The 288,358-nt window shown below is 37.9% G+C and overlaps 3 protein-coding genes, 1 long non-coding RNA gene, 1 other non-coding gene and 2 pseudogenes across 17 annotated transcripts; 3 read left to right on the top strand and 4 right to left on the bottom strand.

Moving 5' to 3' along the window:
• LOC110543683 (pancreatic alpha-amylase-like) overlaps positions 1-4,785 on the bottom strand; it is a 7,892-nt pseudogene extending 3,107 nt beyond the window's left edge.
• Positions 4,786-19,266: 14,481 nt separating this feature from the next.
• LOC110543151 (pancreatic alpha-amylase 2a5-like) lies at positions 19,267-30,711 on the top strand. Its single transcript, XM_060392853.1, has 10 exons — positions 19,267-19,445; positions 19,741-19,887; positions 21,128-21,316; positions 23,537-23,767; positions 26,434-26,567; positions 27,319-27,441; positions 27,534-27,633; positions 28,948-29,066; positions 29,171-29,296; positions 30,490-30,711. Exons 1-10 carry the CDS (start codon positions 19,278-19,280, stop codon positions 30,677-30,679), a joined length of 1,527 nt encoding a protein of 508 aa, XP_060248836.1. The 5' UTR covers positions 19,267-19,277; the 3' UTR covers positions 30,680-30,711.
• A 38,724-nt stretch (positions 30,712-69,435) lies between these two features.
• LOC110566005 (pancreatic alpha-amylase 2a5-like) lies at positions 69,436-77,891 on the top strand (annotated as a pseudogene).
• Positions 77,892-86,977: 9,086 nt separating this feature from the next.
• LOC110566004 (alpha-amylase 1) lies at positions 86,978-168,097 on the bottom strand. 8 transcript variants are annotated; one of them, XM_060392862.1, is made up of 11 exons: positions 167,969-168,097; positions 97,342-97,554; positions 96,870-97,016; positions 95,349-95,546; positions 94,609-94,839; positions 92,792-92,925; positions 91,987-92,109; positions 91,794-91,893; positions 89,276-89,394; positions 89,046-89,171; positions 86,978-87,199 (listed from the first exon to the last, which is right to left on the bottom strand). In XM_060392862.1, exons 2-11 carry the CDS (start codon positions 97,507-97,509, stop codon positions 87,010-87,012), a joined length of 1,536 nt encoding a protein of 511 aa, XP_060248845.1. In that variant the 5' UTR covers positions 97,510-97,554; positions 167,969-168,097; the 3' UTR covers positions 86,978-87,009. The 8 variants fall into 8 exon arrangements, with proteins under 8 accessions (XP_060248845.1, XP_060248842.1, XP_060248839.1 ...); XM_060392859.1 differs by lacking the exon at positions 167,969-168,097 and adding an exon at positions 110,269-110,343; XM_060392856.1 differs by lacking the exon at positions 167,969-168,097 and adding an exon at positions 107,987-108,302.
• Rnpc3 (RNA binding region (RNP1, RRM) containing 3) lies at positions 157,032-194,479 on the bottom strand. 5 transcript variants are annotated; one of them, XR_009594740.1, is made up of 16 exons: positions 194,146-194,479; positions 192,262-192,309; positions 190,964-191,082; positions 187,876-187,959; positions 187,412-187,523; positions 186,619-186,687; positions 185,842-185,984; positions 182,057-182,182; positions 180,683-180,831; positions 176,319-176,480; positions 174,663-174,757; positions 173,652-173,710; positions 171,607-171,739; positions 170,901-170,972; positions 167,969-169,848; positions 157,032-157,844 (listed from the first exon to the last, which is right to left on the bottom strand). XR_009594740.1 is itself a non-coding variant. In XM_021663788.2 (15 exons), exons 1-14 carry the CDS (start codon positions 194,335-194,337, stop codon positions 170,916-170,918), a joined length of 1,548 nt encoding a protein of 515 aa, XP_021519463.1. In that variant the 5' UTR covers positions 194,338-194,479; the 3' UTR covers positions 167,968-169,848; positions 170,901-170,915. The 5 variants fall into 5 exon arrangements, 1 of the variants encoding a protein (XP_021519463.1); XR_009594739.1 differs by having other exon boundaries at positions 167,969-168,043; XR_009594741.1 differs by having other exon boundaries at positions 170,901-170,969.
• Positions 159,079-159,185, bottom strand: LOC132646121 (U6 spliceosomal RNA). The gene has a single exon (XR_009584252.1). It is a non-coding gene; the product is annotated as a U6 spliceosomal RNA (small nuclear RNA).
• A 175-nt stretch (positions 194,480-194,654) lies between the features above and the next one.
• LOC132656924 (uncharacterized) lies at positions 194,655-227,607 on the top strand. 2 transcript variants are annotated; one of them, XR_009594744.1, is made up of 4 exons: positions 194,655-194,866; positions 223,304-223,371; positions 223,770-223,840; positions 224,284-227,607. It is a non-coding gene; the product is annotated as an uncharacterized LOC132656924 (long non-coding RNA). The 2 variants fall into 2 exon arrangements; XR_009594743.1 differs by having other exon boundaries at positions 223,770-227,607.
• Positions 227,608-288,358: the final 60,751 nt, after the last annotated feature.

Here is a 288,358-nt window from a genome sequence, read left to right as displayed (position 1 = left end):
GCATGTGGGTTGATGCCCCAGGTCCCGCCTCTGAGAAAAAGGTATCAGACGGGTCTGATGCTCTTTGGGTGGATGACACCTAAATGAACATCAGTACAAAGTCCCAATTTATTTCTAATATCAGAAATCAGACCTCTACTCTTGCCTGATGCGTCTAAAACAAAAAGGGGGAACTGTAGAGAGCTGCGGAATGCTGCGCCTTAAAGATGGAGCTGGTTTCTGCCTTCCACCTTCCCAATGGTGAGTGCTCTCTGTCACGAACAATTCCACATTTGGCTAAGGCCGAAGATCTGGCTTGCTTCCATGTATGTGGACCTATCTGCATTGCCCACATGGCACGCTGGGGTTGGCTACCCAGAGGCTATTTAAGCTGTGGGCTGGCTTTCTCCAGGGTCAGATGATTGTTCAAGGTTCCTGAATAAACTGCATTGAAAAAAAAAAAAAAACCTTCAGGTACATTCTTAAGTACTTGGGGGAAAAAAGACTAGAGGTATAACCTGATAGAGCCTTTTCTAAAATAAATGTTAGAACCCTGAAAAAAAAAAAAGAAAGAAAGGGGAGGAGGTCCTTCTGTATCAGTGGACTTGGAAAGGGGCAGGGAGGAGACCAGAGAGGGAGTGTGGGGTTGGGGAGGGAATGAGGGAGCGGGATACAGTGGGGACACAGAGTTAAGAAAATGTAACTAAAAAGAAAAATAAAATTAAAAATAAATAAATAAATAAATAAATAAATAAATAAATAAAAGAATGTGATGAAAGATCTCAAAAGCAAAATTTTATGCAAAGAATGAAAGAATATAAAACCAAGAAACACTTCCTTTTCTATCATCTCTGTATTCATTTTGTGTATTAAATCCTTCAGATTAACATAAGAAAAATATAAGTGAACAGAAAGAGGGATCCAAATAAATTGCAGTATTAACAACTATTTTCAGAGAAATCCACTTACCAGTCATCATTGTTGAAGACAATGAATCCTCTGTTTCCTCTGCCAAAAGCTACCTGGTTGCTGCCATTAACCCACCAGTTTGAGAAAGGCTGACCATTGACTATGTTTCTGAAGGCAACCATGTTCCTGAAAGCACAACATCATTTAAAATGCTGGTACCCTTAAATACCCACAACTTAAAATAAAGTATAAACAGCTTATTAGACAGGAACTGGAGGAGACAAGCTCACCTTATTTGATGCCATCGATGTTCACAGACCAAGTCATTGCCACAAGTGGTGTCTGGATTAATGGTCACCTCTTTGGTGGCTCCATTGTTATTAGGTGGTCCAACCTGGTCATTAATGTCCTGAATTACTAATAGAAATAGGTCATTTGATTGCATGTGTCTGTCTCTTTCCACAGAAAACTAAAGCCAAGCCCATTGTGCTAATTCTGTCTCTTTTGTGTCTATTTTTTTTCTAAGTTCTTCAATGTTTTACAGACCTTCACTGAGTCGTTGACTGATGTGAAAATTCAGGTTCTCTACGACCATCTTTAAAACATCAGAAACAATTTACAAACCTCTTATTTTATGCTCAGTGTCACTAGAAACTCTCCAACATTACAGGAATGAGAGAAAGAGAGTCAGAAACACTAGCATTAAAGAAAAGGCTCCAGTTACTACCTGAACAATCTCCATTATGATACATCACATGACTGTGCCTTAATTTATCCATAAAACAAAGGAGTAGTTTTTGGCTAGCATAAACATCAAAAAACAACTATGAAACTGCGTTTACTATAACAGTTTCCAACTAATAATATTTGATTCTCACTACCTGCTGGTAAAGTGTACTAATAAAATATCCTGACTTTTCTTACTAAGTAGAAGAAAGTATAAATGTACATTGTATAATGGCAAAAAAATGCAAATAAGTTTCTGAAAACTAAACCACGTATTCTACCCATAAAAGCCCTTCAACAATAAAAGTGATTTCAATAAATAACTAAAAGACTCTCACCTTGTAAAGAAAACTTAAAAAATTATTTGCCTGATTTATAGAGATTTATGTTTTATTTTTGATGTTTATGTATGAGTTTAGTCTCTTCCAATGAAATAGAAAAGGTCACATAACATTTTAGGTATCTGACAGTCTTAATTTTTGGTTTAGTTTTGAAAATGTTTAAATTTATCCAATGAATTCACATACATATATATAGATTGGTCAGCCAATTAGTGTTCCATAATTCTCATACATTTCCATCTATTATAGTTCCCTTAGTTAACTTCTAATCAGATGCTTTCTCATTTCATGACGAAAAAAATATTTTATATATGCCAATATTTGTTATACCATTGGCAGAAAGGGTTTTTGAAATATTCTTTTGTATTAATAGATACGTTTCTGTGTCAACTCTGTGTATGAGTCAAACATACCACTTTGCATTCTGTACATTGTTCTTACTTTTTCTCTTTTTTATTATTAGGTACTTCTTCAGTGTCCTTACTTTATAAAAATGTAGTGAATAATAATTAGTATCATATGCTATAATTTCATGTGAAGTTAAAACAGAATCTCTTTCTTTTCTGGATTAAAATACAGTTTGAATAAATTCAACACTTACTTGTCCATTCTGGAAATTTCTTGGCCAACGGTAACTTGACATAACTCTTGTGAATCCATAAGGATGAGCCAACATGAATTCCACAGCCATTTTGTACATCCTGAAAGTTTCAAAATGGTATGAAAGCAGAAGTATATAATTTATTGCTGTCATTAAAGGCGGTTATACAACAGTACGGAATATTTTCCTACGTAGCATGCCAGAATGTCAAGATGGAGGTTCTTCCAGCGCCATGTCCTCGCTGGTTATGGTGGTTATCCACAAACACAAGAGCTCTGTCAGAAGGCACCAAACCCCAACCTTCTCCCCAGTTCCTGCATTCAAAAAGAGCAAATTGTTCACAGTGATTACAGTAAATTTGCTTAGGGAATTCTCAGTTGTCTAATTAAATGACATTTCCATAAGTCTAACTTTCATATCCATATATATAATAATATTTTCTATGATAATATACATAGGATAATGCTCACATTTAGGCCTAAGAAAACAATTTTTGGTATTAAATATTATTATTCATTGTATTAAATTAAGATTATTCATTGTATTAAATTAAGATAAACTTGAGAAATAAAGCATTCATGCTAAATGATACAGACTAGAAATCTGTATTTAAGAATATGTTGTTATAATAGAAATATTCAAAATTTCCAATTAATTTTATATAAAGCGAGTAATTTCATAGTGTTGGCAAATTTTAGGATAATTTATAATAATAATAATAACAAAACTTCTTTTGACTGTAGGCAAACATTCCTGGGATCTAATAGACTCATCACAAACAAGCAAAATGTTACTTAGTATTTTTTCAGAGCTATGTGGTGATGACATGCCAAATGAAAAAGAGGAGCAAATGCGGTTTAGAAAACAATGTGTAACCAATATTAAACTATTTAGATTGTATAAAGAATGGTAGAAGATATAACTTATTGATGCCAAATGATGAAAGACCTAAGATATATCAAATGGTGAAATGGTGTATATTTACTTTAAATAGGACATCTTCCCACTGTTGGGATCTGTAAGCAGGCATCTCTATGGCCAGCCCCAAGGGACCTAACAAACCGAATATCAGGCATCTGTGAAGCCATCTATGGACCACCTGGAACCACCTCTGCATGCTCTGGGTCACCTTATAAGAGAACTGGAAGCTCCTCCTCTTTCTCTTTCTCTCCTGCCTTGTCCAGAGTCAGTCTTGGTGACCCCTTCCCTCCTTCCTTCCCCCTTCTCTTCCCCCTTCCCTCCCCTTCCCCTAATAAACCTCCCATGTGGAACCGGCCATATGGTGTGATTCGTGAACTGCCTTGTAACTCTCATCCTGCACGATTTCTAACACTCACCATTCCACTTGCGGATAACTGTGTCAAGTTTTGCTCCAAAACTGAATTCAGTCACATGACCATTTCCAAAGTACTCACTACCTTTAATTGCCTTACCACCCATATACATACACACACATATATTTATTTTATAAATTTATAAATCTTTATAATATAAGAATATAAGAGGGACATATTTTCATATATAAGAATTTTTATTTTCATAATTATTTTTAAAGGAGGTTTTGAAGGAGATATGACTTCACTTACACCAACATTGTTGCATCTTGTCACCATGTCCTTGAATTCATCTTCGTTTCCAGACCTTGTGCAAATTTTGTAGCTAATTAGATGGTTTCTTTCCCACCAAAGCCTGAAAGGATTGTGAACCACAATATTTTCATTGTCTGGGGAGACCTACAGACAAAACAATAACGATCAGCTGGAGATAATGGCTTACTTCTCACACGTAAATTCTGTAGAAGCCTGTCTATGACTCGATGGTACCTCTCAACCTGCCAACATGCAGTTCTGCTGCATTACAACAACCTGAAAACTTGGAGAGGACATTGCTGGGGTCCTGCTGAGGTCCTATAACAAAAGATAAAGGTACCATCCCCCCAAAAAAAGAATTTTCTGCCTCAGGAAAGTCATGTATGATGTGAAACTGTGCTCCAGACACACATGTCTTGATTGGAATACTCTTTTATGTTAACACAGTAATAGTTTGGTTTAAATTCTGATTAAACCTTACCTGCACCCCTCCAAAACATTTGGAAGCTAAGTCTCTAACATTCCTTTGCAATATCAAGCCAGCGCCACTCAAACAGGTGGACAATAGCAGTCTGCCCGTACGTGGGTCATGTTGAGCCCAGCAGAACCCAATGAGGGAAAGCAGCAGGAAGAACTTCATTTTGCTATGATGTCGTCAGTGTTCTTTCTAGTGCCTATATATATTCTGCAAAAGTTATGTTCCACAATGTCAATATTAAAGAATAAATATTTACAGAATAAGCTTTTTATTTGTAATCTAAAAGATTTTCAGTGAGTATGTGAATAGGTGAAGAACTTTCGAGAAACTCTCATGGAAAATAAACTGGAAGACTTATTGCTCTAGGTAGAACTTCCAGTACTATATCAAAGAGATATGGAGATAGTGGGCAACCTTGTCTTATCCTTAATTTTAGTGGGATTGCTTTGGGTTTCTCTCCATTTAGTCTGATGTTGGCTATTGGCATGCTGTATGTTGCTTTAATTATTATGTTTAGCTTTGTATCCTTGATCTCTCCACTTTTATCATGAAGGGGTGTTGGATTTTGCTAAAGGCTTTTTCTGCACCTAATGAGATGATTGTATGTTTTTTTCTTTCAATTTGTTTATGTGGTGTATTACCTTGATGGATTTTCATATGTTAAACCGTCCCTGCATCCTTGGGATGAATCATATTTTGTTATGGTAGATAATATGTTTGATATGTTGTTCTTGAATTCGGTTTGCAAGTATCTTTTTTTTTCTTTTTTTCTTTTTCTTATTAGTTACATTTTATTAACTCTGTGTCCCAGCTGTATACAGCTCCCTCATTTCCTCCCAATCCCACCCTCCCTCCCTCATCTTCTCCCTGCCACTTCCAAGTCCACTGATTGGGGAGGACCTCCTCCCCTTTCATCTGACCCTGTTTTATCAGGTATCTTCAGGACTGGCTGCAAAATCCTCCTCTGTGACCTAGCAAGACTGCTCCTCCCTTGAGGGGTGGGGAGGTCAAAGAGCCTGCCATTGAGTTCCTGTCAGAAATAGTCCCTGTTCCCCTTACTATGGGAAACCAATTGGTTACTGAGCTACCATGGGCTACATCCAAACAGAAGTTCTAGGTTATATCCATACATGGTCCTTGGTAGAGTGTCAGTCTCAGAAAAGACCCCTGTGCCCAGATATATTTGGTTCTTGTAGAGCTCCTATCCTTTCTAAGTCATACTAACTCCCCCTTCTTTCATATGATTCCCTGCATTCTGCCGAAGGTTTCGTATGGTTTGCAAGTATCTTATTAAGTATTTTTGTATCAATATGTTCATAATGGAGATTGGTCAGAAGTTTTCTTTTTTTGTTAAGTCTTTGTGTGGTTTAGGTATCAGGGTGACTGTGGCTTTGCAGAATGAGTTTGGTAATGTTCCTTCTGTTTCTATTTTCTGGAATAGTTGAGGAGTATTGGTATTAGTTCTCCTTTGAAAGTCAGGTGGATTCCGTGCCATCCAGCCCCAGATTTTTGTTGTTGTTGTTGTTGTTGTTGGGAGACTTTTGATGGCTGCTCCTATTTCGTTGGGGGTTATAGTGCTGTTTAAACTGTTTACCTGTTCTTGATTAACTTTAGTAGGTGAAATCTATTATAAAAATCATCCATTTTGTTTAGATTTTCTAATTTTGTGGAATATAAACTTTTAAAGTAAGACCTATTGGTTTTTGGATTTCCTCAGTATCTGTTGTTTTGCTCCCCTGTTCATTTCTATTTTGTTAATTTAGGTACTGTCTCCCTGTCTGTAAGTGAGTTTGGTTAGAGGGTTGTCTATCTTAATTTTTTCAAAGAAAAACTCTCAGTTATGTTAATTTTTATATAGATTATTTTTGTTCCTAATTTATTGATTTCAGCCCCAAATTTGATTATTTCCTGTCATCTGCTCCTCTTCAGTGTGTTTGCTTCTTTTCAGTCTAAAGCTTGCAAGTGACCTGTTAAATTGATAATGTGGTTTCTCTCTAATTTCTTTATGAAGGCACTTAATGCTATGAACTTTACTCTTAGCACTTCTTTCTTGTTGTCCCATAAGTTTGGGGATTGTGCCCTCATTTTCTTTGAATTCTATGATATATTTAATTAGTCTCTTCATTCTTTTCCTCACACAGTTATCCTTCAGTGGGGACTTGTTCAATTTCCATCAGTCTAGACTTTTTGTTGTTTCTGTTGTAGTTGAGGTCTAGCTTTAATCCATGGTTATCTGATAAAGAACAATGGATTAATTCAGTTTTTGTGAGTTGGTTGAGGTTTGCTTTGTTACCAACTGTATGGATAATTAGAGAGAAATATTTTGTGGTGTTGAAAAAAAGCATATTCTTTCGTTTTTGTGTGAAAAGGAAATCAAAGAGATATAAATCAGAAAGGAAGAAGTTTAAATATTACTATTCACAGATAATATGATAGTATACATAAGTGACTCCGAAGATTCTACCAGAGAACTGTAGCTGATAAAATCCTTCAGCAAAGTGGATCGATACCAGATTAATTTTTAAAAACTTAGTAGCTCTCATGTATACAAATGACAAATGGGCTGAAAAAGAAATTAGGGAAAACACACCCATCACAATAGCCAAAAATAATATAAAGTATCTAGAGGTAAATAACCAAGGAAGTCAAAGACCTGTTTGACAAAAACTTCAAGTCTCTGAAGAAAGAAATTAAAGAAGACACCAGAAGATACAAAGATCTCCCATGCCCATGGATCAGCAGGATTAAGATAGTGAAAATGACCATCCTATCAAAAACAATCTACAGATTCAGTTCAATCCTCACCAAAATATAAACACAATTTTCCATAAACCTTGAAGGAACAATTATACGTGTCATATAAAAAATAACCCAGAATAGATAAAACAATTGTATACAATAATAGAACTTCTTCATATCTGAACTAAAGCTATACTACAGAGCAATAGTAATAAAAACTACATGGTACTTGCATACAAAAAATGTGGTTACTCAGAGGGATCCAATCAAAGACACAGAAATAAAATTATACACCTATGCACACCTGATTTTTGACAGAGGAGTCAAATAATACAATAGAGAAAAGACAGCATTTTCAAGGAATGGTCCTGGTCTAAGTATTTGGTTGGAGTATCAGTCTCAGAAAAAAACCCATGGGCCCAGATTTTTTGGTTCTGTCGCTCTCCTTTTGCCAAATTTTGGCTATGAGTCTCAGAATCAGTTTCAATACCCTGCTGGGTAGAATCTTTCAGAGGTCCTCTGTGGTAGGCTCCTTTCCTGTTCCCTGTTTTCTCCCTCTTCTCATATCTATCACATTTGCCCTTCTGAATGAGGATTGAGCATCTTACCCAAGGTCTTCATTCTTGCTTAGCTTCTATAGGTGTACAGATTTTAGTATGCTTATCTTATATTATATGTCTAATATCCAATTATAAGTGAGTATGTACCATGTGTGTGTTTCTTATTCTCGGTTACCTCACTCAGGAACCCTCCTCAATTGCTGGTGGGAACGTAAAGTTGTACAATCACTTTGAAAATCAATCTGGCTCTTTCTCAGAAAACTAAGAATAGTGCTACCTCAAGATCCATCTATACCATTCCTAGGCATATATCTGAAATATGCTCAATTATACAGCAAAGACATTTACTCAACCATGTTCATAGAAGTTCTGTTCATAATAGCCATAATCTGGAAACAACCCGGATGTCCCTCAATGGAGGATAGATACAGAAATTGTGGTACATTTACAAGATTTTCAGCTATTAAAAACTAGGAAATCATGAAATCTGCAGACAAATGGGGGGATCAAGAAAAGATCATCCTGAGTGAAGCAACCCAGTAGCAGAAAGACACAAATGGTATATACTCGCTCATAAGTGGTTATTAGACTTATAATATAGGATAAACATACTAAAATCTATACTCCTAAAGAAGCTAAACAACAAGGTAGACCCTAGGGAAGATGCTCAATCCTCATTCAGAAGGGCAAATGTGACAGACATTGGAAGCAGGAGAAGATAGATAACAGGACAGGAGCCTACCACAGACGGCCTCTGAAAGACTCTACTGATCGAGATATTGAAGCAGAGGCTGAGACTCATAGCCAAACTTTTGGCAGAGTGCATGAAACTTTTGGCAGGGGATAGAAAGACCAGGAAGGGACAGGAACTCCAAAAAGGGACCAACAGAGCCAAAAATTCTGAGTTCAGGGGACCCTGCAAAAACTAATATGTCAACCAAGGACCATTCATGGAGAGGACCTAGACCACTGCTCAGATATAGAACAGAGGCAGCTCAGTCTCCATGTGAGTTCTCTAGTGAAGGGAGCAGAGGTTGTTTCTGACATGGACTCAGTAGCCAGCTCTTTGATCACCTCCTCTTGCGGGTGGGGAAACCTTGCCAGGCTACAGGGGAGGAGGATGCAGCCAATCTTGATGAGACCTTATAGTCTTGTGTCAGATAGTAGAGAAAGAGGACCTCCCCTCTCAGTTGACTAGGGGAGGGATATAGGTGGAGAAGATGGAAAAAGAAGGGTGGGATTGGGAGGAGATGAGGAATGGGGTTACAACCAGGATACAAATTGAATAAATTGTAGTAAATTACAATTATTAAAATAAAAAAGTTTAAATGGCCATCCAGCCAAAAGCCATCTACAGATTCAATACCATTCCCATAAAAATTCCAACTCAGATTTTTACAGACCTAGAAAGAGCAACCATTAACTGCATATGGAAAAATAAAAGATCCAGGGTAGCCAAAACAATTCTGTACAATAAAAGAACTTCTGGTGGTATCAACATCCCTCATCTCAAGCTATACTGCAGAGCAATAGTATAAAAACCTCATGGTATTAGCATGCAAACAGACAGGTTGATCAATGGAATCAAAAAGAACCTAGAAATGAACTCACACACCTATGAATACTTGATTTTTGACAAAGAAGGCAAAACCATATGATGGAACACAAGAAAGCATCTTCAACAAATGGTGCTTGTCTAACTGGATGTCTGCATGTAGAAAAAAATGCAAGTTGACCCATACTTATTTCTGCACAAAACTCAAGTCCAAGTGGATCAAATAACTTGACATAAATTCAGAGATTCTAAACCTATTATAAGACAAAGAGGAGCAAAGTCTGGAACTGATTGACACACTAGAAACTTTTCTGAACAGGATACCAACAGCTCAGGCTCTCAATTTTCAATTAATGAATGGGACTTCTTGAAAATAAAGCTTCTATAAAGCAAAGGACACTATCAATAGAACAAGGTGGTCGTTTACAGACTGGGAAAAGATCTTCACCAATACAGCATGTGACAAGGGGCTAATTCAGAATATATAAAGAACTCGATAAATTAAACACCATGAAACCAAATAATACAATTTAAAAAATGAGATACAGAGCTAAACAGAGAATTCACAATAGAAGAATATCAGATGGCTAGGAAACACTTAAAGAAAGGCTCAATGTCCTTGGTCATCAGAGAAATGCAAATCATAAATGACTGTGAGATTCCATCTTACACCTGTCAGAATGGCTAAGATCAAAAACTCAAGTGACAACACCTGCTGGCAAGTATGTGGAGAAAGAGGAACCGTGCTCCATTGCTCGTGGGAGTTCAAACTTGTACAACCACTTTAAAATTCGGTCTGGTGCTTTCTACCTCAAGACCCAGCTATTCCACTCTTCGGCATACACCCAAAAGATGCTTCACCACACAACAAGGACATTTGCTCAACCATGTACATAGCAGTTTTATTCATATAGCCAGAATCTGGAAACAGCATAGATGTCCCCCAGCTGAAGGATGGATAAAGAAACTGTGGTATATTTAAACTTTGGAATACTACTCATCCATCAAAAACAAGAAAATCATGAAATTTGCAGGCAAATGGATGGAACTGGAAAGATGATCCTGAGTTAAGTATCACAGAAGCAGAAAGACACACATAGTATGTACTCATTTATAAACGGACATTAGACCTATATTACAGGGTAACCATACTACAGTCCACAAACCCAAAGAAGCTAAATAACAAAGAGGTCCCAAGGAAGGTGCTGAAATGTCACTCAGAAGGAGGAATAGAATAGACAGCAGAAGCGGATGAAGAAAGAGAAGTGGGCAGGAGATGAAATGGGGAGGGCAACACAGGTGGGGATCAGATGTGGGGAGAATAGGAGTGGGAGGTGAGAGGCTGGGAACAAGAAGGGACACTGAGGAAGGACATCTCTTGGTTAAGCTAGAGGACTGCTAAAGGGTAGGTGCCTGGGAGGACATGGGTGTAATTCTAGCTGAGACTCCTATCAGGGAAGGACCTGAAGATTGAAGTGACCCCCCCCCCCCGCAAGCCAGGCATGGCTACTGGAAGGAGTTTATTTGTATACAGTGGTTTGTTTTGTAGCCTCAGCTACTCAGAATATTAATTATTTAATCCTTCCTGTAGTTACATTCTAGCATGAAACAAAATGGTGGTTTTTTTTTAATTACAAATTTTAATTATTTCTAACTTCCATTTTTGTTTTTAGTTTTTTAAATTAATTAATTATTTTTTAATTCACTTTACATCCTGGTTATAGCCCCTTCTTTCCTCCCATCCTAGTCCCACACTCCCTCCTTTCCCCTTACTCCCTTGCATCTTCCTCAGAAAAGGGGAGCTCCCTTTCCCATCCACTCCAGCTCATCAAGTTGCCTCAGGACTGAGCGTGTCTTCTTCTCCTGTGGCCTGGTAAGACAGTCCCTCCAGGGGGAAGTGATCACAAAGCTGTCAAGTGAGACTGTGCCCAGTGTAGTCCCCACTTCCTTTATTAGAGTATCCACATGAGGCTTAAGCTGCCCATCTACTACAACTTTGTAAGGGGCCTAGGTCCAGTTCCTGCATGGTCCTTGGTTGATGCTTCAGTCTCAGCAACCCCCTCTGGGCCCTGGTTAGTTGGCTCTGTTGGTTTTCTTATGGCACTCCTGAAACCTTCAGGTCCTTTTCTGTTTCCTCCCATTTTTCTTCCATTTTAAATTGATGGTTTTCCAACTTCTTGAAATTAATTTTCCTTTTGCTTTATCTATTTAGCATAAAATTTTTTAAAGTAAATGCAAATATTTAAATAATTAAAATTTGAGGAGAAACAAACATGACCTCAATATGTTATCCCTTTTCTATCTTTTTTTTTAAAAAATAAATTAGTTTATTTACTTCATATCCTGAGGGTGCTCCCTTACTTAACCCTTCTCTCAGACCCCCCTTCCCTTCCCCTCTTCCCTTTCCCCTAGAAAAGGGAACCCTCCCCATCCTCTCATATTAACCTTTCCAAGAAGATCAACTCACATCAGCACTGTGCATATCTTCATTTTCTGAGGTCAGGCAAGGCAGCCCTGCCACAGGAAAGTGATCCAAAAGCAGGCAATAGAGTCCATGTTAGAAAGAGCCCTCCTCCACTCCGTCTCTTATTACTGAAATCTATGAAATAAATGAAAGCTAACAAGTGTCTGGCTCAATTTCAGACCCACCCCGTGGGAGAGAGGCAAACACTAACACAGTGATACTCTGCTGTGCTTGAAGACAGCCTAGCATAACCGTTTTCCGAGAGGCTTCATCCAGCAGCTGATGGAAACAAAGGCAGAGATCCACAGTCAAACAATATGCAGATATCAGGGAGTCTGGTGGAAGAGGAAGAGCCTGAGGGGTCTGCAGGGGGTCAAAAAGACCTACAGAATAAATTAACCTGGGCCCATGGGGACTCACAGACTGAACTACCAACCAAAAAGTGTGCATGGGTTAGCCACATATGTAGCACGTGTTCATCGTGTGGAAAGGAGAGGAGGGAGGGAGCTTCAATGAGACTGTAAAGTGACTTAATTAATTATTAATTAATTAATGAAAAATACATTTGCTTAGAGTTTATCCCTAAGGTAGTTTCTTGATTTTAGATATACTTATTTTATTTTATTTTATTTTATATGTATGAGTGGTTTTCCTTGCAGATATCGTGTATGTATCTTGTATCTAGATCCCTTTTTGGAATTGTTTATCATGATTATCCAAAACACTGTTAGAATAAATAGGCTATTTCTATTGTCCCTGTTCGCCACATAAACATGGAATGTAGACACAATGCATGTTATAAACAGGGTCAGGAGGCCCCTGGGATGAAACTGATCTTTATGCCATTCCTTGAGGACCAGCAGTTATGGCACCAGAAGGTGCCATACAAGTTTCCAAAGGAAGGAAGCAACCAACAATCCTATTTAGCGATGATGCTTATAAACCACAACAGTGACCAGCATGGCAACAGTAACCTTAAAGGTGCAGTAGTGGTATGCACACCATGGTGGTAACCAACAGTTCTCTAATTGGACTTATAGCTTACTCAACAAAAGGAAAATCATGCCAATACCTAGCAATGACACAGGTCTAGAAAAGACGTGGATCTTTGAGAAAAATCTACAACTAGAAGTTTACTAAAACCAACATAATTTCTAACTATATTCTATCTTTTCTTATACCTGTACATAAGTGCAGTCTTTATCACCACAAAAACTTCCATTGCAAAAGATAGATCATTACAGAAAATCAACACCAATCAAATTCTCCCTTTTCTTTCTATATATTTTCCACTTCCTTTATTTTTGTCATGGTCCTCTAGAGGAATGCAATAAATAGACTGAATAGTACTAAAAAGAGTTTACTTAATTTACTTAATTGGTTTACATGACGCAGCTTTGGTAGTGTATCTGTGCCTGCCTTCCCACTTGAAAGGCTGGAAAGTGTCAACTGCTCACTCCAGAGACTCAAAGTGCTAATCTGGAAGTGAAGGTATTGAGGGACTTTGGAGAGCCATAATCTTCAGAACTTGTCGGAAGGCTGAGGAACCTAGGTTTGTTTATTTGAGACAGTGTCTCACTATGTAGACCTGGCTGGTCTTGAACAGATAATGATAGGTCTGCATCTGGCTCCTAAGTGCTGGGACTAAAAGCAAGATCATGCCCTGAGAATCTAGGTTTTGATATGAGCAAAGAATGGCAGTAACAGCTCAAAGAGCAGTGGCAGTTGCAACATTGAGTTAAATAAACTCATCAGCGAGACATAAAAAAAAAAAAAAAAAAAACAAGCTGGCAAAACCAAAACATTTTCCTTGCATGGCCTTATATTTGATCTAATGTCACTGAGACGCACTGCCCATGTTTAGGGAGGATCTTCCTGTCCCAATCAATCTAATTAAGAAAATTCCTCACAGCTATGCCCATAATTCCTCATTCTATATTTTCTCAAGTTAACAACCAACATTAAATTTCAAGATTTCCTCTCATCTATTCACCTCTCCTCTCTTTCCACCTAATTCCTTCTTCTCCCTTTAAGTATTAATTACCTGTTTAAGTACCAAAAACCTGGCTAGAAACAATGTAAGGAAATAAAGATCTACTTTTTCTCCTAGTTTAAGGACATAGAATACTTTTTTTGTTGTTTCAGCCAGGGCTCCCTCCGCCTTTTTGTACTGAGATAAGTGGCTTCTGCCCTATGATATGCTATCATTAAGGGTTTCTTTCGTCTTTTTTTATTTATTTTAGATTTTATGACATATTATGTAAGCATGCAAAGGAGCACAGAATGTACTATTTACAATTGAAACACTAGCGCAAAATGTGTCAATATTGTCAGAGATCCTGTTGGCAGACTTGTAAAACTTTGTTTTTGTTGTTGATCTCTAACCTTCACATGAGACTACCCAAAACCCAAGTTCATATCATGTTTCTGAGTATAACTCACTGGCAAGTGAACATTTTTTGGTTTGGGACAAATGTGCAAAATGCAATGATAATTTAGAGAAATTCTGTGTTGCAATAAGAGGAATTGTCAGCTTCACTAAGTTCTATGCAGCATTTCCACCTGAAGCTTTAAAATACTGAAAAGTGAAGAAATAGAGAAAATGAAAGGAATCAACACTTAGAGAGAAACATAAACAATACAATTTCATACACAGATGTAATAATAAAATAATGTCCTAGGGGTTTAATAAGACTTGTCTTATTAAAGATATAAAGATTCTTAACCATAAAACCTCTAGGGTAATAACTGCAATGGGAAAAACAAATAATTTGTCCCTCATTGATCAGTTAGTTAATTCATTTGCATTCATAAGACCTTAGTATACAACAAAGAAAAGGCTATTTTCAATTAGCAGAAGAATTTTGTAAATATCATATATATATATATATATATATATATATATATATATATATGCATACAGGAAGCTACAACATGCAAAGGAGCAGCCTTAACAGGCCACAGAGCAGCCAGTCCTGATGAGAACTGATAGGCTAGGATCAGATGGAAGGGGAGGAGGACTGCCCCTAGCAGTGGACTTAGAGAAGGTCAAGGAGGAGAAGAGGGAGGGATGGTGGGATCCGGAGGAGAGGGAACTGCAGCTGGGATACAAAGAGAATAAATTGTAATCAAAAAATAAATTAATAAAAAACATGTATAGTTTTAGAGGTTAGTACTTTTTCCTTTACATTTACATAGATCTTCAAATTATATGATGCTTTTGTGAATTTAACTATGAGTTAAAATGTTTAAATCATAGTACTTGTTATGTTAAGAGAAATCCTGACTTCATTGTACAGTCATTCCTCTGTAATATTATTTATTTTGTGGGCATTAAATACAAATATAAGAACTTTTTTACCTGATTCAAAAATATTTTTGGGAACACTGTGTAATTTTGAGTTTGAATTTTCTTCTTCACATTAAATATGATATTTTTTCTTTTATATGTTTTTATTTTAATTATACACATTTATGGCCTGAAATATAGCAACTCAGTAATTATATAATATATAAACAACAAATCAAGATCATTTAACATTTGTATTAGAATTATAAATGTGAAATTATTCTTAACATTTTCTATCCAATATTTTATGACTTACTGTGAAGGGAGATTAAAGGCTCTAATCATAAAGTTATGAAATGTTGTAAGAAACATCAAGTATTCTGCATTGATAAGTATGTGCTCTGTATGGACAGTAGTCATAAGTATTGTATACTTATACGCATACTACTCCCTGAAGAGAACTATTTTACTGATTAGATATTACACAAAACACAAACATACTCAGACATTTTACCACCAACCTACATCCCTATTAAAACTCTGACAAGTACTATATACAATATATTTTGTATCATACTCTATTCTCATTTCTTTCTTCTCATACTTGTTGAGTCCCTTCTTTTGGAGTGATCAAGATTTCACTTTCTTCTCTCTTTACCTTCTGGTGTGCAAGACTTTGACGATAGTCTCAGTGGCTGTGTACTCATGCTCACAAAGGCATGCAGAAGGCAGCATTAACTGCTACTTTTCCCCGTCTGCTGGCTGTCATATTCTTGCTATTCCTCCTCCACTATGTCCCAAAAGGCTTTGATGTGATATACATAGATATCCTACATAGGGGTGAATACTCAGTATTCTATTGTTCTCAGAAGTTTGATGATTTATGAGCCTCTGACTTAATCAGTTTTCACCCACTGCAAAATGAGGCTTCTCTAAGTAAAACTGAGAGGTTCTCCAATCCATGAGCATAAACACAAGCATTTAGAAGACCCATTAACTACATTACTATTTAGCAAAATATTGGTAGTAGATTGCCCACAACCCTGGAAAAAGCCTGATGAAAGTTCTACTTATTTTCCATTGGCTGAGATTGCCTTGGGCAGAAATATTTAAAAGCCCATCGCCTAGACTGTGGAGGAAGAAAGTCCATATTGTTCTGAACTCTGAGAAGTATCATTCTTTGGGCAGGCCTCAGTATAACAATCTTTGGCACTCTAACAATTTCCATGCTTAGTTCAGAACTCCATTACTGCTTAGTTTACTAATGTGAAAGTTTCCTAATATTTCTTCTTCATTCTTTCTGCCTTCAAATCAATCAAGTACTCTAACCAAAACTAATTAATTAGTTTCTAGGGAGAATCTCATAAGAACTCACCTTTAGGTGAAAAACTACAATTAATAAATTACTGCTAAGGACAATCAGACTTCTCCCTAAACAAGCTTCCTGATAGATTATCAAAAGTTAAGTGGTCAGTCATATATATATGTACACACACACACATGTATGTGTACATATATGTATATGTAAATCTATATATGAACATCACTAAATGGACTCATCAGGTGGTATTTACATACAAATACAGATATATAGGCAATAAATAAGAAAGAAGTCATGAATCAGAGAGTTGGAGGAAGGGGCAAAGAGGAGTTGGATAAGAGACAGGGCAGGCTTAACAATTATGTAAAGCAAGCATTCAAGTATTAGATACTCAAATTAAAAAAAATAAATGTAAAAATAGAATGAAGGCACACAGTCAAAAAGTTTTTAAGCCTTTCACAAAAATTTTTATTTTGTTTTTTATTGATTTTGAGTGTATCCATCCACCTTTACCACTTTGACACCTTTGCTCTCTCGCACATACCATGGTCTAATATACTACTTTAACTCCTTACAATTTTCTTTATCATGTTCTACCTTTTGGTGTTTTTTTTATTACTAAAAAGTAATTTCACCTTATATATTCCCTTAAGTTCAAACTCATTTTACCCACTCCTATCTAAAAAAATTAATTTCTGTGTTAATGTTTCATAATTCTTTTAAAATAGTTATCCTATCCTGCACTTTATTACTGTTTCTTTCTGTCTATGTGCTATGTCTCATGGCAGACTAAATGATGCCTCTAAAGCAGTTCTGAAATGTTTAACACAAATCTTGTATACGACTTAACATTTATAATGGCCAAAAAAATGAAGTAAAAATATGGGAACTGATGTTAATAAAATAGTTTTATTTTACCTAATGTATCATTAAATGTCCTTTGCAGATGTAAAAGATATGAAATCGTTTCTGCCTTCTAATAGTATACTATGAAAGCAAAATTTAGTTTGCCCTATCATTGAATTCTGTTTAAAGTAACATTTCAGTAGCCAATTATTGCTAGTAGTTCTTATATTAGAAAGCATAATATCAGTATTCTAAGGTAATAAATAGAAAACTATAATAAAGGGCAAATAAACATATTGAAAAAATGCTTCCTTTGCTGTTTATTACATGAATATGGCTGATTTTCTCAGTTCCTCTGGCCCATAGTTTTATATATATATATATGGATTTTTTAACAAGAATTAGAATTGAGTGTGTTACACAACTTTTTATGAAGTGTTTATTTATGTAAATATGGGGCCATTACTCATTTCAACACCTTGGCCAATATCTGAATCTTAGAACTTAGATTTTCTCTGTCAGAGCCATTTATGAAGCAAAGAACATATATTGTAATTGAAATATTGTCTGTTCCTCATTAAGTCTCAGTATCTCTCTTCCTGTTCTAAAAGGCTGTCACCTGGTCTATCTCAGTTACCTCACCTGATTTCATCCCCCCGCCCTTTCATAGATGCTCTAGCTCTATTGATATTTCTGCTGTGATTAATGTCTCTTTAGTATTCTAAATTTCTTTCTTTTGTAGGCTTTATTTGGCCATGATTTTGTTTTTCTGATCTTCAATGCATCTTTTGTTTTTCATCATTCAAACCAGTGGCAAGGTCACATTCTCAGTAAAGTATCTCCTAAACAATGAATTGAGAAGGTGCCTATGTTGAACTCACTTTCTATCTTATTATTTGTAAATTCCACTCATTATTATATTCGCCTGAGTTACACTGTTACAACTATTAATGCTTTAACTATATTTATGAGAATCCTTGCTTTTCTTTCCTCTAGAAGAAACTGCTAAAATGGGAATCTGCTTTGTACTTCCTCATATCCTCAACATTCTCAGTCTTTGGTAAAATAAGTGCACCAACTCAACACTTGTGAATAGAAGGAGGGGAAATTTTTCCCTAACCTATACTGTAATTCACAGGATTTTACATACATTGTAAAAGGAAAAGAATTTTTACCTTTTGTTAAGAATTATATTAGGAAGAAAAGATATTTCATTAAGGAGGAAGACTAACAGATTCACACTATATGTTATTGTTTTCACCACTGAGAAAGTCTATTGATTGACTTACTGAGTAAACTCAGTGCCTCTGGCATTTGAATTTAATGCCCTATCTTGTATACTTCTATTTACTTTTTGTTTGTTTATACATATAGAGGGCTTTCTCTTTATCACGGACTTGAACAAATTGCTATTTTTTTCTTTCCCCTAGTACTGAGATAGAAGGTGGAAGCTATCATGCTTTGAAGTTTCTTAAAAGTTCAATGAAAATATCTAAACAATAGAAGTATCTAAATGAGAGAGTGAAAATATTTGAAATATTATACCATTTCTACTGGGAATGGGGCAATACAAAAATTTGAAGATAAAAAGTCCAAAAAAAAATTTTTAGGTGAGCCTTAAATCTCCTCGTACTAGTGGAGGGCATAATAATCAGAAATAGTACAAATCAAATAATGCTTGATGTATTAAAAAAAACATTAAATTTAATCTCCACGGGAGAGTCTAAAGATCCTTCAGCTGTCCACATCATTGCTGCTAATCTCTTTCAGATTACAAACTGTACCCTAAATATTTATTCATGAGCATTTACTTTGGAAAATACACTTTTTACGCGAATATAAATAGGCACTGAGGAGAACACTGACAACTTCAAAGCAAAATGAAGTTCTTCCTGCTGCTTTCCCTCCTTGGTCTGTGCTCTGCTCAATATGATCCGCATACTCAGTACGGGCGGACTGCTATTGTCCACCTGTTTGAGTGGCGCTGGGTCGATATTGCCAAGGAATGTGAGCGATACTTAGCTCCCAAAGGATTTGGAGGAGTGCAGGTAAGGTTTATTCACATTTACACGGGGCATTTTCTGCTCTAAGGTAGAACAGTTTTCTAAAGCAGGACACGTGTGCTGGAACACAACTTCACCTACACATGGGGATGGCGCCTCTTCCTTTGTTGCAGGACCTCAGCAATGTCCTGTGCGAGGGAGTTTTCAGGTTGTTGTAATGCAGCAGAACTGCATGTTCACAGGTTGAGAAATAGCATGGAAGCATTGGTAGGCGTCTACGGAATTTACGTGTGTGAAGTAAGCCGTCTTCTCCTACTAACTGTTACTGTTTTATCTACAGGTCTCCCCACCCAATGAAAATATTGTGGTTCACAATCCTTTCAGGCCTTGGTGGGAAAGATACCAGCCAATTAGCTACAAAATTTGCACAAGATCTGGAAATGAAAATGAATTCAGGGACATGGTGACAAGATGCAACAATGTTGGTGTAAGTGAAGTCATGATCACTCCAAAATCAAACATATAATTTTATAGATTAAAAATTGTTATATGTGAAAATACTTTCCTCTTTTATTCTTTGTTCATTTCATTTAAGGAAAAAAATTTATACTTTATTGTTGCTGAAGGAATAAAGGGAAAGGGCAAAGTTATACACTTAATTCATAAAATGTGAAAGGAAAATAAAATCATAAACAAAACATTACTTTTTATTTTTACTGTTTCTCTAACTCATAACTGTGTTATAGTCAACTTTTGACAATCCTTATATATCCACTATGTGCACTTTTACCCTTGTAACCACAGTCTTCCTACTGCCACTTTTCTGCTTTGGCCCTGGATTGGATGTGATTGCCAGTCATTTTCATGTTAGCGTTACTCTCAATTAATGAGCTTTCTTACCCAGGGCTGGCAAATATCTATTCTCTCCCTACAATGAAGAGAGAGAGAGAGAGAGAGAGAGAGAGAGAGAGAGAGAGAGAAAGAGATCTGCCTTCTTGTCTCTAGTACTAAGCTGAGAGTATAGGCTGTTTTTTTTTTCTCCATATACCTCTGTAATCTTCCAAAATCAATAATTTCTCTTCATTCTACTGATTTCATAATCCTCAGAAATTTATATGTGAGTTTGTTTGTAGTTATGGCAGTTTCTACACAGTTTTCTACACATCCTTTCTGACATGTACTGGCTAGGCATTGGGCAAGATGTAAAGATTAAATTTACTTTTCTGTGATTTTTATTTTTATTATTTTGATTCTTGGCTTTTTTTTCTTTATCATAGTTTTAATGGTAAACATCTACTTTCTCCTATAAGGATGAGATATCTATACAACTTCTGGTCTTCAGACATACAGTAGACATTGTGAGCTAAGGTTTTTCTTCTTGTGAACCTGCAAAATCTCAAATGCCATACTCTCTCATACCATGACCTATTTCGTCAAAAATTGATCTATTATTGGTAATTATGGTAGTTTCTGCTTAGCTCCACTTAATAGTTCTTTATTATTTACCAAATATTGGGATTATTCTTTTTTTGTTTTGTTTTGTTTTGTTTGTTTGTTTTGTTTTCTTTTTGTTTTTTTTTGGGGGGGGGATTATTCTTAATTTTATTTCACATCACTTTCCTTTCACACTTGAATATATGTTTTCAAATTTTGGGAGCATGCCTTAAGTTTTCCAGTGAAACTACAGATTTCTGAGTCCAACTGAAGTATGCACTTTTCTTCCTTAGGTCCGTATTTATGTGGATGCTGTCATTAATCACATGTGTGGCGCAGGCGGTGGTTCCGGAACAAGCAGTACCTGTGGAAGCTACTACAACGCTGGCAACAGGGAATTCCCATCAGTTCCATACTCTGGTTGGGATTTTAATGATAATAAATGTGATGGAGAAATCAGTAACTACAACGATGCTTACCAGGTAATGATAGAAATAGCCCAGGGCAGTTCAGAGTCCAATTGGATTACACAGTAATGTGAAGAGGGACTGCCTCTGACATAATCTGATTGGCCTGCTCTTTGATCACCTCCCCCTGGGGGGGAGTAGCCTTACCAGGCCATAGTAGAGGACAATGCAGCCACTTTTGTTGTGAACTGATAGACTAAAATCAGAAAGGAGAGGAGAACCTCCCCTATCAGTGGACTTGGGGAGTGGCATGCATGCAGAGGGAGGAGGGAGGGTGGGATTGGGAGGGGAGGAGGGAGGGACTTATGGGGGGATGCAGAATGAATAAAGTGTAATTGATGAAAAATTAAAAAAAAAAGAAATAGTGATAAAAAAAAAACCATTTGTGCCTTAGGGATATGCAAGATATATATGGAGAATCATTGGACATTTCATTTAAATTCCACAGATAAACACGGATAAGACAGAATGCTGAAAAATAGCAATGGAAAAATTTATCTTATTTTCGTTACATTTATTTGTTTTGTAAGCATATACCCAAATCAATGATAAAATGTAGACATGCTCGCTAGTCATTTTGTGTGGAAAAAAACTGAAAGCATGATTTCATTAATTATATAAGTATTATAGAATAGAAACTTACTATCAGAAGTATAAATCAATATTTAAAATATTTTTCAAGTGACAGCACATGTTGGAGAGGTTGTGGAGAAAGGGGAACACTCCTCCATTGATGGTGTGAATGTAAACTCTTACATCCGCTTTGGAAATGAATCTGGCACTTTATCAGACAATTAGGAATAGCGCTTCCTCAAAATCCAGCTATACCACTCTTAGGCATATATCCAAAAGATGCTCAGGTATACAACAAGGACATTTGCTCAACCATGTTTGTAGCAGCTTTATTTGTAACAGACAGAAACTGGAAACAACCCAGATGTCCCTCAATGGAGGAATGGATGCAGAAATTGTGGTACTTTTACACAATGGAATACTATTCAGCAATTAAAAACAAGGAAATCATGAAATTTGCAGGCAAATGGTGGGATCTAGAAAAGGTCATCCTGAGTGAGATATCCCAGGAGCAGAAAGACACACATGGTATCTGCTCATTTATATAATCCTATAAGATAGGATAAATATACTAAAATATTTGCACCTAAAGAAGATAAACAAGAAAGAGGACCCGGGGTAAGATGATCAATCCTCACTTAGAAAGACAAATGGGATGGACATTGGAGGTAGAAGAAAACAAAAAAACTGACAGGAGCCTACTGCAGAGGGCATCTGAAAGATTCTAGCTAACAATGTATCAACGCAGATGCTGAGATTCATAACCAAAACTTACCGAGTGCAGGGAATCATATGATAAAAGGGAGAGTTAGTATGAATGGGAGAGTACAAGAGCTCTATAAGGACAAAATATGTCAGGGCACAGGAGTCCTCTATGAGACTGTTTCTCCAACCAAGGACCATGTATGGATACAAAATAGAACCCCTGATCAGATATAGCCCATGGTAGCTCAGTATCCAACTGGGTTGTCCTAGTAAAGGAAACAGGAACTATTTATGACATGAACTCAATGACTGGCTCCTTTACCTCCCCTTCTCCTCCGAAGGAGGAACAGCCTTCCTAGGCCACAAAGGAGGACATTGCAGCCAGTTCTGAAGATACCTGATAAGCTAGGGTCAGATGGAAGAGGAGGAGATCCTTCTCTATCAGTGGAGTTGGAAAGGGACAGGGAGGAGATGAGGGAGAGAGGGTAAGAATGGGAGGGAAGAAGGAAGGGTGCTGTCGCTTGGATACAAAGTAAATAAACTGTGAACAATATTTAAAAATAAAAATTAAAAAAATAAAATAAAAACTTTTTCAAGCATTAGCTTGTATTTTCTGCATTGCGGCAGTGCACTTACTTAACCAGTGCAAGCTCCTGGCATGGATTCTGTAAACTCCATAGAATAAAGAAAGAAGAAAAACTAAAGGAAGGCAGAGAGGAAGAGAATGAGATAGAGTTAACTAACTAAAATGTTATTCAATTTTATCTCTGATATTCTCTAAATTTACAATAGAAAACATTTAAAATACTGTGCTCAGATTAAAACATTAACACTTCCCATGTCCTGAGTAAAAGCAACATGAAAATATCCATTTTAACTGGGTTAGTGAGTGATTGATGAATTCTGTATTTAGACCAGAGATGGCTTTTTATAAATCAATAATTTTTGTTCCAACAGGTCAGAAATTGCCGTCTCTCTGGCCTTCTGGATCTTGCACTTGAGAAAGATTATGTCCGTACCAAGATAGCTGACTACATGAACCATCTCATTGACATTGGTGTAGCAGGGTTCAGACTTGATGCTGCTAAGCACATGTGGCCTGGAGACATAAAGGCAGTTTTGGATAAACTGCATAATCTAAATACAAGATGGTTCTCTCAAGGAAGCAGACCTTTCATTTTTCAAGAGGTAAATCACTATATATGTTCATTTTTTCAGATTATATATATTTTTTCTTTGTTTTTTTTGTAAGTCTTCAACTAATTTATTCAAAGATGCTATAAAAGAAAACAATGAATTTAAAACTTTCTGGCACAATGTCAAATGATCTGAAAGAGGATACACACAAGAAAACAAATTCAATAGAAGACTTGGAAAGGGAAAACATCAATGTAGACTTCAAATATTTTTTCTTATATTGAACATATTTTTCCTCATATAATGTATCCTGATTATGTTTTTCCCTTCCTCTAATTCTCTCATTTCTTCTGACTCCTTTTCTGTCTCTCCTTAGAAAAGACTTGTAAGAGATAGGACAAATAGAACAAAATAAAATATAATAAGATAAATAAAAACTATAATCCTGAAGTTAGTCAACAGTTACAAACATAAGAAAAATAGCCCATGAATCAGAGATCTACTCATTTACATGGTCAGAAATCCTCAAACACATACAACAAGAAGCCATAATATGTATATACACACCCCATATGTATATATTATATATTTATAAATTATAATATGAATTTATATATGAACACATAATATTAATCAATATATCATATCAACCAATATTAATAATGTTAATTAACACATTAACTAATGTTGATTAATATTATTAATGTTATATTAACACAATACAGTAACTGGTATATTATACTGATATAACATTAATTAATATAATATATTAAAATGAGTAAATAAATATATATGGGGTGGGAGAGAGGACCTGGTGCAGACCCACAGAAGCCTTTGAGACTGTAATGTAATTGCTGTATTTCCATCTTCTCTTTCCTTTTTCCAAGCTCTTCCGGATACTTCTCCAGGTTGTCCTTCAAGTTGGTGTCCTCTTTTGCACTGAACTGTTTATTACATGCACACACATACATTATATGTCTAAGTATGCATTTATAATATGTACATATGTACATACATACATACAAACATATGTACATGCTTATATACACACACACATACAAACATACATGCATGTTGCTAAATATAACCATTTAGATCATATATTTAGATCCAGTTTAGATCATATATCACTACCAATACATATGTTTTCAGGCCTTACTGGTTGGTACTGTACAAGCAATTGGCGTGTGGTGTTCTTAGGAAGCTCTTTTGTAGGGTGAGTCTTTTTAGCTTTTCTCTAAATACTATCATTTTGTAAAACAGACAATATATATAATTTATACTGTGGGTTAATATCTACATCACTTATAAAATATAGCATTCGGTTACTGCATAATAAGATATCTCTTATTGGAAATAGAAAGGTTAGTTTTTTCTACAGGTTCTTAGACAGTGCAAATTTTAATAATCCATGTTTTAAATTCTTAGATACGATTATATGATATAGTGAAATCATAATAGCTGTTGTCTCAGCCAATCTTTCTGTGTTTGAACTTTGTCTCACATTATTAGGGTTGGAGGTGTTGAAGGTAAACTTATGGAGCTTTCTGTGGTTCAGTAATGTCATTTGAGATGTACTGAAGATAATACCTTTGTGTATCTGTTTTTCTGGGAAAGTGAATGAATGTATAAGCACTTCAAGTGTTGATCTGAGGCTAGTGTTATATCAGTTTGAACTAGTGAACTTTTCCTTCTGTCAGCCATCTTGGTAGATAAGAAATGACCCTGTAATTTGATTTCTTTAATATTCTGTCATATATTTATACATGTATACATACTTACATAAATACATACATACATGTTTGTAGTTTCATTGATTTAGACCATATATTGCTATCCAGAATCTAGGTATATAGAAACCATTAGAAACATACTTATATAGACCTCTAAGATATGATAAACATAATGAAATCTGTACACCTAAAGAAGATAAACAAGAAAAAGGACCCAGGATAAGATGATCAATCCTCACTTAAAAAGACAAATGGGTTGGGCATTGGACATAGGAGAAAACAAGTAACAGGACAGGAGCCTACCACAGAGGGCCTCTGAAAGACTCTACCTAGCAGTGTATCAAAGCAGATACTGACTCATAACCAAACCTTTGGCAGAGTGTAGGGAATCATGTAAAAGAAGGTGGAGTTAGTATAACCTGGAGAGGATAAGATCTTCACAAGGAACAAATATATCTGGGCCCAGTGGTCTTTTCTGAGACTGATACTCCACCAAGGACCATGTGTGGATATAACCCAGAATCTCTGCTCAGATGTATCCCATGGTAGCTCAGTAACCAATTGGTTTTTTCCCTAGTAAGGCGAACAGGGACTATTTCTGACAGGAACTCAATGGCAGGCTCTTTGACCTCCCCACTCCCTAAAGAGGAACAGTCCTGCTAGGCCACAGAGGAGGATTTTGCAGCCAGTCCTGAAGATACCTGATAAAACAGGGTCAGATGAAAGGGGAGAAGACCCTCCCCAATCAGTGGACTTGGGGCAGGGAGGAGATGAGGGAGGGAGGGTGGGATTGGGAGGGAATAAGGGAGCAGGATACAGCTGGGATACAGAGTTAATAAAATGTAATTAATAATAAAAATAAAAAATAAAAAGAAACATTTTAAATAACAGAAGTTACTATAAAGATTTCTAAGTGATATTATCTATTAATAATATGCTTTAAAGTTACATTTAAAATGACTGCTATCTCAATGTCTCTTCTAGGTCATTGACCTGGGTGGTGAGGCAATTAAAAGTAGTGAGTACTTTGGAAATGGTCGTGTGACCGAATTCAAGTTTGGAGCAAAACTTGGCACAGTTATCCGCAAGTGGAATGGAGAGAAGATGTCCTACTTAAAGTAAATATACACCATTTCACCATTTGACCTATCTCAGATATTTCTCATTTGTCATTAATAATTTATAGCTTCAACTATCTAATTTATTCAACTATAAATAGTTGATTATTAGTTAGACTTATTTTTTTCTTAGGCCCCCAAAACTCCCCTTTTTCATTTCTTAGGTGATCATTTTGTAGCCCTGGAAAAACAATGTACCACTTAGTGATTTTTGTCTACGATGACTCTATTCAATCTCAGGAATGCTTGTGTACAGTCTACTGAAGTCATTATTATTATAAAAATTGGTTATATTCATAAATTATCCTAAAATGTAGTAATGATATGAAGCTTCTTTATGTTGTAACAAAACTTAATAGGAAATTTTGAATATTTTTATTAAAACAACATAGTCACAAACAGAGATATCCAATTTGTATCCTTTAGCAGTATGCTTTACTTCTCAAGTTGACCTGATTATAACACAATGAAAAATCTAAAGAAAAATTTAAGACCAAAACAGTATTATATGACACAAATGTGAATAAAGACTCCATGTATATTTCATAGAAATGACATTGTGCATAGAAATGTACATGTACATATTATATACACACATACATATGTATATGTACACACATGTATATCATATATGTGCACATGTACATGAAAGATAGACTTCTTATGGAAGTGTCATTTATTTAGACAACTGAGGATACCATATGTAAAGTTACTCTAATCACTGTGAACAACTTGCTGTTTTTGAATACAGGAACTGGGGAGAAGGTTGGGGTTTGGTGCCCTCTGACAGAGCCCTTGTGTTTGTGGACAACCATGATAACCAGCGAGGACATGGCGCTGGAGGAGCCTCCATCTTGACATTCTGGGATGCTAGGTAGGAAAAATGTTCCGTACTGCTGTATAACCGCCCTTAATGACAGCAATAAATTATATACTTCTGCTTCCATAACATTTTGAAACTTTCAGGATGTACAAAATGGCTGTGGGATTCATGTTGGCTCATCCTTATGGATTCACAAGAGTTATGTCAAGTTACCGTTGGCCAAGAAATTTCCAGAATGGAAAAGTAAGTGTTGGATTTGTTCAAACTGTTCAATCTCAAGAAAGAGATTCTGTTTTCATTTCACACAAAATTATAGCATAAAGTATTATTTTTTATTTACTACACGTTTTGTGCTATAAATTGTACCATTATTGAAGAAGTTCCTGATGATAAAAAAAGGAAATAGTGAGAGTAAATTACAGAAAGCAGATTGGTATGTGTGACAAAGTCCTGACTCATAGAATTGGCATGGCATCATGCCTGTTAATACCGAAGAGAATCGCAAACCTATTCTTCCTATGGTGCAACGAGTATCATCTTTAGTAAAATATGCTTATTTTTATGTATATGTGAAATAAGAAGGAATCTGATTAGAAGTTAACTAAGGAAAATATAATACATCGGAATATATGAGATTATAAGACAGTGATTTGCTGACAAATGGATGGTAAGTAATACAAGAAATATGTGTGAATTTGTTGGGTGACCAGGTGTAAACAATTTCAAAACAGAACTAAAAATGAATTCTATCATATGCCTAAAAGGTTATGTAAAGTTTGCTATTTCATTGACAGATACCAAACTCATAGATTAACGTCAACTGTCAAATAGAAATAGTTCTTCTCTATAAATCAGACAAATGTTTTTCTTTTCTATTTCCTTTTCAAGCTGAGTCTCTTGGTTATTTCTTGAAATCAATTTTATTCTTGAAGAGCTTTCATGTGTTGAATGAGTAGTTTATTTTTCAGAAACACATTTAAAATCTTTGCGATCATAAAAAGTGCATTTATACATTTTTCCACTTATTAAGAAAAGTCATGATATTTTATTAGTACATCTTACCAGCAGGTGGTAAGATTCTATGCTGATTAATTGGAATCTGTTTTTATTAAAGACATTTACATAAACTTTCTTTAATTTTTTAGCATAATCAAAGAACTATCTTTTGTTTTCCTGATAAAAATGAGGCCCCTGCATGTAATGTACAATGATAAAATTTTCATTGTACATTAAAGAACCGAGCCTGTTCTTTAATGCTAATGTTCCTAACTCTAATTTTATTGTTTCAGTCACTTTGGAGAGGTTTTAGTGATACTAATCATAAAATGAGAGGTTTAAAAATTGTTTCTGGTATTTTAAATAAGGTCATAGAGAACCTGAGTTTTCACAGAAGTTAAGGACTCACTGAAGGTCTGTCAAAAACACTGAAGAACTTAGATTAAAATTAGAGACAGCAGAGACAGAATTAGCACAAAAAAAATTCGTTTTAGCTTTCTGTAGAAAAAAGTATTGGGCAGATACATGCCTTCAAATGACCTGGTTCCTTCAATAATTCAGGACGTGAATGACTGGGTCGGACCACCCAATAACAATGGAGCCACCAAAGAGGTTACCATTAATCCAGACACCACTTGTGGCAATGACTGGGTCTGTGAACATCGATGGCGTCAAATAAGGTGAGACTGCCTCCTCCAGCTCCTGTCTAATAAGTTGTTTAACCTGTATTTTAAATTGTGCATGTTTACGGATGCCAGCATTTTACGTGATGTTGTTCCTTCAGGAACATGGTTGCCTTCAGAAACGTAGTCAATGGTCAGCCTTTCTCAAACTGGTGGGATAATGGCAGCAACCAGGTAGCTTTTGGCAGAGGAAACAGAGGATTCATTGTCTTCAACAATGATGACTGGTAAGTGGATGTCACTTTAAGGAGGTGTTAATACTACAATTTGTTTCGATCCTTCTTTTCTTTTTCTGTTTACTTATATTTTATATGGGAAAATCTTTTTCCTAAAGGATTTAAGACACAAAATGAACACTGAAAGTATAGATGTCAAAATGGTTCTTCTTTCATATTCTCCCATGCTTTGTATGCAATTTTGCTTTTGAGATCTTTAAGCCAATTCTTGGAATGACAGTGGCATATATTCTTATGTATGTGCTCATTTGGCACTTTTTACAAAGCACAAGAACTGTAAAGAGATGTTTTGATATTATTTTAACAATATATAATATTTGTATTGGGATAATTTCCCACATACATGAATATCACTTATTTTTTAATCTAATTTATTAATATGCACTCATCAACTTTCTGTCTCTTGGGATATTTTTAAAAGTTTTGTCTACTTGTGCCTGGTCTATAATTTTCTGCAGGACAGCTTACAATCTGGCTTCTAAAACTTTCCTTATTGTACTTTTATCTACTGTACATTTCTCAGTATCTTTAATCATTCCCTCATCTGAAGAATGGTGGCTCAAAACTACAGGTGAACTTTTTAAGTCCAAAATCATCTTCTAATTCGGTTGAGAGCATGATGGCAAGAAACGTAATATGTAAGAAACATAACACAAACATTTGTTGTTGTTGAAAGAACAAAAAATAGTTAATTAGGAGAACAAAATTTTATATTTTATATTCAGTGTTCTACTACAAACTATATATAACTTCATAAAAATGATAAATTATGTTTAATTCTAGACCAGATTTTTTGTGACATCACGAAATGTATGAACTTTTGAATAAATAATACTAGTAACAGTTTTAAAGCCTTCATAGTTTAATTCCTGCTGAGGACAGTCTTGATGGAACTATGGCCATCAGAGGAGGGCTTTGCTGCTTAGCTCCACTCAGATCTCTACTTCATGGTCTCGTAACAGTCACCACAGACTGAATTCTTAGAAGCTGTTTCTAAAGATGCCTTTGGTAGACAGGATTCTCTTATTCTAATTGGCCTAGACTTGGTGTTTGAATTCTGTCACCAAGTATCTCATACTTCCTCTTCCACAGTACCTTGTTGAGACATTTGTTCTCCTATTGATAATAGATATTCCTGCACTTGACTTATTTGAATTTAAATTGAATACTAACTTTTCTTTCAGGTCTTTGTCCACAACTTTACAGACTGGTCTTCCTGGGGGCACATACTGTGACGTCATTTCAGGAGATAAAATTGACGGCAACTGCTCTGGCATTAAAGTTCATGTTGGCAGTGATGGCAGAGCTCACTTTTCTATTAGTAACTCTGCTGAAGACCCATTTATTGCAATCCATGCTGAATCTAAATTGTAAAAGTCAGAATAAATACACATAGAGAGCACTAATCGAGTGTGTTTCTGTTTCATGTGTATGTTAATACTTTAAATTTTCTTTTATTTCTTTACAATTACATGTGTCTATGATGTGAGAGAGAGTATGACATCTAGGTAAAATGTTTGAGAACAACTCTGTGTTGTGTTCTTTCTCTTTCTTTTTTTCTATGTGCTCTTTGGATCATACTAATTTATCAGGCTTTCCTGCAAGCCATTTTATGTAGGCGCTAGTTTTTCTTTTCTTGTTTTAAATTATTTTTATTTTTATTAATTACAGTTTATTCACTTTGTATCTCTCCTTATACCTCCCTCTGTACTCCCCTCCCAATCCCAAGCTCCCTCCTCCCCACCCATGTCCCTTTCCCAGTCCACAAAAAAATGGAGTTCCTCCTCCCCTTCCCTCTGACCCTAGTCTAAAAGGTCTCATCATGACTGGCTGCATTGTCTTCTTCTGTGGCCTGGTAAGGCTGCTCCCCCTTCAGGGCAAGGTGATCAAAGAGCAGACCAATCTGATCATGTCAGAGACAGTCTCTGTCCCCATTACTATGGAGGTTACTTGGATACTGAATTACCATAAGCTACCTCTGTGTAGGGGTTCCAGTCCATGCCATGAGTGTTCCTTGGCTGGAGTATCAGTTTCAGAAAATACCACTGTGCCCAGACTTTTAGGATCTTTTGCTATCCTTGTGGAGCTCCTGTCCTCTCCACGTTTTACTATCTCTACTTCTTAAATAAGATTCCCTGTACCCTGCCCAAAGTTTGGCTATGAGTCTCAGCATCTGCCTCGATACCCTGCACGGTAGAACCTTTCAGAGGCCCTCTGTGGTAGGCTCCTGTCCTGTTCCCTGTTTTCTCCCTCCTCCAATGTTGGTCCTTTTTGCCTTTCTGAATGGGGATTGAGCATCTTAGACAGAGTCCTCCTTCCTGATTAGCTTCTTTAGGTGTACAGATTTTTTTACAGATTTTTTTTTTAGGTGTACAGTTTGTTTATCCTATATTATATGTCTAGTATCCACTTATGAGTGAGTATATGCCCTGTGTGTCTTTTTGCTTCCAGGATACCACACTCCTGATGATCTTTTCCAGTTCCCACCATTTACCTTTCCAATTTCATGATTTCCTTGTTTTTTATTGCTGAGTAATATTCCATTTTGTAGATGTATCCATTCCTCAACTGAAGGGCTTCTGGGTTGTTTCCAGCTTCTGGTTATTACAAATAAAGCTGCTTCAAACATGGTTGAGCAGTTGTCCTTGATGTGTACTTGAGCATCTTTTCGATATATGCCTAGAAGTGGTCTAACTGGCGGTTCCTTAGGCTTATACCTCCCTTCTGACACCCCATCTCCAGGTAGGGGAAAAGAAGGTAGTAAGGGAAAGAGGACATATACCTCTTTACTTCTTCCTGCAGCGAAGGGTCATAGGATTCTGATGGGGGCAATACCAGTATTCACCATTAGGAAATGTAGAATTCCAGGTAACCAACAAACAGCAAATGCGACAGCAGGATGAACCAGCAGTAAGCAGTCCTCCTCAGACTCCTCCAAGTGACTGCCGCTTCCATCTCTGGGCTATCATATTTATACTCCTCAAAATTCCTCAGAATTTCTCCTTAGAATTCAGCTAATTCCAACGTAAAGACCATGCTCGACACAAGACAATTAACACGGGACAAACTACAATTCCCCACTTGGGACTATAACAAGAACATGTTTACATATAATAAACCAAAATGTACACAGCACTTTTACCTGCTGTCCAATATTTTCATGCAAAAATTCACTTAATTATTAAAGTATCTTTCCTTTCATTAAAAGCTATAAACAATCAACTTGAATAGGTGGAAAAACTCATAAAGCCTACATGGTTTATAACACCATCAATATTGCATCCTTACCAAGACTCTTTCCTGTTATCCTATGTCATTGCTGTCCTGTGTCATGGAGATCCTGCAGCGGTGGATTAGCAAGACTGGCCCTTTCACATGTCCCAACCATTTGTAGATGATATACATTTTGAGGTGGGACGACTCAGAGACCTGGACTTGGGCTTGGGTGGCAGCCAAGCTAGTCAGCTGACAGGCTCTCCCTTCTTTGCACCACTAGGGTGAGTGCTCCACCCTGGTCCAACTAGGCTACTCAATGCCATGATTGTCAAGAGGCAGGGTCCACTCTCCTGTTCTTGTGCCTTTGGGCTGGCCCTCCCACACCACTCCTTCAAGACAGCTCCACTGTGCTGCTCAGCCAAGGTGGTAGACAACTCTTCCCAGCGCTGCAGCCTGTGAGACCTTGGCAATGCCTCTCACAACCACAGGGCTGGTTCAACTGAGCCATCCTGGTCAGCACCACTGTGTTGTCAAGGCCAGGTGCAGGGCCTGCTCTCATGAGTGCTGAAGTCAGTGATGGGGCAGGGCAAGTTTTACCCCCCGTCATGCCCTTGGAGTTGGCTCTTCCAGCTTCCACAAGTGGTGATGGTGAGGAAGAAGTACAGCATCCACAACTGAATCCACACAACTGCCTTTCGTGGGCCACAGGGAAGAGGCCAAGCTCAGTACAGGTGCAACTTGATGTGCTAAGCTGAATGGGGGGGGGGGGGACTGAGGGTGAAAGGGAAGGAGAGAGGGGCGGACAGATGGGGCTACAACAGGATGTCAAGTAAATTAAAAATAAAAATAGAAATTAAGACACACACACACACACACGAAGAGTCAAAAGCAAACTCACATAGGTTCAAGGTCCACAGAAATAATAAGCTAAAAGCCATAACATATAGACATATAGCCATAACATATAGCCTGTTGCAGACTCTTGAAGGCTTTATGCTTGCTGGTTTAGTCTCTGTGAGCCCACATTGAGTGCTGCTTAGTTGATTCAGTGGACCTTGTTCTCTTGGTGTCCTTCATCTACTCTGACTCCTGCAATATTTCCATCCCTTCTGCAGGGTTCGCTGAGTCTGAAAAGAGACTCCCAATAGGTATAGCCTGTTTAGAGTCTTTCTCTGTGTCATGTCTAGCAGTACATTTTTGCACGTGCTTCCAGCTGCTGCCAGAGGAAGCCTATATGCCGGAAGAAGACTGGACAACGCCCTGTTCTATGAGTATAGCAGAATATAATTTGATTTATTTACTTATTCATTGTTATTATTATTGTCATTGTTGTTATTCTTAATTTTTATTTTTGGCCAGTCATGTTTGGTTCTATTGAGATCTCTGGGCTATCCAGACTCCAGTTCTTGGCCATCCAGAGTGTGCAGAGGATGGACTCCCTCTGGAGATATGGGCTTCATGTTAAAGCAGAATTTTTTGGGCACTCCCATTTCATAGCACATCTTGCAGGCAGGGAAGCTTTTTTTTTTTTTAACTAGAATTTATTCACTTTGTATCCCAGCTGTAGCCCTCTCCCTTATCCCCTCCCAATCCTGCCCTCCCTCCCTCTTCTCTTCCCATGTCTCTCCCCCAGTCCACTGATAGGGGAGAATCCTCCTCCCCTTCCATCTGACTCTAGCCTATGAGGTATCATCAGCCCCCTGTACCCCTTACTAGGAAACACACTTGGAAACTGAGCAATCAATGGGCTTCCTTTGAACAGGGGTCTAAATCCTCTCCACGCATGGTCCTTAGTTGAAATATCAGTCCCTGCAGGCCCTCCTGGGCTCAGGTACTTTGGCTCTCTTGTTCTTCTTGTGGAGTTCCTGACCCCTCTAGGTCTTTCTAACTCCCTCTTCTTCCATAAGGATTCCTGCACTCTGATTTTAAATCAAAGGTTTGGTGGCTCAGTTGGTGTGCTGGCTGAAACTCACCTTATAGATTAATTATCCTCTTCCACCAGGCTGTGTTCAGCCATCTTTCCTTCCAATTTAGTGAGTCCACTTGGAAGGAACATAAGGGAAGAAGAGAGAGGGAGGGAGGGATTGGGAGAAGATGCAGGGGTCTACTGCCGGGGTATAAAGTGAATAAATTGTAATAAATAAATACATAAATCAATAAAAAAAGAAAAAAAAAACCAAAAGTATCTGTCCAAAAGACTTACCTTTTGTTGTTGCTGTCATTGTTGTTCCGGAACTACTGTGGGCCCTTTTCTTTTTTTTTTTTTTTGTTTTTGTTTTTGTTTTTGTTTTTGTTATTTTTTTTCCATAATTTTATTTTTCTCATTAGTTACATTTTGTTAATTCTGTATCCAAGCTGTATCCCTCATTCCCTCCCCAATCCCACCCTCCCTCCCTCATCTCCTCACTGCCCCTTTCCAAGTCCACTAATAGGGGAGGACCTCCTCCCCTTTCATATGACTCGCTTTTGTCAAGTATTTTCCAGACTGGCTGCAAAGTCCTCCTCTGTGGCCTAACAGTACTGCTCCTCCCTTGGGATGTGGGGAGGTCAAAGAGCCAGTCATTGAGTTCCTGTTAGAAATAGTCCTTGTTCCCCTTACTATGGGAAACCAATTGATTACTGAGCTATCATGGGTCACATCCGAGCAGAGGTTCTAGGTTTTATCCTCTCATGGACTTTGGTTGAGTGTCCATCTCAGAAAAGACCCTGTGCCCAGATATGTTTGGTCCTTGTGGAGCTCCTATCCTTTCCACTTCAAACTCCCCTTCTTTCATATGATTCCCTCCACTCTGCCGAAGGTTTGGTTGTGAGTCTTAGTATCTATTTTGGAGCACTGCTAGGTAGAGTCTACACAATGGAATACTACTCAGCAATCAAAAAGGAGGAAATCATGAAATTTGCAGGCAAATGGTGGGATCTAGAAAAGATCATTCTGAGTGAAGTATCCCAGAAGGAGAAAGACAAACATGGAATATACTCGCTTATATAGACCTAAAAGATAGGATAAACAAAATGAAATCTATACACCTAGAGAAGATAATCAAGAAAGCAGACATGGGGTATGATGATCTATCCTCATTTAGAAAGACAAATGGGATATGCATTGAACATATGACAGGAGTCTACCGCAGAAAGCATCTGAAAGGCCCTTTTCCACCTAAGCTTTTGTGGCTCTCTGGGCTTCAGGAGCTCTGCTGTAGTGCAGGTACAGGAACTTGGACTCTGCCCTCTCTGGTAAACTTCTGTTCTTAATGGCAGGCTCCATACTCTAAAGGCAAAATTAACTCAATGGGAGTTTTGAAAGTTCTTTGTCTCATGTGTTTGCCAGGGCATTTGTGTGTGTGTGTGTGTGTGTGTGTGTGTGTGTGTGTGTGTGTGTGTTATACAGGTGATTCAGCTGCCTGCCTTCAGGATCCTAGCAATTATCTTACTTCATCACCTGATTCCACCTCCAGAGACACCACCTGTGTGCAGTGATAAAAAAAGACACCTCAGCTTTCTCTCTCTCTCTCTCCTCTCTCTCTCTCTCTCCTCCCCTCACCCCTCCGTTTCAGCTTCTGTTTCTTCCTGCTGTTTCACTCTCCCTTTCTCTCCTTCTCTGTACATCCCCCTCTCTATGTCTTCATAACTCACTATCTATCCCTACCCTCCACGAGCCCTCACTCCTCTTTTCTACAACAAACCTCCTTTATACCTCATCTGTTGTGTGGTGTGTAATTCCTCAGGGGAAATAACTTGGAGTGACCCATCATGGTGCCCCTGCTGCCTCAGTATACAACACTGTGTGCGCATTTTCATTCGTTCTTTTTCCTCTGTTGATTTTGTCCTGTTTTTATTTTGTTTTATTGTATTATTCCTTAGATGTCTGTTTCTTTTCTAAGGATCCATAGAAAAGGAGTTGATCCAGATGGGAGGGTAGGTTAAGAGGAACTGGGAGGAGCGGGGCAGTCAACCATAATTAAAATATTTTATATGAAAAAAATAAACATTTTCAAGAAAAGAAAATAGAATAATGTAAACTACAGATAAATTTATTGTTTGAAATTTTCATTTTAAAAATAGCTTATGTGATTTTTTTTGTTAGGTGTATCTGATTGCAACAAATACATTGAGTTTAGCCCTTCTTCCAAACATCCCATTCTCTAACTTGAAACTTGAGTGATTTTTAGATAAGGGAACCTCTACTGTCAGCAGAATTAAGCTTTAAGTGATCAAAGAGCAGGCCAATTAATTTTTTTATTATTAATTACATTTTATTAACTCTGTAACCCAGCTGTATCCCGATCACTTATTCCCTCTCAATCCCACCCTCCCTCCCTCATCTCCTCCCTGTCCCTTTCTAAATCCACTGATTGGGGAGGACCTTCTCCCTTTTCATCTGACCCTGTTTTATCAGGTATCTTCAGGACTGGCTGCAAAGTCCTCCTCTGTATTTTAAATGCAAAAGTTTTAAAAAGTCCTCTCAATGTGGTTAAGAAATATTTTCAATTAGAAGAAATAGAGTTGGAGAGGCAATTTCTAGTGATTTTCATCTTTTACCATGAGTAATGAGGCAATAAAATTCAGGAGCTGAGAGGGGTCAAGTTTACTCAGGAGATAAACCAGATAATACATAAAACCAGGCGATGGCTTAGAGAAGTCATGTGTTGTCCTCTATAGTAAGCTGTTTTATAATGAATTATCTACTTTTATGACCCAGATAATGTACACGTTTGGTACTATAGTCTACAGTTAGAACTGAGGGAGATGTTTTAGCTCTTTGTACTGAGGGGAATGCCAAACCAGAATGTTTTTCTGTGAAGAACAAGTGAATAAATTAGATGATATCTAATAAAGAAATATTATATATTTAAAATGAATTTGTTACATTTCGTTATTTCAAAGTTGCCTATTATACTTTCAACAAAAGTAGTCATATACTCATGGTGAAAATCTGTGTGAGCTTTCACAAAGAAATGAAGACACAGCAGTAAGATTACCAGATTTGAATTTTCAAATTCATTTTTTATAGACAGCTTAATTTTAAAAATACAGTACTAATTAAGTTAAAAACTATTGCTTAAAGTAGAAATTATGGGAGGTATATACACATTTTAGCAAGTGATGGGAGCCAATATGACTTAAATAAATAAAATCCAATTAATATTTTAACTATTTGTTGGTAGAATAAATTACACTCATGAATTAAACCAATTTTTTTGGTGATTTGTAAATTTCTTTTTAAAATTAATTTATTTTTTATTAATTACAGTTTATTCCCTTTGTATCCCAGCTGTAATCCCCTCCCTCATCCCCTCCCAGTTCCCCTCACGCACCTTCATCTCCTCCCATGCCCCATTCCAAGTCCACTGATAGGGGAGGTCCTCCTCCCCTTCCATCTGACCCTAACTTATCAGGTCTCATCAGGACTGGCTGCATTGTCTTCCTCTGTTATCCCTTCAGGGGAAGTTGATCAAAGAGTTAGCCACTAAATTCATGTCAGAGACAGTCCCTGTTTTCCTGACTAGGGTACTCACTTGGAGACTGAGTCTTTGGGCTACATCTGATCAGGGGTTTTAGGTTTTTTTCCATACATAAACCTTGGTTGGGATATCAATCTCTGCAGGAACCCTAGGGTCTAATTTTTTGGCTCTGTTGGTCTCCTTTTGGAGCTCCTGTACCTCCAGGTCTTTCTATATCCCCCTTTTTTTCTTAAGATTACCTTCACTCTGCCCAGAATTTTTTTTAAAATTTTTTATTTAACTTTTATTAATTACACTTTATTCCTTTTGTATCCCCTCATAAGCCCCTCCCTCCTCCCCTCCCAGTCCCCCCCTCCCCCCCTTTCTGCATGCATGCCTCTCCCCAAGTCTACTGATAGGGGAGGTCCTCCTCTCTTGTTTCTGATCTTTTTTTTTTTTTTTTTTTTTTGTGCCTTTGGGCTGGCTCTCCCACACCACTCCTTCAAGACAGCTCCACTGTGCTGCTCAGTCAAGGTGGTAGACAACTCTTCCCAGTGCTTCCCTGTGATACCTTGGCAATGCCTCTCACAACCTCAGGGCTGGTTCAACTTAGCCATCCCAGTCAGCACCACTGTGTTATCAAGGCAAGGAGCAGGGCCTGCTCTCATGAGTGCTGAAGTCAGTGATGGGGCAGGGCAAGTTTTACCCCCCGTCATGCCCTTGGAGTTGGCTCTTCCAGCTTCCACAAGTGGTGATGGTGAGGAAGAAGTACGGCATCCACAACTGAATCCACACAACTGCTTTTCATGGGCCACAGGGAAGAGGCCAAGCTCAGTACCGGTGCAACTTGGTGAGCTAAGCTGAATGGAAAGGGGGGAACTGAGGGTGAAAGGGAGGGAGAGAGGGGCGGACAGATGGGGCTACAACAGGATGTAAAGTAAATAAAAAAATAAAAATAGAAATTAAGACACACACACACACACACACGAAGAGTCAAAGCACACTCTCACAGGTTCGAGGTCCACAGAAATAATAAGCTAAAATCCATAACATATAGCCTGTTGCAGACTCTTGAAGGCTTTATGCTTGCTGGTTTAGTCTCTGTGAGCCCACATTGAGTGCTGCTTAGTTGATTCAGTGGACCTTGTTCTCTTGGTGTCCTTCATCTACTCTGACTCCTGCAATATTTCCATCCCTTCTGCAGGGTTCGCTGAGTCTGAAAAGAGACTCCCAATAGGTATAGCCTGTTTAGAGTCTTTCTCTGTGTCATGTCTAGCAGTACATTTTTGCACGTGCTTCCAGCTGCTGCCAGAGGAAGCCTATATGCCGGAAGAAGACTGGACAACGCCCTGTTCTATGAGTATAGCAGAATATAATTTGATTTATTTACTTATTCATTGTTATTATTATTGTCATTGTTGTTATTATAAATTTTTATTTTTGGCCAGTCATGTTTGGTTCTGTTGAGATCTCTGGGCTATCCAGACTCCAGTTCTTGGCCATCCAAAGAGTGCAGAGGATGGATTCCCTTTGGAGATATGGGCTTCAAGTTAAAGCAGAAATTGGTGGGGCACTCCCATTTCATAGCACATCTTGCAGGCAGGGAAGTTTTTTTTTTTGTTTTGTTTTGTTTTGGTTTTTTTTGTTTTTGTTTTTTTTTAACTACAATTTATTTACTTTGTATTCCATCTGTAGCCCTCTCCCTTATCCCCTCCCAATCCTGCCCTCCCTCCCTCTTCTCCTCCCATGTCTCTCCCCCAGTCCAATACTAGGGGAGGTCCTCCTTCCCTTCCATCTGACTCTAGCCTATCAGGTCTCATCAGGACACATCATCTTCCTCTGTGGTCTGGCAAGGCTGCACACTCGCCCACAAAGGGGAAGAGGTTAAAAAGCCAGCCACTGAGTTCATGTCACAGACAGCCCATGTACCCCTTACTAGGAAACACACTTGGAAACTGAGCAACCAATGGGCTTCCTTTGAACAGGGATCTAGATCCTCTCCATGCATGGTCCTTAGTTGGAATATCAGTCTCTGCAGGCCCTCCTGGGCTCAGGTACTTTGGCTCTGTTGTTCTCCTTGTGGAGTTCCTGACCCCTTTAGGTCTTTCTAACTCCCTCTTCTTCCATAAGGATTCCTGCACTCTGATTTTAAATCAAAGGTTTGGTGGCTCAGTTGGTGTGCTGGCTGAAACTCACCTTATTTATTAATAATTCTCTTCCACCAGGCTGTGTTCAGCCATCTTTCCTTCCAATTTAGTGAGTCCACTTGGAAGGAACATAAGGGAAGAAGAGGGAGGGAGGGAGGGAGGGATTGGGAGAAGAGGCAGGGGTCTACAGCCAGGGTACAAAGTGAATAAAATTGAAAGAAAGAAAGAAAGAAAGAAAGAAAGAAAGAAAGAAAGAAAGAAAGAAAGAGAAAGAAAGCCTCTGTCCATAAGACTTACCATTTGTTGTTGCTGTCGCTGTTGTTCCGGAACTACTGTGGGCCCTTTTCCACCACAGTGTCACCTAAGTTTTTGTGGGTCTCTGGGCTTTAGGAGCTCTGCTGTGGAGCAGGGACAGGAACTTGGACTCTGCCCTCTCTGGTAAACTTCTGTTCTGAATGGCAGGCTCCATATTCCAAAGGCAAAATTAACTCAATGGGAGTTTTGAAAGTTCTTTGTCTCATGTGTTTGCCAGGGCATTTGTGTGTGTGTGTGTGTGTGTGTGTGTGTGTGTATTAGTATACAGGTGATTCAGCTGCCTGCCTTCAGGGTCCTAGCAATTATCTTACTTCATCACCTGCTGCCACCTCCAGGTACATCACCTGTGTGCAGGGATAAAAAAAGACACCTCAGCTTTCTCTCTCTCCTCTCTGTCTCTCTCCCTCCATCCCCCCTCTACTTCTTCCTGCTGTTTCACTCTCCCTTTCTCTCCCTCTCTTTACATCCCCCTCTCTATGTCTTCATAACTCACTAACTGTCCCTACCCTCCATCAGCCCTCACTCCTCTTTTCTACAATAAACTCCTTTATACCTGATCTGTTGTGTGGTGTGTAATTCCTCAGGGGAAATAACTTGGAGTGACCCATCATGGTGCCCCTGCTGCCTCAATATACAACACTGTGTGCGCATTTTCGTTGGTTCTTTTTCCTCTGTTGATTTTGTCCTGTTTTTATTTTGTTTTATTGTATTATTCCTTATATGTCTGTTTCTTTTCTAACAATCGATAGAAAAGGAGTTGATCCACATGGGAGCATAGGTTAGGAGGAACTGGGAGGAGCAGGGCAGTCAACCATAATTAAAATATTTTATATGAAAAAAATAAACATTTTTAAGAAAAGAAAATAGAAAAAAATGTAAAATACAGATAAATTTATTGTTTGAATATTCATTTTAAAAATAGCTTATGTGGTAGGAGGGGCAAGATGGCGGCGCCGGGAGGACTCTCATTCTGAGCAGCAGCACAGCAGGATCAGCACAGTGAACAGCAATCAGAACTCTCGGCCATAAAACACAGTCATTGTGTTTCCCAGGTGAGAGGATACCCCACGGTGGGGGATTCAATCAGCTTTTAACTCACCCTGCTAAACCGCGGAAGAGATCCCGGTTCCGCCAGACACTTGGCTGCCGGCCGCCAGCCCCAGCCCCAGCCCAGAGCCACAAGCCAGTGTCTCTGTTCAAGGTCCCAGACTGAACCTTGGGCACCACACTATCAGAGACTGGAATTTTCAGTCGAGAGATAACCCCAGGGTACAGGAAACGATTGGGACCGGCCTTAGGTCACCCAGACATCCCCTGGAAAAGACTCGGGCGGGTTCCACGGGCACCCCAGGAGCCAGCCCGGAGCCAGAGCCCAGGACCCAGGTTCCTGCACAGAGCCCTGCCGGCCTGCGCGCCTGATTCGCCGCCGGAGATAGAAATGGCGGGTCTGATCTCAGAGCACTCAGCTCACCCCCAACCTGAAAAGGTCCCCGGAAAATTACCCAGCTTAGGGAGCCACTCAGGCTCCCAAAAGCCGCAAAGGCAGACACAGGCAGTTTCTGCGCACCAGACAGCTGGCAGAGACTGAGCCACCATCACACAGCTGTGCTCCAGGCACAGGAAAATTTCTGTGGCCAGCCAGCTGGCAGACACTGAGCAGTGTGCATCAGGGCAAAAAAAGACACTAGGAGTCCGTGTCTCCAGAGAATCCACGGGGAAGGAAGGAAACTGTACTGATCTAAATCACCCAATCCTTCCCTAGAAAAAGTCTAGCAGTCTAGTGGGGCCGAGGCGCCAGCACTCAGCTGTGCTCCAGACACAGGCACAAACAGTTGAGGCGCGCCTGATGTCCAACTGGGTCACAGCAGCTGATCATTAAATTTACAACAAGAAACCCAGAAACAGGGCAGCTGCCCTCAGGACTTCCCTGGGTGAGAGGAGAACCCTCTCGACTAACAAAGACCACAGTTACCACTCAGGTCTATATCCCTGAGGTGAGCAACTCCTGAAAAAACACCAGCCATCCAGGGACTATACCCAAAAAGCTGAGAAGACATCCACCACCACAGGATCCCCAGGAACCACCAGAAAATAACCCCAAACTCCTAAGATAACACAATGGGTAGAGGCCAGCGTAAAAGCTCAAGCAACAAAAGACAGAGCAATATGGCATCTCCAGAACCCAGTTACCCAGGGGCAAGTAGCCCTGGACACCCCACCATAACTGAAATCCAAGAAGATGACCTAACAAGTATGCTCATGAAGATGATAACAGAGGAAACAAATAAGATTCGTAAAGACATAGAGGAAGATAAACTCAAACAGAATATTGCCATCCGTAAAGAAATAGAGGAAGCTGCAGCCAAACAGTTTATGGCCTTTAGAAAGGAAATGCTTAAAACACTGAATGAAATGATAGAAACAGAGTTGAAAGAACTAAAAGAAAAACAGGAAAGTACAATCAGACAGGTGAAGGAAGTAAACAAAACAACTCAAGACCTGAAGATAGAATTGGAAAAATTAAAGAAAACACAAATGGAAGAAATAATGGAAAGGAAGAATCTAGGGAAGAAAACAGGAACTACAGAGGTAAGCATAACCAACAGATTACAAGAGATGGAAGAAAGAATCTCAGGTGTAGAAGATACAATGGAAGAAATCGATGTATCTGTCAAAGAAAATGTTAAATCCGAAAAATTCCTGACACAGACCGTCCAAGAAATGCAAGACAATATGAAAAGACAAAACCTAAGAATAATAGGTATAGAGGAAAAAGAAGAATCCCTTCTCCAAGGCCCAGAAAATATTTTCAACAAATCATTGAAGAAAATTTCCCCAAGCTAAAGGAGAGGCCAATTAGAATACATGAGGCCTACAGAACACCCAACAAATTTGACCAGAAAAGAAAATCCTCCCGCCATATAATAATCAAAACAGTAAGTATACAGAACAAAGAAAAAATACTAAAAGCTGCAAGGGAAAAAGGCCAAGTAACATATAATGGCAAACCCATTAGAATCATACCTGACTTTTCAACAGAGACTATGAAAGCCAGAAGGGCCTGGACGGATATCATGCAGACCCTAAGAGAACACAGATGTCAGCCCAGGCTACTATACCCCGCAAAACTCTCAGTCCTCATAGATGGAGAAAAAAAGATATTCAATGACAAAAACAAATTTCAACAATACCTACAAACAAATCCAGCATTACGGAAGACACTGGAAGGGAAAATACAACCCAAGAAAGCTAGCTACATTCAAGAAAACACAGGAAATAAATAACCTCACTTCAGTAAAACAAAAAGCAAACAAGCACACAACCTGATGACCACAGCCAACATCAAAATCAAGAGATCTAACAGCCACTGGTCATTAATCTCTCTCAACATTAATGGACTCAACTCTCCAATAAAAAGACACAGATTAACAAAATGGATACGTAAACAAAACCCAGCAATCTGTTGCATACAAGAAACACACCTAAGACACAAAGATAGACATTACCTGAGGGTAAAGGGTTGGAAGACGACTTTCCAAGCAAACAGACCCAAGAAGCAAGCAGGAGTAGCCATTCTAATATCTGATAAAATAGATTTTCAACCAAAATTAATCAAAAGAGATGGGGAAGGACACTGCATACTCATCAAGGGAAAATTCCACCAGGAAGACATCACAATCCTGAACATCTATGCCCCAAATACAAGGGCACCCACATTTGTGAAAGAAACATTGATAAAATTTAAAGCACATATAGATCCACACACATTAATAGTGGGAGACTTCAACACCCCACTCTCAACAAAGGACAGGTCAACAAAACAGAAAGTAAACAAAGAAACAATGTCTCTGACAGAGGTCATGAATCAAATGGACCTAATAGACATTTACAGAACTTTACACCCAAACACAAAAGAATTTACCTTCTTCTCAGCACCTCATGGAACCTTCCCTTCTCCAAAATAGACCATATAGTGGGTCACAAAGCAAGCCTCAACAGATACAAGAAGATTGAAATAATCCCATGTATCTTGTCTGATCACCATGGAATAAAGCTGGACCTCAACAATAACAGAAATAACAAAAAGCCTACACACACATGGAAACTGAACAACTTGTTACTAAATGACAGCTGGGTCAGGGAAGAAATAAAGAAAGAAATTAAAGTCTTTCTAGAAATCAATGAAAATGAAGACACAACATACCCGAACCTGTGGGACACAATGAAAGCAGTGCTAAGAGGAAAGTTCATAGCACTAAGTGCCTTCAAGAAGAAATTCGAGACAGCTCATTCAAGCACCCTAATGGCTCACTTAAAAACCCTAGAAAAAGAAGAAGCAGACACACCAAGAAGGAGTAGACTGGAAATAATCAAAATCAGGGTTGAAATCAATCAATTGGAAACAAATAAAACAATTCAAAGAATCAATGAAACCAAGAGCTGGTTCTTTGAGAAAATCAACAAGATCGACAAACCCTTAGCCAGGCTAACTAAAAGGCAGAGAGACACCACCCAAATCAACAAAATCAGAAATGAAAAGGGGGATATAACTACAGACACTGAGGAAATACAAACAATCATTAGGACTTACTTCAAAAGTCTATATGCCATAAAATTTGAAAATCTAAATGAAATGGACAATTTTCTTGATCGATTTGACTTACCAAAACTGAATCAGGACCAGGTAAATCAACTAAATAGTCCTATATCCCCCAAAGAAATAGAAGCGGTCATCAAAAGTCTCCCATCCAAAAAAAAGCCCAGGACCAGATGGCTTCAGTGCAGAATTCTACCAGACCTTCAAAGAAGAGCTAACACCAATTCTCTTCAAACTATTCCACAAAATAGAAACAGAAGGAATATTACCAAATTCATTCTATGAAGCCACAGTCACCTTGGTACCTAAACCTCACAAAGACTCAACAAAGAAAGAGAATTTCCGGCCAATCTCCCTTATGAACATTGATGCAAAAATACTTAATAAAATACTTGCAAACCGAATCCAAGAACGCATCAAAGATATTATCCACTATGACCAAGTAGGCTTCATCCCAGGTATGCAGGGGTGGTTCAATATATGGAAATCCATCAATGTGACCCACCATATTAACAAACTGAAAGAAAAAAACCACATGATAACCTCCCTAGATGGTGAAAAAGCCTTTGACAAAATCCAACATCCATTCATGTTCAAAGTATTGGAGAGATCAGGGATACAAGGCACATATCTAAACATAGTAAAGGCGATATACAGCAAGCCTATAGCCAACATCAAACTGAACGGAGAGAAACTTCAAGCAATCCCACTGAAATCAGGGACAAGACAAGGCTGCCCACTCTCTCCATATCTCTTCAACATAGTGCTGGAAGTCCTTGCTAGAGCAATAAGACAGTTGAAGGAGATCAAGGGGATACAAATTGGAAAGGAAGAAGTCAAATTATCACTATTTGCAGATGATATGATAGTATACGTGAGTGACCCCAAAAACTCTAGCAGGGAACTCCTACAGCTGATAAACACCTTCAGCAAAGTGGCCGGATACAAAATTAACTCAAAAAAATCAGTAGCCCTCCTGTATACAAAAGACAAAAGGGCTGAGAAAGAAATTAGGGAAACAACACCCTTCACAATAGCCACAAATGACATAAGGTACCTCGGAGTAACCCTAACCAAGGAAGTCAAAGACTTGTATGAAAAAAATTTCAAATCTCTGAAGAAAGAATTAGAAGAAGATATGAGAAGATGGAAAGATCTCCCATGCTCATGGCTTGGCAAGATTAGCATAGTAAAAATGGCCATCTTACCAAAAGCAATCTACAGATTCAATGCAATGTCCATCAAATTACCAACACAATTCTTTACAGACCTGGAAAGAAAAATTCTCAACTTCATCTGGAATAACAAGAAACCCAGAATTGCTAAAACAATCCTCTACAATAAAAGATCTTCTGGAGGTATCTCTATCCCTGATCTTAAGTTGTACTATAGAGCAACAGTTTTAAAAACTGCATGGTACTGGCATAGAAACAGAATGGTGGATCAATGGAACTGAACAGAGGACCCAGAAATAAACCCACACACTTATGGACACCTGATCTTTGACAAAGACGCCAAGACCATACAATGGAAAAAAGATAGCATCTTCAAAAAATGGTGCTGGTCTAACTGGATGTCTACATGTAGAAAAATGAAAATAGATCGATACTTGTCACCCTGCACAAAACTGAAGTCCAAGTGGATCAAAGACCTCAACATAAAACCAGACACATTAAATCGGCTTGAAAAAAAAGTGGGAAATACCCTAGAACTCATTGGTACAGGGGAAAACTTCCTGAACAGAACACCAACAGCACAGCTCTAAGAGCAACAACCAATAAATGGGACCTCATGAAACTGAAAAGCTTCTGTAAAGCAAAGGACACCATCATCAAAACAAAGCGACCACCTACAGATTGGGAAAGAATCTTCACCAACCCTTTATCTGACAGAGGACTCATATCCAGTATATATAAAGAACTAAAGAAGCTGAAAAGCAGCAAACCAAGTAATCCACTTAAAAAATGGGGAACAGAGCTAAACAGAGAATTCTCTGTAGAGGAATACCGAATGGCAGAGAAGCACTTAAAGAAATGCTCAACCTCACTAGCCATTAGGGAAATGCAAATCAAAACAACCCTGAGATTTCACCTTACACCCATGAGAATGGCCAAGATCAAAAACTCAAGTGACAACACATGCTGGAGAGGTTGTGGAGAAAGGGGAACCCTTCTCCACTGCTGGTGGGAATGTAAACTTGTACAACCACTCTGGAAATCAATTTGGTGCCTTCTCAGAAAACTAGGAATAGCACTTCCTCAAGATCCAGCCATACCACTAGTAGGCATATATCCAAAAGAGGCGCAAGTACACAAAAAGGACATTTGCTCAACCATGTTTGTAGCAGCTTTATTTGTAATAGCCAGAAGCTGGAAACAACCCAGATGCCCCTCAACTGAAGAATGGATGCAGAAATTGTGGTACATCTACACAATGGAATATTACTCAGCAATGAAAAATAAGGAAATCATGAAATTTGCAGGTAAATGGTGGGACCTGGAAAGGATCATCCTGAGTGAGTTGTCCCAGAAGCAAAAAGACACACATGGTATATACTTACTCATATAGACATACATAGGACAAACCCACTAAAACCTGTGCATCTAAAGAAACTAAGCAAGAGAGAGGACCCTAACTAAAATGTCCAATCCCCATCCGGAAAGGCAAAGAGGATGGACATCAGAAGAAGAAGAAAACAGGAAACAACTTAGGAACCTACCACAGAGGGCCTCTGAAAGCCTCTGCCCTACAGAATATCAAAGCAGATGCTGAGCCTGATGGGCAACTGTTGGGCAGGTGAACGGAATTTTAGGTAAGAACTTGGAAATAGTAAGAGCTGGAGAGGACAGGGTCTCCACAAGGAGAGCAACAGAACCAGAAAATTTGAACACAGGGAACGTCCCAGAGACTCATACTCCAACTAAGGACTATTCATGGAGATAACCCAGAACCCCTGCACAGATGTAGCCCAGGGCAGTTCAGAGTCCAATTGGGTTACATAGTAATGTGAAGAGGGACTGCCTCTGACATAATCTGATTGGCCTGCTCTTTGATCACCTCCCTCTGGGAGGGGGGAGCAGCCTTACCAGGCCATAGTAGAGGACAATGCAGCCACTTTTGATGTGAACTGACAGACTAAGATCAGAAAGGAGAGGAGAACCTCCCCTATTAGTGGACTTGGGGAGTGGCATGCAAGCAGAGGGAGGAGGGAGGGTGGGATTGGGAGAGGAGGAGGGAGGGGCTTATAGGGGGATGCAGAATGAATAAAGTGTCATTGATGAAAAATTTTTAAAAAAAGGGAAAAAAATAATTTAAGAACCTTAAATGACTTTCAAAAGTGGAGCAAAACATGGAGTTAGTCAATTTACATGGAGCACATCTTGCCCCTGGGGGCAATGGTCCCTGAACCTACTCAGACCTCGGACACCACCACTGCTAGTTCTAGAACTGACGCAGGATGTTCCAACGAGGCGGTTAAGGCTTCTCATAATATTTCCTGTAAGCCCACACCTGTTTGTCTATATCCCCCATTTTTATTCATTTTTAGCCAGATAGAGCCAAGTAATTGTGGTAATGATACTTGCTTTTTTGCCCCATGCTGGAATGCTAGTAAATTTAGGTATGCCCTGGTTACTCGCATGCCTCGCTGGGTGCCTGTGCCCGTTGATGCCCCTCACGCTATGACTCTCTTCAGACAGAAAAGAGATCTTGGAACTACAGCCGCCATTGTTACTGCCATCTCATTGGCGGCTGTTGGAGCTACCACCGCAGCCTTAGCCATGAGTCATACTGTGCAGACTGCTCAGACCCTGAATAATCATTTAGCCAATGTAGCTCATGCCTTAGTTGTACATAAAGGAATTAATGCTCAACTAAAAGGAAGCTTGATGGTGTTCAATCAGAGGATTGACCTCGTGCAGGAGCAAATTGATACCCTATGGCAAATCGCTCAACTTGGATGTCAATGAAAATATGCTGGACTTTGAGTCAGTAGCATATAACATGAGAATTTTTCCTGTGCTGCAAATCTGTCTAAACAATTGTCGAGCTATATTTTAGGTAATTGGACTGGAGAATTCGATACTACGATGGAGCAGCTGAGAGTGGCCATTGTCACAGTAAATTCTACCAGAGTGGACGCAGGACTAGCCACAGGATTATCACCATGAATTGCTGCAGCCATGAATCATCTGAAGGAATGGGCGGGCATGGGAGCTTTAGTAGGCCTTCTGGTGTTGGTCTCCTTGGTTTGCCTGTGGTGTATATGCAAGATTAGAGTCTCACAACAGCGTAATGCAGCCATGATCATTCAGGCCTTTACAGCCATTTAAGCAGGACATTCTCCCCAAGCATGGTTGGATACCATAAAATGGTAAAATGTTAGGCTCAGGATGCAAGGCTAAGCACTGCACTCAGGGTCAGCTGCTTTGGACCCAGAGAAGAGCATGTCTGATTGCATGCAGGTTGATGCCCCAGGTCCCGCCTCTGAGAAAAAGGTATCAGACGGGTCTGATACTCTTTGGGTGGATGACACCTAAATGAACATCGGTACAAACTCCAAATTTATTTCTAATATCAGAGATCAGACCTCTACTCTTGCCTGATGCGTCTAAAACAAAAAGGGGGAACTGTAGAGAGCTGCGGAATGCTGTGCCTTAAAGATGGAGCTGGTGTCTGCTTTCCACCTTCCCGATGGTGAGTGCTTTCTGTCACGAACAATTCCACATTTGGCTAAGGCTGAGGATTTGGCTTGCTTCCATGTATGTGGACCTATCTGCATTGCCCCCGTGCCACGCCTGGGTTGGCTACCCAGAGGCTATTTAAGCTGTGGGCTGGCTTTCCCCAGGGTCAGATGATTGTTCAAGGTTCCTGAATAAACTGCATTGAAAAAAAAATCAGAAGCCCTCCTGTATACCAATGACAAAAGGGTCAAGAAAGGAATTAGGGAAACAACACCCTTCACAATAGCCACTAATAACATAACGTACTTTGGGGTGACACTAACTAAGCAAGTGAAAGTCATGTTTGAGAAAAACTTCAAGTCTCTGAAGAAAGAAATTGAAGAAGAAATCAGAAGATGGAAAGATCTATCCATGCTCATGGATCGGTAGGATTAACATTGTAAAAATGGCCATCCTGCCAAAAGCAGTCTACAGATTCATTGCAATTCCAATCAAAATACCAACTCAATTCTTTACAGACCTTGAAAAAAAGATTCTCAGCTTCATATGGAGAAACAAAAAACGCAGAATCTCCAAAACGATCCTGTACAACATCTGGAGGTATCTCTATCCCCGATCTCAAGTTGTACTACAGAGCAATAGTAATAAAAACTGCATGGTATTGGCATAAAAACAGATAGGAGGATCAATGGAACCACATAGAAGACCCAGAAATAAACTCACACACCTATGAATACGCGATTTTTGACAAAGAAGCTAAAACCATTCAATGGAAAAAAGACAGCATCTTCAACAAATGGTGCTGGTCCAACTGGATGTCCACATTCAGAAAAATGCAAATAGATCCATATTTATCACCCTGCACAAAACCAAAGTCCAAGTGGATCAAAGACCTCAGCATAAAACCAGATACTCTAAAGTTGTTAGAAGAAACATTGGGGAACAGCCTAGAACTCATTGGCACAGGAGACAACTTCCTGAACAGAACACCAACAGCACAGGCTCTAAGAGCAACAGTCAATAAATGGGACCTCATGAAACTGAAAAGCTTCTGTAAAGCAAAGGACACCGTCATCAAAACAAAACGACCACCTACAGATTGGGAAAGAATCTTCACTAACCCTTTATCTGACAAAAGACTAATATCCAGTATATACAAAGAACTAAAGAAGCTGAGAAGCAGCAAACCAAGTAATCCAATTAAAAAATGGGGAACAGAGCTAAACAGAGAATTCTCAACAGAGGAATATCGAATGGCAGAGAAACACTTAAAGAAATGCTCATTCTCATTAGCCATCAGGGAAATGCAAATCAAAATGTCCCTGAGATATCACCTTACACCCATCAGAATGGCCAAGATGAAAAACTCAAGTGACAACACATGCCGGAGAGATTGTGGAGAAAGGGGAACAATTCTCCACTGCTGGTGGGAATGTAAACTGGTACAACCACTCTGGAAAGCTATCTGGTGCTTTCTATGACAATTAGAAACAGTGCTTCCTCAAGACCCATCTATACCACTGCTAGGTATATACCCAAAGTTTGCTCAAGTACACAAAAGGGATACTTGCTCAATCATGTTTATAGCAGCTTTATTCGTAAATAGCCAGAACCTGGAAACAACCCAGATGTCCATCAACGGAAGAATGGGTACAGAAATTTTGGTATTTCTACACAATAGAATACTACTCAGCAATCAAAAAGGAGGAAATCATGTAATTTGCAGGCAAATGGTGGGATCTAGAAAAGATCATTCTGAGTGAAATATCCCAGAAGGAGAAAGACAAACATGGTATATACTCACTTATGTAGACTTATAAGATATGATAAACATAATGAAATCTATACACCTAAAAAAGATAATCAAGAGAGCGTACATGGGGTAAGATGATCAATCCTCGTTTAGAAAGACAGATGGGATGTGCATTGAATAGACAGGAGTCTACTGAGCGCATCTGAAAGACTCTAACTAGTAGTGTTTTCAAAGCAAAGACTTATGACCAAACCTTTGGCAGAGTACAGGGAATCATAAGAAAGAAGGGGAGTTAGTCTGATGGGGAAAGGATAAGAGTTCCACAAGGACCAAATATATCTGGGCACAGGGTCTCTTCTGAGACTGACATTCAACCAAGGACCATGTATGGATATAACCTAGAACCTCCGCTCAGATGTAGCCTGTGGTAGCTCAGTAACCAATTGGTTTCCCAAAGTGAGAGGAACAAGGACTATTTCTAACAGGAATTCAATGACTGGCTCTTTGGCCTCCTCACCCCCGAAGGGAGGAGCAGTCCTGTTAGGCCACAGAGGAGGGCTTTGCAGCCAGTCCTGAAGATATCTGATAAAACAGGATCAGATGAATGGGGAGGAGATCCCCCCCATCAGTGGACTTGGAAAGGGGCACGGTGGAGATGAGGGAGGGAGGGAGGGACTGGGAGGGAATGAGGAATCGGGACACGGCTGGGATACAGAGTTAATAAAATGTAACTGATTAAAAAAATAAATAAATAAAAACAAAAAAGTAAAAAAAAAAGAAAAAAATAAAATTAAAAAAAAATCTTTTTATTAATTAGGGACATAGCTCACCAATAATCAACTACAGTTGTGATTTAAAATTCCTGAAACTGTGTAGATGGTTCTTAGGTTGTTTCCTGTTTTCTTCTTCTTCTGATGTCCATCCTCTTTTCCTTTCAGGATGGGGATTGACCTTTTTAGTTAGGGTCCTCTCTCTTGCTTAGTTTCTTTAGATGCACAGATTTTAGTGGGTTTGTCCTATTTTGTATGTCTATATGAGTGCGTGTCTTTTTGCTTCTGGGACAACTCTCTCATGATGATCCTTTCCAGGTCCCACCATTTACCTGCAAATTTCATGATTTCCTTATTTTTCATTGCTGAGTAATACTCCATTGTATAGATGTACCACAGTTTCTGCATCCATTCTTCAGTTCTGAAAGCCAGAAGAAGAAAACAGGAAACAAACTAGGAACCTACCACAGAGGGCCTCTGAAAGCCTCTGCCCTACAGAGTTTCAAAGCAGATGCTGAGCCTTATGTTCAACTGTTGGGCAGAGTGAATGGAATTTTATGTAAGAACTGGGAAATAGTAAGAGCTGGAGAGGACAGGGTCTCCACAAGGAGAGCAACAGAACCAGAAAATTTGAACACAGGGAACTTCCCAGAGACTCATACTCCAACCAAGGACTATTCATGGAGATAACCCAGAACCCCTGCACAGATGTAGCCCATGGCAGTTCAGTGTCCAAGTGGGTTACATAGTAATGGGAAGAGGGACTGCCTCTGACATAACCTGATTGGCCTGCTCTTTGATCACCTCTCCCTGAGGAGGGAGCAGCCTTACCAGGCCACAGTAGAGGACAATGCAGCCACTTCTGATGTGAACTGATAGACTAAGATCAGAAAGGAGAGGAGGGAGAACCTCCCCTATCAGTGGACTTGGGGAGTGGCATGCATGCAGAAAATGGAGGAAGGGTAGGATCGGGAGGGGAGGAGGGAGGGGCTTGTGGGGGGATACAAAATGAAAAAATTGTAATTAATAAAATAAAATTAAAAAAATTCCTGAAACTGTGATTGGTTGCTACTGTGATTTTTTTCCCCAGGAGTTTATGACATGAAAGACTAGAGCTACTCAGTTTTTAACTTGCTGAGAAAAAGAAGAGAAAACATGAGAGAAGAATGCCCATTCTGTAAACACATCTCCAACCCATATGTATGTATGTGCCTGTCATGTGTGAGTACCATACCCAAAGCTAACCTCTTATAATGTTTCTCTCTATTATTTTACCTCATCACTGCAAGAGATTGTAGAGATTCAACTCAACTGAAAGAGAGCAAAAGAGGTTATTTTTCAAAGAGTTATGAAAAAGAATAAGAAGGAAGTTACAGATAGTTGAGACATCAAACATAGTCCTAAAATAACCCTGGGTAAATATATAAAGAATTAACCACCAAATATAATCTACATGAAAAATAAGAGGTAACTAAGAGAAGAGAGACAAAAACTTCCAAGTATACAGCACAAAATATACTGCATGTTGAACATGAGGCAGTGATAGGGACTGGTAAAGTATAAGTAACTCAAAGTTTGTGTGACATGACAATGGAGGAAGGATTTGAAGGGAGAGATTTCAGATACAGGCTTCGTAGTTTTATTAAGATATTTGGTATTTTACCTTATGGCGAATGTCAATCTACAAATGATATTTTAAAGTTTAATTTTGCTGACAGTAGAGGTTCTCTTATTTGCAAATCACTCAAGTTTCAAGTTAGAGAATGGGATGTTTAGAAGAAGGGCTAAACTCAGTGTATTTGTTGCAATCAGATACACCTAACAAAAAAAAATCACATAAGCTATTTTTTTTTTCAATGCAGTTTATTCAGGAACATTGAACAATCCTCGGACCCCGGGGAAAGCCAGCCCACAGCTTAAATAGCCTCTGGGTAGCCAACCCAGGCGTGCCACGGGGGCAATGCAGATAGGTCCACATACATGGAAGCAAGCCAGATCCTTGGCCTTAGCCAAATGTGGAGTTGTTCTTGACAGAGAGCACTCACCATCGGGAAGGTGGAAGGCGGAAACCAGCTCCATCTTTAAGGCATAGCATTCCGCAGCTCTCTACAGTTCCCCCTTTTTGTTTTAGACGCATCAGGCAAGAGTAGAGGTCTGATCTCTGATATTAGAAATAAATTGGGACTTTGTACAGATGTTCATTTAGGTGTCATCCACCCAAAGAGCATCAGACAAGTCCGATACCTTTTTCTCAGAGGCGGGACCTGGGGCATCAACCCGCATGCAATCAGACATGCTCTTCTCCGGGTCCAAAGCGGCTGACCCTGAGTGCAGTGCTTAGCCTTGCATCCTGAGCGTATCATTTTAGCTTTTTATGGTATCCAACCATGCTTGGGGAGAATGTCCTGCTTAAATGGCTGTAAAGGCCTGAATGATCATGGCTGCATCACACTGTTGTGAGACTCTAATCTTGCATATACACCACAGGCAAACCAAGGAGACCAACACCAGAAGGCCTACTAAAGCTCCCATGCCCGCCCATTCCTTCAGATGATTCATGGCTGCAGCAATCCATGTTGATAATCCTGTGGCTAGTCCTGCGTCCACTCCGGTAGAATTTACTGTGACAATGGCCACTCTCAGCTGCTCCATCGTAGTATCTAATTCTCCAGTCCAATTACCTAAAATATAGCTCGACAATTGTTTAGATAGATTTGCAGCACAGGAAAAATTCTCATGTTGTATGCTAGTGACACAACGTCCAGCATACTTTCATTGACAGCCAGGTTGAGCGATTTGCCATAGGGTATCAATTTGCTCCTGCACGAGGTCAATCCTCTGATTGAACACCATCAAGCTTCCTTTTAGTTGAGCATTAATTCCTTTATGTACAACTAAGGCATGAGCTACATTGGCTAAATGATTATTCAGGGTCTGAGCAGTCTGCCCAGTATGACTCATGGCTAATGCCTTGGTGGTAGCTCCAACAGCCATCAATGAGATGGTAGTAACAATGGTGGCTGTAGTTCCAAGATCCCTTTTCTGTCTGAAGAGAGTCATAGCGTGAGGGGCATCAATGGGCACAGGCACCCAGTGAGGCATGTGAATAACCAGGGCATATCTAAATTTACTAGCATTCCAGCATTGGGCAAAAAAGCAAGTATCATTACCACAATTACTTGGCTCTATCTGGCTAATAATGAATAAAAATGGGGGATATAGACAAACAGTTGCGGGCTTACAGGAAATATTATGAGAAGCCTTAACCCCTCGTTGGAACATCCTGCGTCAGTTCTAGAACTAGCAGTGGTGGTGTCCGAGGTCTGAGTAGGTTCAGGAGACCATTGCCCCCAGGGTCGAGACGTGCTCCATGCCAATTGACTAACTCCATGTTTTCCTCCAATTTTGAAAGTCATTTAAGGTCCTTAAATTATTTTTTCCCTTTTTTCCTTAAATTTTTCATCAATTACACTTTATTCATTCTGCATCCCCCCATAAGCCCCTCCCTCCTCTCCTCCCAATCCCACCCTCCCTCCTCCCTCTGCTTGCATGCCACTCCCCAAGTCCACTAATAGGGGAGGTTCTCCTCTCCTTTCTGATCTTAGTCTGTCAGTTCACATCAAAAGTGGCTGTATTGTCCTCTACTGTGGCCTGGTAAGGCTGCTCCCCCCCCCAGAGCGAGGTGATCAAAGAGCAGGCCAATCAGATTATGTCAGAGGCAGTCCCTCTTCACATTACTATGTAACCCAATTGGACTCTGAACTGCCCTGTGCTACATCTGTGCACAGGTTCTAGGTTATCTCCATGAATAGTCCTTGGTTGGAGTATGAGTCTCTGGGAAGTTCCCTATGTTCAAATTTTCTTGTTCTGTTGCTCTCCTTGTGGAGACCCTGTCCTCTCCAGCTCTTACTATTTCCCAGTTCTTACCTAAAATTCCGTTCACCTGCCCAACAGTTGCCCATCCGACTCAGCATCTGCTTTGATAGTCTGAAGGGCAGAGGCTTTCAGAGGCCCTCTGTGGTAGGTTCCTAGGTTGTTTCCTGTTTTCTTCTTCTTCTGATGTCCATCCTCTTTGCCTTTCTGGATGGGGATTGGACGTTTTAGTTAGGGTCCTCTCTCTTGCTTAGTTTCTTTAGATGCACAGGTTTTAGTGGGTTTGTCCTATGTTGTATGTCTATATGAGTGAGTATATACCATGTGTGTCTTTTTGCTTCTGGGACAACTCACTCAGGATGATCCTTTCCAGATCCCACCATTTACCTGCAAATTTCATGATTTCCTTATTTTTCATTGCTGAGTAATATTCCATTGTGTAGATGTACCACAATTTCTGCATCCATTCTTCAGTTGAGGGGCATCTGGGTTGTTTCCAGCTTCTGGCTATTACAAATAAAGCTGCTACAAACATGGTTGAGCAAATGTCCTTTTTGTGTACTTGCGCCTCTTTTGGATATATGCCCACTAGTGGTATGGCTGGATCTTGAGGAAGCACTATTCCTAGTTGTCTGAGAATGTGCCAGATTGATTTCCAGAGTGGTTGTACAAGTTTACATTCCCACCAGCAGTGGAGAAGGGTTCCCCTTTCTCCACAACCTCTCCAGCATGTGTTGTCACTTGAGTTTTTGATCTTGGCCATTCTCATGGGTGTAAGGTGAAATCTCAGGGTTGTTTTGATTTGCATTTCCCTAATGGCTAGTGAGGTTGAGCATTTCTTTAAGTGCTTCTCTGCCATTCGGTATTCCTCTACAGAGAATTCTCTGTTTAGCTCTGTTCCCCATTTTTTAAGTGGATTACTTGGTTTGCTGCTTTTCAGCTTCTTTAGTTCTTTATATATACTGGATATGAGTCCTCTGTCAGATAAAGGGTTGGTGAAGATTCTTTCCCAATCTGTAGGTGGTCGCTTTGCTTTGATGACGGTGTCCTTTGCTTTACAGAAGCTTTTCAGTTTCATGAGGTCCCATTTATTGGTTGTTGCTCTTAGAGCCTGTGCTGTTGGTGTTCTGTTCAGGAAGTTTTCCCCTGTACCAATGAGTTCTAGGGTATTTCCCACTTTTTTTTCAAGCCGATTTAATGTGTCTGGTTTTATGTTGAGGTCTTTGATCCACTTGGACTTCAGTTTTGTGCAGGGTGACAAGTATCGATCTATTTTCATTTTTCTACATGTAGACATCCAGTTAGACCAGCACCATTTTTTGAAGATGCTATCTTTTTTCCATTGTATGGTCTTGGCGTCTTTGTCAAAGATCAGGTGTCCATAAGTGTGTGGGTTTATTTCTGGGTCCTCTGTTCAGTTCCATTGATCCACCATTCTGTTTCTATGCCAGTACCATGCAGTTTTTAAAACTGTTGCTCTATAGTACAACTTAAGATCAGGGATAGAGATACCTCCAGAAGATCTTTTATTGTAGAGGATTGTTTTAGCAATTCTGGGTTTCTTGTTTTTCCAGATGAAGTTGAGAATTTTCCTTTCCAGGTCTGTAAAGAATTGTGTTGGTAATTTGATGGGCATTGCATTGAATCTGTAGATTGCTTTTGGTAAGATGGCCATTTTTACTATGTTAATCCTACCAAGCCATGAGCATGGGAGATCTTTCCATCTTCTCATATCTTCTTCTAATTCTTTCTTCAGAGATTTGAAATTTTTTTCATACAAGTCTTTGACTTCCTTGGTTAGGGTTACTCCGAGGTACCTTATGTCATTTGTGGCTATTGTGAAGGGTGTTGTTTCCCTAATTTCTTTCTCAGCCCTTTTGTCTTTTGTATACAGGAGGGCTACTGATTTTTTTGAGTTAATTTTGTATCCGGCCACTTTGCTGAAGGTGTTTATCAGCTGTAGGAGTTCCCTGCTAGAGTTTTTGGGGTCACTCACGTATACTATCATATCATCTGCAAATAGTGATAATTTGACTTCTTCCTTTCCAATTTGTATCCCCTTGATCTCCTTCAACTGTCTTATTGCTCTAGCAAGACTGCCAACACTATGTTGAAGAGATATGGAGAGAGTGGGCAGCCTTGTCTTGTCCCTGATTTCAGGGGGATTGGTTTAAGTTTCTCTCCATTCAGTTTGATGTTGGCTATAGGCTTGCTGTATATCGCCTTTACTATGTTTAGATATGTGCCTTGTATCCCTGATCTCTCCAATACTTTGAACATGAATGGATGTTGGATTTTGCCAAAGGCTTTTTCAGCATCCAGGGAGATTATCATGTGGTTTTTTTCTTTCAGTTTGTTAATATGGTGGATCACATTGATGGATTTCCGTATATTGAACCACCCCTGCATACCTGGGATGAAGCCTACTTGGTCATAGTGGATAATATCTTTGATGTGTTCTTGGATTCGGTTTGCAAGTATTTTATTAAGTTTTTTTGCATCAATGTTCATAAGGGAGATTGGCCGGAAATTCTCTTTCTTTGTTGAGTCTTTGTGAGGTTTAGGTACCAAGGTGACTGTGGCTTCATAGAATGAATTTGGTAATATTCCTTCTGTTTCTATTTTGTGGAATAGTTTGAAGAGAATTGGTGTTAGCTCTTCTTTGAAGGTCTGGTAGAATTCTGCACTGAAGCCATCTGGTCCTGGGCTTTTTTTGGTTGGGAGACTTTTGATGACCGCTTCTATTTCTTTCGGGGATATAGGTCTATTTAGTTGATTTACCTGGTCGTGGTTCAGCTTTGGTAAGTCAAATCGATCAAGAAAATTGTCCATTTCATTTAGATTTTCAAATTTTATGGCATATAGACTTTTGAAGTAAGTCCCAATGATTGTTTGGATTTCCTCAGTGTCTGTAGTTATATCCACCTTTTCATTTCTGATTTTGTTGATTTGGGTGGTGTCTCTCTGCCTTTTAGTTAGCCTGGCTAAGGGTTTGTCGATCTTGTTGATTTTCTCAAAGAACCAGCTCTTGGTTTCATTGATTCTTTGAATTGTTTTATTTGTTTCCAATTGATTGATTTCAACCCTGATTTTGATTATTTCCAGTCTACTCCTTCTTGGTGTGTCTGCTTCTTCTTTTTCTAGGGTTTTTAAGTGAGCCATTAGGGTGCTTGAATGAGCTGTCTCGAATTTCTTCTTGAAGGCACTTAGTGCTATGAACTTTCCTCTTAGCACTGCTTTCATTGTGTCCCACAGGTTCGGGTATGTTGTGTCTTCATTTTCATTGATTTCTAGAAAGACTTTAATTTCTTTCTTTATTTCTTCCCTGACCCAGCTGTCATTTAGTAACAAGTTGTTCAGTTTCCATGTGTGTGTAGGCTTTTTGTTATTTCTGTTATTGTTGAGGTCCAGCTTTATTCCATGGTGATCAGACAAGATACATGGGATTATTTCAATCTTCTTGTATCTGTTGAGGCTTGCTTTGTGACCCACTATATGGTCTATTTTGGAGAAGGGAAGGTTCCATGAGGTGCTGAGAAGAAGGTAAATTCTTTTGTGTTTGGGTGTAAAGTTCTGTAAATGTCTATTAGGTCCATTTGATTCATGACCTCTGTCAGAGACATTGTTTCTTTGTTTACTTTCTGTTTTGTTGACCTGTCCTTTGTTGAGAGTGGGGTGTTGAAGTCTCCCACTATTAATGTGTGTGGATCTATATGTGCTTTAAATTTTATCAATGTTTCTTTCACAAATGTGGGTGCCCTTGTATTTGGGGCATAGATGTTCAGGATTGTGATGTCTTCCTGGTGGAATTTTCCCTTGATGAGTATGCAGTGTCCTTCCCCATCTCTTTTGATTAATTTTGGTTGAAAATCTATTTTATCAGATATTAGAATGGCTACTCCTGCTTGCTTCTTGGGTCTGTTTGCTTGGAAAGTCGTCTTCCAACCCTTTACCCTCAGGTAATGTCTATCTTTGTGTCTTAGGTGTGTTTCTTGTATGCAACAGATTGCTGGGTTTTGTTTACGTATCCATTTTGTTAATCTGTGTCTTTTTATTGGAGAGTTGAGTCCATTAATGTTGAGAGAGATTAATGACCAGTGGCTGTTAGATCTCTTGATTTTGATGTTGGCTGTGGTCATCAGGTTGTGTGCTTGTTTGCTTTTTGTTTTACTGAAGTGAGGTTATTTATTTCCTGTGTTTTCTTGAATGTAGCTAGCTTTCTTGGGTTGTATTTTCCCTTCCAGTGTCTTCCGTAATGCTGGATTTGTTTGTAGGTATTGTTGAAATTTGTTTTTGTCATTGAATATCTTTTTTTCTCCATCTATGAGGACTGAGAGTTTTGCGGGGTATAGTAGCCTGGGCTGACATCTGTGTTCTCTTAGGGTCTGCATGATATCCGTCCAGGCCCTTCTGGCTTTCATAGTCTCTGTTGAAAAGTCAGGTGTGATTCTAATGGGTTTGCCATTATATGTTACTTGGCCTTTTTCCCTTGCAGCTTTTAGTATTTTTTCTTTGTTCTGTATACTTACTGTTTTGATTATTATATGGCGGGAGGATTTTCTTTTCTGGTCAAATTTGTTGGGTGTTCTGTAGGCCTCATGTATTCTAATTGGCCTCTCCTTTAGCTTGGGGAAATTTTCTTCAATGATTTGTTGAAAATATTTTCTGGGCCTTGGAGAAGGGATTCTTCTTTTTCCTCTATACCTATTATTCTTAGGTTTTGTCTTTTCATATTGTCTTGCATTTCTTGGACGGTCTGTGTCAGGAATTTTTCGGATTTAACATTTTCTTTGACAGATACATCGATTTCTTCCATTGTATCTTCTACACCTGAGATTCTTTCTTCCATCTCTTGTAATCTGTTGGTTATGCTTACCTCTGTAGTTCCTGTTTTCTTCCCTAGATTCTTCCTTTCCATTATTTCTTCCATTTGTGTTTTCTTTAATTTTTCCAATTCTATCTTCAGGTCTTGAGTTGTTTTGTTTACTTCCTTCACCTGTCTGATTGTACTTTCCTGTTTTTCTTTTAGTTCCTTCAACTCTGTTTCTATCATTTCATTCAGTGTTTTAAGCATTTCCTTTCTAAAGGCCATAAACTGTTTGGCTGCAGCTTCCTCTATTTCTTTACGGATGGCAATATTCTGTTTGAGTTTATCTTCCTCTATGTCTTTACGAATCTTATTTGTTTCCTCTGTTATCATCTTCATGAGCATACTTGTTAGGTCATCTTCTTGGATTTCAGTTATGGTGGGGTGTCCAGGGCTACTTGCCCCTGGGTAACTGGGTTCTGGAGATGCCATATTGCTCTGTCTTTTGTTGCTTGAGCTTTTACGCTGGCCTCTACCCATTGTGTTATCTTAGGAGTTTGGGGTTATTTTCTGGTGGTTCCTGGGGATCCTGTGGTGGTGGATGTCTTCTCAGCTTTTTGGGTATAGTCCCTGGATGGCTGGTGTTTTTTCAGGAGTTGCTCACCTCAGGGATATAGACCTGAGTGGTAACTGTGGTCTTTGTTAGTCGAGAGGGTTCTCCTCTCACCCAGGGAAGTCCTGAGGGCAGCTGCCCTGTTTCTGGGTTTCTTGTTGTAAATTTAATGATCAGCTGCTGTGACCCAGTTGGACATCAGGCGCGCCTCAACTGTTTGTGCCTGTGTCTGGAGCACAGCTGAGTGCTGGCGCCTCGGCCCCACTAGACTGCTAGACTTTTTCTAGGGAAGGATTGGGTGATTTAGATCAGTACAGTTTCCTTCCTTCCCCGTGGATTCTCTGGAGACACGGACTCCTAGTGTCTTTTTTTGCCCTGATGCACACTGCTCAGTGTCTGCCAGCTGGCTGGCCACAGAAATTTTCCTGTGCCTGGAGCACAGCTGTGTGATGGCGGCTCAGTCTCTGCCAGCTGTCTGGTGCGCAGAAACTGCCTGTGTCTGCCTTTGCGGCTTTTGGGAGCCTGAGTGGCTCCCTAAGCTGGGTAATTTTCCGGGGACCTTTTCAGGTTGGGGGTGAGCTGAGTGCTCTGAGATCAGACCCGCCATTTCTATCTCCGGCGGCGAATCAGGCGCGCAGGCCGGCAGGGCTCTGTGCAGGAACCTGGGTCCTGGGCTCTGGCTCCGGGCTGGCTCCTGGGGTTCCCGAGGATGTCTGGGTGACCTAAGGCCGGTGCCAATCGTTTCCTGTGCCCTGGGGTTATCTCTCGACTGAAAATTCCAGTCTCTGATAGTGTGGTGCACAAGGTTCAGTCTGGGACCTTGAACAGAGACACTGGCTTGTGGCTCTGGGCTGGGGCTGGGGCTGGTGGCCGGCAGCCAAGTGTCTGGCGGAACTGGGATCTCTTCCGTGGTTTAGCCGGGTAAGTTAAAAGCTGATTGAATCCCCCACTGTGGGGTATCCTCTCATCTGGGAAACACAATGACTGTGTTTTATGGCCGAGAGTTCTGATTGCTGATCCTGCTGTGCTGCTGCTCAGAATGAGAGTCCTCCGGGCGCCGCCATCTTGCCACCCCCCCCCCCCCGACATTAATCGGCTTCTTATTTTTTTGAGTTGATTTTGTATACTGCCACTTTGCCTAAGGTGTTTATCAGCTGGAGGAATTCTCTGGTTGAATTTTTGGGTTCGCTCATATATACTATCTTATCATCTGCGAATACTGACACTTTGACCTCTTCCTTTCCGATTTGTATCCCCTTGATCTCCTTTAGTTGTCTTATTGCTCTAGCTAGGACTTCAAGTACTATGTTGAAGAAGTATGGAGAGAGTGGGCAGCCTTGTCTTGTCCCTGATTTCAGTGGGATTGATTTAAGTTTCTCTCCATTGAGTTTGATGTTGGCTATAGGCTTGCTGTATATTGCCTTTACTATCTTTAGATATGTGCCTTGTATCCCTGATCTCTCCAAGACTTTAAACATGAATGGGTGTTGGACTTTGTCAAATGCTTTATCAGCGTGTAAGGAGATGATCATGTGGTTTTTCTCCTTCAGTTTGTTTATGTAGTGGATTACATTGATGGATTTCCGTATGTTGAACCACCCTTGCATGCCTGGGATGAAGCCTACTTGCTCGTGGTAGATGATATCTTTGATATGTTCTTGGATTCGGTTTGCAAGTATTTTATTGAGTATTTTTGCATCAATGTTCATAAGAGAGATAGGTCTGAAGTTCTCTTTTTTTGTTCGGTCTTTGTGTGGTGTAGGTATCAGGGTGACTGTCGCTTCATAGAATGAGTTTGGTAATGTACCTTCTGTTTCTATTTTGTGGAATAGTTTGAGGAGAATTGGTGTTAGCACTTCTTTGAAGGTCTGGTAGACTTCCAAGCTGAAACCATCTGGCCCAGGGCTTTTTTTGGAGGGGAGACTGTTAATGACTGCTTCAATTTACTTGGGGGATATAGGGCTATTCAGTCTTTCTACCTGATCTTGACTTAATGTTGGAAGATGGAATCTATCAAGAAAATTGACCATTTAATTTAGGTTTTCAAATTTTGTGGCATATAGGCTTTTGTAGTATGACCTAATGATTGTTTGAATTTCCTCAGTGTCTGTAGTTATATCACCCTTTTCGTCTCTGATTTTGTTGATTTGGATAGATTCTCTCTGCCTTTTAGTTAGCCTGGCTAAGGGTTTGTCTTTCTTGTTGATTTTCTCAAAGAACCAGCTTTTTGTTTCATTGGTTCTTTGAATAGTTTTGTTTCTAATTGATTGATTTCAGCCCTGAGTTTGATTATTTTCAGCAGTCTGCTCCTCTTGGATGTATCTGCTTCTTTTTTTTCTAGGGTTTTCAGTTGGGCCATTAAGTTGTTTGTGTGTGATGTTACGAATTTCTTCTTGCAGGCACTTAGTGCTATAAATTTTCCCCTGAACACTGGTTTCAATGTGTCCCATAAATTTGGGTATGTTGTGCCTTCATTTTCATTGAATTCTAGGAAGTCTTTAATTTCTTTCTTTATTTCTTCCTTAGCCCAGCTGTCATTGAGTAACAAGTTGTTCAGTTTCCATGTGCGTGTAGGTTGTTATTTCTGTTGTTGTTGATGTCCAGCTTTAGTCCATGGTGGTCAGATAGAACACAAGGGATTATTTCAATCTTTTTGTATATGTTGAGGTTTGCTTTATGACCAACTATATGGTCTATTTTGGAGAAGGTTCCATGCGGTGCTGAAAAGAAGGTATACTCTTGAGTTTGGATGAAAAGATCTGTAGACATCTCTTAGGTCCATTTGATTTAGGGTCTCTGTAAGTGTTCTTATTTCCCTATTTAATAAACAGATTTTTTATAACTGACTTGTTAAAATGACCCAAATTATGTACAATAATCTTGAAATAATTTTACTATGATATGAGAGCTTTTCAATATTATGTTACTTGTAATAATTTCTCCTCCTCCTCCTTCTCCTCCTCCTCCTCTTCCTCTTCCTCCTCCTCCTCTTCTTTCTTTTTGCTTTGGCTTTTTTCCAAGACAGTGTTAGTCTGTGTAGTCTTGGCTGTCCTGGACTCTTTTTGTAGACAAGCCTGGCCTTGAACTTAGAGAGATTCCTCTGCCTCTGTCTCCCAGAGTACTAGGATGATAGGTGTACAGAAAGGTGTACAATAAGACAGTTGAAGGAGATCAAGGGGATACAAATTGGAAAGGAAGAAGTCAAAGTATCACTGGTTGCAGATGATATGATAGTATACTTGAGTGACTCTAAAAATTCTACCAGGGAACTCTTACAGCTGATAAACACTTCAGCAAAGTGGCTGGATAAAAAATTAAAAAAATCAGAAGCCTTCCTGTATACAAAAGACAAAAGAGCTGAGAAAGAAATTAGGGAAACAGCACCCTTCACAATAACCACAAATGACATAAAGTACCGTGGTGTAACCCTAACCAAGCAAGTCAAAGACTTGTATGAAAAAATTTTCAAGTCTCTGAAGAAACAATTAGAAGAAGATATCAGAAGATGGAAAGATCTCCCATGCTCATGGCTTGGCAGGATTAACATAGTAAAAATGGCCATCTTACCAAAAGCAGTCTACAGATTCAATGCAATTCCCATCAAATTACCAACACAATTTTTTTAATTTTATTTTTCTCATTAGTTACATTTTGTTAATTCTGTATCCCAGCTGTATCCCTCATTCCCTTCCCAATCCCACCCTCCCTCCCTCATCTCCTCCCTGCCCCTTTCCAAGTCCACTGATAGGGGAGGACCTCCTGCCCTTTCATATGACTCCCTTTTGTCAGGTATTTTCAGGACTGGCTGCAAAGTCCTCCTCTGTGGTCTAACAGTACTGCTCCTCCCTTGGGGGGTGGGGAGGTCAAAGAGCCAGTCATTGAGTTTCTGTTAGAAATAGTCCTTGTTCCCCTTACTATGGGAAACCAATTAATTATGAGCTATCACGGGTCACATCCGAGCAGAGGTTCTCGGATTTCTACTCTCATGGTCTTTGGTTGAGTGTCCATCTCAGAAAAGACCCTGTGCCCAGATATGTTTGGTCCTTGTGGAGCTCCTATCCTTTCCACATCAAACTCCCCTTCTTTCATATGATTCCCTGCACTCTGCCAAAGGTTTGGTTATGAGTCTTAGTATCTACTTTGGAGCACTGCTAGGTAGAGTCTTTCAGATGCTTTCTGCGGTAGACTCCTGTCATACGGTCAATGCATATCCCATTTGTCTTTCTAAATGAGGATAGATCATCATACCCCGCCAACACAATTCTATACAGAGCTTGAAAGAAAAATTCTCAACTTCATATGGAATAACAAGAAACCCAGAATTGCTAAAACAATAAAAGATCTTCTGGAGGTATCCCCATCTCATATCATAAGCTGTACTATAGAACAACAGTAATAAAAACTGCATGGTACTGGCATAGAAAAAGAATGGTCAATCAACAGAACTGAATAGAAGACCCAGAAATAAATGCACACACCTATGGATACTTGTTTTTTTGACAAAGAAGACAATACCATACAGTGGAAAAAAGACACGATCTTCAACAAATGGTGCTGGTCTAACTGGATATCTACCTGTAGAAAAATGCAAATAGATCTATGTTTATCACCCTGAACAAAAATAAAATCCAAGTGGATCAAAGACCTCAACGTAAAACCAAACACACTAAATCTGTTAGAAGAAAAAGTGGGGAAGAGCTGTGACTTCACTGGCCCAGGAGACAATTTCCTGAACAGAACACCAACAGCACAGGCTCTAAGAGCAACAATCAATAAATGGGACCTCATGAAACTGAAAAGCTTCTGTAAAGCAAAGGAAACCATCATCAAAACAAAGAAAATGCCTACAGATTGGGAAAGGATCTTCACCAACCCTCTATCTGAAAGAGGGCTAATATCCAGTATGTATAAAGAACTAAAAAGCTGAAAAGCAACAAACCAAGTAATCCAATTAAAAAATGGGGAACAGAGCTAAACAGAATTCTCGACAGAGGAATATCGAATGGCAGAGAAGCACTTAAAGAAATGCTCAACCTCCTTAGCCATCAGGGAAATGCAAATCAAAACGACCCTAAGATTCCACCTTACACCCATCAGAATGGCCAAGATGAAAAACTCAAGTGACAACACATGCTGGAGAGGTTGTGGGGAAAGGGGATCCCTCTTCCACTGCTGGTAGGAATGTATACTTGTACAGCCACTCTGGAAATCAATCTGACGCTTTCTCAGACAACTAGGAATAGCATTTCCTCAAGATCCAGCCATACCACTCCTAGGCATTTATCCAAAAGAGGCTCAAGTACACAATAAGGACATTTGCTCAACCATGTGTGTAGCAGCTTTATTCGTAATAGCCAGAACCTGGAAACAACCCAGATGCCCCTCAACCGAAGAATGGATACAGAAATTGTGGTACATCTACACAATGGAATATTACTCAGCAATGAAAAACAAGGAAATCATGAAATTTGCAGGAAAATGGTGGGATCTGGAAAAGATCATCCTGAGTGAGGTATCCCAGAAGCAGAAAGACACACATGGTATATACTCACTCATATAGACATATAACATAGGATAAACCTACTAAAATTTGTACATCTGAAGAAACTAATCAAGAGGGAGGACTCTGGCTAACATGCTCAATCCCTATCTAGAAAGGCAAAGAGGATGGACATCAGAAGAAGGAGAAAACAGGAAACAAGTTAGGATCCTGCCACAGAAGGCCTCTGAAAGATGTCTTGTAGACTGTGGAAGCAGATACTGAGACTTATGGCCAGCCTTTGGGCAGAATGCAGAAAATCTTATGAAAAAGTGAGAAATAGGAAGATCTGGAGAGGACAGAAACTCCACAAGGAGAGAAAAAGAAACAAAAATATCTGAGCACAGGGGTCTTCCCTGAGACTGATACTCCAACCAAGTACCATGCATGGAGATAACCTAGAGCCCCTGCAAGGATGTAGCCCATGGCAGCTCAGTCTCCAAGTGGCTTCCATAGTAATGAGAACAATGACTGTCTCTGAAATATTATATTTTTTTGTCATCAAGAAAGAATGGCCTTTCTTGGAGGCCTGTTCTTTTCTAAACAGGAAATGGAGGGGCAGTGGATCTGGGGAAAAAGAGGTGGGGTGAAGATCTGGGAGGAGTGGAGGGAAGGGAAATTGTTGTTAGGATAAGAGAAAAAATCTATTTTCAAGTAAAAATATGTGAGTATCGAATTTTCCCATCATCACATCTAAAAGGGGCTCATTTCATTCAATTTATGTTTTGGACACCCTTGTTAAAAGATTAGGTGAATTATATTTCCAGGTTCTCTATTCTATTCACTGGTTATACATATTAATATTTGTCAACCCAAAATATAAAGTTCTGTTGAAATTGAGCAGGGGTGTTGGGACTCTGCTGTGCATGATTGCTTTCTTTGATACAGTGAGATGTAAAATAGAACTTATGTTTCTGTGGGTCCATCTAAGAAGTATTGAATTGATTCCATTGTAGGAACTCTCTAAAATTTTATCTCAGGCATTTGTATTCTATGGACATCAGTTTTCACTGAAATTTAATTCGTTCAAGATATTATAATTATTTCTTCTCTTTTCTGTGTGTGATACATGAATTTTCTGAAGATTTGCCATTCTTTTTTTTTGCTAGGTTTTTGCTTGTGGATCTATCATGGAATAGATGAATATTCTCACAGATATATTCATTTGTTTTTCTACTTAGTACAAAATATGCCAGAGTATTTATATATATATATATGCATAGACATATATAAATGTAATGTATATGTACATATCTGATATGTGTAAGATATATTACATTTTATATATATGTATATATACAAAACACATGCTTATATACAAATGGAGTATAATATTTCTCTTTTATTCTTGAATTTCTGGTTAGTTAAGGTTTGAGACTAGCAGTATGTAAAATAAGTGAAGATGAATATAATGACTAGTTGTTTGTGTTAATTCATCTTAAACTATCCTATCTTAATATACTTTTAGAACCCAAATTAGAGTAGAAACACCTAATCAACTGTTTTCATAAAAATCTTCTTTCATCTTTTTCAAGTTCAGATAGAAACCTAGTTCATATTTTTCTGGGAAAAGTGAAATTTCAGTTCTAAGATGCCCTTTGTAGTATGTCTTTCTTGTCATTATCATTAAATAGTTAATAATGTTGAAAGTCTTTCAGATATGGCAAATGACATAAATTTCATGATTCTCTGAGATATAAAATAGATATTCTCATATTTGAATATTCTTATTGTGTAAAGAAATGAGCCAAACACAATTTAGATATCAAACAATAGTTATTACCCAGATACACTTGTCTAACACATGATGGCAGGGCCTAGGTCATTGATGTTGATATCTTGGGCTTCTCTTTCCTTTATTGGAACCTCACGATTACCTTTGAGGTTATTAGTAAATACAAAATTCTGTTCAGATCTCTGGTTTATATGTGCTGGTTTGAGAACATATTCTGTGGATTTCATAAGGAAGACACAAAATATGCTCACATGACCAAAAAGCCAACCGTGACATGGAAAAAAATCACAAAAAAATATCCAGACTGTCTGCTCATCCAGGCAAAGGATACTGAGGTAGTATGTGCAGAGCTCTGAGGAGGTAGCTGCAAGTGTAAGTGAAGATCTGAGTTCGGATCCTTCCAGCGCACACTCAACTGGGATTGGAAGTGTGCACCGACAACCCAGTGCTTCTGTCATGAACCGAGACATGGTGAGAGGAGGCATGGTGTGCAGAGTTGAAAAGAAGAGACTCTATCTCAATGAGGGTTGTCCTCATAGTCGCAAATAAGCCTGTGTTCACACAATACACATACCATACACACCCATACGCACATTCAAATTATATATATGTATATATATATATATACATATATATTTATATATACATAAATGTGATGGAGAAATCCATAATTACAATGATGCTTATCAGGTAATTATAGAAATAGTGATGAGAAATAAAGAGCAATTCTGTGCTTTTAGGTATGCACAAGAAATTTATGGAGAACTATTGGACATTTCATTTATATTCCACAGGAAAAAAAATGGCTAAGATAGAATGCTGGAGAATAGAAATGGAAAAAAATCTCTTTTATTTTTGTTACACTTGTTTTGTAAGGAGTCACCCAAATTAATGATAAAATGTAGACATGAACTCTAAAGACTTTTTGTGAAAAATCTGAAAGCTTGATTTTATTAATTATATAAATACTATAGAATGGCAGTGTACTTACTTTTTTTAATTTTTATTTTTTATATAAATTACAGTTTATTTACTTTGTATCCTAGCTATATCCCCCTCCCTCATTCCCTCCCAATCCCACCCTCCCTCATCTCCTCCCATGACCCTCTCCAAGTCAACAAATCCAAGTCCTCTTCCCTTTCCATCTGAACCTAGCTTATCAGGTCTCATCAGGACTGGCTGCATTGTCCTCTGTGGCCTGGCAAGGATGTCCCCCCGCCCCCCACGGGGAGGTGATCAAAGAACTAACCACTGAATTCATGTCAGTGACAGTCCCTGTTCAACTTACTAGGGTACCCACTTGGATACTGTGCTGTCATGGGCTACATCTGAGCAGGGGTTCTAGGTTATATCCATGAATGGTTTTTGGTTGGAGTATCAGTTTCAGAAAACATCACTGTGCCCAGATTTTCTGGTTCTGTTGCTCTCCTTGTGGAGCTCCTGTCCTTTCCAGGTCTTACTATATCGTCCTTCTTTCCTAATATTCCCTGCACTCTGCCCAAAGTTTGGTTATGAGTCTCAGCATCTGCTTTGGTACTAGGTAGAGTCTTTCAGAGGCCCTCTGTAGTAGTCTCCTGTCCTGTTTCCTGTTTGCTCCTTCTTCTAATGTCCATTACTTAACAAGTACAACTTCCTGGCATGGATTCCGCGAACTCCATAGGACAGAAAAAAAAAGGAGAAGAAAAAAAAGGAGAAAGAAATAGTAAGGGGGATAAGGAAAGAATGAGAGAGTTAAACAGCTAACATGCTAATAAGTATTATCTTTGATATCCTCTATATTTATAATAGAAAATGTTTTAAAGTCTGTGTCCAGATTAAAACATTAGTACTTCCTATGTCATGGGTAAAAGCAACATGAAAATATCCATTTGTAAATGAGTTAGTGATTGAATGATTAAATGAAATCTCAGTCCAGAGATGACTTTTTATAAATCAATCATTTTTTCTCCCAACAGGTCAAAAATTGCCATCTGACTGGCCTTCTGGATCTTGCACTTGAGAAAGATTATGTCCATACCAAGATAGCTGACTATACGAACCATCTCATTGACATTGGTGTATCAGGGTTCCAACTTGATGCTGCTAAGCACATGTGGTCTGGAGACACAAAGGCAGTTTTGGATAAACTGCATGATCTAAATACAACAGTTCTCTCAAGGAAGCAGACCTTTCATTTTTCAAGAGGTAAAACAATATACATGTTATTTTGTATGTTTATGATTATAATTTTATTGAAAATATTTTTTCCTCACATAACATGTCCTGAATAAGTTTTCCCATTCCGCTACTCCTCCCAATTCTTCCCAACCTCCCTTTCCATTTGAGTTCATTCCCTTTCTGTCTCTCATTAAGAAAGAAAAGACTTCTGAGACATAGGACAAAATATAACAAAATAATATGAAATAAGATAAATCAAAAACTATGAAGTTAAAATTTGTCAAGAGGTATAAAGACAAATAGCCCACTAATCAGAGATCTACTCGCTTGCATGCTCAGAAATCTCAGAAAAACATGAAACTAGAAGTCATTTTATATATATATATATTATATACATAATATATATTACATTTATCAAGCCCTTGAGATTTTAATTTATTTAAAATATTTCTCCTTTCCTTTCCTCCTTCTAAGCTATTCCATATAATCCTCTGTATTCAAGTTGATGCCCTGTTTTTCACTGAATTATTATTACATGCACACACATACACACATTATATGTATGTATGTATACATGTATATACATAAAAATATACATGCATACATATATGTTCCTAAATATTACCAATTTAGTCGATATATTGCTACCCATATTTTTTTTCAGGGCTTACTGTACAACCAATTCTTGTGTACTTCTCTTAGGAAATTCTTTTGTAGGGTTGGGTGAGTTTTCATTGACTTTTCTTGAAAATACTATCATTTTGTAAACAAGAAAATGGATTCAATTTATAATGCTGGCTAATATCTATGTTACTTATAGAGTATAGCATTCTGCTTTTGCATAATAACATTTCTCTTATTTAGAGATAGCATACTTGTTTTTTCTACTACAAGTTCCTAGACAGTGCAAATTTAATTAATCCATGTTTTAAGTCTCCAGATGCCATCATACAAGACAGTAAAATCAAAAAGGTTGTTGTCTCAATCCAGTCTCTCTGCCTTTGTGGTTTGTGACACATTATTATGGATGCAGGTGTTTAAGGCAAACTTACAAAGCTTTTTTTTTGTGCTGCAATAATGTACTGAGGATATTGTATTTGTATTTTTTCTTTTTTTATTGTTTGTTATTATTGGTTACATTTTATTAACTCTGTATCCCAGCTATATCCCCCTCCCTCCTTCCTTCCCAATCCCACCCTCCCTTCCTCAGCTTCTCCCTGCCCCTTTCCAAGTCCACGGATTGGGGGATTGGGGAGGACCTCCTGAATTTTTGTTTTCCTTAAAAACTGAATGAGTTTAATAGCACTTCTAGTAGTGATCTGACATCAAGTAATATATCAGTGTGAACTAATGAATTTTCCCTTCACTAGTCATCCTGGAGGATAAGAAATGACCTTATAATTTTAATTTGTTTTTTTTAATATTGTTCTGTATAGTTATACATACACACATATATGTTTGTAATATGACTAATACAGTCCATTGTTGCTACCAACAATCTAGGTTTACAGAAAATCATCAGAAATATTTCAAATAACAAAGTACTATAAATATGTTTAAATAATATTATATATCAGTAATAGTCATTAAAGTTATATAAAAAATGACAGCTGCCCAAACATCTGTCCTAGGTCATTGATCTGGGTGGTGATGCAATTAAAAGTAGTGAGTACTTTGGAAATGGTCGTGTGACAGAATTTTCAAGTTTGGAGCAAAACTCACAGTTATCCACAAGTGGAATGGAGAGAACTACTTAAAGTAAATATACACCATTTCACCATTTGATAGATATTAGGTCTTTTGTATATATATATATATATATATATATATATATATATATATATATATAATCATTTATTACAATTTATTCCATTTTTATCCCTGCTGTGGCCCTCTCCCTCATCCCCTCCCAATCCCATCCTCCCTCCCTCTTCTCCCCCATACCCTTCTCCTAGTTCACTGATAGAGGAGATCCTACTCTCATTCCGTTTGACCCTAGCCTATCAGGTCTCATCAGGACTGGTTGCAGATCTTTTGTCCTTTGGCATCAATCAGTTATAGCTTCAACTATTCAAATTTATACAACTATGAAGAGTTGATTATTAGTTAGACTTATTATTTCATAAGCCCCAAATACTCCTATTTTTCATTTGGGATGTCATCACTACACAGAGCCCTGAAAATACAAAGTAACATTCAGTGATTGTTTTTTGCCTGGTTGTGATCAGTCTATTAGATACCAGGATGTTTGCCTATGGTCCACTGAAGTTATACTAGGCAATATAAGATTAGTTTTATTCATAAATTATTCTTAAAATGTGTTACTATGGATCTTAGTTATGTCAAAAATTACTTATATCATAAAAGTTGAATATTTGTAATTTAAAAACACAGTCATAAATCCAGATTTCCTCAAGTCCAACTGAATTATAGTATAATGGAAAATCTAAAGAAAATATTTAAGACCAAAAAATATGTTCTAAGACCCAAATCTGGAGAGAGTTCCATATATATTATCAAAGAAAATAATATATATATTATATATATATGCATGTATCTCTACATGAAAGATAGACTTCTTATGGAAGTGTCATTTATTTAGACAACTGAGGATGCCATATGTAAAGTTACTCTAATCACTGTAAACAACTTGCTCTTTTTGAATGCAGGAACTGGGGAGAAGGTTGGGGTTTGTTGCCCTCTGACAGAGCCCTTGTGTTGTGGACAACCACGATAACCAGTGAGGACATGGCGCTGGAGGAGCCTCTATCTTGACATTCTGGGATGCTAGGTAGGAAAACGTTTGGACTTCTGTATAACTGGCCTTAATGACAGTAATAAATTATATACTTCTGCTTTCATACTATTTTGAAACTTCCAGGATGTACAAAATGGCTGTGGGATTCATGTTGGCTCATCCTTACGGATTCACAAGAGTTATGTCAAGTTACCTTTGGCCAAGAAATTTCCAGAATGGACGAGTAAGTCTTAGAGTTCTTTAAAGTATATTTTAATCAGAGACTCAGAGACGAAAGCAGTTCTGCTTTAAGTTCATGTAAAATTATAGCATCTGATACTTACTATTGTTTATTCACTACATTTTTTTAAAATGACATTGAAGAAGTGCCTGCTGATAAAATGATGATAATAATAGCAAAATAAAAAATGAAAACTGGTATGTGTGACAAAGCCCTGACTCATAGAATTGATGCAGGATCATGCCTATTAATGCCAAAGAGAATTTCAAATGCTTTCTGCTCATGGTGCAAAAAATAGCACTATATGCAAAATATGCTTATTTTGTGTGTATGTATGTGTGTGTGAAATGAGTAGGTATCTGATTCAAAGTTAATTAAGGAAAATATAATGAATAGGAATATATGAGAATCACAGAAGAGTGATTTGCTGTAGATGATAAATCTGCAGGGGAGTTTGATGTGGAAAGGGTAGGAGCTCCACAAGGACCAAACATATCTGGGCACAGGGTCTTTTCTGAGATGAACACTCAACCAAAGACCATCAGAGGATAAAACCTAGAACCTCTGCTCAGATGTGACCCGTGATAGCTCAGTAATCAATTGGTTTCCCATAGTAAGGGGAACAAGGACTATTTCTAACAGGAACTCAATGACTGGCTCTGTGACCTCCCCACCTCCCAAGGGAGGAGCAGTACTGTTAGGCCACAGAGGAGGACTTTGCAGCCAGTCCTGAAAATACCTGACAAAACGGAGTCATATGAAAGGGGAGGAGGTCCTCCCCTATCAGTGGACTTGGAAAGGGGCAGGGAGATGAGGGAGGGAGGGTGGGATTGGGGAGGAAACGAGGGATACAGCTTGGATACAGAATTAACAAAATGTAACTAATGAGAAAAATAAAAATTAAACACACACACACACACACATATATATACAAGCAATATGTGTAAATTTTTGGGGTAAGTGTAAACAGTTCTAAAACTAAACTAAAAATTAAGACTATCAGATATCTAAAAGGTTATGTGAAGTTTTCTATTTCTTTTTTTAATTTTTATTAATTACTTTGTATCCCCCCCATAAGCCCCTCCCTCCTCCCTTTCCGTTCCCAACCTCTCTCCCCTTTCTTCACACATGCCCCTCCCCAAGTCCACTGATAGGGGAGGTCCTCTTCTCCTTCCTTCTGATCTTAGTCTATCAGTTCTCATCAGGAGTGGCTGCATTGTCATCTTCTGTGGCCTGGTAAGGCTACTCCCCCCTCAGGGGGAGGTGATCAAAGAGCAGGCCAATCAGATTATGTCAGCAGCAGTCCCTCTTCCCATTGCTTTGTAACCCACTTGAAGTTTTCTATTTCAATGGCAGATATCAGACTCATAGATAAACATCAAATATCAGATAGAAATGTTTCTTCTCTAACAGTCCGGGAAATAATTTTTTCATTTTGTTTTCAAGCTGAGAGTCTTAAGGTTAATTCTTGAAATTAATTTTATTCTTGAAGAATTTTCATGTTTATAATGAGCAATTTATTTTTCAGGAACTTTTTTAAAATTTTTGCATTCCTCCTGTGTGCATTTATAATTTGTTTCAATTAGTAATAAAAGTCGGAATTTTGGGGGTACGCTTCATCAGCAGATAGTAAGAACCGACTATTATTAATTGGAAACTGTTACACTAAAGACACTTTCATAGATTTTCTTTAATTTTTATACTAGTCAAAAACTACCTCATTGTTTTATGGATAAACTGAGGCACGGTCATGTAATGTATCATGATGGAGATTGTTCAGGCAGTAACTGGATCTTCTTCTTTAATGCTAGTGTTTCTGACTCTCATTCTCTTGTTTCTGTAATATTGTAGAGATTCTAGTGACACTGATCATAAGATGAGAGGTTTGCAAATTGGTTTTGGTGTTTTAAATATGGTCTCAGAGAACTCAAGTTTTCACATTAGTTAAGGACTCAGTAAAGGTCTGCAAAAACCATGATGAAATTAGATTAAAATTAGACACAGCAGAGACAGAATTAGCACAATGGGCTTGGATTTGGTTTTCTGTAGTGAAAGGTATTAGGCAGACACAAGCTTTCAAATGACCTGGTTCCTTCAATAATTCAGGACGTGAATGACTGGGTCGGACTGCCCAATAACAATGGAGCCACCAAAGAGGTGACCATTAATCCAGACACCACTTGTGGCAATGACTGAGTCTGTGAACATCGATGGCGTCAAATAAGGTGAGCCTGCCTCCTTCAGCTCCTGTCTAATAAGTTGTTTAACCTGTATTTTAAATTGTGGATGTTTAAGGACGCCAGCATTTTACATGATGTTGTTCCTTCAGGAACATGGTTGCCTTCAGAAACGTAGTCAATGGTCAGCCTTTCCCAAACTGGTGGGATAATGGCAGCAACCAGGTAGCTTTTGGCAGAGGAAACAGAGGATTCATTGTCTTCAACAATGATGACTGGTAAGTGGATGTCACTTAAAGGAGGTGTTTGGATCTGATGTACTGAAATTTGTTTGGATCCCTCCTTTCTTCCTATTTACCTATATTTTTCTTACATGAGAAATATTTTCCCTAAGGGATTTAAGACACAAAATGAGTACTGAAAGTATAAAAGACAAAATGTTTCTTTGTTTCATATTCTTACATTCTTTGTATAAAATTTTGCTTTTGAGATCTTTCAACACAATCTAGGCATGACAGTGGCATATATTTATATTTATATTTATATGCTTATTCAGCACTTTTCACAAAGCTCACAAATAGTAAAGATAAGTTTTAACATAATTTAAACAATGTGTAAATTATTAACACATTGTTCCCCTCCTATAAATATAACATAGTTTTTACCCAGTTTACTAATATTTACTCATTAATTCTTTATCTTTTGGGATTTTTTTACAAGAATTTGTGTGCTTGTACCTGGTTCATAATTTTCTAAAACTTTCTGTATCATCCTTTCCTCTCATATAAGTCTCTCAGTATCTTCTCTAATCACTCCCTCATCTGTAGCTCAAAGCTACAGATGAACTGCCCAAATCAAAAGTCAGCTTCTAATTCAGTTGAGAGCATCTTTGCATGCACTGTGTGTTAATGGCAAAAACAAAACATGCAAGGAACATACTACATACCTTTTTCGTTGCAAAAACACACAGCTTAGGAGAACCAGAATCACTTTTGATATTCAGGGTTCTACTACAAACTATGTATATCTCCATAGAAATGATAGATAAAGTTTAATTCTAGACCATATTTTTTGTTGAAGCATCTAATATAATAACTTTTGAAGAAATAATGCTATTGAGAGGGGCATGGGAGAAGATGAGGCAAGGAGGGTGGGATTAGGAGGGAATGAGGGAGGGGGCTACAGCTGGGATACAAAGCGAATAAAATGTAATTAATGTAAAAAATTAAAATTTAATTTAAAAAACACAATTAATAAAATCTTCAGCGTTTTATTCCAGCTAAAGACAGCCCTCAATAGAACTATGGCCATCAGAAAAGGGGTCTGCCACTGAGTTCCACTCAGATCTCTACTTCATTGTCTGGTAACAGTCACCACAGACTGATTACTTAACAAGCATTTCAAAAGATGTCTTTGCTGGACAGAGTTCTCTCACCAGAGAGAACTGTATCTCACACTTACTGAGAGAACTGGTATCACTGAGTATCTCATAGTTCCTGTTCCACAGTGCATTGTTGAGACATTTGTTCTCCTATTGATAATAGATATTCCTGCACTTGACTTGGTCAAATTTAAATTGAATACTAACTTTTCTTTCAGGTCTTGTCCACAACTTTACAGACTGGTCTTCCTGGGGGCACATACTGTGACGTCATTTCAGGAGATAAAATTGACGGCAACTGCTCTGGCATTAAAGTTCAAGTTGGCAGTGATGGCAGAGCTCACTTTTCTATTAGTAACTGTTGAAGATCCATTTATTGCAATCCATGCTGACTCTAAATTGTAAGAATCAAACTAAATACATATAGAGAGAGCACCAATCACATGTGTTTATATATATATATATATATATATATATATCTTAATATTTTTTATTTCTTTATCATCAAGATGTGTATATGTGGAGTGTGAGAGAGAGCTGTGGCATGAAGGTAGGACGCTTGAGAACAACCCTGTGCTGTGTTCTTTTCTCTGTGTTTTTCCATGCACTCTTTGGCTCATGCTTAAGTCATCAGGCTTGCCTGAGAAGCACTTTTTACCTGCTGTCCTATGTTGCCAGCAAAAAATGCACCTTAATTATTAAAGTTTATTCACTTTCACTGAAAGCTATAAACAATCAACTTGACTAAGTGGATAAACACACAAAACCTACATTCAATTATTAGGCAGCCACAACCAATTTTTACCATATGTTAAGAGAAGACCTTTAAATTATTTATCAAGAAAATTCACAAAACTCGGAATGGCATCCTGAAAATTACTTTGTTTTACTCTTATTCTTCTTTCCTTCATATACTCTGAAATTTTAGAGTTCGTGGTTTCATTAAAACATTTTTCATAATTTTATAAAACATGCACATCTATATGTATACACACATGTAACGTAAATTGTTTAAATGTTATAACCCCGTTATATTCTCTTAACTTCCTCCTTTCCTTTTTTCCATTCTCTTCCCATCCCTGCACACACATACACATACACATACGAATACACATACACATACACATTCAGGAATTTTTATAATATATGACACTTAACTAGATAGCTTGTATGAATGTGGGTGGGACGTTATTTATTAGATGAACAGTAAGTTACCAGTATTTAAACCACTTAAAATATGACTTCCTGTTTCCCCTTGGGATGATTTTTTTGTTAACTTTTTATTCCTTGTGAATTTTACATCATAAACCCCAGTCGTGCTCATCTCCTCATCCACTCATCTCTACCCTTCACCATCACAATTCTCCCCTCCCCCCCAAAAAAAAGAAAATACAAAACATGCAAACAAATACAAAACCCAAACCATAAAATATATCTCATTGTGGAAGCTTTAGCATGTCACAGTAGATCCCACAGTAGATCCCTCAGTCCACACATCTTCACTTGGAAATGTTCATTATAATGGGTCATTGATCTATTAGAGACATCTTTGGCTTCTGAGACATCATCAGTATTGGATCTTCACCAGGATTCCTCTTGGTCATATTGTTGCTGCCCTGTGCTATAGAGATCCTGAAGCTGTGGATCAGGAGGGCTGGCCCTTTCACATGTCCCAACCATTTGCAGATGATATACATTTGGGGACTTGCCAGCTCAGGGACTTGGACCTGGGTTTGGATGGCAGCTGAGCTGGTCAGCTTGCTGGCTCTCCCTCATCTGTACCGCTATGGCGAGCTCCCCAGGACTGCTTCAGCTAGGCAACCTGGTGCCACCTTCAGCAGGAGACAGGATCAAGTCTCCTGCTCTACTGCACCACTCCTCCTGAACCAGCTCCGCTGTGATACCCAGTCAAGGTGTGGGCCCACTCTCCCCAGTGCTGCAGCCTACATGGGGCTGGGCCATCTCTCCCCTTCTAACACCCTCAGGGCTGGTACAATTCAGGGCCAGCACCACTGTGTTCCTAAAACAAGTTGTAGGATTCACTCTTCTACGTGCCACAGCCAGAGATGGGGCATGGTTAGCACTCCCACTCTCATGCCCTTGAGGCCAGCTCTCCCAACTATAGCTGAGGTGGGGGCAGATTATCACCCCTGCATGCACCACACCACCTCATGGCTGATGGGTGGCAGGGTCAGCTCTTGCATGTTAACACCTTTGGAGGCAGCTCCACTGTGCTGCCTGGGCCAGGTGTAGGGCCTGCTCTCCCAAGTGCAGATTAAAGATGAGAGATGGGACTAGCTCTCCATAGCACTGCAGCCAGTGAGGGGCAGGGGCAGTTCTGCAGAAACCCTGAACATACAGGGGGAACCCAGCAGGCTTCCTCAACCAGGAACATCCCCATGTGCTCTAGTGGTAATATGAGCCATGATTATTAACACTACCAACCCCTACTGCTACACAGCCATGGACCCAGACATGGCCCTCAAAGGCAGCTCATGGCAGAGCTGAGCACATACAACAAGCTAATTAACTCCACCCTGAAGTCTTTAATTCCATCTCTAGTACCATCTCATCCATGCTCAAGGAGCTCCACTTCTCTTTCTCGCTCATCTAACCATCCCATGCAGGCTTGCCATGTGGATGATGGTTCCCTGGGTGAAGTAATTCTTCTCTGCTGTGTAGTATGACAGCAAAAGTGTATCTAAGGACTTCCTGTGACATGAGTTGAATCTGTAAGTGGCATGGTCATCCAAAGGTCTTATCTGTCTTCTCTTTCCAGCATTGTACTCTATGGCAGTAGGCAGGGCTCTGTGTGTCTATGGACCTGCCCTTCCAGGTGTGTGTCTTTCTCTGTTTTCACCATATGGCCCAGTGGAATGCAGATCTCTGTCTCTCTTCCTCCTCTCCTGATGTGCTGCCTGAATTTGAGTTGACTTTTATGCGTCCTACACATAAGCAGCTTTAGCCACCAAGCTAGGCACAAAGCCAGGATGAAAAAAGAACTGCCACCTACTCTGTACCTGACTGATATACAAGCAACACCACCAACAAGGTGTCTCTTTGCCCACTGCCAGGGGTTGTGATGACTATTCTTGGTTGTACACTTGGTGACATCTGGAATTAAGTAAAACTCAAGAGTCTGGGCATATCTATGTGGAATTTTTTTTTAATTAAAATTATTTGAAGCGGGAAGACCCATCTTTAATCTGGATATTTTGAGATGGTGAGATTCACACATTCTGGTGACAAACAAAGGCATCATGAAATTTTCAGTCAAAAAGATGGAACTGGAAAAGATCATCTTGAGTGAAGTAACCCAGAACCAGAAAAACACGCATGTTATACAGTCATTTATAAGTGGGTATTAGCCATATAGTATGGGATAACCATTCTTCAACAAACATACAGACCTAAAGAAGCCAATCAACAAGGAGGACCCTAGAGAGGATGCTTAATTGTCATTCAGAATGGTAAACGATAGATACTGAAAGTGGAAGAGTGGGAGCAGTACAGGAGCCAACCAGACATCCTCTGAAAGGCTCCACCCAAATGGAGATCAAAGCAGATGCAGAGACTCACAGGCAAATTTTGGGCAGAAAACAGAGAGTCTTAAGGGAAGAGAAGGATCTGGGGTGGGTGGGAGATATTAGAGCTCCACTGGGATATCAACAAAGCCAAAAATCTTGGCCCACGAAGGCCTGCAGAGACTGTTGCACCAACCAATGACTACCTGTGGAGAGGACCTAGAGCCCCTGCTCAGATGTAGCCCATGGGCAGCTCATTCTCCATATGGGTGTCCAAGTAAAGGGAAAATGTATCTGACATGAACTCGGTTGTCTGTTTTTTTTTTTATCACTTCCACCTGATGGTATGGCCTTACCTGGCCACAGAGGAAGAGGATCAAGGCAGTGCTAAGGAGACTTGATAGGCTAAGGTCAGATGGCAATGGTGGAAGACTTCCCCTTTCAGTGGGCTAGGGGATGGATGTCGGGGGAGAGATAGGGGAAAGGAAGGACCAGGAGAAGATGAGGGAGGGGGCTACAATCAGGTTATAAATTTAATAAATTGCAAAAAAATTAAAATTAGAAAAATTAAAATTTTTATACAAAAAGAAACATGATTTAAAATGAATTCTATCTGGTTTTATGTTGAGGTCTTTGATCCACTTGGACTTTAACTTTGTGCAGGGTGATAAATATGGTTCTATTTGCATTTTTTCTACTACCATGTAGACATCCAGTTAGAAAAGCACAGTTTTTTGAAGATGCTGTCTTTTTTTCCATTGTATGGTGTTGGCTTCTTTGTCAAAAATTAAGTTTCCATAGGTGTGTAGGTTTATTTCTGGGTCTTCCATTCAATTCCATTGATCCACCAGTCTGTTTCTATGCTAATACCACTTTTTTACTCTTGATTTATAGTACAGCTTGAGATCTGGGATGGAGATGCCTACAAAAAAATCTTTTATTGTACAGTATTGTTTTAGTAATTCTGGGTTTTTTGTTTTTTTCATATGAAATTCAGAATTGTTCTTTCAAGGTCTGTAAAAAAATGTGTTGGTGGAAACTGCATTGACTCTATAGATTGCTTTTGGTAGGATAGCCATTTTTACTATGTTAATCCCACTGAAGGAGAACAACAGATCTAAATAACCTGGGTCCTGCGGGGGCCTGCAGAAACCAATACCCAATACTTCAACCAAAGACCATACAAGGAGAGGACCTAGACCCCCTGTTCAGAAGAAGCCCATAGGCTGCTCAGTCTCCAAGTGGGTTCATTAGTAAGGAGGGCAGGGCTGTCTCTGACATGAACTCAATGGCTGGCTCTTTGATCACCTCTCCATTAGGGGTACAGCCATGCCATGCCAAAGAGGAAGATGATGCAACCAACCTTGAGGAGACCTGATATGTAGGGTCAGATAGAAGAGGAGAAAGACCTCCCCTATTAGGGTACTAGGGAAAGGGCACAGGGAGAGAAGAGATAGGGTAGGTGGGACTGGGAGCAGACAAGGCAGGGGGATATAGCAGGGATACAAAGTGAATGATTTATAATTAATTGATTGATTGATTGATTGATTAAATTTTAAAAATGAATTAAATTTGAAATTTAAAAATAGGATATTTTCAAAATATGCTCAACTATACAAGGACATTTGCTCAGCCATGTTCATAGCAGCTCTATTTGTAAAAGCAAGAATCTGGAAACAACCTAGATGTCTCTAGATGGAGACATGGATCCACACATGGATCTAGATGGAGGAATGGATACAGAAATTGTGGTACATTTACACAATGGAAAACTACTCAGCAATTACAAACAAGGAAATCATGAAATTTGGAGGTATAAATGGTGGGAACTAGAAAAGATCATCTTTTGTGAGGTAACCCAGAAGCAGAAAGACACACATGGTATATACTCACTTATAAGTGGATATTAGACATATAATATAGGATAAACATACTAAATATTTATAGACCTAAAGAAGCTAAGAAGAAGGAGAGCCCTGGGTAAGATGATCAATCCTCATTCAGGAGGACAAATGAGATAGACAGGGAACAGGACAGGACCCTACCACAGAGGGCCTCTGAAATACTACTGACCAAGGTATTGAAGAGGCTGAGACTCAGCCAAACTTTGGGCAGAGTGCATGGAATTTTATGAAAGGAGAGATAGAAAGACCTAGAGGAATAGGAGCTCCAAAAGAAGACCAACAAAGCCAAAAAACTGGGCCCTTGGGCCCCTGCAGACCGTGATACCCCAACCAAGGATCATACATGGAGAGGACCTAAAACCTCTGCTCAGATGTAGCCCATAGACTCAGTCTCCAAGTGGGTTCTCTAGTAAGTGGAGCAGGGGCTGCTTCTGGTATGAACTCAGAGGCAGGCTCTCTGTTCACCTTCCCTTGACGGGTGCAACCTTCCTAGATCACAGAGGAAGACAATGCAGTCAGTCCTGATTAGACCTGATAGGCTAGGCTCAGATAGAAAGGGAGGAGTACCTCCACTATAAGTGGATTAGGGGACCAGCATAGGAGGAGAAGAGGGAGGGGGCCACAGCCAGAATAGAAAGTGAAAACATTGTATTAAAGAATAAAAAATAATTTTTAAATAGTATATTTTCATATATTCATAAAAACCTCCGCATTCGATCAAAGAGCAGGCAACGGACTTCATGCCAGAGGTAACCCCTGCCTCCCTTACTCAGTGACCCACATGGACTATCGGGATATACAATGAATAAACTGTATAAATAAATAAACTAATTAACTAATTAATTTCAAAACCCCTGCATTTAAATGTGAAAAAAAAATATTACTTGTACCTACTCTCTCCAACTCCTTTTGATTTCTAAATATTTCTCACTTTTCCTGGCAATATCAACCTACTGCCACTCAAACATATGGATAGTAGCAGTCTCTCTATAGTCCCTGTTGAGTCTGTTCCTATGTAATACTGAACACAGCAGAACCCAATGACTGAAAATAGCAGGAATATTTTTATTTTACACTGAAGTTTTCAGTGTCTGTTCTAGCAACGAATCATACATTGAACATGCAGAATGCAAATGAATAAATATTTAGAGTACAAACTTATCATTCATAGTGTGAGACAAATTGCCAAAAATAATTTTAACAAGTGAGATACACTCAGAAATTCCCACAGGTAAAAGAACGAAATATTCTTTGAGAACATGTGTTATTTGAATGTTATCAGATGTTATTTCTGTAGCTATATCCTGACACAAGAAAATTAAAACTATAGAGAAGTAGAATTATATAACATATGGAATATTCCAATCTGAGGTAAAAAACAGTATGCTCAGTTCATCTTGATTTTGCTTCATTTTTTATTATTTGAATATTATTTAATATGTTAGAACCATCAGGCATAAAATCGGGTCTTAATCAGTATATATGCCAATAGTGGAGTGATAGTAGATTTTCCCCCTAACCCAAATATCTTTTATTTGAGATTTCATTGCTTTTGAATTGTATTAAATGGATTAAAATACAGAGACAACTGGGAAAAGCTAGAAACTTCCACATTAGTATATTTCATTTCACCCCAATCAGAAAAAACCTACCATAAAGAAAACAAATTACAAGTTGGTGAGGTTGAGAAAAAAACACTTAAATGACTTTGGGGGAGAACTTCAAATTACTAAAAATTACTGAGGAGGTTTTTCCAAAATAAAGCTTCTGTGTGACCTGGTTATACTAATCATGATATACTGTCAAAGGACTCTATATTCTTCTGCAGAGATATTCATCACCTATGTTCAGTATTGTTCTGTTCATAATAGCTAACAAATAGAATCAACTTAGATGTACATCAACTCAGGAATGGATGATGAAACTGTAATAAATACAAACCATTGAATTCTGTTCAGTTACATTGAAAAATTAGGAAATTTTCAATAAGATTATATGAACTAGAAAATATTATAGTGAGACAACCTTTGCACAGAAAGACAAATGTTGCATATAATCTCTCATAGAAGGATCATGGCTTCAATGTTTCAGAATTGTTCTATCACAAGGAGTCCCTATTTCTAGCCAGGGAGCTAGAAAAGGAACATTACATAGCACCAGATATGAGGACGTACAATAGTAGAGGAAACAAGAAAAGATATGATATGAATATAGAACAGGGGACAGAATGATATGAATAGAAAACTTTAAAAATGATGGTGGTTAAGAAGTGGGGGAGATGAAGACTTATAAGGAGGTTTACCAAAATTAAAATGTAACTAGGAATGATGCTATTATAGGCCTTTAATCCCAGTAATCTCAGCACTTAGGAAGCAAAGGCAGATGGATCCCTGTGAGTTCAAGCCCAGCCTGGTCTATATGATGAGTTATAGAGCAGCCAGGGTTACCTAGAGAGATAACTTTGCACCCCCCATGATATAAATAATGAATAAATAAAGAAAGAAAGAAGAAAAATAAGAATGCTTGAAAATTTATTTGAAAGCCTCCTATTTCACCCGTAAGTTGTAAAATGTAATTACAAAGTCATAATTTTATGAAGTGATATATTCTTCATTTCTTAATAATGCTAAACCCCAAAGCCACAGAATGTTCAACAAAATCTCAATACCAGATGACTGGCTGAATCTTGAGGAGTTATTGGGCAGTGATGTTTCAGAGGCCTCCAAAGCAATATAGGTTATTGGAGATATTCTTGGTTGCCCACTAGAACTAAAAACTACCTTTTTATTACTTAGTTTAGAGACAGGATATAGAAAAATTAAACTGCTACTGAGCTGGATGTTTCCTTCTAAGTTGCTAGCTTTCATAATGTTGAAAAGTTCAATGCAGACTTTGATGATAGTGAAGTCATCAAAGGACTTATCCAGCTGTAAACACAGTGAGCTATAATACTAACAGGCCAGGCAAGATGTTTCTGCTGGGTACAATTGGTTGCACAATGGACACAGGGTAACAAAAGCTTTTATGATTGTACTTGACACTCTTTTCACAGGAGGGAATCTTAGTTGTTACTGTAACCTGATCAAAAGCTCATAGTTCAGTATGTCAATGGACTTAGGAAAAAAATTACTATAGTTGTTCTGCTAAATACACATCAGGATATCTAATTATTTTCTACATAGTTATTCTATACCTATTGATTTGCATTGCTTTCAACCTTGATCAATGAAGTTTTGTTTCCTGCCGGTGATAGCTAAACCAGAGACTCAAAAATAGTCAAAGTGCTAAAATTAAGTGACTACTGAATACTCATCCCGAGAGGGAACATCTATAAACCCCATTTAAATATCAGGAAATACCATGGAAAAGATGGTGGAAAGAATGTAAAATCAGAAAATGTAAAGGACTGCTATGAGATATTGTTATCTTTGGTACATGAAATGACTGTTGCATCCATGGATTCATACAGCAGTATGAAACACAAACTACACAAGCTCTGCCTGAAATTTGGCACATAAAGATTACACCATGGAACGAAGAAGATGTCAAAAGGCCCTATCCCTTCCCAAGGAGCTAAAAGCAATTAACAGCAGCTAGGGTGGGAAAAATTATATTCTTCAGTGCTTTATCCACTGGTAAGATATCTTTGTTTATGCAGGCAACCATACTTAAGGATAGTAGGTCACACAAAAAAAAAGAAAGACATGAAAATGGAGTAAAGGAGGATTTGTTGGGAAAAGAAAGGATCTAGGGGAAAATGGGAGGAAATAATAGAAAATAAGGAGTGAATATGATCAAAGTAATGAGAAATTAGAGTACTTTGAAATAAATGACACACATAATAAAAATACATTTGTCAGGATGTCTTCATAAATCTGAGAATTCTCTTTTACAAATAATGTAAAGATAATTTTCTGAAATATATATAAAATTCTAGATATAAATTTTCTTATAATTATATATGATTTAAATGAATTTTTTTACTTTTACAGGATTATTGCTGAAAGATTCATTAAATGTGAATGAAGTATAAAAAGTAAATTATGCAAAAAAACACAAATGATTGATGCTCTCAATATGTATTTATTTTAGACTTTATATTTTTGAGCCAATGTGGATTGCAATAAATGGGTCTTCAGCAGAATTACTAATTGAAAAGTGAGCATTGCCATCACTGCCAACATAGATTTTTATTCCGGTACAATTGCCATCAACTTTGTCTCCTGAAATGACATCACAGTATGTGCCAGCAGGAAGACCAGTCTGTAAGGTTACTGACAAAGCCCTGAAAAAAAGTAAAAAGTTAATTCTAAAGTCAAATTATACATAAAAACACAAAAAAGCAAGCCATCTTCTAAATAAATAGTTGGCTAAACTTTGTTGTATAATTAAAAATCATAATTTACTGGCCAAATACAAAATAAGTTAAATATATATGTATCAAAAGAGACTCTACCTAGCAGTGCTCCAAAATAGATACTAAGACTCACAACCAAACCTTCAGCAGAGTGCAGGGAATCATATGAAAGAAGGGGAGTTTGATGTGGAAAGGATAGGAGCTCCACAAGGACCATATCTGGGCTCAGGGTCTTTTCTGAGATGGACACTCAACCAAAGTCCATGAGAGGATAAAACCTAGAACCTCTGCTCAGATGTGACCCGTGATAGCTCAGTAATCAATTGGTTTCCCATAGTAAGGGGAACAAGGACTATTTCTAACAGGAACTCAATGACTGGCTCTTTGACCTCCCCACCTCCCAAGGGAGGAGCAGTACTGTTAGGCCACAGAGGAGGACTTTGCAGCCAGTCCTGAAAATACCTGACAAAACGGAGTCATATGAAAGGGGAGGAGGTCCTCCCCTATTAATGGACTTGGAAAGGGGCAGGGAGGAGATGAGGGAGGGAGGGTGGGATTGGGGAGGGAATGAGGGATACAGCTGGGATACAGAATTAACAAAATATAACTAATGAGAAAAATAAAAATTATAGAAAAAAAAAGTACATGGTAAGTTTAAAATTTGATCCCCAGATGGTGGCACAGTTTGGATGATGTGGACTTGTTGGAGGCATTCTGGCACTGAAGACATATTTGAGAGTAAAAAAGATTTGTACCTTTCCTAGTCAGCTTTTTTTCTGTATTGTGTTTGTGTTTCAAAATGTAAGTCATCACCTTACTGTTCCTGCACTCATATCTTGCTTTCATGGAGTCTATCTCTCTGGAACTGTAAGCCCATGTAAATTCTTTTTCTATAAATTGCCTTGGTAATGTTCCTTAATCATAGCATCAAAAAAAAAAAAAAAGGAAAAGAAAGAAAGAAACTAATGCAATAATCTAAATAAGCAAAAGATAAGTTTCAACTGAGATTTTCAGTTACTTTCAAAGAGATTCAGGTCTCATCAAGACTGGCTGCATTGTCTTCCTCTATGGCCTGGTAAGGCTGCTCCCCTCTCAAGAAAAAGAACCAGTCAATGAGTTCATGTCAGAGACAGCCCCTGTAACCCTTACTAGGGAACCCACTTGGAGAGTGAGCTGCCATGGGCTACATTTGTGCAGGGATTCTAGGCTATCTCCTTGCATGGTCGTTGGAAAGACACACATGGTATATACTCACTTATAAGTAAATATTGGACATATAAAATAGGATAATCATACTAAAATCTGTACACCTAAAGAAGCTAAGCAATATGGAGGACACTGAGTAAGATAATCAATCCTCGTTCAGAAAGGCAAATGGAATAGATATCCATTGGAATAGGGTGAAAACAGGGAACAGGAAAGGAGCCTAACACAGAGGGCCTTTGAAAGACTCTACCCAGCATGGTATCAAAGCAGATGCTGAGGCTCATAGCCAAACTTTGAGCAGAGTGCAGGGAATCTTATGAAAGAAAGGAAAGATAGAAAGACCTGGAGGGGACAGGAGCTCCACAAGGACAGCTACAGAACGAAAAAATCTGGGCCCAGGGGTTTTTCCTGAGACTGATACTCCAACCAAGGACCATGCATGGAGATAACACTAATGCTTTCTTAAATGCATTAATGAAAAGAGTTCCAGCTACAAATGAGCAAGAAACAAAAAAGGGCTCTAAGAGTATGATAGTATACAATCCTACTGTAAGTGACATCCACTTACCAGTCATCATTGTTGAAGACAATGAATCCTCTGTTTCCTCTGCCAAAAGCTACCTGGTTGCTGCCATTATCCCACCAGTTTGAGAAAGGCTGACCATTGACTACGTTTCTGAAGGCAACCATGTTCCTGAAGGAACAACATCATGTAAAATGCTGGCATCCTTAAACATCCACAATTTAAAATACAGGTTAAACAACTTATTAGACAGGAGCTGGAGGAGGCAGGCTTACCTTATTTGACGCCATCGATGTTCACAGACCCAGTCATTGCCACAAGTGGTGTCTGGATTTATGGTCACCTCTTTGGTGGCTCCATTGTTACTTGGTGGTCCAACCCAATCATTAATATCCTTAATTAAGGAGGAAACCACAGGTTTTTAATATGCGCATTCCATTTCAATTGCACTCAAAGAGTTCTGCTACTTGAGTCTCTATAATGGCTAGTTAGTGTTTAATTCATACAGACCATTACTGAATGTTTCCTCTTTGATTGTATATACCATAGTTCTCTAGAGTCATATTGCAGCAAATTACATTTTTATTTACTCAGTGACTTTCCATTCAACAGCTTCTTCATACCTCTCTAACCTCTTTTATGCCACCAGAATAGTAAGAACTTTAGGATCAGAAAGAGTAGAATTAAAGAACATGCTCCAGAGCACAAGCAGGTAGAAGGCACCCAGACGCCTGCACACTACATGGCCTGCTCATAGCAGAAGCCACTATGATGTGCAAGTATGTGGTGGAGAAAAAGGAACAAAGGAGATGCAGAATGGTTTGAGCACTAAGAAGAGAGATGGAACTGGAGACATGAGGGTGGAGATCAAGAGCCTGATGTGAATAGCTTGCCCTGCCACTTGAGGCCCTGGTAAACTTTCAGTCCATGCTGCTGCTGAGGGCCATGTCTGGGTCCATGGCCATTCAACAGCAGAGGTCTGCTTCAATGCCCATGGTTCATACTACCACCTAGGCTATGCCGACATGCCTGGTCTGGACTACCACTTGGGATCATGTTGATGTCCAGAGCTGGCCTCTCCCCTCACTGGCTGCAGAACTTGGGAGAGCAGGCCCTGTACGAGGCCTGGATAGCACAGTAGATCTAGAGCTGTTCCTGGAGTTGGGGGCACAGTTGGGCTTGTCCTGAAGGCATGATCATGACAGAAATAGTTCTGTCCCTCATCTTCTGCCCTATAATACTGTGGGTGAGAGACGCTGCCCAGCCAACTTGAGGACAGTGGAGTAGGAAAGCTGGCTCTGCTCAGTAGTGACTGAGCTAGCATTGGAGAGCTTGGTAGTGTGAGGACAGGAGAGTTGGTGGGCTGACCCAGGCCCAGATCCAGGGCTATGAGTGGGCTCATCCCAACATCTACCTCATCTGTGAACCCCATCTATGCAGCACATGAAGGGGCTGTTCCTGCAGATCGAAAGCTGCAGGATATCCAAGACATAGGCCAACAACCGGATATCCCAGCAGAGTCCCAGTGAGAATTCGGTATTGATAGTGAACCAGACCATCACTCATTTCAATGGACATTTTCAAGAAAGATGTGTGGACAGAACAGTATACCATAGGAAACACTGCGACCCACATCATGATAAAATTTTGTTTGCTTTGTCTTCTTTATTTTTTATTATATTTTTATTAATTTTCTTTTGTAGGGAGATGGAAAGGGAGGACAGATATGAAGGGACATGGAGGTAACTGGATTTGGGGTGCAAGATGTGAATTTCACAAAGAATAAATAAAAAGTTTTTTAAAAAGAACAGGTTCCAGTATCAATAGCACTTAAAAACTGATTCAGTATACCTAAGTTCTCAATGCCTGAGTTTTATTATTTATAAAATAGAAATATTGTTTGTTTGATATAAAAATGTCAATGTCTGTGAAATTCCTTAACAAATATAATTAATATTCAAGATAATATAGGTTGGTTTCGTACCACCTTTTATGTATAATAAATATATTCTTATATTTTGTAATAAATTTTCCAAAATTTTAGTATGCATTCCACAATTGTCAGAACATTTAAGCATCTTTCTAAAACAAACATTCTGTCCATTTTTTATAGCAACAAAGTCTTTTCCCTAACCCCAGAGCTGGCCAATTTGATGGTTGAGGAATGTGCTGTCTCCACCTGCTCTGCATTTGTGTTACAAGTGAGATACCAAGTATGCTCAGGAGCGCAATATGCCAGAGACCTGAACTCCTTTTCCCCCTGCAAGACCTTTACTATCCAAGTCATCTAAACAGACTCTTGGTTGCTCTTTAAAATTGTTTGGATTAATGTATTGCAAAACATTTTTGTAATGTTTACTATTCTTGAATAAGTCATTGAATCCATGTGCTCATCTTAACATAATTTCTTTCATGCATTCTCATTTTTTAAGTTAACCTCAGTTAAACTGATGGTTTCTTTTCTTTCCACAAAAAAATCTAAAAGTATTTATCAGATATTTATCTTGGTCAAATTTTAAACACAGGCTGTTTAGCTCCTTTACAAATGTTGCCATGTACAATACCCACATCAAACTGACAATGTGAGTACTATTAGATGCCTATGATTTACTTTGTGTAGCTTGTTCTCTAATTTTCAAGTTATTTTTTATAGTGATAAAGCTGGAGATGATTCTATACTATAATTTTATTATAGTAAATAAATATTTGATTGCAGGTATTTTGTGTAAAAATTTCATGTTAGATTAAAACAGAACTGCTTCCTTTTACTTAGAAAAATATAATCAAACTTACTTTTCCATTCTCAAAATATCTTGGCCAATGGTAACTTGACATTACTCGTGTGAATCCATAAGGATGAGCCAACATAAATCCAACAGCCATTTTATACAGTCTAAAAATTACAAAATAATATTACAATATAAAATACAAATTTTACCATCACTAAAGGGCATATAACAAAACAGTAGAGAATGGGTTTACCTACCTAGCATCCCAGAATGTCAGGATAGATGCTCCTCCAGCACCATGCCCTCGCTGATTATCATGGTTGTCCACAAATACAAGGGCTCTGTCAGAAGGCATGAAACCCCAACCTTCTCCCCAGTTCCTAGATTTTTTAAAAATATGCATATATTATTTCTCGATGATACATGTAGAGTATTTAAAATCTGTATCTCCTACTATAATCCATTTCTATTTAATGATTCTCTAACTAAATGAGTATTCCACAGGAAAATTTTCTTCTTGGTGACTCTAAATATGGTAAGTATATTTGCAATTTGTTCACATTGCTCATGTATGATTGTAATGTGGATGGACTTAAGAAGGGTAAATATTGACTATTTATATACATTATGTGCAACAAACAACAAATAAAATGAGGATTGAGTATTGCACTTTGTATAATGAACAGTTTGACATTTAAAATTAATTTATTGCAATGTATATGTGCAACAGCAGAATTGCATTATGGTTTCATTTGTGGATGGTGGCATTTATAACGCAATATCTTGACTTTAACAGTTTATAATTACCAAAATCTAATGGACTGATATCACAGACAGAAAAAAAAAATCTAGGTGATGTTTTCTGTTACTAGAATGCCTCCTTGTTATTGACATTTAAAATAAAATTATTAATTCAAGATGATTTCTTTATAGTTTAGAGAACCTTCTTAATAGCTAACTTCTTGAGAAATATTTAATAAATTAGAATGTTCTAATATGATCATGTATTGGGATATGACAACAAATTTTGACAGACAAAATGACAAAGTATGCCATATTTACTTTAAGTAGGCCATCTTCTCTCCATTCCATCTGCGCAGAACAGTGCCCAATTTTGCTCCGTATTTGAATTCTGTCACACGGCCATTTCCAAAATACTCACTACTTGACACCGCTTCACCACCCAGATCAATTACCTAGTAAAAGACATAGAAGGAACCTGTCATTTGAATGAAATGATATAAAAATATTTAATGTAAAAACATCCTGTAAATTCTTATACTGTTGATATTCAAACTGGTTTTCTTTATTTCTTTATAAAGTATATGCAACAGTTTTGAAAGAAACTTAACGACAATGCCACTTCTTGTTTAATAAAAAATGGTGGCATATTTCAATTTTACACATAATTGAAAACTCAGAAGTTCATACTGACATAGTACTTGTTGTCAGATAGACAATTTCAACACTTAATTTTTTTTTTCTCCAAAGAAAACAAATACAAAGATGCTCCTGCCCACAGTTTCTCTTTTCCCTACAGGCCTTCTGTCCTCTCTCCCCCAGTCTCCTCGGGTCTGATCTCTACCCTCATAAGTCAGAGTAGGCTATGGAGAGGATATTAGAGAGACTCAAGCAGAGACTCCTAGTAGCAGAGGCGACAGAGACTGCAGAGGAAACCCTCTAACTAGACAAATCTCCTAGTTGAGTAAGGGGAACAACTACCCACCCACAAAAACTTAGACCCAAAATTTACCCTGCCTACAGGATGTGCAGAGATAAAGATAGAGCAAATAGAGCAGAGATTGAGGAATTCCAGCCATTGCCTGGACCAACCTAAGACCACTACCCCCTATCAGAGAGTGCTAACCCCTGACACTATGAATGATATTCAGCTACACGTGCAGACAGGAGCCTGACAGAGTTGTCCTCTGAGAGGCTCTACCCCACAGCACCTCAAATCAGATGCTGAGACTCAGAGCCAAACATTGGGCTATACATAGGGAGACTTGTGAAAAAGAGGGAGGAAAGACAAAAGGATCTGGAGGTGACAAGAGCTCCACAAGAAGACCAACAGAGACAACTAACTGGGGCCCAGAGGGGTTTGCTGAAACTGAAGAATCAGCCAAGGACTATGCATGGAGTAGACCTAGGCCCGGTACAAAGATGTAGCCAATGAGCAGCTCAGGCTTCATATGGGCCGCCTAGTAAGGGAAGCAGGGCCTGCAGCTGACATGGACTCTCTTGCTGGCTTTTTTATTACTTCCCGGTCTGGGACTGCCTTGCCAAACCATAGAGGAAGAGGACACGCTCAGTCCTGATGACTTGATGACCTGGGGTGGATGGGAAGGGTGGGTGGTCCCCTTTTTCAAGGAATAGGAGGGGGGGATAAGGACAGGGGGAGGTAAACTGGGAGGTAAGGAGGGATGGGGCCACAACTAGGATGTAAAGTGATTTCAAAAAAAAAACAAAAAACAAAAAAACAAAAACAAAAAACAAATACAAAACATGATTAACCCTCTTTACATTAAAAATATCAACAGAAATATTAATCAATTTATCTAAAATTTACATACTTCATGACACTTTAGACAAGATTTAAACTTAGAAAAGGTGGCTTGAGTCAACATCTAAGATTTTCTGTCTTGCTTAGTGGTCTCTGAGTATACACTAAATGGCACAATAACATCATAGGCAAAATAGATTCTCTACACTCCCTTAGAACCTTTTCTGATAAAGTCTGTTATATCCAATAAAAGAGAATTAAAGAAACTACAAGGCTAATACATTAACCTGTTAAAATTATATTTAATAAAATCTTTCACCAACCTCCCAGTTAACAAAACGATGTGATACTTTACAAAATTAATGTGATACTTTACCTCTTGATAAATGAAAGGTCTGCTTCCTTGAGAGAACCATTTTGTATTTAGATTATGCAGTTTATCCAAAACTGCCTTTATGTCTCCAGGCCACATGTGTTTAGAAGCATCAAGTCTGAACCCTGCTACACCAATGTCAATGAGATGGTTCATATAATCAGCTATCTTTGAACGGACATAATCTTTCTCAAGTGCAAGATCCAGAAGGCCAGAGAGACGACAATCTCTCACCTGTTGATGCAAAAAAACAAACAATGCAAAACTGTTATTGATTAATAAATGTCATCAATCACCCAAGCATTCCTTTAACTATTCATTTATTCATTCATTAGCTTCATACAAAGCTTCATTTTCATTGGACACTCAGAACATTCACATTCTACTGTGGATATTTCCTCAGAACTTTTCACTAGGAAGACTGAATGAGGAGAAAATAAAGTAAATAAGATTATTAGTTAATTGAGGAAACATTTTTTTTCATTTTTTTTCTCTTTTCCTTTCCTTTTTTTCTTTCTCCTATCTGATACAGGAATAAAACCCAGGGCTTCTAATATGTGTCTCTTTGTCCCTGAGCTATCATATGACTAGGCAAATGGTTTTGAATACTTATTTGAGTTTCTAACTGTCAGTAATATGTTTCCTATAGAATCTAAATCACAAGTCAAGTGGTACTCCAAAGCTTCCATGTGCACAAATGAGGTCTAGATTTTTCTCTTTTAGTTCTGATCATTTTTCCTCACCTGAGCAGCATCATTGTAGTTTTCAATGCCTCCACTTGCACTTCTACATTTTCCATCATTAAAGTCCCAACCAGAGTATGGAACGCCAGGAAACATCCTGTTTTGTGGATTGAAATAACTTCCACAGGTACTGCTTGTTCCTGCCGCAGCCCCTTCTCCACACATGTGGTTAATGACAGCATCCACGTAAATACGGACCTGAAGAGGACAGTCTGGAGTTCAGTTCAGCTTACAGACCTAAAATCTAATTAGTTAAACTCCACTGCATACTAAAAAATATACATATATAAATGTATATGCATACATATATAGCAATTTATAGTTTTATTTTATACAGGACAAATGTCACGTGTGAAAGGAAATGTGAAATGAAGATCAACAATAGTCCTCGTATTTCGTTAAGAATTTACAGAACTGACAAATGGAAAACCAGAAACCATCATCACTAAAATAAAAAATAAAATAAAGTACTGTTTTTTAAAAAACTTGAATTAGGTTTTTAAAAAGCAGGTATTATTGATTTCAAAAGAATGTAAGAATGTAATTGAGGTTTTATTCTCTGAAGAAAAAAAAAAAAGGTAGGTACTGGTCTTTATTAAACTGAGAAATAACTACTTACCGTGACAAAGAGTAGAGAAAAAGTACAGGAATTGTGGGTAAACCAAGAAATCACATAAAATATCAGTCAATATTGCATCTAAAATTTCAAATTTTTAAGCACAGAAGGGTTAGAAAATGAGTGTGGTTATGAGAATGAAAAGTCAAAGTTTTGCTTTGTAAGTATTTTTCTTTTTTTCTGTTTTTCAGAATTTTTAATTAAATTTTTATTTTTTACATTAATTACATTTTATTCTCTATATATCCAAGATGTAACCCCCTCCTTCAATCCCTCCCAGTTCCACCCTCCCTCTATCTAGGGTCAGATGGAAGGGGAGGAGAACCTTCCCTATCAGTCGGACAGGGGCATGTTTTTCAAATTTTTTAATTTAATTTTTAATTTTTTTATTAATTCATCTTCCAAGGAGATTTCTAGAGCAGGAAGACAGTAGGGGGCAGTGCACTGCAAGAAGCCCTTGCTAGAGGGCCAGTGCTTTGAGTATTAATTCTAGCACCTTTTAATGTAGGAGCCTAAGGTAAAGTCAGTGAATACTTCAGAATTTATGCGTATATTATAAAGATAATAGACTGTAATGATATGACTTTTTTTTCAGCCCTAAGATCGTGATCTGCATAGCTATCCATTTTCCATTGAGGGGCTGTGCTGTATATAGACAGGACTGATAAGTCATCAGTCACAGAGACTTCACAGATGGTTCTGTGGTTACACTAAGACAGTACTTTAAATGGTTTGTATGAAAGAATTTTTCAAAGTTGACTATAAAGGAGTAGTTATGAGTTAGAGTAAAAATGTAAAGAAATAAATTTAAAATTATGAAGCATTTTGGGCAGGAAGAGTAAGAAACAAAAGGCAGAAGATAGTTTTGCATATAATGACTTCCAAGGAAATATGACTTCACTTACACCAACATTGTTACACCTATTCACCATGTCCTTGAATTCATCTTCATTTCCAGACCTTGAACATATTTTGTAGCTAATTGGCTGGTATCTTTCCCACCATGGTCTTGATGGATTGTTGACTACAAGATTTTCATTGGGTGGAGAGACCTATAAATACAATAGTTAAGATTATCAGATCATGGCTTACTATTTCATAAATAAATCCTATAGAAAACTGTCCAAGACTTTGCAGTTCTGATCTGTATACATGCGGTCCCATTGCTTTATTGACAGAAATCATTGACAGAACAATAGAGCGGGACTCTTGGTGTCCTAAAATAAAATATGAAGTCGCCATCTCCGCCAAGTTTTTTTTCCCCTCCATGAGAAAGTTATGTGTGAAACGAAATATTGCCTCAAAATAATTGTAAGATATTATAAAGAAATCTTATAGAAGCCCAGTCGACTCTCCATTTCAATTAACAAGTCTTACCTGCACCCCTCCAAATCCATTAGGAGCTAAGTATCGCTCACATTCCTTGGCAATATCGACCCAGCGCCACTCAAACAGGTGGACAATAGCAGTCCGCCCGTACTGAGTATGCGGGTCATATTGAGCCGAGCACAGACCAAGGAGGGAAAGCAGCAGGAAGAACTTCATTTTGGTATGATGTGTTCAGTGTTCTTTCTAACAACTATTTTATTCCTGAAAAAAAAAAAAAGGCATAATGAAATAAACGTTAACGTCAACCAATATTCTAGTACTACACATATCTATTAGCTGTAAAGGATTAAGAATAATAATATCAACAAGTGAATAACATTCAAAAACTCTCTTGGGAAAGCTATCTAAATGCCTTTGGAGTTCTCAAGAGATCTTAATGGTTTTTCTCACTGAAGAAATAGTAACCCTTTTCAGACATGTAGAAATATAGATGTGTAGTTGTGTATTCATGTATATCTATGTTCACGTGTGTTTTGTATGTGTTTTGAGCATTATTTAACTTATATTACACATCATTTATGACATCATCCTCTCAGAATTACAATTGGATCCTTATGTAGTTTTAAGTATCTATCTAAAATTATTTGTTATATTTCCATTCCAAATATAAACAGGATAATCAATCAGTCTCTATTTTCTTCTCCTAGTAAATTTTGTGGCTCTTCTTTTTTATTTTTACAAATAAAAAAAATGCTTAAAATACTTAAGTATTCACAATGAGAACAAAAGTGTCAGGAAGATTGAAGCTTTTATGAAAAGTAGGAAGATACAATGAGATTATGTAAGAAAGTCAAACAGACGTACATACATTTGTTTCTAGAAAATAAAGATCTACTGAAGCTATAAAAGGAGAAGCATATGATAAAAATTTAATTGAAGATCAATCCTTCCAGTGGGAAGAATCTAGGTTATGGATATGTATAAATTGGCATGGCAAATCATTTGGAAGGCTTTAATAACTGTGTATGAAAGAGGTAAGTGATTTGACATATAAACAGAACTCTTTATTGTTAGAGAAACAATAGGTGTGTAGATCAACTAGTGTCCAGTAACAAGGATGGTACATATTCAACTGAAAGAACATTTTTTTTAGCCTATACTCATATTCCCATGTATTATTAGTAACATTTCAAGGTGGGACAGCACTTTAGATTACATTAGAATTTTGCATGATTTGTATATAAATATATAATATAAACATATTTAGATTTACACAATCACCTTTATGAAACAAACTTATTAAAGATGTATCTCATTTCTAATATTCCTAGACCTAACAAATGAAGAGTGAGGTCTCTCATGCACTCAGTAAATAGCTATAACATACATATTCTAGGTTCCTAGTATTGTGAAAGATACAGACATGAATTACATCCTTATTTTTAGTAAATTAGCACTATACCAGAAAACATATTATATGCAGTTCTCATCTTTGCAACACAAATGCTCACACACACAAACATACATGACCAGGAAAACTAAATCAAATAGACTTTTTTTGTTTTGTTTTGTTTTTGGGGTTTTTTCTTTTTGAATATTATTTTTTTCTTATCAGTTACATTTTATTAACTGTATCCCAGCCGTGTCCCGATCCCTCATTCCCTCCCAGTCCCTCCCTCTCTCCCTCCCTCCCTCATCTCTACTGTGCCCCTTTCCAAGTCCATTGATAGGGGAGGACCTCCTCCCCATTCATCTGATCCTGTTTTATCAGGTATCTTCAGGACTGGCTGCAAAGCCCTCCTCTGTGGCCTAACAGGACTGCCCCTCCCTTGGGGGGTGGGGAGGCCAAAGAGCCGGTCATTGAGTTCCTGTTAGAAATAGTCCTTGTTCCCCTCACTTTGGGAAACCAATAATCAAATAGACTTATGTAATGACTGACAGTGGTAGAATTTGATAATGTATAACTAAAAATCAGTGTTTTCTTTATTTCACCAAAACCGCTGAAGTTCTACTTTATAATATAATAGCCATTAGTAAGAATTATTTGTTGAATCACATCAAATGAAGAGAAACTCAAAACAATTCCACTAAAATTGGGAGGATAGTTGTCCCCCCTCTTCATGACTATTCAATATGGTACTTGAAATTTTAGTTAAAGAAATAAAAAAAAACTAAGGATATCAAAAGAATAAACATCATAACAGAAGATATCAAAATATCATTGTCTGAAGATGATATGATAGTATATATAAGTGGCCAAAAAATACGATAAAGGACTCCAATAGCCTATAACCACTTTCAGCAAAGTGGCCAGACACAAGATTAACTCAAAAAAAAAAAAAAAAAAAAGCAAACAAACAAAAAACCAGTAGTCTTCTGATATACAAATGTACTGAGAAGGAAATCAGGAAAACATCACCTTTCTCAATAGCCTCCAATAATATAAAATATCTTGGGGTAACTGTAGACAAACAAGTGAAAGGCTTTACATGACAAAAATTTCAAGTCTTTGGAGAAAGAAATTGAAGAAGGTATCAGAAGATGGAAAGATCTGCCACGCACAGTAATTAGTAGGAGTAATTTAGTAAAAATAGCCATGTTGGCAAAGACAATCTACAGATTCAATGGAGTATCTATCGAAATTCCAGAACACTTATTTACAGACATTGAAAGGACAATTCTCTTTTCTTTTTAAATTTTTCATCAATTACACTTTATTCATTCTGCATCCCCCCTTAAGCCCCTCCCTCCTCCCCTCCCAATCCCACCCTCCCTCCTCCCTCTGCTTGCATGCCACTCCCCAAGTCCACTAATAGGGGAGGTTCTCCTCTCCTTTCTGATCTTAGTCTGTCAGTTCACATCAAAAGTGGCTGCATTGTCCTCTACTATGGCCTGGTAAGGCTGCTCCCCCCCAGAGGGAGGTGATCAAAGAGCAGGCCAATCAGATTATGTCAGAGGCAGTCCCTCTTCACATTACTATGTAACCCAATTGGACTCTGAACTGCCCTGGGCTACATCTGTGCAGGGGTTCTAGGTTATCTCCATGAATAGTCCTTGGTTGGAGTATGAGTCTCTGGGACGTTCCCTGTGTTCAAATTTTCTTGTTCTGTTGCTCTGATTGCATGCGGGTTGATGCCCCAGGTCCCACCTCTGAGAAAAAGGTATGAGACGGGTCTGATGCTCTTTGGGTGGATGACACCTAAATGAACATCGGTACAAAGTCCCAATTTATTTCTAATATCAGAGATCAGACCTCTACTCTTGCCTGATGCGTCTAAAACAAAAAGGGGGAACTGTAGAGAGCTGCGGAATGCTGTGCCTTAAAGATGGAGCTGGTTTCCGCCTTCCACCTTCCCGATGGTGAGTGCTCTCTGTCACGAACAATTCCACATTTGGCTAAGGCTGAGGATCTGGCTTGCTTCCATGTATGTGGACCTATCTGCATTGCCCACGTGGCACGCCTGGGTTGGCTACCCAGAGGCTATTTAAGCTGTGGGCTGGCTTTCCCCAGGGTCCGAGGATTGTTCAAGGTTCCTGAATAAACTGCATTGAAAAAAAAAAGAAGAAAAACCCAAAAATAACAATAAATAAATAAATTAATTAATTAAAAAAAAAAAAAGAAAGAAAGGACAATTCTCACCTTCCTGTAGTAAAACTATAACCCAGGATAGCTAAAACAGTCCTTAACAACAGGAAAACAATTCCCAGTTTCAGGCTGTAGTGAAGAACTATAGTAATACTATTTAAAAAAAAAAAAAAAACAACACTGTATTGGCATGAAAACAGTTGATAAGTATAATTAAATTGAAATCCCAGACGTAAATCCATACTCATATGAAACATTACTTTTGATAAAGAAACCAGAAATACACAATGGAAAAATTACAACATTTTCAACAACTGGATTTGACTAGCCTGTATAAGAAAAAGATCATCCTGAATGAGGTACCCAGAAGCAGAAAGACACACAGGGTATATACTCACTCATAAGTGGATATTAGACATATAATATAGGATAAACATACTAAAATATGTACACCTAAGGAAGCTAATCAAGAAGAAGGACTCTGGCTAAGATGCTCAATCACCATTCAGAAAGGCAAAGAGGATGGACATCAAAGAAGGAAGAAAACAGGGAACAGGACAGGAGCCTACCACAGAGGGCCTCTGAAGGGTTCTACCCTGCAGGGTTTCGAGGCAGATGCTGAGATTCATAGCCAAACTTTGGGCAGAGCACAGGGAATCTTACGAAAGAAGTGGGAGATAGTAAGACCTGGAGAGGACAGGAGCTCCACAAGAACAGCAACAGATCCAAAATGTCTGGGCACAGGGGTCTTTTCTGAAACTGATACTCCAGCCAAGGACCACTCATGGAGATGGCCTGGAACCCCTGCACTGAGGTAGCCTATGGCAGTTCAGTGTCCAAGTGGCCTCCAAAGTATTGGGAACAGGGACTGTCTCTGACATGAACTGATTGGCCTGCTCTTTGATCACCTCCCCCTGAGTGGGGAGCAGCCTTACCAGGCTACAAAAGAAGACAATGCAGCCACTCCTGATGAGACCTGATAGACTAAGATCAGAGGGAAGGGGGGGAGGATCTCCCTTATCAGTTGACTGGGAGAGGGACATGGGAGGGGAAGAGGGAGGGTAGGATTGGGAGGGGAGAAGGGAGGGAGGTACAGGGAGGATACAAAGTAAATAAACTTTAATTTACTTTAATTAATTAAATTAATTAAAAAATAAATAAAAAATTTAAAAGGAGAAGAAATTTCTTTTGATGTTTAAGAACAGTATCTGGAATAAAATGAGCAGCTAGAAAAAAAAAAACAGAACACAAGTAGATCCATATTTATCATCTTGCATAAAACTCAAGTCCCTGTAGTTTAAAGATCTCCACATAAAACCACATAAACTCAACCCTATTGTGAAGAAAGTGGGGAATAGCCTTGCATGCATTGGCACAGGAGACAGCTTTTTTAATAGAACATTCTTAATGCAGGAACTTATATAAACAATTAATAAAGGAGACCTCATAAAACTGAAAACCTTCTGCAAGGCAAAGGACACGTCAATGAAACAAATTGGTAGCCTAGAGGATGGGAAAAAAATTTTTACCAACTTCACATCTGATAGCCAAAATATATAAAGAACATTAAAAAAAAAACAAAATAATCCAATTTTTAAAATGGAGCACAGGTCTAAACAGAAAAATTCTCAATAGATAAATTTCAAATAGCTAAGAAACACTTAAAAAAGATGTTCAATACCCTTAGCCATCAGCAACATGCAAGTCAAAAGTACTTGAGAATCCATCTTACACCTGTCGGAATGACTAAGATTAATAACACAAGTGACAGCTCATACTGGCAAGGATGTGGATCAAGGAGAACACTTTTCAGTTGCTGGCAGAAATGAAAACTTGTAGAGCCACTATGAAAATCAATACGGTGGTTCCTCAGAATGCTGGGAATTGATCTACTTCAAGTCGCAGTTACACCACTTTTGGGCATATAGCCAAAGTCTGCTCCGTTCTGACACATGAACATTGTTCACACCATGTTCTTTGTAGCTTTAGCTATAACTGCCAGAAACCGAAAGCAACCTAGATGCTTCTAACCCGAAAAATAGATAAAGACAATGTGGTACATTTACAAAATGGAATAATTCTCAGGTGTCAACAAAAAAAATGATACCATGAAGTTTGAAGGCAAATAGGTGGACCTAGAAAAACATCATCCTGAGTTAAGTAACCCAGACTCAGAAAGATAAATGTGGTCTGGATTAACTTTTAAAGAATTATTAGCCATTAAGTAAACGATAACCAAGCTAGCCCAGAGAGGTTAGGTAAAAATTGATGGGTCTATGGGCAATGCAGGAATCTCTCTGGAAGGTAAAAGTAGATTTTAATGTACAGATTAGGAAGCGGGTAAGGACAATAGTTGGAGGACCATGTTGTGAGACAGGAGAAAATAGAGTAGAGGAAGAGAGTGTGGAGTAGAGGAGAGAGAAGGCTGGAATTGGGGATTTGGAGGATGATAAGAAACCTAGTGCAGAAGAAATTTCCTGGAATATATGAAGGTGATCCTAATGAGGACCTCTAGGAATGGGGTATATGGAGTGAGCCATGTCTTATAACGTGGTGAGGCTTCCGGTGGTGGTACTAGGGTGCACTGAACTGTTGATGAAGAAAGAGGTCCCATGGAAATCTTCAAACAACCCAGGTTATAACTCAAACAAAATTCTGTTTTCCACAGACTGACAGTAGGGCCCCGTTACTGAGGACAACACACACAACTCATGGATAATAGAGAAGTTGAGCTTGTGTTTACACAGAGCCTTCACAGTCTACATTCCACTCTCTTTGGCACAGGAAGGTACTCTACATGCTATTAAAAGAGAAACTTGAACAACAAACCAGGCACAAAACCTTTTTTTACAATTTGTCCTGTTTGCAGAGTGTACTGGGGCAATGGTACCACAGAATTTATGGGAGTAGCCAATCAATGTCTAATTTGATCTAAGGGACACTCCACAAGAAGGACCCCACACCCAATACATTTCGATAATCAAGGACCAGGGCCTAGGTATACCAGAAATCTATGGTAAAAACCAAACATTATTCGTCTAAAAATAAATCAATAAGATCATTCCTAATGACATTCTACAATACTCATTGGTCACTGTCTTATCCAGTTGTCACCAGAGAGGCTTCCTCCAGCAGCAGATGGAAACATGCAGAAACCCATAGTCGGAAATTATGTATAGAGAGAGTGGGAGATACTCATCAAATCTCTCCCCTCAGAGCTCAGAGAATCCCACAGAAGAGGAAGCAGAAAGATTGGAAAAGCAAGAGGTGATGGAGGACAGTAGGAGAACAAGGCCCTCTGAATTAACTAAGCATGATACATAAGTACTCACAGAGACAGAAAGCAGCAATCAAAGACCTACAGCGGCCTGGTCATGTCTTCTACATATATATTACAACTAGTAGCCTAGCGGGTTTTTATATTTTATGGAACTCCTGAATGTGAGATTGAGTGGGTCTCTGACTCCAGTGACTGTTTTTTGGACTCCACTTATTTGGTTGCCATAGCCAACTTCAATATGATAGTTTTTGCTTCATCTTATTTTACTTTGTCATGTTTGGTCTTTATATATTAGAAGTCTTTCTTTTTTAGAAAGATGCAGAAAAGAAGTGGTTGCAGAGGGAAAGAAAAGTGGGAAGGAATTGAAAGTATTAGAGGGAAGAGACACTGTAGTCAAGATATATTGTATGAGAAAAGAATCTATGTTCAATGAAAGAAAAAAGGAGAAATTAAACTGAATATATAATTTTGCCTAGAAGAATGATCAGCTACCTAGGAATGTGTTAATTTAAACATAGATGAGCTAACAATGTGATAAAATAATACTTCCAAGTGTCTGAATTTTTAAAAATAATATCTATAAAAATCTTTTAAAAAATACCTATTGAATTGAGCTATTAAAATCATAGTCATCTGTATGGAAAAAGGGTTTTCCCAGAAATAGTTGGTTTAAGAGCAAAATCCCAGTGCCAAGTATGAGATGAATGCATTTTGAGTTGTTGGCCAGGGAGCCCAGAAGACAATAATACATTTATTGGTATTGCCACAGAAATCAAGCTGGACTGAGCTAAAAGCTTCATCCATGCTGAATGGTTTTCATATTGTAGGAAGGTTCTATGCAAGTGATTGAGAGAGAAAACTTCAGCAGTAGTTTAACGCAGTCTTGAACCTTGTGCCACAATACCAACCTTCCAGCCAAGCTGTCTTAAATACATAGCAGTTCCAAGAACAAGCCATCACTTTTTGATTGGATCTTAGGACTGCCCCACAGACAGGAATACACACCTATTATTGATCAAGTATTTAAGGCCTATGATATCATGGCTATCATGTTAAAATCTACTACCAACGTTTTGTTAAATAAGCTTATAGTTGAATTGCTTTCTAAATACTTACATTTAAACCTACAGATTGGTATAAGTATCAGCCTTAGTCAAAGAACTCTTTTAACAATGGGTAACAGTCAAAGCAATAACTCACAACTGTAATAATATTTTATTTTTTGGAGGGAATTTTTTAATCACCTGCTGTAGCTCCAAAATAAATGACACAGAGAATTATTATATTTATTAATATACTTCAAGATTAATACCTGGGCAAATAATCATTTATAGTAATCCTCTATGCTAGTATTACCATTTCCCAGCCATGTGCCCTGATTTACTTGCCACATTGGTTCTGTCTGGGTTGTTTCTGCTTCATCAGTTCAGTTCTTAATCACATCTTTTCTCTCCTTCTTCCTTTTCTCCCTTTCCCTCATGGTCCCTACCTATAACCCCAAGACCAGGAATGGAAGTTCTGCCTACTCCTCTCTCACCCAGAAATAGGCTGTCCAGATTTTTTTATTAACCAATCAGAGATAATTGGGAAGCAAAGTTTACTCAGCATTGATCAATGTACGTGACAATGCACCTTTCTGGACTGCAACCAGATCTAGAGGCCCAAAATTCAGCATTTTGATACACAGATCACCAGACCAACCTCCAGCACATAACTCTCCAAAAGGGCTAAGAAGAAGAGAATGCAGAGTGTTCAGCCCTAAACAGGACATCTATATTACTCACAAAGGACCCAAAGAACATCATGGAAGAGGGATTGTAAAGAAATTAAGAGCCTGGGCCTGGAGAGATGGCTCAACCATTAATAATGTCTCTTGCTTTTATAGAGGACCTGGGTTTGATTTCCAGAGCCACACACATGGCAATTAACAGTCATTTGTAACCCTAGTTTCTGAGTATACAACTTCCTCTTCTAGTCTCTGAGGGCACTGAATGCACAGGAGAATAGATACACAAAGTATATACAAGCAAAGTACTCAAACATATTTTTTAAAATACTGTAAGATCTGGAAGATGGAGTGAAACACTGTAATATGTTGCCTTCTGAACATAACATGATTTTTGGAAGACTCAATACATAGCAAATATGATCATATTCACAAGACTCGTGCAGAAGAATAAAGAAAGACATAAAAGTTGAAGTTGAAAAGATGTCAAAATGTAGGTACAGGACTAAGAGACAGTACAAGGGAAAGGAAAATGATTACAATATCTTGTATACAAGTAAGAAATTTTAAATGATAATAATAATTGTAAATAATAAAAAAGAACTAAGTATATACTTCAGTGGCTAAATGCATGGCTAGCATTCATGTGGTTTTGAGTTCAATATATAATTATATATCATTTTTTGATATACTATGTAATTATATAATAATATATATGATTGATTATTATTAGAATATCATAATAAAAAAGGAAACCATTTTTCTCATGAAGTAAGGATACTTGAATTTTCAGTAAAACATATTCAATATTTTGGACTACTTTGTAGTCTTAAGATACACATATACAGTACATACTTATGAAAACAAATTACTTCATGTTTCTTGTTTATCATCATAACTTTTTTCTGAGCCTTCTGTGACATTTCCTGTAGTGATTTACAAGATATTTGGTAGCATATTGTGAACTATAATCAGCCATGTATTATGGACAGAAATTACATGTTTATCAAAAACTGACATGAAAATGCTGACACCCAATTGGTTAGTATATGAATAACTATTGAGTCACCACAAAAATGCATAATATAAATTAAAATTTATAAAAATAAAAATTAAAAATCACATAGCTGACATTAAAAAATAACTGAAAATTATACATAATATTCTCAAAAATTGCTTTTATTCAATGTTATAAAATAGATGTCCTATTACTTCAGTATAACTATTACAGAGGAAAGACTCTAATATAAATAAATTAAATATTCCTCTTGATGTATCAGCTATCACCAAGTTAGGCATTTAGCTGAAATTCTACTTATGGATATCAAAGTCATATAATTTGAAGAAACTCAATCTAAATGTTAAGAAAAATAGTTAATTAATAGTCAAATTATAGGGAAAATTATTTGTTTCTGTATACTCCTTATTTGCATATGTAAGCCCTCACTGTATTTTACCTAAAATGTATGGAAAACTACAAATTATAAAATACAAATGAATTAACACTGACCACTAAGAGACAGCTTACATAAGCCTGCCATTTGTAGTTAGCACTGTAGAGGACTCATGGTTAAGTACCTTTACAGTAAACAATTTAATGGCAATGTCATGAAAACGTTAGTTTCTTTACATGCAATTTTATCATCCATCACAATATCTCTAAGTGTTGAAAACTTCCATGTTTTATATGTCCAATCTTTAATATTTTAAAAGTTTTAGAAAGATATTTTGCATAGAAGGTAATCTAGTTCTGTTTGCTTTACTTAAAATAATTCATAATTCCTCTGAGTTTTTCCTTGCATTCTGTCTCAAAGCAGTAATCATTTACCCATCAATAACATCACCAGAAAAAAAAATAACTTAAACTTAGCATTTGCTGCTAGAAAAAGACAAGCTTACCAACTTTACCCAAAACTTCTCTGAAATTAAAGATAAGTTTTGAGGCAAGGCTCAATAGTGTTTCCGAAATCAAAATCAATAGTACAGACTGTGCTGCTGACCAAGCAAACATGGTCTGTCAACAAATCTAAAAAAAGACTGTCCGTGAAATCCTAAGTACAAAAGGGAGAAAAGAGAAAGGGAAAAGTAAACTCTAACTTACCTCTCCAACTCCAACTTGTATAAATGAGCAAACAAACAAACCTACAACAGTCCAGTTCAGTGTTTGTCAATTATTAAAAAAAAAAAAGAAAGAAAGAAAGAAAACACACACAAATCTCAAATCTGACTGTTTTGGTTTCAGTTTCTCTTCAGTTAAAAAAATAAAAAAAGACCACATAAGAATTTTATAGCTTTGTATCACTCTTCCTTTCAATATTCACTCTTTCAAAACTTATATAATTTCTGTCAACATTGTGATCTGAGCTCCACAGTGACCCACGAGGGACTGGACACCACCCTGGTGTCCTTAGGCAGCCACTGCCTTCCCTCTGCTGCTGATTTGTTACGTGTTCTATTACAACGTATTTCATCATTTTGCTTTCTCAACATGCAACAACCTCTTTTGCTTTCTTTTTTTTATTTTTTTTACTATTAATTACACTTTATTCATTTTGTATTCCCCCATAAGCCCCTCTCTCCTCCCCTCCCGATCCTATCCTCCCTCCCCCTTCCTCATGCATGCCCCTCTCCAAGTCCACTGATAGGGGAGGTCCTCTTCTCCTTCCTTTATGTCATCTCCATGCATGGTCCTTGGTTGTGGTATCAGTCTCTGCAGGGCCCCAAGTACCTAGGTTTTTGTTTTTGTTTGGTTTTGGTTTTGTTTGTTTGTTTGTTTGTTTCTGGCTCTGTTGATCTTCTTTTGAAGCTCCTGTCTCCTCCAGGTTTTTCTTATTGCCCCCTTCTTTCAAAAAATCCCATGCACTCTGCCCAAAGTTTGGCTGAGTCTCAGCCTCAGCTTCAATACCTCTTTCAGTAGAGACTTTCAGAAGCCCTCTGTGGAAGGCTCCTTTCCTGTTCCCTGTGTTCTCCTGCTTCCAGTGTCTATAACATTTGCCCTTCTAAATGAAGACTGAAAACCCTTGCTCAGGTGTAGCCCACAGACTCAGTCTCCAAGTAGGTGTCCTAGTAAGAGGATCAGGAGCTGTCTCTGGCATGAACTGTCTCTAGCTGGAGCTCTGATCACCTCTCCCTAGGGGGTGCAGCCTTTCTCAGCCTCAGAGGAAGACCATATAGCCAGTCCTGATGAGACCTAATAGACTAGAGTCAAATAGAAGGGGAGGAGGACCTCCCCTATCAGTGGACTAGGGGAGAGGCATAGGGGGAGAAGAGGGAGACAGGGTGGGATTGAGAGGAGATGAGGGAAGGGCCCACAGCCGGATACAAAGTGAATGAATTGTAATAAAGAATAAAATTTTTGGAGGGGGGGGCCAAGATGGCGGCGCCGGGAGAACACTGTGTCTGAAAAGCGGGACAACACACTCAGTGCAGCGACCAAGAGACTGAACTCTGGGCCCTAAAACAACAGCTGTCGTGTTTCCCAGGTGAGGGGAGGCTCCCACGGCGTGTGAATCTGGTCCACTCGGGCCGCATAGCTAGAACCCGGAAGAGAACCCAGCTAACTCGGGCTTTGGGTCTCCGGGCTGGTGCCACAAGCCTGCGTGTCCCAATCACTTTCCCAGGCTGATCAGTGGGCACAACGGTGCCAGAGACTGGGAGTCCCAGTCGCAAGAAAACCCCACGGGGAAGCAAAGTTGTGAGTCTGATCACGGGTCACCCAGTCTTTCCCTGGAAGGTCTCACTGACTGCGGGTACCCTCCGCCATCGCCATCACAACTGAGCTCCCACTGCGCGGAGAGCAGCTGAGCGCCCAGCTCAAAATCCCTACTCCCTCTTGGGAGGAGGCAGGAGGCGGCCAGCAGAATCTGCCACAGACCACATTGTCTGTACCCCAACCCGAGATCGGGGCTGAGAAAACCCAATCCTTTTGGGCACTCCCCCAAACGCCGCCATAACCCTGCCGCCACAGAGCGGAGGGTTAGAGAGGTGCACAGCGGCTTCACAGTGCCGGAACTCCAGTGCTGCCGTTTGCTCCTAGCAAACAAACTACAGCTCGGGATCTGGGAATGTGGTCATTCTACACTTCCTGAGATTCTCCTGGATCCAGCGCAATAAGGTCTAGCAGCAAGTTCTATCACTGGCGCTGGCGCTCCCCCCCCCCCCCAACCCCTGGCAGAGAAACCCCGGTACAGGATCGGACTGAGAAGCCCCAACCCCTTCTGGCACTCCCCTGAGAACACCTCCATAAGCTTGCCCTAGCAGAGGAAGGTCAGAGGGGAAGGACAGAGAGGCAGCCTGCCAAGGACACAGCACCCTCTCTCCAGCTCACCCAGTGGCCCCTGGCAGAGAAACCCAAGCTCTGGATCTGAGGACACTCAACCCTACCTGGTACTCTCTCGGGATCAGCAAACATAGGTTCTACCGCCAGGCTTCTTCTGGCAGAGAGATCTGGGCCCGGGATCTGGGATTGAGAACACTCAACCTAACTCTTTCCACGCCACCCCGGGACCAGTCAACATAACCCCTCCAGGCAGAGGGAAAGGACAGAGAGGCAGCACACAGGAAAGGTGGACACCGAGTCCTGCGGCCACAGTGTCACAGAGCTGACTGTTAGCCTACCCGTGCACTCTCCGCAACAGGACCAAATCAGAGAGGAGTGAGCAAGGGGAACCCCTGTGCATTCCAACTGATCCTGCAAGAGAGTGAGTGAGCCTTCTAGGGAGAGTCTGCCCCAGACCCAGGGCCTCTCTACAGAAGCAACCAGACGAGATCCCTTCCACCCACACTCCTAGTGTGGGCATCATAGGGATTCTTGGGATAGCGACCCCAACGGTGAAGCCTCTGCCTTGTGGGTCCACCAGTGTAATCCAGGCAAACAATCTCTGGATCTCAGACAGAACTGCATAATAGTGGCTTGCAGGCCACTGCAATAGAGAATCTGCGCATGCACACTGCACCCGCTAAAAGCACACGCAAATAGCACCAGCATCACAATCCTTACTTAGGCAAAACTGAAACCACAGTGCACACTCCCAAACCAGTGAACCTCTCTCATCTTCCTGAAAAAACAGTCCAGAAAACAGAAAGAGAGGATCATAGCCCGAACTACAATCTCGAGGAACAAACAGGGAGGATTATAAATAACCAGATGGCTAGAGGCAGACGTAAGAACACTCCCAACAAAAATCAGGACATAATGACCTCACCAGCAACCCCACAAAACAATGGACACTTCAATTCACTAGATATACAAGAAAATGACTTCAAAACTATGTTTCTCCAGCTATTAGAGGCCCATAAAGATGAAATGAACAAGGCCCTCAGAGAAATAACCAAAGAAATTGAGACGAACCAAGAGAAAACAAATAGAGCTCTCAGAGAAATGACCACAAAAATTGAGGCAAACAAAGAAGAAATGCACAAAGCTCTCAAAGAAATGCCCACACAAATCAAGGCAAATAAAGAAGAAATAAACAAAGCTCTCATAGAAATACAGGCAATTATACCCAAAGAAGTAGAGGCACAATTAGTGATACATAGAGAGGAAATGGACAAAAAAATAGAAGCTCTCATTGAAAAGCAGGACTCCACATTCAAGCAGATGAAGGAAATGGTGCAAGACATGAAAACAGAATTAGAATCAATAAAGAAAACACAAATAGAGAAAAACCTGGAGCTGGAGAACATAGAGAAAAGATCAGGAAATACAAAGGTAAGCATCACCAACAGAATAAAAGAGATGGAAGAAAGAATCTCAGGAGCCGAATATACACTTGCGGAAATTGACATGTCTCTCAAAGAAAAAATAAAATCAGAAAAGTTCCAAACACAAAACATCCAAGAAATCAAGGACACCATGAAAAGACAAAACCTAAGAATAATAGGAGTAAAAGAAAAAGAAGACATCAGGCTCAAAGGTCCGGAAAATATTTTCAAGAAAATTATAGAAGAAAACTTTCCCAACTTAAAGAAGGAAATGGCCATAAACATACAAGAGGCCTACAGAACAACAAGTAGACGAGACCAGAAAAGAAATTCTTCATGTCACATCATAGTCAAAACACTGAACCTACAGAACAAAGAAAAAATTCTAAAAGCAGCAAGGGAAAAAGGCCAAGTAACATATGAAGGTAGACCTATCAGAATCACACCAGATTTCTCAACAGAAACTATGAAAGCCAGAAGGGCCTGGACAGAAATCATACAGTCCTTAAGTGACCACAGATTCCAACCCAGACTACTATACCCAGCAAAACTTTCAATCAACGTAGACGGAGAATTCAAAATATTCCAAGACAAAACCAAATTTAAACAATATCTACATAGTGACCCAGCTCTACAGAAGTTACTAGAAGGGAAAATCCAAACCAAAGAAAACAACTACATCTAAGGAAACAGAGAAAATAGATAACTACACAACAACAACAAACAAAAACAACAACAACAAAAAAAAGAATACAAGCAATGAAACTCAGTGACACCACCAACCCCACATCTAAAGTAAGTAACAATTGTTGGTCACTAGTATTTATCAACATCAACGGACTCAACTCCTCAATAAAAAGACACAGACTAACAGAATGGTTGCGGAAACAGGATCCAACATTCTGTTGCATCCAAGAAACACACCTATGCAACAAAGATAAACACTACCTCAGAGTAAAGGGCTGGAAAAATGTTTTTCAAGCAAATGGTTCCAGAAAACAAACTGGAGTAGCCATCCTAATATCTAATAAAATAGACTTTCAACCCAAATTAATCAAAAAAGATAAGGAGGGCCACTATATTCTCATCAAAGGAAAAATCCACCAAGAGGACATCACAATTTTGAATATCTAGGCCCCAAATACAGGAACACCTACATTCGTAAATGAAACGATATTAAAGCTTAAATCACACATTGATCCTAATACCCTAATAGTGGGAGACTTCAACACTCCACTCTCACCATAGGACAGATCAACTAGACAGAAAACAAATAGGAAAATAAAAACACTTACAGAGACCCTAAATCAAATGGACCTAATAGACGTCTACAGATCTTTTCATCCAAACTCAAAAGAGTATACCTTCTTTTCAGCACCACATGGAACCTTCTCCAAAATAGACCATATAGTTGGTCATAAAGCAAGCCTCAACAGATACAAAAAGATTGAAATAATCCCTTGTACTCTATCTGACCACCATGGACTAAAGCTGGACATCAACAACAACAGAAATAATAAACAACCTACACGCACATGGAAACTGAACAACTTGTTACTCAATGACAGCTGGGTTAAGGAAGAAATAAAGAAAGAAATTAAAGACTTCCTAGAATTCAATGAAAATGAAGGCACAACATACCCAAATTTATGGGACACATTGAAAGAAGAGCTCAGGGGAAAATTTATAGCACTAAGTGACTGCAAGAAGAAAATCATAACGTCACATACAAACAACTTGATGGCCCAACTGAAAACCCTAGAAAAAAAAGAAGCTGATACACCCAAGAGGAGCAGATGGCTGGAAATAATCAAACTAAGGGCTGAAATCAATCATTAGAAACAAATAAAACTATTCAAAGAATCAATGAAACAAAAAGCTGGTTCTTTGAGAAAATCAACAAGATTGACAAACCCTTAGCCAAACTAACTAAACAGCAGAGAGAATCTATCCAAATCAACAAAATCAGAGATGAAAAAGGTACATAATTACAGACACTGAGGAAATTCAAACAATCATTAGGTCATACTACAAAAGCCTATATGCCACAAAATTTGAAAACCTAATTTTCTTGATAGATTCCATCTTCCAACATTAAGTCAAGATCAGGTAGAAAGACTGAATAGTCCTATATCCCCTAAGGAAATTGAAGGAGTCATTCACAGTCTCCCCTCCAAAAAAAGCCCTGGGCCAGATGGTTTCAGCTTGGAATTCTACCAGACCTTCAAAGAAGTGCTAACACCAATTCTCCTCAAACTATTCCACAAAATAGAAACAGAAGGTACATTACCAAACTCATTCTATGAAGCAACAGTCACCCTGATACCTAAACCACACAAAGACCCAACAAAAAAAGAGAACTTCAGACCTATCTCTCTTATGAACATTGATGCAAAAATAGTCAACAAAATACTTGCAAACCGAATCCAAGAACACATCAAAGATATCATCCACCACGACCAAGTAGGCATCATCCCAGGCATGCAAGGGTGGTTCAACATACGGAAATCCATCAACGTAATCCACCACATAAACAAACTGAAGGAGAAAAACCACATGATCATCTCCTTAGATGCTGAAAAAGCATTTGACAAAGTCCAACACCCATTCATGTTCAAAGTATTGGAGAGATCAGGGATACAAGGCACATATCTAAACATAGTACAGGCAAGATACAGCAAGCCTATAGCCAACATCAAACTCAAAGGAGAGAAACTTAAATCAATCCCACTGAAATCAGGGACAAGACGAGGCTGCCCACTTTCTCCATACCTCTTCAACTTAGTACTTGAAGTCCTTGCCAGAGCAATAAGACAACTAAAGGAGATCAAGGGGATACAAATCGGAAAGGAAGAGGTCAAAGTGTCAGTATTCGCAGTTGATATGATAGTATATATGAGCGACCCAAAAAATTCAACCAGAGAACTCCTCCAGCTGATAAACACCTTCAGCAAAGTGACAGGATATAAAACCAACTCAAAAAAATCAGAAGCCCTCCTGTATACCAAAGACAAAAAGGCTGAGAAAGAAATTAGGGAAACAACACCCTTCACAATAGCCACTAATAACATAAAGTACTTTGGGGTGACACTAACCAAGCAAGTGAAAGACCTGTTTGAGAAAAACTTCAAGTCTCTGAAGAAAGAAATTGAAGAAGATATCAGAAGATGGAAAGATCTCCCGTGCTCATGGATTGGTAGGATTAACATTGTGAAAATGGCCATCCTGCCAAAAGTAATCTACAGAATCAATGCAATTCCTATCAAAATACCAACTCAATTCTTTACAGACCTTGAAAAAAAGATTCTCAGCTTCATATGGAGAAACAAAAAAACCCAGAATCTCCAAAACAATCCTGTACAACAACAGATCATCTGGAGGTATCTCCATCCCCGATCTCAAGTTGTACTACAGAGCAATAGTAATAAAAACAGCATGGTATTGGCATAAAAACAGAAAGGAGGATCAATAGAACCACATAGAAGACCCAGAAATAAACCCACACTCCTATGAATACTCGATTTTTTACAAAGAAGTCAAAACCATTCAATGGAAAAAAAGATAGCATCTTCAACAAATGGTGTTGGTCCAACTGGATGTCCACATGCAGAAAAATGAAAATAGATCTATATTTATCACCCTGCACAAAACTAAAGTCCAAGTGGATCAAAGACCTCAGCATAAAACCAGATACTCTAAATCTCTTAGAAGAAAAAGTGGGGAACAGCCTAGAACTCACTGGCACAGGAGACAACTTCCTGAACAGAACACCAACAGCACAGGCTCTAAGAGCAACAATCAATAAATGGGACCTCATGAAACTGAAAAGCTTCTGTAAAGCAAAGGACACCATTATCAAAACAAAATGACTGCCTACAGATTGGGAAAGAATCTTCACTAACCCTTTATCTGACAGAGGACTAATATCCAGTACATACAAAGAACTAAAGAAGCTGAAAAGCAGCAAACCAAGTAAATTAAAAAATGGGGAACAGAGCTAAACAGAGAAATCTCTGTAGAAGAATACTGAATGACAGAGAAACACGTTAAGAAATGCTTATTCTCATTAGCCATCAGGGAAATGCAAATCAAAACGACCCTGAGATATCACCTTACACACATCAGAATGGCCAAGATGAAAAACTCAAGGGACAACACATGCGGGAGAGATTGTGGAGAAAGGGGAACCCTCCTCCACTGCTGGCAGGAAGGTAAACTGGGACAACCACTCTGGAAATCAATCTGGCGCTTTCTAAGACAATTAGGAATAGTGCTTCATCTAGACCCAGCTATACCACTGCTAGGTATATACCCAAAGTTTGCTCAAGTACACAAAAGGGATACTTACTCAACCATGTTTATAGCAGCTTTATTTGTAATAGCCAGAACCTGGAAACAACCCAGATGTCCATCACGGAGGAATGGGTACAGAAATTGTGGTATTTTTACACAATGGAATACTACTCAGCAATCAAAAAGGAGAAAATCATGAAATTTGCAGGCAAATGGTGGGATCTAGAAAAGATCATTCTGAGTGAAATATCCCAGAAAGAAAAAGACAAAGGCGGTATGTACTCACTTATATAAACCTATAAGATATGATAAACATAATGAAATCTGTACACCTAAAAAAGATAATCAAGAGAGAGGACATGGGGTAAGATGATCAATCCTTGTTTAGAAAGACAGATGGGATGTGCACTGATTGTATGACAGGAGTCTACTGAAGGCATCTGAAAGACTCTAACTAGCAGTGTTTTCAAAGCAAAGACTCATAACCAAACCTTTGGCAGAGTACAGGGAATCATAAGAAAGAAGGGGAGTTAGCCTGATGGGGAAAGGACAGGAGCTCCACAAGGACCAAATATATCTGGGCACAGGGTCTTTTCTGAGACTGACATTCAACCATGGACCATGTATGGATATAAACTAGAACCTCAGCTCAGAGGTAGCCTGTGGTAGCTCAGTAACCAATTGGTTTCCCAAAGTGAGAGGAACAAGGACTATTTCTAACAGTAACTCAATGACTGGCTCTTTGGCCTCCCCACCCCCCAAGGGAGGAGCAGTCCTGTTAGGCCACAGAGGAGGGCTTTGCAGTCAGTCCTGAAGATACCTGATAAAACAGGATCAGATGAATGGGGAGGAGGTCCCCCCCTATCCGTGGACTTGGAAAGGGGCACGATGGAGATGAGGGAGGGAGGGAGGGACTGGGAGGGAATGAGGTATGGGTACACAGCTGGGATTCAGAGTTAATAAAATGTAACTGATAAGAAAAAAATTAAATTAAATTAAAAAAATCCAAAAAACAAAAAAGGAATAAAATTTTTAAAAAACAAAAACAAAAATAAAATAACACCCAAACTTGTTAAAAAGAAAAAAATAACTTTTATGAATTTGACAAATATCCTTAAAGAAGAAATGAATAAACCCCTTAACAAAAGCTCTACTAAAAATTGTTATTGGTATAAAAATTGGCCAAATATGAAAATAAATGTATCCTATGTAATCTTACTCCCATTGACAGTAGAATACTGCCCTGTTCAAACTCTTTAGCAGACTCACTTTCTAACCTCACATATAAACAACGGTGAAAGCATATGTAATTTTATGTATATGTCCAATTGGTCTTTAATTATTACTTCTGTTACTGCTTTACATATCTCCCAATTTGACTATGTATTTTATTATATTCTTAATTTCCTTGTTTTTACCTCTTAAATGATCTTATTAAAACATGAGTGGACAGGAACTCCACAAGGAGAGCAACAGAATCAGAAATTTGAACACAGGGGACTTCCCAGAGACTCATGCTCCAACCAAGCACCAGGCATGGAGATAACCTAGAGCCCCTGCACAGATGAAACCCAGGGCATTTTAGTGTCCAAGTAGGTTACATAGTAATGGGAAGAGGGACTGCCTCTGACATAATCTGATTGGCCTGCTCTTTGATCACCTGCTCCTGAGGGGGGAGCAGCCTTACCAGGCCACAGAAGATGACAATGCAGCCACTCCTGATGAGATCTGATAGACTAAGATCAGAAGGAAGGAGAGGAGGACCTCTCCATCAGTGGACTTAGGAATGGGCATGCATGAAGAAGGGGGTGGGAGGGTGGGATTTTCTTTGTGAAAATACTTTACTACTTCAAAATAGTTTGTTTATTATAGGTGATTTTACAAACTTGTATCAAATACATGTATTTTTTTTAAAGTATGTTTCTTGGAGATGGAGCGATAACCCGGTGGTTAAGAACACTTACTGCTCTTGCAGAGGACCCAGGTTCAGTTCCCAGCACCCACATGGCAGCTCACGTTCACCTGTAACTCCAGTTCTAGGGGATCCAGTGTCATTTATCTGATTTTTATCAGCTCCAGCACAAACATGGTACATACACATATACTCAGAACTGCACACAGACATAAAAACGGAAATATAATTTTTAAGGTTTGCTTATTTCTTTAGTGTATAGTGTGATATATTCATCAGAAATATAAGCCATAAAAGTTGAAATATTCATCTATATTTGACTCAATAGAGTTTTGTTTTCGGTAGTTCCTTCTCATTTTTTCCTAAGTTAAATAAATTATATAAAAGTTATCAGTGATAGTAAAAAATCTGTTAAACCACTTCCTTGTGACCATTTTTGTTTGATTTTTTGTTTTTCTATCAAAGTTATATTTTGTAGACTCTTTTAATATATATATATATTCATATATACATATATGGAGAAAAGACTTTGCCCTTCCCGAGGGCCAACTCTGTTATACAGAATAGTAACATACAGGCTGTGCTGAGTGATTTGATTTACAGAGTTTGTCAAGAGGTACTACATTTTGAATGTAAGTGCCAAAGAAAAATGCCCTATTGCCATAAGAAAATACCTACTCATCAGCACATGACCATGGGCCACAACTGGTAAGTGATTTATTAGTGGCAATAAAAATTTCACCCATGGATAGAAGGCACATACCTAAACATAGTAAAGGCAATATACAGCAAGCCTATAGCCAACATCAAACTAAACGGAGAGAAACTTAAAGCAATTCCACTGAAATCAGGGACAAGGCAAGGCTGCCCACTCTCTCCATATCTCTTCAACATAGTGCTGGAATTCCTTGCTAGAGCAATAAGACAGATGAAGGAGATCAAGGGGATACAAACCAGAAAGGAAGAAGTCAAATTATCACTATTAGCAGATGATATAATAGTATACTTGAGTAACCCCAAAAATTCTACCAGGGAACTCCTACAGCTGATAAACACCTTCAGCAAAGGGGCTGGATACAAAATTAACTCACAAAAAAAAGTAGCCCTCCTGTCTACAAAAGACAAAAGGGCTGAGAAAGAAATTAGGAAAAACAACACCCTTCACAATAGCCACAAGGTACCTTGGTGTGCCTGTAACCAAGAAAGTCAAAGATTTGTATGAAAAAAAAATTAAGTCTCTGAAGAAAGAATTAGAAGAAGAGTTTAGAAGATGGAAAGATCTCACATGCTCATGGCTTGGCAGGATTAACATAATAAAAATGGCCATCTTACCAAAAGCAAACTACAGATTCAATGCAATTCTCATCAAATTACCAACACAATTCTTTACAGACCTGGAAAGAAAAATTCTCAACTTCATATAGAATAACAAGAAACCCAGAATTGCTGAAACAATCCTCTACAATAAAAGATCTTCTGGAGGTATCTCCATCCCTGATCTCAAGCTGTACTATAGAGCAACAGTAATAAAAACTGTCTGGTACTGGCATAGAAACAGAAAGGTGGATCAATGGAACCGAATATAAGACCCAGAAATAAACCCACACACTTATAGACACCTGGTTTTTGACAAAGATGCCAAAACTATACAATGGAAAAGAGATAGCATCTTCAACAAATGGTGCTGTTCTAACTGGATGTCTACATATAGAAAAATGCAAATAGATCCATACTTATCACCCTGCACAAAACTAAAGTCCAAGTTGATAAAAGACCTCAATATAAAACCAAACACACTAAACCTGTTAGAAGAAAAAGTGGGAAAAGCCTGGAAATCACTGGCACAGGAGATAACTTCCTGAACAGAACACCAACAGCACAGGCTCTAAGAACTACAATCAATAAATGGGACCTCATGAAACTGAAAAACTTCTGTAAAGCAAAGGACATTGTCATCAGAACAAAGCAACTACCGACAGATTGGGAAAGGATCTTCATCAACCCTATTTCTGACAGAGGGCTAATATCCAGTATATATAAAGAACTAAAGAAGTTAAACAGCAACAAATCAAGTAATCCAATTTAAAAAAAAAAAAAACTACAGAATTCTCTGTAGAGGAATATCGAATGGCAGAGAAACACTTAAAGAAATGCTCAATAGCATTAGTCATCAGTTAAATGCAAATCAAAATGACCCTAGAATTTCACCTTACACTCATCAGAATGGCTAAGATCAAAAACGCACATGACAACACATGCCGGATAGGTTGTGGAAAAAGGGGAACCCTCTTCCACTGCTGGTGGGAATGTAAACTGGTACAGCCACTCTGGAAATCAATCTGTCGTTTTCTCAGACGACAAGGAATAGCGCTTCCTCAAGATCCAGCTATACCACTTCTAGGCATATATCCAAAAGAGGCTCAAGTACACAATAAGGATATTTGCTCAACCACGTTTTTAGTAGATTTATTTGTTTATTATTATTATTTTTTCTCATTATTCTTTTTTTCTTTAGGTTTAATAAAAAAGTTGGCTAAAATACTGGGATACAAATGAATAAACTGTAATAAATAAAAAAAGAAAAAGAAAAACAATAACAACAAAATATTGGCTTGTATGCAGCCCCATTTTGCACTATGTGAGATATATTTATATGGTACATTCTAATAGCATTCTGCTGATAAGTTAGGGATTTACAATTTTCAATTGGGAACACCAAGTAAAAGCTGAAAAAATATTTTTGACAATAATGTCTGGGATTCAACAGGCACTTACTATCAATACAAGTAGCTTTATTTGTAATAGCCAGAAGCTAGAAACAACCAAGATGCCCTTCAACTGAGGAATGGATACAGAAAGTATGGTACATCTACACAATGGAATACTACTCAGCAATAAAAAAAAAAAAAAAAAAAAACCAAGAAAATCATGAAATTTACAGGTAAAATGTGGGAACTGGAAAAGACCATCCTAAGTGAGATATCCCAGAAGCAGAAAGACACACATGGTATATACTCAGTCATATAGACATATAATATAGGATAAACCTACTAAAATATGTATATCTAAAGAAACTAATCAAAAGGAAGGACTGTGGCTAAAATGCTCAATCCCTATCCAGAAAGGCAAAGAGGATGGACATCAGAAGAAGGAGAAAACAGGGAACAAGTTAGGCACCTGCCACAGAGGGCCTCTGAAAGGTTCTGCCTTGCAGACTATCAAAGCAGATCCTGAGACTTATGGCCAATCTTTGGGCAGATTGCAGGGAATCTTATGAAAGAAGTGGGAAATAGTAAGATCTGGAGAAGACAGAAGCCCCACAAGGAGAGCAACAGAACCAAAAAATCTGAGCACAGGGATCTTCCCTGAGACTGATATTCCAACCAAGTAGCATGCATGGAGATAACCCAGAACCCCTGCACAGATGTACCCCATGACAGTTCAGTCTCCTAGTGGGTGCCATAGTAATGGGAACAGGGACTGCCTCTGACATAATTTGATTGGCCTGCTCTTTGATCACCTCCCCCTGAGGGGGGAGCAGCCTTACCAGGCCACAGAAGAAGACAATGCAGTCACTCCTGATGAGACCTAACAGACTAAGATCAGAAGGAAAGAAAAGACCTCCCCTTCCAGTGGACTTGGGGAGGGGCATGCGTGGAGAAGAAAAAAGAAGGCAGGGATTGAGAGGGGAGGAGGGAAGGAACTACAGGGGGGAATACAAAGTAAATTAAGTGTAAATAATAAAAAAATTTAAAAAGAAATAAAAAATACACCCATGGATATTTTAAATAATAAAAGAAATATCAGAAACATGTGGTAATCCATTACACCTGTTCTGTCTCTAAGCAAAGACACTTGAAGACAATGACACAACTGCCTACCCATCCCTTAGGCATTTTGCAGAGAATTACTCAGGTGGATCAACAAGAGAATTTCCATTCATCTTCAGATTTCAGGTCAAGTGTGATTTCTTCAGGCCAGTGCTGCATGGTCCACATTACAATGACACATTAAAATGACATTCAAAACTACCTGCTATATTGGTCAGCATATACTTGCTCTGTGTTTTGTCAGTGCTGTGATGACTTTCTTAGTCATTTGTTCAGTGAGTAGCATCAACAATCTATACCAGCATTTTCTCTGAGTTTGTTTTCAGTACTTACATCCCATGCCTCTTCTTATATTTATTTGCTGGTCTGTAATCCATATATCACTGTGTAAAGTGTAATAATGTAGGACATGTTATTAATCTAGTAATCAAATGTGTATGGCATAAAGGACTGTGAGTGTCATAGTCATGTTTACCAAGTTAACTAAAAAGTACTTTGGTGGCTTAAGGCTGATTGATGAAGAGAAATAACTTGCAAATTGTGGCGTAAAGATAAGGTCAATAATCTGATTAGACTTTGGCATAGTTTGCCAATAACAATTGACGTATTTATAGTGGTTACACTGAAACTCAACAAATATAATCACCACTGCAGAATATTTAAAGTGATATAATTTTTTCAAACAAATTAAACCATTTGTTGATACAAAGAAATCCCTATAAAGATTTGTAATTAGAGATTAAAAGTTCACTTTGCTAATACAAAGCCTGCCTTGTACTATAATGTAACATTACATCCTTTTTGTCATACTTGACCACAGTGCTAGAAAAAGGCATAACTCCAATCAACACATATCAAGTGCTCATGCTGAAAATCCTTGAAAGTCACACCACTTACAAAGGGAAGAGTCTTTTTCTCATTAGGAACTGACCATTAAAGGAAATACTAGAATTATCATAAATATAATGATAATCATATATCAGATCATGCATCCACCATTTTGTTCATGAAAAATCCTATATCTGTCTTGATTAACTGTGACATCATCTTAATCATATTAAAGGTTTCTGATTTATTTGTCATTTATATCTGTATGTACATTGTTGAGAGAAAATTTTTAAATTAAAATTTTTAACTTATATGAATGTAATTGTTATATTTCCATTAAATAATTACTTTGTGAGATATGGATACTCATATATGAGCATATGTTTACATAGATAGATAGATAGATAGATAGATAGATAGGTAGATAGATAGATAGATGTGCAGCCAAATAATTACTGAATATAATTTAATTCTATTCAAAACAACATATACTCTCTTACACCAAAAATGAGCAAACAAGTCTACAGATTTTAACAAACATGCAGCCTTAATATGAAATACAGACTCAGTTGCATTGGCAAAACAACATGATGATATGCACATGAAATTCCTACTCAAACAAACCAGCACACCCTTCAAAGGCTACAAACCATGTACTACCTTCCAGTGAAGTTGTAAGCTTCTGATTTGGGTTAAGACCGGCTGCTCTGACCTGAGCAGCACAATTTATTATCATGTAGGAAAAGCATTGTTCTTATTTTTGGCCATTAGATTTGGAATTCACTTCCATAACACGTTCAACGGTAATCTCTGTAATGCACCATGGAGAAAGAACAATGTTTCCTCTGGTCAGAGAGCCAGTGCGCTTCTGCTGTCAGAGTCATGAGGTAGACTGCAGAGGACAAGCTGTTCTCTGATCTGAACTGTACAATACTCAATAGAACATTTAAAGCTGTGCACTACTCTGAGTCTTCTACTTTGTGAAACACTAGTTTTTCCTGAGTTATTCGTTATGACACAGTGGTGAAAGTAGAACAAATCCTGTCAAAAGTATTCAGCCACCATCTACCTACCAGTACATCAAAAGACAGATTGATTATTTTTTCATGATGGTTAAAAATTCTATTTGTGTTTATTCAAAATGCTATCAAGAACACTAGACACATAAGTTAATCAAAATCACTTCCCTCCATAAGATTACAAAAGAAGTAGTAATATTAGATAATGGTACCATAATAGTACCATTCAACCCAGCACTCAGTTACTTTTCAGAGGATTTTTCCTGGGGAAAGCACCAGAGAAAGAACGTACTACTTTTTTCCAAGTCTTAGCTCAAACATGGTTTCTCTTGTCAATGGTATATGGTCAACTTCAGAATAACACTCCTGCTTGTCATGTGGATCTGTGTATTATTGCTTTGTGACTTAGCATCTTTGTGGCTAAATTTATTTCTTATGAAAGTTATCAAACTTTTGTTCCAGCAACTTTTCTCTACATGTCATTTCTGTACTAGCTCTATATCCTATGGTTTCTCCTAACATTTTCTTAGCCGTTCTATAACATTTATTTTATATACATATCATATAAGTAGTACATATATATATATATATATATATATATATATAGTGTGTGTGTGTGTGACATATAATATAAAGTAGTGTTACTAACTATAGTGAATAAACATGAATGAAAAAAGCTGGGATACAAAGTAAATAAATTATAATTAATAAAACAAATAAATCGTCTGAGAAAGCGCCAGATTGATTTCCAAAGTGGTTGTATAACTTTGCATTCCCACCAGCAGTGGAGGAGGGTTTCCCTTTCTCCACAAACTCTGGAGCATGTGCTGTAACTTGAGTTATTCGTCTTAGCCATTCTGATGGGTGAAAGGTGAAATCTCAGGGTTATTTTGATTTGTATTTCCCTGACGAGTAAGAATGTTGAACATTTCTTTAAGTGTTTCTCTGCCATTTGATATTCCTCTATTGAGAATTTGCTATTTAGCTCTGTACCCCATTTTTTAATTGGATTACTTGATTTGTTGCTGTTTAACTTCTTGAGTTCTTCATATATACTGGATATTAGCCCTCTGTTAAATACAGGGTAGGTGAAGAGCCTTTCCCAATCTGTAGGCAGGCATTTTGTTTTGACAACAGTGTCCTTTGCTTTACAAAAGATTTTCAGTTTCATGAGGTCCCATTTATTGATTATTGCTCTTAGAGCCTGTGCTGTTAGTGTTCTGTTCAGGAAGTTGTCTCCTGTGCCAGTGAGTTCCAGGCTCTTCCCACTTTTTCTTCTAACAGGTTTAGTGTGTCTGGTTTCATATTGAGGTCTTTCATCCACTTGGACTTTAGTTTTGTGCAGGGTGATAAGTATAGATCTATTTGCATTTTTCTACATGTAGACATCCAGTTAGACCAGCACCATTTGTTGAGTATTCTATCTTTTTTCTATGGTATGGTTTTGGCATCTTTATAAAAAACCAGGTGTCCATAAGTGTGTGGGTTTATTTCTAGGTCCTCTGTATGGTTCCATTGATCCATCATTCTGTTTCTATGCCAGTACCATACAGTTTTTGGTACCATTGCTCTATAGTAAAGCTTAAGATCAGGGATGGAGATACCTCCAGAAGATCGTTTATTGTAGAGGATTCTTTTGGCAATTCTGGGTTTCTTGTTATTCCATGTGAAGTTGAGAATTTTTCTTTCAAGGTCTATAAAGAATTGTGTTGGCAATTTAATGGGAATTGCATTGAATCTGTAGATTGCTTTTGGTAAGATGGCCATTTTTACTACCTTAATCTTGCCAAGCCATGAGCGTGTGAGATCTTTCTATCTTCTGATATCTTCTTTTAATTCTTTCTTCAGAGACTTCCTCAAGATCCAGCTATACCACTACTAGGCATATATCCAAAAGACACTCAAGTATACAATAAGAACATCTGCTCAACCATGTTTGCTGCAGCTTTATTGGTAATAGCCAGAAGCTGGAAACAGCCCAGATACCCTTCATTTGAGGAATGGATACAGAAATTGTGGGACATATACACAATGGAATATTACTCAGTGATGAAAAAAAAAGCAAAAACAAAAACAAGGAAATCATGAAATTTGCAGGTAAATGGTAGGAACTGGAAAAGATCATCCTGAGTGAAGTATCCCAGAAGCAGAAAGAGACACAGGGTATACGCTCACTCATAAGTGGGTATTAGACCTATAATATAGGATAAACATACCAAAATCTGTACTCCTAAGGAAGCTAATCTGGAAGGAAGACTCTGGCTATCCCCATTCAGAAGGGCAAAAAGGATGGACATCAAAGGAAGGAGAAAATGGGGAAAAGGACAGGAGCCTACCACAGAGGGCCTCTGAAAGGCTCTACCCTGCAAGGTATTGAGGCAGATGATAGGACTCAGCCAATCTTTGGGCCAAGTGCAGGGAATTTTATGAAAGAAGTGGAAGATAGTAAGAGGTAGAGAGCACAAGAGCTCCACAAGAACTGCAACAGTTTCAAAAAGTCTGGGCACAGAGGTCTTTTCTGAAACTGATACTCCAGCCAAGGATCTCTCATGGAGATGGCCTGGATCCCCTGCACAAAGGTAGCCCATGGCACTTCAGTGTCCAAGTGGCCTCCATAGTAATGGGGACAGGGGCTGTCTTTGACATGAACTGATTGGCCTGCTCTTAGATCACCTCCCCCTGATGGGGGAGCAGCCTTACCAGGCCACAGAAGAAGACAATTCAGCCACTCCTGATAAGACCTGATAGACTAGGTTCAGAGGGAAGGGGAGGAGGATCTCACTTTTCAGTGGACTGGTAGAGGGACACAGGTGGGGAAGAGGGAGGGTGGGACTGGGAGGAGAGGAAGGAGGTAGGTACAGGAGGGATACAAAGTTAGTAAACTGTAATTAATAAAAATAATTATAAAAAACAAATAAATCAATGAAAAACTAAAAAAAGTGAAGGAAATGTAATTTGTGATTGTTATAGTACTTACTGTCAAGCAATTCACAAGTATAGGGAGTTTCACATTGCTGAAGCTGAGATAAGATTAGGTTTTATTCAATATTTGGTGATACAATTATGAAAATATATCTAAATTAATATACTCCCTCCTGACACTTGCTAGGGTTTGCAGGATTTGATTCATTAAATAACTAATACTATAAATAAACTGACCACTAGCATACAATATAAAGTTATATAAGTTCATCATAAGTGAGTTAATTAACTCAGTGAGGTGTGTGTGTGTGTGTGTGTGTGTGTGTGTAATACTACTCAGCTACTAAAAACAAACACATTATGCAATATTCAAGCAAATGGATGAAACCAGAAAAGATCATCCTGAGTGAGGTAACCCAGACTAGAAACATATGCATAGTATGTACTCACTTAGAAGTGGACATTAGACATAACATACAGGATAATCATGCTACAATCCACAAACTCAAAGAAGCCAAGGATAGCCCAAGGGAGAGTGCTTGAATCTCATGCAGAAGAGGAAATAAAACAGACATCTGAAGTGGATAGAGGGAGGAAGCTGTGTGGGAAAGGGGTAGGGTCAGATGTTGGGAGAGAGGATGGGGAAAGGGAGGACCAGAAGAGAGAACTGAAATAAGTGGGGAGGACCTCTGGGATAGAGGAAGCTCCCCGGGGTCTATGGGTTGATCCTGGCTGAGATTCCTAGTAGTGAGAATGTTGAGCTTGAAGTTGTCATCTCCTAAAGCCAGGTGAGACTTCCAGTGAAGTGAGGAGAACACCAACCCACCCATAAAACATTCAACCCAAAGTTTATTATGCAACAGGGAATGTTGGGATGAAGATGGAGAACCTGATTGAGGGAATGGCAAGTGAATAACTAGCCCAAATGGAGACCCACCCCATGGGAGAGAGCCAAGCCCTGACACTATTAATGATACTCTTCTATGCTTGCAGACAGGAGCCTAACATGAGTATCTTCTGAGAGGCTTCATCTAGCAGTTGATGGAAATAGATGCAGAGACCCACAGCCAAATAATAGGGCAAGCTCTGGGAGTTTTGAAAGAGTGGGAAGTAGGATTGAAATATGGGGGGGGCAAAGACACCACAAGAAGAACAGAGTAAACTAACCTGGCTCCTGGGGGCTCAACTTACCACCAACCAAAGACCTTGCACGGACAGACCAAGATCCCTTATGCATTAGCAACATGCAGATGCACAGTATGGTCATCCTGTGGGTCCTCTAAAACTGGGAGCAAGGACTAGCTCTGACTTTGTTAGTTGCCTCTCGATTCTTTCTCTCTTAGCTGGGTTCCCTCATGTGTCTTAAATGAGAAATGGTGCTCTTATTCCTGCTGTGATTTGAGCAGCAAGCATGGGTTGATGCCCCTTAGAGCACCCTTCTCTGAGAAGAAGAAGAAGAAGAAGAAGAAGAAGAAGAAGAAGAAGAAGAAGAAGAAGAAGAAGAAGAAGAAGAAGAAGAAGAAGAAGAAAAAGAAGAAGAAGAAGAAAAAGAAGAAGAAGAAGAAGAAATGGGAGGGGGGCGGGACTGGGAAGGGAGAGAGGAAGTGCTGAGATCAGGCAGCAAAGTGATTAAGTAAATAAATACATAAGAAATAAGTAAGAAAGATATTTACCTTGAATCAACAGTAAAAGGGCCTTGAGGGTATCTCTGGGATTGACCAGCCCATATCCATTGCAAGCTAAACTATGAAAGGCGCAAAAATAATGATTTTTTTTAAAGACACTGATTGTTAACTAAGATATTTCCCTGGTTCCTGGTTCAAACAACTAAACGTTTGTACATTTAGCTATCCTGCCTCTCACTGGCTACTGTGGCAGTGATTGAAAAGGGCACAAACATTTCTCAAGTCATCAATAGACATTCATGTCATCCATATGATAGTGGCATTTTTGCAGGTGTAAAGGTGTAGAGTCATGCAAGCTTCTGCCGAACTTTTCCGAGATGTGGGAGGCCAGGTGGATCAACATTCAGCAGTTAGCTCTCCAAGGTATGATTCATGAAAAAGTGAAAATGAAGATAACACCAAGATGTTATATAAGAGTTATTGATAGTACGGATATGGAATGTCTATTGAGAAAAGCCACAGGCCATGAAAAGATTTTCAGAATAAGAAATAGATTGTGTATGCTGCAGCTGGCATGGAGATCCAGAAGAGGATTCCATTTGGACGTTCACATCACAATACAGTGTGTTCAGGGTACTGTGTATGGAGACACAGAATTTGATAGCTTCTTATTCAGTTTTGTTCTTTCATTGTTTTTATTCTATTGTTCTGTTCCTTCTTGAAAATTAATCTTTCATAACCCCCCATGGCACTTTACATGGAAAGCACGTAATTTACTTTAAAATTTCCTAAAAGATCTTGCAGATCAGACATTTCCTTTAGTATCACAGGAAATTCAGGATTTGAATTGTACAAAATGCAGGATGATTGAGAATTTTAGAACTCTTGAATCTCTAAATGTACTTTAAGTTTTGATATATACATGAATCTGTAGACCAGTATCTTCCAAAGATGGATATATAGTGAATGTTTGATCCCCAACTTGTTAGTGTATTAAAATGTGATAGGATAATTAGGATTCTTACTGCATTAATTAACCTCATGAATTAATCTATTCATGGGTTATTATTGACTGGGATAACAGAAAAGAACGCATTGTTGAAGCAAGCCTCAACAGATACAAAAGGATTGAAATAATCCCTTGTATACTATCTGACCACCATGGACTAAAGCTAGACATCAACAAGAACAGAAACAACAAAAAGCCAACACGCACATGGAAACTGAACAACTTACTACTCAATGACAGCTGGGTTAAGGAAGAAATAAAGAAAGAAACTAAAGACTGCCTAGAATTCAATGAAAATGAAGGCACAACATACCCAAATTTATTGGACACATTGAAAGCAGTGCTCAGAGGAAAATTTATAGCACTAAGTGCGTGCAAGAAGAAATTCGTAACATCACATACAAACAACTTAATGGCCCAACTGAAAACCCTAGAAAAAAAAGAAGCAGATACACCCAAAAGGAGCAGACGGCTGGAAATAATCAAACTAAGGGCTGAAATCAATCAATTAGAAACAAATAAAACTATCCAAAGAATCAATGAAACAAAAAGCTGGTTCTTTGAGAAAATCAACAAGATAGACAAACCATTAGCCAAACTAACTAAAAAGCAGAGAGAAACTATCCAGATCAGCAAATTCAGAAATGAAAATGGGGACATAACCACAGACACTGAGGAAATACAAACAATTATTAGGTCATACTACAAAAGCCTATATGCCACAAAATTTGAAAATCTAAATGAAATGGATAATTTTCTTGAAAGATTCCATCTACCAAAACTAAGTCAAGATCAGGTAGACTGAATAGCCCTATATCTTCCAAGGAAATCGAAGCAGTCATTAACAGTCTCCCCTCCAAAAAAAGCCCTGGAGCAGATGGCTTCAGTGCAGAATTCTACAAGACATTCAAAGAAGTGCTAACTCCAATTCTCCTCAAGCTATTCCACAAAATAGAAACAGAAGGAACTCTACCAAACTCATTCTATGAAGCCACAGTCACCTTGATACCTAAACCACACAAAGACCCAACAAAGAAAGAGAACTTCAGGCCTATCTCTCTTATGAACATTGATGCAAAAATACTCAATAAAATACTTGCAAACCGAATCCAAGAACATATCAAAGATATCATCCACCATGACCAAGTAGGCATCATCCCAGGCATGCAAGGGTGGTTCAACATACGGAAATCCATCAATGTAATCCACTACATAAACAAACTGAAGGAGAAAAACCACATGATCATCTCCTTACATGCTGAAAAAGCATTTGACAAAGTCCAACACCCATTCATGTTTAAAGTCTTGGAGAGATCAGGGATACAAGGCACATATCTAAACATAGTAAAGGCATTATACAGCAAGCCTATAGCCAACATCAAACTCAAAGGAGAGAAATTTAAATCAATCCTACTGAAATCAGGGACAAGACAAGGCTGCCCATTGTCCCCATATCTCTTCAACATAGTACTTGAAGTCCTAGCCAGAGCAATAAGACAACTAAAGGAGATCAAGGGGATACAAATCAGAAAGGAAGAGGTCAAAGTGTCACTATTTGCAGATGATATGATAGTATACATGAGCGACCCAAAAAATTCAACCAGAGAACTCCTTCAGCTGATAAACACCTTCAGCAAAGTGGCAGGATGCAAAATCAACACAAAAAAATCAGAAGCCCTCCTATATACCAAAGACAAAAAGGCTGAGAAAGAAATTAGGGAAACAACACCCTTCACAATAGCCACTAATAACATAAAGTACTTTGGGGTGACTCTAACCAAGCAAGTGAAAGACCTGTTTGAGAAAAACTTCAAGTCTCTGAAGAAAGAAATTGAAGAAGATATCAGAAGATGGAAAGTTCTCCCGTGCTCATGGATTGGTAGGATTAACATTGTGAAAATGGCCATTCTGCCAAAAGCAATCTACAGATTCAATGCAATTCCCATTAAAATACCAACTCAATTATTTACAGACCTTGAGAAAAAGATTCTCAGCTTCATATGGAGAAACAAAAAACCCAGAATCTCCAAAATGATCCTGTACAACAACAGATCATCTGGAGGTATCTCCATTCCTGATCTCAAGCTGTACTACAGGGCAACAGTAATAAAAACTACATGGTATTGGCATAGAAACAGAAAGGAGGATCAATGGAACCGCATAGAAGACCCAGAAATAAACCCACACACCTATGAATACTCAATATTTGACAAAGAAGCCAAATCCATTCAATGGAAAAGACAGCATCTTCAACAAATGGTGCTGGACCAACTGGATGTCTACATGCAGAAAAATGAAAATACATCCATATTTATCACCCTGCACAAAACTAAAGTCAAAGTGGATCAAGGACCTCAACATAAAACCAGATACCCTAAATCAATTGGAAAAAAAAGTGGGGAACAGCCTAGAACTCATTGGCACAGGAGACAACTTCCTGAACAGAACACCAGCAGCACAGGCTCTAAGAGCAACAATCAATAAATGGGACCTCATGAAACTGAAAAATTTCTGTAAAGCAAAGGACACCATCATCAAAACAAAACGACTGCCTACAGATTGGGAAAGAATCTTCACTAACCCTTTATCTGACAGAAGACTAATATCCAGTATATACAAAGAACTAAAGAAGCTGAAAAGCAGCAAACCAAGTAATCCAATTAAAAAATGGGGAACAGAGCTAAACAGAGAATTCTCGACAGAGGAATATCGAATGGCAGAAAAACACTTAAAGAAATGTTCATCCTCATTAGCCATCAGGGAAATGCAAATAAAACGACCCTGAGATATCACCTTATACCCATCAGAATGGCCAAGATGAAAAGCTCAAGTGATGAAAAGCTCAACCTCTCACATGCTGGAGAGGTTGTGGAGAAAGGGAACTCTCCTCCACTGCCGGTGGGAATGTAAACTGGTACAACCACTCTGGAAAGCTATCTGGCGCTTTCTAAGACAATTAGGAAGAGTGCTTCCCCAAGACCCAGCTATACCACTGCTAGGTATATACCCAAAGTTTGTTCAAGTACACAAAAGGGATACTTGTTCAACCATGTTTATAGCAGCTTTATTTGTAATAGCCATTTTTTTATTTTTTTATTTGTTTATTTGTTTATTTATTTGTTTATTGGAAACAACCCAGATGTCCATCAACGGAGGAATAGGTACAGAAATTGTGGTATTTTTACACAATAGAATACTACTCAGCAATCAAAAAAAAAGGAAATCATGTAATTTGCAGGCAAATGGTGGGATCTAGAAAAGATCATTCTGAGTGAAATAATCCCAGAAGGTAAAAGACAAACACAGTACATACTCACTTATATAGACCTATAAGATATGATAAACATAATGAAATCTATACACCTAAAAAAGATAATCAAGAGAGCAGACATGGGGTAAGATGATCAACCCTCGTTTAGAAAGACAGATGGGATGTACATTGAATGTATGACAGGAGTCTACTGAGCGCATCTGAAAGACTCTAACTAGCAGTGTTTTCAAAGCAAAGACTCATGACCAAACCTTTGGCAGAGTACAGGGAATCATAAGAAAGAAGGGGAGTTAGTCTGATGGGGAAAGGATAGGAGCTCCACAAGGACCAAATATATCTGGGCACAGGATCTTTTCTGAGACTGACATTCAACCAAGGACCATGTATGGATATAACCTAGAACCTCCACTCAGATGTAGCCTGTGGTAGCTCAGTAAGCAATTGGTTTCCCAAAGTGAGGGGAACAAGGACTATTTCTAACAGGAATGCAATGACTGGCTCTTTGGCCTCTCCACCCCCGAAGAGAGAAGCAGTCCTGTTAGGCCACAGAGGAGGGCTTTGCAGCCAGTCCTGAAGATACCTGATAAAACAGGATCAGATGAATGGGGAGGAGGTCTCCCCCTATCAGTGGACTTGGAAAGGGGCACGGAGGAGATGAGGGAGGGAGGGAGGGACTGGGAGGGAATTAGGGATCGGGACACGGCTGGAATACAGAGTTAATAAAATGTAACTGATAAAAAAATAAAAAATAAAATAAAAAAAGAACGCATTGTTGGAGAAGAAAGTTACCGAGGGCATGCCTCTGAAGGAATGTTTTGGCTGTGTCTCTCTACTTCCTGAACATGAGACGAAAAGCTTTGTTCCAACTCATGATCCTTGACATGGTGTTCTGCCTCACCACAGCTTCCAAATAATGAAGAAAGCTGATATGTAATAAAATTTCTCAATCCTTCCATAATTAATTTCTCTTTAGTATTCTTGTCATAGTGATGACAAGTACTAGTAGACTTTTATTGGAAATTGTGCTTGGATTCTATAACCACAAGACATGATCCACCAACATCTACAATGCATCATGTATAAAGAATAATGTGTGGTTTATCTTTCTGGAAAAACTTTTGGCTCCTGCTGTAAAGAGTGACATTGTAAACGACCATGCATTGATGTACTCCGTGGTGAGTAGACTAGAAGCTGTCAGGTTGTATGCTGCCTTGCTTCATTCTAAACCTGAAGTTTATTTGTATACGTCTTAAATGCAACAAAGACAGTAAACTGAGACATGTTAAAATATCACTTAAACCTTTTAACCATACTTTAGGTATATCAATAAAAATTATATATTAAATAACATGGCAATAGAATGATTTGATATGGCTTTAAACAAAAAGGGAAATTTTCAGTTAAAAAAATACCCAACACCTTAGAACTTTTTAAAAATTATTGGTTCTAAATGGATCAATATGGGAAATATACTCAGTAATTCAGTAAAGTTGAATTCACATGCCCCCTGGGGGGGGGAGAGTTGACTATAATAAAACTGAAATTAGGAGAAAATAGCTTTTTATACTTTTTTATGATTCATGTATCTAATTCCTATTGCACTAATGGACAGTGGAATTAAGAGAAAACCAAACTTTACATATTGGATTCATTAGAATGTGAAAATACTTATTACTTCTTAAATGTACAGAAAATTGAATTCACAAATCCACCATGAGGTGTGACTTTAAAGGAATTGAAATTAGGAAAAACAGTTTTATATACTATATTATGATTTATATGTCTTTTACCTTTATTTTGTTTTTTTTTTCTCATCATCTATCTAGGTCTTTTTTCTAAATTTTTAGACATTACCTATATGTATCCTCATTGACACATATGGATATATACATCATGGGCTAGAAACAGAATATGAGGGAAAATATTCTGTTTTATTTTTTTCTAAATATGGATCACATCCTTTCATATTATACTTCTTTTTATTTTAATTTTTATTATTTACATTTTATTCACTTTGTATCCTCCCTGTAGTTCTCTCCCTCCTCCCCTCCCAATCCCACCCTGCCTCCCCCTTCTCTACCCATGCCCCTCCCCAAGTCCACTGATAGAAGAAGTCTTCCTCTCCTTCCTTCTGATCCTATTCTATCAGGTCTCATCAGGACTGGCTGCATTGTCTTCCTCTGCGGCCTGATCAGGGGGGAGGTGATCCAAGAGCAAGCCAATCAGTTCACGTCAGAAACGGTCCCTGCCCTATTAACAATGGAGACTTGGACACTGAACTGCCATGGGCTACCTCTGTGCAGGCGTTCCAGGCCATCTCCATGAGTGGTCTTTGGCTGGAGTATCAGTTTCAGAAAAGACCCCTGTGCCCAGACTTTTTGGACCTGTTGCTGTCCTTGTAGAGGTCCTGTCCTCTCCAGGTCTTACTATCTCCCACTTCTTTCATAAGATTCCCTGCACTCTGCCCCAAAGTTGGTCATAAGTCTCAGCATCTGCTTTGATATCCTGCAGGGTAGAGCCTTTCAGAGGCCCTCTATGGTAGGCTCCTGTCCCTGTTCCCTGTTTTCTACCTCCTCTGATGTCCATCCTCTTTGCCTTTCTGAATGGGGATTGAACATTTTAGTCAGAGTCCTCCTTCTTGCTTAGTTTCTTTAGGTGTACAGATTTTAGTAGGTTTATCCTATATTATATGTTATATCACTCCTAGGCATATATCCAAAACATGTTCAAGTACACTACAAAGACATTTGCTCAACTATGTCTGTATTTATTTGGAATAGCCAGAAGCTAGAAACAGCCCAGATGCCCCTCAACTGAGGAATGGATACAGAAATTGTAGTACATCTACACAATGAAATATTACTCAGCAATATAAAACAAGGAAATCATGAAATTTGCAGGTAAATGGTAGGAACTGGAAAAGATCATCCTAAGTGAGGTATCCCAGAAGCAGAAAGTCACACAGGGTAGATACACACTCAAAAGTGGATATTAGACACATAATATTATACTTCTTCTGTTCATGCGTTTTTTGCAAGTTTCATTATTTCATTTTCCTTTTTAGTTGAATAATATTCCAGATGTATATTGCACCATATTTTATTATCCATTCAGCTGTTGATGGACATTGAAGCTTATTCTATTTTCTTCCATTTTAAATTTTTTTATATTAATTACAGTTTATTTGCTTTGTATCCCAGCCGCAGCCCCATCTGTCATTCCCTCCCAATCCCAGTCTCCCTCATTCTTTCCTCCCAAGCCTCTCTCCAAGTCCACTAAGGTCTCTTTCAGTTTGACCCTAGTTTACCTGGTTTCATCAGGGCTGACTGCATTGTCCTCCTCTGTGGCCTGGCGGGGGAGGTGATCAGCCACTGAGTTCATGTCAGAGACAGGCCCTGTTCTCCTCACCAGGAACCCTCTTGGATACTAAGCTGCCATAGGCTACATCTGAGCAGTGGTTCTAGGTTATATCCATGAATGGTCCTTTGTTGAAGCATCAGTCTCAGAAAAGACATCTAGGCCAGGATTATTTGGTTCTGTTGCTCTCCTTCAGGAGCTCCTGTCCTCTCCAGGACTTACTATATCCCCTTTTTTTCATAAGATTCCCTGCCCTCTTATAGTTTGGCTATAAGTCTCAGCACCTGCTTTAATATGCTGCTGGGTAGAGCCTCCCAGATGTTCTCTGTGGTAGGCTCCTGTCCTGTTTCTTTTTTTTTCTCGTTCTTCTGATGTCCATCCCATTTGCCTTTCAGGATGAGGATTGAGCATCTTACCCCAAGTCCTCCTTCTTGTTTAGCTTCTTTAAGTGTACAGATTTTAGTATGTTTATTCAATCTTATAGGTCTAGTATCCCCTTATAAATGAGTATATACCATGTGTGTCTTTCTGCTTCTGGGATACCTCACTCAGGATGATCTCTTCTAATTCCCACCATTTGCCTGAAAATTTCATGATTTCCTTGTTTTTAATTGCTAAGTAGTACTCCATTGTGTAAATGTACCACAATTTCTGTATCCATTCCTCCTTTGAGGGACACCTCGGTTGTTTCCAGCTTCTGGCTATTATGAAAAAAGCTGCTACGTACATGGTTGTAAAAATGTCCTTGTTGTGTACTTGAGAGTATTTTGGATATATCCTAGGAGTGGTATAGCTGGATTGTGAGGAAGCGCTATTCCTAGTTGTCTGAGAAAGCACCAGATTGATTTCCAAAGTGGTAGTTTAAGTTTACATTCCCACCAGCAGTGGAGGAAGGTTCCCTTTTCTCTATATCCTCTCCAGCATGTGTTGTCACGTAAATTTTTGATCTTAGCCATTCTGATGGGCGTAAGTTGTAAGCTCAGGGTCGTTTTGATTTGCACCTCTCTGATTACTAGGGACGTTGAGCGTTTCTTTAAGTGTTTCTCTGCTACTCAATATTCTTCTACAGAGAATTCTCTGTTTAGCTCAGTAACCCATTTTTAATTGGATTACTTTCTTTGTTGATTTTTAACTTCATGAGTTCTTTATATATTCTTGATAATAGCTCTCTGTCAGATATAGGGTTGGTGAAGATCCTTTCCCAGTCTGTAGGCTGTCATTTTGTTCTGACGACAGTGTCCTTTGCTTTACAGAAGCTTTTAAGTTTCATGAGGTCCCATTTATTGATTGTTGCTCTTAGAGCCTGTGCTGTTGGTGTTCTGTTCAGGAAGTTGTCTCCTGTGCCAGAGTTCTAGGCTCTTCACCACTTTTTCTTCTCACTGATTTAGTGTGTCTGGTTTTATGTTGAGGTCTTTGTTCCACTTGAACTTTAGTTTTGTGCAGGGTGATAAATATGGATCTATTTTCATTTTTTTTGGATGTAAACATCCAGTTACAGTTTTTACAGACCCAGAAAAATTATCAACTTCATATAAAATAAGAAGAAACCCTTAATTGTGAAAAGAATCCATGACAGTAAAAGAGTTTCTGGAGGTATCTCCCTCCCTGATCTCAAGCTGTACTACAGAGCAAGAGTTAAAAAAAAAAAACAAAAAACTGCATGGTACTGACATAGGAACAGACTGGTAGATAAATGGCATCAAACAGAAGACCTAGAAATAAACCCACACACTTTTGGACACCTGATTTTTGACAAAGATACCAAAACCATACAATGGAAAAAAGATAGCATCTTCAACAAATGGTGCTGGTCTAACTGGATGTTAGACCAATAAATGGGACCTCATGAAACTGAAAAGCTTTTGTAAAGCAAAGGATACTGTCATCAGAACAAAACGACAGCCTACAGATTGAGAAAGGATCTTCACCAACCCTATATGTGACAGAGGGCTAATATCCAGAATATATATAAAGAACTCAAGAAGTTAAACAGCAACAAATCAAGTAATCCAATTAAAAAATGGGTTACAGAGCTAACCAGAGAATTCTCGGTAGAGGAATATCAAATGGCAGAGTAATACTTAAAGAAATGTTCAACGTCCTTAGCCATCAGGGAAATGCAAATCATTTTCTTGCTATTGTGAGCGGAGCAGTAATAAACATGGATGTACAGCTGTTGCTAGGGTAAGTTATAAAGGTATTGCAGTGCATGCCTATAAGTGGCCTAGCTCTATCATGTTTCACTTTTGATTTTTTGAAGAACTTCCAAGTTAATTTACACAACACCTTCACTAATTTCCAAGAGTAAATAAGCATCTTCCTTTCCATATATGTTTTGCTACATGTTTTGCAAGATTGCTTAATGATAGTCATTCTACCAGGAGTAAGATATAAAATAATATCTTGTAGTAAGTTTATTTGAACACTGAGAATATCTATTCATTTTATTAGCCCATTTGTCCATTGGCAATTTTGTTTCCTTGGTATTTATTTATTGCTATTATTTATAAATTCAGCCCCTTGTCTGAAGTATAGCTGATAAAGATTTTCCCCATTCTGTAATCCTTTTTATCTGTTGATAGATAGTTTTTGGGTTTTATTTTGTTTTCACTGTACATAAACTTTGTTTTGTTTTGCCTTGTTTTTTTGAGACAGGGTTTCTTCAAAAAACCCTGTAGTCTTTGCTGTCCTGGACTCACCTTGTAGACTAGGCTGGCCTCGAACTCATAGAGATCTGCCTGCCTCTCTCTCCCCAAGTGCTGGAATTACAGAAATGTGCCACTATGCCCAGCTACATAAACATTTTAAATCTCATGTAGTCCCATCTGTTGATTCTACTGCATTTTTCAAAAAACAAAAACAACAAAACTAACCATGATCTGCCACAGGAGCAATATCATATGAATAAAAATTCTGTTCTGAATATTCCAAGACATATCTGAAATTACAGATGGTGAACTGATCAATAATCCAACAATAACTCCCTCACCTAAGACTATAGAAGAGGACTTGGCCTGAGTAAAGTTCAGAGCACTGAGTAAAGTTCACATTTGTTGGGGAACTCTTTCAGGAAGGTCACCTGAGCATAAATTTCTGACTGTCCCTGAGTCTCAGGTCAAGCATAGTTCTCCTCCCCAGGATACATGGTCCACTTCAAGATGATATGCCAAACTGACATTCAAAGTTTGCTGCCAAGTGGATTTGTGCCTGACTATTCTGTTCTTTGGCAGCCCTGTATCTGTGTTCTTCAGTCCCTTACCAGGTCATCGCCGTTCTGCACCCAGTGTTTTCTGCTTTCAACATTAACTCTTAATATTCTATAAGCTCAATCATTTTTTTCTTGCTTTTATGTACCTGGCATATCATATTCTCATGTGAAATAAAATGCGTTATTGTTAGCAATCAATAAGGAATGGATGCAGATGGCAGATTAAGATCTCCTGCATATGGTAAATAAATTTCAAGAATAGATGTTATTCCATTCTATTCATCTCTAAAGAGATGTTATCTCTTTAGAATAGATGTTATTCTAAAGAGACAAAATTTTCTTGAAAGAGCGTCAGAATTCAGAGATGATATGATAATACACCAGAAAAGTGCAGAGAAACAGAGGGCTAACTCAGCACAAAGTGCAAAGCTGCACCTCAGTTTGTCAAGCCCTGACTCCCTAAATGGTTGGAGATGTGTGTGGTGGGGAAAAACAGCCTGCTCATTCAATAGATAAAGCAGATGCTTCTGGTGAAATATAATGGGCAGTCATACCCACAGCATAAGCCCATACTTCTCTAAAGCCTGGATCCAGTTGAAGAATTTGGTAAAACACTATTTTCCTTCATGTCAGTTGAGCAACAGACAGAAAATTCATGTTGCTGAAGAGTACCTGCAGCAACCTAGCATTTAATGTTATGGTCCCTGATAACAGTGTACAACCACAAGAAAAGAAGTACCTAAAAATAATATAGGTGAAATAAACTTTATGCATGAAAGTTCTAATGTAGTTGAGGCTCATATGTGCCGGGGAACAGCCTCAGCCTACTGTGGGTCTCAAGACTGGGAGGAATGGATGAGCGTGAGAGAAAAATCACTTCACAGAAGGGGGCAGCTACAAGCTGAGAGATGACTCATTTCAAGAGATTGTTCTTGGGAGGCCATCTCTCCGGTGTCTGCTCATTTTTTCCCTCCTTCTTCTATCTTTTCTCTTGGAGAAGAGAATAAATCCCAGTATTTAATTACTAAATCATTTCATTATATATTTTTTCAACATGATCAAAACCCTTTTTGTCTTTCCCCAGAATATTGGCTTTTTCCCAAAGACCCACAGATAAGAATCAACAAAATATAGCATGCTGTACTCCACATACATGGTACAGTGACTGTACCCAAAAACTCACAGAACAGAATATAGCAAGCTATACATACAGAGTACAGTGATCAGTGATTACACTGCAAGCAAGCAAGCATATTTAATCATTAACTCAGTGCTTTTTTCAGACAAACCACCTCTACATCATAAGTCATCTGGGTAAAATCTTGCAGTTACAATAAGTGGCATAAATACAAAGAGGTGCTAAACAAACTAGATGTGTCTTAAATCTCACCTGCTGCTTGTAGCTGAGCAAGTCCTATCTGAGGTCTTTCTACACACGTTTTGTAATAGAAGTGATCTTGAAGAACGTCTCTAGCCACTTCCTCATAAACTATACAAAGTTCCTGCAATCTCCTCATCTTACCCCAGGAAGTCATGTCCCTGTGACCAAGTCTTTCTAGAAACAGAAGTTAGTCTGAATCCAGTAGTTTCTCTTGGGTCTAATTCCTTTCTGACTGTAGCAATCTTGGGGTAAGTGTGGAAACTCAAACAATTCCTTATATCATTTGATATCCAGGAGCTGACTAAGAATTTTCAGGGAACAATTATCACAAAGGCATCCATGGATTTAATTTCTTGTTCAGATATTTCAGGATTCACTGCCTTTACAGACAAGGGGAATGCTTCTTCCACAGTGGTTGTTTCTTTTTTTTTTTTTTTTTTCTAATTGTTTTTTTTTTTAATTTTTTTTCTTATTAGTTACATTTTGTTAACTCTGTGTCTCAGCTGTATCCCGCTCCCTCATTCCCTCCCCAGCCCCACACTCCCTCCCTGGCCTCCTCCCTGCCCCTTTCCAAGTCCACTGATAGGGGAGGACCTCCTCCCCTTTCATTTGACCCTGTTTTATCAGGTATCTTCAGGGCTGGCTGCAAAGTCCTCTACAGTGGTTGTTTCTGAGACATTTCCTTCTCTGCCAGTCCTCCTAGAAATCTTACCAGTTGCAGTGACAAGGGTTGAATTAGAGGAAAAAGATGAAGTCACATTAAGAAATAAAGCAGGCAGACATAGGAAAAATCATTGCCATTTGTGGACTCATAATCCAGAGATATTTTCTCCAGGGCAACAGTGCTCCAGCAACTGGAACCATGTCAAGCAGCTGCTTTCCCAACCTTGTACCTGACACATATATATCTATCAAATTAAGATATTCTAGAGTCTATACTTTATATGGATAATCCATTTGACCATTGATTTGTAGATGCCTATCATCTATTTAGATAGCACAAAATTTAGAAAAGTATGTTCATTTTACTGTAAAGGTTCAACATGGATAGGAAAGTTTTCATAAGGCCTCACCCTTAGATGAAGAACTACAGACAATTAGTGGCTATTGAGAGAGAGAATAAGTCTACTCTTGTGTCAAGCCCCCTGACAGAATGATCAATCCCAAGTGATCATTCTTAAGTCATACTCATAAGAAGAGTGTGTGTATGTGTGTGTATGCTTGTTCAAGCATGCACACATGCAAGCATGCATTTATGTAACAATAATTAAATAAGAGTTCATAAATTTAAGAGAAAATTGGGGGGGCATGGGAGGGGCTGTATCAGTATAAATGACATAAATAAAGTAATATTGTATAAGATATGCAAATTTTAAAAAGAGAGAGAGAAAACAACCCCTTACACATGTTCCTATGAGGCTGTTTCAAGCTAACGAAAAAGAAAATGAAGAAAGAAGAAAGAAAGAAAGAAAGAAAGAAAGAAAGAAAGAAAGAAAGAAGGAAGGAAAGAAAAAAAGAAGGAAAGAAAGAAAGAAAGAAAGAAAGAGAGAAAGAAAGAAAGAAAGAAGTCCAAAAGCACCTTCATTTTTAAGTGAAACATTATTAAAGTTTAAATAACACATCTATCCCAACACCTTAATAGTGGGAGATTTCAACACTCCACTCTCACCAAGGGAGATATCATCTAGACAGGAGCTAAATAGAGAAATAATGGCACTTACAGAGGCCCTAATTCAAATGGACCTAATAGATGTCTATAGAACTTTTCACCCAATCTCAAAAGAGTACATCTTCTTCTCTGCATCTCACAGAACCTTCTCAAAAATTGACCATATAGTCGGGCACAAAGCAAGATTCCACAGATATAAGAAGATTGAAGTAAATCTTGTATCCTAGCAGATCATCATGGCCTAAAACTAGACCTCAACAAAAACAGAAATAACAAAAAGCCTACATACACATGGAAACTAAACAACTCTCTACTCAATGACACCTGGGTCAGGGAAAAAATGAAAAAAGAGAAAGAGACTTCCTAAAATTCAATGAAAATGAAGGCACAACTTACCCAAACTTATGGGATACAGTGAAAGCAGTGCTAAGAGGAAATTTCATAGCACTAAGTACTTCCAGAAAGAAGTTTGAGACTTCTCATACAAGCAACTTAACAGCACAAATAAAAGCCTTAGGGAAAAAAATGGAGCAGACAAACCTAAGAGGACTAAAAGATTGGAAATAATAAAACTGAGAGCTGAAATCAATGAATTAGAGACAAAGAAAACAATTGAAAGAATCAATGAAACCAAGAGCTGGTTCTTTGAAAAAAGCAACAAGATAGACAAACTCTTAGCCAAACTAACTAAAAGGCAGAGAGAAACTATCCAAATCAACAAAATCAGAAATGAAACAGGGGCCATAACGACAGACACAGGAAATCCAAACAATCATTAGGTCTTACTACAAAAGCCTATATGCCACACAATTTGAAAATCTAAATGAAATGGACAGTTTTCTTGATAGATTCCATTTACCAAAATGAAATCAAGATCAGGTAAATAGATTAAATAGTCCTATATACCCCAAAGAAATAGAAGCATTCATCAAAACTCTCTCTTCTAATAAAAACAGAGGGGCAGATGGTTTCAGTGCAGAATTCTAACAGACCTTCAAAGAAGAACTAACTCCATTTCTCTTCAAACTATTCCACAAAATAGAAACAGAAGGAACATTACCAAACTCATTCTATAAGGCCATAGTCATCTTGATACCTAAACCACACAAAGAAGCAACAAAAAAAAGAGAGAGAGAACTTTAGACCTATCTCTCTTATAAACATTGATACTCAAAAACATACTTGCGAACTGAATCCAAGAACACATAAAAGATATCATCCACCAGGACCAAATAGCCTTCACCCCAGGCATGCAGGAGTGGTTCAATATATGGAAATCCATGAATATAATCCACCATATAAACAAACGGAAGAAGAAAAACCACATGATCATCTCCTTAGATGTTGAAAAAGCATTTGACAAAATTCATGTTTAAAGTCTTAGACAGATCAGGGATACAAGGCACTTACTTACCTAACCATAGTAAAGATAATATACAGCAGGCCTATAGCCAACATCAAACTAAACAGAAAGACACTTAAATCAATCCACTGAAATCAGGGACAAAAAAAGGCTGCCCACTGTCTGTATCTCTTCAACATAGTACTTGAAGTCCTAGCTAGAGCAATAAGACTTCTAAAGGATATCAAGGGGAGACAAATCAGATAGGAAAAAGTCAAAGCATCACCATTCGCAGAAATATGACTATATAGAGAACTCCTTCAGCTGATAAACAACTTCAGCAAAGTGGCTGGATACAAAATTAACCCTCCCCCCCCAAAAAAAAATCAGTAGCCCTCATGTATACAAAAGACAAAAGGACTGAGAAAGAAACAGGGGAAACTACACCTTTCACAATAACCATTAATAACATAAAGTACCTTGGTGTGACTCTAACCAGGCAAGTGAAAGTCCTGTTTGAAAAAACTTCAAGCCTTTGAAGAAAGAAATTGAAGAATACATCAGAAGATGGAAAGATCTTCTACGCTCACATATCGGCCGGATTAACATAGTGAAAATGGCCATCCTGCCAAAAGCAATCTACAAATTCAATGCAATTCCCATCAAAATACCAATATGATTCTTTACAGAACTTGAAAGGAAAATTCTCAATTTCATAAGGAAAAACAAAAAAGCCAGAATTGCTAAAAGAATCCTGTACAACAACAAATCTTCTGGAGGTATCTCCATCCCTAATCTCAAGCTGTACAAGAGAGCAATAATAATCATATAACTGGCAGAGAAACAGAATGGTGGATCAATGAAATTGAATAGAATACCCAGAAATAAACCCACACACCTATTGATACTTAATTGTTGACAAAGTAGCCAAAACCATACAAGGGAAAAAAGCTAGCACCTTCTTCGACAAATGTTGCTCATCTAACTGGATGTCTACATAAAGAAAAATGAAAATAGATCCATATTTATTACCCTGGACAAAACTAAAGTCCAAGTGGATCAATGACCTCAAAATGAAACCATACACATTAAACCTACAAGAAAAAAAAAAGTGGGAAGAGCCTAGAACTCATTGGCACAGGAGACAACTTCCTGAACAGAACACCAACAGCACAGATTCTAAGATTAACAATCAGTAAATGGGACCACATGAAACAGAAAACCTTCTGTAAAGCAAAGGACACTGTCATCAGAACAAAACAACAGCTTGGAAAAGGATCTTCACCAACCCTATATCTGACTGAGGGCTAATATCCACAATGTATAAAAACTCCAGAAGTTAAAAAACAACAAATCAAGTAATGCAATTAAAAAATGGAGAACAGAGCTAAACAGAGAATTCTCAATAGAGGAATATTGAATGGCAGAAAAACAATTAAAGAAATGTTCAACGTCCTTAGTCATTATGGAGGTGCAAATCAAAACGACCTGAGCTTACAACTTACACGCACCACAATGGCTAAGATCAAAAACTCAAGTGATAATACATGCTGGAGAGGACGTGGGGAAAAGGGAACCCTCTTCCATTGCTGATGGTAATGTAAAATGTACAATCACTTTGGAGAGCAATCTGGCGCTTTCTCAAACATTTAGGAATAGTCTTACCTCAAGATCCAGCTATACCATTCCTAGGCATATATCCAAAGTATGCTCAAGTATACGACAATAACATTTGCTCAACCATGTTGGTACCGGCTTTATGTGCAATAGCCAGAAGCTGGAAACAACCCAGATGCCCCTCACTTGAGAAATAGATACAGAAATTATAGTACATCTACACAATGAAATTACTCAGCAATAAAAAAGACAAGGAAATCATGAAATTTGCAGGTAAATGGTGGGAACTGGAAAAGACCATCCTGCGTGTGGTATCCCAGAAGCAGAAAGACACACAGTGGGGTATTACCTCACTCATAAGGAATATTAGATATATGATATAGGAAAAACCTACTAAAATCTGTACACCTAAAGAAACTAAGCAAGAAGAAAGACTCTGGCTAATATGCTCAATCCCCATTCAGAAAGCAAACAGGATCGACATCAGAAGAGGGAGAAAACAGGGAACAGGACAGGAGCCTACCACAGAGGGCTTCTGAAAGGCGCTATCCTGCAGGGTATTAAGGCAGATGCTGTGACTTACAGCCAAACTTTGGGCAAAGTGCAGGGAATCTTATGAAAGAAAGGGGAAATAGTAAGATGAGGAGAGGTCTCCTTGCTCCACAAGAAGAGCAACAGAAAAAGAAAATCTGGGCCCAGGGGTCTTTTCTGAGACTCATACTCCAACCAAGGACCATTCATGGAGATAACATAGAACCCTTATACAGATGTAGCCCATGGCAGTTCAGTGTCTTACTGGGTTCCATAGTAATAAGACTGTCTCTGACATGAACTGATTGGTCTGCTCTTTGATCACCTCCCCCTGAGGGGGGAGCAGCCTTACCAGGCCACAGAGGAAGACAATTTAGCCAGTCCTGATGAGACCTAATAGACTAGGATCAGAAGGAAAGGGAGGAAGACTTCCCCTATCAGTGCACTTGGGGAGGGGTATGGGTAGAAAAGAGGGAGGGAAGGTGGGATCAGAAGGGGATGAGGGAGAGAGCTACAGGAGGTGATACAAAGTCAATAAACTCTAATTAATAAAAATTTTAAAAAGAAATGCTCAACATCCTTACTTATCAGGGAAATGCAAATCAAAACAATCCCGAGATTTTACCTTACACTTTCTCAGAATACTATGATCAAAAACTCAAGTGACAACACAGGCTAGAGACGATGTGGGGAAAGGGGAACCCTCTTCCATTGTTGGTGGAAATGTAAACTTGTACAACCACTTTGGAAAACAATCTGGCACTTTCTCAGACAATTAGGAATAGTTTTGCCTCAAGATCCAGTTATACCACTCCATATATCCAAAATATGCTCAAGGATACAACAAGAACATTTGGTCATCCATGTTTGTAGCTGCTTTATTCATAATAGCCAGAAGCTGGAAACAATGTAGACCTCCCTCAATGGAAGAAAGGATACAGAAATTGTGGTACATTATCCAATGGAATACTACTCAGCAACTAAAAACAAGGAAATTATGAAATATGCAGGCAAATGGTGGGAACTAGAAAAAGTCATTCTGTGTGAAGTGTCTCAGAAGCAGAAAGACACACATGGTATATACTCACTTTTAAGTGGATACTAGATATATACTAAATATACTATATATTACATATACTATGTACTAAAATCTGTACACCTATGGAAGCTAAACAAGGAGGAGGACCCTGAGTAAGATGATCAGTTCTCTTTCAGAAAGGCAAATGGTTAAGAGTCTCAGAATTTGCTTTGATACACTGCTGGGTAGAGTCTTTCAGAAGCCCTCCATGGTAGGCTCCTATCCTTTTTCTGTTTTCTCCTTCTTCCAATGTCCATCCCTTTTGTCTTTGTGAGTGAGTATTATTTTAAGATTTAATTTTCTCAATCAACCAAAATGTTTAACACAAAACACAATAAATTATCATGATGCAAAAAATTCACTAGTCTTAAACTTCTTTCATAAATGTTATTAAGCATTTATGATAATTTCTTTTGAATGAAATTTTATTTATAACTGGTTATATAAGATCCTTTGCCTCACAGTATACTTAACTGATAAAAGTTTTTAAGTGTTTTTAAAGGCTGGTGATACTAACCCTATGCTATTATGATTTTTTTTTGTCATCTCATGATATAAAAATACCTAAGTTGGATTGCTAAGTTACTATACTGAACATGCATTGTCATAATTATTTCATATACTATGAGGTGTGTCTGTGTGGTTATTAATGTATAATTTTGCCTTATTAATTTTCATTTCTGTATGCCTATTCTTTTACTCTTTGATGTTTCTCATATATGCAAAATATATTGTGAATGTATTTATTCCCCTATTACACTCTTTGTATCCATTTTTCTTTCCTTTTTTAATCCCTTATTCAGTACTTTGTCCATATGTGTTTACTTATTAACCCTCATCCTCTGGAAAAACTCAGGTTCTCTGGCCCAGATTGAGAGTTTCACTTCCAAATAAATACATATCTTGAAGGACGTTTGATAACATATTCATTTAAAAAATAATGGTGGTGTGTTTACCACTTGTATCCATGTTTTTCCCAGCCTCAGGCTTTTGATCAGATAAATCACATTATGTATGTATCCCCTACTGTGGAACAGGTCTCAAATCAAAGGAGGTCTTTTTAGATTTTGATCTAAATGTTCACATCACTATTGCACTACGGAGCATAATCTGGCAGTTTGCCAGTACTGTGGCAGAAATAATTTAGAGCTAGATGAAGTGGGAGATGAATTTTCTACCTCAGCAGCCTGCATCATATCATCTGGCACTGTGAAAAGTAGCCGAGGAGCCACCAGTTAGGTTCTATTTTGATAACTCTGGAACATGCAACAAAAAACACATGCTATTTTCATCTGTAGGGATTACCACCAAGGTCTGGTGGCCATCCAAGAGTAGTGACAACAACCTATAGTTTGCTTGGTGCCTCTGAGATTTCTTTGGACAACAAATCAAAGCAATGTATCTCATATCTGGCACTAGAGTTCTTATTTCAAAATTTATGACTTCTGGGAACAATATCTATCCAGGAAGGGCACCTGTGTTACAATATCTTTTTATTCTTCTGTTTAATTTGTGATTGTTTTGTTCATAAATCAGTGGGTTTTGTAAGTTTTTTTGTGTATTTGTAAATTTTGTTCACCCTATCTCCCATTTTTCCCATATCCTTATCCAATCTACCCCAACCATTTGAACCTCTTTATATCTAGTATATCCCACTTCAAAGTTAGTGTATTTTAATAATGCCTTCAACAGCCTTCCACATGGCTTCTTTCTTGCTCACTGGCTTCTGTAAACTTTCAAATTTAAAATACAAAAACTCCAAATTTGAAGCAAGGCTCTGGACTCAACATTTGTTTTCCTGGAACCAGTAACCTCATTCAATATAATACTTTCCATTTCCATCAACTTTTGTTCACAGTTGTTTGATTTTTATGACCAAATAGAATATTATGTATATGTACTGCTTTCATCATCCATTCATCAGTTGATGTACATCTACAATGATTATATTGCCTAGACATTGTAAATAAATCCATGAATTGGGGTGCAGGGTCCCTTGGGTACATGCCAAAGAGTAGCATAACTTGACCATAAGCAAGTTTCACTTTTAGCTTTTCAAGAAACCCCCATACTGATTTCCATAGAAGTTGCAGAAGTCCTTATTCCCACCAATAATGAGAAAGGGTTCTTCCCACAGCCTCTCCAGTATCTGCTGTCATTTTTAAAATAATATCCATCTGACTGAGGTGAGATAAAACCATAAAGACTTTTAATTCACACTTATCCTGAGGCTAGTGATGTTTAAAATTTTCTGAAATATTTATTAGCTATTTGTATTTCTCTTTTTTGAGAATTTTGTTTGATTCCATGGTCTATTCTTTGATTTGATTGTTTGCTATCTTAGTGTTTAGTTTCTTGTTATCTTTATTTTAGATGTTTTTCCTCTGTCAGATATATAGCTGGGCACAATTTTTCCATTCTGTAGGCTCCTTCTTCACTTGGTTGACAGTTTACATTGTTGCACAGAAACTTTAGAACTTCATAAAATCCATTTGTCAATTGTTATCCCTATTTCCTGAGCAAGTGGAGTCTTATTGAGAAAGCTCTTACCTATTCCTGTATCTTGCGTTGTATTCTCTATTATTCCACAATTTCAGAGGTTTTTTTTTTCAACTTGATTCATTTGGAGGTGATTTTTGTGTAATATGAGAGATTTATATAGTACCATTGTTCTGCATTCAATTTTCAGTATCATTTGTCAAAGAAGCTGTCCTTTTCTCTATTATTTGGAGTCTGTCAAAACTTTGGAGGCTGTAGCTGTGTAGATTTATATTTGTGTACTCTGTTCCATTGATCTGTGTCTCATTCTATATCAGTGTCATGCTGCTTTTATTACCCTGATTCAGAAGTATAGTTTCGGCCCCAAGACCTCTAATCATTCGCTTTACCGTATAAAACTGCGGACGGGTCGTGTCTCTGCGAGAGCGCCAGCTATCCTGAGGGAAACTTCGGAGGGAACCAGCTACTAGATGGTTCGATTAGTCTTTCGCCCCTATACCCAGGTCGGATGACCGATTTGCACATCAGGACCGCTACAGACCTCCACCAGAGTTTCCTCTGGCTTCGCCCTGCCCAGGCATAGTGAAGAGCATGTCTGATTGCATGCGGGTTGTTGCCCCAGGTCCCACCTCTGAGAAAAAGGTATCGGATGGGTCTGATGCTCTTTGGGTGGATGACACCTAAATGAACATCGGTACAAAGTCCCAGTTTATTTCTAATATCAGAGATCAGACCTCTACTCTTGCCTGATGCGTCTAAAACAAAAAGGGGGAACTGTAGAGAGCTGCGTAATGCCGTGCCTTAAAGATGGAGCTGGTTTCCGCCTTCCACCTTCCTGATGGTGAGCGCTCTCTGTCACAAACAACTCCACATTTGGCTAAGGCTGAGGAGCTGGCTTGCTTCCATGTATGTGGATCTATCTGCATTGCCCACATGGCATGCTGGGGTTGGCTACCCAGAGGCTATTTAAGCTGTGGGCTGGCTTTCCCCAGGGTCCGAGGATTGTTCAAGGTTCCTGAATAAACTGCATTGAAAAAAAAAAAAAAAAAGAAGTATAGTTTCAAATCAGGAAAGGGAATCTCTTTAGTAGGATTATTATTACTCGGGATGGCTTTGGTGAGGTGGTTTTAAAACTGTGAAGTGTATATAACAAGTATCGGTTTGGCTTATAGAGGTTTTCTTATACTATTTATAAACATCTGAAAATTAAAATGCACTGAATATACAATTATGATGTGATTATATTTGTGTATGTTCTTCTTTGTTACATAAGCAGTATTTCTTATAGACTGTATCCAGTGTCTTTGCGTTTCTTTGCCATGTTCCTGAAGAATTCTAAAGATGTCAGTAAAATAAAAACATTTGATTTTCAAAACACAGTTCTTCATATTCTTTGAAACTGCATGTTAATCAAGAGTTAAGTTAGAATTTTTGAAATAACATTTAAAACATACTTTCTACCTGTTATTTTTGGGGGGGGTCTGTTTCTTTTCTTTTTTTCTTTTATTTCTTTATTTTAATTTATTACAATTTATTCACTTTGTATCCCAGCTATAGTGCCCTCTCTCCTCTCCTCCCAATCCTACCCTCTCTCCTTCTTCTCCTCCCATGCCCCTCCCCAAGTCCACTTACAGAGGAGGTTCTCCTCCCCTTCCATCTGACCCTAACCTATCAGGTCTCATCAGGATTGGGTGCACTGTCTTCCTACTTGTTTTTTGTTGTTGTTGGATATAAAATGTTTTTACTCAAACGGTCATTTTTTCTTGGTGTTTTACTTGTTTACATGACTTTTATAGAAAAATTGGTTTTAATCTTGTACTGTGACTTATGTACTACTCCTAGGAATACCACTTCTGTTTTATGATGGACTTCACTTTAATAATGAGCTTCCAGTAAATTTCACCTAAGGGCCATGCTTTCCAAACTACTTCATCAGATTTGGTGAAATGGTATTTTTCTTTACATTGTCATTCCACCATATAAGACAAGATGAAAAACAAAAACAAAAAAGTAAAACAGCAGGTGACAACAGGTCACATATATTCCACAAGTGATGTTTTCAAAACATCACTTTCAGTTCTCAAAGATTGAAATGCACCCACCAAAAAGCTTCAACTAAAACATACACGGCAAGGGAATGTTGGTACATGCTTTTAATCCCAGCACTCAGGAGGCAGAAGCCAGCCTGATCTACAACGCAAATCCAGGAAAATCACAGTTATTACATAGAAAAGAAACTCTATCTTGAAAAACCAAAAGACAAAAACAAACAACAACAAAACCAGGATCAGAGTTCTGGTTCCTGGTTCATCTCATGCATCCTTCCAGTGTGTGTTACACTTTGTAATCATCTGCTGATGGCTCCTGCTACTTTTCTTTCAGGCAGAAACCAGGGAATCCTCTACTACTGATGTGCTGCAAGCACCCTCAACAGAATCCATAGATGAATTCAGACCAACCAAGTATGAAATGTATCTGAAATGCCTCAATATTAGGGAAAGATCAAGAGAAGAGGATTATAATAGGACACCAGGAATTAGAATCGATTTTCAAAATGAGTCTTTTTGTTGTTGTTGTTGTTTTCAGTTCCAGCTGTAGTCCCCTCCCTTGCCTCCTCCAAGTCCCACCAACCCTCTCTATTCTCCCCTTATGTCCCTTTTCTAGTCCATTGATATGGGAGGACCTCCTCCCCTTCTATCTGACCCTAGCCTATGAGATGGCTGCATCATCTTCCTATGTGGCCTGATAAGGCGGCAGCCGCCACGGGGAGTTGATCAAACAGCCAGCCACTGAGTTCATGTCAGAGACAGTCCCTGCACCCTTTACTACAGAACCCACCTGGAAACTGAGCAGCCTATAGGCTTCATCTGAGCAGGGGTTCTAGGTCCTCTCCATGCATGATACTTGGTTGGAGTATCCGTTTGCAGACCACCTTGGGCCCAGATTTTTTTGTTCTGTTGGTCAACTTGTGGAGCTCCTGTTCCCTCCAGGTCTTTCTATCGTATCTTCCCATTTTTCCAGAAAGTTTCGTGCAGTCTGCCCAAAGTATGGCTATGAGTCTCAGTATCTCCTTTAATACCCTGATGGGTAGAGTCTTTCAGAAGGCTCACATGGAAAGTTCCTGTCCTGTTCCCAGTCTTCTACTTTCTACTTGTATATGCTGTTTGCCCTCCTATGCCCTCCTAAATGAGGTTTCAGCCTCTTCCCTAGGGTCCTCCTTATTGTTAGTTTCTTTGGGACTACAGATTTTAGTATGTTTATCCTATATTATATGGCTAATGCCCACTTATATACCATGTGTCTTTCTGCTTCTGGGTTACCTCACTCAGGATGATCTTTTCTAGTTCCCACCATTTGCCTGCAAATTTCATTATTTCGTGTTTTTAATTGCTAAGTAGTATTCCACTGTGTAAATATATCCATTCTGTAACCATTTTTCAGTTGAGGGACATCTAGGTTATTTCTTTTGGCTATTATGAATAAAGCTGCAGTGAACATAGCTCAGCAAATGTCCTTGGGATACAAAGTTAATAAACTGTAATAAATAAATATTTTAAAAAGCAAAACAAAAAATTAAGATTGTGACTTCCTGAATTTCTCAGTATCACTTAGTGTTAACGTTGAATCTATTATTCTTTCTTCATTTCAGGAGTTTGATCATTTTAACTGCTCTGTCACTTAACAGTGATTTTTTTTAAGTATAATTCAGTATCTTAGCCTACTTTAATTTTTTAACTTATAGGTAAAACATTTTTAATCTTGGTTGTTTGGTATAATTATATTTTCTCAGTTTAAAATTGGGGATTTTTCAATCAAGGAGGACTCTGGCTAAGATGCTCAATCCCCATTCAGAAAGGCAAAGAGGATGGACAACAGAGGAGGGAGAAAACAGGGAACAGGACAGGGGCCTACCACAGAGGGCCTCTGAAAGGCTCTCCCCTGCAAGATATCAAGGCAGATGCTGAGACTCATAGCCAAACTTTGGGCAGAGTGCAGGGAATCTTATGAAAGCAGTGGAGGATAGTAAGACCTGCAGAGGACAGGAGCTCCACAAGGACAGCAACAGATCCAAAAAGTCTGGGCACAGGGGTCTTTTCTGAAACTGATACTCCAGCCAAGGACCACTCATGGAGATGGCCTGGAACCCCTGCATGGAGGTAGCCCATGGCAGTTCAGTGTCCAAGTCTCCATAGTACTGGGGACAGGGACTGTCTCTGACATGGACTGATTGGCCTGCTCTTGGATCACCTCCCTCTGAGGGTGGAGCAGCCTTATCAGGCCACAGAGGAAGACAATGCAGCCAGTCCTGATGAGACCTGATAGACTAGGACCAGAGGGAAGGGGAGAAGGACTGCCCCTATCAGTGGACTGGGGGAGGAACACCGATGGGGAAGAGAGACAGAGGGTAGGACTGGGAGGGGATGAATGAGGGCGCTACAGAGGGGATACAAAGTGAATAAATTGTAATTAATAAAAGTAAAAATAATTTTAAAAATTGGGGATTTTTTAAAAATTTAATTTTACATGAGTTTTTCAGATATCTTTGTTATGCTACCCTCTTAGTCCCTCTCCTGTGCTTTTCTCCCTTCTTCCTCCCAACTTGGACTCCACCCCTTCCTACTTCCCCAATCAGATCATTTTATGCTGCTTTTTCTCTCTCTTGATCCCACAACCACCTACCCTGGCAATGATCTCATTTTCAGGTACCTGAAATCTCCTAGCTCCAAATTTTGATAACATGTGACATATGTCTTTCAGGATCTGGACTATCTCACACAATATGATCTTTTCCAGTACTATTCATTTACCTGCAAAGTACATGATTTCATTTTTCTTATAACGGAACAGTATGTATTAGTATATTTGAAGCATATTTTCATTATCTATTCCTTGGTTGAAGGACATTTAAGTTGTTTCCATTTGCTAGCTATTTTGAATACAGCAGCAATGAGCACGGTTAATTGTCTGGGGAGGATGATGTCAAGTTTGGACATGTGACAAACAGTGATACAGCTAGGTCACAGGGCACATTTGATTTTAGATCTTTTATTTCTCCTCACTGGTCTCTATAGGGCTGTAAAACTTTTCAATACTAAGAATGATTGTGAGTTCCCCTGTTCTTCAACCTGTTGTTATAAAAAAGAAAAAAATCCTAAGTGCTCTATTTCAGACTCAGTAGCCAGATGCAGGGTGCAAACCTACTAGATCAGAGAGCAGAGAAAACACCAGTTGATCTTCCTACTCAGCTCACATCCCAAAAGGAAAATACCAAAAATACCCAACACTAAAAGCTTGCTAGCTCACCCAACAGCCCAGGAGGAAAAAGTCAATACCTAAAAGCTCAAGAGGTAGAGAGTTAAAGCCCCTCCTTCTACATGCTGTTTTCAATACTCTTCTATCAAACTCCCTCCTTTCTGTTAATCCCTATCAACTAGTTACTTGGTTCTGTCTTGACTTAGAATTAACATTATTAAATTTTTGTACAGAGAGCTCTGGGATTAAAGGTGTGTATTAGGGCTGAGCCACATCATAATCATCTGTTTACAATAAACAGGAAATTATTGGATTAAAGGTGTGTGTTAGGGCTCAAACACACCAAAAAAAAAAAAAGACAGGTTTTTACAGTTCAACATCTTGGGGACTACAATGGAATCAAATATACTGCAACATCAACCCTCTGAAACATTTCCTGTTGTTTATTTTACTGATCTTTACCATACCCAATGGGTCGAGGAAATTGGAGGTGATTTTCATGTTTCTAACTGCTTGAGTTGACAAACTTTTTTTTTTTTTTTTTTTTTTAAGAGCTCTCTGTTCAGGTCTCTCAAGCCCATTTTTAGTAGGTCATTTGATTATTGTTACTTTGGGTTTGTGTTTTTGTTTTTTTTTTTTTTGAGTTCTTTATACTCTGGATCTTAACCTTTTTTTTTTTAATTCTTTATTAATTACGTTATTCACTTTGTATCCCCCCTGTGGTTCCCTCCCTCCTCCCATCCCAATCCCTCCCTTTCTCCACCATCTGCATGCATGCCCCTCCCCAAGTCCACTGATAGGGGAGGTCTTCTTTTCCTTCCTTCTGATCCTAGTCAATTAGGTCTCATCAGGAGCGACTGCATTGTCTTCTTCTGTGGCCTGGTAATGCTGCTTCTCCCTCAGGGGGAGGTAATTAAAGAGCAGGCCAATCAGTTCATGTCAGAGGCAGTCCCTGTTCCTATTACAATGGAACCCACTTGGATACTGAACTGCCATGGGCTACATCTGTGTAGGAGTCTTAGGTTATCTCCACGCACAGCTGGAGAGATGGCTCAGAGGTTAAGAACACTGGCTATTCTACCTAAAGGTACTGAGTTCAATTCCCAGAAACCAAATGGTGGCTCTTAGCCATCTATAGTGAGATTTGGTTTCCTCTTCTGGTGAGCAGGCATACATGCAGGCTGAATGTTATATAAATAAATAAATCTTAAGGATCTTAATCCTTTGATGCATAGCTGGTAAAGATTCTCTCCCATTGTGTGGTCTTCCTCTTCACACAATTTGTTGATTTTAGCTGTATATGTAGATTTTTTTAGTTTTATTAAGTCCCATTAGTCAGTTGTTGGCCTTAACTCTTGGTTAAATGGAGTCCTATTCAGAAATTCCTAAACACCTCTATCAAAAAGAGTACTCAGTATTTCAGGTTTTATTTAGGTCTTTGGTCCATTTGGCGTCAGTTTTTGTGTAAGGTGACAGATATGGATCTAATTTTGTCTCCATATAGAACTCCAGTTTTCTCAGCATTTGTTGAAGATGCTTTCTCTATTCTTGCTAATAAATATTAAACGGCTAAAATTATGTGTACTCACATTTAGACGTTCAATTTTGTTCTACTGGTCTGTTTTTGTGCCAATATCAAATTTTTATTACTACAACTCTGTAAAATAACTTAAAAATCTGAACAGAATTTATTTTTGTTCAGTATTGTTTGGGCTAAGTGGGCTCTTTTGTGTTTCCATATAAATCTTAGGGTACATTTTTCTATTTCTGTAAAGAAGAATGGAGTTTTTGATTGTGGTTGCATTGGATCTCTTTGTAGTTATTTTCAAAATATAAAGTCTAACTCATAAACTTTCTACATCTTTCCATTTGTTACTGTCTTTACGTCCTCATCCACAGATTTGAAAGTTTCATTTAGAGGTTTTTTTTACTCCTTTTGTTAGGTTTATTTTTATTTTTTCTTTGAGGCTTCTGTGAATAGTTGTATCTATGATCTATCTCCTTTGTATGTTTGTTGGTGGTGTATAGAAAAGCTATTGACTTGTTCAAGCTGATTCTGTACCTTGTCACCATTGTCGAATTTATCCTTATGGAAGTTTTTGTACAGAATATGTGGTATCTTTACTGTATAGTATCATGTCTTCAGCAAATAGCAAAAGGTTGATTCTTGTTTCCCTACTTGTATTTCTTTAATTTCCTTCACTTGCCTTATTGCTCCAGCTAGTACTAACAAGCACAATATTGAAAATAAGTACGGATATTGGAAATTCATGTTTGGTTTGACTTCAGTGGGATTGTGTCAAGCTTTTCTCCGCTTATGATAATTTTCACTGTGGGATTCAAACATACAAATTTCTTTTGTTGAGGTATTTTCTATCTAGCCTAACATTATGTAGGATTTTTATGAAAGTATACTGGATTTTGCCAAAAGCTTTTTGTGTATGTGCTTATGGCTCCCTAACACATAGCTTTTTAAAATTACCATCTGCAGATACAGGCAAAATGTTCCAATCTATAGCAGTAACAATGAATATCCTCAAATGGGCTTATGGAAATCAAAATCAATGACTTCCTCTCCACCAAAACTGTATCTACCTTATATATTGAACAGATCAGATTTAGAAACATCCTTCAAATGTTTCCTTAAAGAAACTACTTAAAAAGATAAAGAGGATAAGTTTTATGTTTAATGTCTGGTAATAGCTTGGTATCTCAAAATAAAGATATACAATGTGGATGAAAGTGTATGAAAAAGTCTATACTACTTATCACAAGCATATACACAAATCACAAAGGGCATAAAACAAGACAAACTTTATTCTGTAAATTTTACATACAGTACAATCTGTTGTCTGATGCATGTAGTTTTGACGAAGTACTTTTTTAAAGAGAATACAGAAGTGTTGCCAAATTGTCACATCAGTTTGTAGTCAACTTGTTTATCTACATCTTCATTCTGGTATGTACTTGTGCTTGTTCCTAGAGTCTGCCATCACATAAGTTTTGGAAAATGCTCTCAGAATAAGTTTTAAGCTTCCTTTATTATTTCTACAATATGCGAGAGTCCTGGTGACTATGCATTGCTACGTTGGCAATGTATTTGGTGGTGCTATCTTATAGATACATTTTCCAATTGCATGTGGTATTAAAAAAAAATTAGGTTCTAATTTGTACCCTTCAAGCCCTCGGTTAAGTGTTTAAAATTAGTTCTGTTTTTAGTTTTAGTTTGTTTTCTTTACAAAGATCTTTATATCAATTATCTTAATAGTGCTTTGCAGAGCAAAGTATTGTCTAATATTTATTTCTTAAATAAATCAAAAAATTGGTGTTGTATGAACGCAACTGTGGTCAGTAACTTTATTTTGTATTTTTAAGTTTTTGTTTTCCATTCTATAATAGACACACCTCTTATTTTGTGTGAGGGATTATTATTTTTTTAATGGTTGTTAATATTCTATTTTGTGTGTATGTACATTTTAAAAAGCACCAAAACACTATGCCTACTGAGTTGGCATCTCACATGTCAAAATGTTAGCTGACCATGTTTATGTGGAAAACTTTCCTGGCATTTTTTTGTCTTTTTTTTTTTTCAATTATTTTTACTTCTTCATTCTGAAAAAAAAAATCATGTTGATTAGCTTTGAAGTCTTGGTGTTATGGAGAAGTTATGAAACATGAGTTCTATATTTCTGCTGCTTTTATAAAGATTTCTCAGATATTTTGTCAGCATAAACACAATATCCAACTGTGATATTTGACTTAACAATCAAACAAAGAAAAGACAAGACATCCTAAAATGTCTTCTAACTAATGCACATAGTATATCAATAAACCATGTAAAGTTTTCAGCATTTACGTCAAGTACAATTTGGCGCTCTAATAATTATTATATTTGGTAATTATTGAAATACTTTATTAAAAATGCAATTTCTTTAACTTTATTACACTTTTTTCACTTTGTATCCCCCCTGTAAACCCCTCTCCTCCCTTCCTAATCCCACCTTCCCTCCCACTCCTTCAAGCATGCCCCTCCCCAAGTCCACTGATGGAAAGGTCCCCCTCTCCTTCCTTCTGATCTTAGTCTATCAGATCTCATCAGGAGTGGCTGCATTCAATTTCTAATAGCTTGTTGCTAATACACACTTGCAGTTTGCATGTTATTTTTAAATTTAGCAACCTTGTTTAACATCCTGTATGGTCCATTTTACTAATTTTTCAATTTTCTGTCAATTAGCATGCCAACACTCATGTGAACAGCTTCATTTTCTCATGACTACTGCTCATGCCATTATTTATTATTACTATTACTATTATTATACTGACTATAAGACTTGAGTTCTTAATTTCAGAGAGACATTCGCTAAATTCTTTAGCATTAAGATACCTTATAGACTTAAAATTATTTCTACATGTCATATATGTTGCTATCACATATATTACTATTACTTGATAATGTTTATGTGAGCAATATAAGGTAGCATCATCTTATATAGCAACCTTTTTCTAAGTTTTTGTATAACACATGCAAGCGCTCAAAGTTTTTTCTAACTTTTAAATTTTCAAACATTTGATAAAATCTGTCCCTATCTTCTTTTATCATTACTATTTTTATTTAAAAAAATTATGACCAAATTAATAGAGCTAAGAAATCCCCTGTCATGTGACTACAATCCATGCAATGGTTGTTTGCTATCCCATATGTTATAGGTACAAAGTATACACAAGATTTCATAAACATGTCTACTCCCTGCACTAAATGTACTCATTCTCCAGCAGTAAGATACTGATATTCAGTGTTTCTATAAAACTTGGATGAGATAGTAGTCCATCCCAGGTACACACCTCAAAAAATATGGAACACTTCATGAATCTGCATGTCATCCTTGCCCTGGGGCCATGCTAATGTTCTCTGTATCGTTCCAATTTTAGTATGTGTGCTGCCAAAGCAAGCACTGTCCCTAACTTCTTTTTTTTTTTTTTTTTCAATGCAGTTTATTCAGGAACATTGAACAATCCTCGGACCCCGGGGAAAGCCAGCCCACAGCTTAAATAGCCTCTGGGTAGCCAACCCAGGCGTGCCACGGGGGCAATGCAGATAGGTCCACATACATGGAAGCAAGCCAGATCCTCGGCCTTAGCCAAATGTGGAGTTGTTCGTGACAGAGAGCACTCACCATCAGGAAGGTGGAAGGCGGAAACCAGCTTCATCTTTAAGGCATAGCATTCCGCAGCTCTCTACAGTTCCCCCTTTTTGTTTTAGATGCATCAGGCAAGAGTAGAGGTCTGATCTCTGATATTAGAAATAAATTGGGACTTTGTACAGATGTTCATTTAGGTGTCATCCACCCAAAGAGCATCAGACCCGTCTGATACCTTTTTCTCAGAGGCGGGACCTGGGGCATCAACCCGCATGCCCAGACATGCTCTTCTCTGGGTCCAAAGCGGCTGACCCTGAGTGCAGTGCTTAGCCTCGCATCCTGAGCGTATCATTTTAGCTTTTTATGGTATCCAACCATGCTTGGGGAGAATGTCCTGCTTCAATGGCTGTAAAGGCCTGAATGATCATGGCTGCATCACACTGTTGTGAGACTCTAATCTTGCATATATACCACAGGCAAAACAAGGAGACCAACACCAGAAGGCCTGCTAACACTCCCACACTCCAACCAAGCACTATTCATGGAGATAACCTAGAACCCCTGCACAGATGTAGCCCAGGGCAGTTCAGAGTCCAATTGGGTTACATAGTAATGTGAAGAGGGACTGCCTCTGACATGATCTGATTGGCCTGCTCTTTGATCACCTCCCTCTGGGGGGGGGGAGCAGCCTTACCTAACTTCTTAAAAACACATTTTATCTTAATTTTCAAAGTGTTTCCTTTGCAAACCTTCTAAAAACAGCAACTTCAAGGTTAATCTGTGTGATGGTTTACTTAATCAGAATTATGCAATTTTGTTAGAGACAGAGAAATTTCTATTCTTACTGGAGTGACTGTTTCCTTAACCTTTAATCATGATGTACCAGATCACACAGCAGCCTGGGCACAAGCGATAAAAACAGAAAAGAACATGCAATTGAGCTTTATATGTTGTACACTGACATAAGACATCTCCTTTTGATCACCTAGTTTGATTACCTAGTTTTCTCACTTGACTTCAAAATGCTATATTTTCCTTTTGTAGAACAAATTCCCATCCTCATGTATTTAAGAGAAAATTTCACTTCTCTGGTCATTATCTGACCTCCAGTTAGCCACTTATAATTCTTCTAGGAGAAAGTAAGGGACTTGTTTAAAGTAGCTAAGAGTGTTCAATTTGCAGACAGATCCAAATTACACTGTAAGCACTTTTATCCTGTGTTAACTCTGGTTTAGGTCCAGAGATAATAACGATGTACCACTATCAGGATGACTGACAACATAACAGAAGGCAACTCTAGATTTAGCTCTATCCAGGAGAAAAAAAAAGGTTCATGTATTAGTCTAGAAATTTTTAGTTTAGACACTCGGCCTGCATGTTCCACATATAAACACAAGGATCAAATATTATTTCTCCTAGAATATGGTGTTTTGAATGAAAATGACTCACACAGGCTCAGAGAGTGGAAGGATCAGGATAGGTGGAGGAATGTCACTGGGGTAGGGCTTTGAGGTTTCAAATGCTTATGCCAGGCCTAGTGGTTTACTCTCTCTTCCTGCTGCCTGGCAATCCAGATGTAGAACACTCTCTGCCTACACACCATCATGCTTCCCATAATCCCCAAAACGATTAAACCTCTGAACCTATAAGTTAGCCCCAATTAAATGTTTTCTTTTTAACAGTCACAGTATCTCTTTACAGGAACAGAAACCCTAACATACACAATTGTTTGGATTTTCCCCCCACTCCTTTTTAAAAAAATGTGTCAATTATGATCTGTTTCTGCAAATGGTCATGTAACCTTAGTTGGTATTTACTTTTCTTTTATGTACATGTTTTGCTTGCCTGTAGGTCTGTGTGAGGATGTCAGATCCTTTGTATCTGGAGTTATAGACAGTTCAGAGCCATGTGGGTGCTAAGAATTAAACCCAGCTCCTTTGGAAAATCAGCCAGTGCTCTTAACCACTCAACCATCTCTCCAGCCCTCCAATGTGCACTCTTAAAACTTGTCAAATAATGCAAAGCTCTAGATGAGGAAAGGATATAGGGTATCTCAGAGATAAATAAATTGGAAGGATGACTGAGGATGATTTGACTACTTTATTTTTATCCAATTCACAACTGAGTTGGTTTGATACTAGTTTTAATATGGCATCAAATAGTGTCTTATTCTTTGGTGGCACTGTTAAAATGACAGAATCTTTTGTGAGGTGGACCCTGGGCCAGGTGGTTGCGTCTCTAGAAAGGCTAAATATTTCATATGGGACTCCAGTTAGTTCCCAAAAAGTAACTGCTTTTAAAGAGGAAGATTATTCCTTCAACACTCATGTTCTCTCCCGCTGTCTCACTATGCAATCTGTCCCTCTTTCCATGCTTTGCAATGAAGATGATGTCATTTACCATGAAACTCCATCCGAACCTAATGGAAGTCAAAGCCAGTCTTGGCCCTTTAGATATGAGCTAAAGAAACTATTACTATTTAGTCTCACATACTCTTATAGCTATGGAAAACAGACTAATAAATTGAAAAATGTAACTGAAATCTCTTATTTAAATCTTACCATTAAATGTTTACATATTTACTAACTTATGGTACTAATACTGTAGATACTATTATCACTGTGGAAAATGAGGCACAAAATAATTTTCCTCATGTTGTAATTTGGGCCATAGTGCGGTATTTAATTTAAAACATTTATTCCTGATGCCACTACCTCCAGGACAAGTGACACATGCTTGAGACTGCCACATACGTAACTGAGTCAAAGCTGTAAGCTCAAAGCCATCCCAGTCACACTCTAAGACCTGTTTCAAACAAAACAACAAAGCCAAACACAATTTATAATGTACTTACATTATTTAAGACTGAATTTCCCATTACCATAATAGGATGTAGACACTTTAAGCTTATTTTAAAAACTACTATCTCTTGAATATTTACATTTTAATAACTTATCTATGTAGCCACTACGTTTGGCGTAATTACTGAATTCTTGAATTCAACTTTCTATTATCCTATATTGGCCATACTTCCACCTAAACATCCTAGTATGTAACATAATCCAATATTCCCAATTTTCTATACTTTCTATCTCCTTTATTTTCAACTCCTACTTTTAGGAGAAAGCACTTAACACATCTTCAGCTGTAATCTTTTTAATCTATTCCAATCTCTCTCTTTTTTTTTTTTTTTTTTTGAGACAGGATTTGTCTGTGCAGCTCTGGCTGTCCTGAAAGTTGATCTGTTGGCCAGGGGTCTCACACTCAGGGATCCACCTGCCTGTGCCTACCAAGTGCTGGGATTAAAGGTGTGAGCTACCACTGCCTGGCTTATCTCAACCTCTTTATATTATCCTTCATAATTTCAAGTCCCTTGCTATTTTCAACTTTGGCGTATTCAGTTATAAAAATCTCACCTTGATTAAAGTCAAATCCTGAACCTTATTCAATGATAGTACTTAGGCAAAACTTAAAACGTTCATTCAATGCAAGATTTTGGGAAATGCTTTAAATGTTAAAGGTGGCCTAACCTGAAAAAAAAAAAAAAAGGTCACTGTGGCCTGTTGGGGCTGTCTTGCCAGGGTGCCTTTGTGCTTGACTTTTTTTTATATATATATATTAATTAGTTTATTCACTTTGTATCCCAGTTGTAGCCCCCTCCCTCATTTCCTCCCAATCTCACCCTTCCTGATCTCTTCCCATGGCCGTCAACAAGTCCACTGAAGCGATGCAGCGACTCTGTACACGATGGGCTTCAATTATGTTCTATTATCTCATCACAGATCCAAAAATAATGGGAGTTGGCAACTATGAACTAAATCCTCTGAAACTTGAAGACAAAATAAATCTTTCTTCCTTTAGGATGATATCCTCAGGTATTTTGACATATAAGCATCAAAAATTTGTCATTAATTAATGTCAATAAAAATGCAAACATCTAATTTGACAATCTTTCACAACCTTACTATTAATGAGCTATTTGTATTCCTCACTGAAACTATTCCATCTACTTACAGAAAATATCTAAAATTTAAATGTTTTTTTTTCCCCCTACAATGTTTCCTTCTTCTTTTATCAGGCCTACTACCAAACCAGTTTCCTTAACAATCTTAAAGGCAAAAAGCAACAAACAAACAAAAACCTGTTAACAAATGGCTTCATTAAAGACCCATTTCCCTACTCCACTTTTAAGAGTTGTCTTCTGAGTGGATGGGATAATAATACAATACAGTGTACTCACATATAAATTCAAAAACAAAATGATTAGTTTTAGATAACTAAACAAAGAGTATACTTTTTTTTAATCTGAGAATTATTCTTAATTTTTATCAAATTCTTCTCTACCATTGTACTGAATACCATCTCTAACTCATTCCCATAGCTAACCAGTTCATTCTGACCCAGGTCACATGTACAGTTTGACCTTAACTTTTTTTTTTTTTTCGGCTCAGGGTTTCTCTGTATAACTGGAACTCACTCTGTAGATCAGGCTGGCCTCAAAGTCATAGAGATCCGCCTGCCTCTGCCTCCCAAGTGCTGGGATTAAAGGCATACGTTGCCACCACCATGCTAATCTTAATTCATCTTTAGTGATTTATTGAGGAACTACTATATTTGATGATAGTTTCTTCTTTTTCCTAACGTCTACATCAGATCTCAAAATTTTTCTTGTTTCTCTTCATGGTTCTTCATATAACTGACCAGCTAAACATCAGCATGTTCCAGGGTTCACATCTATTTTCAATTCCTATATTGAATAATTTTATTATACCCATTTTGCAATGTCCTAAATACAAGAAAAAAAAATCTATGATTTTCAAGGTATTTTATTAAAGGCATCACCCTTTGGGGAATAGCTCTAAATTAAAGGTTATTTAATATTTACCAGTGACAACAAATAAAATCATTTTATAAGAAATTAGTCTTTCTTCTACCAATAATAAATTTTACTAAGGGGACACATTAAAACACGTTTACCTTTCAGCAATGTTCCTACACAAAATAAGTTTAGAGATAAATAATTCACATTCTAAGTTATTAATAGTGACAAATATTAGTACTTTCTAACAGACAAATCTACCACTCTCAAGGTAATGGACAGAGAGGTAGTGGACAGAGAGGCAACCTGCGGATCTGCCACAGGCCACTGCACCTATGTTCCAGCGCACCCAGTGGCCCATGGTAGAGAAACCCCAGTTCTGGATCTGAGGACACTCAACCCTACCTGGTACTCACCCAGAACTGACATATGTGCTACCAATGGGTGGCTTCTGGCAGAGAGATCTGGGTCTGGGATCTGGGATTGAGAACATGCAACCCAACTCTTTCCGTTGCTACCCTGGGACCAGCCACCATAAGTCTTCCCTGGCGGAGGGGAAGGTCAGAGAGGTGGGAGACAGTGCAGGTGGACACCAAGTCCTGCTGCTACAGTGCCACAGAGCTGACTGTTAGCCTACACCCGCATTTGCCCCAGCAGTATCAAATCGGAGAGCAGAGAGCAAGGAGAACCCTGTGTAATCCAAATGGTCCTGCAAGGGAGTGAGTGTGCCTTCTAGGGAGTGTTTGCCCCAGACTCAGGGCCTCTCTACGCAAGCAACCAGACAAGAGATCCCTGCCACCCACACCCCTAGTGTGGGCATTAGAGGGATTCTTGGGATAGCGACCCCAATGCTGAAGCCTCTGCCTTGCGGGAATACCAGTGAAATCCAGGCAAACAATTCATGGATCCCAGACAGAGCTGCATACTAGTGGCCTGCAGGCCACAGCTATAGTCAGGGAATCCGCACATGCATACTGCGCCCACTAAAAGTGCATGCTAATAGCCCCAGCATCACATTCTTTACTTAGGTAAAACTTGAAACCAAAACGCATACTCCCAAACCAGTGAACTTCTCTCATCTTCCTAAAAAAAAACAGTCCAGAACACAGAAAGAGATAATCTTAGCCTGAACTACAGACTCCAGGAACAAACAGTGAGGGTTATAGATAACCAGATGGCCAGAGGCAGACATAAGAACACACTCAACAAAAATCAGGACATCATGGCTTCACCAGCAACCCACAAGTCAATAGATATTTCAATTCACTAGATACAGAAGAAAACAACTTTAAATCTATCTTTTTCCAGCTATTAGAGGCCCATAAAGAGGAAATGAACAAAACCTTCAGAGAAATGGCCACAGAAATCGAGGCTAACAAAGAGGAAATAAATAACGCTCTCAGAGAAATAAATGAAGCTCTCAGAAAATTGAGGCGAACAACAAACCCAGAATTGCTAAAACAATCCTCTACAATAAAAGATCTTCAGGAGGTATCTACATCCCAGATCTTAAGCAACATTATTAAAACCTGCATGGTACTTACTGGCACAGAAACAGCATGGTTGATCAATGGAACCAAACAGAAGACCCAGAAATAAACACACACACTTATGGACAACTGATCTTTGACAAAAATGCCAAAACCATACAACGGAAAAGAAATAGCATCTTCAACAAATGGTGCTGGTCTAACTGGATATCTTCATGTAGAAAAATGCAAATAGATCCATACTTATCACCCTGCACAAAACTAAAGTCCAAGTGGATCAAAGACCTCAACATAAAACCAGATACTCTAAATCTGTTAGAAGAAAAAGTGGGGAAGACCCTAGAACTCATTGGTATAGGAGACAACTTCCTGAACAGAACACCAACAGCACAGGCTCTAAGAGCAACAATCAATAAATGGGACCTCATGAAACTGAAAAGCTTCTATAAAGCAAAGGACACCATCATCAAAACAAAATGACTGCCTACAGATTGGGAAAGAATCTTCACTAACCCTTTATCTGACAGAGGACTAATATCCAGTATATACAAAGAACTAAAGAAGCTAAAAAGCAGCAAACCAAGTAATCCACTTAAAAAATGGGGAACAGAGCTAAACAGAGAATTCTCCAGAGAGGAATATCGAATGGCAAAGAAACACTTAAAAGAAATGCTCATTAGCCATCATGGAAATGCAAATCAAAATGACCCTGAGATTTCACCATTCATCAGAATGGCCAAGATGAAAACCTTAAGTGACAACACATGCTGGAGAGGTTGTGAAGAAAGGGGAACCCTTCTCCACTGCTGGTGGGAATGTAAACTGGTACAACCACTCTGGAAATCTATCTGGTGCTTTCTAAGACAATTAGGAATAGTGCTTCCTCAAGACCAAGCCATACCACTGCGAGGTATATACCCAAAGTTTGCTCAAGTACACAAAAGGGATACTTGCTCAACCATGTTTATAGGAGCTTTATTTGTAATAGCCAGAACCTGGAAACAACCCAGATGTCCATCACGGAGGAATGGGTACAGAAATTGTGGTATTTTTACACAATGGAATACTACTCAGCAATCAAAAAGGAGAAAATCATGAAATTTGCAGGCAAATGGTGGGATCTAGAAAAGATCATTCTGAGTGAAATATCCCAGAAAGAAAAAGACAAACGCGGTATGTACTCACTTATATAGACCTATAAGATATGATAAACATAATGAAATCTGTACAACTAAAAAGATAATCAAGAGAGAGGACATGGGGTAAGATGATCAATCCTTGTTTAGAAAGACAGATGGGATGTGCACTGATTGTATGACAGGAGTCTACTGAAGGCATCTGAAAGACTCTAACTAGCAGTGTTTTCAAAGCAAAGATTCATAACCAAACCTTTGGCAGAGTACAGGGAATCATAGGAAAGAAGGGGAGTTAGCCTGATGGGGAAAGGATAGGAGCTCCACAAGGACCAAATATATCTGGGCACAGGGTCTTTTCTGAGACTGACATTCAACCAAGGACCATATATGGATATAACCTAGAACCTCTGCTCGGATGTAGCCTGTGGTAGCTTAGTAACCAATTGGTTTCCCATAGCAAGGGGAACAAGGACTATTTCTAACAGGAACTCAATGGCTGGCTCATTGACCTCCCCACCCACCAAGAGAGGAGCAGTCATGTTTGGCCACAGAGGAGGACTTTGCAGCCAGTCCTGAAGATACCTGATAAAACAGGATCAGATGAATGGGGAGGAATTCCCCCCCATCAGTGGAGTTGGAAAGGGGCATGGTGGAGATGAGGGAGGGAGGGTGGGATTGGGAGGGAATGAGGGAGTGGAATATAGCTAGGATACAGAGTTAATAAAATGTAACTGATAAGAAAAAAATAAAATTAATAAAAAAAGGGAAATAGCCAATAAAAGTTGAAACTAATCTCAAAATAATTAAATAATAATAAAGTTAATTATTAATTTAATTAATAATTAATGTAGTAATTATAACTGTTTAAATAATTCTTCTAAACATGTGTGAAAAGGCACTGTATAAAGAATAAAAAATAAAAAGGTAAAAATAAAAGAAAAACGTAAAGCTAAGTACTATAAAATTATTAATGAAAGTTTATGTTTAGTAAGTTATTCTTCCTTAGATAAATAAACCAACTTATAAAAAACATGGACACTGTTGAGAGGAAAATAATTTATTATATATGCAATAAGACATTATAATGTTATCTCCAAACACTAACTTCAAGATATGTAATTTTTAACTGCTTTCAAAGTTGTTTTTTACGCACAGTTCATAGTCCAGGCAGTCAATTTCTTCTCTCCAAGTTCCATAGTACTTGAAAGATATAGAATTCAGAAGGAACCTAAAACACCACAAAAGTCCATTAAAAGAATCATAATAATTGAGTTAATTAACTTTACAAAGCTGAAATAATTCTATGTGGAAAATTAGTGAATCATGTCAGCAAAATAAAATGTCTGTAAACAAGCGCTACTAATATTTAAAATACTTCAAATGTGTTCATCAAGGGACTGCAATATCAAATTTGGTAAGCTTCTACTCTTTGGGTGACAAGTAACAGAACTTTGAGAAGTTTCGCAGCACTTATAATAGCAAAATTTCTCACAAACACTGAGGTTATTTATTTTCCTAATATGTATATATATATATATTTATATATATATGCACACATTTATACATACATATATGTATATACTGGTGACAAAATTAATACTCAGTGGCCAACCAGTTTAACAAAGCAGCATCCAAATCTGTTAGGTCCTCTATTACTAAGGGAACTTTTCAAATTATATTACTGGATGTTTTTCGAAGTGATTTTTGATTTATTAGCTCTACGTGAAGACTATAAAAATATTTATACATCGGACTATCGTCCTGGGTGGTTCTCTTCATGTTAACACATGAGAATCAAACTCTAAGGAAGAAAACAAGCATCAACAGGTACGTCATCATTTTGTATTTTAAAGTTCTCAGGATTTAAATGTGCAGAATTTGAAACTGACTGTTCTGGTAGATTCTAGTCATCATACAGTCTGTAATTATTTTTCTTATTTCTGGAAGGTAATTTACTAACTTATACAAAGTCTAGCATGTCTTATCTGTTTATCTTTTCACATATATACATAAATAGATACATATACACAAAATATGTATATATTGTTTTTGGATGTTTTTGTTTTGAAAAACAAAAACAGATTAAAGGAAATCCTTCCACTTGTCAAGGACATTTCAATAGATTTTCAATGTGAAATCTGTTACTGTAGCTACAGAAATCTTGTTAGTTTTCAATATATTTAATACTAAGAGAAGATCCTTTCCAAGTCAAATTTTAGAACATGTTATATAAAACAACTGTACTGGATAGCTTTAACTGTCAACCTGACAGAACATTGGGTTGCCTGGAAAAAGTCTTAATAAAGCATTATCAGACTATGTTGGTCGGAGGGCACAGCAGAGTCTTGATTGTTCAGTGAGGTAAGATGCAGCCAAATTTGGACAGCACGATTCCTTAGGAAAGGAAGCCATGAACAGATTAAGACAGGAAAAAGCTAGCTCAGAATAAGGAAGTTATGAGATTTATGCTCTATCTTTGCTCTTGACTGTGAATATTACACCTTAAATTCATGCCTTGACTTCCCCACAACAATGGACTGAAACCTTGAACTGTAAGACAAATGAATCCCTTTTTCCCTAAGTTGCTTTTTTGGTGAGGGTATTTGTCACAGCAATAAAAATGAAAGTAAAACAACACCTATATGTGATATGGCATAAAACAAAAAGCATGTTCCTGAATTAGATTGAGGAAATTCACATTATAAGAAATATTACCAATTTCTATGGTAAAACCAATGTAAAATGAAGTGACCTGATTCACTAACTTTCGCTGAAAAAAAAAAAAAATCCTTGGTTTATATAATGTAAAAAATTAAACACTGTGTCTAAAATACATAATGTTTGTCCAGGATACAAAACTAATTAAAGAAATGTTTCATTTGAATGAAAAGTATTGCTTAACCTGGATAAATGACAGAAGGTAAACAAATTATTTCTAGAAAGCAAAAATAAACAAAACCACTGCCCGAAAAGGATACAAGAAAGGATACACTTGTATGACAGTATTACAGCAGTATTTACGCAGGAATGCTTCTAAAGAAGAACAGCAGAATGTAGTTTTATTTTTTTTCTAGTCTATAGCAATAAATTTATAAACAATTTCCTAAAAAACAGACTGAAATTAATTTTTTTCTGTACAATACTTATGAGACATCCATTTTGAAAGCATATGTAAATATTCCAAGAAAAACAGAGATTAAACACTACATAAATATTTCTATTTTGGTAGGGGTTTTTTTTTGTTTTGTTTTTATTTTTTTTTCTAGCTAAACAGAAATTCTGACTAATTATTTTCATGTTCTTCCAGGTTCTAAGAGTAGAATAACTAGAAGTAAACTATCTCTAATAGGCCCCTCCAAAAAAAAATCCCCAAAGGGCACTGATTTCTCTAAGTAATATAACTTAAGAATTTAACGTCTTTAATTCCACCACTTGAAATCATTTGCTTATTTAAGTAGAGAAATTACCTTTTCCAAACAAACAATGCCTAAAAATAATATTTTTAAGTGTTATTAATTTTAAATACATAGCACTATAGAATTTTAATAACTGTTTCGTTCCGTTTTCAAAGTGTGGTTCCTTGATCAAAATGCACAATGTTACCTATGAACTCAAATGATTATTCAACTAGTGCAGTGCCAATAAGGATACCCAACTAGCTATAGCTCACCAGATATTATTCCTTGCACTATCTGCAATTACTACATGCTGAGAAATCCCTTAGTTTCAGGATAAATGGGACTACTGGTCACCCACCTCAGAACTACTGACATAGAAACTCTTCGAGGGAAGGGTCAGCAACCTGTTCTTATCACACTCTCCAAGGGATTACAACATGTTAAAAATCAAAAACATCACCATGCAGCAAACATAAAATTAACCATCATTTTCTCTATGAAATTCTTCAAAATTGTTACATACAAACTTATTTCACTCTACAGTTAAAATTTTGAAGAATGAACTGTAAACACAGAAATTTTCTTAAAATCCCCTAAAATATTTCTGAATTTGTAATAATACTTTTATGCTTGCTTACATTTACTCCACGAAAATGTCTTCACTTTTAAAGCTTTATGTATACTTACCCTTCTTCATTTTTATCACTTTCGTTTTCCTTCTTTAGAATCTTGTTTTGGTCTAGCAGATCGAGCAAACTGCTAATATGTTAAAATTAAGGCTTCCATAGTGAATATAAACTTTTTTTTTTTTAAATCAAGACCTAATATAGAAGAATACATAATATATAGTACTAATATCTAATATAGAATAAACAAGTCTTAAAAAATACTTTTCCTAACTCTTGCATGATCGCCACAATTTAATAAAATAAAAAAAAATTGCCTTCCTTTATAACTGTCACTTTGATGATCCATACTCTCATGGAATTCTAATTTAAAACTTGAATTTATTACTATAAGACAATTATGTAGGATATATTTTGGTCACTGAAGTAGAAATGTGAATTACAATAAAACTACAGAAGAACCCCTTCTAGTAACTTCACGTATATTTCTAGATAGTATCCCTTGAGCTTAACAGGAGAAAATAATTTAGAGCTGCATAAATGTATAATCTTGGCCGAACTTTACTTTACATGCTGAGGTTACATTATTTTCCAATAGTTACATAAGTTTATCATCTGACTGAGCTAAAAAGCATGTTTAACTGTTAAATAACAACTCAAACTTGAATAACAACTGTTGATGTTATTATAATTGATAGTTTCATTTAATTATTTATATCCTATCTCTAAAAAGCTTATGATTTTAGGATGCATGGTTTCAAGGATACAACCACCATGGGTTTCCCGAAAAGAACATAGCCATTAGCTTCTTTTAAGGCTTTTGCTGCTGCTTTTTCATTTGGAAGTCCAACAAAAGCTTGTCCTTTCATGCGGCCTTCTTTCATCAAGCGAATATCAAACCTGTAAGAAAAAAAAAAAACTGATTTAAAGCACATCAATTTTAAAACCATGTATCCAAGCTCTTAAAAATCCAAACTTTTGCTATTTCAAAGTAACAACAGAACAACAAATATTAGAACTAAATATTCTGAAGTTCTATTTTGTATTGTTCTTAACAAGTAACAACTATGATATGCTCATAATTTTAAAATTATACCATTAGCAAAAGAAAAGCAAAATCTTTGTTGTTGTACCATGGTTCAAGGCTCTAGTAGAATTATACTATCAGTAAAGTAAAATTATTTTGTGTGTTTCTTTTCTTTTGTTTTTCCAGGACAGGGTTTTTCTGTGTAGCCCTGGCTGTCCTCCAACTCAGAGACCCTGACTCAGTCTCCCCAGTGCTAGGTTTAAAGGCATATACTCCTATGGCCCACCAATATTTTTAATTAATCTTTTTGAAAATATCTTCCAATGAGTTCAATACTATACACTCAAGTGATTAAAAAATGAATAAATAAAAGGCTAAAAGAATCCAAACAGCTAATTTGCACTACTGAATTTACATTAACATAAGCATTTACAGACTTTTAGTAGGTAGAAGACTTATCACTTACTCAGTTGTCATTTTATTAATGGTATCTGGAAAGAATAACTCTTTTAAGCATACAGCTTAACTCACATGTTATTCCCAGCATACTCTTCCCATATCTTATTATTCTATAGTATATTCATATATAAACATTTTTGAGAGAAAATAAGTTTTTAAAAGCTATTTATAAAAATGAGATTACAACATACAATGAAAACAATGATCTAATATAAACCAAAAAACATAAAACAAATAGAATCAAGTGATGTGGCTAAGTTCCAGGTCAACTAGAAAAGCACTTGCACTGATCTCAAAAGGACCCAAGAGCAATCCTATTAATACTCATTAAAAAAAAAAAAAAAAGAAAGAAAAGAAGAAAAAGCTAAGCGTGGTGATATATACGCTTACCATTGCAAACTAGAGATGCAGAAACAAATGGACCCTGACTTACTGGCCAGCCAAAAAGGCCAACTTGGTCTTTATTAGGCCACCAAAAAACTGTAGTCTCAAACAAACAAATGCAAAACAAAAATAACAACAAAAAACGGTGTATGATGAACATGCAGAGGCATGCATACACACACACACACACACACAATCTCAAAAGGAAATGCAGTGAAAAAATTTAAAAACAGTTACTAGCCTCAGGAAATTATCACTTGGGAATGTACAGCTTTTTCCAAATGGAATTTTTCTTTTTCCTCAAATTGTAATTGTAGGCAAGTAATAATGAAAATATAATCTTTACAATTACTTTACAATTATACATACTTGTACATATGAACATAAAATATATCCAAAAAGACACACAGGGTATTTGGTTTCACTTAAAATTAATATAAACTTAAATAGCTAAACTCAGTTTTAGTTTTAAAAATGCAAATCCATGAGGCCTGACACAAATAAAAAACCTATCTCTGGAGCTGGGCCAAGAAAATCATTTAAGGAAGCTCTCTAGGTAGTTCTCAGGCAATGTAAAAAAAGTTGAGTAACAATGCTTTACAGTCTAGGGGTTAGTGACAAAACTTGTCAGAAGATTTACATTTGTTAATAAGGGTTTAGAAGAATATAAACATAAGTATTTCTTTATACAGAGTTTGTATCAGCTTTCATACAAGGAAAATTTGAAGAGTTGTAATAGATATGATCTGATTTAAAATATTAAAAGTTTTATTTGCTCATTTATATAAATATTTATCTATTCTTGTTCTAAGATTTCTAAGAGGACATTTATGTAAGAGAACAGATGATTTCCTATGTGATTTTAGTACTGAAGAAAAAAAATTAAGCATAATGAAACATGATGATTTATACAACAAAACTGAGATTTTAACTGCCACTTACATGATCCGCTGTGTTTCTGAAGAAAAATCAACATATCTTCCGAAGATAAATTTAAGATCCTAGAATTTGAAATTTAAAATAAGAGAAAAAAGACAAATTAAAAAACCCAGAATAAAAAGTGAAACAACATCTGCCTGGATACCCTGCAAGGTAGAGCCTTTCAGAGGCCCTCTGTGGTAGGCTCCTGTCCTGTTCCCTGTTTTCTCCCTCTTCTAATGTCCATCCTCTTTGCCTTTCTGAATGGGGATTGAGCATCTTAGCCAGAGTCCTCCTTCTTGCTTAGTTTCTTTAGGTGTACAGATTTTAGTAGGTTTATCCTATATTATATATCTAATATTCACTTATGAGTGAGTGTAAACCCTGTGTGTCTTTCTGCTTCAGGGATACCTCACTCAGGATGGTCTTTTCCAGTTCCCACCATTTACCTGCAAATTTCATGTTTTCTTTTTTTATAGCGAAACTTTGGGCAGAGTGCAAGGAATCTTATGAAAGATATGAGAGATACTAAGACCAGGAGAGGACAGGAGCTCTGCAAGGAGAGCAACAGATCCAAAAAGTCTGGGCACAGGGGTCTTTTCTGAGACTGATACTCCAGCCAAGGACCACTCATGGAGATGGCCTGGAACCCCTGCACAGAGGTAACCTATGACAGTTCAGTATCCAAGTGGGTTCCATAGTAATGGGGACAGGGAGTCTCTGACATGAACTGATTGGCCTGCTCTTTGATCACCTCCCTCTGAGGAGGGAGCAGCCTTACCAGGCCACAGAAGACAATGCAGCCACTCCTGATGAGACCTGATAGACTAGGATCAGAGGGAAGAGGAGGAAGACCTCCCTTATCAGTGGACTTGGGAGAGGGACATGACACAGGTGGGGAAGAGGGAGGGTGAGATTGGGTGGGGAGGAGAGACGAAGGTACTGGGGGGGATACAAAGTAAATAAACTGTAATTAATAAAAATAAAAGTGAAATTTAAAAAAAGTGAAATAACAAAATCAAACTGCAAATTTACCTTTTCCTGAACATGTCTAGCTAAATTCTTTACATAAATTCTGCAGTTTGGTTCACCAGGTTCGTAACTTCTGAAAACTGAAAGTGTTTCCATTTCTTAAGAACAAAAACAAAGATATAAAGTATTTTTAGCAATTTTTCAAATAAAATTATAACATTCAGTTTTAAGTGCTAAAAAAGAAATAAACTTTATGAAAATATTAACAGCAGACAGTAATAACAATATTGTTCCATTAATTAGAACTAAAATTTATCCCCAAATAATATTAAAGTTTTTTAAGAGTCATTTTATGATTTAAAAATCATCACTATATAATAACCATTTATGTAACTATTCTGCTTAAAATGTATTCCCCCAAATTAGCCAGTTTCACATTAAAATGTACGAATGATGCATTCAAAATCAACAGCCAGGAATTTCAGACAAAAGCTCTCCAAACTTCTTTATAGTTCCTCATATTCATTACCAATATTGTATTTGGGGAAATTAGATTTTATATACAAGGATGTTAATTGGAGGCCGATTCCTCATTATTGCGAAGAAAGATATTTGTAACACAACAATAGAAAGGAATCACTAATTCAAAAATATACTAAAACAATATAAAATCATTTAGCAGTGCGGTACTTTGAATGTAAGATGGCCCAATGGGCTCAACGTTGAATACTTGATCTCCAGTTTGGGAAGGATTAGGAGGAGGTATGTCGCTGGGAACAGGCCTTGAGGCTTTGAAGGCCCTGCACCATTCTTAGTGTACTCTTCCCTCCTACAGTTGTAGATCAAGGTGTGCGCTCCAAGATGTTCGGGACATCTTACTCTGCCATCATAGACTATAATGCTCTGAAAACAAGAGCCCAATTAAATGTTTCTTTTATAAGTTGCCTTGATCCTGAAATTTTGTTATATAGAAAATAATTAAAATATATAAATTTTTTTAAGAATATCGTTGTCCAGGATGTGATGTTGGGTGTAGCAAGTGTAGGGTAGGCACAAGCAAACATTCCAGACAGGGTGAAGTGAAGTATATGGGATGTGAAACCTGGGTTAGATTGGGGAAAGTGATAAAGGACTAAGGTATAGGAAATTTACCAGACCTGACCAGAGGAACAGTTAAAAGAACAGGGACAAGACTAGAGGTTGGGAATATCACATGAGAAATTTTTAATTTGAACTTTAACAACTCAGTTATCCGAGCACTCAAATGCATTGTACTTTTTCTCAAGTCTACAAATGGTGTAGGGAATTTTTTTCTCATTTTTCCATTTAATAAATTGAGTCAGATTTCAAAAAAAAAAAAGAATGTCGTTGTGATATAAAATTCCAAATTCAGATTTTCAGATTTCCACTCACCGAACTTTAATGATCACCTCATATCTATTTTAGATTCTATGATGATTTGTCAGTTCTTTTATATACAAAATAATGTAACTCCAGACTTGTAGGACTTATTGATTACCCAAATACTGACTGCAAACAATGTATGTTAAAGAACTTCCCCGTATGAGTTTTAAAAGAAAACTTAACTAGATAGAGATATTAGTGTCGATCTTAATGTAAATGACCCCGTAGAAATTTCTTATTTCAATAAGCTATGAAAAATGGAAACAAACAAAAAATATAAGATGAATTATGTGTTGGTTTATGTTATTCCATTACCTTCTCTAGAAATTCGACCCTTTTCCAACTCCCTTCTAGAAATACACTGTGAGGGCATTTCATCAGAGTCTTCTTTAATCTCTTCTGTGGTGTTCAAGTTAGGTTTGGGGAAAATTTTTCCAAATCCTGTATTTGAATCATCATCTCCAGTTTCTGGTGAATCTAAGGGTTCAACATCAATATAAGTTATTAAAAAAGAAAAGAAGAAAAAAAAAAAAAACAAAGCAAAACAAAAGCATCTCTTGCCTCAAAACATATTTTAGATTTCTTTTCTTGTTTTATATTTACAAAAGTATCATTTGGTAATTTTTTGTACTGCTCAGTGTCTCAGGACAGAAACAAGCCAATCTTTCCTATAAACGCCCAAAGAATAGTGCTGTAGAGTTTTGGGGGATAAGGCGTTACTTTGGTTTGGACTACTGTTACTGTACAAGAGCCAAATGCTTGCTATGTAGTGCTAGTTAGAGGAAAGAAGGAAAAAAATGAATTGCGCTTTAGCATACCCAGTTTGATGTAACATAAAGAAACATCATTTTCTTTATGTTCTTTTTGGGAACATAAAGAAAATGTTCTCTCCACAAGGAGAGCAACAGAACAAGAAAATTTGAACACAGGGAACTTCCCAGAGACTCATACTCCAACCAAGGACTATTCATGGAGATAACCCAGAACCCCTGCACAGATGTAGCCCAGGGCAGTTCAGAGTCCAATTGGGTTACATAGTAATGTGAAGAGGGACTGCCTCTGACATAATCTGATTGGCCTGCTCTTTGATCACCTCCCTCTGGGGGGGAGCAGCCTTACCAGGCCATTGTAGAGGACAATGCAGCCACTTTTGATGTGAACTGACAGACTAAGATCAGAAAGGAGAGGAGAACCTCCCCTATTAGTGGACTTGGGGAGTGGCATGCAAGCAGAGGGAGGAGGGAGTGTGGGATTGGGAGGGGAGGAGGGAGGGGCTTATGGGGGGATGCAGAATGAATAAAGTGTAATTGATGAAAAATTAAAAAAAAAAAGAAGCAGAAAAAAAAAACAACTCATGATTCGGTATAATCTCAAGTATGTTGAATATCCTGATTTCATAATAAAATAATCCTATCAAACAGTAAAAAAAAAAAAAGAAAATGTTCACTGTTAGGTAAGAGTGTGTATATTGGTATGTAGCAAATGGTTGTTTAACCTACCTACTCTGAAATAGTAATGATTGTAAGCTAAAATAAATGTGGAATTAAATTATAAAATTAGTATTCTAATCAAATATAGTCACTAAAGATAATCTACAATGGTTACAAGAATGTCATAATGCTTTTTTAGGATACTGTTAAACAATCTTACTCTTTTTAACATAAATTGAAGACTTGACTTGTGTCAGCAAGTTATACTGAAATTAACAAAACAGTTCAATTAATCTTGTCACCACCGCAAGAAAAAGTAAATAATACTGCTGCTCATCCTTCGTAGAAAAGTAATTCATGCTTAAGAAATTAAGTATTTTTAAGCTAGCAACATACTAAATTTTAAAAATATGAATTTTAGTATCAGTAGTAACTGACTAGAATCATCAACAACAAAAAAATGTTGGATGGATAGAATTAAATACTACTAGACATCGTTAAAAGCAAACGGAAAACTCAAGTTAGCTGGTGAAATGATACAAAACACGTTACACTTTAGATTACAAGTGTCTTAATGTGTAATATCCACTATACAAACAGAATATGTATAATATAAAATATTAACAGCAAAGACCTCAGAAGTTTCCACTAGCCACCTTACTGCTTTGACACTGACACAGAATGGGATGATAGCTGCCTTTCATAAACATATAAAATGTTTTATTCAATTAAGCATAAAAATGTGCCCAGTAAACATTTAAATTGTATTTATTATAGTAAAACTATATTAATAAAAGGTAACTTGCCATGAAATGAGAAAACAGCAAATAAAATCAGAAACATTAAAAATAAAGCTAATTCAAAAGGCAATACAGTGTTACTATACCAAAAAAAGAACAAGGAATTGAAAGTTCACTTATTACATATACAATCTTAATAGAATTCTTTATTTACAAAAGTAATCAAATATGTAACAAGAAATATATTCTAGTATTTACTCTAGCATATTACACAGACTTGAAGCTGGAGAATGCTCAGTAATTAAAAGTGCTTGCCCCACAACCATGAAGATCAGAGCTTGTATCCTAGCAACCAAGTAACAAGCAAGGCATTCCTTGCAAATACCTGTAACCCTAGCTCAAAAGGCAACAGAAGCATAATGTTCATTCCAACCTATAAAGATGAGAACCTCAGGCTTGGGAAAAGACCCTGACTCAGAGGACAGATTGAGAGCTGTAGAGGAGGGCACCAGATGCCCTTTTCTGGCCTCAGTGTACAACCACACACATGTGAGCGTATACTTATGCAGACAAGTGTACATACACATAAACAGAAATAACATAAATTTATTCTCACGAGCCTGTAAACTTTAAAGGTTGTCCATAGAACCTATGTAACAAACTCTAGGAAGAAAACAAATAAAAAATCCCATGCTTTTAAATATGTGAGATAAAGCATTTTAAATTTAGAATACCTTCTACGAGCCCTTACATTAAAGGCTTGATTTGACCTCTGGCATGGCAATACTGCAAGATGGTTTGAAACTTTAAGAGATTGTTCCAGTGGGGAGTCATCCCATATGATCGTGAAGGGAATTTTTGGATCCTAGTATCTTTTTTTTTCCTTATTCATTTTAATTTTATTTATTTCTTCTCTGATATTAGTTTTCTTTATGTATATTTTTTATGATTATCATTTATTACAGTTTATTAAATTTGTATCCTGGCTATGGTCTCCTCCCCCTCCCTAGGGAAGATGCTCAATCCTCATTCAGAAGGACAAATGTGATAGACATCGGAAGCAGGAGAAGACAAGAAACAGGATAGGAGCCTACCACAGGAGGCCTCTGAAAGACTCTAGTGATCAAGGGATCCTACTGATCAAGGGATCTTCTGTTTTTGCTTCCTGGATACTAAGAAATAGTGAGTTTTCTCTGTCATATGCTCTTTCACAGCCCCCAAGTAACGGGGCTGGCCTCCTAAAACGGTAATCTGAATAAATATATCCTCTTTAAATTTATTTAAGTTATTTTGTTAGAAACACAAATCTTGCAGCATGAAGTCTAGAGTAACATACACAAAGACAATTACAAATTAGCCACCATTGTAGAAGAAAGATAAAGGATAAAGGAATTTGAAATATTAACATTTAAAGAATTTTATATATTAATATTGTGATTAAATGTCTAATAGCTTATATTAGATAACATATATTTAAAGGATGTCATTGTGAGGCAAGACTGATGGCTCAGTGGTTAAAAGTACACACTTCTTTAGTAGAGGTTCAGAAGTGCATTACCAGCATGCTAGGCTGGTAACTCAATCTCAGGATTCCAATGTCCTATTCTGACCTTGGTGGGCAGCTATACTCAGCAGGCAACCTTACTCAAGTGTCAATCTGCTTTCACAAATACACAGATATGCAATTAAAAAAATAAAAAGAAATCCTTTTAAATAAAGAATGTCATTAATAGTTTAAATAAGCACTGTAATGTTTTAGTCCTCTGACTTTTAAGTAAAACCTGTGTGTGTGTGTGTGTGTGTGTGTGTGTGTGTAAGAACTTGACTGCAAAACTTGTTTTCTCAAAAAACATACAACTGTTAATAACACCACAGAATAGCATATAAGTCAGGCAGTGAAAAGTTGTTAATATAAGAAAATCTATTATTATCTACATTTAAATCAGCAAAGCCCTAAATGGCATCTCTAGCAAACAAAAGAAGCCAGGAATTGTGGTGCACACCTTTGATATTTGCAATGGGGAAAGGAGGGATGCATGGGTTTAAGCATGTTTTGGGATACACAGAAGATTCTATCTCAGAATACCAAAAAATAAAAAGCAACAATGACAATCTTTCCATTTAGCCTAAGTTTAATTTAGATAAGAGTTCAAAATGAATCCATTATATTAGAACATACAGTTTACTTTAGGTTTTGCAAAAAAAATTTCTTTTCCTTCTTTTTACATTTTAGATAGTCCTGTTTCCAGGCTGTCCTCCACCCATTAACCAATGATGTCCCTGAACTTCTGAGTCTCCTGCCTCCACTTCCCAAACAATGGAACCACAAACTTGCATTACCATGCTCAGTTTCTGAAGTACTGGATACTCAGAACTCTACGCATGGTCTCTACCAACTGAGCTACAGCCGCAGCCTGCAACTGCATATTTAAAGGTGACAGACACTAATATAAAATTTATTTTAACATAAAAAAGTTGTTAGCATATAAAATAACTAAAATGTTCTTACCAGAATTTTTTTCCTCATTATTTTGTTTCTTCTCCAAATCGTTCTTAATTGCTGCTGGCATGTTGGTAGATATATTAAATTCAATTTTTTTATTACCTACAGGTTGTGGTTGCTCAAATACATCCGAAGGTAACAGCACAGGATGCAAACTGGTATTTAAAAACAATCACAACATAAGTTTATAATTTAAAATAAAATTCTAAGAACACTATTTCAGATTTTCTTTAAATTTAAGAAGCTGACACTGATAAAACAGTCACTATTTTAGGCACTACATATAACTAGATTTAATAGTCTAATAAAGCTCAACAGTTTTGTAATGATACTATTATGCACCTAATTCATAGATGAAGAAACTGAGGTTAAAGAACATTCAAAGATTAAACAAAGTTATTTGGTAAATAAAAAAGTCAGAATTTATCCATTGATTTTTAGAGCGTTGTGTTTACTAGGAGCAAGAAGGTATATAATTGTTCAGTCAGTACAAGACAAAATGTTTCAGTTGTTTGACATTTCTTTTGTATATGTACACTTTTAGCTCAGAAGACAAACTGGGTAGATAGGTCTTTCCTTCCTCCATGTGGATATTTAGGATCAAATTCTACGAATCACCACTGGTCCCAATTTTGTGTGCAAAATAACCTTGCCAGACCATTTAACACAGGGATAAACTTGCTTTACGTAGGAGAAAATGACTTTCAATTTCAAATCATCCCTCTGCCAAGTGCTGTGATTACAGGTATCACCTGGCAGTATATAGTATACAGTATACCATTCACTGTGTAGTCAGTGCTGTCTGTAGTATGCAACTTTTACAATCACTAGCTATGTGTAATTAGTAAATTTCTGTAAAAAAAATATGTCTAACTGCTCAATAACATTTTATACGGATTTATGACAATATAATATTGAGTATAATGCATTAAATAATTATCACTATTGTTTTAACCTGCTCGTTTTTACTGTTTAGTGTAGCTGCTAGAGAACATCGTTTTCATTATTTTTGCTACTCAGCACTGCTAAGGGATTTAAAGCATGAGACTGCAACATCAGAAGAGAAAGGGATTAGGTGTCACAATTTACACACCAGGTTAGTTCTATTAAAATGTAACTTGCAGAAAAGTTAAATGATGTTAAAACTGCAGTCACTAGTAAGTAGTAGAAATATGTCTAATCAGAGAAAACACATTAATGTAAAATGAATACTGAGTATTATTAAATGCTGGTTGAAAAGGTAATTGTGAAAACTATTTGGCAAACAGAAACACAGTGGTCAGCAAAGTAAATTGACAAACTGCTACACTGAAGAATAATCTGAGTTAAGCAAATAGAGCACACAGACAACCCTCATTTCATAAGTATTAGTAAAATTACCTATGTGAAGTTGATGAAGGCACATTCAACATATCCTTTATTTTTCGCTTTTTTCTCACTTGGCGTGGCTTTACTGTTTTGGGTCTTTTTGGCTGAAGATTGGCTAGTTCCATTAGTTTATTCATTCTAGGTTAAGAAAAGAAAAGGCAAATAAGAGTTGATATTCTAGACTATGGTCTGTATCTCAAATATAATATACATTTAAAAATAATAAGGATAACTTTAAAGCCACCAATAGGCATATCAATTTGACCAAAATTCATACTAAATTGACCTCACTAAAAGTTTTTTTTTTAAATTCACCAACTATAATTTATCAATTAAAAAAAAACTCTTCACTATATTAGCTAGCCAAATAAAATGACATACAACTGAACACAATATACAAATACGTTGTTATTTTTGATTTTTGTTTTAATTACTAAACAGAACAAAGCATTTTTTTGAAAGTGTTCTGAACATGTTTATTGCTAATAAATCATTACTTGAGCATTACTTCATTATCTGAAGGAAAAACTTTTCCAAATACTAAAGTTTCTTAAAAGTAAGAATCAGGAAGTAACAACTGGTATCGCATATACAACTTCCCTCTATTATGATTCTGGAAAGCTAATGTTTAAAATCTCTGCATTATCTTGTGATGTGCTGGGGTGGCTTGGTGCGGGTGGTTGGGTGAGTGGCTCTACTTTTCTGAGGAGAAGAGAAATAGGGAAAGGGGGAAGATGGAAGGGTGAGACCAGGAAGAGAAGAGGGAGGGGGATACAATCGGGATGTAAAGTGAATATATATATATATATATATATATATATATATATATATATATATATATATATCTGAGCATGGCATCAGATTTGTAATCCAGCAACCAAGGAGCAGGGAGAAAGATTTAAACTTGGCCTGGTAAATATAGCAAATTACAGGCAGGTAGAGCTACAGAGTGAGACCATTTCTAGAAGTTCCCAAACTAAAAACACTAACAAAAATGTTATTAAAGGTACAAATATTTGAATATTCACATTATGTACCTATATTAAAATTATTAACCCAAAATTTACCAACTTTCTAAAGCAAACCAAGCACATAAAAAATGAATGTATTACAACTAAATATATTTTTAAAGATTTTGTCTTATTCCAACAAGGTTATAAAAACATATTAGAAATTGTACTTGTTCTCTTTTAACACTCAAGTTAAATCTAAGCAGAATTCCATGCTACATTTTTAAATGGAAACCTACAAAAATAAAAATGGGTCTGAGGTAGAATATTATCACATTTCTAATTAAGATCACTACTCTTACTTTTTAAAGCATTTCTAAATAGGTTACAAGCTTACTTAAAAATTAATAACACTTTCTAAAAGAATAACAAAATGTATCATTTTAACTACTCTTTAGTTTACAATAAGGTAAAATGTCTTTATTCCAAATAGATTCTATCCCTTCTTACTTGATAGTTTGAATCCCGCCTACAATTTCATTTTCCCATGGGGAGATACTAGGTTTTGAATCACTACTTAGATAGGAGTGGGGTAGTAAAATTACTGCTGATTATATGTGCTTCTCACAGTCTCTATTTGGGTTGGAAATCTTTTAACACATCTGACTTTTTTGCATAGTAATTAGTATTCATAACATTCACCCATTAATCAGGAGGTGAGGGTTGGTGCAAGGACCGAATCAAGCTAGCTATCTGCTCTTGTATATACAAGTTTAGATGGAATACAGCCAAACCTATTCATGAAGTATAAATATGGCTGATTTCCTGCCATGAATGTAGAACAGTTATGACATGTTCTTTGTACTTACAAGAAAAGGTTTGGCCAATTCTTGTAGCTAAGATTGGTTTAGATTATATGCCAAAAAATTGTTAAGAATTCACAATTCTTTTGCAGGATCTTTAAATAACAATGTAGAATCTCAAAGTAAACCAATGAAGAGTTTTATTGTTAGTAACATGGATGATTATACAAAAAATCCTACAAACTTCCTCTAGAAATCATTCTGAAGAGAATACAGTAAAGAACAATCAATTGTTCAAAATATGAATTCAATTAAGACTTATTACCTATGAACCTACTATGAAATCATGGTAAATACTAAATTAGTGAACAGAATACTATACTACATCGAAAGTTCCTGTTAAGTCTGCTTATAGTATAAGATTAAATAATAACATACAACTGTTTCATGTGAGAGATATCTTATATAACAAGCTTTAATGATTTAATTCATATTCAATACCACTACAACTTTAGACCAATTTTCTGTTAATGTATAGTTTTCTTGAGCTTAGTATTAGACTCACTTAAGTATTATGACTGAAAACCATTTTGAATGTATTAACTAGTAAGAAAACAAAATGTGAAAAATGAAATGTTATTAGACCATTAATAAAAAAATAACAAACATGGGTAGTGTGAGAGTTAAAACAAGATGGGATATAACTGCTGTGATTTGGATATGGTATTTTCAAATAGACTAACTGTAAAAATCTTGATTCCAAAGATGGTAGAACACATGGGTCACTCAAGAGATTGTGGGACAATGATTTCTTCATTTCTCTTTTGTTTTTATAATTGTCAGGTAAGGAGTACATTGCTGTCTTGAGTAACCACAGACCTAAAAAAATGTGGACATGGCTGGTCATAGATTGTATTTATTATTATAAGTTAACTCCCAGGTATTTCAGTATAATGCTGATATGTTGATTAACAACCGGCTACTTTAGGAACGAATGGGTCAGGTGACTAAAATTCTTTAGCACATTGTTTACACTCCTATCTACAAAACACCTTAGAAATACAAGTCCTTGTAAAGAAAAAAATACGAGTTAGAAAAAAAAAAAACCTTTTTCTTTTTATAGAAAGGGGTAAACTTGAAGCTATGAAAATTTTTAATGAGCAAAATAACAAATATGGAACCATAAAGAATGAAGTTGAAGTGTACTCTGTAACACTAAAATCACCAATCTAAAAAATTAGGATTCACCTAAAAACTTTTCTAAAGACCCTAATATCCACTAAGCTACTGTACAGACTTAAGATCATTGGAATGTCTGACATATAAGGCATTCTAATTTTGGATAATTATATGAGAAATACAGGAAAAGCAAGTCTTTCCATTATTATTATTATTATTATTATTATTATTTTAACTTACTTTCCATCCCAATCATAGGCCCTTCCCTCCACCAGTATTGGGCCCACCCTCCTCTATCTCTTTTCCCACAATCCTCCTACCAGACAGAACTTCCAGTACAGGGAGGGAATCATCAGCCCACCCACAAAATCTTCTACTCAAAATTTATCCCACCTATAAGATATGCAGGGATAAAGATAAAGCAGAGATTGAGAGAATTTCCAACAAATGCCTCACCCAACCTGAGACCCACCCCTGACACTATTAAAGATACTGTTTTGTTTGCAGATGAGAACCTAGCATAAATGTCCTCTGAGAGCCACCAGCAGTAGATTAAAACAGATGCTGAGACCCACAGCCAAACATTATGCAGAGGGGCCCTGTAGAAGAGTGGAACAAACAATAGAAAGACCCAGAGGGGACAAGAATTCCACAAGAACAACAGACTCTAATAACCTGGGCCTAGGGGCCTTACGGAAACTGAAGCACCAACCAAGGACCATGCATGGACTGAATCTAGGACTACTACACATATGTAGCCATCGGGCAGCTTAGTCTTCATGTGGGTTCCCCCCAGTAAGAGAAGCAGTTACTGTTTCTGACTTTATTATCTTTAGAACAAAAGTGAGTATGTCACATCACAAACCTCTGTCGGTCTTCCTCATCACTGCTTTCATATTCTGATTCTTTACTAGATAAATCCTCATCCTCATCTGGTAGGGGAGGTTCCTCAGGTGGTCTAGGTGATGTAGGTGGAAGGGGTGCATGCAATGGCATATAGTCCTCATACTATTTAAAAGAACAAAACACGATGAAAACCAATGATATTTACAGAATAGACAAACTATTTTGTATACATTCTTGATTCTCAGCAACAGAATCTCATTCCATATGAATGATTCTCTTTTTTCTTTTATAAACTCAGTTTATAATCAGGTAATATCTGTGATGACAAACTGCTAGATGAAAACAGTTTTGTTTTCTACTTTCCCTGGCCATCTAACTATATAAAACTTGCAAAGACACCTTGTATTTCAACCTGTAAATTAGGCCGTGGAATAAGAGCATAAGAAGTCTACATATAATCGTTTCTTTGCTTCTGATCTGCAAAATGTCCTAATCAACAAAGATAGGCAGATAGTGAAGACAACTTGGGTCCGAGAATGATTCAAAAGCACAGCAATGAAATTTTTAGATAATTCACTTAATTAAATACAATTATCTTATATTTACAGGATGATATACTTGGCACCAAGTGACTGGAAGAAATTTTGGCTTTATTAATGAAAGCATTTCTTTCATAGTCCCACTTTCTTCCACTTTTGGTTCTCAGCTTTACTATTAGTAGCTACAAAATTGTTGCAAAACTTGTAAAACTCAGGAAAGAAAATTGTGGCTTGTAAAAATTCTAAAAATTTCTTACCATAGGAGGTCGTGCAGTAATCGGTCCAAATGGTGTGGGCAAGTTCATTTTATTCATAAGATGGAGCACCTTAAAATGGTAAAATATTTAAAAAGTCACATAGCATTAATGTCATGATTAACCGTGCATATTTTATATAATGCAAGTATTTTGGAAAAAACATCTTTTTTATTTTGAAATAGTCTCACTATGTGGATCAGGCTGACCTTAACTCACAGAGATCCTCCTGCCTTTTCCTTCTAAATGCTGGAATTGAAGGCCTGTACTACACACCCACCATGTAAAAGCACTCTTGATTAACTTAGTAAAAACCAAAGTCCTCTCAGGCACTAGTATATTAATTAAGGCGTCAGTATATCTCAGGACCTTAATCCTCCAACAATGACATTTCTACAATTATTGATTTAAAAAACCTACTGAAAATGTTCTCATATAATTGTCGCTGATAAAGAAAAAATGTACCATCTGTATTTTATACTTCTGAGAAGTAACATTACTGTCAAGTTTTTCAAACAGTTGTTACCAGTCATACCTTTAAGGATTTCTCAAAGTCAATGCTATACTCAATAACAGTTATAACAAATTATATTTCCCAATGTAGCCCTCTATCAACATCCATTTATACTGTATTTGTAGTAACAGTTCACTTCATTTAAAACATTACATAAAACATTGCCTGTCTGGAATTCGTTAAGTTTTGTAAATAATAAATATGTATGAGCATAAAAACAGTATCTAAGGAACCAAATTATAAACTCATACAATAAGCAAAAGTTAAGTTGATTCTGCATACCTGTACATAGAATTTGGGGACACTTGCCAGAGCATTTACTATATTTGCAAGGATTGTGCTTGAAGGTGGTGGATACATATATTTGAGGCATGAATTTAGAGGAAAGGTTAACCTACAAAAACAAAATAAATTAAGGTACATGCTTATTAAGTTTTAATAATTCCTTATCAATGACTCATTTTAGATAATCTATTAACACACAAAATTGGAAAGTCATAAATCTACCTTATTCCTTAATATTCCTATTAAAGAAAATGGAAGAATTGCTTATCAGTTCACTTATAGCCTTGAACACCTAAATAGACAGTGAAAAAAACCTAATACCTTAAAATGCTTATTCAGCACATTTTACACATGACATATTAAAAAGCTGACTTTAAAAACTATCTTATTTATAATATGTATGCACAATATATGTACACACACAGGAACAAAGGCAGAATAATATAAAAAAAAATGCAAACCCGTGATTTGGTGCAATTCCATTCTCTATTGTTAAAAGGTCAGGTTCCTTCTTTTCTTTATCATCTTCCACAGTGTCATCCAACCTAGAACATACAGAATCACAGATAATCTTATCTTTGAAAAAAGTAAAAAAAAAAAAAAATGGATATAGAAAAGAAAAATATTTTCAAACATGGCATTATGAATACAATTCCATTAAAGAAACTTTAAAAGACTTCTCAAATAAGCATTGCTGAGAAAGAAAAGTACAACTGAACTCTACTTACTGCCTACACTTAGAGTTCACATCCAGTGCATGAACATCGTATCGTAATTCCAAATCATCATAAGAAAACTAAAATAATATGTTATAAGGGTACTGGGACATTCAATTTTTTTTCAATATGCATCTCTCACACAATTACAGACTTGCAGTGCCTTACTTCTTTCAGCCTCACCTCTTAAATAAGATGTTGGGATTTAAACCCATGCGTGGTAGTGTGAGCCTTTAGTCCCAGCACTCAGGGAGGCAGAGGCAGGTGAACTGCTCTAAGTTCAAGGCCAGCCTGCACTACAAAGTGAATCCAGGACAGCCAAAGCAACAGAGAAACCCTGTCTCAACCAAAAAAAAAAAAAAAAAAAAAAAAAGGAAAGAAAGAAAGAAGAGAAGAGTAAAGAAAAGAAATGACATCAACTAATGTAAAATCTCTGCAAAGGCTAAAGAACTGTAAAGTCATGGCTTGGATCTAAAATACTGTTCTTTACTTTCTTTCATGTTTTTCTTTTATTGAAAATAGACTGTTTTCCCATACAATATATCCTGTTTATAGGTTCCTCTTCCTCTACTCCTCCCAGTTCTTCCTCCACCTTCCCTGCCCTCTGGCTCCACACTCTTTCTTAGCTCTCAGTAGAAAAGAACAAGTTTCTAAGAGATAAGCAAACATGACAAAAATATAAGATGAAGCAAAAAACTTTCATATCCAAGTTGGACAGGCAAATCCAGGAGGAAAAGAGTCAAAGACCCACTCATTTTCACAGTCAGGAGTCCCATAAAAACACTAAGCTAATAAGTCTAATATATAGAAAGAAGACCTGGCACAGACCTGTGCAGGTCCTATGCTTGCTGCTTCAGTCTCTGTGAGCTATGCTCATAACTCACTTAGTTGATTCAGAGGACCTTGTTCTCTTGGGGTCCCCTATCCCCTTCTTGGCGTTTACAATCTTTCTGCTTCCTCTTCGGTGGAATTCCCTGAGCTCTATGGGGAAGGATTTGATGGGACTAGGGGCAGAAGACTGGAGATGAAGAAGGCTGTGAGAAAAAAAGGAATGAGGGAGAGTTGGGGGAGAAACAGCTAGAATTGGGGAGACACTTGGGGGGTAGTGTGAAAACCTAGTGCAATGGAAACTTCCTGGAATGTATGAAGGTGACTGGTTGTTTGTTTAGGTATGGCCCCATAAATTCGTATGTTTAAATGCTTGGCCACAATGAGTGACACTAGTAAGAGGTGTGGCCTTGTTGGAGGAGGTGTGGACTTGTTGGAAGAAAAGTGTCTCTGTGGAGGCAGGCTTTGAAGCCTTAAATGCTCAAGCTAGGCCCAGTGTGAAACATACTCAGTCTCCTCCTGACTGCCTTAGATCAAGATGTATAAGTCTGGGCTCCACCAGCACTATGTCTGCCTGTATACTGCCATGTTTCCTGCCATGATAATGGACTAAACCTCTAAAACCATAAGTCAGCCCCAATTAAATGTTTGCCCCTATGAGAATTGCCTTGATCATGGTGTCTCTTCACAGCAATGAAAACACAAACTAAGACAGTAGTACTAATGAGGTACCCTGTTCATGAGGGTCATGGAGTCTCCCTTGGCCATTTCTTCTCACCAATCAAGGCTTCCAGTGGCAGGAATGGGTTACATTCAATTGAGCTGCTAACCACTGGAGTCCCTGGAAATTCCATATAAATAACCCAGGCTGTCGCTGAGACAATGGACTACTCTTCACAAATAGACAGCTGAATCTCATTGCCAAAGACACAACTCACTGGACAAGGAAAAAAGGAAGTCAAGCTGGTGCCTACATAGTACCTACATTCTCCCATCTTTGGTGTGGGAAGGTACTCTGCAGGCTACCAAAAGAAAAAGGTGGACACCAAACCAGCCACAAAACCTTACCTATAATTTGTCCTGCCTGCAAAATATGCTAGGACAATGATGGCACAGAGCCTATGGGAGTAGCCAAGCAATGTCTGATTAAAGCCCACTCCACGAGAGTGGGAGTACATGCCTAACACTGTTTGGGTAACCAACAATCAAAGACTAGATAGCCCAGAGACCTAGGAGAAAACCAAACACTGCTGGTCTTTAAAAAAAAAAAATTTAATTAAAAAAATAAAAATTTAATAAAATGACTCCTGATGATATTCCACTATACTTATAGACCAGCACCTTATCCAGTCATCATCAGAGGCTTCCTCCACAGCAGATGGAAACAGATGCAGAGACACACCACAAAATATTATACAAAATAAAGACTAAATGAAAATGGGAGGTCATCAAAAAAAAGCTATTAATTTTCTATAATAATTTCTAAAGAGTGGTATTACTACAAGTTGAAATCTGAAATCATATATCTGAAACTCTGAGGCAACGTGATACTACAAATTAAAAAATTACACTGGTAACCTCAAGTAACACATCACAAAATATGGACACACTGAAAATATTATATAAATTACCTTCATGAAATGTGTACAAGGCAGATGTGAAACAAGGGAATTTCTAGGCATGGAATAACACTTCAAAGATATTAATCACATTGAATACTATTTACCCCAAACATTTTGGATAATGGATAATTAACATGTAGTTGCTCTTCCTCCATTAATGCAGAACCCCATTCATTGCACCTTTTCACTTAACTTGTTAACCTTTTAAGGCTCAGTCCTCAGCACAACTAGAAGCAAAAATACTGCTTTACTTTTAAAACTTACTGATAAAACATTTCATTATGCTTTCAACTTATTTTCTTTATCAATAACACAATAACTACAAAAATGAGTGAAACACACTCATACTTCAAAATGAGAGGAAAACCTGAATGTCTACATACCTTTTCTTTTTCTCTGTATTTGAGGTGGGACATGGTGAATGAACTCGATCTTGCTCTTTTGCAAATTCAACAACTAACGTGTGACCTAGAAGTTTCAGCTGATGGAGTCTTGTCAATGCCTTTAGGTACAATAAAAAAGCTTATTAGTCATCCTAAAAGAACAAAATTTATATTCTTTTACTATTAATATTACAAATATTTCCTTAGTTATATCTTATCTCCAGGTATTTTATCATTCATTACTTCTTACCAAAGCACTCTATATTAATAAAGTGAAATTGAACTGACTCCAATCCTATGTTAATTCTGCTTGTACCTACACTGAATATAGCTACAAAACAAACAATCTCTTTTCTGGTCACACTAAATTCTAACTACAAACATAAAATCTCAAGGTGACCTGATCATTATATTTCACAATCTCGGCTTAAACTGCACTACTCTTTTAAGAGGAAAGTTTTCTGTTTTCCTTGATATGCTGCCTCACGCTGTTTCTTCTCCTGTTCACTTAGAATAACACTTCACCTTTTACTTTGAGACAAATGAGACTAATGAGAGCTGTGAACTATACTCCCTATCATCAGGACATTCTCCTATATGCTCCACTTTGCATCTGTCATCACAAATTAACTGTCTATATATTTATCTAAATCTAGCTTGTTAAACTCATTTATTAAATCCATCCTCTCAAGTCTTTTCTTTACTCTCTAGAGCAGCGGTTCTCAACATCCCCAATGCTGTGACCTTTTAATACAGTTCTTCATGTCATATAACTCCCAACCACTAAATTTTGTTATTATTTATAACTATAATTTTGCTACTTTTATGAATCAATATCTGATATTAATTAATTAATTAATTAATTAACATCTGATATTCGGGGTGTCTGATATTCAACACATAGGCTCAGAAGCACTGCTCCAGACATTATGAAGGAAAGTGTTATACATTTTACAGGCTTATTCAACATGAACTATATTCCCTAATAATATCACATAAAATCAGACAATTACAATCCAAAATATGGATGCAAAGAGTTTAATATCTCTTATCTAAAATGTCTGGAATTGGAATTCAGATTTTGGAGTCTTTCCATGTTTTAAATATTTGCAGTCATAATACAGTACCATTGGAAATAATAGCTAAGTTTAAACACAACATTCATTGTGTCAAACATGAGTTTCTTGGAATGTAAATAATTTTGCTTTTAAAATGACCGTTTACTATTACTCCCACTTCTGTCCTAAGATTGGATAAAAAATCTTTGAAAGCTTCAGTAATAAAGAAAAAAAACCTACCTTTATTGCTGCTTTTTCATTAGGAAAAGTTGCGAATGCTGTATGTTTCTGAAATAAAATTAAGGTATATATTATTTCCAATATGATTTAAGTTTCTCATAAAAAGTAACCTTTTAAAAAATTTAATATTTTACTAAAATTATCAGAAAGGATGGAAATTTTTAACTATTTAACTGATTACTAGTTTCAATCTAGTGACTCTGACTCTTTCTTGGGTTAGAGTTCTTGGACATAAAAGCTCTTCAGCCTTTAAACATAAGTGGACAAGGACAAACATGATGTTTTACAATAGCAAACAGTTCAACAAAACACAACTTCAAAAATCTCTGCTACTGTGGGCTAGAGAGATGGGTGTGTGGTAAAAGTCAGTAGGGCTCTTCCAAAGGACCTCTTTGGGATCCCAATAGCCATGCAAGGCAGCTTCATGACCACCTGTAACTACAGCATCTACACTCCTGCACACCCAATACACACACACACACAAATATACATAATTAAAAGTAAAAACTTAAAACCTCTCCATATTTCAAAAAGGATCAATCTTAAAACATATAAACATCTTGAATACTTTTCATCACGCCCAAAGATGTTAAAATTTCATTCTATACAGTCCAAGATAAAATTTAAAAGCATTTGCTAACAGTGAAATCACCCCTCAAATTTAATGTTCTCTTTGTGCGTTATTTTTGTAATTTGTCTCAATGAGTCTAATTTTTAATTTAAATTCTGTTTTTAAAACCATCATTAAAAGGTGAAACAAATTACATTAATAAGTTTGAGTTGTTTATTAGACCAATCTGACCCAAGATGGCATTAGTATACTTAGATTAAGACAAAGAGTTTTTTATTTGCATTTGTTGGAATACATAACGTTCTGTTCAAAATTGGTCTTCTATTAGCAGTTCTCAACTTTGACTATACTATTAAAGCATACTGAAAATTAAAATCCATCGGTGTCTGGCTCCATCATAGATGACTATCTGGCATAAACTTACTAATAATAGTATCTTTGTGCCCGGAAAAAAAAAAAAACAAACATAAAAAATATTTGAGCATTACAAAAGGTCTTTCAACTCTCATATTACTGTTCCCATAAGACTACTTCAGGAAGTTTTTATGACTGTCAAAAAATCTACAATGTCTAGTTCCCTCAAAAAAAAAAAATTAGAAAGGCAAAGAGGATGGACATTAGAGGAGGAAGAAAACAGGGAAATGGACAGGAGTCTACCACAGAGGGCCTCTGAGGGGCTCTGCAGGATATCAAAGCGGATACTGAGACTTATGGCCAAACTTTGGGTAGAGTGCAAGGAATCTTATAAAAGAAGTGGGAAATAGCAAGAGTTGGAGAGGACAGGAACCCCACAAGGAGAGCAACAAAACCAAAACCTCTGGGCACAGGGATCTTTTCTGAGACTCATACTCCAACCGAGTACCATGCATGGAGATAACCTAGAACATCTGCACAGATGTAGCCCATGGCAGTTTAGTGTCCATGTGGCTTCCATAGTAATGGGAAGTGGGACTGTCTCTGACATGAACTGACTGGCCTGCTCTTTGATCACCTTCCCCTGATGGGGGAGCAGCCTTTACCAGGCCACAGAAGATGACAATGCAACCACTCCTGATGTGATCTGATAGACTAAGATCAGAAGGAAGAAGAGGAGGACCTCCCCTATCAGTGGACTTGGGGAGGGGTATGGGTGAAGAAGGAGGAAGGAGGGGGACTGGAAGGGGAGGCGTCCAGTCCAACTGGTAGCTTCCGCCTAACTGCGCGATCACAGCCCGGCGCCACAAGCTGCGCACGCGCAGACCGTCTGGCCCGTCCCCGCAGGCCAGGTCCTACAGTACGGCCCGCCCCGACCCCCGCGAGGTGTGCACGCTCACCAGGCGCCCCTTGTCCGACAGGACGCGCACCGACTGCGCCCCGAAGTACTTGAGCAGGTCCTCCTTCTCCTCGGCCGTCAGCTCGGCCGGCAGGTGCCGGACGAGGAGGGTGCGGTCTCCCCGGGGCGGCGAGAGCGCAGCGGAGCCTGGGCCTCCCCGCGACAGCGGCAGCGGCGGCTCAGGCACCGCCATCCTCCACGCAGAACCGACCAGAGACCGGCTTCGCTGCCAACTGCGGCGTCTCTGCACAGAGCTTGAGCTGAACGAAAGTCCGCTTCGCGCTAAGGATTCTGGACCCAGAGAAATACCGCGAGAGTTGGTCTCGCGAGAATGGCCTCCGGGGCGCGAGGCTTAGGTTCTCTGACCGTGGAGTGGTCCTGCTGGGTTTAAAGTCGCTGAGGCACAGCACAGGGGCCGAAAAGTGACGCCAACTTTAGCAGGCCATGGATCTAATGGAAGAAGAAAGAGGAACGTCAGTCCTGAGAGAGAGGCTGTCGTCCCAAGGACCGAGTCCTGAGGAACAGTGTGCTGGACTGTTGCTCCCTGGGAACTCTCTGGAAGTGCAAAGTGTGTTCCTAGCATTTAGGAGTGGTGAAACACATAAGTCCTAAGACGAAGCCGTGTTGGCCAGAGGACACACCATTATCAGTTGACAGCCTTGAAAGTCCTTGGCAAGGTTAAACAGAATTGGGGACCTCCGCGAAGAAATACTGTCAAAAGTGTAAGCATACATATGCGTGTATGTAAATTCTCTTCTAACCCCCGTACGACTGGCAGATATCGCTGTTAGATGAACTATCCTATATGTGGGCATATTGCACTTATTTTTATTCTTGATCACCAACTTTTGCTCAACAGTAGCCATTTTCGCCCTCTTTCGGCCTTCTACATCTAACTTGGTATCTCTTAAAATAGACCTTATCCTTGACAACTTTCAAAAAACGCATCTGGACAAAAACCAGAAATCACAGCTCCAAACAGACTTGTAGCCCTAGCACTACTAGTGAGAAAAATACACCCCAGTCCCACATGCCCATTTTAATTTTTTACCTTCTCAGAGTGTACATGTGCTTTTTGATCTAGAAATTCTTTTCAAATCTAATAGAAAAAAATGGCGTCTGTGTTTAAGTAGCTGAGTGTTTGCATTGGTTAAGCCTAATGGAGCTACCTCTCATTGGTTAAGCCTAATGGAGCTACCTCTCCCAAAAAGTATTCCATTTTGTAATCATCTATTGGTTTTCCCTTTATTGCTCTATTACCCAGCTCACATACTCATTTTGGTTTTTGTTTTGATTTTTAAACAGTCTACTTTTAGGACTGGGAAGAGAGCTCAGTCAATAAAAAGGCTTCTTTTGAAAGCAGATGGACCTGAATTTGAACCCAAAATATATATATTGTAAAAGCTGATCATTGTAATTATATTATAATCTTAAAAAAGGCTGAGCATGATGATCTGATCTTCTAATCTCAGTGCTGTAGAGGTGAAGATCAACAGACCCATGGGGCTTGTTTGCTAGTGTATTAGTCGGGGTTCTCTAGAGTAACAACTTATAGAAAGAATCTCTTTCTATATTTAGGAAAGGGATTTATTAGAATGACTTACAGGCTGTGGTCCAGCTAATCCAACACTGGCTGCTTATGAATGTATCCAGGAGTTGCTCAGTCCACAGGGCTCAGCTGGTCTTCAGTATACACTGGAATCCCAAAGAAATAAGCTGTAATGCTAGTGAAGAAATGGACTTGGTATCAAGGTGAGAGCAGGCAGGCAACAAGCAAAAACTCCCTTCATCCATGTGCTTATATAGCCAGAAGGTGTGGCCCAGATTAGCTCTGGATTTAAGGTGTGTCTTTCTCCCTCAAAGACCTGGATTAGAAGTAGATCTTCCCACTTCGAATTAATCAAAACACCCTCACAGATGTGCCATCTACTTTTAGGTTTTAGTTAATTCCAGATGTAGTCAAACTGACAAACAAGAATAGCCATTACAAGTCTACCCCTTGATAGCTTGACACACAATCATTTCATGTCATAATTTCCAAATGATAATAATAATACTGCCTAAACACGATATAACTATCCCATGTACAACCTCAAATTCACTAAATATTTTACCAGTTCATAATTACACCAAACATGATATAATTATTCCTCATACAACCAAAAATACATTGCAAATTTAGAATAGGTTACAAATAAGGGATATTCTTTTACTATCTCAAACTAAAATGTAATAGCATCCTAATTGATGTTATGTCACATGATAAAGAAACTGGGGAAGAGAACCTATAAATAACTGTACAAACACATTCTTTAAAAAATATGAAACACTCCTATCTGTTATAATGTTTGTCTCTGCAGCTGGTTCCATGGCCTTGACTGGTATTTATAACTACATTCTTCCATTCCTCTACTACCTATTCTGTATTTCCTCCACCCTGAGCAATTACCTTAGCAGGTCTTGGCACTTTAAACGGAGGAGTGACCCATACCTTCTTTCCTGAAGATTCTGTGTCCTTTGTCAGCCTGCCTGTAGTAGGCTGTTGTAGATTTCTATTGATGTTAGTCTCAGGATATGGTAGAACCAACAGACAGCATAAAGGATCTCAAGCACTACAGATATAAACGTTACCTCCATTGTGGAGAGGTAATTTTGCCATGGTAATCGGATCAATCATGCTTCATAACACTGTTATTCTTTTCTTTGCCTGTTCACTTAAGGGCATCAGAAGCCCAAAGTGGCCAGGGAGACGTCTAAGCTTCTATGGAATGTTTGTTGTGTCTCCTAGCAGGAATTCTGGCCCCTCTAGAACCAAAACTTCTAGCTCAACAGACCTTAAAGTTCTGGGTACAAGAAGAAAAAAATAAAATAAAATTCCTACTGGGCTGCTAGGGGTGATAGAGAGACAAACCATTACCTTTTTTACCCCTTTATTTTTGGATACATGGATCCTGGCTGTGGGAGAAAATATACCATATATTGGACACTGATCCAAAGCTTATACTGCCTTCTGGAGGACATTGCCTTGTCCCTCCAGGCTCTTGTAACCTAATTCCCATTGTAACTAGCTCTGTCTTCAAAAAGCCATCCCATCTTTCTGACAGGCCAGCTGCTTCTGGATGGTAGGGAACTTGGTTAGGCCAGTGGATTTGGTGATTGTGTCATACATCTCTTGTTGTAAAGTGAGTTTCTTGGTGAGAGCAATACTGTATGGAGTATCTGGTGGCATGTGCTACAACATGGTCTGGTGCTTTGTATTTGACTGTTAATTATTTTCCAACCCAAGGTCTGCTTGCTGTCTTTTATAAGCACGCTATCACGTACCCCAAGCAATGCTGGGTAACCTTGCCTCCAAAATTATCCCTGAATGGCTAGATAAAAAGCCTACATCTGGGCAGTGTAAAGTAAGTTAGGCATGGGCAAGGTTTGTCGGCTTGGAAGAGAGAAAGATCACAGGAAGGGTAGCGAGAGGTACAAGAGAGGAGAAGAGGGAAGGAGACTGCCATGGTTTAGCATAAGGAAAAACTACATGGCCAGGAGGAATTTACTCTGAGGCTCAGCATGGCTGGAGAGAGGAAGCCCAAATGGAAAACATGTGCAAATATTTATATTATTTTGGATTGGTAGTAGCCCAGATAGGAATGATTAGAGCAAATGGCATGGGGTGTGGGACTGGGAGATAACAAGGTACTTTAGGGGGTTAATATCTGTCCAGTCCCAGGTGAAACAGGCTTATTTAAAAAAATCTACCAAGTACCTATGTCTTTCATCAATATGGTAGCAGGATAATAATTATTGCAATAATTATAAGCCCTATTATAATAATAGTCCTATTATTTTCAACAACAGTTATAGATAAGGCATTCTGTAAGGCCATGAGTGGTGGTTTTGGAAGAAGCATTAAATGCAATAAAGGCAAATGCATAACCAGAATAAGTATGTAATCCGGTAAGGACAAAGCATTTTTCCTTTCCCCAGAGGAAGCAGTCCAATGCAGTCAGTCTGCCACCAGGTCTCTGGCTGGTCACCATGGAAAATGGTGCAATATCTAGGACTCGGTGTTGCTCTTTGATGTTAGCAGATGTGCCACTCAGCAGTTGTTGTAGCCAGGTCAGCCTTAGTTAAGTGGAATCCCATCTTGCCAGCCCATGCATAACCTCCATCTCTGCCACCATGGCCACTGTTCACGGGCTCACTAGGAAATGACAGAAATGGCTGGAGAAAGAGCCCAAGTGTTCATAGAACAGGACACCCTATCTACTTGATTATTGAACTCCTCTTCAGCTAGTCCTTTTGATGAGTGTCTACATAGGATGTATCTTCACTTTCATGGACCACTTGAGGAGATCTATCTACATACTTCTTCCCCATATGTCTTTCTTACCAATTTAACAAACAGTTCTTTTCTAATTCCTGTCCCTCGAGCAAATTCAGTGACTCCAGCTGAAGAATCAGTGAACAATCACCTATCTGGCCATTTATCCTTCCCCAAAACCACATATACTTTTGCCCACTGTGATGATTTCCCTTTGCCAATGCCTTTCAGGTTTGTCCCAGAAACAGTTTGTAATGATGCCTCTGTCCACTTCTGGGTGGTGCTTGTATAATGTGCAGAACCATCAGTAACCTATGCTTTAGTCTTCTCTTCCTTAGTCAGGAGATCATAGAGCACAGTCAATGAGGCTCTAGGTACATACTTGGCAGCCTACTATGTTGTAATGGGAGTAGAAATCATAGAGATTTGCACATAATCATCATCAGGCCCAATCATATATATACCACTTCTTTCTTTATAATGGATTGCTGCTGTACACATCCTAATTTATGACTCGGTGGGTCAAGATAACATTCAATCTAGGATGGGCAGCTCAGGTTTCTGGTAACTTAGTGAGCTTTTGTCAACCAGTTTCTGCAAAGGCCGAAAAGCAGACCAAGAACTGACTTTCAAATGAATTATAGTCTGCAGATGATGCTAGAGCCTTGCTTCAGAATCCCAAAGGTTTCTTTTGTGTTTCATATTTAAGGGCCTACCAAAGGTTCCAAACAGTATCTCTGTCACTGACACCTCAGGTACCATCATGTCTGCTGGGTCATATGATAGAGGTGTTAGAGCAGCCTACACAACAGCTTGGACCTGTTGAAGAAACTTCTTCATTTGCAGGCCCCACACAAAGCTATTAACTTTCCAAATTATTTGGTTTATGGGCTGCAGTAACACACTCAAGTGAAGAATATGCTGCTTTCAGAATCCAAGTAGGACCACTAAATACTGTGCTTCTATGTTGGTGGAGGGATGGCCCAAGTGCACTAATTTATCTTTCACCTTAGAAGGAATATCAGTGCATAGTCCTAACTCAGCGAATTCCTAAGAATTTCACTTGAAATAAAAGACCCTTGAATTTCGCTTGAATTTATTTCCCATCTTTTGATGTGCATATATGATACCAATGAGTTCAAAGTGGTTGCTACCTGCTGCCCACTTGGTCCAACCAACAAAGTGCACAAGTATGATACTTTGTAGAAGGGACAGATGACAAAGATCCCTTCATACTAAATTGTGACACAGTGCTGGAGAGTTAACACATCCTTGAAGTAAAACTGTAAAGGTGTACTGCAAGCATTGCCAACTGAAAACAAATAACTTCTGATTATTCTTAAAAGTAGGTACTGAGAAAAAGCCATTGGTAGATCAATAACTGCATACCATATACCAGGAAATGTTTTAATCTGATCAAATAAGAACACCACATCTGATACAACAGCTATAGTTGGAGTCACTACCTGACTGAGTTTTCTGCCGAAGCCACCCAGGCAGAGTCGAACGGTTCTTGAGTCCGGAGTGAGGATTAATATTAATAAAATAAACACACAGCACACAGGAAACTTTTTAAAGGTCCAGACACGACAGCCACAGCAAAAGGCAGACAAGTCTTAAGTCTCTGCCCCTCCTCTGCCTCCAGCCCTCTGACCTCTTTTATTGTGAGGAGTTACTTTCAGCCAGTAAAACACCTCAGAACAATAGGTTAATTTGCACAAGGAGCCTGAGGAAGAGGTGTGACCCTCACAAGCTATCCCACCTGCTGTCACAAACAAAAGGAGATGGACTTGCAAGTTCTTCTCTGCCATTAGTAAAGGACTCCTAAAAGTCATCTCTCTGCTGAGATTTAAATACCAAAGCCGGCCGCTGGAGTCATGGCTCCCGACATGTCCACCTTTTATATATTTTTAAAATTTTGACCATAACTTAAGAGTTATGGAGCAGAAGATTGTGCCTGTCTTAGGTTGTTTCTCTCGAAAGGCATATTTTTTATTCATGTCCCCATTTTGGGGTCAATATTTGTACATGAATTTTCATACACCCCAGAGAAAACTTACCCATCTCTGACTACCAACCTCTGCTAGGGTGGACACTGTGATATGATCTTGTGCAGAGCAGCTCAGCTTTGACACACCAAAAGGACTTCAGGCAGATTTTAGTTGTCACTGATAGGAGTGCATCTCCTATCACAAGCCAAGTCCAAAGTAACACTCCAAAAGTGACTAGCAGGTGACTCCCTGTGTAAATTACCAAATCTGAGAAACACTTAGAGGAACCATAGTAAAAGACTGTCGAGCAAACAGAACCATTTAAAAGCTTAACATCTCCAAACAGCAAAACTAAAGGAGAATTTACATAGGCAGTTATAGGGCCCCCCAAGAGTTCCTGAAGCAAGTCTGTTTTGCTCTGCTGAAAACCTGAGCCAGATTAAAGTTTCACAGTTAGTTCTCTTTTGATTTTGTTGAGGTTTGTCCTTATTAACAAAACAGTCAAGTCCAGTTTATTATATAAGAGGTTTCTCTGCATGACATCTTCTCCTAAGAGCAGAATGAAGCAAGAGCTGGGTCAGGAGCTCAGGTCTAAGGCAGCTTTTCAGTCTAGGTCAGGGCAGAGTTTACGGTTGCCTGCAGCGGGAACATCTTCTTTTTGGGGAACAACTGCAAACCGTACCAGCCTCTCTGGATCCACCTGGCTCCCTCTGCGTCCTGTGGAAAAACACAAACATGCCCTCTTCCCCATATTAATACAGGGTCGGGACCCTGCCGTAATCCAGTTATCGGATCTTTCCATTTTACTTGGGCAAAATTATCTTTGGTATTAGGATGCCACAATCGATCCGCCGCAGAACGGCCTTGTGTATCCACATTTAAAAATTTTAAAATAAAGAGAGCATGATTAATATTTGAGGATATGACTCCCCCCCTTTTTTTTTTTTTTTGCAATTGGTTCTTAAGAAATCCATGGGCTCGTTTTATAATATTTTGGCCCTGGAGATTATGTGGAATCCCCATTTTATGACTTATATTAATGGAAGGTATACCAATTGCAGCAAGATACTTTAAGCAATGACTTATAACATGTTTGGTGGCTTCCCCTGTTAAGGGAGTTGCCATGATAAATCCTGAAAAAGTGTCAATTGTTACATGAACATATTTTAGTTTCCCAAATTTGGGGACATGAGTTACGTCCATTTGCCACAAATGATTGGGAGTCAAACCTCTAGGATTGACACCATAGTGAGGTACATTAAAATGTTCAGGGCAAGAGGAACATGATCTTACAATTTATCTAGCAGCTTCTCTGGTAATATTAAATTGTTTTCTTAAGCTCTTGCTATTTTGATGATGTAACGCATGAGAATTTTGAGCCAATTTTTGTTGAGTTAATCCAACCAAACGTGTGGCTAGATCTGCTAAATCATTTTCTAAAGTTAAAGGTCCAGGAAGCCCTGAATGAGCTCTAATATGCCCTATGTAACAAGGTTGCACACGGCTCCAAATACTTTGTTGAATCTCTCTAAATAGAACTTGTATTTGTTTATTAGCTGTATTAACATATGTTACAATCTCTAGGACTTGTAAAGCTTTAGCTATATAATGGCTATCAGTATACAAGTTGAAAGAGGTAGAAGCCAAATGTTTAAAGACTGCAGCAACAGCTCGTAATTCTACAACTTGAGCTGAGGCTGGCAATGTTTGCAAAACAAAAGTAATCCAACCTTTAGAGCAGTAAGGACATAACAGCATCTGTACAAAGTCCCAATTTATTTCTAATATCAGAGATCAGACCTCTACTCTTGCCTGATGCTTCTAAAACAAAAAAGGGGGAACTGTAGAGAGCTGCGGAATGCTATGCCTTAAAGATGGAGCTGGTTTCCGCCTTCCACCTTCCCGATGGTGAGTGCTCTCTGTCATGAACAACTCCACATTTGGCTAAGGCCGAGGATCTGGCTTGCTTCCATGTATGTGGACCTATCTGCATTGCCCCCGTGGCACGCCTGGGTTGGCTACCCAGAGGCTATTTAAGCTGTGGGCTGGCTTTCCCCAGGGTCCGAGGATTGTTCAATGTTCCTGAATAAACTGCATTGAAAAAAAAAAAAAAGACTCTGTAAGTGGCTAAACTTACAGCTGGAGTTGCCATCCTGGCTTTTATTATGTAAATAAGTTTGATCCAGAACTCAGAGATCTGCCTGTTTCTTTTTACCTTGTGTTGGGAAAAAAAAGGCATGTGTCTTCACCAACTTGTTCAGATATATATAGTTTCAAATCAGTATATTTGTAACTCAAAGCCTTTAAATGAAAATCAAACAAAGAGACAAGAAATTTTTAAGTTTGGAATCAGTTGTGCCAATTTACACTGTAACAAACAAAGCCCAGTTGGTTATTTTAGTTGATATTTCAATAAATTGGCGGACCCTTACCAAAAAGAGCTGACAAAGAGCTTGCAGCCAGAGAGCTTTGAATTTTAGCCCTTATTAACCTAATTATTTGGATGAGTACTATTGTCTGTAACTTAGTACCCCAGTCCTTGGCTTTTTCCCTATTTTTTCCTTTTTTTCTAACAGGTCCCAAGGCTGCTTGGCAAGTACGGTTAGCATTCTCATAAGCCAATTGTTTCACTAATAACAATCCAGACTTTTCATCACTTATAAGTCTGTTTTCTGCTTGCATTAATCTTGCCACAAAATCTTGAAATAACTCATCAGGTCCCTGACAGATTTTAGACAAATCCTCCACCTGTCTACCTGCTTTTGGAAGCTTATTCCAGGCCCTCCGGGCAGCAGTATTGACCTGAACATAAATGGCCACATCAAAATCCAATTGCTGTCTTATTTCCCTGTAGATTCCTTCTCCAGCAAACATGTCATAAGTTATAGGAATTTGCTGAGCTCGATTAAGTTCAGCTGTAGCTTGACAATGCTCTGCAAAATCTGACTTCTGGAATAAATTATCTCCTCCTGATCAGCATGCTCTTGCTAACTGTTTCTAGTCCCCTGGGCAGAGAGCCTCAGTAGACATGGATTCCAGCAGAGCCAGGGTGAAAGGCGCTGTAGGTCCATATTGGGAGCATGCAGATTTTAATTCTCTTACCTGTTTAAAAGGTATAGGAGCATGGACTCTCACCATACTACCATGTCCATTAGGTTGCTCCAAAACTGGAAAACTATAAAACTCAGATATATCTTCTCCATTCTGCCTGGCTTCTTGTAAAGAAGCTTGTAAAGCAGATACAGATGTTCGTACAGTGGATGAAGAGAAAGGTCCCCTTGTCTTCTGGGCCATTGAAACTGTAGCATTCCCAGGAGGAGGGCCTAAGCCTTCCACCAATGATGGAGTTGGAGTGGGAGATTGAGCCTCATTTTCCCTAGTAGTTAATGCTCCAATTTTTCTGTTTATTTCCTAAAAGCCATACTCCAGTCTTTTAATTTCTTTTTGCCAAGGCTTATGCTTTTTAACATGCATAGCCTGAATTGGAGGGTACCTCTCAGAATAGTACTGATCTGGTTCTTCCTCCAACTCTGCAACCTCATTAGGTTGCAAGTCTTCCTCAAAGTCTCCTTCTGGCAAGAAATTATTGTCATCAGAAGGGAAATACAACTCCTCTTGAGAAGCTGATGGTATAATAACATTTTCTCTTGAAGCCTGCCATCTTTCTAACCTCCTTCTCTCTGAGCCTGAAAGTTTAGCTTTCTCAGTTTCCTGCTGCTTGTACAGACTACCTTTAATTAAGTTCCATAAAGAAAACACTAGGCTAATGCCTTGTCCCATTTTTATTCTGGGATTTACTCACCGCGCCCTTTCTATTTAATGCGAGTTCGCCAGCCAAACACTGTGGTGTCCTTCACTGAATCCCTGTATCTCAAGTCTCATGTCCGGGTGCCAATCTGCCGGAGCCAGCCGGGCAGAGTCGAACGGTTCTTGAGTCGGGAGTGAGGATTAATATTAATAAAATAAACACACAGCACACAGGAAACTTTTTAAAGGTCCAGACTTGACAGCCACAGCAAAAGGCAGGCTGCTGCAGCAAGCAGCAAGCAGCAAGTCTCAAGTCTCTGCCCCTCCTCTGCCTCCAGCCCTCTGACCTCTTTTATTGTGAGGAGTTACTTTCAGCCAGTAAAACACCTCAGAACAATAGGTTAATTTGCACAAGGAGCCTGAGGAAGAGGTGTGACCCTCACAAGCTAACCCACCTGCTGTCACAAACAAAAGGAGATGGACTTGCAAGTCCTTCTCTGCCATTAGGAAAGGCCTCCTAAAAGCCATCTCTCTGCCGAGATTTAAATATCAAAGCAGGCTGCTGGAGTCACAGCTTCTGACAGTTTTCAATAGGCAGTGGTAATTTTTTACCATCCACCTGTCTTCTGTATGTGCCAGATAGGAAAGTTAAAGGGAAATGTGTGAACTACCACCCCTTTGTCTTTCAAGTCCTTGATAGTGGCACTAATTTCTATAATTTTTCCAGGGATGTGACACTGTTTTTGATTCACTATTTTCCCTTGAGAGGCAATTCTAAAGGCGTCTACTTTGCCTGTCCCACTATTATAGCCCTCACTTCATGGGTCATGGAAGCAATGTGAGGATTCTGCCAACTTCTAAGAATATTTATCCCAATTTCATATTCTGGGACTGAGGAAATAACCACAGGATGAGTTCAGAGACCCATTGTATCTACTGTGAGTTGGATTTCAGCCAAAATTCCATTAATCATTAACCATCTGACCTCCATATGCCTTTACTTTATTTTAAGGGTAACCATGTTCTTAGGATCTTCCAGAATCAGCATTAATTCAGAACCAATATCCAAAGACCCAAGAAAGTTTGATTGTTTTCTTTTCCCCACTGCACATGTTCCCTTGTTAAGGGCCTTCGGTTCCTCTGTAGAAGGACTGGGGAAAAGATAACATAAAGAGTTTAAGATATTTTGTCAAGTTTCTTCCTCTGGGGAACTAGGTTATCTCTTCATTCAAGAGGTTCTAGGTGTCCAAACATGCTCATATCTGGAAATTGATTCACAGGCTGAGATTCCTTTTTGCCATCATTCATGTGGCCTTTCTTACATTTATTTGATAATTTTTCCACTTAATACTGATTAAACAAAAATTCAGTGAGCTTTTTATCTAGTTCATGCTCAAGAACATCCTGATTGATTAGCCAATTCCAAAAGGATCATATGAGTCATGTCAACTTAAAATTCACTTTGCTTGTGCTATCATTGTGGGTTGGGCCATTATAAAATTGTGTATATGCTGTCATTATGATAATTATGATCACCTTGCCTTTGGTGATTCAGTGCTGGCACCAGGCCCTTGCTACATTGGGCCCAATTAAACTCACTGAATTAATTTATTCAGCAGAGCAGCCGCATCTCCAACACTATGGTCTGGTACAAGGAAAGGGGCAGTAGCAAAGCTCTTCAGATATGCTGGTTACCCTCTAACTATTTTGTGTCTTATTGAATTAGTAAAGGGCCTCTCAATCGAGCCTTCACATTGTGGAGGTTAGGTTTTACACAGTGTACCCACTCTAGCATTGCGAATCCCCAAAACCTTAACATTCTTCTACCACTGCAAAGCCAGGAGATATCTGGTATCTCCAACTCATACACAGTGGGGAATCTTTTGACAACACCTCATCCAGCCAACCATTTAAACAAGTTTTAATACCTTTAAAATAAAACCTATGTCTTCTACTTCCGATGTCTATCCTGTTTCCCTTCTGAATAAGGACTGAGCATCTTCCCTAGGGTCCTCCTTGTTGTTTGGCTTCTTTAGAACTATAGATTTTAGTAAGTTCATCCTATATTATATGTCTAACATCCACTTATAAGTGAGTATATATCATATGTGTCTTTCTGCTTCTAGGATACCTTACTCAGGATGATCTTTTCTAGTTTCCACCATTTGCCTGCAAATTTCAAGATTTCTTTGTTTTTAATTGCTGAGTAATATTCCATTGTGACAAGTAAAAGGACAGGAGCCTTCCACAGAGGACCTCTGAAAGACTGCCCAACAGAATATCAAAGGAGATACTGAGACTCATAGCCAAACTTTGGGCAGAAAGCCAGAAACCTTACGGAAGAAGAGGGAGATAGAAAGACATGCGGGGGGGACAGGAACTCCACAAGGAGAACACAGCCAAAATACCTGGGCCCAGGGGTGTCTGCAGAGACTGATACTCCAAGGACCTTGCATGGAGAGGACCTAGACCCCCTGTTCAGAGGAAGCCCATAGACTGCTCAGTTTCCAAGTGGGTACCCTAGTAAGGGGTGCACTCAGTGGCCAGCTCCTTGATCACCTCCCCCTGGGGGGAGGGGTGCAGCTTGCCAAGCCACAGAGGAAAATGATGCAACCAGTTTGATGAGACCTGATAGGCTAGGGTCAGATAGAAGAGGAGGAGGTCCTCTCCAATCAAGGACTAGATAAAGGGCATAGGGCGAGAAAAGAGAGGGTGGTGAGACTGGGAGGAAATAAGGCAGGGTGCTGAAGCAGAGATACAAAGTGAATAAATTGTAATTGATTGATTGATTGATTAAATAAAATCATATGCAGGCTTCCATATAGAATCTCCACTCAGAGGATCCATACCAAGAAACTCAGCCTGATCCAGTTTCATGTTCCTTCCACCATCATCCCATACTCTTAAAATTCATTTTCACATTCATATCCCTAGACTTCTGCTGGAGTAAACTGGCAAACTCATTAAGCGCTTATGTACTGTAGCACATCTCGTGGACTACACTCTTTCTCCTCTCTAGGAGCCTGCTTTGCCTTGAGTCTGGTTATACATCTAGAGGCAACTGTTGATGGGCCCTGACAGACATCCGTATTGTCTTGCCTGAACAGTTTAAAAAGGAAAAGTTGAGCTGATCACAAATACTCCTTGAACTCTACTTTATTGTGGATGCAATGTAAACAGTTCACCCGAGATCCTGCTGCCTCGACTTTCCCACCATGATGTGTTTTTAACTTTAGAATGAGCCAATGTCCTTATTAAATTAAATTTTTATTTATTATTTTTTTAAATTCTTATTCATGCCCAAATATGTGTGCCTGCATGTCTGTATTTGCACCATGTGCATGCTGGCACTTTTGGGGGCCAGAAGATTGAGTTTGAATATTTGGAACTGGAGCTACAGTCAGTTGTGAGTCACCCAGTGTGAGAGTTGGAAACTAACTCCTGTCATCTACAAGAGTAGTAAATTCTCTTAACTGCTAAGACATCCCTCCAGAACCCATTAAGCTGTTTTTGTCAGGGTACTTTATCACACTAATAAGAAACCTAATGAAAATGTTCACACTTACTTGTAAGGGCCTCATACCCGGATATTTATTTCTTACTTTAGATGTGGGTGATTTTCTATGATAATTCACTTAACAGTTTCTTTGTGCATTTAGTTTTTCTGTCCTGTAGATTTTTAGGTTTAGTGTCTTGACCATATGTTAAGGTTCCTGGATTTTATGGCCATCTCATCCCTCAATATTTTTATTTTTTTATTATTAAAGATTTTTATTTCTTTATTATGTATACAATGTTCTGTCTGCATGTATACCTGCACATCAGAAAAGGGCACCAGATCTCATTATAGATGGTTGTGAGCCACCATGTGGTTGTTGGGAATCGAACTCAGAACCTCTGGAAGAGTAGTCATTGCTCTTAACCTCTGAGCCATCTCTCCAGCCTGTCAATATTGATATTTAAATAGTGTGTTTCATAACCTTGGTCTCCATCCTTAGTATTGTTCTTACTCTTTGTTGAGTCTATCAGTAATACTTTCCAATGTTGTTTTTATTTGTTTGAGTGTTTTTTATTAATTTTTATTTTTTAATATTAATCACAGGTTATTTACTTTGTATCCCATCGTAGCCCCTTTCCTCATTCCCTCCCAATCCCACCCTCCTTTCCTCCCTCATCTCCTCCCTGCCCTTTTCCAATCCACTGCTAGGGGAGGTCCTCCTCCCCTTCCATCTGACCCTAGCTTATCAGGTATCTTCAGGACTGGCTGCCATGTCCTCCTCTGTAGCCTAGCAAGACTGTTCCTCCCTCGAGGAGTGGGGGGAGCCAGTCGTTGAGTTCATGTCAGAAATAGTTCCTGTTCCCCTTACTAGGAAAACCCACTTGGTTACTGAGCTACCATAGGCTACATCTCAGCAGGAGTTCTAGGTTATATCCTTACACGGTCCTTGGTTGGAGAAACAATCTCATAGAGGGCCCCCATGCCCTGATATATTTTGTCCTTGTGGTGCTCCTGTCCTCTCCAGGTCATACTAACTCCCCCTTCTTTCACATGATTCCCTGCACTTTGCCCAAGGTTTGGTTATGAGTCTCTGCATCTGCTTTGATACACTGCTAGGTAGAGTCTTTCAGAGGCCCTCTGTGGAATGCTTCTGTCCTGTTAATTGTTTCCTCCTACTTCCCATGTCCATCCCATTTGTCTTTCTAAGTGAGGATTGATCATTTCACTTAAAACATTTCTATATGTTTTCCCTCTGAAAATTCTTTTTCCTTCCTGAATTTTCCATCTTCCTGACTTTTTCAGCCATGTTAATGTATTCATCCACTTTGTTGACTTTTTCTTTAAGTGGATGACTTTGCCCTTCAACCCCCACTCCACCCCACCCCATTTAAATTCCGCTTGATTTGTTCCTGTCATTAATCATTTTACTAGTTTTAAAATACCATATTCTGTATTTGCACTCCTACGTCACTAGATGGCAATCTTGTCAAGGCAAAACAAATGCCCAGGTTAAGTCTTCATCAATTAAGCATGGTTTCCATTTTGGATAAATGTTGGATATATGCTTTTTTGGACTGTTAAAATCATAGAAAGGGGACAGTTTAATCGTTCAACAGAAATTGCATATGACTTATTCCTGTTCATTCCATTTTGTCCTGTATCTTCCAGACAAGCTCATCTCTTTCATAATGATTTTTATTATCTCCACTAACTTCTTGTTTCTATATTTACATCTATTATAAAACATAATTATTTTGAAAAAAATTTATATTTTTGGATCCTGTCAAACTCAGAGTTCTTGGTAGTTGTCAAAATTACATTTTCATTTTGACTGAGAAATAGATTATTTTATTGTTCATGTGTAACCTCATGTATAATATAATATTATTAATATAATATATAATATTTAAAACCTAGGATATAAAAAAGTCTTCAAATGACATGACAATTCTACTGCTCGATTATTAAATTATCAGTTTATATATCAATTACAGAGAATTGAATATGCCTCCACAAATTAAATTTATCAAGCGCAGTATAATTGTGGACATTTAAAAATAAACAATAATAATATTCTAAGACAATTATAAAATCATAGTATATTTAGAATCATATTGACATGTATTTTCTGAATTATATTTTGAATTATGTGGACTTAAAAATCTAACTTCAAAAATACTTTTAATGACTGAATTAAATTTTGAGCTAAAATAAGTTGTTGGCCTCTGTCTTAATCCATTCTGCTATTGTAAAGAATACTGTGTGCTCTGTATTTTATAAACAAGAAACATTTATTTCTCACAGTTCTTGAGTCTGTGAAATCCAATATCAAGGCAACAGTTAACCCCAGTGTCCGGTAAAGCACTTTTTGCTGGAGTATACAAGGTGTCTTCTCATTATGGGAGGAAGGGCGGAGAAGGTTTCTGAGACCTGACACTAGTATACTTTTGACTCAGTCACCACTGAAAATACTGTTGTAATGACATCACCTTGGGAGTTTGGGATGTATCATGTTAGTTGGTGGGTGACAGAAATGTTGAAATTACAGTGTTTATCCATACACAGAAATAAAATTATTGCTTAATTCTACAATGTCTCTTTAAATGTAAATTTTTCAATTATTTCTACTGATTTTTTTTTCAAGTTTTCCTAGAAATAGCTAAACTGTTGTCATTACCAATGTTGACAAGGACTTCAGACATGGGGACAATCTTTCTCAAGTTAAAGATTAGATGGGAAGAAACACTCATTGTCAGGGATTTCTTGGGAAAGCTTATAATATGAATTTGAAAGTTTCCACTCACTTCTACTTCTTCTCTATTACTTTATCTTACCCAGTTTCCACATTGCCTTTCATATTGCCTCAATTCACAAAACCATCTTATATGCAACTTGAGGCTTTATCAGATGAGCTAACATAGTGAGAAGGAATCATCCAATTACATTTTTCCAGCTACATTTCTATCCCACAAATATCCTATACTAAGTCATCCTAAAGACTTTTTTAAAAATAACTATTAGTTGAAAGCATACTATTTTATTCTTTTTACTGTTCTCCCAAAGATAATTTGTACCCACTGATGAAACTCTACTTCCCAACAAAATGAAAAAAAAAATATTAATATTGACAGTGTTTTTAGTAACTTACTATAATTCCTTCTACTTTTTTACCTACAGTATTTAGATGTATTTGTAAAAACTTGAATATTACCATTCATATTATTTTTAAACTTTTAGCAATATTTATTGAACATCCTTTTATATGATTTTGTTCTTCAGAATCTGAGTTCTCATCCATTATTTGTTACTCACTAGAATGAGTGTTGGCAACATTTTTAAAAAGCTAGAAGAAGAAAGTAAAAGAAAAAAAATCTTTGTTTTGGAATGCTGTCTTCTAGACATGCTACAGCTATTGTTCTTTGAACTCATAGTAATTGTGATTAGATAAAGTAGACAAAACACAGATGGGGCCCATCAATATTCTGTCATGAATTGGTCAAGAGTTCTGAGTCCTGCCCCTTCCCATCTGATAGAAAATTAGAAGTTATTAATAGAGAGGAGCTTACAGTTTCCTACTCCTTCATGAACATGTATAGATACTTAACAGTTGCTGGCAGAAAGACATTTTTTCTTAAATGTTATAGCTACTGAAGTTGTCCGTAAGCCTGAAAGTAACACTAATTTAATTCTTTGGTTCACCAAGACTTGAATGGAATCATCTTTCTTTTTATCTTTCCCTTTCTTCTTTCCTTCCTTCCTTCCTTCCTTCCTTCCTTCCTTCCTTCCTTCCTTCTTTCTTTCTTTCTTTCTTTCTTTCTTTCTTTCTTTCTTTCTTTCTATCTTTCTTTCTGTTTTGTTGTTTTGAGACAGGTTTTCTCTGCATAGCCCTGGCTGTCCAAGAACTTGCTCATTAGACCAGGATGGCCTCAAACTCGAAGATCCACCTGTCTCTGCCTCTTGAGTGTTGGGATGAAAAGCATGCATCACCATATCCTGGCTATTCCTTTCATTGTTTATTGATTTTCTGTTTAGAGAAAAAGACATTCTAATATATTGGTATCTCCTCCAATATATTAGGACCCCCAAGACCGAGTTCTCAGCACAAAGGAGATTCATTTGCCCCAGAGCGACAGAGGGTAAGGAACAAAAGATAAAGATAGGAGATAGAGGAAATAGGTATAGGGAGCAGGGATATTTGTCCCAGGGGGACAAAGGACTACCTCAGGATAGAGAGGAGGCAAATGTGGCACACAGGAAAATAGCACTTTATAAAGGTAAAAAGGAGAAACTCCATGAGAGATTGAGGTGCTTAATTTTAATTAAGCATGTTAATTAAGTGAGCTAAAGGAGGGTTTTGATTGCTGGACTCCAGTACTTTGATAGCTGGACTTTTGTAGTCAGCCTCAGAAGGAGGAAGTAGCTAAATAAGGGAATAGACCTTGGTGGGTAGCTTTAGGAACATAATCTAATGGTTTTTAGTAAAGCAGAGGGAAACAGGCATAAGCGTAAGGCCTGTCAGAACTATGCTGGCCAAAGACCCTTCAGATATTTTTTGTCTCCCAATAAAAGTTCACACAACAGTGCTTTGTCAGTTTTCACCAAAAGGATAACAGTGCTTTGCCAGATTTTCACCAATGCTTCAGAATGTAGATATGTTTAACCTGACTTAAGTATCACACTGTGCATTCATACACAAACAACACAATTCTTCACAAATACATATAATTTCTGTGATTTTGTGTAGTTAGTTTAAGAATAAATTTAGGAAAAAATTTAAAGAAGACCCTTGTCAGCAAAAGTAAATAAATTAATTATTAAAAATTTATACAAAATAGTTGTACTAATGTACAATTGTTTTGATTCACTAATTTAGAAGTTTAAGCTAAATATATTGCCACCCATTACTTTAATTCCTTTCAAGTCCACTTGATATATATGGAATGACGAAGGACATTCATACAATATTCAGTGCAATGATACATTTTTAAGTAATTGGGAATTAAACTAAGGGAAAAATTATTATAAGACCACATTTTAAATTCAATTTAAGATTCCTCTCTTAATGAATATTGTTCAGATAGTTACAAGAACTAGCAATGATCCAGCAAATCTACTATAGGATATCTAATCGAAGGAAACAAAATAAATATATTAAGAGAATGTCTGCACTCTTGTTTGCTATAGGAGTATTTAAATGGATTAAAATGGAGACAAGTATTTATCACTGATGAAAACAATAAAGAAAATGTGTTATATACACTCTGTGGAATACTATTAAGCCACAAAGTGAAAGAAAACTATCCTGTTGCTTGCAAAAACATTGATGAAATCAAAATCATTAGAATTAAGCCAGTCACAGAAAGACAAATACCTTGTATTGTATGACAAGACGTTTCCTAAGGAGACACAACACACACCTCTACTTGAAATGATCTATGCAAGACAATTATTTAGAATCACACTAATTAAGCCAATTAAGGGTCTATAAGTTCTTTTATTATGCAGCAACCATGAGGAAGCACATGCATCCAAGTTTCTTGGGCACTGAAGCTCAGGGCTACAATTTTTTTTTTTTAAAGACAAAACCATAATTCCATCAATGTTTGAGGTAGTTAAAGGAACAACTGTTTTTTTGTTTTTGTTTTTGTTTTCTTTTCAGGGCTTAGCATATTTCAGACACCACGAGATAATTATTTCTGATTTAAACTTTCTCTTAGTTGCTTTAGTTTTTGGATTTAGTTTGCACAAACATCAGTTATCCTGGTTACTACATTTGGACTATGGTGAAGGTCACAGAGAGCCCCAAAAGCATTGTCAACGCAGATGTGGCCACTGAGAGAATGAAAGGCTGCCATTTCATACTCATCCAGATAGGGGGCCCATGACAGACCCCAAGTACAGATAACCACTAGAACACAGTTTGGTGAACCAATGAGTTTTACTGGGATTACTTATAGGAATTTGGGCGAGGAGTTATTTACAGGCGCAGAAAAGACTCAAAAAAAGCTGCATCATCAGATCCCAAACCAACAGGGGTGACAGCTCACAAAAGTTGGGAACCTAGAGCACACTACATAGCCTGCAAGCAACTCCACATGTTGGGGGCTGTCCTTTCAGAGTTACTGTATCTTTTAGGAACTTCTTTTAGGAACCTTGGTTGGGCAGAGGTGTGACAACATGTTTCTTCAGGTAGTTGGTCTAGTCTCAAAGTTTTCTTTGCAGTTTGACTTGTTTACCTGGGAGGGTGGAGCTTAGTGAATCTGGTCAGGTTCAGGGACTTCCTGAGGCTATTTTGAGCTGTTTACATTCCCACTGAAGGAGCTTCACTGCAGAATGGAGTATTTCCATCTTGGAAGAAACTGTTACACAGCATCAAGGAATCTCAACCATTTGTGCAACCTAAAACAGTATATCATAGAAACTGAAAGTAGAATGGTGAGTATCAGAGTCTGGAAAATAGACAGGAAGACAAAGAAAGGTTTATCAGGTTACTGTTGCAAAAAACAAAAGGTCTGATGTGCCATTGTATAGGCACAGTAAGTGAAACAGGAATGTACTACATATTTCAAAAGAGGCTGAAGAAAGGATTCTAGATGCTTAACCATAAGAAAAGAAACAATAAACAGAAATATGCTTAAACTTATTTAACATTAGACTATATATGTATTGAAACATTACATGATACTCCATATATATATATATAATTGTTTTATTATTGATTTACAAATATATTAATTAACAATATAACAAATGTTTTATAGGATTCTAACACTATAAATCTTCTATTTGAATCCTTGGTGACTTTATATAATTATATCTTCTGAAATTTATTTGAAGTTTTATTCCATATGATTTCAAAAGGTTTTATTTCTATAGATTTTTAGAGACAAAGTCTCAATATGAGGTGAACCAGGCTGACCTCAAACTCATAATACTTCTCTGGAAGCCTCTGGAGCGCTGAGAATACAAGCAGGCACTACCATGTCAGAATGACCAGAACCACTAAAGCAAAACCTCCGCTCCGTTGGCATAATGGAAAATAGTCATCTATGGCTAGAAATAAGCTATGATTAAGAAGAGACCAGCATCATTGAGGTGAACTCTTCTGGGAAGCATTTCCTGAAAGTCAGAACATATAAACTATGTTGCAGAGGTGGCCAGGGTTGTTCCTTGTCATAATAGCAGAACCTGGTAGTAAGAGTCATCCAGGTGGTACTGGTTTTGAAGGTGTGATGAAATCATGGAGAGCTGCTGAGGCTTGCTCCATGAGTCTTGGAGTTCCTGGAGAGAGCCCAGGAATGGCTATTGGTGAAAGTGTAGCCAAACTACAAAATGCAGAAGACCCCAGCATTTTGGAATTGTCATTCTCAAGGGATGATCACCAAGAACAGCCGCACTGGAGGAGTGGAGGCAGCAGGAGTCTAGAAGACAAGCAGAATGCAGAGCCAGAAAAGTGACCTAAGCTCTTTGGAGGAACCCAGAAGATCATGAGTTAATCCTAGACATTGAGCATTGAGTTATTTATTCTGTTGGAATTTGGTTTTGCTTTATTCTGATTGTTATTATTGTGTCCTGGTTCCTCCTCTTGAAGTGAGAAAGTATTTGCCTTTTATTTTACAGTAGCCACAACTGAGAGTTTTTGAATTTTAAAAGACTTTGAATTTTAAGAGAGACTAAATTCTTAAGTGTTTGCATTGTAAAGACACCAGACTTTTAAAATTTGGAATGTTTATATTGTAATGTTGATATTAAGAATGTCCAAATGGGTTACATAGTAATGGGAAGAGGGACTGCCTCTGACATAATCTGATTGGCCTGCTCTTTGATCACCTCCCCCTGAGGGGGGAGCAGCCTTACCAGGCCACAGAAGATGACAATGCAGCCACTTCTGATGAGAACTGATAGACTAAGATCAGAAAGAAGGAGAGGAGGACCTCCTCTATCAGTGGACTTGGGGAGGGGCACACATGCAGAAAGGGGAGGGAGGGTGGGATTGGGAGGGGAGGAGTGAGGGGCTTGTGGGGGGATACAAAATGAATAAAGTATAATTAATAAAAGTTAAATAAAAAATTAATAAAAAGAATGATCTTGAACAATAAAGGGAAGATTATAGCTTAACAATGATGTATTTTTGTGTTAATTTGACAAAGGGTTAATTTTGTTGGCTAGATATAGTCAACTTGACATAAACTAGAGTTATATGAAAGGAAGGAACCTCAATTGAGTTAATGCCTCATAAGATCTGGCTAGAAGACATTTTCTTAATTAGTGATTGATAGAAAAGGAGTCAGCACATTGAGTGTTGTGCCAGCCCTTTGTTGGTCGTATTGGGTTACATAAGAAAGCAGGCTGAAGTTCTGATGAGACCTCATAGACTATGGTCAGATGGAAGGGGAAGAGGACCTCTCCTATCATTGGACTGGTAGAGGGGCATAGTAGAAGAAGAGAGAGGGAGAGTGAGATTGGGAGAGGCTGGGGGAAGGGGCTACAGCTGGGATTCTAAGTGAATAAACTGTAATTAATAAAATAAATTAATTAAAAAAGATATATCAAATAAAAAATAATAATGATAAAAAAAGAAAGCAGGCTGAGAAAGCTATAATGATCAAGCCAGTGAGCAGCATTCTTCCATGGCCTCTGCATCAGCTCCTGCCACAGGTTCCTTCTCTGTCCTGACTCCCTTCAATGATGTACTATGATGTGGACATATAAGCCAAGTAAACCCTTTTCTCCTCAACTTCTTTTTGTCATGGTGCTTCATCACAGAAATAGACTACAGCAACTTTAACAAGAAAAATGGCCAACAATAAATAAAATCAAGACATCATTGGGATCCCTGTCTCGTAATGTCATATCATCGTTTAGTTACTTTTTTCTTCATTTTTCACTCTTACAGTTCCTTTGTGTATATACTATGGTTCTGGTTTTGTGTTCTTGTTTAATTTCTGAGTGTGTGAATGAGTGGGTCTCTTCATCTGTATCTATTTCTCGTGCCTTTTCTTGGCTTATTTTCCTTCTGTTTGTTTGTTTTGTACTGTTCCTATCTGTTTCTTTTTGTATTTTATTTTATACTGTCATCCTTAAATGCTTGTTTATTTTCTAAGGCGAAACAGAAAGAGGGTGGATCTGGCTAGGAGGCAAGATGGGGAGAGAAACAGGGAAGAATAGACAGATGAGTAACTGCAATGTTAAATTGTTTAAAAAAAAAGAAAAGAGAAGGAAAGGAAAAAAAAGCAAAGAAAGAAAGTTTGATTCAGTTACTTTTTTTCGCCCTACTGGCTTAATGTTGTGTTCCTTCACAATGAGATATCAGATATCAATTTTCTTATCAAAGCTAATGATTGTAAAAGCAATGCAAAAGCTTCTTACTGAGGTATAACTAGTAAGGATAATTTTCTATCCTGGACTTGAGGATATACTCAAAAAAATGAAAATGAAGAGGAAAATATAACAGAAGAAAGAAATAACAATGGAAGATATAGATGACATGATGCCAGCACCTGTGCTTTAACGGAGCTGAAGACAAACTGATAGTAGTTGCCTAGTCGTGGGCAGCAGTTTAGATTTGCAGATTGAGGTAGGTCAGTACCACTCCGTGCATGGGACTTGCCTGAGTTGATTGAACTATGGATTTATATCTGAACTTTCTGTGCAGTGGTGATCTGCCTCATTCAACTTTTTTTTCCCTAAAACGGTGAAATATTCCCAATCCAATTTTTGAGTTGTATTGAAGTTGACTGCAGTTAAAGAGGAGACAATGGTTAATTTTCATATGTTAATTTAGTTGGACTCATTGCTCAGGTATATTGTCAGTCACTATTATGGATATTTGTGTGAGAGTGTTTATGCATGTTATTCACTTTGTTTTCTTTTAAGTAAGGCATCTGTCTGTCCTCAGTAATGTAAGTAGGATGTGTTCAGTCAGTTGATCTCCAGAGTAGTCAGGAACAAAAAGGCTTGCTCTCAATAAGGTAGAGTTTTGCAGCACACAACCACTTTGCAATTTTTTATTTTACACCCTAAAATAATTACTAAATATGAAGTATGTTCATATTAATTTTCTAGAAGAAAATTATATTTCATATTAAAATGATGATAATGCAGACTAAAACAGGTACATAAATAATAATTTATTTTATGACTTTACATTGTTATAGTACCCTTAGCATATCAGAGGCCATCATTCTTAGATCCTATATGTTACTTATTAAAGATTTGACATACAAAAGTACTGTGCAAAATGAGATATTCAAATCACAAATCTTATAATTTTTTTGAGAAGTAAACAGGAATGTTTACCCAGTAAGATTTACCTTTGGTTTGGCCTGTAGCTGTGGAAAATGCCTTCTTGTGTTAATGAATAGATTCAATGAGACTGGCCAAAACACCTGCCAAAAACACCTTTAAAATGTTTCGTTTACACAACTCCAAAATTAAAAGTGTTCAAAATGTTAATTTGAAGCAATAAAGTAACAAGCACATACCTTGTGTTAAGTAATGTTTATATGAAGTAGAAATTTAAATTACTGAAGCTTAATTATGTAAAATCATCTGTGCTTTTACTATAATTTTGGGTAGAGTGTTTGGATAAGGTACTATTAAAGTAAATAAATGCATTCTCAGTTTTTGAATAATAAAATTAACTGTTATTTTTTTTTAAAAAATTGTAAAGTACCGAAGAGTGGGAAATAGTGATGATGAGAGCTGATGTGACAAACATGAGCCAAAAATTAATGTGGGTGAAGCTTGAGAACTTACTCTGTGACTCGCATGGATTCCCACTGTTCACTGTTCAGTACTTCTGCGATTAAGCACTGACCAAACGCTTTGCCCGACTGCCTTTGTTTGTTTGCTTACTTCCCACGACATCCCTACGAAGTCAATACGTCCATTCATCAGTCTGTTCCATGAATCTCTTCTAATTCACAAGAAACGACTTTTGCTGAAAATTATTTTTTGAACTTCAGGCCAGATGAAGGTTTTGTCTTGGTTTTGTTTGCTCTCTATAGCACGTAGTAAATTTTGGTTACTCTTTGAGGAGGAATGAAACTTTTAATTTAATTTTCATGTTGAATTAAAAAAAAAAAATCTATCGCCAGGCACCTTGGCTCATGCTTTTAATGCCAGCACTTGGGAGGCGGAGGCAGTAAGATCTCTGTGAGTTCAAGGTCAGCTTAGTCTGTAAATTGAGTTCCAGGACAACCAAGGCTAGACACAGAGAAACCTGTCTTGAAAAATAAAACAAAAATCTATCTTACATATATTTATAATAGAAAATATTGAAAGTACTAATCTAAAGGAAAACAATAATTATTCAATGATGAAATAAATACTTTATATATTTGTATTTATTCATATATATATATATGACAGATATATATATATATATATAAAAGTGGTACTGCTTTGTTCTTCTTTGAATGGTTCGTGTTTGAGTTCCTTACAAAGAAGCAGAGGAATTGTGTGTGTGTTTTTTGTTCTTTGTTTTTGTTTCCAGTGTGCAGCAGTATAATTGAAGGACAAAATGGTGATAAACAGGGAAGAAGGATACTTAACAAAACCTAGTTGTTGAGATTCTTTTAAACTTCAGTGATGAGAACATTTCTTTCCTCCAGATCTGGGGAGGATGGTTCTGGAATGAGGATTTTATGACTTACATCTGGGGAAGATCAGCTAGGGGTTCTGGGTCTGCTTAGAGGAGAAGAGAGGTAGCTTGAGTGTGGCCTTCCTCCTGATGCTTTCAGCAAGATTAGTTATATTTGAAAGTTGCATATTCAGAAGTCAATCATACATAAATGCGTTTACATAGTTTAGTTATGCCATTACTTAGGTAATCAATAGGTCTTACATTTTGAACTTATCTTTGTTTACTATAAAAGTGCTGTGATTTTCTTTTCTTGGAATAAGTTTTCCGAAAATAATACACGTATATTTCAAAGTCTATAATCATGTTGCAAAGAAGCATCACCTTAGATCCTCCCTGAATACAGCTTTTCTTGGACTGTTCATTCTTAGGTCCTATTAGCCGTGTATGCTAAAGCTTCATTTTACCTTTGCCTACAGACATTTGTTTTCCAGATATCTCAAGGTTCTCTTCTGGAGTTTCATACAGTTGTGCCTGTATCACCAGAACATGAGAACATTATTTCTCCTAACAGCTTTCTGTATTAGGTGGTTTAATTGTTTTTGTTCTTTGTTGTTGTTATTCTTTTGGGTTTTTTGTTGTGGTTTTTTTTTGTTTATTTTTTAAACAAAAATTAATTATGTAGCTAATAATGGTCTCAGAAATCTTTTTTTCTTTTGTTTTGTTTTGTTTTTGTTTTGTTGAGACAGGGTTTCTTTCTGTAGCCTTGGCTGTCCAGGACTCGCTTTGTAAACCAGGCTGGCCTGGAACTCACTGAGAATCCCGTGTCTGCTTCACTGAGTACTGGGATGAAAGGCGTGCAACACTGCTCCTGGCTTCCCAGAACCCTTTTTTGTTAATTAATTATTTTTTTATTAATTACAGTTTATTCAATTTGTATCCCTGCTGTAGCTCCCTCCCTCATCCTCTCCCAATCCCACCCTCACTCCCTCATCTCCTCCCATGACCCTCCCCAAGTCTACTGATAGGGGAGGTCCTCCTCCCCTTCCCTCTGACCCTAGTATATCAGGTCTCATCAGGACTGGCTGCATTGTCTTCTTCTGTGGCCTGGTAAGGTCAGGGGGAGGTGATCAAAGATCCAGCCACTGAGTTCATGCCAAAGACAGTCCCTTTTCCCTTTACTAGGGAACCCCCTTGGACACTAAGCTACCATGTGCTACATCTGTGCAAGGTTATCTCCATGCATTGTACTTGGTTGGAGTATCAGTCTCAGAAAAGACCCCAGTGCCCAGATGTTTTGGTTCTGTTGCTCTTCTTGTGGAGCTCCTGTCCCCTCCAGGTCTTTCTATCTCACCCTTCTTTCATAAGATTCCCTGCACTCTGCCTAAAGTTTGACTATGAGTCTCAGCATCTGCTTTGATACCTTGCTGGGTAGAGTCTTTCAAAGGCCCTCTATGGTAGGCTTCTGTCCTGTTTCCCATTTTCTCCCTCTTCTGATATCCATCCTGTTTGCCTTTCTGAATGAGGGTTGATCATCTTTCTCAGAACTCTTGATTTTCCTGACTCTGCCTCTCTTGAGTGCTGGAATTTCAAGCATACCTTGCTATGTCCAGATCTCTTTTCTGCTTTTTTAAGTTTCCACTCATCACTCCACTCTACAGCCAATTCTATTTGTTTTAGATTTTTTTAGATTGTATCTATTTTAATGCTGTTAAATTATTTTCTTTAATTTTACTCTCTAACTAACCACTAATATTTGAACAGTAAAGATTTTGACATTAAATTTGTGAGTGGTGACATTTGGAAATTATTTAAAATAAACATTCCTGTACTAATATTTTAATTTTGATTTTTTTATTTCTACTTTAGGGCATTTTCTATCTCTCTATCTCTCTATCTCTCTATCTCTATCTATCTATCTATCTATCTATCTATCTATCTATCTATCTATCTATCTATCTACTACATTTATTCACTTTGCATGCCCGATGCAGCCCCCCCTCATCTGATCCCAGTCCCTTGCACCCTTCCTCTTTTTCCCCTATGCTCTTTCCATAGTCCTCTGATGGGAGGACCTCTTCCCCTTTTATCTCACCCCAGACTATCAGGTCTCATCAGGGCTGGCTGTATCATCTTCCTCTTTGGCCTGGCAAGGCTGCACCCCTCACCCCTCGCCCCTCATGGAGAGCTGATCAAAGAGCCAGTCACTGAGTTCATGTCAGAGACAGCCCCTGTACTCATTACTAGGGAACCCACTTTGACAGTGACCCTATGTAAGATGCTTAATCCTCATTCAGAAGAGTAAACAGGATAGACATCAGAAGTAGTAGAAGACAAGCCACAGGAAAGGAGCCTTCCACAGGGGACCTCTGAAAGACTACCCATCAGGGTATGGAAGGAGATACTGAGACTCATAGCCAAACTTTGGGCAGAGTTCAGGAAACCTTTTGGAAGAAGAGAAGAAATAGAAAGACCTGGAGGGGACAGGAACTCCACAAGGAGAACAACAGAGCCAAAAAAACAAACAAACAAAAAACAAAACAAAACAAAACAAAAACCTCGGCCTGGGAGTTCTTGAAGAGATACTCCAACCAAGACCTTGTATGGAGAGGACCTAGACCACTTGTTCAGAGGAAGCCCATAGGCTTCTCTATTTCCAAATGTTTTGGAGTTATAATATTGGCATTCACTACATATCTTTTTAAGTGAGTTATTTATTGGTGCTTGACAAATCACCCAGAATTTTGTTGACTTAAAACATAAAATAATCATGTAGATTAGCAGTTGGTCTCAACTTAGTTCAGTTCTCAATATGATTATAGCCATATAATGGCCCTGTTGTGGGACTAGTGATGAAGGTCCTACATTAGTATATTAGTTTTTTATACCGCTACAACAAATCACCACAAATTTAATAGCTTGAAGCACCTACAAATTTATTATCTCATAATTCCACAGGTCAGATGTCTAATGTCTAGATACTTGGCTGGTTTCTATGCTTTGGATTTCATGAGGTCAAATTAAATGAATTGTCGAGTTGGCATGTACAGAGAGAAGCTCTGGAAGATTCTACTGCCAAATTGGTTCAGATTGTTAGTAGAGTTTACTTTCCCCAGGTCAGAAGATTAATGTCCTTCCTTATACAGTGGCCATCATCTTGGGGCTTATTATAAGCTCTTTGAGGAATCTTTGTTCTGCAGTTATATGTAGATTTCTCCATCTTGCATTGCTTTACTTACTGAACTATTCTCCCCCATCCCCACTGGCCTGGAAAGACATTTTTTTGATTTGTTTATGTTTTTATTTTTAAATTAATTAATTAATTTATTTATTACAATTTATTCACCTTGTATTCCAGCTGTAGCACCCTCTCAACTATTCTTAAGCTTGGAATGTCTTTGACTTTACATTCTGCTGGTACATCTCATTCCAGTTTTAAGTGAAACTCAATAGTCATGTAAAAGAAAGTAAATCAACATCAGAAAAGAGTTAAAGACATATAGACATAACTGACAATTTTAACTTGTTACCCAGTGCTCTTATTCTAGCTTTTCATACAAACTGGCATATATTTGTGCAAATTTATTCCACTCTTTTCAAGTTATAAAAAAACCTGTAGAAACTAAGAAAAATAAAGCAAAAATAGAAGAAACAAACCAAACTGGAATTATAAAAATCACAGCTGTCCTGTCCTGAGGAATCAAAGTGTGTAAATTGGGCTGAATTAAGAACATACAGAGCTAAGATTACTTTGTTTTCAGACACCTTTTGGATTTTCAAATGTTTCCTAGCTTTTAACCTTTGTTTAGTTACACCATTTTCTCTCATCTTCATTACCTTCCTGGAAATATTATCACAGACAGATTAAGAGGTGTTTTTTGTAAGTGATTCCAAATGTGGTTAAGTTGACAATAAAGATTAACCATGACTGTCTGTGGCTATGGATGGCACAGAGACAAGTGACTTTCCATTGCTGGAGAAAGAGAAGTGAATGACAAGGTCTTGTTCATTTTTGTCCTCTAGGAGTCCAAGATAGCAGTGACCAGTGAGCACCTTAACTGAGAGGCACATGATCCGAAACTCTGAAATTGGTAAGTAGAGGGGCAGCTGAAGCCAGAACATTAACACTGAGGCTTCCTGATCGAGAGGGGACAACCTGGGACAGTTTGGATCCAGGTCACCCGTGGATGTATCAGTCGACTGATAATGGCAAATATTCAACCCTGCTGCACTTCCCCTTGCCCCAAGCACAGTGATTACCCCAGGCAGGATCCTCAGTGCTTGGTAACTAAGACAGCAGAGATGGGGCTCCCATTTCTCTGGCAGTGGCAGGAAGCAGATGTACAGGCTTCCCAGAGCTTCCCGGCTGGTAGCTGTACATCCTCCCAGGTCTGCAGTGGCTGTGAGGTGGTGGCTAGCCCTACCAGGAGCATCCATGCTCAGTAACTGAGACAGAAGAAGTGGCTAATCCAAGTGTTTCCCTGCACAGATGACAAACAGTGGACACCACTGAGCTGGTGGATCTCCTACACTCTCATTTGGCCCTGCAGGCCCAAATCTGTGAGTAGAGAATATGGGGAACCCTGTGCTTTCTGATTAGGCCTGGTGGTGAGTGAGTGCACCTTCAAGTGAGCAACAAGACATCAGGTCCCTCCCACCGACACCCACACTGTGGGCAACATAGGGATCCTTGGGACAGTGCTCTCAACATTGAAGCCCCTGTTCTGAGGAGTCCAAGCAAACAATTGCTGGAGCCCAGACAGATCTGAAAACCAGGAGGACAGTACAACAGGCCTCTGGGCCACTGATATATTCAGGGCACCTGTGCATAAGCCTTGCTCCCAGGAATAGTGCCACCACCACACCCCCCTCCTGCACTTATGCATCACAGTCCAGGTACCTACATGCTCTAGCACCCTGTCCTTAAAGGCACACTTCCATGCACAGGACTGTACATGCTCGTCTACACTTGTGCACCTGCAATCTTCCTCCCTTAATTACAGCTGAAACACCAACATCCACTCTTGAACCAGTGGACCTCTCTCATCTTCCTGAAGAATACTACAGACACCAGAGATAGATGGACCCAGTCTGAAGTACAGATTCCAGGCACAATTACGGAATGTTATGGATAAGCAGATGGCTAGAGGTAGGCATAAGAACACATCCAATGAAGATCAGGACATCATGACTTCACCAGCAACCCCAAAAATTAGTGGACATGATAATTCATTGGAAACACAGGAAAATGATCTATTCTAGGATTATCCAGATATTAGATGCACATAAAGAGGAAATGAAAAAAGCTCTCAAAGAAATTCAGGTAAATACAGCCAAACAAATAAATAGAGGAGCAGGTAGTGGCACGAGCAGAGGCATATAGGGAGGAAATGAACAAAGCTCTCAAATAAACACGGGCAAATACAGTCAAAAAAAGTGAGGCACAAGTAGAGGCACAATTAGTGGACTATAGAGAGGAAACAAACAAACAAACAAAAAAATAGAGGCGATCATGGAAAGATGGGAATCCACATTCAAACAGATGAAGGTTATGGTGAGAGGAATTAGAATCAATTAAAAAAACACAAACAGAGAAAAACCCTGGAGCTAGAGAACTTAGAGAAAAGATCAGGAACCACAAAGGTTAGCATTACCAACAGCACACAAGAGATGGAAGAGAGAATCTCAGGCACTGAAAATACACTCGCAGAAATTGATACATCTCTCAAAGAAAAAGTAAAATCAGAAAAATTTCCGAACACAAAACATCCGAGAAATCAAGGATGCCATGAAAAGATGAAATCTAAGAATAAAAGGAATAGAAGAAAAAGGAGATTCCAGGTTCCAAGGTCCACAAAATATTTTCAATAAAATCAGAAGAAGAATTTCCCAACTTAAAGAAAGATGTGTTCACAAACATACAAGAGGCAAGAGGCTTACAGAACACCAAATAGACTAGACCAGAAAAAAAACTCCTCACTTCACATAATAATCAAAATACTAAATCTACAGAACAAAGAAAAGATTAAAAGAAGCAAGGGAAAAAGGCCAAATAACATATAAAGGTAGACTTATCAGAATCACACCAGATTTCTTAACAGAAACTATGAAAGCCAGAAGGGCCTGGTCATGCAGACTTTAAGAGACCACAGATGCCAGCCCAGACTATTATACTATATATCAACATAGATGGAGAAAACAAAATCTTCCATGACAAAACTAAACTTAATCATTTTTGTCCTCTATGGTTATAGCAGATTTAGGAAAATGAGTGTCTAGGAGAGAAATTAGTGACATTAATATTTAAATAAAAGAAAAGATAAATGTACGAGTGTTTAAATGGCATTTTCTATATATTTATGAGTAGTATATTGATTTGTGTCTAACATTTGTAGGAATGTTTGTGGTTTTGTTGACAATGCTATATTGACAAATATGTGTGTGTATAAAATAATTTATTTGCTTTGCTTTCTTGTTATTCACTTATATAGTATGTAGATTTCCTAAATTTTGAGTATGCTTGCTACAGTTTAAAAAAAAAAGAAAAAATGGGTGAAAGAACAGATGAGTTAGTTTACTAGCCTGTGAGTATTCCATATCATACATTCATCATTTAGTTATTCATGATTATACTATTATATTTACTTTTTAATTATGCCACAGCTAAAAAAAAAGACAAATGTTTAATGACTACACTATATTATTTAGGTGTAGAGTCCTTTTAGCTATTACTTTAATATTGAAGACTTAGTTCATTTCTAGTATTATTAGATATTAGGTTTGATTGATGGACACCTTTTCTTCTTAAGTAAGTTTTGTTCTCTATTTTAGGTTTTACTGTTTTTGTTTTTGTTTTTTTTAGTTCCTTGAAGTATGATATGAAAGGGAAGCTAAAAGCTTTGTATTTTTCCCAAGTTCTTACCAAGTTTCTGAAAAAAAAAATTATGTCATGTCACCATTTTGATTCTGTTAGTTGTGGTGTCGTACTAAACTACAGTATTCTCACATTTATTCTGTTTTATGGTGCCTTATTATTATTTTTTTTTAGAGACGGAAAATACACAGGAAATTTGGTAGGTAGGAAGGAGAGGGAGATCTTAGAGAAGTTGGGGGAGGAGGAAAAATACCATAAAATATATTGTCTTATTTTTTTTTTTCCTTGTCAAAGTCCGGTTTATTATGGGGCAAAGCTTTACTTTTAAGCTCAAAGAATAAGGAAGTAAAAAATTGGAGGGAGAAGGGTGGGAGGCTATCTCGTGATTCATTAATGTTTTAACATTAACTGTTAAAACCGGTCAGGTGGGGGAATCAGGTGGGGGGATCAGGTAGTGGAATCAGGTGGGGGGATCAGGTGGGGAGTGGTTCCCGGTCTCAGGAAGCAATATATCCAGGTGGTCAAAGCTAATTGCAGCCTCCGTCATGACTACGTGCCTGGGATTCTTGGTCTCTGGCATCTCCCCCTTTTTTGTAATAAAGAAAAATGGGTGAAGTATCTGTCTTAGGCTATATGAGGAGCATCCAAGCCCAGCACCGTAATCTGAGGTGATCCGCCTGTCCTAGGCTATGTGAGTTGGCTCCGCACTTGGATTCACAATAATCCTGTCATCGGCTGTGGTCACAGCTATTGTGAGGTGACCAGCCTGTCTTAGGCTATGTGAATTGCCTCTAAGATGTGGACTCACAATACTCCCGTCGCTGGCTGCGATCACAGCTTTCAGGTGTGCCCCTGGGCTTGGCATCATAATATTCCCGTCACTGATAGCTCCTCAGCCATTTAAAATATTTATGGGGGCGAGACTCTCTGGCTAGCTGGGTGAAGTCAAATGCTGTTGAGGTATCTTCCTCGGGCACATCAGGGGACTCCTGACTGCTATAGGTAACAGCCAGCTGGTGGTAATGAATTAACGAAGAGCCTTTGTTAAGTGTTTCCACCTGTTCTTTAACAAAGGAAGTTAGTCTTTTAAATGCCCAAGGTCCAAAGGAGAGGAGAAGGAGAAGACCCACGAAAGGACTGAGGATAGAAGGAAGAAGGGTGGATAATAAAGGAGAAGTGGAAAGTCTTAATTTTAAGAAATAAAAATATAATAAATAGTCCTGAAAACAAGAACATAGTTGAAGTTTAAAGTATAACTCCATTGAGAGAAATCTAAAATTGTGCTTTGCTTAAACTCAGCCTTTGTTTTATGAAATACAGATTGCGAAATGCAGCCTGTCTTTTGAAAGATCTGTTCAGTAAGAATATTATTTAATAGTTGCTTTTGTGTGAAGCTATTAACTTTATATTTCAACACAGAACATTATGTGATTAAACCTTTCTGATTGCTACACTCACCTTCGTCTGCTTTATTTTGTTTATACAGAAAGCTGGGTATGGTTTATCTCCTCTCACATATCTAACACTGTAGTGTATTATCTTCTCTAAAATACACAATACTTTCTGGGTCCACATCCTAGTGTTAGAATGTCTCAAAATCCAAATACTGTGACTAATGGTTTGCCTAGCAGAAATGCCTTAGAAGCAGAAGGATTAGCAAAGATATCCAAGACAAGCCTCGGAATTATAGAGATACAGAGCTTTGTACAAGAGATATACTTTTGTTCTGTATTAGCTAGGATGACTTAATCTTGCAGCTGTCATCCTTTTCCACATCTGTAAAAAGGAATATTAGCAATCAAATAATCTCATGTTGTTTTATGGATTGACCTAATTTCCACATTAGTAACTTGCCTTGGGATAAACACACAAGGTGTTGATTGATATTATTGATCTGTAAAGCAAATGTTAGTTTTTAATTATTTCTAGCCTATACAATTTTTTCATTATCTAAATCTTAATTGGCTGAAGCATATTTAAAAATCTAGCCACTATACAACATTTGTTGTTGTATAGTTTCCTCCACATTTGTTTTCACATCTCATTGGATTTTTGATTTTGATTTTTCCCCTGTATGATTCAAATGGAAAGTGGAATTCCACTAAATATTAATAAAGCTTATGCAGTTTTAAAAGTTATGTATTTTTCTACAATAAAACTTAGTTTAGTAAAATTCATATTAAGTGTTCTGTAGCTGTATTATTTAGCAGTATACATACGTCAGTACAAGGGATGTGATACAGAATTTAGTAAAAACCAAATCAACTTGTAATTGCCTGCCCAATTAAAATAAATTGCCATCATCTTTTGAAACTGACCATGGCAGTATGTATTCCAAGGTCCTTCTCATACCAAAATCTGTGGAAGCTCAAGTCCCTTAAGGAAAATGCCACAAATATTTATTTACACATAGTATTTACACATAATCTACACATACATAGCCTTTTGTATATTTTTCTTCTCTAGATTTCTGAGAATATCCAATACAATGTAACTATTATGTATATAGGTAATATAGTGAATTTTCGTAACTAATGATAAAATATTTGTGTATGTTACATACAAATTCAGATTCTTTTCAAACATTTTTGTTTCTCAGTAACTAGATGAAGAGCCTGTGGATATGGCTAGACAGTACTACTTTCATAAGTGCCTACTGGAGAGAGACATGCTGTCTTCACAGGCATGTATTTATGTTTATTTGAATAGGCATAAGATTTACAGCTAAGTTATGGTTTTTCTTCTAGTAAAACATACTGTCTGCCAACACCAATGTCAATAGTAACACTCTGGAACCTTTATGGAACAACACAAAAATTGGCCTAATTTGTCACGGTGTCTGAATGAAAGAACACTATGCGCCACATGGAAGCAAATGGAATAATTATTTCTTTCTTTCACTCAGGTTTTAACCTACAGAAAGGATTTACTGAATTACAAGCCATAAAATTGTCCTCTATTTCTGCCAGAATCTGATTCAAGACATTCTGATTTGACTTTCCCCCCAAAACACAACCTTAGTCCTGATATTCCTTTAAAAATCTTAAACATGTAAATTTAACCACGACCTTAATCCTGTAATTCCTTTTAACATCTCCATAGAGAAAAGCCCCTCAGTTCTCCATACCTGTTTAACGATAAGTGTGTTTGGTAGGCTTTGGATCAAGAATGTTGGCAGTACATGAAGTTACAAATTTAGTCAGATCTTTTTTTCCACTTCTTCCCCAACATCATTGAGTAGCCATTCTGATAAACAGTGAAACAACTTTTACATACCACAGTACTTTACAGTTTCAGAGGACTGTAAAGATGTTCAGTTGAAGAACATCTGACGCTTCCAGAGGACCCAAGTTCACTTCCCATCATGCATGTCAGGATGCTCACAAGCACCGGTAATCCCACCTCTGGGGCATCCAACTCCTTCTTCTGGCCTCTGCAGGCACCCCTACATATGTGGCAGACTCACATAGGAAAAATAAGTAAATGTATTTTTAGCACAGAAAATTGTATTTTAAAAAGTTTCTACTATTTTTCTAACTTCAGGAAAATCCAGTCCTGCTTTTCATTGATTGACTGTTCCATGTGTTCTTTTATATTTGACCACAATTGCCAAATGGTGTTTACCAAATAATTGCCCTTTCATTTAATGTCTACAGTGTTTAAGTTACATTCATTTAGAAGGCTGCTAATGTAATTGGAACTGGAATGTAACATTTAATATTGTCCTGAGATCACTGATAGTTTGTGATTTTAAAACACAAGGTGAAAATTTTGAAATGCTGTATTTTTCAGCTTTAAAAAAAGATAATGTTACATTAATTCATGTATTGAAATATTGCCTGGAAGAATTGTTTGATAAAATTTATCATACTTTTCATGAGCTACAGATTAGTGTTTTTGAACATCATACTTGTTAAAAGCTCTAAATTAAGGCTTAAAAATATGCATTATCTATCTGTTAAAATACTGCCTTGCTGGTTGACTATCTGCACTTCTTTCTTTCTTTCTTTCTTTCTTTCTTTCTTTCTTTCTTTCTTTCTTTCTTTCTTTCTTTCTTTCTGTCTTTCTATTTAATAACTTTACAGCCTGATCCCAGCTCCATCCTTCTCCTCCCAGTCCCATTCTCATGCCCCCTTTCCTCCTCTTCCCCTCTCTCCTTCTCAGAAAAAGGGCAGAGCCCAAGCTGTACCAACCCATCTTGGCACCTCAAGTCGCAGCAGTGCCAAGTACCCCTCCCACTGAGACCAGAACAGGCTGCCCAACTAATGGAAAGTGATCCAAAGACAGGCAGCAAAGAGCCTCGACTTCCATTGTTGGGGAACTCATGATGACTAAGCTGCACATCTGCTACATATGTGTAGGGGGTCTAGGTCCAACCTGTGCACATTCTTTGGTTTGTGGTTCAGTGTCTGTGAGGCCCAATGGGCTCAGGTTAGTTGATTCTGTAGGTCTTCTTGTGGAACAGAGATTGAACCAGTGGTAACCAATGACTAGCCCAATTTGAGTCTCACCCCATGAGAAAGAGCCAACCCCTGGCACTATTAAAGATACTCTGCTTTGCTTACAGACAGCAGGCTAGTGTAACTGTCCTCTGTGAGGCTTCATTCAGCAGCTGATATAAATAGATGCAAATACACACAGCCAAACAATAAGCCAAGTTGGAGTCTTGTAGAAGAGTGGGAGAAAGGATTGAGTGAGCCAGAGGGTTAGTTATAGTTTCTAATGCTGCAATGAAACACCATGAACAAAAAGCAAGTTGGGGAGGGAAAGGGTTTATTCGGCTTCCACATTGCTGTTAGGATAGGAACTCAAACAGGTCAGGGAGCCAAAGGCAGTTGATGAAGAGGCCATGGAAGGGTGCTGCTTATTGGCTTGCTTCTTCTCACTTGCTCATCCTGCTTTTTTTTGGAACCCAGAACCATCAGGCAGGGGTGATACAACACAGAATGAGTGGGATCCTCTCCTCATGGACCATTTTAAAGAGAAAATGCCTTATACCTATATCTCATGGTGGCATTTCCTCAACTGTGGCTCCTTCCTCTGATAACTTCAGCTGGTGTAAAGTTGACACAGAAGCAGCAAGTATAATAAGCAAACACTTTTAATCACTAGGCCATTTTTTTCAGCCCCATTATAAAGATCTCTATAATAGATCATTCAAGTATGCAAAGTAGGAAACTGAGGCTGAGAGAAATTAAATTCAAGGCTACACATTTGTATGTTGTGAATCTGAGTTTAACTTAAAACACTCTAGATTCACAATGTGTGCTCTTTGCATCTATACTAAAAAGGAGGCTGTCCCATCTGGTGATTAAGACACAGACTTTAAAACCTGATTCGTTGGTTTCAAATTCTACCTTGTCACTAGGCAATTGTAAGACTTCTGTGTCTTGTTTCCTTCAGTGAAATGGAAATAAAAAGAACTATAATAGTGCTTCTCTCAAGGATGTTTTCAGAAGTTGTGTCAATGAGTGATGTACTTAGTGTCTGCTAATAAGCACTATCTAGATGTTAAAAGCTATTGGCCCAACACTTCTTTTTCAAATTTGTTTTTTTTTAAATTTATTACAATTTATTCACTGTGTATCCCAGCTATAGCCCACTCCCTCCCTCCCAATCTCACCCTCCCTTCCTTTTCTCTTCCTATGCCCTTCCCCCAGATAGGAAAGGTCCTTCTCCCCTTTCATTTGACCTAGCCTATCACTGGTACTCCAACCAAGGACCATTCATAGAAATCTAGAATGTAGACCTCTGCACAGATGTAGCCCATGGCAGCTCAGTCTCTAAATGGGTTCCCTAATAAGGGCAACAGGGACTGTCTCTGACATGAACTCAGTGGCTGGCTCTTTGATCATCCCTCCTCCCCCCCCACCCCAGGGGAGACATCCTTACTAGGCCACAGAGGAAGACAATGTAGCCAGTCAACACTTCTTTTTTTAATTATGATTACCCAGAATGGAAATTATTTTTCTTGAAAGAAACAATTGAGAAATCACATAAAAATCAGTCAGGCATTTAGAAAATTCCTGTCACCTACCTTGTTATCTGCAGAACACAAAGTAGCATAGATCTCTTCCAGTGTTTCTACACTAAAATGCAATATTTTTCTTAATAAATTTTGCTATGACCACATTAGTCCTATACTTAAATTGCTTCAAGTGGCCCTTTATACTATCTCATTGATTGCATCAAATTCAAATTTAAAGTTATGATTGTACTTCTATTTCTCTAGAATATTCTGAAAGTAATCCTTTAAACTGAAGAAACAATATCAACAAGAATATAGGAAATAAAAGGCAATACCAGAATGACTGTTATGCAAATGATAATAAATAAATCAATAATAAAACACAAAACTGTGAAAATGAATTAAGTGATTAGACTTATTACAAATCTTTAAACAGTAACTTACATTAGTGGTTTTGGTTATTGTAATGACACAGACTAGCAAAATTAAAAAACAGGATTGACTTTTTTTTTCCTTGAAAAAATGCATCAAAGAAAGAATCTACTTTTGAGCAAAAGAATGAAAGAAGATATTCCAAGCAAAAATTAGGAAACCAGCAGGTGTCAATATAGTGTTTGACAAAATAGACTTGAGTCAAGAGAGATGAAGAAAGTAATTTCATACTGATTAAGGGTACACTCACTCCATCAAGAGGACAATACAATTCCAAACCTATAAAAATCTAGCATGGAGAAAGTCCATTTCATGAAGGAAAAGGCAGAGGCTCAAATGCCACAGATTACCACAGAACAGCTAGAAATAACAGAAATACTCCACTTTCACCAACTGGCAGGTCATCCTGACAAAAAATAAAGGAGAAACACTTGAATTAAATCACACTGTTGGTCAAATTGAATTAATGGTATTATTTGGAATGGTTTAGAGACTGCAGAATTCATATTCTTCTCAGCATACTAGGGAAGTTTTTCTAAAATAAATCATGTATTATTGCCTGAAACAAATTTTAGCAAATATGAAAACACTGAAGTGATTCTTTATATCCTATATTAACATAACAGAATAAAACTAGGAGGGAGCCCAGGCCCAATGAAAGATCTGCAAAACTCTCAGCACCTAAGGCTCAGGGACTATTGTAGAAGAGAAAGCAGAAAGAAGAGCAGAGAACTTGCTCTGAGATTCTGTCTGCAAGTAATGTAACAGACATTCTGAGAAAGTAATCAGACAAATAATAGCATTACCAATAATCTAGGAAAAGAATGTAATACACCTAACCAAAGGAGTGGAAAACCTTTAAATGAGAACTCTAATACACTTCTAGGATGGCACAAGAAGACGGAAATAGCTTTGAAACTCAAGGATTAGTATTATGAATATAACTCTAAAGACAAAATTAATCTGTAGATTCAGTGTAATTGCTATCATAATTCCTAAGCCAGTTTTAATAGAGCCATAGTAACAAAATCAAGATTATACTGATCAATGTAGCAGAAGGCCTATGTATCAATCTTCACACTGCAGACACCACATTCTTGACAATGATGCTGAAAACACACATTGAGGAAAAACAGCCTGTTTAACAAATGGTGCTTGAAAAACTGATATCAACATAGAAAAATCAAACTAGATCTGTATCCCTCCATCTGCACACTGATCAAGCATTTGATTTCCTCAACAGAAGTCAATATTTTTTATACATTTTATATTTATAACAGAAAAAAAAGGAATTTGAAGGGAGTTAACTAACATGGCTAGAACAATCTTCTCCCAGAAGCTGTGGGTTATTAGATAAAGACCCCAATGGAAGAGATAGCATACCTTCTAATGAGGTCCAAGAGTCACCAAAATTACAGCACACGTAGACTGTTGCCATTCCTTTTGTTTGCTAATCATAACTAAATGATGCGACCCTATTGATGAAAACACACAGTATAGATGCATGATATATGTCAGGCAGGAACTGAGCTAAAAGAACTGGAAGTTTCGTCCATCACATTAGGTCCTATGCAGCACACTGGGAGCCGAAAATCATCAGTGGTCATACTCAGATGTGAATCCCACAATCTACAAGACCAACCTGTCAAACAATATGGAGATAAGGAACTACTTTTATAAAATAGGATTTGGTTTCAATATTACAGGAGGGAGTCCATGCTTGGTACTGTAAACTAGCCAGGAACCCATAGCAATGGGGTTACCGTGTCTTTGTTTACCAAATTTACATGATATAAAACTGCCTTCTAAATATTTGTGTGTTTACACCCATACACAAATGCCCCTGCTATCTTTGATCAGAGTAGCGTCGAGTTTAATCAAAGAGTAGTAAATACAGAGATGCATGATTGCGTGTGGTGCTTAGTACCCTATCAGTGCACATGCCCAAAGAAAACATTCATATCATCCCTTCTAAAGCTCAGGGAACACCATGGAAAAGGGGTTAGAAAGGATGTAAGATCTAGAAGATGAGGGAAAAGCTTGCAAAATGCCATCTTTTGGGCAAGATACAGTAAGGACACAGGCTCATGGTATTTGTGGATGTCTTAAACTGGGTCTTCAATCAACGTGGAAGGATGAGGAGCTCAGTGGCCTAACCCTCACTGCTGACTTATTTGTTACTGATAGATTCAGAGGGAGACAGAATTGTTTTCATTTTTTAGTTATTGATGACCTCACCAAGCTTTAATAAATAGTCTGATCCAATGTTCTCACGTACGGTTATGGTTAAATTACCTGGGTCACAAAGCAAACCCAAAAGACATTATCCTTGCAAGAGGATGTGTAAGAAAGAGGGAGAGGTTGATATGGTTGTGAGAGAGACAAGAGAGGCTTGGAGAGAAAAGTGTAATTAGAATGCATCAGACACATGTATGAAATTTTTGAATAATAAAATTAATTATTTTAAGAAAATTAAATTATTATCATTCCTACCATAGAGGCCTCTGAAAGACTCTACCAAACAGTGTATCAAAGCAGATGCTGAGGCTCAAAATCAAACTTTGGGCAGAGTGCAGGGAATCTTATGAAAGAAGGGGATGATAGATAGCCCTGGATTGAACAGAAGCTCCACAAAGAGAGTAAGAGATCCAAAAAATGAGGGCACAGGGCTATTTTCTGAGAATGATACTCCAACCAAGGACCATGCATACGGATAACCTAGAACCCCAGCACAGATGTAGCCCATAGCAGCTCAGTGCCCAAGTGGGTTTCCTAGTAAGGGGAATAGGGACTATCTATGACATGAACTCAGTGGTTGGCTCTTTGATCACCTCCCTCTAATGGGGGTGCAGCCTTACCAGGCTGCAGAAGAAGACAATGCAGGCAGTCCTGATGAGATCTGATAGGCTAGGGTCAGATGTAATAGGAGAAGGACCTCCCCTATCAGTGGACTTGGAGAGGGTATGTGAGGAGATGAGGGAGGGAGGGTGGGATTGGGAGAGAATGAGGGAAGGGGCTACAGCTGGGATGGAGATGGATAAAATGTAATTAATATAAAAAATTAAAATTAAAATAAATAAATAAAAATGAGAGTTGAGCTGAAAAAATTATCATCATTGATATCATTATCAAGAAACCAGGGGGAGCCAAGATGGCGGTGCCGGGAAAGTACCACGTTTGAAAAGCAGGACAGCACTCGCCGTGCAGAGACCAGGAGACTGAACTCTGGGCCCTGAAACTACATCAATCGTGTTTCCCAGGTGAGGGGAGGTTCCCACGGTGTAAGAATCAGTCGGGTCCACTCACGGCTACCTAGCCAGAACCCGGAAGAAATCCCGGGTAACGCGGGCTTTGGGTCTCCGGGCTGGAGCCGCAAGGGTCCATGTCCCAATCACTTTCCCAGGCTGATCTGTGAGCACAAGGGTGCCTGAGGCTGGGAGTCCCAGCCGCGGGGGGACCCCACTGGGAAGCAAAGTTGCCAGACTGATCACGGGTCACCCAGTCTATCCCCAGAAGGTCGCTAGGACAGCGGGTACCCACCACCAACACAACTGAGCTCCTGCCGCGCAGAGATCTGCGCACTCAGCTCAGCGGTACAGACAAGCTGTGTGCCCCAGTACAACAGGGACTGGGAACCCCTGTCCAGAGAGGACCCAACAGGGAAGGAAGAAACCGTGCTGCTGGGGTCACCTAGGGAAAGTCTAGCAGCCTGCAGATCGCAGACAGGTGAGTACGCCCAGCCATCACAGATCTGGGCCCAAACAGGGAGCACAGAGTGATCAGAAACTCAGCTTACGCAGACTAGCAGGCGGGCGCACGCTCCACCAGCCCAGAGGCCTGCATTGTACCAAATACACCTTACAGGCAGAACTGTGCGCCCCAAGACACCAGAGCAGTACTCACCCGCCACAGATTACCTCTTGGGTTCTGGGGCACAGAGCCCCAACCTCAGACCTACAAAAGACCGGGAACCCTGAGATCAACCCCCCAGATACTGCTCCAAGGGGCAACCAGTTATCCCTAACAAAACCGACCAAACCACAGGACACACAGGTTACAGCAGTTGATCACTAAATTTACAGCAAGAAACCCAGAAGGAGGGCAACTGTCTCCAGGACTTCTCCCAGTGAGAGGAGAGCCCTCTCGACTAATCAGGACCACAGTTACTACCCAGGTCTCTATGCCTGAGGTGAGCTGTAGCAACTCCTGAAAAACACCAGACATCCAGTGACTATACCCAAAAAGCTGGAAAGGCTTCCTTCAGGAAAAACCATCTTCCTGCCAAAGGGATTCTCTCCACTACAAGAGTGCAGGAACAACCAGAAACTAAATTCAAACAACTAAGATAGCCCAATGGGTAAAAGTCCAACCAACAAAAGCCAGAGCAATATGGCATCTCCAGAACCCAGTTATCCAGGGGCAAATAGCCCTAGACACCCCAGCATAAATTAAATTCAAGGAGATGACCTAACATCTATGCTCATGAAGAAGATAACAGAGGAAACAAATAAAATACGAAAAGAATTAGAGGAAGATAAAAACAAACAGATCATGGCTATCTGTAAAGAAATGGAGGAAATTAAAGACAAGGAGATTATGGCCATCCGTGAAGAAATATGGGAAGCTGCAGCCAAACAGTTTGTGGCCTTTAGAGAGGAAAAGCTTAAATCACTGAATGAAATAAAAGAAACAGTGGATTGTTCAAACAAACAGCCGAAGGAATTGAGGGAAAAACATGAAAATACAGTCAGACAGGGGAAGGAAACCAACAAAATAGCTCAAGACCTGAAGATAGAATTGGAAAAATTAAAAAAAAAAAAACACAAATGGAAGAAATTGTGGAGAGAAAGAACTTAGGGAAGAAAGCAGGAACTACAGAGGTTAGCATAACCAATAGGATACAAGAAATGGAAGAAAGAATCTCAGGTGTGGAAGATACAATGGAAGAAATAGATATATCTGTCAAAGAAAATGTTAAATCTAAAAAATTCCTGACACAGACTGTCCAAGAAATTCAAGACAACATAAAAAGACAAAACCTAGGAATAGAAGAAAAAGAAGATTCCCTGCACCAAGGCCCAGAAAATATTTTCAACAAAATCATTGAAGAAAATTTCCCCAACTTAAAGGAGAGACGAATAAGAATACAAGAGGCCTATAGAACACCCAATAAATTAGACCAGAAAAGAAAATCCTCCCGCCACATAATAATCAAAACAGTAAGTATACAGAACAAAGAAAAAAATACTAAAAGCTGCAAGAGAAAAAGGCCAAGTAACATATAATGGCAAACCCATTAGAATCACACCTGACTTTTCAACAGAGACTATGAAAGCCAGAAGGGCCTGGACGGATATCATGCAGACCCTAAGAGAACACAGATGTCAGCCCAGGCTACTATACCCTGCAAAACTCTCAGTCCTCATAGACGGAGAAAACAAGATATTCAATGACAAAAACAAATCTCAACAATACCTACAAACAAATCCAGCATTACAGAAGACACTGGAAGGGAAAATACAATCCAAGAAAGCTAGCTACATTCAAGAAAACACAGAAAATAAATAACCCCACTACAGTAAAACAAAAAGCAACCAAGCACACAACAGTATGACCACAGCCAACATCAAATTCAAAGGATCTAACAGCCACTGGTCATTACTCTCTCTCAATATCAATGGACTTAATTTTCCAATAAAAAGACACAGACTAACAGAATGGATGCGTAAACAAAACCCAGCAATCTGTTGTGTGCAAGAAACACATTTAAGTCACAAAGATAGACATTACCTGAGGGTAAAGGGATGGAAGACGGCTTTTCAAGCAAATGGAACCAAGAAGCAAGCAGGAGTAGCCATTCTAATATCTGATAAAATAGTCTTTCAACCAAAATTAATCAAAAGAGATGGAGAAGGTAACTTCATACTCATCAAGGGAAAATTCCACCAAGAAGACATCACAATCCTGAACATCTATGCCCCAAATACAAGGGCACCCACATTTGTGAAAGAAACGTTGATAAAACTTAAACCACACATAGATCCCCACACACTAATAGTGGGAGACTTCAACACCCCACTCTCAACAAAGGACAGGTCAACTAAACAGAAATTAAACAAAGAAAAAATATCTCTAACAGAGGTCATGAATCAAATGGACCTAACAGACATTTACAGAACCTTACACCCAAACACAAAAGAATTTACCTTCTTCTCAGCACCTCATGGAACCTTCTCCAAAATAGACCACATAGTTGGTCACAAAGCAAGCCTCAACAGATACAAGAAGATTGAAATAATCCCTTGTATCCTGTCTGATCACCATGGAATAAAGCTGGACCTCAGTAACAACAAAAATAGCAAAAAGCCTACACATACATGGAAACTGAACAACTTGCTACTAAAAGACAGCTGGGTCAGGGAAGAAACAAAGAAAGAAATTAAAATCTTCCTAGAACTCAATGAAAATGAAGACACAACATACCCAAACTTGTGGGACACAATGAAAGCAGTGCTAAGAGGAAAGTTCATAGCACTAAGTGCCTTCAAGAAGAAATTTGAGACAGCGCATTCAAGCAACTTAATGGCTCACTTAAAAACCCTAGAAAAAGAAGAAGCAGACACACCAAGAAGGAGCAGATGGCTGGAAATAATCAAACTCAGGGCTGAAATCAATCAATTAGAAACAAATAAAACAATTCAAAGAATCAATGAAACCAAGAGCTGGTTCTTTGAGAAAATCAACAAGATCGACAAACCCTTAGCCAAGCTAACTAAAAGGCAGCGAGACACCATCCAAATCAACAAAATCAGAAATGAAAAGGGGGACATAACTACAGACACTGAGGAAATCCAAGCAATCATTAGGACTTACTTCAAAAGTCTATATGCAACAAAAATTTGAAAATTTAAATGAAATGGACAATTTTCTTGATCGATTCCACTTACCAAAACTAAATCAGGACCAGGTAAATCAATTAAATAGTCCTCTATCTCCCAAGGAAATAGAAGCAGTCATTGAAAGTCTCCCATCCAAAAAAAGCCCAGGACCTGAGGGTTTCAGCGCAGAATTCTACCAAACATTCAAAAAAGAGCTAACTTCAGTTCTCTTCAAACTATTCCACAAAATCGAAACAGAAGCAACATTACCAAACTCATTCTATGAAGCCACAGTCACCTTGGTACCTAAACCTCACAAAGACCCAACAAAAAAAGAGAACTTCAGGCCAGTCTCCCTTATGAACATTGATGCAAAAATACTCAACAAATTACTCGCAAACCGAACAAGAACACATCAAAGATATCATCCACCATGACCAAGTAGGCTTCATTCCAGGTATGCAGGGGTGGTTCAATATACGGAAATCCATCAATGTGATCCACCATATTAACAAACTGAAAGAAAAAAAACCACATGATAATCTCCCTAGATGCTGAAAAAGCATTTGACAAAATCCAACATTTAATATGCCTCATCTCCTCACATACACTTTTAATCCAGAACTCAAAAGGAAGAGGCAAGTGGGTCTTGGTGAGTTCCAGGACAGTCTGGTTTACATAGTGAGTTCCAGGACAGCCAGGGCTAGCTACATAGTGAGACCCTGTATATATATATATATATATATCCATCTCATAAAAACATATATTATATATTTTCTTTCATTTGTGTTCCTAGACTCCTATAGAGAATACAATATGTACATACAAAACGAAAGTCAAAGTAAAGCTTTCTAGTGGGGGAAAGGAACTAGTGTGAGGAGGGGACTGGGAGAAAAAGGACAATAGTGGAATGTACAGATAATGTGCCTGACTTACAAAATATAATTTTATGAAACCTTAAAATGTAAATGTAAATAAGTGTTACTAGCCAGGAAGTCTAGATGTAGGATAATGATTTTGGCTAACTTGAACTAGAAATCGTTCGAATGAACTTCCAAAGTAGTTCATGTTTCTTAAGCAATACCACAGCATCTCTCAGTTTATTTATATAGATTATCAAGTTTAATGAAACTATAAGATCTAATTGTAGAACAGTTTATACTGCTGTCTTAAGAAGAATTTGGTATGGAAAAGCACTTATCTCCCTCAGGGGAGATAGATTTATTCCTTTATATTGAATTTTGATTTATACACTTTTCAGAGAAAGAATCTACCCTATGACATCTTCATTTTCATAGCAGAACGTTAACCAGCACACATATCCACTCTTTCTGTTTCCAAGTGGGTAAAGGGATGATCTTTTTTGCTGTTAACAAGGAGAACTTTGAAGTGAAATTAGAATCCTCAGGTATTTATGAGCTCACACATTTTTGTTATACTTATAGATATAATACATCATTTGCCATTAGAAGTTTATTTATTTATTTAATTTAATATTATTGCCACAACCCTCTACACCAATTATCATCTAAGGACATGATGCTGTTTTACTTGACCTGTAGAGGTCACTATTAGCAGACATATGAAAGCCTCTTGAAATTATGTCAGTATAACTAAATTGTAATTTCGCCTGCCCCAAATCACTAGGATGACAATCAAATTAATCAATATTATGATATTATACAAATTTTGTACAACTTACAATCATATTTTGTTTAGAAAATTAAGTAATTAAGCAATTACTGCTACTTTAGTGGATTAGCTATGTAATTTGTTTTCCTTAACTTCTTGCCTACAGTTCCTTAGACGTAAAGATAGAAGAGATGGGACTAATTTGGCTTGCAGTGATTTCCTCCTTAATTATCTAATCTAATATGAAACTGTGACATGGATCAAGGAAAACGACATCTTACATACCTCATACCTGCAGAACGATAATACCGTAGAAAGTGTAAGTTTGACCTATTAGAAAAATTAGTTGGAAGGTAATTCTTGTGAAAAAAAAAGTAATTTAAAGTAATATTTTTTTAATGATTGTTTAGTTAGGTGGCATTCAGGTGGGCATAGACAGTGAAAAGGATCAGGGCCGTTCAAGAGAGAAATGGCAAGACTGTGAATGCCAGTAAAACTCTCTCAAAATGAAGGGAATCTGTCATTTTTTGTAAATTCTCTTCTGCTTCTATAAACACAGCCGTAATCAATTAAAGGCCGGGTTGTGAAGGAGCCATTGTCTGTACTTGATTCAAACATTGCTGAGTTGTCTTTGAGACTACCCGTGCGGAAACCCTGGAAAGGTGATGAGAAAGTTCAAAGCACCTAACTTTTCAATGTGTATTTTGTTCTTGACAGCTCACTTTGTCATTACTCATTAGAGAAACTGGAATGTAACCTATGTGTTAGAAGGCTTAGGAGCATTGCAAGTGCCTGTCCCTTGTGGATTATAGGTAGCAATTCCTTATTTATGAAAAGAAAATCAATATTGACTATGTTTGCTAAGAAAACAAACAGTAGTTGTTATGTGTCCCTTGGAAGAAAGTGAGAATGCTTTTTCTAACACTAAGGAATTATTCATTAAATTTGTTGTGATTGCTGATTTATTTTTGTTCTTAAACCTTTTCTTACACTTCTAATTTGAGTGAGGCACTGCAGCAGACATTGAAATTGGCAGTGTTCATTTATGGCTGTTAGATTTGGGAGACTGGTGGAAACTTACTATCAAGGCACTTGTGAAAATATTTTTGGATAAAAATTTGGCATAAGTGTTTTTAAAAATTAGCAAGGTAATATTGAATTAACATTAAGCATTTAATGCTACTGTTATGTATTAGCTAGAGGGAACAGACACATTTTTTCCCTCTCAAATGTAAACAATAAAGTCTTCTTAGTAATAAAAATAAATTCTTACCCTTTTCTAGGTAGAAAGGGCCAAATTTCTTCTCTGGCTGTCTAAATAATAATCTGGAGTAGGCCTGCAGGAAGTCCCACTCAGCCATATTTAAATGGATATTTATGCCAAATATGAATGCGTTTGGAGTGGAATCTAAGGAATAAAGTGACCATTAAGAATGTTTTGTCTCCTAAGACTCTTAAAATGATGAGAAAAATTTGCTTTGCGTGTTTGATGTAATGAAACTTCTGTGTCATACTGCTGTTATTCAAGCACAGAAGGCTCTCTCTTTTCTGTGAGTGACTCATCTGTGGAGGTTAGACGGCAGAGCCTTACTGCCTAGAGGAGCCACTGTAGGGATGACTCAGGACACCTAAACTAAGTCCATTCATTACCTTGGCCCTGGTGGGAGTTGCAGGCAAAGCCTGCCAATTAGATGTTGGTAATGTGGACTCTGCTTTAGGGAATTGGGTACAACTGCCAGAATTCATTCCTGAACTTTAGCAGCCACAAAAGAGTATTTTTTTTTCCTGTCCTCTGAAACTGGTTCAAAACCAGGTCTCCAAAGGACAAGCTTCCTTTTGTGCACCACCTACCCCACGTCCAGTTACTAACAATAGCGCAACATTAGGTTTTCCCGAAATCACAGGAAGCATCAGAGCAAAGAAAAAAAGAAGAGAAAAAGAGTCATCTATTGAACTTATTAGTTTCTTTTTTTCCCCTGAGTTTTAGGGAAAACTAACTGTGCTTTATTATGAAATGAGAGGGTGAATCTGTGGTGTGTCTGAGCCATCTTACCTACCCCAAATTCTTAGATGTCAGTAGGAATTAATGTTAATTTAGAGTAAAAACTACGTTCATTTTTCTGTTGAAAACACACTAACAAACAAATTCTGGAAATTCTCAGTCCCTAAGCTGTGTTAGCTGTGGGTCATCAGTACTTCGTTTTCTCGTATGTATGCATACAGATCTTTGCATTCGAGTTCATTGGTGTCATTGGCATTTATTAATATTATTTTTATGTTTTATTCAGTTTGAATGCTTAGGTGATGTTTTAAAATTTTAATAGGCAGTGTGTTCTTTAAGTGTGTTCTTAAATATATTATTAGCAAAATGATACATCTTTGTCATCATCTTTTAGAAAATGTCAGAGAATCTTAGCAGTAGGGAATTAGCTAGGAAGCCTGATAGGCAGTCCCTGTTGACTCTAATCAGAATGTGTGCTTTGCCCTCCTTTTAAAGCAATGTATTTATTTTCCTTCAATTCCTGATTTCACATTAGAAAAATTTTAATATGTCTTAGACAGGGACCCTTCTGTCCCAGTGTTGAATGAATACAAGTATTGTATCTTTGTTTTGTATTTTTGTAAAAACATTTTATTGGGAGCCTACTTCAGATTCTTGCTAAACATATGAGCTTATTCACATGAATGTACTCAAGTGCTGTGAACATAGGAGTAGAAGCTGGAACAGAGAAACCAATGTCTCCTGTGCTTGGCTGCAGCTCAGCATTAGGGGAACAGTGTTTCCTCCAGTGACTCACTGCTGGGGCACATGCTCTATTTCATACATACTTTTTTCTGCTTTGACATGTATACACAGATGAACTTATCCAGCATTCCTATGACTTAGGGGAAAGAAATAAATTAGTCAGAATTCTTAGGAGTTGAAAGTAAGTGAACATGGTCACGATAATAACTGTTCAGAACTTGAATGAATCGCCACAGTTTTCACCAAGCAACTGGCTGGCTTTCTCAGGCAGGCTCCAAATTCCTGTTGAAATGAAGACTTTCTTTCCTGGACTGGGCCTGGCATTCCTAGGAAACAATGATTCTTTTCAACTAGGCTCTGAAATTTCACAGGTGAAGGGAGAGGGGCAGTCATTTGATCCCTCCCACAAGAAGCCTGTTAGTATTTTAAAGAGTGAAGACACAGCGGTTCATGGAAATGCAGGCAAAGCTGGCTAGTGGCTGAGAGCTGCAATCTAGACCCACACTTCTACAGACCCGTATGCAATATGGATCAGTTTCAGCATTCTGTCTTTAACTCACATTGCAGCTCTTTTTCTGGATTTTTCCAAGAGCAGACTACAGTCCCACTGAAATTGCATTTAGCTTCACATCATGTCTTATGGAAGAGAAGTATTCATGTTTTTTTCTCATTAGGATTTGGTAATAGTTCATAAAAGCAAGCATTTACAGATGTATCTCTCTGAATAAAGTATTTTAGAAAAGACAAAAGGTAATAGTTTGTTCATTTATATACCTGTATATTGCGTACATATCCCAAATGCCAATTCTAACTAGCATCTTTCCCGAAACACTAAAGTCTATTTATATTATAATTTAAGTTTCAAAAGTATTTAGATAATTTTAGTATATATTTATGAAAATGTGAACAATGTGCAATTGGGGAGAATTTGTGCATATTGATTATCATACATACATATGACTAATACCAGATATGCTTAAAATTTTTATGGATAATTTTCAAATAAGTTCAAATTACAAATAAATTCTTGGATGTTTTATAACTTTTTTTAATTAAATTTTTTTATTATTGTTATTAATTACACTTTATTCATTTTGTATCCCCCCATAAGCCCCTCCCTCCTCCCCTCCCGATCCCACCCTACCTCCCCTTTCTGCATGCATGCTCCTCCCCACGTCCACTTATTTGATCAAATCTCTCTAAAATTGAGTGAAGTAAACCATCATTTGGCATAGAATCATATATGTGAACAATGAAATTTCAGATTGGGCTTTTGTTGATTAAATATGTTTAAAAAGTTAAGTTCCAAGTCTCAAAGAAAGAGATCACCATTCCACTGGAATGTCTGAACAAGGAAAACTACAAGAGAGTGTGCTTGGGCAGAGGGAGCACACCTAGCAGAAATGCACTTGGCTTTTTTTATTCTAACTCAGATGGTGACTATGTCTTTTTCCCACTTGTTGGGCACACTCCTTAATATATTAATATTGTTAATATTTTTAGGTAGTCCAAAAGGAATTAGTGCATAGGAAATGGAGGAAGGGAAAGGAGTCTGTGCTCCAAGGGAAAAAAGATCATCACTACTCCAGGCCATCAGCTTCCTAGGATGGAGCAGTGGGCCTTTGAGTAAATAATGGTGTTACCAGGTGGGTGAGGAAGATTAAAACATTTGCAAGTCTTGCAATGTTAAGGAGAAAAAAAAAATATTTAATTCCTTGTTCTAAGTACAATTTTTATAGTATTTTAGAGAAAACTTTCATGGTTGATGTTTTTTACAAGTAAATGAAGCTAATTCAGTGAACACTTTCCAGCGTATTTCTTTTTTTTTTCTCCATAATTTTATTTTTCTCATTAGTTACATTTTGTTAATTCTGTATCCCAGCTGTATCCCTCATTCCCTCCCCAATCCCACCCTCCCTCCCTCATCTCCGAGGATTTCTGCTAAGATAAAGACACCTCAAGATTTTTCTTTCACTTTTTCTTTTTATCTTTTTCTGCAATTCCTTTTTTATTTAATGTTTTTTTCTTTTCAAATTTAATTTTATATATTTGTTTATTACAATTTATTTTCTTTGAATGCCTGCTGTAGCCCACTCCCTCATCTCTACTCAGCCCCACCCACCCTCCCTCTTTTTCCTCTATGCCCCTCTGTTAGTCCCCTAATATGGAAGGACCGCCTCCCCTTCTATCTAACCCTAGCTTATCTCTGCTGAGTATCTGTTTTTTATTCAAATTGAAGTGAATTTGTCAATATATAGTTAATAACATTGTGTCCATGTCTGTGAATTTCTTCTTTTTTTACTGCAAATAAACTTTTTCTTTCTCACAATTTGATTATGGTTCCCCTCCCTTTAGGCCTCCTAGTGCCTCTCCAACTTACCTCCCATCCACATCCACACCCTTTCTGTCTCTCAGTAGTAAACAAACATGCTCCTAAAGGATACTAATAAAACAAAATAAAACAATAAAATAAAATGAGGTAAAACAAAAATGCACACATCAGAATTGGACAAAACCAACCAACAAACAACAACCCTCTCTCCAAAATAACAGAAGGAAAAATAGAACAAGAAAAGGCACAAGAAACTGATACAGACTGAGAGACCCACTAGTTCTCATGAGGGGTGTCTTTAGAAGGAGAAAAACATGAAAATAAAAAGATAAAAATAAGAAAAGATGCTACTTTATGAAACAAAGCATCTTCAAAGATGCTATTGAGTTCTTCTTCTGTTGCACCTCTACTACAGGACATGGACATGCAGCCTACCGAGACGACTATTTTGTTTCCTCAGAGAGACTCCTTTGGAAAAAGCTAAGTTTTCATTTGCAAGTGGTTATTATTTGGAGATAGATTCTGAGTTAGGGATGGGGCATGTGTCTACTTCTTTCAGCTCTGGGACCCAAACGTAGTGCAGACCCGAGCAGACCCTGTGCACGCTGCTCCATGTACTCACATGTCCCTCCACCCTGTTGATTTAGAGGGCCTTGTTTTCTTGACGTCTTCTGTCCACTCTGGCTGTTGTACTCTATCTCATTAGGATTTGGCGGTAGATTATAAAAGCAAGCATTAGCAGAACAGTGGCTCTTTATTTTTCTTTAGATTCTTTGGGTATTTCGTCTCTTTTCCAGTAGAGCCAGCACATGGATATAAAGGCTCCATTTAAGTACCAACTTGACTAGGTTTTATCCTCTGCTCGGATGTGACCCGTGATAGCTCAGTAATCAATTGGTTTCCCATAGTTAGGGGAACAAGGACTATTTCTAACAGGAACTCAATGACTGGCTCTTTGACCTCCCCATGTCCCAAGGGAGGAGCAGTCCTGTTAGGCCACAGAGGAGGACTTTGCAGCCAGTCCTGAAGATACCTGACAAAAGGGAGTCAGATGAAAGGGGAGGAGGTCCTCCCCTATCAGTGGACTTGGAAAGGGGCAGGGAGGAGATGAGGGAAGGAGGGTGAGATTGGGGAGGGAATGAGGGAGACAGCTGGGATACAGAATTAACAAAATGTAACTAATGAGAAAAATAAAATTAAAAAAAATTAAAAATAAATAAATAAATAATATTATATGGAAAAAAAAGTACCAGCTTGACATCTTCATGTTCAATGACTGTTTAGGTATTGTCTTCAGCACTGGGGCCTTGCTTTCAGCTTGTGAAGTCTTGTCAATAACTCCACTTGTTTGGGTGTTTCCTTAGGACTGCTTAGGCAAACAATTCAACTCGATGTTCCCCATCCCAGTTGATTAGAGATGGGTCTCTGTGTCACTCATTATTTGATGATTTCATATAGACAGCCTTCATTTATGGGTATATTTTAGCTGTCTCTTCCCTGTATTCCTTTCCTTGTCTCCATCTTGCCTTCTACTCTCCACTTGATCCTCTCATTCCAGTGGTCTAACCCATCATTTCTTAACTATCCATTCTGTTTCCTCTTCCTAGGAGTTCTAGCCCTCCTTCCCAGCCCCTTATTCTATACCTAAACTCTATGGTTCTATGGAGTGTAGCTTTCCTCTCATTTACCTAACAGCTAATAGCCACATAAAAGCAAATATATACCATATCTATCTGTCTGAATATAGGATATTTCGCTTGGGATGATTTCTTGTAGTTCCATACATTTACTTGTGGTTTCATGTTTTCCTCTAACCACTTAGCAATATTCTATTTTGTAATATACAACATGTTCCTTATCCATTTATCTCTTGGGGAACTTCTAGGTTGTTTCCAATTTCTGGATATTATGAATAGATCAGCAATGAGCTTGTTTGAACATAAGTGTTTGGAGTAGGATGTTGGGTGTATGCGCAACAGTGGTAATACTAGATCTGGAGGTAGCCTGATTCCCATCTTCCTGAGGAACCACACACTGTTTTCCATAAGTGGAATGATTGCTACTCTTCCTAGAAAAGGAACAATAACAAATAGTACAAAGACTGCCAGATAAGGGTTTGTTAATACCTCCATTACTCTTTTTTTTCTCTGATTGCCTTACCTCAGTTATACAACGTCTTAATTTTCAGCTTCATCACATGTCAAAATAAAGAGGTAATACTGTGAAATTCCTTTAACATCCAAAGAAATAGTTTAGCTTCACAGTAGTGAGGCATGCTTTTAGTCCCAGTACTCAAGAGGCAATAACAGGTGGAGTTTGAGACTAGCCTCTGGTATGTAGAGAAATCAGAGAGATCCAGCAGAGCCAAGGCTACACAGAGAAACCCTTTCTTGAAAAAAAAAATGAAAAGCTTCTGTAAAGCAAAGGACACCATCATTAAAACAAAAATAATGCCTACAGATTGGGAAAGAATCTTCACTAACCCTTTATGTGACAGAGGGCTAATAGCCAGTATATATAAAGAACTAAAGAAGCTGAAAAGCAACAAACCAAGTAATCCACTTAAAAAATGGGGAACAGAGCTAAACAGAGAATTCTCGATAGAGGAATGTCGAATGCAGAGAAACACTTAAAGAAATGCTCAACCTCATTAGCCATCAGGGAAATGAAAATCAAAACAACCCTGATATTTTACCTTACACCCATCAGAATGGCCAAGATGAAAAACTCAAGTGCCAACACATGCTGGAGAGGTTGTGGAGAAAGAGGAACCCTCCTCTACTGTTGATGGGAATATAAACTTGTACAACCACTCTGGAAATCAATCTAGCCCTTTCTCAGACAACTAGGAATAGCACTTCCTCAACATCCAGCCATATGACTCTTAGGCATATATCCAAAAGAGGCTCAAGTACACAATAAGGACATTTGCACAATCATGTTTGTAGCAGCCTTATTTGTAATAGCCAGAAGCTGGAAACAACCCAGATGCCCCTCAACTGAAGAATGGATGCAGAAATTGTGGTACATCTACACAATGGAATATTATTCAGCAATGAAAAATAAGGAAATCATGAAATTTGCAGGTAAATGGTGGGACCTGGAAAGGATCATCCTGAGTGAGCTTTCCCAGAAGCAGAAAGACACACACGGTATATACTCACTCATGTAGATATATAATATAGGATAAACCTACTAAAATCTGTACATCTAAAGAAACTAATCAAGAAGGAGGGCCCTGACTAAAATGCTCAATCCCCATCCTGAAAGGAAAAGAGGATGGACATCAGAAGAAGAAGAAAATAGGAAACAAGTTAGGAACCTGCCACAGAGGGCCTCTGAAAGGCTCTGCCCTGCAGACTATCAAAGCAGATGCTGAGACTTATGGCCAACTGTTGGGCAGAATGCATGGAATCTTATGAAAGAAGTGGGAAATAGTAAGATCTGGAGAGGACAAGAACTCCATAAGAAGAGCAACAGAATCAGAAAAATGGGAACACAGGGGTCTTTCCAGAGACTCATACTCCAACCAAGTACCATGCGTGGAGATAACCTAGAATCCCTGCACAGATATAGTCATGGCAGTTCAGTGTCCAAGTGGGTTTCATAGTAATGTGAAGAGGGACTGCCTCTGACATTAACTGATTGGCCTACTCTTTGATCACCTCCCCCTGCGGGGGGGAGCAGCCTTACCAGGCCACAGATGATGACAATGCAGCCACTCCTGATGAGATCTGATAAACAAAGATCAGAAGAAAGGAGAGGAGGACCTCCCCTATCAGTGGACTTGGGGAGGGGCATGCATGCAGAAAGGGGAGGGAGGGTAGGATTGGGAGGGGATGAGGGAGGGGCTTATGGGGGGATGCAGAATGAATAAAGTGTAACAAATGAGAAAAAAATAAAATAACAATAAAAAATAAAAATCCTAAAAAATAAATAAAATATAATGGATGAATAGTAATGCATATGAAATATTAAAAGAATAATGACCACTCCCTTAGTAGAACCTATGAGCAAAAATTATCTTGTTAAGAAAAGTGACTTTTTTTAGTTTGGATTCAGATATCTTTTAGAACTGTTTTTGAAACAAACATATGCATCTTGTACACACGGTTTATTTTAATGAATTGACATAATTTGTTTGTGAATATAGTATTTATCACTTAGATATTTATGTTTTGTGACAACAGCTGAAATTGGCCCCTCTTTCTCAATTTTGAAACATATATAAACAGATCAATATAGGTGAAAAACGGGCATATACCTTATCAATTAGTTATTAAAAATATACACACATACATATTCATAGTGTTATGTTATATATGTGTGCATTCATCTTTTTATTGAAAGTCAACTATATATGTTTGTGTGTATGTATATGTGTTTGTGAGAACTGTAGTTAGGTTTTTTAATAACCATGTGGCATTTATACTGTTATGTTTTTTTTTTTTATTTTATAAGTGAAGAAATTAACACGAAGTAGGATTAAATAATTTGGTCATTGCTGCTCTACTGGAGAATGGCAGAGACCACTGTTGGAGTTGTCTTAAACCTGCTCAGGAGGTTAACTAAAGGAGACATTACAACAGGGAAATGTGTAGAACAAAGTTGGGAAACTTACCAAACCCCTAATAGAGATGTTTGTACTTGCTAAAGAATCTCCTGGAGATCTCAGAAAAATTTACACACTATTCTATGAATCTAGTAGCATATATATCTACTGTGGCCAACAATAATGCATGCCAACATGTGTTTTAACCTTTCACGTAGCATTTCTCCTGATGCTTGCTTTTCCCAGAGGAATCTGATACTAGAGGTCTATTACGACTTTTCTCAGTGTAAGTGGTCTTATTGCTCCCATGCTTCTTTCAATTTTTGAAATACATCATCTGTCTCAGTTGTTTACATTAGCTAGAAAAACTATACTCTTCCTGTAATGGTTATCAAGACACATGTGCACACACAGGGCAGAGGAAGGTAAGGAAGAATGGGCAGACAGATGAACATTTGGCCAGACAGATGAACATTTGGGCAGACAGATAGACAAATACATTTACTTGGAAGGGATGGCCCACGTCAAAAGATCCACATAGAACTTCTACATTCCTGTAACTTGTGTAACATTAACTAGCTCTGCCTACTGTCTCATTGATCCTAACAATAATTGGAAAGTGTCTTGACAGTTTGGTGAGTTTAAAAAATTATGCCTATCCTATCTTTAGGCATTGTAATGAAATGAAATAGAAATGACCTCAGCTTTTGTGTGTGAGAGACAGCATATTCTTTAATACCATGATTTTTCTCATGTGTGGACTATATTGAATGATTTTGGATCAAATTATTGTTCAGACAAATGTAGGGAATCGTTGTTAAGTCACTGGATTAGGTCATCTTCTCAAAAACAGGGGCTATTTAGAAAATGCTTACAGTGTGTTGGGAAGGGATTTTCACTGTAGCTTCTGATTATTGCAAGAAGTTAGTATGTGGTCCTCACTAAGTTTTGTAGGATTTTTTTTTTATCCTCAAGAATGTTATGATCTTTTAAAAATAAAAATCAGATACCACCTAGTGTCATAATATAATGAAGGAATGGGGTTGAGATTTGATATTTACAAATGTATTTGTAAAGTAGGTCAGTGTGGAAAACAGAATATCTTTATGCTTGTTGAGGTGGAAATTGGGTATTTTGAGTATATTTCTTCCTAGAAGAACATAGTAGAACTCTCTAGTTTCTCCAGTACATAGTTTTGGGTTTTGTCTTACAGCCACGACTCTTAATTAGTAGCTAAGTAAAGAGAAAATAAAGCCAAGAGTCTACCAAGCCTCTTTCATTTGCATGTGTGGGACTGGCTCATTTTTTTTTTTTTAACTCAGCTTTACCAAACTGGTGTTTTACTTGGCTTTGGTGACATTTTTATTTAAATAAATGCAGAAACTGAAGAAACATAAAATAGAAGGCTCTCTGTGCTCAGCATAGCTCAGGGGGAAAAGGCTTAAACATTTAGCCATATCTATTCTGACTGTTAGCTAGAAGCTAAATAGATCTTTCACAGTCAAGTCAGGGATACAAGACTGAGAATTACTCTCCTGGGTTTCAAATAATATCCAATTTTAAGAGTTTAAAAAATATTGAAATTAGAATATTTTAGAGCTATCTCTAATATATTTTATCTCTGTTAATCCATCAACTAGAAAATAAGTTTTTAAAGTGAACAGTTTCATGAAGATAGTAAAGGAACTAAAATGTAAAATTACTATATGCAAAGGTGAATTACATAACTAATTTAGGTTTTTCTTTTTTTTTTTAATTCTAAAAGAGCTAGGAAAAATGTGAACTTTATGAATGTCATGTTCTGATGTGCTATTATGAGTAAAGGTAGTAGATAGCACCAGTATCTGAGCTGTAAGTATTTTTGCATTTATTCACCAGATTACATTTTGAGTACATATTACTGATAGCTTATTTTTCAAGAAATTATAACTGGTCCCTTTCCCCCCCTCTAACCTTGTGATATTAGAGATAGCTTATTTTTCAACATTTTGTAACTGGTTCCTTTTTTTTCCTCTCACATTGTGATTAATAAAGTTAGAGAGGCAGAAACAATTTACGTGTAATGTTCTCTTCCAATACTGCCTAGTGACAATAATATGAGTACATATTTTAAATAACTTTGTTTTTTCTTGTATTTTTTAAAAAAATTAATTATACTTTATTCACTTTATACCCCCCCATAAACCCCAACCTCCTCCCCTCCTAATCCCACCTTCCCTTCCCCACCTTCACGCATGCCTCTCCCCAAGTCCACTTATAGGGGAGGTCCCCCCTCCTTTATTCTGATCTTAGTCTATCAGATCTCATCAGGAGTGGCTGCATTGTCATCATGTGTGGCCTGGTAAAGCTGCACCCCCCACAGGAGGAGGTGATCAAGGAACAGGCCAATCAGTTTTTTTCAGAGGCAGTCACTCTTCCCATTACTATGTAACCTACTTGGACACTGAACTGCCAGGGGCTACATCTGTGCAGGGATTCTAGGTTATCTCCATGCATAGTCCTTGGCTGGAGTATGAGTCTCTGAAAAGACCCCTGTGTTCAAATTTTCTGGTTCTGTTGCTCTCCTTGTGGGGTTCCTGTCCTCTCCAGATCTTACTATTTCCCACTTCTTACATAAGATTCCATGTTCTCTGCCCAACATTTGGCCATAAGTCTCAGCATCTGCTTTGATAGTCTGCAGGGCAGAGCCTTTCAGAGGCCCTCTGTGGCAGGTTCCTAACTTGTTTCCTGTTTTCTTCTTCTTCTGATGTCCATCCTCTTTTCCTTTCAGGATAGGGATTGAGCATTTTAGACAGGGCCCTCCCTCTTGATTAGTTTCTTCAGATGTACAGATTTTAGTAGGTTTAGCCTCTATTATATGTCTACATGAGTGAGTATATACCGTGTGTGTCTTTCTGATTCTGGGAAAGCTCACTCAGGATGATCCTTTTCAGTTCCTACCATTTACCTGCAAATTTCATGATTTCCTTATTTTTCATAAGTTTATGTTTTAAAAATATTTGGAAATGTAGAATTTGGGGGGGTGACAGTAGAGGACGCTTTTGTGTAATAAAAAATTAGAGTCTTCTGTTGTTATTGCCTTGTTCCTCATCTTATGGCATGGACAGTACATTTCTCAATGTTAATTAACTGGTATTAATACACTACTATTAACTGTCATATTTCACTCACATTCCTTCTGGCTTCCCACATATGCCCTTTTTGTTCCAGAATTCCTTTCAGAATACCCATTACATTTAATATTCATGTCTCCTTTGGTTTCTCATACCAGTGGCAATCTCTCAGACTTTCCTTATTTTGATGACCTTGACCACTAACTTGAGGAACTGGTCAAATCTTTTTAGATTATCCCTTAAATTAGAATTATTATGGTGATTTTTCTCTAGGAGTAATGCGATGGGGGCTGACACTGGTAAAATGGCATTCACATTATATCATGTTCTCACATGCTACCAATATGACTTAACACTATCAGTATTGATGCTGACCACTAACATGAGCTAAGCCCTGTGAGATATCATATAAAGTTTCCATTTCTTTCTTCATTCATAGACTTTTTAGAAGCAGGCACTCGTGAAATTTACAGGCAAATGGTGGGATCTAGAAAAGATCATCCTTAGTGAGGTATCCCAGGAGCAAAAAGACACACATGGTATATACTCACTTATAAGTAGGTACAAGACCTATAAGATGGATACACATACCAAAATCTGTACCCCAAAGACGATGAGCAAGAAAGAGGACCTGGGATAAGATGATCAATCCTCACTTAGAAAGACAAATGGAATGGACATTGGAAGTAGGAGAAAACAAGTAACAGGATAGGAGCCTACCGCAGAGGGCCTCTGAAAGACTCTACCTAGCAGTGTATCAAAGCAGATGCTGAGATTCATAACTAAACCTTCTGCAGGGCACAGGGAATCATATGAAAGAAGGGGGAGTTAGTATGACCTGGAGAGGACAAGAACTCTGCCAGGACCAAGTATATCTGGGCTCAGGGGTCTTTTATGAGACTGTTTCTCCAACCAAAGACCATGCATGGATATAACCTAGAACCCATCCTTGGAGGTAGCCCATGGTAGCTCAGTATCCAAGTGGTACCCTAACCCTAGTAAGGGGAACAGGGACTATTTCTGAAATGAACTCAATGGCTGCCTCTTTGACACCCCCCCCAAGGGAGGAGCCGCCTTGATAGGCCACAGGGGAGGACATTGCAGCCAGTCCTGAAGACACCTGATAATCTAGGGTTAGATGGAAGGGGAAGAGGTCATCCCTTAGCAGTGGACCTGGAAAGGGGCAGGGAGGAGATGAGAGAGGGAGGGTAGGATTGGGAGGGAATGAAGGAGGGGGCTATGGCTGGGATATAAAGTAAATAACCTGTGATTAATATAAAAAATTATTTAAGTGATGAAAATTAAAAAGAAACAGTCACAAAGTACAGACTGCACATAGTTAGTGGGGAGTTGTATACATTTGGGCTAAGTAGGGTTTTTTGTTTTGGTTTTAGTTTACTTTGATTTGGTTTAGTTTGGATTTTTAAGATAAGGTTCCTCTGTTCCAAGTTTATTCACTTTGTATCCCACCTGTAGCTCCCTCCCTTCTCCCCTCCCAATCCCAGTCTCCCTCCCTCTCCTCTATCCATGCCCCTCTCCCTGTCCACTCATAAAGGAGGTCCTCCTCCCCTTCCTTCTGATCCTTGTCTATCAGGTCTCATCAGGAATGACTACATTGTTTTCTGGAACCTCTAACCAAGGTTCCAGCCTTGGCCATCCTGAACTCCCTTTGGAGACCAGGCTGTCCTTGAACTCACAGTGATCTGCCTGCCTCTGCCTCCCTGAGTGCTGGGATTACAGGTGTACACCACTGTGCCTGGCTTAGGCAAAGCGGTTTTTAAAAATATGTGTAATTATTTTGGATCAGATATTCCCCCTTGCTCTTGTGTTTTGGTAATTTCTTTGTATCAGAACAACGCTGGGTTTTTGTTGTTGTTGTTGTTGTTTGTTTGTTTTGAATTATATTGGAATATGGTTTAAATATTCTGCATAGCTTATTCCATCCTTGGCTATGAAGACCGCTTCAGTTTTCTGCCTTAACCCTTTGACATACTTCCCCCTTATTATGGTGAAATTTATATATATATATATATATATATATATATATATATATAAAATTCCTTGATATTTGATAGGAGATGATTTTGGTTTATCTTGAATATTTTTTGTTACAGTTTCAGAACCATCAACTTCTTTCAAACTGTTATAGTGGTTTTTATTTTTAAAAGATTGAGATTGTATTATTTACAATATTTTTCAGAACTATTAAAAAAACCATTAAAGAAAGTGAAGTGTCACTGGTGTGAAAGGTCATCAAAAAATGAAGAAAGATCTCACTGGAGTTTCCATAAGTTATTCCGTTGAGCTGCAATATTTTTAATTTTTATTTTCCAGGTCTTCTAGCCACTATCTATACAAGTATATGTTGAATATACATTCAAGTTCTTAAATGAAATTAACAAAGCTATCTTCACTCAAATTTATTTGGTTAATTAAACATCGCCATTTCTTCACAAGGAGAGCAACAAAACCAAAATATCTGGGCCCAGGGGTCTTTTCTGAGACTAATATTCCAACCAAGGACCATTCATGGAGATATCCTAGAACCCCTGCACAGATGTAGCCCATGACAGTTGAGTGTCCAAGTGGGTTCCCCAGTAACGGGAACTGGGACTGTCTCTGACATGAACTAATTGGCCTGCTTTTTGATCACCTCCCCCTGGGGGGGAGCAGCCTTACCAGGCCACAGAGGAAAACAATGCAGTCACTCCTGAGTGGGATTGGGAGGGGAGGAGGGAAGGGAGCTACAGGTTGGATACAAAGTAAATAAATTGTAATTAATTAAAAAATAGAAAAAACCCACAAATGGTCAACCCTAAGCCATAAAAGAAACATTATATAAAATGAACACTTATATTTAGAAAAATATACACAAACACACACATGTGCATGCACGTGCAAACACAAATGCACCTACACACATACATACATATACACACACACACACATACACACACACAAGCACTTGTATGCATGCAATGATAACTACTGAAAAAAGAGGCCATGAACTTGAAAATTTCTTTTTTTAATTTATTACAATTTATTCACTTTGTATCCCTGCTGTAGCCCCTTTCCTCATCTCCTCCTAGCCCCTCCCTCCATCCCTCTTCTCCTCCCATGACCTTTCTCTAGTCCCCTGATAGGTGAGGTCCTCCTCCCCTTCCATCTGACCCTAGCCTATCAGGTCTCATCAAGGCTGGCTGCATCATCTTCCTCTGTGGCCTAGTAAGGTTGTACTCCCCAGGGGGAGGTGATCAAAGAAACAGCCAATGAGTTCATGTCAGAGGCAGCCTCTGTGCCCCTTAATAGGAGACCACTTGGAAACTGAGCTGCTTATGTGCTTCTTTTGAACAAGAGTCTAGGTCCTCTCCATGCATGGTCCTTGGTTAGAGTATTGATCTCTGCAGGGCCTTCTGGGCCCAGGTATTTTGGCTCTGTTGTTCTCCTTGTAGAGTTCTTATACCCTCCAGGTCTTTCATATCTCCATCTTCTTCCATAAGGATTCCAGCATTCTGCCCAAAGTTTGGCTCTGATTCTCAGGTTCTCCTTTGATACTCTGGTGGGTAGAGTCAAAATGACAGCCCACAGATGGGGAAAAGATCTTCAGCAACCCTACATCTGACAGAGGGCTAATATCCAGGATATAAAAAGAATTGAAAAGCTAAACACTGTCAAACCAAGTAATCCAATGGGAAAAAAAATGGGGTAGAGAGCTAAATAGGTAATTCTCAACAGAGGAATATCGAATGGCAGAGAAACATTTAAAGAAATGGTCAACATCCTTAGTAATCAGGGAAATGCAAATCAAAAGGACCCTGAGATTTCACCTCAAACCATCAGAAAGGCTAAGATCAAAATCTCAAACATGCTGGAGAGGTTGTGGAGAAAGGGAAAACCTCATCCGTTGCTGGTGGGAATGTAACCTTGCACAACCACTTTGGGGATCAATCTGGGACTTTCTCAGAAATTAGGAATAGTACAATATTTTAAAGTATCTTAAATTCCTTGCATGGATGATAATGGCATTGAAATGTCCTGAGTGGGCACTGGGTAAGCTCTGTGTTACACGTGTTGCTTTTTTGCCCTTTCATCTTTCAGAGCAAGATGATACATACACATTTACTTGCATGTGTATATGACTAGTACAGCGGCTCCCCAGCATTTATGCTTTAACTTCCTACAGTTTTAGTTACTTGTGGATGTCTATAGTCTGTAGAGGAATTTTAATCCAGCAACTTGGCTACTTTGGCAAGAGATCACACCTGAACACCTAGGCTGGAATACACACCTTTAATCCCTCTGACTGAAATACAGACAAGCCTTTTATTACTCACCTTTTTAAATATATTTTTTTATTTATTACAATTATTCACTTTGTATCCCAGCTGTATCCTCCTCTCTCATCCCCTCCCAATCCTGCCCTCTTCTTCTCCCATGCCCCTTCCCCAGTCCACTGATAGGAGAGGTCCTCCTCCCCTTCCATCTGACCCTAGCCTATCAGGTCTCATCAGGACTGCCTGCATTGTCTTCCTCTGTGGCCTGGTAAGGCTGCTCCCCCTTCAGGGGGAGGTGATCAAAGAGCCAGCCACTGAGTTCATGTCAGAGACAGTCCCTGTTCCCATTACTATGGAACCCACTTGGATACTGAGCTGCTATGGGCTACATCAGTGCAGGGGTTCTAGGTTATCTCCTTGAATGTTCTTTCATTGGAGTATCAGTCCCAGAAAAGACCCCTGTGCCCAGATGTTTTTGGTTCTGTTGCTTTCCTTGTGGAGTTCCTGTCCCCTCCAGGTCTTATATTTCCCTCTTCTTTCATAAGATTCCCTGCACTCTGCCCAAAATTTGGCTATGAGTCTCAGCTTCTGCTTTATACCTTGCTGGGTAAAGTCTTTCAAAGGCCCTCTGTGGTAGGCTCCTGTATTTTTCCTTGTTTTCACCTTCTTCCTATGTCTATCCATGTTTGCCTTTCTGAATAAGGATTGAGGTTCTTACCCACACCGTTAAGCCCAAACAATGTCATCTAAATAAGGGACAGACAAAGTGGTGAATCAGAGAAAGATCCGACAGAATGAGTCAAAGGTAGGACATGCCCAACTCTCATGAGAGAGACTACCTAAGAGCAGTGCAGAGAATCACAGAGTACAGTGAAGTAGGAGTTCGTGGAACAGAGTTTCAGAGTACGGTGAAGTTTGGTGTAGTTCTATGCAGTTCAGTTGACTATAGTTGAGTCTGTGAACTTCACCTTGTGAAATTCAGAAGCAGTTTTTTCCATGTAGAGAAATTTAGTGAGAGATGGAGAGAAGCCAGTTTGAATCAGTCAGCTTGGAGAGGAGTTTTGAGTCAGGACAGCTGAGTTGAACCAGTCAGATAGGGTTCAGAAAGAACTAGAAAAGGTGAGCTTATTCAGCAGCAAGTTTTGGAAAAAGCATTTTAGGACTAGGCTAGCAAGTGAAAACTAAAACCAGTAAGGTCCAGGCTTGCAGAAGGTTAGATTGTATGGAGGCTTGAAGCTTCCAGGCCTAGGCCTAAGGATAGATAAAAAACACTCTGGGCTCAGCCCAAGCCATGTATTCATAAAGCTTGGGTACAACTCTCATCTCATAAGGAAATAGAGACAACATTTACAATATTTCAATAATGTTAAATGGAACATTACAGAAATAACTCACATCTTAAATTGTGACATATTAAATTGAGACATATTAAATTGAGACATAATGTTAAATGGAACATTACAGAAATAACTCACATCTTAAATTGTGACATCTTAAATTGAGACATATTCTTGATAAGGGGAGAAAGTACATAAATGTATAATGCATTCATACAGATGTCACCAAACTTGTGTATTATCACTGAGTCATTGCCTTATAATACAAAATTGCTTACCTATAGTCCCATACTATCAACATCAGGAAACATGTTTTCTATGCCTTTTCATCATATCCTCAAGTCAATATACTATGATTTTAGAGACTAACTTTTATCCTCAATAGTAAAGGTCAGTATGAACCACAGCATTGTACCTGTGCATGTGTTTTATTCCTTTAAGACAAAATGTATTCCTCTGTATACTTACTTCAAAAAATGTGCTGAAGTATAGTTTTCCATCCTTTAATTTTTTTTCTTTCAGTTGGTTTAGTTAATATATTTGTCTCATATATAGATTGTCCATAACTCTGAATTTTACCCTGGATTTCTAGTTCCATACATGACTTTAAAATAATTTACACAAGAAAATGTGCTCTTTATCCCTGTAAAATTTACTCATTTTGTATGTACTAGTTAATGGTTTATAATATACTTACAGAGCCATTTAATAACCATGAATTTTGTATCACAATAAGATAGCAGTAGGAATAAGGGCAAAGTTGACTTAGGTCTATGGCTGCATGATATTTCAGGCTAATCTACTATATACCCACTTTTCCTTAATGAAATGGTGATTCAATAAAGAAAATGTGATCTATATGTTCAATGGAGTATTATTATGCTGTAAAGAATAATAAAGTCATGTGGTTTCCTAGAAAATGAATGGAAAGAGAGATTATCATGTAAAGCACAATAAGCCATACTAAAAACTACAAATATTGCATATTTTCTCACATGTAGAATCTAGATTTAATAACTCAAGATATAAAAGTAAGAAGAGGAAGAAGAAAGGGTATTATCAAGGAGGAAGAGGAAAAATATAAAGCAATGGAGGATAAATATCAAAATATACATGTGGAAATATCATAATTAAAATTGTTATTTTGTACAATTTGCATATACTATTAATAAAAAAGATTGAAAATATTTTTAAAATATTATGACTTGCTTGGCATAGCTTTTATTTCATCTCAGAATACCAACTTGTGATTTATAACTCAAATTACATTTGAACACGTAGGAATGTCCATGTCCTATCAAACTAAAACTATATCTTACACCATAGTTGTATGGAACTAAGTATATATTATTTATTTTATGTATATGACAATTTTGCCTGTATGTATATCTATGTACCACGTGCCTACTAGGTGCCTGAGGTCACGGGAGCACATCAGATCACCTGAAACTGGATGGTTTTGAGCTATTATATGGCTGCTGAGAACTGAACTCAGGTCTTCCACAAGAGCAATAAGTGCTCTTGGCCTTGTAGTCATCTCTCCAGCCCCAACTTACAACTTTCTTATTCTGCATTTAAAAAGCTCCAATCAGCCAGAAAGATTTAGAGTACCTGTGACTGTCTCATCACAGGAGTTGGGTGTTGAGCAATTTGCTCTGCTTTTTGAACGGCTCAAAAAGCAGATGTAATTTATAATGCATTCTGAATTTAAAAAAGAAAAACCATGTTTTACCTCTTTAATAATGTTCTGATGAATAGGTACAGAAACCCATTACTTAGAGAAATGTCAGATGCGAATGTTTGAAGATTAGAGGCTGTGGGTGGTTTAAAAAAATTGAAGAGTATGGTAGTATTAGTCTAGGAAGCAATGGCATGTAATTAAGTATAGCTTCAGATAAGGTCAGGGAACACAAGAGGCTGTCTTGAGGGAAAGAATACTAGATATACAGTTCCAGTGGGGGAGGTGGGATCGTTTCACTGGGCTAAGATGATCCTTCTGAGGCAGATTCAGAAACAGGTGCTTTGGGATGAGGGCCGGAAGCTAACTGTGTGTCTACGGCCTTACCTTGGATTCTCAGGACTGTTTGAGAGATAGAAAAAAACAAACAAACAAACAAACAAACAAAAAAAAACAAAAAACAAAAAACAACAGGTTTACAGCAATGAGAAACCATGATTTTTAAAAGATTCTTCAATGGCATCACATTAGTTTTTCTTCCAAGCTTTTCCTGTATTTTGGAATTTAAACTTCAAATAATTTTTCCTACTGATTGCTTCAGAGAATTCTGTTTCTCATTTAAGTACCTTTTCGCAGCTAGGTTAAAATCTGACCTTTGTACTTTCTCTGCCTGATAAAGGCAAGGAGATCCTTAGCTAAGCCCATGTTTTCTAAGGCTCTGAGAGAGTATTTGTTAACGCCATTGAAGTTTTTTTATTTGGGGGCATATATGGCATGGCATGGTAAAATCTGTTGATAAAGGTATAATAGCAAATAATGTATATATAATGTATATGATTTTAGGTTGTTAGGAAGCTGGCAAATTGTAAATAGAAATTTTCTTTTGGTATGAGATTGAAAAATATTTTGCCAGAGCAAAGATAAAAGTGTGTCTACCTTTTCCACCTAGACATTACGTCAAATTATTTCTTATTAATTTTCTATCCAAACTGTTACATAGGCAAATGCTATATTAACATTTTCGTGGATGTCCAAAAGGCTTTCTGTTTGTCCTCACTGATAGAAATTCCAGGAATGTCCCTATGGAAGTCTGTATTTTGCATGTGGGGCCTCTTGATATTTCTCAGATCATGTTATTTGCTCAGATGACCAGTCTTGGAAGCCACTGGAATCTGAGATATGTTTTCTTAGGTCTAACTGTAGTTAAAAGGTAAGTAGGAAAAAATGAAGTCTAAGTTTTCCTTTGAGATGACTCTTTTTTTGAAAATTTGTCAGTCTATGCACTCACTGTCTTTAAATCAGAGCACAACAACTTTGTGGGGGAAAGTGACATGAATTCAAGAGGCAGGAATATAAGAAAAAAAAAAACAATGCTGCAGTTACCATCATAATTTATCATTGGTTATATACTTTTTGAATATTTCTGAAAATAAATGTTCATGTGTATAAATAAATAAAGTCTCATATAAAGGTGTTACTTCACACTGAACTTAATAATTTACATAAAGACTTCCTTTACATTGTGTTAAACCCACACAGTATCACTAAGCAGTATTTTTCTTTATATAGATAAAAAAATATGGGGAGTTGTAGAGGGTCACAGACTTGCCAGTTACACTATGAGATAAAACATTAACTCACAATATCAAGTTCTTGAAGATTTTGGTTTCTACCAGACACCTACCTGAAAGTCTTTAATGATGTCAGTACCTCCATTTTAATTAGAAAAGAACTAGTTTTCAAACCACTAAACCTTTAAAACTGTGACTGAACTTGACAATTGCCAGTTACTTTCATGCATTTTTCTAAGGCACCATTCTCATATCTTCTTAGAATGTTCTCATGGGTGTTATTAGGGGAACTGTGGGGGGGAATTCACAAACACCTACACAGAGTCTGTCTAATAAGTGAACTCACATGTGCTCAAATTACATGAAAAACAAGTCACTATGGATAGATCTATGCTTTCCTCTGAGAATAAAGATTACATTGCCATCTTCCTAATTTTGGTCAACTTTGCTATCAAGAAACACCAAAAAATAGTCAAACACATTCAATTTCTGAAAAAATTTCTAAGCCAAAATTCCTGTTTATTCACTTGGGATCTGTTTTCAAAGTCAGCATACCTATCTCCTTGTTTTATTATCATGTTTCTTCTCCCTTTCTGTTTCTTCTTCCAAAAAAAAAAAAAAACTTTCTGATAATATCAGAGGAAAACAAGCAACTTTTGCTGTCAATGGATATGAAAAAAGGTCCAAAAGTCTTGCTATCCAGGTCTATCTTGGCAGGATTTTCTGTGCCCAGTAGGCCAAGAGATTCCCATTCAGAACACTGCAGAAAGTCCCTCTTCATTGGAACCAGAGACAGTATGATAATACTTTTGGGGTAGTCCAGCTGGAAAATTCAGTCAAGTGTTCATTTGCCCATCAGGTCTAGTTTTGTTATCGACAACTACCTTCAAAGCTTCTGGCTCTAGTCAAAGGGGTAAGCGTGTTTAAAAAACAATACTAAAAATATAATACCTCCTTCTGAGCAGCTCTGGGCTGGCAGACACAGTAGAAGAGCCAGCAGTTTGTGGGAATAAAGATTGTATTCTGGTGAAACTACAGGATTTTAGTATCTGAGAAAACCTACAGGAGTATAAACTTTGAAAGCAAAAATAGACAGGCACTCCATTCTAGTCAAAGAAGTGAAATTGATCATTTATATTCTAAGAAATAAGCCGATATCAGTAACAACCCTCAGAGACTTTGCATAAAACGTCTTCTTGGAACATTAGCATTTTGAATGACATCGTAATGAACTTTTTATTCTTTTATTTTGTCACATTTTACTTCTCTTTTAAAAAATTGGTCAAATAAATTTTATTATTTTAATAATAGATTACATGTCAGCATTAAAAAAACACATATCTGAGTCAGAAACAGATACTGTTTCATATAGTTAATAGGTGAAAGCTAGAAACAGTAGCAATATTACATAATACTATTCTTGGCATGCATGTTAGAAAACCTGTAAATGTATTTGCTTTTTAATATAAGTACAACTAAATTCCCTTGAATGTGATCCAAGATAAATTGCCTTCTATACTATTTCTTGCTCAAGGTGACTAAGAATCATAAAATTGGCACTGGATTCAGGCAGGAAATATGTTTTCTTCTTGGCATGGATGCTAACTACCTGTGCAATTTAAATTCTCTATGTCTCAATTTCCTCATTTATTATTAAATTGACAGGAATGTATATTTTCTACTATAGCATCACAGGTTAATGTAAGGGTTGAATAGAATAGATTTTTGACAAAAAGTTATAGTTGAGGAATTAAGGCAATGTTTTCATTATATTTTTATAAAAGTTCATTGTTATCTTGTTTGAGAAGGTCAGAAAGGTCACCTGCTCTTCCAATTATGCCATGATTCTGAGACAGTGATGTATGTGGTACTAAAAAGTGTTTTGTGGACTACAGTTACACCTCAAAAAATATAGAATATTTTTTTGAAATGCTAATATTACTTCAATATTTTATATAAGTTATTAGTTTAGTTATTTTTATTGAAAAATGATACTTTTCTCATACAATACATCCTGATTACAGATTCTCCTTGTCTTTCTCTGCCCAGTTCTTTCCCACCTCCTCTCCCCTTCAGATCCACTCCCTTTCTGTCTCTCATTAGAAAAGAATAGGCATTAGATTAGACCTACAACCCGTAAGGAGACAGAAGTGGTCTTTAAAAATCTCCCAACCTAAAAAAAGCCCAGGGCCAGATAGTTTTATGACAGAATCCTACCTTGCTTTCAAAGAAGAGCTATATTGATGCTCCACAAATTATTCCACAAAATAGAAATAGAACAAACACTGACAAATCCATTTTATGAGGCCGCAGTCATCCTGATATCTAAACCACATAAAGACTCAACCAAGAAAGAGAATTTCAGACCAATTGCCCTTATGAACATTGATGCAAAAATATTCAATAAATAAAATAATTGCAAAGCTAATCCAAGAACACATTAAAAACATCATCCATCATGATCAAGTAGTCTTTCTTGTAGAGATGGGGGGATTGTTCAACATATAATCCTCCGTATAAACAAACTTGTGAGGAGCCGCTGGTCTGCCAGGCTGCTTTGTTATTTGGATCTCAGCAGAAAGATATCTTTTCAACCTGGTCTTCACCTGAAGTCAGTGACAAGTAGGATATTTTGCCAAATCTACTTCCTTTTGTTTGAGACAGCAGGTGGGATGTCTTGCAAGTTCACACCTTTTGTTTTTGTGAGAATCACAGTGACAGGTGGTTGAGGTAAAGAAGTTTGACTTCTTTGTGAATTCATTCATTGTACTGAGGTCCTTTTGCTCTGACTTAAAAAGGAATTATTGGAATAAACAGGGGTGACTAGTTTTTCCACTGGAAGCCCTCTCAGACCGATCCCATGTGTAGTGTGTTGGATTATTAATTTTCTTTCAATCCTCACTCCTGACTCAAGAACTGTTTGACTCTGCTGGGGGGCTCTGGCACAAACTGAAAGAGAAGTTTACATAATAATATCATTAGATGCTAAAAAAGCCTTTGACAAAATCCAACAGCCTTTCATGATAAAAGTATTGGAGAGACCAGGGATACAAGGTGCATACCTAAATACAGCAAAGGCAATATAAAGCATAATAGACAGCATCAAATTAAATTAAAAAAAAAAACTTAAACAATTCCACTAAAATCAGGGACAAGGCAATGTTGCCCACTCTTTTTGTATCTATTCAACATAACACTTGAAATTCTAGCTAGAGTTCTAAGACAACTAAAGGAGATCAAGGAGATACAAATTCTAAAGGAAGAAGTCAAAGTATCACTATTTGCAGATGATACGATAGTAAATATAAGTGACCCCTAAATTCTAGTAGGGAAGACCTACAGTCGATAAACACCTTCAACAAAGTAGCTGGATAAAAAAAAAAAATTAACTCAAGAAAATCAGTAACCCTCCTATATACAAATGTAAACAGGCAGATAAAGAAGTTAGCCAAACAGCACCCTTAACAATAGGCACAAATAATATAAAGTATCTTGCTGTAACTCTAACCCAGAAAGTTAAAGACCTGTATGACAAGAACATCAAGTCATTGAAGAACGAAATTGAAGAAGATAGCAGAAGATGGAAGGATCACCCATGCTCATGGATCAGTTGGATTATCACTGTAAAAATGCCCATCTTATCTAAAGCAATCTATAGATTCAATGCAATTGCAATAAAAATTTCTAAAGCAATTCTTTACAGACCTTGAAAGAACAATTCTCAATTTCATATGGGAGAACAACAACAACAATAACCTAGGATAGCTAAGGGAATCCTGCACAATTAAAGAACTTCTGAAGATAACACCACTCCTGATTTCAAGCTGTATAATAGAGCAATAGTAATGAAACCCGCATGAAATTTGCATAAAAACAGACAGGCTGATCAATAGAATCAAACTAGAGAACCAGAAGTAAGCTCACGCACCTATGGGCACTTGATTTTTGACAAAGAATTCTAATGGGATGTCGGCATAAAGAAGAATGTAAATAGAACCATATCAACCACTCCTCACCAAAACTCAAGTCCAAGTACATCAAAGATCACAACATAAAACCCGATAATATAAATCTGATAGAAGAGAAGGTGGGAATATCCTCAAACTCATTGGCACAGGAGACAACTTCCTGAATAGAATACCAACAGCTCAAGCACTGAGATAAACAGGATCACATGAAATAATAAAGCTTCTATAAGGCAAAGCACACCATTACATGGACAAAACATTAGCCTTCAGAATGAGAATAGATATTCTCCAACCCTATATCTGACATAAGGTTGGCTGATATAAAAAATACATAAAGAACTCAAAAAACTAGAGATCAAACCGAATAATCCAATTAAAAATGGGGTTAATATCTAAACAGGAAATTTTCAACAGAGGAATCTCTAATGGCCAAGAAGCACTTAAAGAATGTTCAGCATCCTTAGTCATCAAGGAAATGCAAATTAAAATGACTTTGAGATTATATCTTACACCAGTCAGAATGGCTTAGATCAAAAACACAAGTGACAGCACATGCTGGTGAGGATGTGGAGCAAGGGGAACAAACACTCTTCCTCCGATGGTGGGAGTCCACATTTGTACAACCACTCTGGAAATCAATTCGGCAGTTTCACAGAAAATTGGGAATAGGTCTATCAGAAGACTCAGATGTATTCCTCTTGAATATATACCCAAAAGATGCTCCACCATACCAGAAGGACACTTATTCAACTATGTTCATGTCAGCCTTATTTGTAATAGGTAGAAACTGGAAACAACCAAGATGTCCCTCAACCGAAGAATGGATCATTTTCACAATGATCCATTGTGGCACATTTTCACAATGGAATGTTACTCAGTTATTAAAAATAATGATAGGAAATTTTCAGGCAAATGGATGGAACTAGAAAAGATCAGCCTGAGTGAGGTAACTCAGACCCAAGAAGACAAACAAGGTATGTACTTTCTTATAAGTGGATATTAGCCATAAAGTAGAGGATAACCTTGCTACAATTCACAGACCCAAAAAAACTTACTGTTGTTATAATGTTTAGTGGAATGTATACAGTTTACCCTTGTTCATTCAAATGCTGATTTCTCCACCCCACTATCTGTTTTCAATCTAGACACTGCATTGTGATGTTTATTCTCAAGTTTGTATAAACATGCCACCATTTTTTTCCTCTGTTTTGGCAATAAATCAACCAGCCACTGCTGAGCAATGGAGAGAATAGGGTGGGACATCCTGGTCTGGAGGGGAGGAAAAAGAAAGGTGTGGGAGGAGCTGGGAAGAGAAAGCTACAGGATAGGACTTGGAACTACGAGGAGAGATGTACCAGACCTAAGATATCACTAAAAACAATTTGGGAAATCTATATGGGGAAAAACTATGAACAGTTGGGGGTTTAGGATGGAATAACTATTGACCAGCATTGTGCTCTAGGTTAAGTATATAAATCCTAGTATCTATGTGGTGACTTGGGCATATAACTGGTTTAGGAATAACCACTATTTATCTAAAAGATAAATTAATAATAAATATTAATAATAAAAACCAGCTAAGTAACAAGGAGGACCCAGGAAGTTGCTACAATCTCATTGGGAAGGGAAGTAGGATAGACATCAAGGGTGGTTGGTAGAGGGGGACTTGATTCAGGAGAGTTGGGATGGGGTTCAGGAAGGTTCAAGTTGGGAGACGACAGCAAAAGAGTACTGGGTGAGAGAACTGGAAGTGGAGTTGGGGCTCATCTTTGGAAGTAGCTAGAAATGCAGGAAAATGGGAACTCTTAGGAATCTATGATGGTGACTGTTAGCGATGGAGGATACTGACTATGAAAAGGCCATCTCCTATCACCAGAAGTCTTCCAATGGAGGATTTGGGACACCAATCCACTCACAAAACCTTCAACTTAAATTTTTTCCTGCCTGCAAGATATGCAGGAGTAGAGATGGAGTAGAAATTGAGTGAATGCCAACTAATGAGTGGTTCAGCTTGAGATCCATGCAATGAGTGAAAGCCCACACCTGACGCTGTTAATGATATTCTGCTATACTTGTAGACAGGTACCTGGCATAACTATCATCTTAGAGCCCTCATACAGCTGATGGAAACAGATGCAGAAACCCACAGCCAAACACTAGGAGGAGCTTGGGGAATACTGTGGAAGGATTTAAGGAGCCAGAGAAGTCAAGACACCACAAAACCTACAGAACCTACAGAATCAATTAACCTGGAACCATAGAGACCTACAGAGACTGAACCACCAAATAGAGAGAATGCATGAGACAGACCTAGTCCCTCTGCACATATGTAACAGTTGTGCACAGTCATTCTTCATGTGGGTTCTGTAACAACTGGAGCAGTGGCTATCTCTGACTCTTTTGCGTGCCTTTGGATCCCTTTTCCCTAACTGGGCTGTTTTGTCTAGCTTCAATAGGAGAAGATGTGACTAGCCCTACTGTAATTTATTCCTAGGAAGATTGCTATCTATGGGAAGACTCTCCTCTGAGGAGAAACTGAAGGGAGGATGGGGAAAGGGGAGGAGTAATGGAGGGACTGGGAAGACAAGAATGAGGGGAAGCTGTAATTGGGATATAAAGTAAATAAAATATTTTATTATATTTAAAATTGTAAATAAAATGCAAAATATAATAATTTGTTTAAAATTACAAAATAAATATCGTGAATTAAAAAAATCAACAGGCTTCTAAGAGGTAAGAATAAAACATGACAAAATAAAATATAACAAGACGAAACAAAAATTTTCATATTAAAGTTAGATATGGCAGCCCAACAGGAGGAAAAGAGTCCCAAAAGCAGGCAAAAGAATCAGAGACCCTCATAAAGAGGCCCATGAAAAATACCAAGCTAAGAGCTATACTATGTATTCAGAGGACCTGGTGCAGACCCATACAGGCACTGTGCTTGCTGATATTTATAGCTTCCATATCTGGTTGCAGTCCTTGTTCTGAGAATCTCTAATCTCAATGTTGTGTAAACACTGCTCCCCAATTGTCCTCTGATATGGCAATAAAGCAGTTAACAGCCAATTGCTGAGCAAGGAAGAGAATATGGTTGAACTTCCTGCCAGCAAGGGGAGGAGGAGTTAGAACAGGAAGTAGGAGATTCAGCTACAGGCTGAGGTCCAGGAGGGAGGAGGAAAATTCAGCTGGAGTAGGGAAAACCGTAAGTGTCTATGAGATTTACAATAGTAGAAAGCCACAGTAGGTTATGGGTTAAGAATAGAGTTAATGTAGCCAGCCTTGATGATTCCTGCTAAGCTAGGGTCAGATAGAAGGAGAGGAGTTCCTTCTCTATCAGGGGACTAGGAAAAGGGAATAGGAGGAGAAGAGGAAGGGCGGGTGGGACTGAGAGGAGATAAGGGAGGGGGCTGCAGCAGGAATACAATGTGAATAAATTTTAATAAATAAATATATAAATAAAATTAAATAAAAAATAATAGAGTTAAAACTGCTCAGGAATGTGCCAACAAGCTTGTTAAATAATATAATGGAATCTTAATTATTTCGGTGATAGCCAGGTTAAGAGAGAAACTGAGAAACACAATTTTATAAAGTTAACCTTAACATTTAATACTGCCAGTCTAGGTATTCTGAACTGCACAGTTTATGAAACATGGTATTCTTTAGGCTGTTTGCCCTTTTCTCATATTCTTGTCTTCTGGTTTCATTCTTTCTATGCTTTTACTTTCAGTAGCGTCTTGTACCTTTTTCTTTCACTATTATTCTCTGAACTTTTGTTTCTCTGATCCCTTTTCTTACCTTAAAATTAATTTCACCCATCATTTAAAAAAATGATTTAAATGTTTAAAAGGATATTTTGTTTCTCTTTATTATCTCAATTACATTGTTAGACTGTTAGATTTTGTTCCATTGCATGTATTTATTTGATATGCCTTCATCCTCTATCCTCTTTTGTCTTAGTTGAGATTAATCTTATTTATGAAACTTATTGTTTACTGAATTTTACCATATATTCATGAGCTACATTTGAAGATATATAGACACACTTCCTGTCTTACCATGCACACAGTTCTTCACGAACTTTACTATTTGAATCTATTTTTTATAGTCCTTATCTTTTCAGACATCAACATTTATTCTGGAAAAAATGGAAGATTAGGCATAGTTATTTTAAATTTCCATTTGATATTTCCAGTATCTATAGCTAATGTAAATATAGTGTTGCTGATAGTTGAGTACTTCATGTCTTTTAGTAATATATATATTCATATTTTTAGAGACAAATGAATATTGCTGATATCTAGAAACAAGCGATTTCTTTTTTCTTAGACCGTTCCTGAAGTTTTGACTATTCCAGATGGCAGTGATGCTAGGTTCCTTGTTGTTGTTGTTACTTTTGCTTGCCTCATCTTGATACCATCTTCACAATGTTCCTTGAGATTCCTGTGCTGAGAGTCTTTTGATGGTCTACCCTTTAAGTTTTCCTCATGACCTAATTGTCTCAGATAATCTTTCTCCATGCTCTTTCTTTCCATATGACGAAGCGCTTTCTTCTGATCACAGCATGCCATGCTTGTGAACAAGATGGAGGATTTGAGATGGATAGAGTGAGTAAGGAAAGGATGTTATCTACCTTCTGTTGTTTATTCACAAATGATGTTCTTACATCTTGAAGTTGTGGCTTTCTCAAAGAAAGCACTCTGGACTAGATTTCCCGTCTACCAAAAAAATTTCGTGAGCTATGGGTCATAATGTGCATATATGGAATTAACAATGTAGTTTTGGGGTCCCTACCTGAAGAGGGGGATAATTGTTAGGGAGATACTAAGGCAGGCATATGGCAAAGCACACGTGGTTCTAAGTGAAGGTGAGAAGAGCAGTGAGGATGGGTCAGCCCTTCCCAGTAGATACTGGTACACAGAGGCCCACTTGGCTTAATGTCCATGTTCTGCAGTTTTTCCGATGTATACCCTACAACTAGTAGGAAAAGAAAAAAACAAAACAAAACAAAACAAAAAACACACAATTTAACCAAGAGTATTTGTTTTCTTCTATGTGTTAATCTCCTGTGCATACAACACAGTTATTACTAAATAGACTATAATCATAAGTAATGTTTTGCTTATAAATAAAGTTCCCTAACTAAAACTTTTAAATATTAATCTTCCTTTTTTCACTTTTCTTTTCCTTCCTTCGGTCCTTTGTTCCTTCCTTCCTTCCCTTCTGCTGTTTTTGAATTATAACTCCAATCAGTCCCTTTTATGTCACTTGTTTTGCATACATAATAGAGTTTAGAAAGACAAAACAAACAACAAACAAACAACAACCACCACAACAAAAACACATTGACAAGGCTCTGCAGTGAGCAACATTGTTATCCCTAATTAATTTCCTTCGAGAAAGCATTCAAATACAACTACAGCTTATTACTATGTGCTTTGCAATAGAATCTCCAAGGGAAAACTGCACTTCTGATTCATGTCCACTGCAAGAATGACTTATGAGTAGCTCTGACCAATGTAGCATGAGTAAAAGCGATGTATGACATGGCTGATGGAAGGCCTGATGAATATTGCCTGGTTCTGACATGGCTTTCTTCTGCCATGAGAAAATGCCTGAAGCTTTGTTTTCAGGTTGGGTCCTGGAATCAAGACAATGTGAAGAAAAGCTGTAGCCATACTGTGAAGAACAGGTGACATGAACAGAATTAGCCCTCTGTGGTTAGGATATTCTTACAGTGACAATAGTCTTGGTTAATACTGCAGAATAATTTAGCAAAAAGTATTAGCAAAACTATCATAACTTTAAAAATAGTAATTAAATAATTGGCCAGTTGACACACTTTCTAACCCTAACTCCGATATTTTTCCTTCAGTTTTTCTTTCTTGCATTTGTTTCTTTTTAATGTTTATTTGTATATACACAAACATTTGTCATCTACAGAAAATTCAAATATCTTTTAAATAATGTTAGTACTGGCTATTTAGGAATATTGAATGTACTTAAGCTGAAACAGAAACATTAAGGAACACCCTCTAAAGTTAACCTCAAAAATTGAAAGAAACCAACTGAAAATTGTAAATAGAATTAATTAGATCTTTGAAATTGCTGACAAGCAAAAATCTTTTTATTTCTTTGATTTGCCGAATGTTCAGTGTTATATTTTTCTCTCTTATTCAGTGAAAGAGAGAAAATTGGCATAGCCTCTATATTTATTCATCCTCACTATCGTAGTAGTGGTAGGGACAGCGGTAGCAAATCTAATCACCGTGCCACACATGAGAAGGAAAACAGTATTTTTCTGAAGCCGTCCAATATTTTCTCTACTATCCATGATGCCATAAATCATATTTCTGGCTGGTTATTACTTATCTAGATCTGAATCATCACTTCTGTCTCTGGATCAGGATGCATCTTTCCGCTTGACGGGATGAGAACTCAGGAAACATTGTGCAGATGGCTGTTCTTAGTTGTTTAGTTGTTGACTACATTGAAAATCAACTAAAACCCAAGCAGCTGAGGTCACCTCTGTGGGAGCTTCTTAATTAAATCATTTGAAGTGGCAAGACCTGTCTTTAATGGAGCTCTCCTGAGTTGGGACGGTTCCTCTTCACTCTGGGCCTCACCTTCTGGTGACAGCATATACAACGGATGGGGAAGAAAGTTCTATATATGCAAAGGTAGGTACATTTCAGACGTCTATTTTTTCTAAAAGCAAAGAGGCTTTTCTTTGGTGATAAAGCAAAATTTGATAATTCTTTCCCCCATACAAATATATTGCTCTATTTAATTGTTTTCAAATTTGTGTTTATTCAAAGGGGTATTGAGTTTTAGATAGTTTCTTTTTTAAAAATTTTTATTAATTACAGTTTATTCACTCTTTATCCCCCCTGTATCTCCTTCCTTCCTCCCCTCCCAATCCTCCCCTCCCTCCCCCTTCTCCACCCATGCCCCTCCCCAAGTCCACTGATAAGGGAGGTTTCCTCTCCTTCCTTCTGATCCTAGTCTATCAGGTCTCATCAGGAATGGCTGTATTGTCTTCCTCTGAGGCCTGGTAAGGCTGCCCCCGCCTCATGGGGAGGTAATCAAAGAGCAGGCCAATTTCAGAGACAGTCCCTGTTCCCATTACTATGGAACCCACTTGAACACTGAACTGCCATGGGCTACATCTGTGCAGGGGTTCTAGGTTATCTCTATGAATGGTCCTTGGTTGGAGTATCAGTCTCAGAAAAGACCCCTGGGCCCCAATTTTTTGGTTCTGTTGCTCTCCCTGTGACCTCTCCAGGTCTTACTATCTCCCCCTTCTTTCATAAGATTCCCTGAACTCTGCCCAAAGTTTGGCTACAAGTCTCAGCATCTGCCTTGATACCCTGCAGGGTAAAGCCTTTCAGAGGCTCTCTGTGGTAGGTTCCTGTCCTCTGTCCTGTTTCCTGTTTTCTTCCTCTTCTGATGTCCATCCTCTGTGCCTTTCTAAATGGGGATTGAGCATCTTAGCCAGAGTCCTCCTTCTTGAGTAGTTTTTTTAGGTGTACAGATTTTAGTATGTTTATCCTATATTATATATCTAATATCCATTTATGAGTGAGTATATACCCTGTGTGTCTTTCTGCTTCTGGGATACTCACTCAGGATGGAGTTTTAGATATTTTCAAAGAAAAATATTTTATGAACATAAGATTTTATTTTATATTTATAAAAATATTTAAGAAATATGATTTTTTTTTAGGGGACAAAGAGAAAATACGCTGAACTTTTGCCAAAGATTTTTTTTCTGTGCTTCCTTATGAAGTTTCTACTCTTTTGATCTTTTTATTTAAGCAATCCTTGGTGTCTTAATTTTATAATCTCACAATCTGAAACAGAGGATCCTTCTTTAGGTTTCAGATGGCTGAGATTACCAGAGTGTGCCATGAAGTTTGGTGCAAATAAGGTTATGCTAAATTCTTTTTAAATTTTTTTATTATTATCATTTATTACAATTTATTCAATTTGTATCCAGACTGTGGCCCCCTCCCTCATCTCCTCCCAATTCCATCCTCCCTCGCTCTTCTCCCCCTATACTCCTCCCCTAGTCCACTGATAAAGAAAGTCCTCCTCCCCTTCTATTTGACCCTAGATTATCAAGTCTCATCAGGGCTGATTGCACTGTCTTCCTCTTCCTCTGTGGCCTGGAAAGGCTGCAACCCCCACGGGAAGGTGATCAGAGAGTCTGCCACTGAGTTCATGCCAAAGAGAGTCCCTGCTCACCTTACTAGGGACCCACTTGTAGACTGAGACTATGGGCTACGTCTGAGCTGGGGTTTTAGGGCCTCTCCATGCATTGTCCTTGGTTGTGGTATCATTCTCCTCAGAGCTCCCAGGGCTCAGTTTTTATGGCTCTGTTGATCTCCTTTTGGAGGTCCTGTAAGCTAAATTCTTATACTGAAATTAGTATTAAAATATTTTACTTTAATGTCCCTTTTCTTGCCCCTGACTCAACTAGTCTTTTTTTGAAGCTAATATGAAAAAACAAACAAACAAACAATCAAAAAAAATCTCTCTCTCCATGCTCAGTTGATTCCCTCAAAGGAAATACTCCTTACAGTTTTTTAAGCAGTTTGAATTCCCATAAAGAAGACATATATTCAAGAGGGGAAGAAACAGTTCTTAAAGCTGAATTTTTCCAGGGATGTAAACAATGAAAATGAGTATCAGCTAAGGTCAGTGCAAGACGATGACGTTACCTGCGGTTTACAAAGACTTTGCAATTTCATCTTTCCATCCAAACCTGTATCCAGATGACGCAGATGCCCAATACTTGAGCTTCATTTGAGGGTTGCATTGGGTTTTCAGATGAACATCAGTGATATGAGCTGAAGTGACATAAGTCTGCCTTTGGCTACACTTAGAGAGCCAGTACCTCATAGCAGTGAACATCACTACTCTGATGAGGCCCAGTGACTCTGAAGGAGCAATGGTAACAAGGAAACAACAATGAATGTTTTTTTCAAACATATGGAAAGAATTTCTTTGTGTTTTATGGTAGAGTGGTAATATTGGGTCCATTATGTGTGATGTCAGTGAGTTACATAGTATCTTAGAAGGAAGTATTTTAGAACAATCAACCAAGAAAAAATTTCATAGGCTCGAATATTACAAAATAGAATTAGTATCAGTCATGTGTAGGGTAATTTGGAGATTATTGTTTTAAAAACTTCTTGCAACATATGCTTGGAAGAAAGATTAATTAATTTCCTCAGAATTATGGTAAATTTTGAGACAATGGCTGTTATCATGGTGGAGAATTAATGGCTAACAGAACTTTCATAAGGTTTCAAAGACTTCAGGAATTATAGTAGACTGATGTAAAATTTAGTATGAGAGATACAAAGTGCTATGTAAACTGTAAGCAAAAACATAGCGATTCTGAAAACGTTTGAAAACAAAAGAAATTTTGAACTTTTTAATTGAATTTCTCCCCTGTTTCCAGGAGTATGGTGAAGTTCCTGAATCTGAAGAGGAACATTTAAGGCCTCTGTCTCAGACGTTGATTTTTAAAAATCATTCAGTCCATTGCACCCAAGAGAAGAACACACTTTGCCACTGTCTTGAATGTGTTTATTGTTGTCTTTTGGGCTTTGTTAGTGAATGATGCATCAGTCTGGAAAATTATAATTACTTTTAAATGCAGAAATTAATTACAATAGGATAAAGTAAAATTATAGAATTTTATCATATATATTAAGAACATATATTGTTTTATAATATGCATTAGTTGCACAAACATATAAATATGTGTAACATATAACAATGTAGCCTATATTCCTGACTGAATTCAGTTTATATAAGTTGGAGAGTTTCATCTATTTATGCAAACTTTCAGCCACTCTGGAAGCTTGAATAATATTTAGAAATAGAAATAGGCTGAAATTGTATGGCAAGCTACAGAGAAGGATGCATTGCTGTTAAAAAATATGATAAAGTGCCACAGACTGGATATTTTGAACTAGATAAAATTTTGCATTGTTTAAACACTTGGAACAAATTCAAACTCAGACAACAGAAGGTGTCCAAAGTCATGTTACGTTAACATTGTTGTAAAATTAGTAGTCTTGAGTGTAATACTACTGGAGTCTCAAAATTATTCATTGCTGTGGCTGAATGTCTGAGCCATTTAGAATAAGCTTCAGTTCAGGTCAGTTTTAAAATACTACTCAGAGCCCCAACTGAAAAGTTTCAGCATTGACTCCAAGTCCTTAGCTTTGGCCAGAAGAGCTGAAGACATGGGAAGCCTGGCTCAGGCCCAGTATGGACAGAGACAGGGAGGAACTGCTCTAAGTAAACTATTCACTGTGATCTCAGCCCGTTAGAAACTGAGCCACTCCCTACAATCCTTCCCAACTTGAAAAACTCATTAGGAAAGAAAATGATGGGAAAATACTTTTTCGCTCCAGGGTGGAGGGATCTGGGCATGAAAGAGACCCACCTTCATAGTCTGCCAGCTAGAACACATGGAAGACCTGGTTTACAACCTGAAGACTCGACTGCTGCTTTGCCATATTCTCTTGGCCCCTTGGTACCTGATACCCCGTATCTGGAAAACCTCTGCTATGGGTTGAGGCGTTGGCTCTCAGAGAGAATTGAAGAATACTGTGAAGGGTCTGATACTAAGGGGAGACAAAAGCAGACACTGTTCACCTACAGAAACAAGAGCATTTCATTGCCAGTAGCCCAATATTTAAAAGATGCACATTTTGGTAGTTTGAGGTTAGACATTTCATCCAGACTGTTCTAAAAGCCATGCAAACAGGAGGGAAAACTTCTAGGTTTGAGCCTGTGATGAAGGAAGGAGACCTTTAAGGACCAAGTTAGAGTCAGTATGAAGCATCAGGGTTCAACAGTTGGGAAATTGTTATCCCAGTTTCAAACTGACATCATGCCAAAACTATCATAGTAGAGATGGCAAACTTTACCTAGGAGAAATAAACATTTCTAGCATTTTCTCTGTTACATCTGTGTGGAATTTACAACTTTAATTTCCATACTGGAAAGTTATTGTTAAACAGAAGAGTCTTTTCATCCTGATTGGTGAATTACAGGAGCAGCTCAGATCATGGAAACTCACCTATAGATTATTTATTATTGACTTTTTTTGTTGTTTCAAGAAAACTGTAATAATCCCTTCTTTCCTTAATTAAAAATAATAGGTCACATGGACTATCACATCGATGAATAAAATCCATCACTTTATTCTTACAAAAATGACTAACTTACCAAATTAAATCCAAATATTGGTTTATGACTTTTCTTTTGTTTATGACTTTTTAAAATAGAGAACAAAATGATTGTCTTCACTTGAAATTTTCCTAGCCATATATATTCATAATTATTTTGACATGTTTATTATAATTAGCTGAGATATTGAAATAGAAGTAACATGAACATAAAATAAATTAAGTATAAATATCAATCCTAGAGGTATTATTGTTTTGCTTTAGCCAAATACAGACCACTTAGTCATTTATTGACCTTGTATGTAGTATGTATGCACAGTTAGTATGTATGACTTTGATAGGTTTGGACTGGGTCATTCGTTCAACTCAGAGAAGATGTGGAGAGAGGTAATAAAGACTGACACAAGAGAAATGGAGAAACTACTAACAAACATGATCATTGTTTATTCATCTAATCCGGTTTTTGGAAGGTGATGATTCTTAACAAATATTTATTAAATGAATGAATGAATGAATGAATGAATGAATGAATAGATATTGCTATTCCCTAGCACTGTCCCCTGAACATGGAAGGTAGTTTGCTTATTTTCCAGAGATGAAATAATTGCTTTGTCTCATGATATGGTAGATAAGTAGATATAGTGACTCTATGGTTTTGTGTCAGCTTGGTAAAGTTAGAGAAAATGCCACCATGAGATCCAGCTATTTTTTTCTACTTTTTATACATATATATGCTTATTTTCTTTTTAAATTTATTACAATTTATTCACTTTTGTTTTCCCAACTGTAGCCCTCTCTTCTCCTGCCATGTCCCTCCTCAAGTCCACTGATAGGGGAGTTCCTCCTCTCCTTCCATCTGACCCTAGCCTCTCAGGTCTCATCAAGCCTGCCTACATAGTTTTCCTCTGTGCCCTGCTAAGGCTGCCCCACCCCCCTCAGTGGGAGGTGATCAAAGAGCCAGACATTGACTTCATGTCAGAGACAGTCCCTGTTCACCTTACTAGGAAGCCCATTTGGAGACTGAGCTGCCATGGGCTACATTTGTGCAGGGGTTCTAGGTTAACTCCATGAATAGTCCTTGGTTGGAGTATCTGTCTCAGAAAAGACCCCTGGGCCCAGATTTTCTGGTTCTGTTGCTCTCCTTGTGGAGCTCCTGTCTTCTCCAGGTCTTTCTGTCTCCCCCTTCTTTGATAAGATTCCCTGCACTTTGCTCAAAGTTTGGCTATGAGTCTCAGCATCTGCTTTAATACCCTGCTCAGTAGTCTTTCCAAGGCCCTCCGTGGTAGGCTCCTGTCCTATTCCCTGTTTTCTCCCTTTTCTGATGTCTATCCCATTTGCCTTTCTGAATGAAGATTGATCATCTTACCCAGGGTCCTCCTTCTTGTTTAGCTTCTTTAGGTGTACAGATTTTAGTATGCTTATCCTGTCTTATAGGTCTAGTATCCACTTATAAGTTAGTATATACCCTGTGTGTCTTTCTGCTTCTGGGATATCTCGCTCAGGATGAAATTTTCTCATTCCCACCATTTGCCTGCAAATTTCATGATTTCCTTGTTTTTAATTGCTAAGTAGTATTCCATTGTGTACCACAATATCTTTATCCATTCCTCAGTTGAGGGACATCTAGGTTGTTTCCACATTCTGGCTATTATAAATAAAGCTACTATGAACATGGTTGAGCAAATGTCCTTGTTGTATACTTGAGCATATTCTGGTTATATGCCTAGGAGTGGTAGAGCTGTATCTTGAGGAAGCACTATTCCTAATTGTCTGCAAAATTGTCAGATTGATTTTCAAAGTGGTTGTGCAAGTTTATATTCCCACCAGCAATGGAGGAGGGTTCCCCTATCTCCACATCCTTTACAGCATGTATTGTCACTTGAGTTTTTGATCTTAGCCATTCTGATGGGTGCAAGGTGAGATCTCTGGGTCATTGTTGGGGTGGGGGCATTGTGGGTGGCGCCATTCCTGAGCTGGTGGTCCTGGGTTCTATAAGAAAGCAGGCTGAGCAAGCTGGTAAACAGTAGTCCTCCATGGCCTCTCTATCAGCTCCTGCCTCCACTTCCCTTACCTATTTTAGTTCCTGTCCTGACTTCCTTTGGTGATGAACAGCTACGTGAAAGTGTAAGCTGAATAAATCCTTTCCTCCCCAACTTGCTTTGTCCATCATGGTGTTTCATTGCAGCAACGGAAGATAGACAGTGACTCAGTTTCATATAATAGTAATTACTATAATTTGAATGACTCCATACTTCTTTAGTATTTTATGGCTTCCCAATAGCCCTGGAAACTCATTGATAACAAAAAGATAATTTTTATATTTTGAAATGCAAATACAGCAAGGTCCTGTTATTCTACTTGAATCCCGTTGAATGAAGAGCTGAAGTGGATACTCTCTTAACTTAACACAGGCTTAATATTTGGAAATTACTTCCTATCTTTTTAAGGCTATCTTTTTGTGAACACTTTTATGTTTAATTGGAATGAAAATATTGTTACTTTCTTATGTTTTTTCTATTGTATTTTATAAAGTCTGAGGGTGTGAAAGTGAATTATTAACTTGTAAGAATTCACAACTCACAGATAACTTCCATAGAAGTACTTAAAATTAACTTATTCAGATTATTACAGCATGAACTTCAAGATACTGGCATTCAAACATTTTTATTCATGATTGGCTTTGTCCCAAGAAATGAACACGAGGTTGTTAGGAATGTGTTTTCGTTCAGTACCTTCTTTTTCTCCAGCCTTAGAGAAATTATTATTTGAATAATGTCTGACTTCTATGCAATCATAAGTTAAATACACTTCGGTTTATGGAAAATTTCTTTGGTTAAGATATTTCGTGTCTCATGATGTTTTCACTATTAATACTTCCAATAGTCTATTTTGACACATTTTACAGAACTGATATAAGACATTCATAATTGTTAATTCATAGTCATATTGCATGGTAATGGATATAATTTTAGATGCTTATTTTCTATTTGAACAATGTGTGGCTTTCTCAGAATATTTTCTGATACTAAAATATTTCGTTGTTAAAAACTGAGTTTATAAATGGTAATCAGAATCTTCGGCGAAAAACTGTTGGCAGAGTAATTATTTTACATAAACAAGTAAATCTGTGGGAGGGGACCACACGAAGCTTCCATCCCCTTTTGAACCTTCAGTTTCATCCTCCAGGGAATGTCTCCGACTGCAGCTTGTTTGAATGGCAGCAGTGGGGGGCACAGTAACACTGCCCCTCAAAGGAAGCATCACCTCATCTGACCTAGCCTGGGAGTTAGTCAGGCGCCTGCTCCAGCCAGTTGACAGTAGGGTCTCCATCCATTTCCATTTTTTAGCATCTGAGAGCCATTTGAGGACATCGTTTGTTTATTTAGTAGATCTTCACAGGAAGCACGTTGTTGAAAACCTAAGTTAAACCTGATCTTATTGTGGACTTTAGCGTCTGAAAATATCTAACTCTAAGGATTTTTGAGTTCTATGACATATTAATTCTTGTGGCTTATATCAGCTACTTTATGATGTTATCCAACAGCGGTGCTCATCTTCCTAGACACTTGGCGGGATAAAGTGTATTACTCTTGGCTTTAAATTGAGTTCTTAAAGGATTATCATTTCCATTTAATCATTTGTAGGGTGTTAAATCTATGAATAGTTTTCCTCTTCTACATTTTTTTTTTACTTTTAATGAGCAAGAAGTGATGCTTCTGAAAATGGTGTTATGTAGCTTGAAGCCTGAGCAGTAATTAGTTTGCAAGAAATGATGAACACTGTTGATGAAGTGTCACAAATGTAAAGAACTCTTAGGAACGTTGGATGGGTTTGGGTTGTACAGCATGTTCAGCTGTGACCCTGCCCATAACTTTCTCTGAAGGTTTAGTGGTTAAACATAGGCTGGCAGCTGCCAGAATCAACACTCCTATTTTTCTTTCTGTGAGAAGAGCTTCCAGTGTTACTATTCATAGGGGCCTTAACTGCAGCCTGTTGCTTTTGACTTAAAAAGTCACTGTATTCTGTGTCCTACTCAGAATTCCAATGCAGAAAGGCAGAAAGCTGAGCTATTAGATTTATCATGGTGTTTATGAATGTTCTGCTTATTTACTTAGCATAACAGAGAAAAAGGTTCTTTTTCTTAAGCTAGACTGTGGATGATTTAAGCATTTTGATATATTTCAATCATGCTATTTTACTCATAATTATATATAAGTTGATCAATTAACTCATACAAATATATATAAGTTTACTTCTCATCTTTCATTTTACTTTTATTTAGAACATTTGCTTATATAATATGGAAGGAAACTTTCTAGTAAATATATAAAACAAAAACTTTAAATGCAAGGTAACTTCCCAAACTGACTTAATAATGGAGTCCCTACAATGTTGTGACTAGATTTACAAAAGAGGTAAAGCACAAAACTAATTAGAAACACAGTTTGTGAGAATGAAACATTGTGGTTTCACCTATTTCACTTTGTGATAATAAATTTTAAAAGGATAGTGATATAGGGCAAATAATACATCGTCATAGTACACAGATGCAGCTACCTGAGGGATAGAAGATAGCACTTATGTTCACTTATGGCAACAAACTTTAAGTTAGTTATTTTAAAAACTGGTTTTCTTTTAATTTTTTTTAAGGAAAGCGTTTTTATTTTTGGCTCACAGTTTCACAGTTTTCAGTACATGACAGGTTGATTTCATGTTTCTGTGCCTGTGGTGAAGCAGAGCATCATGGTAGTGAGATATGGCAGAGCAGAACCTTTATCCTCATAGCATCCAAGAAGTACAGTGAAGGCAAATGAACCAGTACAAGGTATGTCCTTCAGAGATGTGTCTTCAGTACATATGTCTTTCTTTCTGTAGAAGACCCCTTCTATAGTTTCACCAGCTTTTAATAGTCTGCCTTAATAGATCAATGGGTTCAACTCTTCAGGGAGTCAGAGATCCATAATTGGATCCTCTAAAATTAACCCCCTCACACACATACACACCAGAGGTATACTTTGTTAATCTCGGAACTCCTGAGTCCAATCAAAACCACAATCAATATTAAGCATTTCAGTTCTAGCCTTTGTCAATTTTGCATCAAAATTTCCTTAAACCATATTAAGTCTTCAAATAAAGGCAATAACAAAGGCATAATTCCACTTAAAATGATACCACTGTCCTGTAGATAAAAAAATGCTTAAATTTCTTTAACAATGTTTCTGTAGTTCTAATATCACTTAAAAATCCAAGTCTGAAATTACTGTGGCTCTTAGTCTTATATGTGTATGTAGCAGTATATAAATACAATCTGCTGAGTCCATTTTGCTTGTTTGCTTGTACATGGTTTCAGGGCTGACCACTCTGCATTGGACAAATAGTAAGTGTATTTATTCCAAGAATGAGAACAATGGAATGTTTATTAGAGGCTTAGTTTTTTTAATTCAATTTTTATTTTTTTAATATTAGTAACGGTTTATTAACTTTGTATCCCAGCTCTGTCCCGCTCCCTCATTCTATCCCAATCCAACCCTCCCTCCCTCATCTTCTCTCTACCACTTTCCAAGTCCACTGCTAGGGGAGGACCTCCTCCCCTTTAATTTGACTCTCATACTTTAATCATGATTTCATTAAACTTTAATGTCTTTGACTACATATAATCTTTTATAGAGATATTATTGTCAATTTTGTTGTCAATATTGACAACTTGTTGGGACACGATGCTTAGCTATTTTGTTAAACACCAACCAATATGATCCTTTTGAGCAATTTTTAAAAATCAGATAAACACTTAATTGGGTAGAATTTTAGGGAAGCCGATTATTTACCATTATATGGATCGGTTTTAGTCATTATTTCTGAAATTCCACCACTGATATTTTCTAAGCTTCAGTATAATTCCTGATAAAGTATTCATTCTTTCCCACCCCATAAAATTTCACAAGATCTGTCTTTACTGTCTACATGTATAGTGGCATTTGGGTCTTTCCTCCATTTATAACATTCTAAAGATTGTACAGCTGGCTCTACCAAATACTTGTAAAGACATTCTAGAGGTCTGTGACCCTCCTGGCAAGTTTTGGCACAGTGATGACTCACCTTGTCAGTATCACTGTCCCCTGTTAGTGCTTCTCATGTTTTCTAAAACCTCACCACTGTAATGTGGTAAAGGTGGACTTATTTTCACTCACAGTTTCTGTGGTTTTCATTCCATCATGGTGGGCAAGTCTTGGTGGAGTTGAAGTGTGGTGGTTGTACCATGTGTCAGGGATCTTCACACTGAGGAGGATAATGAAGTAAAGTGCTAGAATGGAGTCAAGACTTTGAAGTCACTCCATAGTCAAAAAACGCCTTTAATTAATATATATTTACTTCTAAGTTATCTCCATGCATGTTCCTTGGTTGGAGTATCAGTCTCAGAAAAGACCACTGAGCCCAGATTTTTGGTTCTGTTGTTCTCCTTGTGGGAGCTTTTGTCTCCTCCAAGTCTTTCTATTTACTTTTATTTTTTATATTAATTACAGTTCATTTAATTTGTATCCCAGCTGTAGCCCCCTCACCCATTCCCTCCTAATCCCAACCTCCCTCCCTCATCTCCACTCTGTCCCTCTCTAAGACCACCGATAGGGGAGGACCTCCTCCCCTTCCATCTGACCTGGTCTCACTAAGCCTGGCTTCAATGTCTTCCTCTGGGGCCTGGTTAATGGGAAATGGGGAGGTCAAAGAGCTAGCCACAGAGTTCATATCAGAGACAGTTCCTGTTCCCCTTACTAGGAAAGCCACTTGGATACTGAGCTGCCATGGGCTACATCTGAGCAGGGGTTCTAGGTTTTATCCATGCATGGTTCCTCATTGGAGAATCAGTCTCAGACAAGCCCCTGTGTCCAGATATATTTCTTCCTGTGGAGCTCCTATTCTCTCCAGGTCTTACTAACTCTCTCTTCTTTCATATGACTCCCTGCACTCTGCCCAAAGTTTGGCCTTGAGTCTCAGTATCTGCTTTGATACACTGCTAGGTACAGTATTTCAGACGCCCTCTATGGTAGGCTCCTGACCTATTTCTCATTTTCTCCTACTTCCAATGGCCATCCCATTTGTCTTTCTAAGGAAGGAATGATTTTCTTACCCTGGTCCTCCTTCTTGTTTATCTAATTAGGTGTACACATTTTAGTATGTTTATCCTATCTTATAGGTCTAGTATCCACTTATAAGTGAGTATATACCCTGTGTGTCTTTCTGCTTCTGGGATACCTTAGATGATCTTTTCTAGGTCCCACTATTTGCCTGCAAATTTCATGATTTCCTTGTTTTTAATTGCTGAGTAGTATTGCATAAATGTACCACAGTTTCTGAATCCATTCCTCCATTGAGGGACATCTGGGTTGTTTCCAGGTTCTGGCTATTACAAATAAAGCTACTACAAACATGGTTGAACAAATGTCCTTGTTGTGTAGTTGAGCATTTTTGGATATATGAGTAGGAGTGGTATAGTTGGATCTTGAGGAAGCACTGTGCCTGGAGAGATGGCCTTTAACTTTTAATACCCTTGCCTCAACCTCTAAAACACATGGGGTGACAAGCCTGTGACTCCAGGATCTGCTTTTTTTTTTCCTTGTCTCCTCTACCTTTTCTCCTCACTCTTTTTTTTTTTGTACTTTTTGTGTATTTATAAAGCTTATGTCAGTGTTTGAGGATATAGGAAGAGTAGAAAATTACTCAGGTGTTTTTGTAAAGGTGTGTGTTACTACATTCAGCTCTTATCTTATTCAACTTTTTTAAAATTTTTAATTTTTTAAATTAATTACAGTTTATTCACATTGTATCCCAGCTGCTGCCCCCTCCCTCTTTCCCTCCCAATCCCACCCTCCATCCATCATATCCTCCCATGTCCCTCTCCAAGTCCACTGATAGGGGAGGTCCTTCTCCCCTTCCATATGACCCTTGCCTATCAGGTCTCATTAGGACTGGCTGCATTGTCTTTGTCTGTGACCTGATAAGGCACCCCCATCAGGGAGAGGTGATCAAAGAGCAGGCCACTGAGTTCATGTCAGAGACCGTCCATGTTCCCCTTACTAGTGTACCCATTTGAACACTGAGCTGTCATGGGCTACATCCTGTACAGGGCTTCTAAGTTATCTCCATGCATGTTCCTTGGTTGGAGTATCAGTCTCAGAAAAGACCACTGAGCCCAGATTTTTGGTTCTGTTGTTCTCCTTGTGGGAGCTTTTGTCTCCTCCAAGTCTTTCTATCTTCCCCTTCTTTCATAAGATTCCCTGCACTTTGCCCAAAGTTCGGTTATGAGCCTCAGCATCTCTTTGATACACTGCTGGGTAGAGTCTTTCAGAGGCCCTCTGTGGTAGGCTCCTGTCCTGTTTCCTGTTTCCTCCTCCTTCCAATATCTGTCCCATTTGCTTTTCTGAAGGAGGATTGATCATCTTACCCAAGGTTCTCCTTCTTGCTTTGTTTCTTTAGGTACACAGATTTAGTTATTTTTATCCTATATTATGTGTCTAGTATCTACTTATAAGTGGGTATATACCATGCATGTCTTATGCTTCTGGGATACCTCACACTCAGGATGATCTTTTCTAGATCCTACCATTTGCCTGCAAATTTCAGGTATTTTTATTGGATTATCTGTGATTGACTTGGCAGTACTGCTGCTTTGCTAGTTTTCCAGATTCCCCTCTACTCAATGATACCTGGGTATAGTTGGTATCATTCTTTTTTTATTTTTCTTATTAATTATATTTTGTTAACTCTGTATCCCAGCTGTATCCCATTCCCTCATTCCCTCCCAATCCCATCCTCCTTCCCTCATCTCCTCCCTGCCCCTTTCCAAGTCCACTGATTGGGGAGGACCTCCTCCCCTTTCATCTGACTCTGTTTTATCAGGTATCTTCAGGACTGGCTGCAAAGTCCTCTTCTAAGGCCTAACAGGACTGCCCCTCCCTTAGTGGGCGGGGAGGTCAAAGAGCCTGCCATTGAGTTTCTGTTAGAAATAGTCCTTGTTCCCCTTACTATAGTTAAACTATAAGAGACTTGCAGGGTAGAGAGGAAACAATGGAAACCTCTATCAGAATGGGCCAGTGGTCAGAGAGACAAAAGTCAACAACATATGTCCTTGTTCTCATGTGAGGAGTCAGTCGCTCTTATAACATGTTCACTCAGCATTATCTCTGGGATGACCTCTAGGCTCGTGACAGTGTTCATTCATAAATAGCAGTGGTCTGAGAGGTTCAAGTCTCCCATGATGTCTCCATGTACCTCTCTGTACAGACCATTTATATAGACATATGTGCATTGCTCTTTGCATTCAAGCTTACACACCTATGTCATTGCCTTAGGAAGTACAAATACAAACTACTTATCAGATCTGCAATCTGCACTTTAATCTTTCTAGTCTTCACTTTTCTAGGTTTTCTTGCTTTTTTTTTTTTTAATATAAGACCTTATGTATGCCCAGATGCCCTCAGCTCAGTAGTAGATGTTATTGAAGTTCTGATTCTTCTGCGTTCACCTCAGAAGTCATACAACACCCTATTTGGTTTATCTTATGCTGGGGCTGAGCCCAGGACTCTATGTTTTAGACACACTCTAGAAACTGAGTTACATCCCCAGCACATTTGTTTGATTTTTTAATCATTATTGAAACCTGTTACTGATGTAATATTCATAACAGCTTCAGTTTACAGTTAACATAAGGACTATTAAGGAAGAAAAGCATTTTGACTAACAAGAAAATATACATTCAAAAGTATAAGTTGATATATTAATCTAGATATAAAAAAAATCCAGGTTCAGTCCACAAAGTTAAAATATAGAAGAAATGAAATTCTGTATGCTAAATGCTTCTGCTTACATCTGAAATTCATTAATGAATTCCTATGCACAAATAACATAAAACATTTATTAATATTGCTGTTCTGATATTTTGTAAACTGGCAATACCTCCAGTATTTTCATTTAAAGCATTATGTTAGATTTGAATGGACTATGTATAGTTTTCATGTTATTAGATGAATATATTAGAATATTCTTCTACTATAAATGTTTGTGTAATTAGCAAGAAAACAAATACTTGCTGTATTCTGTCGAATGCCTCATTAACATCTATGTGGTAATCATAGATTTTTTTTTCTCCTTTGAGTTATTACCATGATTATTATTGATCTATTTATGTATTCCTAGAATTAGACCCACTGAATCATAATACTGTAATGTGATGGTGTTTATTTTATTAGTAAATACTCAACACATAAATTTTGTTTGTCTCTGTTATTCTTGGAATCTCAATTTACGTGACATTCCTATGGATGTTTTGGAATTATAGAATTCCCTTGGACAAAAATCATTGCCTTTAAAATTAAATACTGAAGGAATCTTTTGTTGTTTTTTGGAGGGATAAGGATTTTTTTTTTTTTTTTTAGTTATAAAACCTGGGCATTTTATGCTCTATTTCTTTTTTTAATTAAATTTTTATTTTCTTTACATTAATTACAGTTTATTT

This window comes from Meriones unguiculatus, chromosome 10, assembly GCF_030254825.1.
Source record: "Meriones unguiculatus strain TT.TT164.6M chromosome 10, Bangor_MerUng_6.1, whole genome shotgun sequence".
NCBI classification, from domain to species: domain Eukaryota; kingdom Metazoa; phylum Chordata; class Mammalia; order Rodentia; family Muridae; genus Meriones; species Meriones unguiculatus.
Note: the sequence above shows the minus strand (reverse complement) of the source record. Positions and strands in the feature narration are given on the sequence as shown.

Bases quoted from the DNA above. Each gene is read 5' to 3' on its own strand.
- LOC110543151 (XM_060392853.1), top strand. From the start codon at position 19,278: ATGAAGTTCTTCCTGCTGCTTTCCCTCCTTGGTCTGTGCTCTGCTCAA. The intron at 26,568-27,318 runs GTAAATATACAC...TTTTGAATACAG, and splicing joins GAGAAGATGTCCTACTTAAA to GAACTGGGGAGAAGGTTGGG. The intron at 27,634-28,947 runs GTAAGTGTTGGA...TCAATAATTCAG, and splicing joins GAAATTTCCAGAATGGAAAA to GACGTGAATGACTGGGTCGG.
- Rnpc3 (XM_021663788.2), bottom strand. From the start codon at position 194,337: ATGGCGGTGCCTGAGCCGCCGCTGCCGCTGTCGCGGGGAGGCCCAGGC. The intron at 187,524-187,875 runs GTTTGCATTTTT...TTGTTTTTGTAG, and splicing joins GGAATTGCACCAAATCACGG to GTTAACCTTTCCTCTAAATT. The intron at 185,985-186,618 runs GTAAGAAATTTT...TCTTTTAAATAG, and splicing joins TTACTGCACGACCTCCTATG to TATGAGGACTATATGCCATT.
- LOC110566004 (XM_060392862.1), bottom strand. From the start codon at position 97,509: ATGAAGTTCTTCCTGCTGCTTTCCCTCCTTGGTCTGTGCTCGGCTCAA. The intron at 94,840-95,348 runs GTGAGGAAAAAT...TTGCATCAACAG, and splicing joins ACTACAATGATGCTGCTCAG to GTGAGAGATTGTCGTCTCTC. The intron at 92,926-94,608 runs GTAAAGTATCAC...GTCTTTTACTAG, and splicing joins GACCTTTCATTTATCAAGAG to GTAATTGATCTGGGTGGTGA.